The sequence below is a fragment of the Atractosteus spatula genome, chromosome 6, assembly GCF_055471065.1.
Source record: "Atractosteus spatula isolate fAtrSpa1 chromosome 6, fAtrSpa1.hap1, whole genome shotgun sequence".
Lineage (NCBI taxonomy): Eukaryota > Metazoa > Chordata > Actinopteri > Semionotiformes > Lepisosteidae > Atractosteus > Atractosteus spatula.
Window position 1 is genome coordinate 63,073,662 of NC_142711.1, and position 226,936 is coordinate 63,300,597.

The 226,936-nt window shown below is 39.4% G+C and overlaps 3 protein-coding genes across 5 annotated transcripts; 1 reads left to right on the plus strand and 2 right to left on the minus strand.

Moving 5' to 3' along the window:
- Window positions 1–89,581: 89,581 nt before the first annotated feature.
- Window positions 89,582–209,693, plus strand: tpk1 (thiamin pyrophosphokinase 1). The gene is made up of 9 exons (XM_088919006.1): window positions 89,582–89,634; window positions 100,851–100,928; window positions 123,943–124,017; window positions 145,464–145,533; window positions 165,760–165,832; window positions 170,473–170,568; window positions 177,258–177,404; window positions 188,004–188,115; window positions 208,954–209,693. Exons 2-9 carry the CDS (start codon window positions 100,886–100,888, stop codon window positions 209,106–209,108), a joined length of 771 nt encoding a protein of 256 aa, XP_088775132.1. The 5' UTR covers window positions 89,582–89,634; window positions 100,851–100,885; the 3' UTR covers window positions 209,109–209,693.
- On the minus strand, window positions 209,174–212,585 carry sec61g (SEC61 translocon subunit gamma). 2 transcript variants are annotated; one of them, XM_088919008.1, is made up of 4 exons: window positions 212,436–212,584; window positions 211,085–211,197; window positions 209,816–209,918; window positions 209,174–209,317 (listed from the first exon to the last, which is right to left on the minus strand). In XM_088919008.1, exons 2-4 carry the CDS (start codon window positions 211,176–211,178, stop codon window positions 209,308–209,310), a joined length of 207 nt encoding a protein of 68 aa, XP_088775134.1. In that variant the 5' UTR covers window positions 211,179–211,197; window positions 212,436–212,584; the 3' UTR covers window positions 209,174–209,307. The 2 variants fall into 2 exon arrangements, with proteins under 2 accessions (XP_088775134.1, XP_088775135.1); XM_088919009.1 differs by lacking the exon at window positions 209,174–209,317 and having other exon boundaries at window positions 209,812–209,918; window positions 212,436–212,585.
- A 691-nt stretch (window positions 212,586–213,276) lies between these two features.
- On the minus strand, window positions 213,277–221,538 carry LOC148833175 (retinol dehydrogenase 12). 2 transcript variants are annotated; one of them, XM_088919002.1, is made up of 7 exons: window positions 221,402–221,538; window positions 220,539–220,654; window positions 218,341–218,496; window positions 217,045–217,149; window positions 215,706–215,915; window positions 214,510–214,702; window positions 213,277–214,051 (listed from the first exon to the last, which is right to left on the minus strand). In XM_088919002.1, the coding sequence occupies exons 1-7, from the start codon at window positions 221,413–221,415 to the stop codon at window positions 213,949–213,951; spliced, it is 897 nt and encodes a 298-aa protein (XP_088775128.1). In that variant the 5' UTR covers window positions 221,416–221,538; the 3' UTR covers window positions 213,277–213,948. The 2 variants fall into 2 exon arrangements, with proteins under 2 accessions (XP_088775128.1, XP_088775129.1); XM_088919003.1 differs by having other exon boundaries at window positions 215,702–215,915; window positions 221,402–221,537.
- Window positions 221,539–226,936: the final 5,398 nt, after the last annotated feature.

Here is a 226,936-nt window from a genome sequence, read left to right on the forward strand (position 1 = left end):
GCTTTGAGCCGGAGCATCAGCAGCACTCACAGCTGCATCAGCAGCACACCTGGCGCCTGCTCAGGGCTTTCCCCTTTTCAACCCAGGCTCTGATTCATCAAGCCTCTTGTAAGGTATTTTATAGCAGAAAAACGCTCACATTAAATTCTTCAGGATGTGAAGAGCTTCAGGTGTCCAGAGCATGGACAGTGTAAAACTGAGAGGCGCTGGAGCTGACGTTTGGCAAACTTGAGCACAAGTGTCCGCAAAGAACCATGTTGATGAAGCCATTGTGTAGTATATCTGTTTCTTGCAGAAAACCTGGGTGAAAATCTACAATAAGAGTAAGAGACACTTCTGTACATAGAGAAGAGTCTGGAATAAGCTGCCTGGCCATGCTGTTAAAGTTGATACCCTATCTTCTATTTAGAAACAACTGCATGACATCAATTAAAGACTAACTATTAGACAGGCTAATGGGCTGAATGCCCCACTCTTATTTGTAACCTTTCTAATCTTATTCACTTCAGTAATGGACACAATATGCACAGTACTGTAAAATTACTATTTATTTAATAATGCATTTATTGCAGGTGTCACAAAAATGTACTGTATGTTTCCTCATCCGCCTGAACATTAGATTGCATCTATTGATAAGTTGTATCAAAGCTATTTATTTCATTGTTTGAAAAGGTCTGCTCATTTTTGCAGCCAAAATTATTGACTTCAATCCTGCTTCATAAATGTTTGTGGAAGACTTTGTTTCTAAAGGGTTTAGAAAGACAGGGTTTAATGGCTTTGTTACGCAGATCTGTGAACCCAAATATCAGAAGAAAACTAATTGAAAGGTGAATCATTCTGGAAGGGTGTTTAATTATGTACCAGTTTCAAAATACATCTGTGTTAATCAATTCACCCAATTAAGCAAAGGAAATTGCATATCACAAAAGGAATTGCTTATCTGAAGAATTAAAAGGATAAAACAATCTAAAAACATGAAGCCACAACAAGAAAAAAAACCCAGAACAGTTCAGTATCCATCATGCTCCCTACAATGGGCATATACTGTACCTTAACACATTTTTAATAATTGTCAAAATTCAGAATCATATACAGTATATTCTTTTGAGGAGATTATGAAAATCTGTAATTTCTGTGTAGATGGGGGTTTTGAGCTGGAGATAAAACTCCTTTGCAAATTGAGCTGCCTTTTTCTGGATGCTCGTTGCAGTGAAAGTATTCTACATGTTGCAGTATACAGTATCAGCTACTTCACAGGCATTTCCTTTACAGTATCTGCTGTAAGATCCCCAACTGATGTGAAGTTCCTGTCCGTGGCTATAAGCAATGGGTAAATGGGGAAACTAATACCAGTCACTCCTACACTGATGTGCAAAAGTTTAAGACCCTTGCAGCCATTTTGTTTTAAAATAGAAGTTAATCCTCATAGATTTTTGTTTTGTAGGACAAAGTTAGTTTGCATTATAGATGTGTAGAGAGGAACAAATGATGTTAATGACAAGGAACACCTGACAGCGAGTCAATTAGATTTCATTGATACTGTATATGTGATGGAATAGCTACTTGTGCTTTTCACATCGGCCACTTGTGTAAAGTTTGCGTCAGATTGTGATTGATTTTTTCAAAGTGGATTAAAGATTGCTAAGTGACAAGCTCGATTTCTGCGCTCTTCCATTAACTACAATCAAAGTTGTTATAAAAGTAGCAAATACTAATGGGGGGCTTTAAGTAAATTACATGGATATGATGTAACTCTGGCTGTGTATTTTGCACAGCATATATTTACAGTTATATTTCTTGAATAGACTTAATTTTCAATGCTTTGTCAAGTAGATGCATAGCTCCTGATGTTCAGAAATTCACTCATTCATGACACTTGACTGGCTCCTCTGTGACTTTCCATACTGACCTGATTTACAGACAGCCTACAGTCTCTAGGTTATGTGTCTCAAAATGGACAAAACACATATGGAATTCTTGTAGATTTTTTCTCATCTACAAAACAAATTGCCCATCTCATCCAGAAGTGTCTTTATAAATGGCAGGAGGGCTATTGGAGCTTTCCCTCTGTAAACCTTATTTGAATTTTTTTCTTTTTCTTAGTAACCTCAATTTTAATGCATTCTGTCATATTTAAAAGTAAATATAGATTTTGAGCAGGGGATGGAGAAGGGTTTTGGGAGACAGCACATTGAAAAATGCTGGTGCCACTGATGGTATCGTTAATTTGGTAGTGGTACTCAAAGTAAATCATTCCATTCTGGGCATCTAAGCTCTTGGTTAGGCATTCCCATGAAGAACTGGGACTCAGAGTTTTGAACAGAATATAATTCCCTGTCAAGAGCACCCTTGTCAGACTCACCCAAAAGCAAGACCTTGCCACTTTGACAGCTGAGTGGTTCCGTGCCAGGCACGTGGCTGTGTTATGTCTGGTGGAGTGTTTATACTGGACCCACAACTCCTGGGAAATTCTGTAAGGGCAGATTAAAGGCAGACTGAGCAGGGACAGTAACAGGATTACAATTTACACTGGTGCTACAACCACCATCTTACAGTAAAATGCAAAGGGGTCACAGAATGACAAGCCAAATGCCAAAACCACCAGATAAACTAAGGAAAGTTGTATATTGGCTGTCTCTGTTCACTGTCACTATGTTTGGATTAGGAAGTGAAGTTTTATTATTCTTTCAGCACTGGCATGTTAAAATACAATTTGAGTTAGATTATAAAGCTGAAATGCTCTTATTATATATTGCTTGACTTTGAAGACTTTTGAAGAGAGAAGAGTTTTGGAATTGTTGAAAATAGATGTGATAAAGTGCATGTGCAATCCTTAATTTCTGTAAGTTTTTTTTAAATATTTTATTATATAATATTTATACAATTAAATTCACAGTCTAATTTTATTCATTTATAAAAATGCTTTTAGAGGTACAGGTTTATAAGATTCCTGTTCCTAATTTTCTCACAGCTACTTGTGCAATGATTAAACTGAATTGAAAAGTAAGATTTCAAAAGCCAAAGAATCATTCTTATATCTTAAAAGTAAGGTTCTGTACATTTTTAAAAACCACTAATGTTTTTTTTTTACGTGAAGAATTAAGTAATGTTGCAGCATTTTTGTATAAACCGATATGGTAATGAATTTTGCTTGATATATGTTGGAGAAAGGGTACATTGATGGAGCAATTAATCAGGTAATGACTATGTGGATGTTCAATTATAATCTCTATGGCTGATTAATCTTAGCAGTGAGAATTCTTGCTAGCCTGGGCTTGATCTACTTGCGTGAGTGATGCAAGAAGAAATGTGAGGCTAGGTACAGTATCTTGAAAAGAAGCTGAGATGGTGGTAGAACATACAATTTTTGGAACTGACATGTTCTGATGGCATACTGTTCTTCAGTTATCCTTTTCTACTTGAAACCTTATAATGGAGGTTACTGCGTAGGCATAAATGTTCAAGTTGAAGAAGCCAGCTAATCTAAATGCAATCTTCTTGACTCATCCATTTAAAGTAGTCACACCACCCTCATATCTAAGTATCTTTGTACTGAAATTAAGCATAATAATCTCTAATTTTTAATTCAGAACTCTGAAGCTTGGTGCAGAATTTTCTTGAATATTTTCTCCAACAGGAATATGAGTGATAGATGGGGCAATCACACAGACAGCTTCAACTGTATTTCAGCCTCATTTCAGACAAATGACATGAAGCACTTGTCAATATTGAATATACAGTACAGTATATATGTTCCTTTGATACTTTAACACATTTTAAATTGCATTTGTAGTACAGTATATGATAACCCACCTGGCCTTGCCTTAGGAGATGTTTTTTTCTCTTTATTCTTACACTTAAATAATTTATTCCCAGGGCAAACAGATTATGAAAGGAAACACAATGAAAGCTAATTAGATTTCCTCAGAATGATTTACAGTATCTGCGATCACGAAGGAACACTCTGATAGCTTTTGCACTGTGGAAAGCCCCCTGTGTGGGGCTCATATTCCGTTTTCCCTTTGTGTTGCTCAGGTCCTCTGACTGTTCAGAACATTAACCCGTTCGGGAAGGGAAATCTATAGGTGCAGCAACTCGAAATACAAAAGCGCTGGAGGATGTCACATCCTGAAGCACTGGGAACAATCAGAGAAAAGCTGCTGCTGTGGATTTCTCTGCTAGTCATTTGCCACCATTCAAGTACCTTGGTTTTCACTTGCTTCTCATTGATGGAGAGAACTTCTGAAAAGACCTGCGCAAAGTAAATCCAATAAGTGTGCGGTAAAGGCTTTCGTTCTGCGTTAGCCTCATTACATTTCATTATTCACTGCCCCCAGAGCTGCTGCAGAGGTTAGACCGATTCTGTATTTCCTTGAGCTAACATTCACGCAGTAAAGAAAGTACTTTCATCACTTTGTCCTCCCTCAGACATGGAGGACTGAGTTGAGAAACTAGATGTCAGCAGTAGTTTTTAGTTTGAGGGGTAAATAAGGACTCAGACAACAGAGACCACATCCTTTTTTACACTACAAGTTTGAACATCTTTTATAAATGCACATGCTCACTCATACACACTACATTTCCAGTGCCTTTTGACTGTGTTCTTTAGAATAGCCCTGGAGGCCTGTGCCACACTCTATCACACGATAGAAACGGAGTTTTACACCTGTTTTAGGTCAGTGAATGTCCTTTCCAACTAATTTCAACGCCTTCAAAGAGTGTTTTCTGGTGTTGTCACTAATTTGTTTCCTTGGTGCTGTAATCGATACTACAATCGTGAACTGTGAATTCAGAAGCAGAAACATTTTTATTATGCATTTTTTTACTTTTTGGGTAAGTTCCTGTTCTTTTTAGAATACTTACTCAGAACTTGAAATGATATTTGAATCACAGAACCCATGCACAAGTCCATCACTCCACTGCTAATAGCGCACAGAAAACACGATTTCTGCAATAAAACCCAATTCATACTAAGCTGAATAGATTAAATGTTTATGACTTTTTAATGTAATAATTACTACAGTATATATATTTTAGATTATATTCATCATGGCTCTGCGCTTTACTTGGAAACAACACTAAAAACAGTTGAAAATATGCATGCTGTACAGTACAGTATATGGTGTGTTGCTGCAGACTACAACAGTAAGATTGTGTGTGTGAGCGCAATGACAGTTTACAATGGAAGACCCTGACACTCCCAAGGATTGCCAGAGAGTGGACAGAAAAGCGTCATGAAGTCACGGAGATGTCGTATCTGCCCAGGAAAGTCGGAATGAGGCAAGTTCAGTCCTGCTCTGTGATCCTTGTAAACACTCACTGCATGTTGTCGAATCACTGTAACGGCCAAGGGTTGTTCATCACGAAGGAGGAACCCAGCTGCTCAACTGCCACCATGAAACATCTGCTTCTTCCCCAGCACATCTTGTGTCCATCCTCAGTGAGATAAACAACACATCTGTCTGATCCAGACTCAAAGGGCTGTCATACGTCTCCCCAGTAAACCAGCAGTTAAACACGTCCTTCCATCCATTTTCTAACTGCTCTATCCAATCCAAGGTCGTGGGGGAACCGGAGCCTATTCCAGCAAGCAACAGACAAGAGGCCGGCTGAACCCTGAATGGGACACTAGTTCATCTCAGAGCATACACAGCGATCACATATAAGACAAAGCTACAGTAATTATGAAAAACTGTTTCTTCCCTAACTGCAGCTCATCAGCACAGTATTGCCAAGCCTCAGATTATCTCTTTTTGTCAATTTGTCCTTCAGTTCAAGTGGCAACAGTAGTCTAACAAACCTTCGTAAGGGATTATGAATGCGGAGTGTCATTGGGTTTATTATGCGAATTCAAATTTCTTTTACATTGATCAAAAAAATCATAATTGGCTTTATGTTATCCAATAACAGCTAAATAATTTAATATGGGCTCATGCTGAATCAGTTTTTACACAGGCGGCTGTAATAAATCCGTGAGGTGCAGAGTTAAATCGACTATTTTAATTGAACAAACAAAACTCAGTGAGAGGAAAAATAAACATTCAATTGATTCCGCAAGTCTGAAAACTAATTTTGATCTGCTTTCTTGGAATTGAGCTACACACTAACAAGGCACTTGAGCATGTAATTGACAAGTCTGATTCGAGTGGAGTCGAGCAACAGGTGTCAAAAGATAGTGAGGAAGATGCAAGAATAAGAAAGGGAGCTGAGAATAAGAAGGGAAACGGAAGGAGGAAGATTAAAAATCAGGAATGTCCAACGAGGAATATCGTGGGCAGGTGGTATGCAAATGAGCAGGAACTGCGCTTTGGTAAGAGAAACAACTCAGCCATTAAAAAAAGAACACAACTCATGATTTTATGATCACCCCAGGAATCGGAAAGAGAGAACAGCGCCCCCGGCTTCAAAACAGTGTCTTTTGTACTAGAGTATAAACGGAAGCACAAAAGTGGGAGACCTGGGAAAGGTGTCTCAAGAGACGGAAAATGAGGCATCGGTTTATATTGGAAAAGGACATGGAAGACAAAAACAGCGTTGCCTTTGTCATGCATTCCTTTTGCATGTCAGAGAGAAAACAGAATATGTCAGTCTGCAGATACAAAATGTGCTTGAATGCACATTAGACAAGAAATATTCTACTCTTTCTGGTCAGGGAACCCCTTTCAACCCCTTTTAATGCCTCTCAACAAGGTTCATCAATTTAAACTCAAAATCATGTCTTAATCTACGAATGTGACATACCGTAAAGTGCTGTTTAAATTAGAAGTGCTTTTAAAAGAATAAGTGCACCCTGACAGATGTGTCACAAGCGATGTGACAGCAGTTCCACTGTCAGAGAGTGTGGTTTTTAAAACTTTAAGATACCGTATGGGATGAAAACCTTTTCATACTTAGAGCCACTGAAGATGAACATGTCTGAGATGAAAAGGGGGTTAGCATTCGATTGAGATTAACTTTATGCAAAGAAGGTCAAGAGAACGGTGATATAATTCCAGAATGTGGCATTATATTTTAAGACCTATACTGCTGACCCTCAGGTTTTTTCAGCTACTTCACTTATACATTTTAGCTGTAAAATCATCAGGATAATTACTTCTGTTATTTAATTCGAAATTATGTTACAACCTCAGTTGTTTCCCTTGCGATGGATTCCCAAAACTATTTGACTATTCTATATCCTTCACAGCTTCATGATCACATGTAGTACAGTATATATACTGTTGTTTTGTCTGCGCTGTGATTCTTTACATGGCTTGTTGTTGTCAGCAGGTCAAACAGAATTTGTATGAAGATTTTATAATACACTGTACAGTACGTAATGTAAGTGCCAATACATGAACATCATTTTCACTGCTTCAAGTATCACAGTCTGTACCTCACTCAGATTTTAAAATGAGAATGTGCTGAATTAACTTCAACATCTATGACTTTGAGAGAATTTAGTTTATACATGACTGCTGTTTTATTAGAATTGACAATTTAAACAGTAACATAATATTTGCCCTAAGACATTATTGCCAATTGGAAGGCCCTTATGGGTGCCAAAAATGTTATCTGCGATTTTTTTGTAATAACATAGTTCAAAGTTGTCTCTCTCAAGGCTCAGAGGAGTTTGTATTTATATTTATTGACTGTATATGTATTTATCAAGGCTTAAGATACAAATCAGATTAAAAAATATATATATAAAAAAACATTTGTTCTGAAGCTTCAATCCCACTGAGTCTTGCAAATATTTCATTATGTTAGACAGCTTGAGCACAGTACTTGTAATGTATAGAAATCAAGGCACTCTTTCAGGGCATTCAATCCTTAAACTGAAGGCCAGGCTCTATTCCTGAGGCTATAACTATGTCAGTATGGCTGTACTTTACTGAGACATCACTACTGAGTGCCAGCCTGTGCTTTGTGTGTGCAGTTGAGGTGGCGGTTTTCCAAAAAAATGGAATGGCTACACCAAGATTCACTCTGAATTGATCATTCCTGACCTGCGGTACAGGAGGTACAGCCACACCCAAATGTGTCCAGCAGCGTCCCACTAGAATGTGCTCTGTAGCTCATGATCTTTGAAGAGATTTTTCAGCTCTGCTCCCCCGAACACTGCGGGAGGCTGGCGATGCTCTCCAGCAGGAATCCTTCAGGTGTCCCCGCGTCGCCTCATCTGAGCCATGAGGGAATATCGCCAAGCAGCCGGCCAACTTGCTACTGAGGTTAAGCTTAAAAATGATTACTCCACATGGCTTTGAACCTGGTAGTACAACCTGCCAATCGTACTGCCATTTCAATATTTCAATAAACGTCTCCATTGTGCCTCGTAACAAACATTTTGTTCCTTCGCTTACGTGTGCACAGCTTCTGTAGATAGTGCTTTACAGAATTTGAAAAGGATATGTATTCCGATTTGAAAGTCAAGTTTAGAAGCAGAAGAACGTGGAGAAATAAACCCTTTCACCCCAAATGCTACAACATGACAAAAGCCCCTCATTGGAAATTAAGATGCATCCTGATGACTATTTACTGTAGTTCCTTATGCATGTAAGTGAGCAGGAGGCCCTTGAAGTTCACTCTAAATTTCAAAGGGAGGCAATGCAATTTAAACTGGACAACAACTATATACGGATATAAAACACACTCTCATTGAGGATGCTGTTTAAGCCCTGTGGCCATCATGCCCTGTGACATTATTTTAGCAGGGGCATGCCTGAGTCTTGTTTAAGGTTAACCACACCATTCATTAAACCCAAAAACTTATTCAAAACTTTAAATTAAAACCGGCACATCCAGACATTATGAGTTTCCAAAGTTGTTTTTCATTATTGTTATGCAATAAAAAAGTAAATTAATTTCTTTGAAGTTCAAACGGACATTCTCCGTGAAAATTGCATTCTCTGGAAGTGTAATATCTAGAGAACTGAATTTCTCATCACTTAAAAAATACGGTGCAGATTGCTGTCAATATTTTATTTGTTTTCAACAATGACTATGATGCCAAGCTGAATAACTTATCTGAGCACAGAAACATGCATCAAATGCATTTATCCTCAGTGACATTCTTCACTGAAATAGTAAATAGGTTATGATGTTTGTTTTCATGTAAGAGAAGGCTTTTCCCTGGTCTGTTGTATTGCATTCCAAGAGACCATGCCTTTCAAAGGAAACGTCAGGGATTTCATCATTTATTAATTTATTTTTTATTACACTGAACTATCCGCAGAGGTGCTTCAGATATTAATCTGCTGTTTTCATATTCTTCAGACATGAAGTGCCTTGCAAAAGTATGTTGCGAAGTCATGACAATTTGGAGTAGAAATTAATGCAATTTACTGTATAACAGACATTTGGGAGGAAGGTTATATCCAGTATGCCTGTTTGCATCCAGAACTACCCTTCTTCAGTTTTTTTTGCAGCCCCCAACTCCATATCTAAACCCTTGCAGCTGATCCATGGCTCATTCCTCACAATAGTGAGGAGGGTTTGGGCAGCTTATCCTCTAGAATAGGCTGCCATTCCCTCATGCCAGACACGCACAACACATTTTGTCACTCATTGCATTCCTTAGGATTTAACCATACTTTTGTTACGGTATGTACTGTACAGTATATACTATGCACTGCAACACAATCTACTCCTCACATTCAAAGCAAAAAAAAAGCATCAATAAAGAAAATCTAATTAAAAAGAAAAAATTTAAAGGAAAGAAATATATTTTTAATCCGAAAGAAAAGTTGTGAATATATCAGTAGTCGAAACCCTTTTGCTGTGATATCTTTGCTGCATCCTCTCCTTCTGGGGGCTCAGAAGCCAGCTGTATCCCAGGTTCTAGTCGGTGGGCTGGGATGAGCGCCTTGCCATGTCAGCCTCCCTTACTGGTTTCCAGGGGTGCAGACAGCCAGCACCCCCTGGAGCGCTGCACAACACTTGTTTTCTAGTCTTGCTGACCAGACAGTCCTGCTCTTTCCCTTCTCATTACCGACTGGCCAGAAATAAAATTTAAGACTAGATCAAGCAAAAACCACTGAACGAAGCTCTTGGAAATAGTTATTTTTCCATCATAAATCTACTTTAGGCAAATTTTCAATAAGCAGAAAAATGCTATTAACATGGTAATTAAATGATCGTGCATTTCTGGCCACTTTGGAGTTTGGTTTACAAGAACCATGAAATCTTGACTGCAGATATACTTGTACTTCCACTTCAAATGACAAATTTCAGAGAGTTTACCCAGTAGAATAGGTTTTCTTACAACTTTATCTCACTCAATTTGGGGATAATTTCACTGAATGGTTCATTATGCAAACAGATCAGCCAAAAGCCTCCCAAAAAACAGATGAAAGTAGGAGCAAATTGTTACCCTCATAAAGTTCAAATGTGACCCAAAATGAAGAGCTGAGCTCAAAAATTGAATAAATAATAAGTGAATGTTAACCCTAAGCCTAGCTGGGGTTTCAACAGAGCACATCCGCAGTCTATATCTGAAGCCCTCCAATCACCGGATTTTGACATGATCCCCAAACCAAAAAGTATGAGTGGGAAAAAATAAAGACCACTGATCAAAGCCCATGCAAGGGAATGAGATTCAATAACGCTTGTTTACAACTTTAGAAAAAATTAAGAGAGCTAACCCCTTACGGAATCTATCTATTTAGTGTGGGAATGCTAATTTCTCACAGTATGAAATGAACAATAAGTCTAAAAGAATCAAAACCACTGAAAAATCTCTTTGGAAATTGATCTTCTTTGATAATACATTTTCTTTGGGAAATTTTAAATCGGCTAAAGAATTCTGTATAAATGCTATTGAAAAGAGTCTGCATTTCAGGCAAGTGTAGGGTTTGTGTTACAATAACCCTGATATGTTGACTCCAGTTATACATCTGCTTGCACAGTAAATGAGAAAATTAAAAGATTTTACCCAGTAGAACAGTTTTCCTTACAACTTTTTGTCTCACTTAAATTTAGGATAAATTACTGAACGGTGCAATATACAATACAAGCAACCAGAAGTATCAGAAAAAAAAAGTTGAGGATAGGAGCAAATTCTCACTCGTCCTAAAGCTCACTTGGGACCCAAAATCCAGCATTGAACGTAAAAAATGTTCAAGTAGTGTGTGAATGCTAACCCTAACCCTACCTGGGGTGCCAAATGAGCATTTCCGCTTTCTGTATCTGAACTTCTCTGGGAATGCTAATCCTAACCCTGGCTGGGGTTCCAACAGAAGCAATTCTGCAATCTGTCTCTGAAGACCTCCAGTCATCAGAAAATATTCTTCAAACCACAAAATATGAGTCTTAAACATTAATCCATTCTAAGAAGCTCCTGGAAATGTATCTTTTTCAGTAATATACTTTATGAAAATGGACAGGAAGATAGTTAAGTGAAGTTACTGTAATGCCAATTCTTACGTGATGAGGAGTTTTCATACTTTGATACAGAGACACTTTGGCTTCATTGAGATCAGCAAATGCCTGCAAGCAAAGACATGTTTAGTAATTTTGTCTTTACTCCAGATCATCTCAGATGCCTTTGTTTTATTTTTTCTTTAATAAAAGCATCGTAACTACATACACAAAGTTAAACACTTGAAAATTCTACTGAGAAAATGAAAAGGGCAGCATCTCATGATATAAATCTTCTCAAATTGCATTGTCAACAGCTATTTGTCAAGCCTAGTCTTCCTGAAGATTTACGGAAGAAGCTCACTTCTGAGTAATTCAACCACTGTCTAACAAACAACCTAACAAATAAATAAATAAGCTACATTTGTACTGCGACAACAAAATTGCTTGCAGTCAAGACAGAAAACACAGTATAATGAGCTGATACATGTCTTCTGGAAATGTTTGTGTTGATTTGACTACATTAATTTGAAACGTGTCTTGTACGCCACAAGGTTTCGTACAAGTTAACACTCTTTTCAACACTTTCATTCACAGTGGTTTTCGGGATAGAAAGATGTGGATAAGGTGTCACAATATTCATCTATCCATCCATTATCCACTTTTTCCCCAGTTAGAGCTATGGCAACACAGAGCCAGTCCTGGAATCACAAAGCACAGAGCAGGGCTAAACCCGTCCATCGCGTTGTGCAGACACAGATACCAGCACAATTTAGAGATACAAAATAATTCATTAAATTGATTGATTTTACTTAATCCAGCTAGCACACCTTTGAACGATGGGAGGAAACCAGAGTGTGCAAAAAAGAACAGAGACAGAAAAAGCACACTCCACACAAACAGTGCTACTGTGCAGAATTGAACCCGTGGCTGAAACCAAGCCGCCATGCTGCTGTGGCATGACTCAATAACTTTTTTTTATCGGATCTAATTATCATCGAGTCTAATGATCCTAATGATTGTTTGAACAGATTTGCACTATGACCATTTTAAGAAAAGCTTTCAAGACATATTTCTGTTTATACAGAGGTAGAAAACAATTGGACTCAATTTGACTAAAACAGAGAATCTGAAAAAATGAAGCATGGGGTGTCATCTTTCTCGGGTAGATAATTTTTAACAATTTCTAGTTAGGAAAAGATTTTGTGAATTCTGACGCAAAATATATTGATAATAAACTTAAAGATCATCATCCTCACAGAGATCAATACAATGAAATTTACACAAGTGTATCTTTTTAACACCACCCCCCATTAAACCAATCCTTAAGGAACCATTCACAGATGCAGTTTGTTTTATTTTGTTTGAAAACTTAATCAAAACTCAGATTCAATGCCTTCTTGTTTGAGAGATACCACAATCTACTTAACCGTATAACTATTCCTATTGTAAAGCACTGTTGACTGAGAGCACACATTCAGGGTGCAGTAAACTACATCAGCTCACACCATCAGTAAAAAAAAAATGATGATGATAAAACTAAGCTTTGGCACAATGTCGTGCCAGCCGGTCCTCTCCAAAGGAAAAGGTGACTGTGATTTCAAAATGAGATTTATGGTCCTCATATTCTGTTTTTCAGCCTACCAGAATGAAAAAAAAAACTGTTGTGTTGGCTAAAATTACTCCAGACTAAGCAGAACCGCCCTGGTGTTAGCACTTAGAAAAGGATTTGTCAGATCAGAGGAGTTTCATCTTCTCTCTCTGTGCTGCCAGTGTGGTGTAATATCTGGTTTATTGACCAACACGTTCAATAGGCCTCAGATTGGAGAAAAATTGCACTCCGCATCAGGCAGGTTGCTGTTTGCGAAATCCATTTTAAGATGGATAAAAAACAACTGCTGGATGGAGCTGATGTTCTAGAGCTAATGTAACGTTGTATTTTTCTCCCCCTTTTTTAAAAGATCTCTTGCAGACATTATTGACAAACACACTGTTACTCCTGAAGATGAAATGCAGCACCAATGCAAAGGTGAACGGCTGTGAGCACAGGACTGGAGACCGATCTCCCAGCGAGGATGGGGGTCTCTGCAGGGGCAGGACGCTCTACGTCTAAAGAAGAGGGTTCCGATCGGAATTAGGGGCAGGAGACAAATGCTACTGCATATATGTGCGACCATGATGTACTGTAACTGGAATCACAGAGACATGGAAGACCTGCTTCCTCCAGCTCTTGTTAACAATTTCAACTAAAAGGGAAACTTAGAACTAGAGTGGCCTTCTGGGCTGCATAAATCCTGCCTACCTACTGTACTGTATGTTTCCTCCTTTGTTGCATGGGTGAAGTAATTCCTCGCTCCTCCACCTGAGGTCACTGTCGCGGAATGACATCCCGCAGTCGGGCACAGCACTTCCAGTGGCGGGCTGCTGTGGGGCCCAACCTACAGTATACGTCAAACACTTTGGGATCCTTTGGAATAAACAGCACTGTTCAAATGCAAGGAGTTATTGTGATTATTTCAGGCGAATATTCTGATATTCAGTTTCAATTCACCATCTACAGTGTGCCCATCAAAAATCCTGCACACGGGGCTGATAATAAGAATTCATGAGAGATACATATGTGTTTTAGTAACCAATCTCTTTATAGTACCAGCAGTACAACATGAAAATATGTGCAAACATCAGCAAATAACTGTTTGTAAGGTGAGAAACAAATGCTTATAGCTCTGAATTATTATTCTCAGGTTATTATTCTCATACATTTCAATGTATTTTTTCTACTTTGCTGGAAAGTAATTATATGGGAAGCCAGTCTATGACCTCTTCATTTTTTAATTAAAATCCAGCTCATGTGTGCTGCCATTTTACCTACACTTTTGCACTAATTAACAGTGCTGCAAATTCACAGACTGACAGCAGAACATATGAAAATGATTTAGATCTGCATGTTCGATGCCTGGTTGCCTGAGGATATATCCTGCAATAAATTCCCAATCTGCAACTGATCTGTAGTGTCGGTAAACTAGCTCAATAAAGAAGAGGTAAATAAAAAGTTAAAACCTACTACTACAAGAAAAGTACACCAATATTTCTCAGATATACAGTATATACTTTTTGGTTCAAATATCACACATTAAAAAAAAAGTAAAAGTATAGTCCATCCCAGAGCCACAGAGCTCATCCGGGTTTCTGTAGTGTGACTCAGTCCTAGACAGGTCCCCAGTCCATAACAGAGATCGGTGCTTGTTCCCACTTATACAGCGGGGGGGGGTTGGGGGGCTGGAGCAACTGGGGTACAGTAACTCACCCAGGGCACAACATCATGTCTGCAGCAGGAAGACCAACTGAGTCCAACTGCTAACCCCCTACACATAATTACAGTATTGTGATACAACTACAGTACTGAAGTTTACTTACAGTAAAAACCACATTGAATATGTATTAAGATAATCATCCATTCAACTGCTTTTAGAATAAACCAAAGGTCAGAAATCAAGTTTTTTTTATTCCTGCCCTTACAAAAAAAAGATGAACTAACCCATCTGTACAGAGCAAACCAAGTACAAATTCTCCTGGGTGACACATTGGGGAAAAACAGCTCACATTTTAGGAGCATCTGCCTGGCTGTAATTTTGGGTCACCTGTAGTTTGGTGCTCAGCATTTAAATGTCACAGGCAACCATGTCCCTGAGGATGCAGAACGAAGAAACGCACATTTGTCTTGATTGCCTGGTAATACAAAACAATTTCTAACCAATTTATAATCCTGCAGGTGCATTTTGTGTTCCCATTGGAGATAAGTCATATAGTTCAGCAAATGTGTTTTCTAACATGAAATACAAATCATTCATGTATTCTTTTGGAATGGGTCTTCTCACTAGATGTACAGTATACGGTAAGATGATTGCCTTATCTACATTTTTTTGTCACTGTTTGGCCAAGCATGATTGTCCTGCATTAATGCATCTTGTTTTTGACATCGAATTGTGTAGCTCTTTTGGCTCTTTAATATTTGGAAAATGATATTATTTTCTCTTGACGAGTAACAATAGCATACACGCCACTACTTCTAAAATTAAAGTGATACTTTAACTTCATTGGCCTTTGCCTTGCAAATGCAGTTGCTGTTCTTATGTGTGTTAAGACATTCCTTAAGCACTTTTCAGGGAGGTTTCTACTGTCTACCAATTTAGAGCATACTGTAAATGACAGAAACAGTAAGAAAAAGCTTTAATTTCAGTTTTATTTGTAGCAGAAAAATACAGTGCTCAACTTCACTTTTTCTGCCTCTTTTATTTTCACCCACAAGGAAGCTGTCAATGTGCTACTCTGACTTTCTCATCTTCTGAATTGGACACACACTTACATTCCCCCTTTTAAGTGTAATTACATTTACATAACTTTTATTTACTGTATGTGACTGACACATTTATCTGAAGTGACTTACATTTGCACCCATTTATACAGCTGGGTATTCCACTGCTGCAGTTTGGGTGAAGTACTTTGCTCAGGGGTAGAACAACAATGGCTCTCTTGGGATTTAAACCCACTACCAGTGGTTATCCAGTGGTAGTTTAGTCCTCCAACTAAACTACCTGCTTTTAGCGTCTCTGACTCTACACAGCTCCTCACTCCAGAAGCCCTGGAAATGTCCTCTCTGAAGACTGCACAATCGACCTGGACATCCAGCACTGCCTCAGACAGGCTTCATTGGCTTTTGGACAGCTGAGAAAAAAGAGGATTCGGTAACAGTGAACTATATATAAACGCTACATGCATATTCTGCCTGGTCCCAGCGAAACCCCAGCTGAACTAACTTGTTCTCAGCTCAGTGCTCGAAATCTGGATCGGTGTTTTGAGGATTGTTTTGTAGGTAGGATGTGACAGCGCTGATCTCCAACAAGCACTGTCACTTCCTCAACCAGGGAAGTTAAAGCCGAAGTATTATAATATCCCTTTATATCCATCTGCTCATTTCATCATTAATGAAATGGTGTTCTTGAACTAAACTCTTTGTGATGGGTGTCCAGATGAGCTGTTACAATGAAGAACCTTTCAGACTCCAACAAGAATATGTGGCTTCTCATAACCAGCCTGCTGTTTCATCCTCCTATGCTCCCACATTGTTCCCTCTGCATTTCCCATCACTGAAACCCATGACATCAAAGACTGGACTCTAGCTAGGTTGCAAAGGAGTCCCTACGGCCCTGGCATTCCCTTCAAAAGTGAATGCATGGAATTGTATCTTTCTCTTTCTACCACTCAGAGGTCCATAAGAAGCAATCTCTGTCACCCATCTTACTTCCATCTCCCAGGTTGACATAACCCAGCACGCAGCTAGACACCAGTTATAAGAAGGACCCCTGAATCGCCCCTGCTTCCACCCCCAGAATGTGCCACTCTACGGTTTCTCCATTTCCTTTACTCTTCTTTTGTTCTTACTGCTATACTGTGTGTCTACTATGCCTGCTCCTTCTTGTTTTCCTCCTGTTCATTACAGTCAACTCTGCTTTCTCCTGCTGTATATTCGGCTTCTATCCCCGGCATTCAACATGGCCCAGTCACAATGTTTTTGGTGCCTCTGGTGCCAGTTTCCTCTCAACACAGCCCAACATCTTTGGTGCACTTGACTCTGGTTCCTCCCTCGCGGGCCCTGCTGCTATCTCCTTGGCCTCGCTTCTGTCCCGCTCCAGCTCAGTCAGCAGGTGTCCTACAGCTTTTAATGTCTGCTTTGCTTTTCTAATGCTGTGTCCGCCTTTCCTTCTGTCTCTATGCCTGATTCTTTTGGGTACCTTCAGGCCCTGTTTCTCCCTCTCCGCCCCCTTCTTCTGATGCAACCTCCTCTGTCATAACTCTGCCCAGTGTCTTATCTATAGCTGAGTTAGATGGCGTCCTACCCCAAAACGTTTTGTTTTTCTTCATTGTCAATTCACCTCCCTGTTCTTTGTTCCTTGTCTTTATTAATGTTTAATATTAAAAATTGGTTTGGAGTGACACAATGCATTGACATGGACTTTACTTTTAACCAATTACTTAAAATACTTCAAATTAAGTATTTAATTTGAAGAAAATGTAATTAAATTAATATAATTAAAAGAAATACATTTAAATGACTTGAAATAAAGTCAAACTTTACCCCTGAAGGATTATAAGTATGATTTCAAAACCACCTTTCTGGCTGCTCGTGTACAGGGCAGCTGGTGCTTGGAGCACTTAAAAGTTATTAAAAGTTATTAATTGGGGAGAAAGGCAGGCATGGAGTTGTTTAGAGCCAGTCTGGACATAAGGGTGGAGGACAGGAGCAAGGCCCATGAGTTTCTATGTCATGACGTTGGACTAGTGGGCATATCTAAGGAACGGATCATTAAAGAGCTAAGAGGGCTGTCAGAATGATTAAGCAGAGAGTTCTGGGAAATGGACTGAGAAAAAATGAAAAGAGCTGAGTGCCTAAGGTTAAACAGTTGGGTCACCGTTGCTGGTGGAAGGAAGGCAATAGACTCAGTGTTATCTCTGTGTTGTGTCAAAGATGTACTGTACAGTACTGCACTGTACTGTAGCTGCACATTCTTCCCCACATCTTGTCCACCGGCCCCCCGCAGTGCAGTGCAAGATGGACTCCAGAAGTGCTAGCTGTGTGGTTTGTCCGACTCCTCGACAGCTGTTAGCAGTCTGAAATATTTTGTCTGATGATCTACATCATATCTCTCCATACAAATGCCTTGGCTGGTGAACAAGAAAATATGGCCAAGATTCAGAAATGCTTCAGATTACATTGAGTGATACAGTAGCTCTATTAATTAAATTAATCAAAAGCAACTTCCTATGGAAATATACTGTAAATACTGTATGTATAAATGAAATATATGCTTCATTTTAATGCAATTATTGTGATCTCGTTCTTAATGTAAGCTTTTATGATGTAACTGAGTCATATACAGTACAATGTACTTAATTTTCTTTTATTCAGAAATCCTAACATTTGTAGTCAGAAATGTTTCAGAAAAACTTGTTTCATTGGCCAACTATGCAAGGAAAAAAAAATCAACATGGTTAATGATTGTAAGAGATCCTAAGCAAGTCAGCTCTGGAGCAATAGATTTCTAATGGTGAAAATACATAAACAAAACCAAAATAAATCTTTACCCTGCTCCTTTTAAATATTTATAGTTGGAAAACTTCTGAACCCACATTCGTTATATTCAACTTAGTGTTAAACTACTCTGCCACTACAAGTTGCTAAGAAATATTTCCTTGTCGGCTAACCCAAATTAGAACCTTAAAGATTCTCCAATATATAAAGTAAATAATTATACAGGTTTGTTAAACAGCTCACACAACACAATTAAATACAATCAAATCTTCCTAATGATCTAATTGATCACTACTTTGTAAGGTGATCCTCATCTTTAACATCAGTTGCTCCTTTATAACATCAACATAAAAATCAATCAGGAATAAATAAATTAAAGCAAAATTAATAGTAAAAGTCAGAGAACTGTGACTCTGCATGAAGAAGGAAAACAGTGAAAACAGAAGACTAATGCAGAATGTCTAAGACTTTGTATAAATGTATCTATTGAGTGGAAGCTTTAATAAAAATTTACATTAAAAGCTTAAATTAGATTAGATTTTTTAAATGATGGTTTGAGGAACCGAAGGCAGAAGAGTACCGTTTTCCTTTTGTGACTTAGAAACATAACTCTGCATAGAAGAAGGAAGTTCCCAACTGAGTGACTCGAAACCGCCGGTAGGGTTTTGAAGAAAAATAATTCTGTTCTAAAATTCTCAAAGGATTAATGACAAAAAAAAGAATTTTAACTGACATATGGTATTAAGTATAAAGCAGATTATAACAGAGCTATTGCAGCATCATGTATTTACAGTAGCACCATTTGTCATGAAAAAAGAAAAGAAAAAACATTTTTGAAAGACCTACAGGTGAGAAACCAGATGAAAGTACATAATGACTATGGGAAACAAACATCTAAAGAGCACTTAGCTGGAATCAATGTCCTCAAATGTTTTATTAGGCAAACTTATTTCAGAGAAAATCCACAAGAGCTAACCCATTAAGAGCCTGCAGGAAGGTAGAATCAGCATGTTCTTTAAGGCACATACTGTATTTGCATGTACAATGACTAAACGCAATGTGAGTCTGCACGTATGGCATAATGAACTGAGCATTGAAAACCTGAGCCAGCTTGTACTTATGACTGAAGTTAATAGTGCACTTCTGCATATCACTACAAGGAGAACATTATGCTGATAGCAATATGAATACAGAACGTCTTTCCTACAAAGGATTTTTCAGTCAGATAAAATACATATTGACTCATAAATCATGATAAAAATCTAAAAAATGCCTTTTTGTCAAAAAAGGGGAAAATGGCTGTAGAGTAGAACATCTTCCATAACACTGAAGTACTAAAACTAAAGAAAAAGTGAAGCAGTGTTTTCCAGAAATGCAACTGAAGTTAATCATTGTAACTATTGACATGAAAACCTTTTCAAACTGAAGAGCAACAATGTGATCTTAAACAAATTTAGCTATGTGAATCTAACATTTCTTCCAGTTGTTTCTTGAAGGAGACTAGTTTAGGGGAGCCTGGACATCTACAAATATTTGAAGAAATATTTTGAAATCTCAGTCCTAAATTAATTCCAGGACTCCAAAGCAGTCTATAGGTTGACCCTATCTATACATTAAAATGTTCTACACTTATATAAAAGATTTCTGTAATCACCTTCTAGACTGAAGAGAGTTTTTTCCTTTAACTTGTAAACATGGATTGTATCCCCCGAGACCAGAACTAAAGATGTTGCTCACACAAAAACCATATACAATGTCCTGTTTTGTATTACACTCACCAAAAAATGACAGCATCCTAATTGAAGTCTTACTAAAATGTTATAAGGCTTGAGCGTGACATTCTTTGAATTGAATTGTACTGTTTTTGCTATATATTCAAGTATTTACTTTTGCATAGGTTTTCTGCTGTCTTGATAAGGACGTACTGTCAAGCTCTAAACAAACATCCAAATCTAAAAGAATCTACATAAATATGTATAACTTTCTGCAACTCAGAACAATCCTTGTGAAAGTTATAGTATATGTTCCTACTTCTAAGTTAGTGTCTTTGCAACACGAAATGCCATTTACTGCTGTTTCTGTTTTCCCCACTATGCCCATGTTTGTACAATTTTCAATGTAACTATATGTAATATTTATTACTTTCTAACTAATCCATGCAGACATGGCTTAATCTAAACAAATGGAGTAAATGAGTTAGAGTAATAGGCCTCCAATGGCCACCTGCATTGCATTTGCTCAAACATACTGTAGGTTGTGCCTCTTAAGGTATAAAAACATGACATTGGATTCTGTCAGATCTTCATTTCAGGATGAACTTTCTATAACGCACCTTGCCGCATTCAACTGTATCATGTCATGTGATTTAGATGTACCATCCGTTGCTCGATCACAAATTCTAGCATATTAGTTAAAATATTTTACCTTTCTTATTCCATGTAAGAAGCATTTTGTAATATGCTTCTAGTTTGGCTCCACCATTTTCATAACTGTATCAGTAACAAGAAGTCTGCCTGATTGGTCTTTAGTTTCCCTTTTCATGCACTGACATGGCATTTGCAGTTTCTCCAAGGTGTGGGTGCAGGTCTTTTCACTACTGAAAGTTGGGATATCCTAGCTGGAGTTTTATGATTTTCTCAGGTATAACTGGGAGTCCATGGTTACCTGGTGACTAACACTGTACGTGTCACGGGAGCCGGATCGGTCTCCCACGGAGGGTGATGTTTTAGACCCTGTGCGAAGCGGTGATTCCAGAAAAAGGACCATAGACATGGTTCAGAAAAGACACAGTGCAGGCAGGAAGTTCACGCAGACGTGCGGGGAAAATCCGTAGGCAAACGTATGCAAGGAAGTTCAAGGGGAAGTCAGGAAGCAGTCCATTATTCCATTGCAGGGAGATCCATCAGGAGACACAGGCGAACAGGAACACAGACGAGACGAGAATCCAGGAAAGACAGGGCCCCAGACTCTGTGGGTCGGGGAGCGTAAACAGGCCACGGACGTGGGGAGAGACCTGGTACTGGGCGGGCCATCGAGCTACCGCGTACCAGGAAAGGGTACATTTAAATAGGAAAACTATAACAAGGCACACCAGGACATAATGCAGGTCATAATTAAAAGGAATAACAAGAGGAGGTTGGAGCACCCCCTGGAAGAGAGGATGGTGACTGTACCTATGTTTAAAGTCAATCAAGCTTCCGTGTTAAAGTTTTTTCCATAACAAGAGGCATGTTAAAACATGTGAGAAATATATATTTTATTTTAATCCATTCTAGCCTCTGTAGAACCTCACTGTCAGTTATACTTAGATGTAACATGAGTTTATTGATGTCTTTTATGTTAAAAACAATTATGCTGTGAATTATTCATTAATCACATTTACCGTTTCTTTTTCTTCTTCTATTATTAATCCTTTATTATGTCATAAACTATTTATTTCACCTTTTGTGGCTCTTTTCCTGCAGAATAACTGAAAACGTTGTTTGCCATTTTTTTCTCTCCTTTCTCTATTCCAATTTTGTTTTTCATCTACAGCTCAGCACCTCAGTACACTCTTCTACTGTATGTGTTAATCTTGGGAACCATTTATACAGTCTAAAATGCTCTCTTCCTTCCAAGCTATTTTATTAATTTCTCCGTTAGACTGTTTAGGTCATGTTTTCCTAGACCTGGGCTTATTTCTCTTAGGGATAAATTTCTTTTAAGCTTTCAACACAATGTTTTTTTTAAGTACAACCATCCTTCTATTGACTCTACCCATCTGCTCCCAGTTCACTGCTTGTAAGATCTACCACATACCTTTACAGACTGCCTGCCTTTAAAAAAAAATCTATATATTTTAGTTTTATAGTTTTATATTTAACCTTTAGAGATTTGAAGTAGACATCAAAAGTGGTTTCCTCATATCTATTCCCTTACTTCCCCCTAACAGTGTTAAAAGGCTAGGTCAAGCAATTAATGTCCCCTTCTAGGTGCCTTTACAATCCTGGATAAGAAGCTGTCATTAACCATTTCAGCCATACGAGTTTTAGCTTCAATTCAGTTCAGTTCAGTTTACTGTCATATGCACAAGTGCAATGAAATGCTTATTTGCATGTATGCCCCAGTACAAAAGCATCAAAGGAATCACCAAATATCTAAACACATAACAGCAGAAGCAACAACAACAAGTTAAATAACATATAACTTAAAACAAACTTCACTGTCAGACAGCGGCAGGGGTAGAGTTCAGTAATCCGACAGTTTGTGGGAAGAAACTTTCTCTGAATCTGGAGGTTTGTGCCTTTATGCACTTAAAATGGTTACCATGAAACGAGGGAGAAAAGTCAGAAACCAGGAGGACTGGTGTTGTGACTGGAAACAAGTTTCCAGATCACCTGGCCCAAGTGAGGTATCCACATGTACACATACAGTTACACACACATACCCAAACATTTCACTATCTAAACAAAGTCGATAACTCTGGTTTACAACGTAAACTAGTCTGGAATTCCGGGGATAGCTTTGCTTGCTCTGTGGGTGCACACACAGAGTAAAGTAAGGTTGTTCCCGCATTATCAAAATTAAGCATGAACTCAAATCAAACACCTGTTTTCCTTTGTGTTAGAAGTGAAATGAACCAAATTGGTGATCAACTCACGTGTTTCGAATAAATAAGTTGTTTTGGATTTCTCACCGGCAAAATGGTTTCTCCCACAACCTGTAGGACCCAAACTTTGGCGTGGCAACAGGGGCTGGCTTAGTAGTGCCTGTTTCAGGGTTGCACATGCGTGGATTGATTTGTAAGAAGATACCATTAAGAGGGGGTAGTATTTTCTTAAACAATATTTATGTACATAAAAGGAGTATGATATTTTATTTTTGGTAATAATATGTTCATTGTTTAGTTGTGTACTTAATGAAGAAATGTGTATATCAGAATTCTGATTATTATTTTGTATTTTGTAGTATTTTTTGCTTTATAGTGGAATATTCTAGGGGGAGGAGTTTAACCTAGAAAAGGAGCTCTTCAAGATAGGAGGGGGAGAGAGGAGAAGGCTGGTTGTGGGGTAGAATAGGAGCTGCCTATAACAATCTTTTTTTTTTTTACAGCAATGAATGTATGATAGCTTTGGGTTGTTGTTTTTTTCCTGGTTAGTTTGTGTTTTTCACTTTGTTTTTTTGGGTGTGGACTTTGGGAATACAGTTCCTCTTAATAAACGCCATTGTACGTTTTTGCAATTGTGGCTGTGCCATCGTTATTGTAACATTCTATCTACGCCTCTAAACTCCTCGAGGAGGAGACGTAACTGGTGTCCTTAGCGATACTTCCAGCCTTCCTGAGACAGCATCTCATCATTGCTTAAGCAATATCCCAGTCTGTGTGTGGCAAATTGAGGTTTCCCAGTGACATCATGCCCACCTTGCTACATCCCTTCAGGAGGAGCTCATTACACCATGAGTCACAGGTGTCTGTGTCTGCATCAAAATCCCTGTCTCCAGAAGTGGTCTATAGCATGAGCCTACTCAACATCTTAGAATTTATATTTTCCACTTCAACTCATATATAGTAGTTTCTAAAGTTTCTGTACCTCCCTAGTTTCTGATTTCTAGCTTGCAGGTCGTTTTTGATATATCATCCCTCCCCACCACATCTTCCACTCCGCCTGTCTTTCTGAGAAATGTGTACCCATTAGTTTTAAATTTGTCCCCGTCATCTACCCCTGGCCATGCCTCAACGATTCTTCTGATGTCAAAGGTCCCTGTTAATGCCTCAGGTATGTTCTTTGTTTTATTCCTCATGCTTCTAGTATTGAAGTATAAATGTTTATATAAATGGATGGGTTGTTTTAGGTTTGTTCTTAGTGTTGCCCTGGGCTTTTCTGATCCCAGCAGGACTGCTCTGTTGTGAACTTTCATCCCACCTGTTCTCATCCAATAACCCCCCCTAGCAAGTCCTGACATTCCCCTCATATTATGATGCATATCTGGTGTATGTGGAAATTATAGTGTATATTCTTTTCCGCTCAGCTCTTAACATTCTCCCACTAATCTGTACACTTTCCTATTCTATTTTCCTGACAAGATCATCCTGAAATGTCAGTGGCATTAAGGCCTGGGCACTGGTGAGACTATCCTGCACATCTGTATGAAAAGCTGTTAGCCCTTGCTCCTCATATCAGTAATTCATGTTTAGAATCATCCACTTAACAGGAAACAAAGTCTTCACCCAGATATGCAACAATGACATAGTTGCTGTACATGCCAAAAAAACAGGTCTTCTGTGGCATTTTTGGAGAACACGGGCAAACACCTACAGTATCTAATCAATATTTTTTAATTGACTGACACTTTTATCCAAAGTGACATTCGTTCACAATCATTTAGACAACTAGATATTTGTCCACAATCTTCTAGGGATGAGTCCAGAGCACTGACAGCTGCTTCCAGTCTAGTGAAAGGTTGGTTGATTTGTTTCTTCTTCTGTTTCTGTATTCCTATATGATTTCTGTATTTCCATGTGATTGTTATCATGACATGATAATTACAACCACAGGGGCCTTTACAGTATCATACATATTTCAGCTAAAAATGAGCATAAATATATGCAGAGAATGCTCAACTTATGTTTAAAGTTTTAAGTTTTAAAATCTTTTTGTTCAGAGACAAATAAGACAACAACAGCTGAGAGAATGAAAGAAAGCTATTTATTATAATTGTTAGGATTGTTAATAAAAGAAGTATTAGTAATAATACAATTTACTCTTAAATGGGGTAATAATCATAATTAATACGTTCCCAGAGGCATATTGTTTTATTTTGACCACAGATGTTACTTGTGTACATGCTGGCTTCAGGCCTGGCGCGACACTCACATGATTAATTAGTGAGAGCTGAAATATCCACATCTAATTTATTCTTCTTTGAGATTAGAAACGATACAGCTTTAACTGTTGTTTATTTTTTATCTGCTTATAAAACAGTGAAAAACAGTAAGTCATATTAAATCACTTTGCATGAGCTAAACCACCAGGCAAAGACAAGTGACATATTGAGTCAAATACACCTCTGCGATATTCCTGGAAGGCTATCATTCATTCGCATTGAGCAGTCTAAACTACAGTGTCTGATTCAAAGAATAATAATAATGTTATATAGTACCATAAAATCATTAAGAATGATTATAGAATTAATGTTCATTATTTTCTCTTGCTTCAGATGAAAACTTTACTCATTTGTGTTTTTTTCATGATTTATTTACCTTTATTTAAGTAGAACATACTGTCATATACAGTAAAGTGCACCGTATATACAGTATATACAGTTCATATGTGATTCAGATCAAACAATAGTCATAATCGTTACATTTTATAGAGCTCTTTAATGATCATATGTTGCAGAAGAAGAAGAAGAGCAATGGCCCAGTGATGTGAGCTCATTTTTAAAAGGTCTGTTTGCTTTACTGTAAGCTGACTTTGGAAAACAGAACAAGCAGAACGGGACCCACAGTTTCTATTAAATGGTCAGTAAACTGCATCCTTCCACCAGCTGACAGGGATCATTCAATCAGAGTGCCCTTGCAACACTGCTGCCTTCCTTTTCCTCCAGTGAAACCCCAGATCCTGTCACAGAACGTGATTATCAGAAGAGCTCAGCCCACATACAGTAACATAAACTGAGTGCAATTTGCAAATGTCCCCAAGACTGACAACTGCTAATTAACCATTGTTAACCAGAGGAGCCTGTGCTGCAGGCGATTGTGGAAAGGAGGGAGAAGAAGTTTTGTGTTCTTTAGCCTATTTCACTCATCTCCTTGATCTTTAAGACAGGGTATAAAACACTGCAAACGTGGATTTAATTCAAGATGGTCTACCAATAATGTTCTCCACTGCCATCTGAATTCAAGTTACTAAAACTCAACTGGATAGTGGAATGTAACAATCAAGTTAATATTTTTGACCAGATAGACTGATCTGAGGCACCCCAAATGAAGTCCCTAAACCAAATGCAACCCCTCAGTCCTGAATCACCTAGAGATTTATTTTCTGCCTCTGGGAGTTTTCACTTCTCTCTACTTCATTCCCTGTGGTCTGTACTACCTGCCCATAAAACATCTGTGGTATGAAGAGCTCGGTGGCAATTTGTTGAGAAGGGCTTTATAACAAAATAAAGTCTAATTAATTGAAATGCAACACAGTTTTCCCAGATCATCTTCTGTTGAGCCAAAACACACACCTGTTGAATGTGTAAAGTTCAGTTTTTATCTCGGGTACGTGCAGGCATTGATATTTGACATTGTCATCTAGAACTGAATTTTCTGATCAGTTTATGCGTAGCACTGGAATTTGATTATTCAGCTCTACTGCCTAATCGCAATTTGACATAAAGGAAAAGGCAGAGATTTTAATTATAATGCAATAGTTTTTCCAATTCTCTTTTTTTGTAGAATTGTCTTATAAAGCAAATTATTTTCCAAAGTCTCAAAAGAAATGAGGCAAGAAAAGAAGACAAAGAGTTACTGTTCTCTTGAGGACAATTATAACATTCTCCTGGTGAATTTATTGGTCAGTCTGTTTGTGCCAAGGGTCAACATTTACTAGAGATGAGGCATTTAAAGAGATATTATCAACCAAATACACTTCTGACTTCCTTTGTTAAACCCAGAATAATTTGGGTAGATATATTGTTAAGCTTAATTAAGTTAAGATTGATTTTGTCCATTCTCCTTACTCAGCATATCAGTGTTGGGAAAGAGAAATCTTACTTCTGTCAGAGTTAGAAAAAGAATCAGAAAATGTTCATTTGACAAAATCCAATGGCCTTCAACATTTTCTCCAGGAGATTTTATTGGACCTTCCTTAAGTATATCTTAGATGCAGTTGTTATGACCACAGGTATACTGTAGTTCATCCAGTCTTTCTGTAACAGGTCTCATAGTAGCATAAGAAGTACTGTCTAGCATGCTTCAGAATTTATTTGGAATTACAGAGATGAGCCAGGATAGATACACCAAAGAAAATCTCCCCATCTGTGACAGCAGGCCTGCCCTGGGCAGGCATAGCGACCTCTGCAACTGACTGACTCGTCTTTATTGGTGATGCAACTAATGACAGAAGCAGCAGCATGAATTCTGAAGTTGACAGACAAACATTTTCTCTGCTTATGTAGAAGAAAATGCATCCATTCTCACTGGGCTGCAGTTCCCTGTGCAGTGTGGCAATAGTGTAACAAAGGTTTGAAAAAGAAAGCAAACCCGTAACCACACTTCATTACGTATAAATGCAAGTGTCCTTATCCTTACCTTATCTCATCCTAAATTAGACATTTTTTGCTGGTGTGTTTATTGAAAATGTGTAAGAAGGAGAGGCTCCTGCACAAAAGTAATATGCAGAACTGCCACCCATCTTAAACATGCAGAAAAAAGTTTAAAACAACTTGTTATCAAAGCTTTGTAATAAACGTTTTTATGCTTTGAAATGAAGAACAAAGCTGGTTTATGTAACAATGCACTTATTGCATTGCCTTGAAAATGTTTGTATTAACTTACACCACAGAATAATAGAAATATGAATACTTACAGTACTGAACTAATGACAATAATCACTGATAGTGCTTACAGTATTTAGGCAATTTTACGGTTTAATGACAAATGAAGATTAAACAAGGATGTCTGATTAAAGTTTAGAAATATACAGGTTTATCTCTAGCACAGAGTAGCTATCAGTCTGGAATTTAAATACAGACCTAAGCAGAAGCTTAACAAATTACTAAATAAAACTAATGTTTTGGAAAAGACCCCAGAAAACAAAGAAGTACAAAAGGTAGTTCTTTCACTGGTGGATAACCGAAACAATCAGAAAACTGAAAGGCACCCATCAAACAATTGCAAAGAATAGACAAGGCTGCCAAGAAAAGATTTAAATTAGTCCCAGAAGTGCATTTTACACAAACATTAAACAAAGAAGCCAAACAGAAATTCATCAAAAATAATCTCCCACACATTGAGCTTCTTCCCAGCAGCACATTTCAGAAACAGTCCAGACAATTTCCTCTGCAGAGATGAGACAAAATGTCAATACCGGTGCCAACAATTAATGCTGACAATCCTGAAACTCACAGCAACAATGAGCTGAAGGTCAGGATGCATCATGAGGACAGCCTCCTAAGAAACGGTGATTTTCTGCCTCTCCACCTCCCTACATGAGTTCCTGGTGAAGACACAAGTTCACTGTGATTGGAATAAAACTTCCTGGAAGGAGAAAAATTAGAATACAAACACTTTGCTTCAAAATCACACTGGGAAGGTGACATCAGGCAACTTTGAAAAGAAATCCAAGACCCAGATATGAAAAATGGAACCATAGTAAAAACCTTCCCATCAAAAAACAATTTAAAAAACGTCGCTAAAATACCCAGAGAGAGAGATGTCTGAAGGTACTGGCATGTCATGAAGCCAGCAGATGAGGGTAAAATTGTAGACAGAGTAGCACGTTTGAGGTTAAAAAAGAGTAATGAAATACTGTATGACACAATATAACATTACACTTAACCTTAAATTTCTTACTTTTATTTTCTTTATGGAAAAATCCTAATCTTAATAGGGACTTTCTTCTAAAATCACTAAAGGGTGATAATGTTTTTTATAAAGTAATGTCTATACTGTACATCCCTCATCACGAAGGAGCATATTATTTCTCAAGCAGAGCTTAAAGGACATGAAACATACTGTATGCAATGCAGTCTCCAACAGCAATGAATGTGTTTCTTTTTTTCCAATTTCATCTCAGTGTGCTTCATGAACCATTGAAAACCTTAGCTTAACTTCTTTAAATCGCAGGCAGTATGATTGGACAAAAATGTACCATTAAATGTACTATTAAATTTCTTGCAGCTGTAAAGCAAAAGTGTAGCATTGTTGGATTGATTTTTCTATGGTCTGGCTGACAGCACTTCTAGAGTAATTCTGAAACTGGACAAGCAAGCGGCGTGAGACTAAATGAGCTGCTAGCTAGTTAAATTCTCATATCTGGTTCAGTTTAACAGTTTATTTCTTTTATCATTTGGCAGTAAGAGCTTTGTGCAGACTTTTGAAAAATGGAGACCTGGGATTAAAATTCCTCCATGTTGTCAATGTAAGTCCTGACATAGCAATGCCAAGATCAGTACTGTAGAATCTACACTCGGACAGCAATTTACAGTATACAGCAACTTCCCGTGCAACAGACAGATGTGAAATGAAACTAACAGAGTTATAATATTGTGTTCTTTTTTCTTATTTGCGCTTCTTTTCACCAGAAGGTAGGAAAAGGTGTTTATCTTGAACTTCCCAAAAGGTCAATTATTTGTATATTTAATATTTAATAATCCTAGTAGTCTAACAATTCAGCATTTGATTAAATACATATACAGTATATACAATATAAATCTATTTTTGCTTAATAATACAGTTTATTTTTGGACTCATCACATTCCACATTTCAGGAAAGTTAACTGTGACTCTCAAGTAATTTGTAACTGTAATGCTTCTTAAAAGTAAATTTCTCCGACAATGAAAAACACAGGAGAATATGTTAGCTTGATTATACCTTACATCAAAGATGGAAACTCTGTGATATTGTTTTACTGACATCATATCTGACATCTGAGTCTGTTACCTAAATACATAAGAAGAAAATAAAATATTAAAACCGTCTGTTTATCTTGAAATATATGAAAGTGTTGAAATTATATATTTTTTACTACACTTCAGGAGTGCAATTGACACTGTAAACCTACCTGTACCACTCCAATGTGAATTAATAAAGAAGTATCTCTATAATATCTGAAAACAATCTGACTGCTGTTAATAAAAATGAAATTAGGCACTGACAATCAGTGTCTGCCAGGTTAATGACACTCTGTTGACACTCCATTTATACAGTATGTTACAGAGGTTATAAAGAATATATTAATGGAATCCTAAAGGTATTACTTTATTTAATTATTTCTACCAGCCTGTCTGCAATGACTACAGTACCTTTATTTGTAGACATGAATTGTGAAGTTAGTGCATCATACTGTACCTTACAGAATATTCACGAATTGTACTGTTCCAAATGCATTGCATGTAAACAGTTCCGGAACGATTTCTGCTCTAGATTATCGAGAAGTAAGCTTCTGCAACTGATTTCTTTTTGTTTTATCGATGCTCCCTCTTTTATTTTAACACTCTTCTTCCTCTCCTTACATACGGTGCAAGAAGGGCTGCCACCCACCTTAAAATTATATCTTGAACTGGAATTTCCCTTCCTTATTAAGATATGTAAGATATATAAATACATTCTTAAATACCTTTTTACCATAAAAAAACATTGCAATTCATACAATTTAGTTTCTGATTTATAAAAAAGGCCATTCAGCTGTCCAGTGCTGTAACTGTTTATTACAGTGCATCTACTGTACCTGTAGCTCTTTACAGATCGGGACAGTGTCGTCTTCTGATTTTTTATTGAAAGTGACCAAGTCTTCTAAAAGGCTGTAGGATTTGACAGTTTGCCTCTGCACAAGGACACAACAGGAAAAATGAGTGTGTTACTTAATTTGCAAATACGGTGTTAGAAAACAGCTTTCACAGCAGAGATGCCGTATTGGGGACAAACCCCTGTGACAATTACCAAGGACTACAGGGCTTTACAAAGGCCTGTGCAGATCTGAAATGGGGAACTTTCCTTGGAATTACCAAAAATCATTAAAAATTGTCACTGCAATAATGTCACTATTAATTGAGTATGATATAAGCTGCATTTGTCAGAGCACAAGGCCACTTTCTGATTTATGGGCAAGCGCATCTCATTTAATTTACCTCACGAAACCTCTTGAAGTGAGTGGCTAAGTTATTTGATAGATTTTCAAGATCAATAAAGCTTGGAAAATCTTTTATTGAAATGCGTTAGATTCTTCTGAATGCCAGCAAGAGTACCGGCAATCAATAGTGTTGTATGGGTAAGGGTTCAGACTTTTATTAGCCTAGCACTACCCTAGAGGTTCGAAAGAGTAAAGATGCAACCGTACTGTATGTCGTACAGGTACTTATTTCCCTTAGTGCTCCTAAAACTAACATTTAATAAAACTGATTTTTCATAAATAACAATGAGAAAGATAATATAGTATGTTACAAAGACACACTTTTGCGTGTCAAACCAGCATAATAAAAATGTTATTTGCACTGTTTTCAGATTGCATATACAGTAGCTATCCACTATTAGAGAAGAAAAGTAAGAGGCAGTCAATAATTGAGCGCAGCTTGTTGATTAAGTCCTTAAAGGAGATGTACAGTAGAGATATTAATGAGATATTCACTTCACAAGTTAAATTGCTCATTAGATTTTTTAAAACATTTTAATAGTCTATAATATTCCCAGGACGAAGCATTTACACATGCAGTAGCTGTGCAAGAAGGAAATTTCTTGAAGAAACTTGAGGAAGTCAAGGGAGCACAACAAGGCAACCAAACTCTAATACAGGCTAGGTATCCAACACAGAGCCTAACCCTAACCCAAATACTAATTCTAAGCCTAATTGTAGCCCTAACCCTAGCCCTAGTCCTAGTCCTAGCCCTAGCAGTATTGAATTCGAGATAATGCAGAATTATATACCTGCCCTTGAGGAGTCTTCTCAGTTGGTGGTACAACAATTAGCAGCTGGACTCAATGGAAAAGATGAAAACACTGCAGGAAACAGTGCCACAGTAGCAGGAATTCAACAGTGTTGTATTTTACCTATGTTTGCACTCTACACCCTAACTGTATTAACAGCCCTTTAACATATTAACAGCTATACTGCACTATATACAGCAGGTCGAAACTCAGTAAGCATCAAAATGCAGGTGTGAATGCATTCACAGACAATATTATCTGGGGAGTTAAAAAATGAAAAAAAAAATGTAAAGAAAGTGATGTCTATCAATTACATTCTGCTGCCAAAAGATGATTCAACTTGATAAAATGATAAAATATTAAAATATTACTTATGTATTAAAATTTGAAACTGATTCCCGGAGATATTTTTGTCCATGTTTCAACATACAGTACACACAGCTCCAAGTTCAACAAAAGCAAAGTTTCCTCTTTGTAACAAGAAGGCTTCAAATCAATCAACAGCATCTCAATGTAATTCAAGTCTGCAGTCTGGTTTTGCCATTCCATAACTCTTATCTTCCTTCCTTCCTTGCACAGAAATATATATATTTTTTTACATTGGAGAATTTTTAGAAGCTGTATCCCTGAGGAATACCAGCTTTTGCCCATTCAGGTTTATGAGCACTTGTTATTATTTAAGAGTGTAAAGTTTCCTGATCTCACTGATCGTTCTACAGCACAAAGACTGCCCGATGCCTGAGGAGGAAAAACAAGTCTATATACAGTAGCCAAACAAGGGAAAACAAGATCATCCTTCCAGAAATTGTTGGCATCCCGTCTGTTTTCCCTGATATTCTACTGGATACTGGTGGGTGCAGGCTTTCATCTGAGGGTACAGAGCTGAGTGACAGCCACATTCTCATTTGGACATACTGTAGATTCTGGAAGTATTGTAACCACTACAACAGCATCAATGTGATTAGTGTTTAGCAATGTTTTAAAGTGCGTAAAAGCTTGATTATCTGAAGCAGAGTGGCAGTTGCTTTTGATAATATAAAAAATACTGTTGTTTCTACCCAGAGAGCTCTATCACTGCAGAGTGATAACCTGTGTACACCTGGTAGATATTAAGAGAAATTCTCTATTATTAAAAACAAAACCCGATGCAATAAAAGTGTCAAAATGGTCAAGGTAATGGAAAGAAGGTGAAACATGAGGTGAAAGTTAGTTCTACTTACGTTCTACACTATGAGACCTTTGACCTTTGTTTTTCCTTGGAGAAAATATTTGGTCAAATCAAAAGCACAACTAGCTACATAACATAAGCCATCTTACTTGATCTGAAATTGAAGTAAAGGCGAAGACAAAAAGCACCTTAATGTTCTTTCTTCACATCCTCTGCAGGTGACAAAGGGATTTCTCCTGAGTTCATACTGCATGTGTTCATGTCAAGGATATGATCGGCGGCACATGCAACAGTATGAATAAAGGGCACATAAACACAGCACAGCATTAATAAAAGTGTATTCAACTGCTGCATTTATTGTTTTACCAAATGAGTGGTAAAAAGACTGAACCTGCTAAAAATCTCTCTAAATCTTTTTAAGATATCTCCACGTGATTTAAAGATGCCTGTAAAAGGAATTCAGGTACTGTAAATATCTTTAATTGATTAAAGACATCTCTAAATAAAGAAACAATATCTTCAAAATAAAGCTTGCCATACTTCCTGGGTATACTTGGTATTGCTTAGTAGAGAGCTGTTATAAAAACAAAAAAGTATCACTACCACAGCTGGGGAAATGTGCTAAGCCCGTTTGTAAATTGCAGATCCGTTTTTGCAATTTCAGTGATTTCCTCAGGTATCTTAAGTGTCTGTAAAACAAAAGGCCAATTAACTGAGAGATGAAAATAACACACAAGTGCAGCATACAGATTAGATTTTCTTTCCTCTTTAACATGGAAAAACTCTTACACAGATCGGTTTAATTTACAAATTCATAAGGATAAATTGTCATCCTTGTGGAGCTGCATCACAATTTCTCAACTAAATTGAGTTTTTAGGAGTCTGTGATGTCATGTTGCATGTGCAAACACGACTTGTGCGGAAGAGAGGTTTGATTTTTTTCAGTTTAGAAATTTTATTTTTTTGTATTTTAATGAAACTTCTTAATGGAAGTTAGGGCAGGATAATTACGGACAAGCCAATCTCATCCAGCTGTTTTAAATCATAATCATTACCGACTTTCTCTGTATATACATTATATAAAAAGCTTGCACACACTTCTTCTCACATTTATTAACACATTTATCCTGCATCCACCCCATCTCCACCTGTGTAGCTGCCCCTTGGTCACTCCTTTCTCTGAATGGGGTCCCTGCCTCCTCGTCCTGCAGCCAGGAGACTACCAGGTGACTACTGTACCTCTTAACCAAACGGGTTAAGACAAAACTTATTATATGAAGTAAAGTTACTGTATATTATTTTCATTTTAAACATCATGTACCTGCTGTATACAAAATCACTGTTGCTAAACTGTTTATGTGTACATCATGGCATTTGTCACACAAACAGACTTTCTGGAAAAAGAAGACAGAATTTTGATTTAGCTATGATAAGCAAAGCACCTTTAATTTATCATGTTTATTTTATGGTTCAATATTTCTATTGAACTCATCCTAAAATATTTTAAGAACACACATGTACCATGTACAGGCAGGTGTTTAAATGCAAACCAACAACATCATGTGTTAAGTGTTTAATGCCTCTGAGTATTTACCCACATACGGTACCTGAGCAGGTACACAGCTGCTGCCTGTCTTATCAGGAAAGTCATGGCAAGCCTCCTTGATGTCTGGGCCTGAGGCCTCCCTCAGTGAATGCCCTGATTCGGCATACCTAAGGGATGGCTCTTCTTATATTACCAAGAAAATAATTTGCAGAGCAAATCTACTAACTTGAAATGGGGTCTTTTAGGACCAAAAACCCTACGATGTTCTGACAAGGGGGTGATCTTCAACTGAGCATTAGAGTGGCCAGCCATGATGCATGTCAAATTACCAGCGTGGTATACTGGATAGAAATGCTGCCTCATGCCTATACGTTGCTATCACTGTTGTCTTAATATCTCTTTGACTTCACATTTTCTTTCTTTGTGCTGAGGATGCGTTTTTCTTCTCTCACGTGCAATGAAATGAGATGTTGCCTGTGGTGCTTTGGCCCAGTTTCATGGCTGCCTTGCCCTTGAGTGTCTGCCAAGAGGCTCCTGTATCCTAGTAAACTTGTGATCCTGAGAGAATTCAGTTTATAAAAGATGACTTCAGCCTCTGTATTTTAAAGCTTACAGTGCTGCCCATCATCTTCTTGTCTCCTGCTGCCCAAAGCTCATAAATCACCCAACACATACATATTCGGAAATATATAGAAATATAAAATTGCTATACTATTAGAACTAATATTACAGCAAGGAAAGAATTAGCATTGATGAACTTTGTCGTAGATTTTGAAGAAAAAAAGAGAACATCTTTGTAAAATATTTTAAATAAACTACAGGGTCAGTAATTTGATTTCTAAACAACACATGCAGATTCTTGGAAGCTGAATAGGGTGTGTAAATTGTTAGTAGTCTCACAAAATCACTAAAAGAGAATAGGAGGCTTATGTCATGAAACCATTAATTTTAGTTTTTGTTTGTACTGAAGATCAAGGGCTGAAATACCTTCTTGTATTTTTGTCACTCATCATAGGTCATGTGCAGCTTCACAATCTATCCACAGTACTCTAGATTATTATAACTTATCAGAGACGTAATGCACTGCTGTATCTCCATGTACTGTATATGCGTAGGAAAAGATCTTTGCTTCAAGAGATTGGTCAAGGGCAAATCAAAAGACGAGACAGGAAGCAGTATGGGTCCACTATGACTGCGCTCTATAATAGACATGTCACTTATCCATTAAAATAAATGGGCGCTGATGTCCTAAACCTTTAATATTGAAGCTTTCATCAGAGGACATGAAGTTCAGTGTCAAATAATAAATAAGTAAGCAATATTTATCTGGTAAGTGTCAGCTGCTTTATAAACTCACAGAGCATGTACTGTAAGTGTTTGCACATGCTGTACTTGAAAATTATTTTTGTAGTAGTCTGCTTTTATAAAAAAAAACTCTTCAGACTGTAAATTTCTTGAATGTCTCATTTGATTTAACGGCTCAGATATAAATAATATTAAATGAAAAAGAAAAGCAAAACACCTCTTGTAAAGTAGTGCTTAGAAATCAGCTTGTGCCCTTTTTACTTCTGTTACAGGATTGCCAAAATTATGATTTATGCCTATTATTAATAATAATTCCTTACACTTATATAGCGCTTTTCTGGACTCTCCATTTAAAGTGTTTTACAGGTAATGGGGACTCCCCTCCACCAGTGTGCAGCCCCACCTGGATGATGCGACGGCAGCCATAGTGCTCCAGAACGCTCACCACACACCAGCTCTCAGTGGGGAGGAGAGCAGAGACATGAAGCCAGTTCAGAGATGGGGATTATTAGGAGGCCATGATTGGTAAAGACCAATGGGAAATTTGGCCAGGATGCCAGGATAACACCCCTACTCTTTTTGAGAAACACCCTGAGATTTTTAATGACCACAGAGAGTCAGGACCTCGGTTCTAGGTCTCATCCGAAGGATGGCGCCTTTTTACAATATAGTGTCCCCATCACTATACTGGGGCATTGGGACCCACACAGACAACCCCCTACTGGCCCCTTTAATACCTCTTTCAACAGCAACCTTGGTTTTTCCCAGGAGGTCTCCCACCCAGGTGCTGACCAGGCTCACAGCTGCTGAGCTTCAATGAGTTGCAGGGTGATATGGCTGCTGGCCATATTAACAATTAACTACAATATCTACAGCTACCACATGATACCACACAGTGAGAATGATCAGCTTTGCTCTTGGGATTGACATTTTAAATCCAGCCCTTCTTATAAAATACTGTATTTCAACACAGGCCAGAAAATCCATCTCACTAACCACACCCTCATTTGCTTTCAACTATTTATTGTTCAGTCTTTCATTATTCATTCCACATTTCACTGCCAAAAAAAGTTAATTTTATTAGCTTGTTTAAACAGACCGTCCTTGTTTTTTTTTTTCATTTCAAAACACCAGTGACATTGTACTGAACAATGCACTCACTTCTGCTTCTCAAAATTCAGCACAAAACTGGTTCTAGCCTTCAGCAAATTGCCTGTTATATTCTAGGATCTCAGGTGTCCCAAAAAAACCTTTGCGCTCAAACTTACTTTGAAACTTTCTACGTGGTTGTATTTCCAATGCAATGATAGAATATTATTTATCATATGAGTAGCTTTGACCTGTGTTTGAGCAAGTCCTCCCTTATCAAAAAGAAAATGACCCAGAATATTAGAGTGCAAGGCAGGACTGCACCTTGTTGGGTTTCAGACTATTATTATTTTTTAGAGACACAAATTAACAAATTAATTGTAGATGAGACCCTATGCGAGGCGGCTAAGCTGGGAAAGAACCAGAAACGGACTTCAGGGAAGACAAACAAGGTTTATTAGCGCTCACTGTGAAAACAGGGAAAACAGGGTAGTCCATGCAAAAGTTAAGGGTACAGTAGGTATCCAAAAGCAACCAAATCCATGCGGGTCTAAAGAGAATCAGGAAACAGTCCATAGGTCCATTCCTGGGAATTCCATCCAGAGACGAACATAGACACAAACACAGGAAGAACAAGAGAAACATAATGGAAGGTCAAGTCTGCTACAACAGGCCTATGCCCTCAGGCCCTGAAGCCTGGTAGTAGGTGGGCCAACAGACAACCATCAGGAAATAACACAGGTAATAATTAAAGGAACTGTCAAGAGAGGATTAGAGCGCCCTCTGGAGGAGGGGATGCTGACCGTGACACCTTGCAGCATGTCGTAGGAAACTGGAGCACACAACAAAACCTGCGGAGAGCATGCAAACTCCAGAGAGGAGGAGCCACAGTCCAAAACTGAACCCAGGACCCGCGAGCTGTGAGGCAGGAGCACTACTGACTATGACACTATGAAAAGCATCTTTTCACAATTGAAGATTTCATTAATATAAATAAATAAAAAATGTTCCCTCGGGGGACAATAAAATCTTATCTTATCTATCTAATATATCTTGGATGGCTGGAAAAATGGTTTCGGTATTGATTCACTTTAAATAAATCCAAAATCAAGCTAATAATTAGATTTAATAAAGTAAATTGAAATTAATAAATCAAATTAAGGAACCTTAAGAAATCCCGAAAGTGATTTGAGTGAGCAAGTATTGTGTTTTTAACACAACAAGATGCTTGGTAGTCCTAAAAACAAAAATGTTTGTTTGTTAACCTTGGTTTCACATTTCATCCCCCTTTCATCCTTTCTGGGTGTTTCATCAGCCTAAACCTTATGGCTACTGTGTGCTTAACAAGTTAACGCCAAATATTCAAATATTAATTGCACTTTCAAACTGTAGAAATTTTGTCATTCCATCATGGTGATTTGAATTTGCCCAAACTACTGAACTGTAGTTTTTAAACAACAATTCAGAAAGATAAAAATTGTAATCTTGCACAATACTCTCCTATGCATAAATATCTCACCTGCTAAGACCCCTTTGAGATCATCTTTTCTCGTACCCTCCCTCCTCCTCACCTTCATTCCTTGCAAGTGAGGGGGCACATTGTTAGCCTTGACCTCGCGACCAGAGCTGTCATTTCCTAAGTCAAGCAAACTAACACCAAACGTTAAAATATTAAGTACGCTGTCCCAAGATCAAGCTTGCATCATCTCATCACATTAATTAAAATAAAAACAAATTAATAAGATTAATATATTAAATGAATAAGAAACAGATTCTTACTGAACCTCCCAGGTGGAGTGAAAGGGTGCAGTTAAATTGTACTGCTGTTCACGTGTGAAAGTAGTTTTTCAATTACCTTTTCAGATTGTATTTTCTCCTTTAGAAGCGATGACAGTATAGTTATAACATATTTTTTATAACAGTGTTAATTTATTTCAACAAAGAAAAGTATTTCTCTTATCCCTTAATGTGTATATTGAGACAATTAAAGATAAAATAAGCAATATATCCAATCATAATTGTAGAAATTCCTCTTGGTTAATATAATTTATATGTACAGCTCTGCTACTTAGAGTTACCTTTCAAAATGATAATGTAGAAATGTACCAGTTTAGAAAGTCCACATAATGTAGTCATACATTCAAAGTATTGAATCTTGAGTGTATGAGAAGTTTTAATTTTGTTGTTGGAGCTTGGAGGAATTCCAGGCCAGGCAAAGTAAATGGCTTTTTATTATTAAAAAAAAGGATCGTCGCGAGCAATGAAGTGGTTTAAAGCTTAGGGCAGTGATATTATAGATCTGTCACTTTAAAGATGTGTTATATTTATTACTGTATAATTGTGGGATTATAGAAGAAGAAATTACTTCTTTTTACTTATATTTTGCTTTCAGCTCTCTGAACATATGTAAACATATGTTACAAATCTTAGTGATGCAGAAAAACAGTGTTAACAATAAAAAGTGTCCATCCGTGACATCCACACCTGCAAAGTTCAAAGTTAATTTACCATTAATGATTCTACACTGTGCTCACTGTGCAGGGAATCCCAGGAAGAAATAACCTGTGTATTTAACCTGTGTGTGACCTTAACTACTGTAGCTGTCCACATGAAAATTATTTATCTGTTCAGAAGTGGGCCAAGGGTAATGCTGACAACTGGGAGAACAAAACATGCTCTCCTACGGGCCAGAGAACATTTGAGGTGGGGAGATTGTTTTAGTCACCAATGAAAGCAGTTTTTCCATGGACAATCCAGAGGCAGAGCATCAGGAGAGAAGGTGTGGGTATAGTTCTGGCTGGTGCATTGATCCGGCCAACTGTTTAATCTCCTCTTAAAACAGGATCATCCTGGGTATAGACTGCAGTGCTAGGAGCAGAAGTACTGTACATGTCCTCAGCATGGACAAAGTTTGGTAAATGCCGAGGTTGATTCTGTGGCTTTGCTTTGCTCCTGACCTGAATCCAACAGAACATCTGCGAGGTCTGTTTTCTATCTGTAAGGCTGGCACAGTGCCCAAAAGGAGACAACAGTGGCTGGCCCACCTTCACCAGCTGGGTGTAGCTGCACAGGAAGAGAGGCAGCACATCTCACAGCAGTCTGTCCAGAGGCAGATCAAGTCTCACCTCACAGGATTATATGGATACTCATGGCGTCACATACAATATTACAGTAACCTGTTCTTTACTGAAAAATTACAATGATTCCTAGATCTGCATTTTTATTTACATTTTGTTTGAGTTTTTTTTTTTTGCATTTTTGTTGTATCAGTATTTTGCAGCTGAAGATTAAGATCCTGGTCTCTAGAGTGCTGGACTCCCTGCAAGATCCAGTTTTTGGATTTGTCCTTCACCCAAAATGTATAACTGTTAAAACATTTCCATGTACATGCTATGGCAGTAATACAGGATTTATGTTCCCAGTATATCCAGTTGATATTACAAATGCCTCCCTTGTTTTGAATAGTGAAGAGGGATGTTCAAAGTTGCCAGTATTAAGCTCAAATCAAAATGCTGAAAATGGAACTCTTGGGTAAATGTAAAGGTAGTTATCTCTCTTCAACTTTACATAATTCTCTACTAATTATGTAACTAATTATGTAATTATGTAATTCTCTACTACTTATCGCAAACCATATGTTGACTGAAAGAAAGTAACTTGCATGTGAATTCAAGAACACAAGAGTGTTTACAAACAAGAGGAGACCATTTTCCCCTTCTAGTCTGCTTTATTGCTACTAATTTTAAATTTTAAATATTTTATAATCATTCAACTTTCTTTTCTCAGTTGTGATTTTCTTTTAGTAATTTAATTTAATCCTAATCATCTTCTCACACTTATAATTTAATTCTATTTTTAACATAAAGGTGTGCATGACGCGGAAGCTGTAAATTAAAAAATGTTTAATCTTTATCCAGCACTTTTCAGGTTAAAACTTACCCCTGTGCTTAATAAGAATAAAACATGAGAACAATAATATAACACATAAAAATCATAATAAACCAAAAATATATAAAAGCTAAATAGTCTGCAATTAGCAGATATGGCAGCAAAATCCATTATATAAATGCTCCTTCTACACTAAATTGGAGGTTTACAATCCTTTCAAGTCTTCTCAACAAGGTCACATGAGCAATGGTGTCAGAAGCAATAAGAACTGATTAGACAAGCACGGAGACAAAACCAGGATCAGCATTCATCAATATATTATTGACTCCCCTGACAAAAGCTGTTTCTGTGCCATGAAACAGATCTGAAACTGGACTGAATAGGTTCATAGAGGTTGTTAGCAGATAAATGACTTCATACCTGATATTAAACAGCGCACTTGAGGACCTCTGCCAACAATGGCAGATTAGAAACAGGCCTGTGAATACAGGGCAGTCTAAGAAACAAGTAAAGTGTTTTTATGATTTAGTGATTAGTGGCAACGCCATTTAAATGCTGTAGGTACAGCTCCAGAATGAAGAGACTCATTAACAACGTGTTATTACATCAACACTCACAGATGCATGAAGTACGGGAGCAGGAATGTAGTCCAAAAAAACAGGTTGTACAACTTGTTTTTGAGATATTTCTGTATATCCAGTCTGAAGAAAGCTCAGTGAACTCTGTGGACCTCTGTGAAATTCTTTGCATAGAACCCTTCATGCAGCCATCAGAGACATTTTCAATTTTGTGTGATGAACAAAAAGTCCATTATGTTTCTCTGAATACCACATTCGTGCGATTCTATATTACCAGCAGGATTCAGTAGGAATTGGATGGTGGAAAAGAAGAAACTGGGAGTCCTTCTGCTTCTCCTTCTTCTATGTGTTTTTCAATGTAAAAATATCTTTATGGTCTGACAGATGTACAGTATAGCACAAAAGATGTGCAGTAGGACCATACTGTATCTGTCCTTTCTCTACTACAGATCATACTGAATGAGAACCATGGAGAACTACAGGAGAACGAGATTTCACTTCATTTTACTGGGAATGAGTAAGGATGTTAGATTCAATTATAAGCGTCAATTGAAATTAGTTACTTTAAAAAAATCAGTATCAGTTTTTATGCATGTGGATGGTTTTTGCCAAAATCTTAGGGTAGAGAATGCATGGTCATTTGAAATGTATTTGGAAAAAAAATATTTTATATTTGATATTTTTTTAAATAGACAGAGATGAAATGGCTGGAGCCCAGAATAAATCTTACTGGAAAAACAAAATGCCTACCATTAAGCCTTTAGCTATACAAAAGAATAAAAACAAAATCCATGTACCTCATCAACAATAGAAGTATGGCTTATCATTCAGGATACTCAGAATACTTACAAACAAAAAAAAATATTTCCCTTTACTAACTGCTGTTTGACATAGTTCTGATTTTATGATTAAAAAGAAAAATATGTATTTCCTAATTCTGGAATTCAAAGAACATCATACAGCTTGGTCAACTTTTTCACAACAATCAGCTTATTTTGTTTGCAAAATTAACCCAGTTGTATTCCCTTCCCCCAAAACAATAATATCAATATAAGCAGATATGTCACATCATTAAAGCAAAAATTACTTTATCTTCAGTATTACCTCATTGTTCAAAGTTGACTGATATATTTCTTAATTTGTCAGGAAATGGGCATGTCCAAACTATACTGAAGGAAAAAAGAAATGCAACATTTTCTGGAATGAGAACACTATAGTTATAGCTTATGTACTTTCACAAAAAGTTGTCAATTTGTTTTAAGCCCTCTGACCAGCAATACAGCTTGTGCAGTGAGGCATTGCAACTTGCCAATCACACGAAAGCTCGTTAGGTGCACTTTTACCCAAAGAGGTCTAGGTGGAACAATGCCTGATCAGGTCACCTTTAAAAGAGCTTTAATTCACTGCAAGAAAAAGGCCACACTTAGTCAGTTTTTGTGCATTCCGTAATGCCTCGAATGTCACCAGAAGCAAGTAAGAGGGCCATTGGCATGCTGCAGGAAGGCATGTCATGTGCCAGCGTTGCCAGACACTATGGAGTGAGCCGCTCCACTGTGTCCCGACTGCAGAGAAGGTTTCACCAGATGGGCAGGACAGATGACCATCCAAGATCCGGTCGCCCTCGAGTGACCACACCAGAGCAGGACCGACACATCAGACTGGTCCATCTGAGAGATCATTTTTAGATCTGCCACCCGTACTGCAGGACAGTGAGGCTCCATGCTGCTGGCCTTAGAGCAAGGCGACCTGCCAGAGGCCCTCTGCTCACACCTCCTAGACGTCACACCCGACTGGCTTGGGCCAGACAGAGGCTGCGATGGACTCGTCAGCAGTGGCATCAGGTCCTCTTCACAGATGAGTCACTCTTCAGCCTGTTCCACGCAGACGGGAGGCCCAGAGTGTGGAGGAGGAGGTGTTGTGTTTCTTTTTTCTATCAGTATATATAGAATCTTTGCTGCATTAGACACTGCAATACATCTACCTTGTGGGACATGTGCTGCCCATTGCTCCTTTGACACTTCCTTAGAAATCTGAACTTCAGTTTGTTTTAACACATTTAAATGCTCAAATGACTCCGAAATTCAACTTATTCTATAAAAAAAGTTTTACACCGTATACATTTCACTCAAAGGAAGGTTTTCCTTATGGGTCTTGTCGGCACTGAAATATGTCAGCACTGTGGTGAATTAGTACCTGAAAATCACCCACATGCTTTCTGGAAATGCAATCCTGGTCTCAAAATATGTTACATGGATGGACTGAAGTATCTTGTGACATCTTCAACCTCCATTTGACAGAATATTTGATCTTTCCAAGTAGGCATTCAAATGCTGAAATAGACAAAACTGTTTTAGGGCTGTTTATTTGAAAATGGTCAAATACACAGACAATTGAAAATACATATACTTAAATACCCATGTATTTCACCCGTGCCTATTGTGTAGACCTACTAGTTTTGGTAAGCAGCTTTCACCGAAGTAAGCAATAGAACTATTGAATATTCAATACAAAGATTTCAATAAAATCAAACTTATCTGATAATAATCAGCAGGTCAGCCCAGTGCTATTTTTTCACCACAGGCTGAGAAGTGAAAAGGCATGAGATGTGAGACCTACAGAAAGGTTATCACATCCTTAAAACACTCCCTGCAGTTATAGAAATCTTCTGTTGGGCTGCTTTCTCACAGATACCCCATGGCAGGAGACAAATGTTTTGTTTATCACTATCAATTTCTACTGAGCACATGAGACCTATAATGGTAATAAATAAACCACCTCTTTGTACAATCCTGGGAGGGGATAACTTTGTGTGACCCCACAGTTGTTCATGTACTTGTATACAATTTGAAGATAATTAAAAAGCCTTTTTTTTTTCTCAAGTCAATATCTATTCTGTTTTGCAACATTAAAAAAAAATGTGTGTTCCTGTTTGCAGTTGATTTCCATACTATCACAACGATTCTCATTAGCAATTATTTTTTGCAAGTCCGTAATATATCCATGGATTTTAAATATTATTTTTCAACATGCTCTGTACAGTACGTATTTTGTATCACATATTTCTCCCTTTCATAATTCAGAATTAGACTCCTCTCACATTGGCACAGGAACTGTGAAAGAAGTAGTGAAGGGTAATTAGCACCCCTGCCTGATTACAAAAAAATACAATTTAAACTGTAATTTTACCTTTTTATTTTATCTGGGATCAGATTTCCTTCAATAAACATTTGCTTTAGATGAAACCCAGTTCTGACAACTCATCAGATATGAAACATGTTCAGGCCTGTGCAATTGTTACTGTCCGTGTTCCTGGAGTTTCCTGGGTTGCAAGCAGGAGGGCTGGAAAGACACTGCTGAGAGAAGGAGGGTGACCCTGATGTGCTTGAGGCTTGATTTCTCCTTCTTGATACAGTGAACCATACTGCTTGTATGTCACCATTAATGCTCCTCTTCACAGCAGCGTGCTACTGTTTGCGTTTACCATTTAACTTCAAACCATGTGTTGATTGTCATATTGCAAAGTAATATTCCATATCTAATATTTTAGTTAGATTTTCCTATTTGAACACAGGTACCTTGAGAGAGGTATTCCCTGTTAAGTGCATTAATTGATTCATTTCTTTCTGTACCTGTTCAGATACACATTATTATCATTTGAATATTAATTAATTTTGTCCAAACATTTATCTGATTTTATGAGGAAGAGATCTCTGAAGATTTCCCTTTCTCGTTAAGGGCTATACTTTTCTGATGATGATTTGCATATTTTTATGAAAGATTAATGGTTATCTAAGAAGTAATAGTCAAGTGCCTGACTATTGTAATTAAAAAAGGTCAATCTTTTGAAATGGCCCTTCAGTCTCTTGGTAAAATAAAATTAACTCAGCTGATGATTTTCCACAGCTGTCTGTCATATAAAAATTTCTAATTTACTCATTCCAAATTCAATCTAGCCCACATGAACAATTATTCACAATTTTCAAATGAACTTAGGCATTTTTTATTTTTCTAATCTTTTTTAAATTCATCATTACTCCTGTACAAAGTCAAGAAAGCAGTGGTCATTTTGTTTAACTTACAGTACATGTTGTATAGACAAAGAAGCCTTTAAAAAATAAAGCACCATATAAACATAGTTAAGTGCCTGTCACCCTTACAAAATTAAGTTTTGAAATTTCTTGTAAACCATGATGCATTTACAACCCTATGGTCTGGGCCATTCCTTAGTTCTGCCTAAGATATATACGGTACATGCAAATATATAGTGTTTGAATGCCCACTGGAAAAGGACTGTCATTAAGTCCAAATTAGGCTTGGCTTGGGTCAAGTAATATTGCTGTTTATCAGAGAAAGATCGCTTAACGGGCAGAAGACAAAGACTGAAATAAGGACAATTATTAAGATTAGTGCTGTGCTGTTGAATGGATCACATCTAGTACTCATTTTAACATTCAATTCTTCAAACACGTTTATAAATATGTTGTGGCGAAGGTGAAGAAGACACAGCATCCATGGTGATTTTGCAAGAGAAGACTATATGCTTTATTAGCGTTTCTGTCATACAGTAGTTCCACCTTCAACAACAGTTTCAGACTGTTATTTCGTGTACATCGTGAACTGTCTTGTGTTTTTGAGCAATACGATCAATGATTTGGAAATTTTCCTAGAATGTGTTAGAACAGTGTGAAGACACAAGTGAAAAGGAAATAAGTACAGAATCTAATTTTTTCTTCCCCTTCCATGTGGCAGACCCTAACAGGTATGAAAAATGAGTTCATTCTCACAAGATAGTGGAACTTCCTATCCGCAGAAATGAATACATCTAGAAAAACTGACAGAATTCATTTTTAGAAATGACAGAAAATATTCAAATGTCATATCATATTGTTGCATAAAAACAGATGTAATTCTCGACACATTGTCATTCTTTTCTTGCTAGTGTTTAACACCAGTGTGCGACGTTTACCCTTTACAACTGTAATATTTCTTTTTTAAATTAAAACCCATGAGAAAAGTGTTTTCTTTGAAAGCTATTTTCTTAACATTCTTTTTTATTTTGCTTAATCACATGATCCAAGAGCTTAATTCTAGACTTCCTGGTGTTCTGCAGCAGGCTTCTGTTTGAAAAATGTAGTTATTGTTATTCTTTTTCTTATTAATAGAATTAGCAGGAGCAACAGTAATAGGTCAGCCACTGTACTGAGCATGGTGAGAAATATTATCTGAAAAGCTGAAAGGAAGCATATTCTGTGTTATCTACACCTTAAAACTGAATTTTAAATGTCTTATCTATGGACCATAATTTCTACTATTTTCTAATCACTTTAAAACATTATCAGAAAACTGCAAGTTTTTCCAATGAACTGTGATATAGAAAAAGTATCATCATTTACACGTAGGGGCACGATGATTAGCCTCTTCAGTCTTATGACAATATTGCAATGCTGCAACAATGTACTGTATGAACTTAGTTTAAGACTGATTCATAAAACGTTTGTGAAGAAAGTGGCATACTGTGATTTATTTTTTTTTTAATTTACCAGTCACATACAATATGAATAATATATTTATATTCCTAAATTAATATTGTTTATGACATTCAGAGATGTGAGCCTGTTTTTTATGGTCATCTTACCGAAATTTCCCTTTAGTTGTAAAATTCCATATTAATATTCCATATTAAGCAGATTTAAACACAGTAGAGAGATTAAATGAAACAGTCATTTCACTAACATCTAATGCACCACAAGAGCCACCTATCGATCATCTTTGAACAGTGAATCACATGCCATGGTAAATTGCAGTCCCTGTAATGCATTACGGGGGGTTAATGCGCATTCTGAATGGCTATATCTGTATTTTCTTTCTCTAAACCATATGTCTCTTCCAGAACTTCCATTTTTATCCACTTTATACAATGCAGTGTCAAGGGGGAGCAGGAACCTATCTTGGAAAGTAACGGATGGAAGGCAGGGTACACCCTGGACAGGACGCCAGTCCATCACAGGGCACACACACACACACACACACACACACACACACACACACACACACACACACACACCAGGGCCAATTTTCCCCAAAAAACAATAAACCTACCAATATGTTTTTGGATTGTGGTAGGAAACCCACGTGAACAAGGAAAGACGTCGTGCAGATAGTACTCCAGGTCAGGAGGTTTGTGCTGGGGATATCAAAAGAAGGAAATGCTGGCGTTTATTAATATTTTAATGTGGATCTCTTCTTGCACGTCGGTGTTCTTTGATATAGAAGTTCTGCTCTTTTCATTTATTGTTTTTCCTTCTTCATGCAAAACCACAATTCTGTTGAGACCTTCTGGTGGTTTTGGTCCTGATTCTACTTTGTCTTTTAATGTGGATATACACATTTTTGGCTCGAACACTAACCTTGTACTGTATGTATAAAATAAAAAAAGAGATACAATACATTTATTTTCGCATCCCCCCTGTTTACAGGGATTAAAAAGAGCTTTTGATGATGGTGCATCCCATTTTTTTAATGCTGTTATATAAATCTATTGACTAGTTTTAACATTCACTATACATGCATGCAAAATGCAATACCATAAAGCAATTAAATTGTGTCTTTAAGTGACTCTTGTAATTGCAGTTTCAAGAGGGCAATTAAAAGAAGTCAAGGCTATTTCATTCAAAGTTATCCTACTTTTCGTTGAAGTACTGCTGGGAGAATAGAAAAAAAACATTAGGACAAACATCTATAATGTAGTTTATGAATTCACCTCAAACTGGGTAGCCAGTGTGATTCTAATTCTATTGATTCTTGCATCCCAATACACTTAGTAATGCTAGTACATGTACATCTTAATAAAGTGGAATTTTACTTACTTACCAATCTCCTATATATACAGTATGTATCTCTCTTGCCTTTTGGACTTCTCTTTGCACGTTTCTCTCATGTGCAAAATTTTGCAGCACTGTACGTGAAGCTGAATTTACCATGGCTTAAAATGAGGACAGTAAAATATTTTTTTTTTCAAACTGGAAAAGATAATAGGAATAATGCTTCCTCACATAACTCAAACCAGTAGAAAGGGATTTCAAGCAGGAGCTACCTCATCTACTGTACACCCTTGCAGCAGCTCCCTGGCTCATTCTGCATGAAAGTGAGAGAGGGTTCGTCAGTCTCTTCCTTAGACTCTGACTGCTGTTCTCTCAGCTAGGAGAGTTCTGCAACCTCCAATCACCTTTCGTTCAGACAACCGAACTGCTGAATCATCTTAGGAATAGAGTACTGAAGGCTGATGCTGTCTCTAAATGGAGTGTACAGTATGTGAGATGTTTGTGAGGAAGTTTAGATCCTACTTCCACTATCCTATGTATCTCTCTAACCTTATGGTCTTCTCTTTGCACGTTTGTCTCACACCCCTCCCCCCACCACATCTTCACCCCTGCTACAGCTCCCTGGCTCATTCCTCAGGGACGTATATGTGGGGAGTCCAGTCAGTCTCATCCTTACAGTTCTCTCAGCTGGGTGAGTTACCCCAATTAATCTATAATACATTCGTCCCTCTATCACATTCATTAGGATTATTATACCTACATATAGATGATTATGAAAACCTTCCCATTGGAAGTTTCTGAAATTTAGCTTTCATAGTCTATGGGAAGGGCATAATAGTATTTATTCAACATAGGCAATATTTTAATAATAGAATGAGAATGGATTATTATCTCTTAGAAATCTATAACATTTGTTGAAGTCATCAGAATTTAACTTAAGCAAAAGTACCCAATTCTAGTTTTGAGGAAATGCAGGTATTAAACACAAGATAGAAAAAAATCTGTTGTTCCCATCCATTTTTGTTTTATTCTTCTTTCTACACATGTATACTATACTTTAGGTGTTTTTTTTTCTAGGTATGACTTTATTTTTTACAAAGTCTTGTGAAATATTTTCTGAGAAAAGTCTCACGGATACTGGTGTCTGATTCAGGAAAGACAATAAAACCAAATAAAAAATAAAGATGTACATTGGGCCACTTACTCAAAACAGTATATTTAAATTAGTTCAGCAAATTCCTAAACAGAATTAATTTGAGTGAATCACCACTCTTATGTTACTCTGCCCATACTAGATCAAGAGCCAGTGGTGAAATTGTGACTTGAATTCCACATTAAGATGGGAAACCACCCTTCTCAAAATCCCTTTCTACTGGTTTGATCTGTGTGAGGAAACATTAATCCTATTATCTTTTCCAGTTTGAAAAAAATATTTTAGTGTCCTCATTTTAAGCCATGGTATATTCCGATTCATGTAAAATGCAGCAACATTTTTGTCTAGATTGAGAAATCTTAGCATTGCTGTCCTTTCCTCTAATCTCTGATTCTATAATTAAGAAACATAAGATTTGTTTTGCAGTTAATAGATAATACTTTCAGGGGATATATGTGGCAATAGATTCATCTAGACTACTTTTTCATTGTTTCATATTTGGTCTTTACATGTATATATAGTTTTTTAATGTAGGTCATCATCGGGGAAAAAGGAATGTGGTCCGTGTGCAGAGGTTTAACTATGTAAATGTAACTGTCAAGAAAATGAGGCCTTCAGAAATTAATAAGAGTAGTTAGGAAATTGAAAAACATTGAGAATGCATAGCCTGATTCCATTTTTTAATTATCTCAATATTTAGTAGAGCCCTGAAAGAGAACATAATCTTCACAAGAGCGAGTTACTCCAGGTCTAGACTTACTCAGCAGGGAGTTAAGGCACATGAATACCTTTCATGCAGAAAGTAAGAAAAACAAGGGTTGCCTTTACACCATCAACAGAACAAAAATACTTTAACCATTACAAAATCACGATTGTTTTATTTTTTGGAGAGGAAGTGTAAAGAGTGACACATCATTAAAGGACCGACACATTTATTTTCAGAGGAAAAGAATGAAGGCTCTCTCAGGATCCCAGATTTTTTTTTCCACCTCACTCTGCCTATGAACTTGTGAGCTATAAATTATTGAAACACTGTGTTACAGAGGATGAATGGGAGAGGTGAGGCATTAGTATTTTTGCCCTACTTTCCCTCAAGCTTGTTAAAAGCAATTGTCTGGCCAATTTGTCACACTGGTCACAACGTCTCCTCCAGCACCACCTGACAAGTAATAGAAGGAAGCTAATTGAAGATGAATGTCCGAAAAAAAAAAAACCTGCCCAGGCCTAACATTTCATTCATTTAACAAATGATAAACAGAGAAAAGTAGAATCACAATGTTGTGCAAAAGTGCAAAAGACAAATTGATCTGCTTTGAAATATACACCAAACTCTTTTCTTTAAAGACTCATAAGGTTTTCTTCAGAGCTCTAGCCATCACTCCCTTGTTTTCAGGTCTGCCGGGGCTGTAAAATAATATGAATGACCTTTTCCAAAAAAATCTAAGTTCCTTCTGTACAGGAATGTAATTACAGTGGACAACGAAAGGAAAATAATGTAGCACAGTGTACTTGGCATGTCGTGTGTTTGTTTTTCTGCCATCAGTGTTATATTTTGTAGGGATGCACAAAGTCACAGCACAGTTCAGTGCAGTTTTGACATATATTTATTGCCAGATGGCCATCCGGAGAGCACAGAAGACACAGAGTCTACTCATTTCTACCATATAACACATTACAAGGGCCTTTTATATTCCAGGCACAGCCCCGATTAACGTCTTGTGTTACTACAAATGTTGTGTTTGGGACAAGGACACAACATCTATTTAAACGCAGAATATAAAAAGGCAGACATGGTATAGGTATATTTTTAAATATCTACACAGAATACATGTTCCAACATCCAGCTCTCTGGGAATGTCACATACTCTTTAAGTCAGCTGAGTAAGAACTGGTTGCTTCCAGAGTCGAACAGCAATGCTGCCTGCTTTGTCTGCCTACTTTCATAACGTAAAGGAATTACTACTTGTCTCATGCAAGTGAATTCTTTACTTTGTCCAAGTTAAACTTACAGCATCAATTGTTTTCCTCAATTAAAAAAAAAGTGGAGGCGGTCACCCAGATTTCAGATTCTACTTTTCTAAATAATTAGCACGGGATTAGACCTGATATTAGCAGGGACAACAGTCATACAGATATACTGTACAAGTTAAACTGTCAATGTGTATGTAATTCCTCTTGTTAGGTGCCATGCTCTTAGCAGACAGAGCTTTTTATGTATAGGAATCAATTCAATATGATTAAAATAACCCACTTCAGTACTTTCAGTTTGAAAACATTATATGAATATAATGTTGCAAACAGTTTGGGATGAAGGGTCATTTAATTTAAGGATATATTTTCAGTTTCTCTGTAAACGATGAAAGAGGCATAACCTTCACAAGACTTCTCCACTGGATCAGAATAGCTGATCTCTCTCTCTCTCTCTTCAGATCAAGAGAATTCTTTCTTTTGCCAAACAGAAGGAAGCCTCAGGCAAAGAAAATCTGCAGGAGTCATTCTGGCAGAGAGATCTGTGCAGGTGTGTTTTTGATTTGTTTTAACCACTTTATCAAAAACACAGCTGAATTGAAAAATAAATCTAAAGAGGACATTTGGTGATATAAATTGGTGTTCTCAAGAGGTGGAAGTCTGGCTGGAGTCTCCAAGCCCGGTCCCAGAGAGCACCATTCCAGTAAGTCTTCCAAATCACAATCTAGATTTCCCAAGACCTGAGATGGCCTGGGTGAGACACTGCTGTTGTACCCTCAGCAAGATACTGCATTCTGATCACTCTGTGTCATCACCCTGCTGTATTCATGGCCTTCCGGGACTTCATTCTGAATGAGACCATGTTCTCAAGAGACTTAAAAGACTTATCTGGTAAATAAATAATTAAAAACATGAAAGGGATTGATCAACTAAGCAATTAGTGTGCTCAATTAAGGGTACACTGGGGTCCTAAGGAGATAGATTTGTATTACAGATTATTTCTAAATGATTTAATGCAAGTTTTTACAGTTGATCCCAATTAAACGGTTCCTAGACGTTAGAAGCTGATAACTTAATGGTTACCTATAAAACCTGAAGGATTTAGTCTTTGCAGGAAGAGTGTTGCTGCTTGATCTATAGGTTCAAATGAAATAATTAATTTTAAAAATATTAGATGTCAAACGTCATTAATGTTATACAACAAATACATTCTTTTAATTTCTTGGGTACTGTCATCTGATTAGGTGAATATTCATATTTTGCAGTATTCTTACTGTACCTAAAATTAACATTAAAAAAATAAGTTTAACACTTTCATAAAATAAATTATTCAAAATAAACAGGATTGTGATTGGGTTAAGCATTTTCTGTCTTAAAATCGTAATTGTGAGTTACTGTACTTTACTGATTTAAAACAGACAAGGGAGAACTTTGGGGTTTTGGATGTTGCTAAAATTCTATTGATCCCAAAGCCAACAGGTAGTGTTAGCTGAAAAAACAGAAACAAATATGATAAAGACATATTGCATAAATAAGCAATCAGAGAATTCCCACTCCTGTCAGAATAAGAACTGTTTCCAGTCCAACTAGTGCTGCAGCCCAATGTGTGATCTGTGATCTCCTGCCTGAGGAAAAGAGTAAGCCTCTCTAATAACAATAATACAGTGACAGAGAGCAGAGACATCAGAGATGTGAAACATGTCGGTACCTTCATGATGCATTCCTCTTAAGCAGCTGTTACAACAGTTTAAATTGCAACAAAATATAGGTACAGCTCTGTTTATTACAAGCACATCAAAATTAGGGTTTGATAACATTCCAGTTGAGAATTTGCTTCTAACAGAAAATACAATATATAGCAGAATAGTAGTTATAGCATCAAAATCAGCCTATTGGTGCGTGTGTGTTGTATGTTCATATGGCATTCAGATCTCCAAACTTACAAGGAATGGGTTCAGGGACAGGGTGTTTCAAGCACAAGGAGATTCAATATGAATCATGTAGTGTTCATTGCAGGATCCATATATACACTGGGCAAATTATACCTATGTCATGTTGATAAGTCCTAATACCAGCAAAACAGTTTCCGTGGCACCTACTGTATCTGTGACCTCATATACACAAAGCAGAATTGCTTCTTTAGGCGGCCTTCAGCATTATTTATGTATAATGAACAAGGTGTACAACTAATGCATCCAATGTAAATATATATCTTCACCTTTAATATTTGCCATCTTATTTAATTTGTTCGTATTTCAAATACATTAAATAAAATGTTACAAAAGGAGAATTCTCCCTTTCCATTTGGTGTAAAAGCAATTTGGTGACCCACCTTCATTTTGCAAAAAGAGCATACTGAATTAAGAGAGCTTCTGATTAATCACGCTGATTGCACTTCAGAGAACTGCCTGAAACAGCTCTACCAGCAGACAGAAATATTTAAAAAAGACATTACAGAGCAAAATCAGAAATTGAAAAAAGGCAGTTCTCCCACAGTAGATACAACCAAGGGGCATGAAAGAAAAGTGTGAAGAAAAGACTGAAAACTGAGTGTGCTTCATGTTCAGTGAAATGTTTGTTTTTCTTTTTTTTTTCCATTAATTAATTTCTCATTTAATTAATTTTAATTAATTTCTCAGTGAAATCTATCGTTGACAACTAGTCAGTCCTAGTCCAGGCTTTTACATGATAAAATCCTATTGTTTACACCATCAGAATGACTTCTTGTGACTTCTTGCTCTAATAATGTTGTGATTTTTTTTGTTCTATTACAAGATGCAGATATCCTGTCATTTCAAACTGTCTTCTGTGTGTTCTGAATTTCACTTTTGTATTTACTGTGTGTGCTCTTAAGGAAAAATAGCTCTTTCTTGTAAATTACTAAGGTGGTGAGTTAAAATTTTAACAATTTCAATTAGATTTCTAATGCAGTTCAATGCAATCTGATCTAGCCCCTATATTTTCAAAGATATTATTTCTTTCATGTAAAGCAAGTGATGAATTAATTAATAATTGTTTCTAGACTGGAAGTGTGCTGATGTGCAAAATGTGTAATGTAATAATTAGGATTGTGGGATCAAGGAAAGATCTGATAATGTTGGAGACCATTTTCATTCTTCCCGTTTGCTTATTTCATGTATTGAAGGCAAAACAACTTAAAACTTATTTTCAAAATAACATGGATTAGAACAGCATGTGTCTTGTACTCACATGGTTACACACTATGTACAGGGGATAAATGTAGATGTTTTTTTAGCCCTGTTTGTGCTCTCTGTGCCTTCCTCCTAGCCACCTCATTTGCTAATCCTTGTTTCTCAGCCATCTCCTCAGGAATGTACTCCCATTTTCTCAACGTGGACCTCTGTTCTTCCTCTTTTGTTGGCCTCCATTTCTCTTCCTCTTGACTCTAGCCCGTCCCCAGTGATGTCATCCTCCCAGACTGCTTGTTCCTTCTCCTCTCCTGTAGCTCAGTCTTGACAGGGGCTCCACAGAGCTGGAATCAGTTACCGATGGACCTCCTCCGCCACCTAACTCCTAAAGAACTCATCTAAAGAACCTATAGAATCAGTCACTTCCTCTGCTGAAATGATCTGACTGTGCAACGAACACCATTATTGTTAATCAAAATAAAATTAATTTATGGTTGGTGGTTAGCACCGGTGCGTCTCAGCACTGGGGACCATGGTTCCGTTCCTGGGGTTCTGGCTGATATCTTTGTATGTTCTTCCCGTGCTCACGTGGGTTTCTTCCAGGTGCTCCGGTTTCCACCCACAGTCCAAACGCATGCTGGTAGGTTGACTAGCTTCTGGGAAAAGTGGCCCTGGTGTGAGTGTGTGTGCCCTGCGGTGGACTGGCGTCCTGTCCAGGGAGTGTCCTGCCTTGCGCCCATTCCGTGCTGCAACAGGCTCTGGCTCCTCCATCACAACGTGCTGGATAAATCGGTTAAAAAAAGAATGGATGGATGTTTAGAAAATAGATGGATGGATAATATTATTAAGTTCATAATTTTAAGAGTTCTTGATGGAGAATTATATCAAAATTTATGGAACTGGTTTGTGAACAGCAAAAACTGAAAAGAAAAGCATTAAATGTCAAGAAAGCTGTTGGCAATATCATCCTCATACAGCTATTACATACAATATATTCAATACATAGTACTGTATATATAATTGATACTGTACATGAATGGATGTAACATCTGGGTTATTAGCTGAGATTATTTTACTAGCCTATCCATAGTTATAACGCCTAGACTGCTCCAGGACCTAATCCCTAATGTGTCCTGTGTCCACTCTTATCCATAGCTCTGCAGGAATGGAGTGATCTACACATTGAAATCAGAACTGCTCAGATCTGTTGGAGACAGCACTTGCGATATCTCTCGCACAGCCATGACCGTTTATCCACCAGCCCGTGCTGCTCTGCTCAGTGTCGTTCCTGGTTTACTGTGATCGTTAACTCCTCCTTACGTCGTTCACCACTTGATTGCGCTGGACATTGGTTTCACTCTGCTCTGCTCGGGCCCTGACACGTGTCTTTTATGTTCTCCTTTTGTGTTTTTAATATTATCTGTTTTAAAATATTAGATATTATATTTATAAGAATAATAATTGCTTACACTTATATAGCGCTTTTCTGGACACTCCACTCAAAGCGCTTTACAGGTAATGGGGATCCCCTCCACCACCACCAACGTGCAGCATCTATAACCACCTATAATAGTATATAATACTAAGTATATAATATGGATGGCATATTATATACTTTTAAGTAACCCTGGATAAAGGTATCTGCTAAGGCATCTGCCAGGTACATAAGAAAAAAATAACTCTACTTACAGTATTATAATAACTGCTTAAAATGAAAAGAAATATGTTAATGTACAGAATATGCTGCATAGACAAGACATCAGTCTTATTACATTTTAGCATTTTTATCTTGGTAATGTTGATTGAGGTAACTTTTTTTTATAATAAAGAAACTCATTATGGAAACAGTACTTTACACAATGAGCTTCCTTCGAAAACATATAATCAGCAAAAGTCTGTCTGAACCTTTCTAGTGTTTTCCCGGTGCATGCTCCCATAATTCTTTCTGCTTGCAGTCCGATAATATGACTGTAACACTCTAAATACATTTCAAGGATTAAGAGCCAAGAATACTCATATTTTTCCATTTATTTCCACAGATTAACCCCCATAATCTTCCTTCCAGAGTAACTACAAAACCATTATGCCGCAGATTATTGGCATGCCAGTCTAATCCTGGAGATTTACTGAGCGATAAAAGTCTTTGACAAGGAAATTGATATTGAAAGAATAAAAACTACAAATATTTGCATTTAAAGGAAACACTTTGACCTAAACGAATAGATGTCATTAAATAAGGCACTTCTTATGAATAGCACCATTTTTTAATCTAAAGGACATCTTTAAGAAAAAATGGTGATGCTGATGGACAATATAAAACACAAGATAAAAACAGTTCACGCAGATGTGACCCCTACCAGAGCAGGATGGATATCCAAGCCAATGTATGATAAGTGCTGTGAGTGTGGGTAAAGCTGTTTAGTAATTTTGGATGTTTGGTATCATACGAAAGAAAACATGAAAATGACTGACTGGTCAGTTAAAAAAAAACATTGCAGTCATGAGATTATTTATGTACAGTAAATAAAAAATGAAAACAGTTCTGGGGGGGGGGGGTAAACTAGAAATAATTTGTAACCATTTAATATTGCCCAGCCAGTGTTCTTGTCACGAACACGGACTGAAATCCGTGTCAGATCTTGTAGAAGACCCTATGCGATGCGGTAAGAGCTGGAGAAAACAGGAGGCGTGGTGAAAGGGATCACACAGGGGTTTAATAGTGCACAAAATAATAGTGACAATCCGTGAGACAGTGAACGGGGAAGACAAAACGGCATCCAAATCCAAACGGGTCCAAGGGCAGGTCAAAGTACAGTCCGAGAGTCCTTCAGCAAGGAATCCATCCTGGGACGCGACAAAGTTAAAATCCCCGGGAGGGGGGAGCACACGGACAAACGAAACATGGAGGTCCAAGGGTGACGGGGCGAGATCCTCCAGACCCCGGGCTCAGGAAGCGGGAGGTGTCAGGGATGAGGCCTATGCCCTCAGGAGACGGACGTAGGGTTTCCTGGTGCTAGGCGGGCCTCGCGTCATCTTACCCTAAAGATGAGCCCCGAGGACTGGAGGAGCTGGTCTTTAAATAATAACACTAAAAGGGTACACCTGGAGAGCTTAATCACACGGACAATAATGAGAGCAGTGGAGCGCCCTCTAGGGAGGGACGTCGGGCGTGACAGTTCTGTCTATAGCTTCCCTGAGAGGGTGCAGACACTGAACCAAATATCTGTTCCTTAGTTTTCCAAGAAGTCTGCTTTGAAGGCTTTTTGAAAGAGAGAAAATGTTATGATTGTTCATCCAAATAGCAAACAGAAAAAGGCTCCATCCTGAGTACCGAATCCCACAGCCATTAGGCTGCAGTTTCTGAGTTGTTTGAAGATCATACTGCATGAACGTTACATTGATTTCATTCAGTACTTTTAACCTCACTTCAACCACAGTGAACACAAAAAATCCCATGTTCATACCTGTAACTGTAAATTGCATTAAGCACCCATCCTGGGAGCGAAGAGCAAAGGTTTACACTTTCCAGGGGTAAATTGTTCCCTTAATGCAGTACATTATCTGAAGCAGGTTTCCATGTGACAGCTCTCTTCTCCAGATATTTTCCAATTTACGTTGCACAGGTCCATTCTGTTCTGAAGGTTTCATCTTCTTTGTTTCCCTGCTTGGACAAAAAGTTAAATTTTTTCAGTACTCTAAGAAAACAGCTTTAGTTCTAATGGTTATGGAAGAGATAAACACCTGGAGGTTTGTTGTAATTAATTTATCTGTTTGTTACGATACATGAACACATTAATGTACCGCTCACTGATTGCTCCTTGCTGGGAGCTCACTGTGAAGAACTGGTTTGGGGGCGTTTTTCTTACAGCTAATTTTTTCCTTGACATTAAAAATCACTCCAGGGAACACCAAGTCAAAGTCACGGGTCCCAGTCCCTCAAACCCAGGTGCACGAACAAGGACAACATTCCATTTCCCAGGCACTGGAGGGAGTAGTAGGAGTAGTGCCCCCCGCAAACCAAGCGAGTTTGTGCTGGACCAGTCGCAGCAGACTGGGAGGAGAAAACTGGGGACCCTAACACTGCCTTCCAGGGGGGGTTGCATTACTGCAGTCAGGCTGCCAACGATTAGAAAGGGAAGAGCAAGGGCTGGCAGACATCCTGCAGGAGTGCAGAGGAGGCTCCCCTGTCACCGCATGAGGCTCCTGCACACCTGTCGCCATTTCCTGGCAAGCAGGATCGGTTCAGCCAGTGATAGGAAATAAGGGGAGGCCATTTGATCCATCTGGCTGCCAGTAGCTAATGGATATGGCAGTCTCACCCTGCTGTTTCTGGAAAGTTGTTTGCGTATCTAACACAGGTTGGGTGAGATTGCTCCATACTCCCACAAGCCATAACACACAACCCCCGAACCCTCAGGTTGAAAGTCTAATATGCCAGTGAGTGAGTTAGCCAGGTTCATTTCGTTCTCTTAAAAGCTTTATAACGCTGTTATTGAATTATGTTAAAGCCGTTTCAGTGGTCAGGAGGACGCTAATCCATACTGATGCACATTATATGGTAATAAACTGTCGATAGCAGTTATTTATGGTTTTCTTGACTTAAAGTCGTTGAAGAAGAATTAGGGGTTTATTTAGCCAGTTTTGTTTTCTAGTGTTGTGAATTCATGGATAATTCATATTCAGATACTGTATACGCAGTATTTGGAGATGTAAATATTATCAACCCCTGTCTGAACTAGTTCACTAGAGCTAGTTCACCTCAAAACTTCAGTCAACTTCAAATTACTTCAAAACGTATAGATTATTAAACAGTATTTCTCAATTTAAATGAATAAGCAAAAGGAAGGGAGCCAATACTTTGGTGTGAATCTATTTTCCAGGTCGATATACAGCACAGAAAGGAAGTTATTCACATATATTTTTCGAATTTTTAGAAGCCATCCAAACAGCATGCAGGTTTTCCCCAGTACCTGTTCCTGACTTTCAGATGGATAACGATTTCCACGTATCTGTGTAAGTGCTTTTACTGCTTTCAAATAATTACTCCCTGTTATTGCAGCTCTGAATCCCTCTTGGCATTCCGTAAAGAACTACCCAGAACAGAAGTTAATAATGAGCTATGGCAGCCAAGGGGCATGTAAAGTGCAATATTTAGATGGGATGATCAGTGAAGATTATAAAAAGCTGATGGGTTATTGTTGTTTTCCTGTATTTCAGAAGATTTGATCAGGCCAGTACAATAAATCTAAGAGCACCAAGCATCATGAATAATAATAAAGCTTGCATTTTTTCAGCTAGACTGAGATCTTGAGAGGAAGTACGCCTAATGAAGATGAATGCTCTAGGGTTCCCATTTATACACATTAATGCCTTGCGTGCAGTGCACTGGCCTTGGACTAAGACAATTCTTTAATAAACCAAGTGTAGCTTTAAAAAGGAGAAAAGAGAGTTTGTTTTGCAAGAATGTCTTTTTGGCACCAAAAGACGAGATGAATCGGGGTCACAGATTCTGATTTTAGCACTCTGCAGTAAGCATGGGCACGTGGTTCATCTGGTGAGGAATAAGGCAAACCATCTCGTACTGTCACGCATTGCCCGGGACCCGAATGCTGTGTTCAGTTTGGTGCCCTTTCTTTAACAACTCTAAGATCTTAGCTTCATGTTCTCTCAGATATCATTAAAGCACTTTTGTTTCTTTATTGTAAATGTTTCTGGGGTTTTCACAGGTGCAGAGTTATTGTCGCTTTACAGCTCGTACTCCAATGGCCAGATGTACAGTATTATGTCACAGGCTTTAATCTCTGCAAGCGACTTGTGTTCTATGCATGACTACTCTCGAACACCACTCAACAAATAAAACAGTATATCTAATTTCACCAGCATGGATCTCTCTTGAAAAACCCTTTTTGTGCTTGACTTGAGCACCTGATGTTCCAGCTGATGGCCTTGAAAAGATATGGTTTGCTTGCTTTTACTGAGGAGTTCCTGAAGAATTTGCATTGCTTGATATGATCTTTGTGTTTTCTCAAAAACCTCCTACAGTGTCCCATTTGCCTTTGTCACTTTATTTTAGGTCAAGAACACCACGATGAAGTCCTCATTTGATGGTAGACATAACACCTGAGGAAAAGGAGGGTTGCTGCTAGAGAAAGACTAGGTGCTGATACATACAGACCTTGTTTTATATCACCTAAAATCAGCATTTCAAAGACAGGTACAGCTAACCACACAGAAAAAAAAGACGAACCTCACTAAAAGCTTGCTTCTGTTGCACAAAAAGTAAAGCCTTTGGCTGATGTTTTAGGGGCTTTAACAGCTCCTCCCTGCAAGCATTGATTATTTTAAATACAAAATTCTGGAAAGAAGGTATAGAAATAACGCAGTAATCAGAGGTGAACAAAAGAAAAAGACAGATATTTGAAATCGCAATCTCAAACCAATATTGAGCAAAGCCATGAATATCAGGCTTGATTGAATAATTGTATCTGAGACAAATTTGCCACCAGTGTTAGCAGTGGCATTTGATGGCTTTAAATGTGAAGAAAAAGCCTGGTGGACATTTGTACCATTAGTGTAGCACTAATTTGCTTCCCCTGAGGGTTCTCCACGCCAGCAGTTTTGAACGTTTGTTTTTCGTAATCGGTGGGGAGGAGGACAGGACTGGGGGTTTGTGCAGCCCGGGGGTGGGGGGCAGCAGTTGTTATTTTTATACTGTATTTCATTGTGTTTGGAAAAGTAAAAAATGTATTCACAAAAACAACTACATCAAATTAACTGTAGAATATTAATGGTCTTTCATAATATTATGTCTAATCCAATTAAATATTTTTTTAACTTCACTTTAGTGGATTTAATGTTCCTGTTAACAACCACAATATTCTTTCTAGGTGAACATGGTAAATAACAACAACAGATGATTATAAAACAGTAATATAAAAAAAACAATTAAAGGAAAAGTCAACAGCTATACTATCCATTATCTAACCTCCAGCATGTTATAACCTTTAAACAAATAGAACACAACAACAGTTAACTACCCTTTCAAAATTGCTATATGTTGTGTGTTTCATGCTGTGAGAGGTATAGATTGACATTTACATTGAGCCTTATTTCAAGAAGCAAGGGCCTTTTAGCAGGTGGTTGTTTCTGTTAGGAATCAGACTTTTAGAACATCTATTGTTTGAGAAGCCTTTCAAGATCACAAACGCAGCTTACACTGCAGCTGGCTTTAGCTCAATGCCTGTGATATTTGGATACTGTATACTAAATTATTTTTAAACTGATTGGGTAAGGTTCACTTGTGTTTTACATTTAATGACATTTAATTTATTTCACACATAAACGGTTTGGTGTGAGAATTCAAGTCTTGATCAAGAAAGCTTTATTATTCAACAAAATGGGACAGCTTAGAAAACTTTTACAAGGCACAGTAATTCAATTTTAAGTTGAGAATTTTTCATAAACTGAGAAATACATGCACGACTCAATCTATTTTGCAGGATAAAGTCTCACAATCCACCTCCTCTCTGTTTTGTAAGGCAAGTAAGGTAAGTAGACCACCTTCCCCTCCTTTCTTTCTCATAAGAGTTGGGCTTAGAAGTTAACTTTCTGAAATCTTATAACATCTTCCAAATATAGTCTTCAAGCAAAACATGTCTTTTCTGATTTGCTGCCACAAAACTCTCAATTACAGAGGATAATTGGTCCCTTAATTGAACAGCTTTCCTAATTCCTAATGCATTCTGTACTTATTACTTAGTTTCATAACTAACTTGCTGTAGGTGTTTTGTTGCCAAGAGATTTAGCAGCCAGAATGTGAATTAGCTGGACCTCAGCTTGAAATACATTGCTCCACGGTACCAGTCAGGAGGACACTTGACTTCTCATGTGAAGGGTGTGTGCTGGAACTCCTGCTGATGTAATCTTCAGTAAGGCACTTTCCACTGATCACTCCAGTCCACCCAGCTGTGCAACAGGTTATCAACCTTTCTCCAAGGAGGAGCTGTGTGCTCTTGATCTGGCACACCTAGTGGGATAGGCTGTGCTCTGAGGGGTATGCAGGCTTGAGAATGAACCTACAGCTATCTAAGCAATAACTTTCTTCCATTTCTGTCCTGGAATTTTTCAAACACCCCTCTGCTTCTTAACATCACATTTATAGCAAAAGGCAAATACCCGTTTCAGTACAATATAATCTTAACATATAAGATGACCTATATTTTGGTTCTAAGACTATAAGTGTAAGCAGCAGGGAGCAAAGTACTGGTGGGTGTTGCTGGACACCTTTAATGGTATTTTAATCAGAAATACAGAATTTTAGTCACACCCTTTCTCTACAGGAAAATATCTCACCTCTATTCCCTATATGTGCATTTCTTTCCCACACTCCTCCTCCCCATCTTCACTCTCACGGCAGCTCCCTAGCTCATTCCCTCTTAAAGAGAATGTGTGTGTGTGGGGGGGGGGGCTGTCAGCCTCATCCTCATGGTCAGGCAGCTAATCCCTCAGCCAGTCCTACCTTGGCAGCTTATCAACATTTTCTTACGCCACTTAATTAAGAAACTCTGTCACTGACAGAAGCATACATCTGAACCAACTCTAGAGACATTCTAGAGAAAACTGCAGCTTGTCATACAATCGTTTGAATTGCTGCTTTCACCTGGTACCCTCAAGTTCCTCCAGTCTCTGTTTCTGCATGCATTGGTGGTTTTGGGGTTCATCTGTTTCTGTTGGGGGGGTTAGGAGGCTGTCCCTTAACGCAGCAAGATAAGACAAAAACGTATCACATGTAAAATATTCAATAAACATTCACAAAGCATTTGATTCTTGGATGTCAATATTTCTCATGAATAGAGGTTTGTGTTGAAAGTCACAAAAAAACGGCAACTGTCACGATCGCTACTCCTCCTCTTAAGGGCACTCCAGCCCTTCCTCGTTCTCTCCCATTACCCCAACCTGTTCCCTATTTCAGTTCCTCCTTAAAAGCCAGATGCAGACGTCACTCGAGGCTCCTCATTGAATCCCGTTTCGTGAGAGCCCGGGTCCTGCTGCATCTGGCTCCGTCATGGTTTTAACCTTCTGTTCCTGATCCCCCCCTGCCGGTCCCGACCCAGTTCTTTTAATTCCCTCGGATGGATCTTCTGGCATTGGACTTACTCTCCTGTCTTGGATTACCCATTTGGATTTCTTCATGGATTGTTCGCCCCGGACTCATTCCCCCTGGACACCTGCACCCCTTGGACACGCACCCTGTCTCCACACCCTCTCCTGGATGACTTTTTCCCCAGTGTTTCCTCACAATTCTGGATTGTGTCGTCCTGCATAGGGCCCTGAAAGAACTGTTCGTGACAGCATCACCTCAACCCTTGCCAATCACCTGTCCATAAGTGTGTCAGTACAAGACTTTCTCTCCCAGCAATCCTGAAGTGCCCCTTCACCACCACACCAGCAGCCCTTTGGCTCATTCGTTGGGGTTGTGTCAACCCAATTGTCATCCCTCCTCTTGAGGGTGCTCCGACCCTGTCGTAATTTAGTTGATTACTAAGAGTAACCATAGGTCCGTCCGAGCTCTACAGTAGGTGTTCCTCTGTTTATTTTTCTAGAGAGTTTGTTAAGCGGGGTAACTGATGTTATATCTGCACCCCTCCCTGGAAATGGATGATTATATTATCCATTATATTGGACATGTATAGATTATATTTAACATTTCTGATCACGCTGCCCTTGATGACAGTCGCAGTTACAAGATACAGTCAACAGATTATAAATGCATCCTTTTGGGGTTACAATGACAAACATGGTTATTTTACCCCCTTATTAATTTCGTGTGCGATTTAGTGCATTGTTCCTTCAGAAACTGCAGTGTTTTAAATCGGTGCTGTATTTTCAGTACTTATTAAAGCAGATGTAGCTGAAAAAAAAAAATCCTGTGCTGACATTTAGATAAGATGTGTGCCTATACAGTACTGGAATTGTTCGTAAAACAAATCTAAAAACAACACAGCTTTATTTTATTATCTTTAGAAAATATGCAAATCTATGACTAAATAAACATTGCACTTAATTTTAACAATACATCTTTTGGTACAAAAAAACTAGACTGATAATTTTGAGAAGAGCCACACAGAAAATTAAAAACTGTGTGGTGGCAATGAGCAAGTGTAACAAAGGGGATGAGTTTAAAGTAGAGATAGAATAAAGCAACAATCAACATTTCCACTCATTCTAAATTGAGCTTGGCTAACCTGGAGAAATGGTGTCTTATAAGATATGTCTTATAAGATATAAGATAAGATATCTTATAAGATATGCATATCATTACTGTTTATAAGGCAAGGACAGATTTAACTTTTGGTAGCAAAATTACTGTAGCATTGTTCTGCAATTCTATTGGAAAAAAAACGTCATCATACTGTAGTATAAAGATTATATTTTCTCAGCTTGATGCTGAGCAAAGATTAACATATCAGGCAAAGGTAATGTGCCTTAGGTACAAAGCGATATGATCGGTGCAATCTTGCACAGTATTCATATTCATTATAACAGCTATGGCACAATAAAACATTAATAATTCTTAGTATGTGCCCCCAGGGGACCTGGATATAAAAGTTTAGAATTCTTTGTAAATTAGCTTAGTAAAATGCTAACAGTTGTTCTTTTTGCCCTCTTATACAAATAAAAAGAAAAAAGTGTGTAGATGTTCAGGAAAGGAAATAAATTCAGACAGACCAGGGCCAAGCTGCAGATCCTTGGTGGGCAGTATCTGTCCTCTGGCTGCTGCCTGACAGCTGCGGCTTTTTGCACTGGAGTCACAGTGTTGGAGGATGTCGGCAGGTTGACATCAGTGCAAATATTCCAGAACACGAGGAGGGGAGGATGTACTGTATTTCTTTTTGCTTAGAGTGGACACTTCTGAATGTTGCTGAGGGCTTCTTTTGTTCCAGAGAAACTGAAGATATGGAAAAATCATTCTAAAATTTAACTTTAGCACAGAAATAATTGAAATTTAGTTTCACAACTGCACTATTCCGTACTGAAATTCTATTGGCAAGAGTCAGAAAGGCAAGTGTAAACACAACCGATTGTCTGACAGCAAAAAGCCATGTTCATTTTTTGATGGCAAAGCAGCAGTGTGGTGACAAATCAGAACACATTTTTAAAAATTATATTTTATAATATAATATGTAATAATATCATAAAAATATAACCTTGTGAGAGTTAAGTAGTGCTACCAACTGGGAAATACTTAAAAATCATTATGGGCAATATAGGTTGTTGTAAATGTGTACAGTAGACCAGTTAAAATGCCAGCACCAAAAAAACTTAAGTATGAAGAAGAAAAGTAAAACCTGTTGCTGTCATGTTTCACCAGATGGAAAGGTAGCACTGTCACAGGTAACTTGTTAAGCTTCCTTAAGGCAGTTCTAATAACAATAATGAATAAGACATTGACAGGGTGAAGAGAGACATTACAGCAGGCCACAAAGAGGCAACATTTTAAAGAAGTTTTTTAAAAGAATCATATAAGAGTAGGAATGCAATTAAGTGCTGGACTCTAGGTCACATCACTAGAGAGTCTGAGGCAAGGGTGACAAATATAATTCCAAAGAATCATGTACTTAATTAAAAGAAAAAAAAATACCAAGAGTACCTGATAAAGAAAATAGAAGTCTAACTACACACGGTGATGTCTAAATACAAAGAGAGTCTGTCAGTGGAAATACAGTACATTTGATGTCATCTTAATTAAAATATCAGTTTTACAGTGCATGCTTGGCAAATTAATTAATGTTTGACTTACACAAATCCATCAGTTTGAGAGAAATGAATGATAAGGGTAGATCCAAAAAGTGCACATTCAATTGTTGTGACATTATTATTACTAAAGTAGAAAACATACTTAAAGTATGATCACAAAGTGGTGCTGGAGGGTATGGTAAACAAAAAGACTTTACAGAAATCACCAGGCATATTCATTGTTTAATTGTGCTTAAACACAATCTATAATAATTAGTGTCATTTGATTATAAATTTACTCATGCATTGGATTGTCAGAGTAAAACTAGGCAGACTTCCATTAATTAACTGATTATCATCACTATGATGGGGTTTATAATTAACATGGAGTTTTGTAGTGAATGTCATGTGCACTGAACAGGAATTGAACAGTTTTTGATTTAATGATGCCTAACGTTTGAAGTGATGATTGTTTGTCCCAAAATTAATTTAATCTATGCCCCTGACAATGCATTATTGGTATTTGCATATTTTTAAAACAGTAGCGTGCAAATGTTTTTGCATAGGACTTCAGAACCAACAACGTGGCATCAAAATGAAAACAAAAATCGCCTCTCAACTCATGAACCACTAATGAGCTCTGCAAATCATCTCACACTAATTCTACTTTTCAAATTGATACTGTAAATCCATTTTGAAGAAATGCAAGGAACTTTAATTAAAAGAAACAGAAATGTGATTTCTCTCTTCACTGTCGCGCACGGAGACAAGCTGGAGATCAATCTCTCTGCAGTACAGACCGGCCAGACTGCCCTGCCCTTCCTCCCCTGGGATTCTGCACCCTCAGCTGCTTTCCTTTAAATTCTTTAAATCTCAGACACGTTCAGCCCAATGGCCACTAGCATTTAAAAATAGTCCTCTAGGGGTTATTTTTCACAATGGTCTCATTTTATTTTAATTTTTAAAAATGTAATGCTTTTTTTCGGGAGGTGCAGTGGAACAGTGGTCAGCATCATTGCCTCGTAGAGCTGGGGCCCTGGGCTCAATTCCAGACCTGGGTTTTGTGTCTGTGTGGAGTTTGCATGTTCTCCCCATGGGTGCCCTGGTTTATTCCCGCATTCAAAAACATGCCACTGGGGCAATCGTCTGCAGGGCAAGCTGGCCCCCGTTGCGAGTGTGCACACTTTTGTGTCTGTGTGGCTTGTGTCTGCCCTGCGATGGACTGGCTTCCCATCCAGAGTGTATCCTGCCTGGCGCTGCCCATGGCTTCCTGGGTTAGGCTGCGGCTCCCTGGAGAGGTTAGATAATGGGTGGATAGATTGAATTATTGGTTTCCAAAGCTAGTTCTGTAAAGTAAAAAAAAAACACTTTTTTTTTCAGGCAATATCAACACTGGTAATATGTAAGGTTTGTTCAATTTTAAAAAACATGTTGAAAGAAGATGGGATTACATGTGTGTACTGGAAGTTCCTCCTGTTTGAGTACTGTATATGATTTATCTTGAATTTTTATCAATATCCTATTACAAATCTTTAAAGGGTTTTCTTTATTTAGATCAGAAACTACTTCCCAAAACATGAATGGAGCAGAAAACAAATTAGATATCTATCACCAATCCTTACTAGTTCAAGGATGGATTAATGTCGTTGAAGTGTCATTATGATCCATAACTTTAACTCCTCTCCAATTAATTTTAGAACCATAAAAATATATTACAATTCTTTGTAACACGTTAGTGCTTGTTTTCTTTTCTGGGTGTCTTCTGATAATCTCCATATTTAAGTATGTTAAAAAGTAATGCAGGACAAGGATGTATATTTTGAAACTCAACACCAATCCAAAAATAATAAAAATAATAATAATTATAATATTAATTGCTTACACTTATATAGCACTTTTCTGGACACTCCACTCAAAGCTCTTTACAGGTAATGGGGATCCCCTCCACCAATACCAGTGTGCAGCCCCACCTGGATGATGCACCAGTATGGTCCCCACACACCAGCTCTCAGTGGGGAAGAAAGCAGAGTGATGAAGCCACTTCAGAGATGGGGATTATTAGGAGGTCATGATTGGTAAAGGCCAGGGGGAAATTTGGCCAGAATGCTGGGGTAAGTCCCCTACTCTTTTCGAGAAACACCCTGGGATTTTTAAAGACCACAGAAAGTCAGGACCTCGATTTTACGTCTCATCTGAAAGACGGCGCCCGTTTACAGCATAGTGTCCCCGTCACTAAACTGGGGCATTAGGACCCACATGCACCGCAGGGTGAGCGCCCCCTGCTGGCCCCACTAACACCTCTTCCAGCAGCAACCACCTTTGTTTTTACCAGGAGGTCTCCCATCCAGGTACTGACTGGGTTGCTTAGCTTCAGTGGGCTGCCAGTTGTGAATTGCAGAGTGATATGGCTGCTGGCTATAAAATAAAAATCAACTTCGTTATCTGCACTTGTTTTTCATTACTTTTTTTTGCATTTCACATTTCTTTTCTATGTCTTATTGGTTATCATTGCTTTACATGATCAGCTGCCACTCATCAGACTTAAATCTACTGTATAACTTAAATAAGAACAATGGAAGGTAACTTCAAGATGTGGTTAAGTGTGTGATGTTTTTTGTAAAAAAAGACACATAGTTACTGTAACTAACAATGAACATCCAGCAAAAATCTAGCCTTTAATTTGCCCACTGGTACTTTCTGTTACTTGGTTGAAGGTATCTGGTTATTCTGGAGTCTGAAAGCTAGCCTGTGTAGCAGAGCCTTGTTAGCAGACAAGCTTGTGAGCTGGTTAGCCTTTCAGGACGTTTAGGTTGTGATCCCAATACTTTCCAGCTGAATACTTGTGTAGCTCTTAGCTGTCCATTAAATTAATTGTCATATTTTGCTTTTCCTCCAAACTCATGGATAGACTTTTGTCTTTGTTCTGACTGTTCTCCCCTTTCCCAGCTGTACAATCGCACGTGTGAGCTCAGTTAAACTGTGACAGCCTCTAATCCATCCCCAGAGAAAATTAACTGTGCTCCTTGCGTGCTCTGTCTTGAGATTAAGATCATTTTCATTTACAGTCTTGATAACAATTACTGTCTGGAAAAAACAAAATTGAGATTAATTTGTACCCATGCCGGAGGAAAAAAATTCTAATATTGGGAAACACCAAACTAATTAATCAATTTTCAGTAATAAAACAGTTTTCCGCTGCTTGAAATTTGCTTTTACAAATTCCTTCCTGAGGGATCTGTTTTTTATTTTTATTTTTATTTTTATACCTACAAAGATGAGTAGTTATAGTCAAGAAAGAAACGTAATTGTTTGGATTACAAAATGTCCTAAAATTATGTAGCTGTTATTGAGCTGATTTACTCTATAAATATTTGTAATAAAAGGTGATTGAGCAATAATCGATCTGTCTGATGATCATGTACTGTGTATCTTGAATACGATGGGACTCTTGGCAAGTGCATTCCAATCCAAGAGCCTGATGACATCACAATCACTGGCTTTTCTTTTGCTCTCCTCTCTTAGCCATCTTCGTCAGGTTCTCAAGTTCTCAGAAGAAGTGGAGTGGTTGTAAGTGCTCTGTAGTTCATATAGGAGTCACTGCTTATACAGTATATAGACTGAGGTCCACTGGAGACTCCTGATCCCAGTCAGCCAATGACAAAAGGCCCAGCCTTGTATGGGTGCTGCTTAGGTCTTTAAGACGGCAAAGATCCTGTTTATTCAAGGCTTTCAAAATAGTTTTTTTTATAATCACAGACAATTTACACAAAACAACCAAAGTTGTAATATAATTTTGTCACAAGACTTAATAAGAGAGTTTTGAGAAAGCCAGAGACAAGCAAAATCTCAATTCCAGTAACTAAGAGGAAACAGCTCAAAAATGCATCCCCTCATTTAAGATAGGGCTGCGAGACTGGTGTCTCTGGCTTGTAATGTTATAGAATGAGTATTCACTGCCTCTGCTCTCATTCAGGTAAGAGCATATATTACACTAACCTCATGACAATCAGCTTAAAATCATTAGACTACAATGTTGCTTTTCTTTTGTGCATCAGTGCCTTATAATTAAAATTACAATTTAATTCTGAAACTACTTTATTGCCACCAGTATTATGGTATTCTTTTCAAAATACTCTTCTGCATAATTACATTTTAAATGTTAGTGATAACTACTTTAAAATAATCTTATGATTATGTTTCAATTCAAGAAACATTGTTAGGATCTAAAGTTTCTTTTTTACTGATAGAAATTAATAAGCTTTTCAATTCATAATTTTACATTAAATGTTACAAATGTTGTAATCAGGTATCAAGACTGCTTTTTATCAAGATGGGAGAATTAAAATTTTAAATTCCATTCCATGATTGTGAAGAAAAAGATTAATTATTGCCCATTATTTTATAATAATTGCGCCTATTTTGAAGTTAAAACTTAAGCTTTTAAATTATTAAAATTTTATAATCGGCAACAAAGGTGCTTAGGAAATTTAAAGAATCATGACTGAACATCCCAGATTATGATAATAAATGAATAACTAATTAAACTAACAAAGAAACTCAACGTTCTGTGTGTTGGCAGTGATTTGTAAGGCGAGAGTTACTCAGAGTAACTGCAGGCATTGACACAGCCATAATTCAGGGCAAAAGTTGTCGGTCCATATGCTTGTATATTTATTACATAACAGTGAAAGTCTTATTAAAAGATTGCCATAACCTGATTAAATGTACTGTGTAGCACAAAGACTAAATATCTATTTGAATTATTTAAACAAAATAATCCAACAGTAAACAACCTCTTTGATTCAGTAACTGGTGGCACCTGCTTGAGCAGCAACTACACATTTCCTAAGTGTTTGTCAGTCTCTCACATCATTCTTCTTTCACATTCTTCCTAACAGAGCTACTTCTAGTCAGGAACATTTGAGGGTTTTCTTGAATGAACAGTTTGCATCAGGTCCCGACATGCACATTTCAATACAGTTTAAGCCCAGAGTTTAACTAGGCCAATCCAAACTGCGAAATTTCATCAGCTACTGGTGTAGATTCCATTGAATGTTTAAGATCATTGTCTTGTTGCATGACTCCCAAAGCAGCCATTATACTCCCACCACCATGCCCAATGGTCAGGAGAGGTTCTTCTGTTGGAAGACAGTGTTTGGTTTTTGCCACACAAAACGTCTCTCCATCTAGAGAAACCATAGTCTCCTCGTAGTCTCGTAGATTGTTCATGATATCTTTCGAGAATTTGAGGAGGGCATCAATGTTCTTTTTAGAGAGCAGTGGTTTCCTCCTGCTTATCATCCCTTTAAAAAATTTCCTGTTCAGTCTTTTCCTGTTGGCTGAGGGTTGAGCAGTGATATTAGCCACAGCGGGAGAGGCCTGTAGATCCTAAGAAGATGGGGTTCTTTGCGACTTTCTAGATAATTGGGAATAATTGGCTAGACGACCTATCCTGGGTAGTCACCATGCTCTATTTTCCAATTGTAGACTTATGACTATTGGATGGATGTAGTCACAAATGTTGAGAAAGGTTGTAAACAAGTGAAGGCCATTCAGTCCACTTATCCCATTTGGAAGTTAGTGGTTAATTTAATGGGTTTTTTTAAATTATGGTTTTGTAACCCTCTTCAGATAAGTATCAATTACTCTTTTTCTGGGGTGCTCTGGAAACTCTGCTAATGACATGACATGTTTCTACTAGCTTGTACTGAAGACTGAACTCTCAAAGCTTCTAGCAATTACAGTACATAGGACATGGCTGCTCAAACTCAGTTCTTGTTTATTTGTTACCCAATTATTTCACCACCCTGATTCTAATTACCCACTTAGTTATGTTGAGTATTCAAGGGGTTTCCATATTTTTTCACATGCACTTATCATTTAACCTTTACTCTTTTTTTTACTTCATACACCCCTGTGTCTCAAAAAAACATTAAATTGGTAAACATAACCCGTCCAGTTATTTAGGAAAAGACTGGTTTCAATTTAACAAGGGCATCTTGGTAAGAAATTGTATTTATTCTTATTTCCACTAAAGATTGGAAACTGCTTGTGGAATGTGCAAAGCAGCGTATTATTGAGGTGTAAGATGATCAAGACAGGACAATAAAATAACTAACTCAGCTGCTGACGCAGCTACCTACCTGAAGTAACTCAAGATCTGATGTTTTCCTAAAACAGTGTATTAGATGGTCTACATGAGAATCTTAGTGGTCCACATCTTTTATAGTGTCAATGGTGGCAAAGCGTCAGCGCTGCAGAGACATCACAGTGCTCTGTAAGCCACTGCAATTATTCTGTAGGATCCTGGTCCTGATCCACCAGCTTAGTAGCAGCTTAGCTTGTTTGAACGTCCTGTCACTGGCATTGGGATGTCGCAGAAGTGCATAAATGTTGAGCCTGGGACATCTGAGAAGGCTTGCAAAGCCTGTTGGGGCATTCCTGGCTGAAGCACAGTCAGCACTTGGTACCTCGGTGAATCTTTAAAGAAACTGGTCTACACTTTGCAAGTGCAAGTCAAAGAATTTGTGACATTCCATGCTTAAAATCCGCCCTTGGGCACCAGATTCCATATTTTGAAAATGTTTTTGCAGTAAATCCAATATGTGAATCACAAATTAACTGTATACTGTGAATATACATTTGCCATTTTGGAGAGTTTTGTTTTTGGGGCAGCCTAATATGAAATATTTAATTCAAAACATTGTTCCATACATACAGTACAGTAATATTATATATACAGTATTTATAAAGGCTTACAATTGCTACTTTCTGTTTGAGCAGACGGATTGTTAAAGTGATTGCTTGAAGTACGTGCAGGCATAATTAATAATTCTGACTTGATTCTTACTTGATTCTTTGATTTTACTACTTGAGGCTTTCATTTGCATTCCAGAGGGAACAGGACTGTTTTCATTAAGAGACCCTACAGAATTTATGTTACAATCCTTGTAACTGGTTGGAACTCAGTTCATGATAATTTCATATATTTTCAGTTCTTGATCAGCATAACTATTAGTGTTTCTTTGCATTAATTTCGGAGGGGATCTCATTGTGTTTTCTACAGTGTGGAAGAGAGGTCAGGGGCTGTATGCTTGTACGTGGAAGGGTGTGAGTTCAGCTCCAGGATGGAGAACTGCTCAAGGAAGGTACTGCCCTTCCAGTAACAGACCCAGCTGTACAAAAAGGTAATATCCTTTAATGAAAAGATTTCACCATATGAATTAATAACATGTTTATATAAATATGAAATTATTATCCTTCATCTATAAACAGAGCACAGGTGTCCATGGTAATTAAGGAATTTACTGTACTGGTACTGTAGGTTTAGATAGACAGGCTGGGTACTGATGACCATTACCCTATGTACTGTAACAACATGTCAGCTTCCTGAAGGTTGTACGTGACAGTGAGCAACAGGATGATATTATAGGACAAGCCACCTTCACTGAAAGATATTTTTAAATATTTGAAGATATTTGGTGGTTTTGAAAAAATGCGCCTTCTGTTTGGACTGTGTGACCTGTCAGTACACTAAGAAACTTGCAACAAGCCCAGTCTTGGTCAGGAAGGCCCACACACCTGCTGGTGTTCCTTCCAGTCAAGCATTTGTGAGCCATTTCAATAAAGGTCTGGAATGTTGCTGGACGAGCTGGAGAACAGAGTGGAATAAAAAATGACCAAAACATTTTAACTTTAACATATGAAAAACAATCCTCGGTAGCATACGTACAGTTACATACTGTAGGTAACAACTTGTTTGCTTGTTTCATGCAAAATTGAACATCAGAAAAACCAAACGCAGGGATACGTACCTGAAGATAAAGACGAAGAGAAAGAAACACAGGGCTGGAAGAAGGCAGCTGAGGAATGAAAACTTGGATTTGTGGATTTCAGCTTTTATAGAGACTACTGACAATTTAAGTGAGACCTGGGAATTCGACAGCTACAGTTTTTAGAAGTACCGTAAGAAAATCATGGTTGTATTGTATTGATATTATGGAATATCGCAAAATAATTTGACTTTATCATGGTACAGTTACATTTGTAAAGGTAACTTTCAAGAAACAGCTGGATGAGATCTGCTACCCACCACCTCTTGTTTTGAATCGTTCTGTTTGTAACTGGCGTCTGTATGTTGTGTTGTCTGTGTGTGGGCCCTGTGATGGACCCATCTGACACTCTGCTGGAATAGGATTCAAGTAGCCACAGAACTCACTAGGAATAGAAGAACAAAAGGGAACAAAGGTGACGCCCCATCAGTCCCGCTGATCATGACAGTGTTCATCTCCCGTGGCTGGGAATGGACATGCAGCGCCTTCCTTGGGTGTTAATTCAGCAGGACGCTTTTCTTTTGTGTTGCAGTCCGGCATGTGCTGTCACTGTCCATTGTCCGTGAAACAGGTCCCTGAATAGGCCAGCTTCTTTTACAGACACCCTGGACTTACCTTTCAACATCGCTGGTGTTAAAAATACAAGAAGAATGCCTTGTGAGAACTCGCTTGCACATCCTTCCTGACAAGCGCCTGTCAGATAAAATTCAACATTCCAGTTGCTGCATTCATTTAAACATTTAGCAGATTTCAATCTGCTTCATGTTTTAGAATTGTGTTACCCATAAAGATAGAAGTATTAAATTGTTTTGCATTGAAATGTATTTTTTAAATTGCATTTTCTCCATTTATTTTTGTGAGTTGTTGGTTGCATTTATTAGAGGGCTTCTCCACTATATTTCACATGCTACTGTGGCTTGGATTGGAGATTAATCCCAATTAGGACAAGAGGCAGAGAAAGACAAGGCTGCTGCTTTACAGTAGCTTCAGTGAATTAAGCTACCTTTGTTATTATTAAAGCTGATTTTGTATAAATTGCTGCTGAGATCCCACTAGATAGCTTTTGTTGTATAATGATTATTCGACGCATTTGTAAGACACAGGTAAGCAATTAAAATTGATGCAGTGATGTATTTCCTTTTGTTTATCTGATCTAATTAGGCTTTTTAGGTAAGCATAAATGTACTGATACATTCTTTCCAGTTGTATGTTGCCTACAGCATCAGGGACTCTCCACAATTATTCCAACAGTCAAATAATCAGTTTCACTAATTGCACTTAATTGTACTGAATCAAAAGCTGATTATAACTCTTAGAAGTGTTTTTACGTCTCTGTGTGAATGTGCAGGTATGGAAGAGAGATGACCGAGATAAACAAAATACACATAAGCATTTTCAAACGGATCATTATCAGACTGACAACCTTTGTGCATATTTAAATGAGTTAAAATATTAAAAATGTACTGACCACATACTGTATAAAAAAATACCTTTTAAACTTGATAGTACTTGTGCTTATTGCAAAGCAAATAATTTTGATGATTTATACATGCATAAAAGACTTTCTTCCTGGCATCATCTGTGCCACATCTGTGAATATGAAAAACACTTGCCTGCATATTGTAAATCTGCAATACCTTCATCGTCCAGATGTTGTGTGAGCAGGGAGAGACCGTTTGAATCCAAGCCCTCTTTGTATGTTAGGATGCTTTTCAAATGATTCTTATTAGTGCTCTTGAATGCAAATGAATTCCCTTTGAAGGCAAATCAATTAATAACATATTATTATTGCAAATGCAAGATACTGAGGATAATTATTTTATTGTAACTTTCAAATGAAACATTTTTCTATTAAATGGGATTTATTTTCTTCACAATATAACTTAAAAGGCTGAGCAAGAAAATGCTAATTTAACACAAGTATCATGCACTCTATACATTAATAATTTACGATTATGGCTAATGTGCTTTATCTATAAATTTGTTACCTTCATGCTGCTAATCAGTGACTAATGGAGAGAACCTAAACAAGAGACCAAAAGGACTGTGAACCCACAGTGTTATCAGTCTTATCTGTGATTTAACTATGTTTTCTAAATTCCTATTTAATACCCCCATCCTTGGTACTAGGTACTTTTTAAAAAATGCAGTTTCAGCAAGGAAAGGAAAATGTGAAAGATAGGACTGTCTCGTCAGCTAGCCTTTCTCAGACTGTCTAGTGACCCAACATTGTTCTGCATAATGAAAAAAATCTTTTCTTTTAAAAATATGGCTTTATGCATTATGCATACATGAATTTCTGGACTATCTAACTCTTTCTCTCCCCCCCCCTCCCTTTTCAATGAGATACTGAAAAGCCCATAAAACTAAGGACATAATAGCAGATCCCTCATTTTCAAGGTAAGTATGGCAGCAAACCTCAGAATCCTGTCAGCCTGAACAAGTAAGTGTCACTACACCATAAAATGCTCATTTGACTTCATGATTGCATGAATGCTTTGCAAATGTTCTGCAAAGCATTTTAAAAACTTTTTCTAGGAATTAAACGTTAAATCTCTGAGCCTTCAGTTTCATCACTGCACTTTCTGTTATGAAAAGAACTGCCAGGCATTTAGGTCAAAATGCTATAAGGAAATAAGTACAAGTTAATTCCACACTGTAAAGTATAAAGTGGAAAAACGTAACATTTTGGTTGTGGCGCTCCTTCAAGTAAAGAGCTAAACTGTACTCAGGCCTGAAGAGGATACACAGCCAGAACATGGTTTTCTTCTTTCTGCGAGTCAGAGTGGAATTTAAGGGGAAATGCTCTTTTAATAAGAAGAATGCAGCTATTTACTACTTTTAGAGTAATAGCATTTTCACCAAAATGTGAGCACTGGATATTCTTTCCTCTCGCAGCAAGACTACAGATCTTCAGTGGCCCAGTGTCAGAGTTCGCAATTATTGTGAGATGTAATTCTGTGCTACGAAAAGGTCCCACTGATACGTACATTACTAAGTGCACTAAAAGATCGGCAATGACCTAGAAATCTTGACCTTGAGTCATCAGCGGAAAGCACATTAGCTCACTGGACTGGGTTCCAGAACATGTTCTGGTGAGCTTGCAGCAGCCAAGCGTGGGTGTGCCTGGAGAGAAAGACGTGGTAGATGAACATGTCAGTAAGTATGGATTACTCTTTCATGTGGACACCTCAGTACTGCCAGGCACTAACCCTGCCGCATCCAAAGAGAGGCTTCATGGCTCCCTTCTGAGCTCTTTCTGGAGGCGAGTGTGATGGGACGAGTTTTCCCAATGAAAGGATCTTGGCCAGGTAATGGTAACATTCAAACTGACATCTTGTTTGCCAATCGCCAAATGGGTGGGATTTTAAAGCTGCTCTGCATAAAATAATTATGTGTGCTTTTACCAAATGTACAGTACCTTTCTGATATCAAGTAGAGGTTAAAATGAACTCTCCCTGAAGTACTGCCTCAAGATGATGAGGACTTCAAGCAGGAACCCCAGCACTGTTCCCTTCTTGTTTCATCACAGCTCACAGACTGAACACACTTGCTGTAGAAAATGACTTCATACAGGGGCTCTTTATGAGATGCAAAGGAACAAGTAATAGGTTTATTCCATGCTGAAAAAAAGAAGAAAGAGAACACAACGTTTCGGCCGTGGAGCCTTCTTCAGGTGTGCTTTATGAGATGATCGCTTTCAGCCTATAAAAAGTCGAATGAGAATGCCTGGACATGAATGAGAATGCTATCACCACAGCATTAGAAGCTGTTACTGGAAAACTAAAACATCTGTATTACATATACCTTCACTTTTAATGGAGGGCATCGTTGTTGCAGTCAGTATAGATGACCATATTTTACTGAGGCTGAATGAAATAGAAGAATACCCAGCAGAACTATATTTTTAAATTTCCTAATCATTGCATTAGGAAATATTATTTCATATGATAATGTCACTTTTTATTCTTTTTAACATTTGATGTTGCTGTAGTGAAATTCCCTGTAAGCATTCAGAAATGTTTTTTTTTTTCTAAAAACACACATTCCTGTATTTTTCTAATCTTGTCAATCAACAATTTTTCCTTCTTTATGCAGGGTTACATTTCTATGGTGAATCCTATACTGAAGCTTTTACCAGCTTCTTTTAATATACTGTAAAAGTTAAAAGTAAAAAAGGTACCATCTTACCTTTGACATTGAGAGTTACTGTATTTGTGCTAAATATAATGGATTAGCTACAGTATTATATTACTACTCTACACACAGTATTGGCTGCTTATGTATAATTTACTTTGAGTTATGATCATGTTTTTGAAAATTTTCATTAATGTGAATTTAACATTGCTGAAATGAAAGGCTTAGTTTCTTCTCACCCAAACTAAGCGATATAAAGAAAACAACATTGTTAGAAAAGTACAAAACTTTAGCAATAGCTTTGAGAACTGCTGATTCTCAGAACTTATTCTAACTCCTGATTGTGTCAAAGTGTTTTGTTCAGCAATGTATATTTCCGAAACGTACAACTTTTGAAAAAGTAATTCATTTTGCACAATTCAACACGTGCAGAAAACAGTATGTTTGAGATTTTTATGTTAAAAAGGGAGAATAGAGCAAAGCGGGCACCAACTACATATCTACAACGCTAGAAGCATATTGTTTCATTTCTTCTGACTTCATTTATAAGAAAACTCTAAGCTTTTCCTTCCCCCTCCCCCTTAATTGAAATTTAATAAAATGTCACTTCATTTTTCAGTTCTTGGTGTCTTTCATATGCACATGTATTTAAATCCACCCCCCAGTACCACTAAGCTATAACGCACAAACAAATCCAGGAGCAGTCAAGTAAGAACACAAATCTCAATTTCTACTGTGGCACTTTATTTTTAAATTAAAGGGCTGAGAGAGCTGACAAAGAAGCAAATAATTTGACAAAGTTATCTTCACAGAGCTGTTTGAATTCAGCTCTTTTATCTTCCCCAATGCAAATGAATTGTGATTACCTTGTTGGCCTTGCATAACTTTCACTCCAGGGTCTACTTCAAGGGTTCTCGAGTTGTTCTGTAAATTCGTCTTTGTAGTGTCTTTGAATATTAACATCTATATTTAAAGCACTCGTTCTTGTTGTATAACACAAATTAACATATTGATACACAAAGTTTCCCGTTAGTTCTGCCATTCATGATAACTCATTATACATTTTCAGATAATTCCATCATTGAGAGAGGAAATTGTGTTTCAATTATTGGAGTATGTACAGCAGAAGTAGATCATATCAGATATGGTCTCCAGCACGTTTTATAACAGAATTTATCATTTATTTCACATATATAAAAAAAATCTTATTTAACTGATTCATTAGTTATAATGATTCATATAACATTTGTATTCCCTCATCTTACTCCTCTGCGTATTTAAAATCTTTTAGTTTTTTTGCACGAGCCCTTTGAAGGTCTTGTTTTTGGGCAGAAAAGAGCTCTGCGCTGGGCTAGTTACAGCTCATTCACCCCTTTCACCAGGAGCTTGTGTGCTTGCAACACTCTGTCACTGTAGGTACTGTACCAGCTGGCATCGGGACTTCAGCTGGACTGCTGGCTTTTAGGAAGGTGCCTAAGGCTCCTTAAAATAAAACGAAATGGAACAGGGTGTCCCCCCCGCTAAATTTTCTGCTCAAGGTTTTCAATTGCTAAGGCGTTTCTTCAGCTCGTTGCACTGAAAAAAAACAACCCGAATACATGGTGGACGGTGAAAAAGCCCTAGTCAGTGTTCGGGAGGTAAGGAGGCACAAGGTTGGACTGGTGTGCCCACCCAGATGTGATGAGTCAGATGTGTCTGCACCTCCCAGGCACACAGGCAGACGGGAGAGAGCTTGCCCTTCAGGACCCTCAGTGACGGTAAGGACACTGCCGCAGTACTGTTTGAGAAGTCCCAAGCACAGTGACACTCCACCCTCCACTGGTGACACAGGGTTTTCTTTTTAACAAAATGTCCTCCGAAATTGTGGTCAATTGATCGGTTTGTTTAACGAGCTTTGTACTGCCCAGGAGGTGCAAAAGAGTGGGTCTCAATTAAAATGAGTTTGTTCAAAAATGAGTGTAAAACCAAAATAAGGCACATGAGTTCGTAAAAAAAAAGAAAATTAAAATAAGTAATAGACCACTACATACAGTAAACTACAGGCATGAATGACTAGCGAGGTTTTTGTGGCTAAGAAAACGAATGTCTTCGCAGACCAGTTGTATACTCCTTAAAACAAATGACACCAAGACATGAGAAGCTGAATTGTTATTTTTATTAAATTTTAAAACTGTTAAGAGCTGTCACATCTAAATTCGTAAAGTTTTGTGTCCTATTTATCCTATTCTGTCCACCAATATGCCATTACCCAGGGCTTCCACAAGCATCTTTTATCTTTAAGTGGATGGCTAACTACAACGTTTTGTATTAAACCATTGCTTTCATTTATTTGGTGATATAATCCATTCGCCTAAGACATTCCTTAAACATATTTTAATATCTTTAAAAGTTCACCTTTGCAATACAAAAAACGATCTGCAAGGATCATTTTCTAGCATAGTATGCTGTGAAGGTTACTGTATTAATCTAAATATCATTAAAGAACCTTTCTCCAAAATTACAGTTGCACTCAGACATTTACAGCTGCATCTCTTTCCTTATCGGCACCTATAAATGCAACATATTGCAACATGCACATCCAAAAGCAAGGCCATATCTGTAGTTAGCTTGGTGTGACAGTTTTAACAAAGGGTTGAGTGGGTTTCTAAAGATAACACGAAAAAAAACAAAATGACAAGGCAATAACAAAAGCTTTGCTTAACCTACGTGAATCAGGGATAAATAGCATTCTATAGAAAACTCAACATAGAGAAAGTGGAATATGATTAGAGCACCACTTTCAGAAGGACAGATGAACAGCTGTGAACATGAATTATAGGTTATGAGTAGCCTAACATAGAAGATCTGTGATATAGATGGTAATGTATGAAGTTTGCTCTTTCCAGTTTAACAACTAAGCAGTTTGTTCCAGAAATATTACTCTAACGTATCTATACAGTATGTTATACAATATACAGCTATAGCGCATAACACAAGCTTATGTCTTAATGCCTAGAGCAACTGCTACTGCTGTTCTCCTCTAGTTTGCCAATCTGCATTTTAACAGTTTTGTTACTGGGGCACAATGTGTGTACAGTATTTAAACCCAAACAGCTTTGTGGAATATATGATTCTACCTACAGTCTGTAGCCAAATGATCTTACAATCTAGGACTCCTATGTTGTTTAAACAACTTTGTCTGTACTGTTACAGCTATTGAAGTGGCTGTTTAGGTATCTCAGTACCTAGAGACAATAGACAATAGACAACACCTGTCATGTGTCAACATTTGCAATTCTTGGGAGCTTCAAAGCAAGAGGAACTGAGGTGTTTACTGAACTGTAGGTTAGTCTGAGACACATTGATCAAAGAAGCTGGATGGTTTACCTTAATTAAGGTCTTGATAAATCATTGAGAGTCATTAACAGCCCAGGAACCGAGGACAAAAAAACAGGTACACAGAAAACAAGAGGACATAACAGGAGAGAGAAGAGGAGAACTGTGCCAGGTGAGAAGTCCTTGTTTGGACTTACAACCAGATTCTAGTTAAGTATGAAACCAGTTTGCAAGTCTGTTGTTTTAGGAAACTCTGGTTTCCTTCATAAAAAAAGCACTAGGTTAGAAATGACCTCTTCTGGTTAGTGAATCCATTTTAAGAATAGGGAGATAGGTTTCCCATTCACTTTGTAACATCTAGACATACAGGGAGAGAGATTTAACTCTAGGTTGTGTCCTGTTTAGTTTAGAAGGCAAGTTTATCTCGCCTATTGGCCTGTGTAACCAAGATTTTGAATACTTGGTAGCAGTTTGGGGTTATTCTGTGTGTAAATAGGGTAATTTGTATGTTTTCTGTGTTGTGTTGTGTTGTTTATTTTGTGTTATTATCATTATTAATAAAGACTTTTTATCCCAGTTTCCTTGATTTAGAATTCTTCTTGCCAAAGCTGTACTCGGGTACCTCTAATTACACCAACCATTCGTGTATATTCTTGGCAAAATCTTTACAATTTAAGGGTTGTGATTATTTATTTTGCTAATTGATTATCCCAGTCGGCCTGTTTTTTGCAATTCTCTATTTTTGTAACCCCTAATTGCACCAGTGCTCTTGAGCAGAGCTTGCTTTGTTTTGATGAAGAGCAGATCTGTAATGAGTACAGCTATGTAATAAGCCCTGCTCTGAAGATGATGATCTGTCTGAAGATTTACCTGATATCTCTCATTCTTATTACTTCACCCTGTTAGGCATGAAATCAAATTCACTTCTGTAATTTTGTTCTTTGGCTATAATTGAGTAGAAAAAATGCCGCAAATTGCTGAGATGTTCAGTAAAGGATTTGTATTCTCCACTACAATGAAATGAAAAAGATATTTTGCTGATTCTCCCATGAACAGTATAATCCAATTAACATCCCACCTTCCGTTATTAGCTTTTTTCTAAAAAAAAATAAGACATTCATACTCTTTTACTCCAGTTCCACTGAAAGATTAGGTTTGAAATAAGTTATGAGTGTGAAGTAAAGTAATCTTAGAGTTGAAGTGAAAACGTAAGGAAAACTAATGAGGAACTCAATGACTTTAGTTACAAGGTTTTCTGAATTCTAAACGAACATAAATTTATGTCATAAATTCACAGTACCTGATGCGTGTTCTGTATACTGTATTTCTCTCATAACAACTCCTGGAATAATTTGAGGACTTACAGTAAATACTGTTATATAACACTCATGATTTTTCACCTCTTTGTATACATTTTTAGAATTTTAGTTTTAGTTATTTTCTATATTTTATTAATTAAAATACAGTAACTTTGGCAGACTGATACTAAGGGAAGCGCAGTGGTTAGCTGTACTGACTTACAGGGGCCCTGGGTTCAATTCCGGACTCGGGGTGCTGGGGTCTGTGATGGGTTTGAACATTCTCCCTGTGTTTGTGTTTGCATGAGTTTCCTCCCACAGTCCACAGACATACTGGTGGGTTAATTGGATTCTGTGAAAATTGGCCCTGAGTGAGTATGTGTGTTTGTGTCTGGGTGCCCTGCGATGCTCTGGCATCCTGTCCAGGGTGCAATCTGCCTTGCTTGCTGGGACAGGTTCTGGCTCCTGTCCTGGAATCTTCCCAGTTGCTTGCAGGGACAGGCTCCGTCTCCCTGTGACCTTGGATTGGATTAAGCATTTAGGAAGTGGACGGAAAATATTGGGACTGATGCTGTAAAATGTGATGGTTGAGGGAAAAACACTTGCAAAATTTGTCTGGGAGGTAAAAGGCAGGGCAGCCCAGACTTTATTAAACAGAAATGCTGCTCTTCTGCCACCACTGCACAGCATGTGAAAGCTTTCTATGTCTCAGCAGGAGTATCGCGGCACTTGATCAGACAGTCTCACAGCAGCCTTTTACTCAGTTTGAATCCTAATTGGCTGAGAATGGCAGTCTTGCCATGAAACACTCACAGCCTATTCTGGCTCCCAAAACATGTCCCTTCACCTACTGTATCGTGCAAAGCTGAACACACCGATCACAGCCCCCCTCAATCAAACTCATCAGGCCAGCACATGTGTCGTTATACACATGCACTCCCTTCCATTAAATTTTCAAGCACCTGGTACCCAACCAAGTGAGAAAGTTTCTGTCATGTTTCTGGGAGTGCTGTTACATCTCCATTCATTTCCGGTGGAATTTCTTTTTGAACTCATGCTGTTGAAAATAACAGTTATAACGAGAGTACATACGGTAGTTTGGCTCTGTAGCCCACTCGCTCACTCACTATATCGTGGCTGGGAACTGGGCGACACAGCAGGCCAGAAGGATAAGTGTGACAAGGTCTGTAATTCCATCCTGTCTTCTGCGACCCGGTGACAACGAACAAATTCTATCAGCTGTTCCAGCATTCTTCTTAACACATTAGTCTCATATGTTCTGATTTTACTCAAGGAGTGACAAAGGTTTAAGGCTGTAAATCCAGCAATAGATGACACATGTCTGGGGTGAGAAAAATGCTGAACTGAGGACAAGCATGGGACGAGCTGCCCAGTCATGTTGTTAAAACCCTGAAACACCCTGGCTTCTCTCCTGAAACAGCTGGATGAGTTCCTGGGATCCACCAGCTACCACCCGAACTGGGCGGGCCGTATGGCCTCGTCTTCATTTCTTATCCTTCTCGTGGTGTGATGGGAGCCTAGTGAAATGTTGTTTTCTTTCACATGCACAGCCGATGGGAAAATGAAGTACTTTATCATAAGTAAGAAACAGAAAAAGAGTTACCTTGACCTTCTGTTTGCATTTAGAACTAGATCAGTAGTTGCATTGAAGGTAAAATAGCTGGATTGCCTTTTTTATCATTAAGCCTGAGAATTAATCCAAGCTTCTTTGTTATTGCGTGGGTGGTGTATTCTGCTCTTAATAGTTCATTCCAGCTGTGTAGGCAGTATAATGATTAAACTTTGATTTCACAGAATTTGCTTACTGGTGGCAATGTATTGTGGAATTATGTTGTAGATCTTTTTGTGTTTGCCTAAGTAATGAAATCAGTGAACATTTCACTGGATTCATAGTTATTAACATTTAATAATCAACATTTATTTCTGCATTTATTTAAAATGTAGAGTTTTAACTGGGAAGTTTGCATTTTACATGTAGTTGTATTAGCAACAGACTTTTAGAGCTTCAAAATGAAACTTTGCCTTGGACGGTGTATTTCAGTGGTTTACTATTTGATTTTACAGTTATTTGGATAATCAGCTACATGCTACTCAAAGGAAACTGTCCAAGAAGTGAAGCACATTTTATATTTGTAGTTGTTTGTTTCTTGTTCTAAATTAATAGTATGTGTAGTACTGTATAATGAATTCAGAATTCAAAAGTACAGTATCAAGGAGATAAACGTTTCAGTCATTTTTTTCCAAACTTTATTTTTCTTCATTGTGTGCCATGTTGTTGGCATGTCAGATCCTTCCCTGCAAGGGAAAAAATTTCTAATATCTCCCTTAAGCAGTTAATTCATTCATTAATTCACACATGAGTGACCAAAACAATATTTAAAATCCCTACAAATTATTATACAAATTTTGACTGTGAACCATATAAAGGAAACCAAAAGGAAAAGCTGGTTTTGCTTCTTGTAATGAATCTGATCCTGGAAGACGTTGACCAAACACATGCCCTCAGCCTCTAAGCAATTATTTTTATCAGCAACACAATGTGGAGGGTAATTTGGCAATGAAATGTCTAGGACGAGATAAACTGTTGCTTTCTTCAGCCAATGAACTGCTTGTTTAGCCACAGCTGGGTTTCGCTGAATTCACCATGGGAGTAAATAAATTGGTTACTCCCTGTAATAAATTGGGTATCTGCTTTTTTCTGACAGCTCAAAACTAACTGTGATGATCATTTATATTTGTTTGTTCGTACAATTCTTATAGAATCAGCAGAGCTGTAACATCCTCTGGCCTAAGGCCTCAGTGCTTTAAGCAAATGCCCACTCAAACAGTCAATCATCGACTCTGCAGGGCCCTCTGTCTACATTAGGCTCAGACTGAGCATCAGCCTTTCCCTTGTTCAGTTTCACTCAAACTTTGCTCAGGGTGGATCAGTGGAACCTTTATACCAGCCCTGTTTCAAGGTTTTTCTTTGTATTCTCTGCGTTTTGCAACAGCTTGTGAGCTTCCCTTGTATTTTAAACTAAAGGGCCTGTTCCCTGAAGGGGCTTGTATTGTGCTTTAATTTTTTTTCTCAGTAACAGAACTGATAAATCTCAAAATCTCAGATGCTTATGGGTGTCACATTGATTACCCTTTGTGAGTTAAAGGGGGATGACTACTGAAACAAAACTGGCTGTGGCATTTTATCATGAGGAAAACCAAAACCCCCAAGATCTAAGCTAAGTTATTATCAACCTCAACAGATCACACCCCAGAGCAACAGCTGGAAATCAAAGAAAAGCTCTGGAATCACCAGGATGTAATATCTTTAAGACTCCCATTCAGAGCTGACCTCATGGATCTGGTGTCTGCTGAAGAGCTCCATGTCAACATATGAGGAAAGGACAAAAATGTTCCTGATAGCAACTTCCAATTAGAATGGGACCACGTGGTTGGATGACGCACAGGGCATTAGAAAGTTTTCTAATGAACTGAGAACATTGGACCCATCTGCCTTGCCGGGTAGTCAGGACCTGAGTGATCCCAAGGTCTCATCTAGTCATGTCTTGAAACAAGCCAGTGCACCGGCTTCAACTACATGGGTGGGTAGCTTGTCCCACATTCTCAGAACCATTTGGGCAAGGAGCTACAGTCCTTGCTACAGTAACACTTGGGTCCTCCTTGGTTCATGTTTCACTGTTTATTCTGAGGAAACCGGCTGGGTTGACTTTGTCACTGGGTTGAGTGGACAAAGCTAGAGCCCTTGGAGACAACCCGTGGATGTCCAGGTCTTTCGCGTGTACAGGTATAAACACCTAGAAGCTGCATTTTCACAGAATGTCATTCCTTCTGTGCCAGTCGGAAGAAAAGGAAAAAATGGATTCCATAGTCTACCACAATATTGTTTCTAAAGCTCAGGCTTGGCCTCAAATGATGTTATAAAAGGGATAACGAGTCCAAGCCTGCATCGAGGTCAGTGACCCCATGGTTGAGCCGGCTTGGAAATTAGTGATTTCGCTTGGCCACCAAGCTGGGATGAGCTGAAGAAGGCAGATCACAAGCACAGGCTGCACAAATGGGAGGGGTCTTGCATGGAGAGGCGGTCCAATATTCCTAATCCATCCATCTTCCGACCGCTTTCTCCATTTCATGGCTGCGGGGAGGCCAGAGCCTATCCCAGAAGCAACAGGCACAAGGCAGGACACACCCATCACAGGGCAGACAGACACAAACACCCACACACACACACATGCACACGATCGCGCCAGGGCCAACTGACCTGCCGGTGTGTCTTTGGACCGCGGGAGGGTGCCTGAGCACCCGGAGGAAACCCATGTGAACACAGGGAGAGCGCACAGTCTTCAAGCAGATAGCACTCCAGGACCAGCAATGCTAACCACTGCGCCACTGTGCCACCCAATATTGCCCGTGACCGGTTAACAATCTCAATAGAAAGCTATATGTGGAGCCTCCTTCAGGTTGCAAAGTTTAAAAATCAGGCATTTAGAAACATGTGTAGTCCCTATATTTTGTCAGATGTTCTATGTATGTACACAGTATTCAAAGCCATACAAGTCTAGTTAGTTTTGTAGTAAAAAAAAAAAACTAAACATACCTCAACTTTAATGACAAATTAACATTTAGTTATAGGTCTTCAAGGCCATTCATTAATTTGGACACTACAGTACTTAGTGGTGAAATCCCTGAATGTAGATTTATGTATAAAAAACACCTTCTACAGTTCCATTGCTGTTTTAACAGAGATGAAAGTGTATTCTCCTTGTGTGCAGTGGATCAGGGATAAATCCCCAATCACAGCCTTCTCTACAAAGCTCAGGAAAGTGGTCTACAAGTATAGCAAAATCCTTACACCTGCTTTTAAAAATCTGAAACTACTCTGCTATCAAAAAACCATAATCACAAAATTCATTTGTCTGGAGAGCTGCTTTGTGGAATCAACACTGTCCAAACACTACCACGATAATCTCTTTCATTTTCTAACTCTTTAAAAAATACACAAAATAGCATAAAAGGGTCACTGAACTGAATAAAGTCAGCGCCCCCAGTCAGAACTTCACAGTTTTATTTCTGTGGAAAACTATTATCTTTTTTTGCCAGAAAAGGAAAAAATTGATTCAATAGTCTACCACAATATTGTATCTAAAGCTCAGGCTTGGCTGCAAATGATGTTGTAAAAGGGATAACGAGTCCAAGCCTGCATCGAGCTCAGTGACCCCGTGGTTGAGCCGGCATTCGCTTGTAGTTTACTACTCCAGTGTCACATATAATAAGACTTAATGGTGAAGCACATAGAAACATCTGATTCTGGAAAGAGAGAAAAAAATAAAAAAAAAACGTTTTAATAATTACGGATTACGTGTCTAAAACGCTGAATGAATACACTGCTGGTATCTCTTTTTGAAGAACGTATGTATTTTTACATTAAATGCCCCCCTCTCCCGAGTTAACAAGCAACCAGTTGATGTTTAATTCCTGTAACTCAGCATCGTGTGCAAATCATCCCATTTACTAGCTTAAAGTTCAAGAATTAATTCTCTGATCGTTCTTAACTGGTTCAATTGTGTCTCTTCTTCAATTAAAGCGCGAAGAAAGATTAAATACGTTTCTTTTTTGTTTAATTAAAGTGTATCCCCTGACTGTTCGTTGTTAATCCAGGTCGTGCAGACTTGAAATCTCCCTCGCCTCTGTTTGCTGTTTACTGACCAGACCATTTGAGCACATCTTCCTTATCAGTCCTGCTCAGGCTGTCCTCATTTAACACGCGAGTTAGCAGGCTTTCCGTGGGCTGGAATCAGTGTCTTGTCCTGCCAATATTTAACCTCAGTGTCCCCTATCAAATTATAATTTCCCCTTGCTTGCCCGTCACTGCATGAGAGTACACACGCATATTGTATCGTATACAGTATGTGTGTGTGTGTGTGGTGATGAAAACGTTTTTGTTCAACTTGCATATACTGAATACAGTACATATGGTATATGGACCTCGGTATATAGAATATATCACCATGGTCATGCTTTAAAAATAACGAGAAGTTCTTCCAGATATCATAATGAATTGTCGGCTGTTAGTGTTAACAGTAGTGTTAGTGTCAAAGTGCATTGGTGCCGCTGGAGGCGTGAAGGCACGTTTTCGGACGCCACGTGTCTAACATGCAGAGCAGGAAAATGATTAAATGACACTTCAGTTTTTATTCTGTAACTGTAACTTCTCAACGTCTTCATGAATACCCGTACCATGCCACTGCTTAGACTTTGGAAAAACGGGACAAACCATTGAACTGCAGAATAAAGGTTCCGACATTTTACATATTCAACACTGTCCACTCCCTTCTGGGCTCTGAAAGCCCTGTTCTCCAACGCCGCGACAACCTGTAGCTTGATGGGAGACAGTCCCGTCCTTTGAAAAGTGATGCCCGGTCATGAGGTGAATGGCCTGCAGAGGGCGCGGTGCGGGAATCTCGCTGTGAGGCGTGGGGGGCGCCCTCTTGCCCGGCTGGCTTGGCGCTCGTTGGGTGAGCGCGGCGCCCCCCCCACACCAGGAAGCGGCTGAGCATTGGCTGTGAGCGGAGCGGAGCCGAGCCGGGCGTGGGGTACGAGTCACGTTTTGTGTTTGTGTAACGCTACGACTCGGATAATTAAAACATTGATTGCTTAAAACGGCTTTTGTGACTTTTGGGTTTCATTGTGGCAATGCATGCTTAAAAAGTGTCTGAAAAAAAGGAGCCCAGTCAGTGTTAAAACGCGTAGCACATGCTATTTGCTTAGATCAGACAGCTGTTTTTTTTTTAAATGAGCAGGATCGCTCTAGCTTTTTGCTTTATTTTTTGTTTTATAGGCTGTGAATGATGAAGTAGCTAGAGGTATGCTTTAATCGTTTCCGTAGATTGCGGTTTTGGTCTTTTTCCTCCTGTATTTCGCCTTTAGCCCTTTGAATTTCCTGTTCGACGACTTCGCTGCATCGTCGTTGCGTTACGGTCAGCAGTTTGCAAAATGCCGTTTTTTAACCTGTCTTTCTTATTCGATCTCCGTCATTTTTGAGATGTCAGATCTGATGCAAATTGGGTAGATAGCGTATAAACTCGACTGCAGGGTCGGGTTCGCCGGCATTTAATCGCGGGGCTGAACGTTTGTGAAATGTTAAACATATTACAAAAACGTCACAGGTGTGTTTTATTTTCTTTTGTTACAGAATAAAACGTTAAGTCGTGTTTCTCGGGAATGGGGATCCAAGTGTTGTATGTAGAAACTCAAATTAAAACGCGGTGAATGTCGGGAGCGAGACAGCGTCACCTCAGAGGTTCACCTCGCCTTCTTGCGGCACAGAAGGGTCAGAGAGATCTGGAGGCAGGGATGTCCATTATAATGGTGCCATAATATCAAGGCTGCATCAGCAGTGTCCCCACAGAGGCTTAGAACCCGAAGCCGTCCAGTTCTGAGCTAGGAGCCTTGACCCCTCTTCCAGACTGTGGCCGGGAGTTTCTCCTCTTATCAGTTGATTTAAGTGCGACACGGATCAAGTGGGAGTCCCAGTCCCAGTCCCTGTCCCTGTCCCTGGAACGCCTGGTGTCTTCAGGGTTTTGTTCCACCTGAGCTTTTAGTTACTGCGTTGGTTTAATTGTTGCTCCTTATTTTAAATGCATAAATGTGATGCTTCCACCCAGGCCACGAGGAGTCTTATTTAATGTACAGAGAGAGAAAGTGAGTGTTTCCGTGGACCTACCTGTAAAGGACCTTGTGAAATAACCTATATCTAATGTGTAAGCTTGAGGAAACAGGCTGTTGAGTTGGCTGCTCAGGTTGATATAAAAGCCGGAACACCCTTGCCCTTCCAAGATTTGAGCAAAATGTTCTCCAGCCATTTGACAATGGCCTACAAAGCATTTGAGGTGCAATTTTGAAAAAATGTTTTTTGCCTTAGAACTAATAATATATAACATAATACGGTTTAGTTAACATTTTAAAAATATACCAAATAACTGTTCAGGATAGCTGTGTAGATAGGACAGAAATCCTTCAATTTGTATGAAGTATGTGACTTAGAAATAATAATAATAATAAGGGAGAATGTAAAGTCAAAACTTGTTCAGTTTCATACATGGAACTGGAAACTCCAATCTTGAGAGAAGTGCGGTAATCAAACGGACCATTTGTTTAAAATAGTTCTGTGTTAACCCAACAAAGCAAAAAGAGGAAAGGGGGGAATTCTGCTTGTCTGTGGTGTGGGCCGGCAGCCAACCCAGCCTCATTTGTGCTGATTAGTAAACCCTGGAACTTCATTCTAAACGACCAATTAACAGTTTCCTCATTAGGGGATCCGAGCGCATAACAAAGGGCAAAGCAATCACAGCGCAGTGTTCCTCACGGAGAGCTGGAGAACCTCCTGAATAGGCACGTTAATTGGGAGCCAGCCTTGCTGTGTGCTGTGGAGAACTTGACATCAACAGCAGGGTATCTTCTGTTGGGAACATTTTCTGTCCTGGCGACATCTTTAGAGGATGATGCGTTTCTGTACAGTTATTACAGAAGTGAACTTGAAACACGCATCGGCCCCAGCTTGAGGCTGGCGGTTTCTGTCTGCTGAAGCCCTAGCTCCGCTGTGGCCAATCTCGGTCCTATGAAGCTACAATCTGGCGCGTTTTATAGATTGCTCTTCAACTCAGCCATTTCTAAACACATGAGATTATTCCCCCCCCCCCCCCCCCGCATCATTTGCTCAGTTATATAGTTTAGAGATTATTGGAGATGAAAATCCTAAAGGTTTATAGTTCATGGGTTCCCTATGTTGGTTTTTCTAGATTTAGTTGGATCAGTTAATTGGGTAAATTGATTAAAACAATCACGTGCTTTAGGTCTTTACAAATCCCTTTCATAAGGGGTTACCTGTAGGACCTGCTGGATTGTCAGTGTGGGACCGTATCACATCATCTATTTTATGTTACATTTTTCACATAGATTTATATATTTTCTGCAAGAAACTGTGTTATACAGGAAAAGCAATAGTTAACCAAGTCAGGGCTGGCATTTTGTTTTCATTAATGTGATTCTGATGGTTTTTGCCATTTGACATTACTATGATTAAACCTGCCAGTGCTTTATCTTTGCTAACTTGTGCTTTGTGACATAAATGTCTGTAATACTTAACAGCTGAACACTAGCAAACCTGAAGTGACTTTCATAAGAACCATCTCAAGGTGGTGTACGTAAAAACCGGTGAGCAGCAAAAGTGTAAGAGAAAAAAATGTAATGAGATTTTAATAAAAGCCAGAAAACAGGATGTGTGGCGAGATTTAATATTTTGGATAATGAAAACATTTAAATAAGCATTTTGAAGTGAACTCTCTAGATCAAAAATTCTTTATCCTGGTTCATTTGTATTCTCCTTGTTTGGTGAACAGAAAAAGTCCAAAGGTTAGAAGTGAGTAGCCTAAGCGCTCCACTTGTGCTTTTGATAATTCCGCAGTCCATCAGCTGTGTGGTCAGGGAATGCATCCAAGTGACCTTCAGTGCAGGGACACCAGGGGAGGGGATAACAGCCGTCAATGTAGACTTCTGTTTCTCTGCAAGACACTTGCCTTTAAGGTCGGCTGTGCCTTCGTGGTTGACGTGCAATCAGTTAGTGATGATCTTACCAGCTTAAAATGAAGAGGTTTTTTAGTCTTGACAATCGCGAGAGTGTTATTTTAGCTGACAAACTGCGGCAGTCAAAAACTCCTGTTTTTTTTTTCTTGTCCCTGCAGCATAGTACACTTTTAAATCTGAGAGTCCTGTCATGACTAGTTTTTAAGATTTTACAGGAAAGTACAGAAAGCTCACACTGGGAGAGCAGCCAATGAGCTCTGATATGGCAGTTTTATTGGAGTGGTTTTGTGTCACTCGTGCTGAATGAAAGGCAGAGAAGACTTGTGAATTCAAGTACATGATGTATATATTACCAGATATCAGATTCACTTCTGGTTCATCAGGATAAAAGTTTTCATCCTCTTCAAAGACATTTTGACAGGTTTCTTAACACTAAAATATAAGTTTGCAGCTTCCGCACCTGTGATAATATTATGCCAGCAGATTTCAAAACAGCACAGCTCAGAGTCTAGCTTTGTTTCTGGCAATGAATAATTGTTCAGTCCTAATTTTCAAGCTTATCATACAAATCGTTGCTGCACTACTGACAATACAAAAAAGAAGAGGAGAACTCAGAATGAATTAAGATACACTTTTATTAGATTCATGAAGTTACAGTACTTTGAAGAAGTTCCAAATGAATGCATTTCTTTAATCACTGCTCTATTCTATCTAAAAAATCCTTGGTTTATTCTTAGACCCTTGATCCTCCTCCTTCCCTTTAAAATGATTGTGCCTTCCTCCCAGAGTTGTACTTAATCAGTATCCTCATCTTACTGACATTCTGAAGCATGAAATAACTAAAAAAATAACAACGCTGAGCCAGGATCATAGAGGAAGGTATGATCAAAATGTCTTTGCAGTCCAAAGTCTGCTAATTTGTGCTTTGTGCCTTTTATGCTACAGAAGGAATTGTTTCCAATTCTAAAAAAGCAATATGGAAACAACCACAAAATCTGAATACAGAAATAAATGTTTCAGAACTTTTGGAATTGCGTTGTTGAATTCTTTGTGATTTTGAACACACACATGCAAATATAAAATACTGAAACTTTTCAACCTTTTAAGAACTAATTTTGAAGGAGACCATCAGTGAATATTAATGCTAATGTGATGCCTAAATGATATGACCTCTAAATTTGTTTTTTAAATACACATGACCGAAGCAAACACAATTTATACCGAGCAATCCTAGATGCCTCACTGCTGTTGAATGTTTAACAGATAATGCTTCAGCTATTGGAGACTGAGCAATGACTTCCCTGCTCTGCTGGAAGGCGCATACCAACCTATTGTACAGTCTGTAGGGTGCTGCATGGTACTTTGCTTTGGAGTAGCAAAGTAAAAGTAGCTGAGACACTTTCTCTTGTTTTAATCTCAGTATGCGAACAATTTCCTTGGCAGAAAACTAGACCAAGCAGTGTATTCTGTGAGAGGTCATGAGGCAGAGGACAGGTCTTGCTTATTTAATTAATTGCTTTTAATTGCAAAAGGGCTTTAGCTTCTTAAGAAGTAAACAGGAGAGAGTGGGAGCAGCTCCCTGCTCTGGCTGTGTGGGTGTATTCAGCGGGCAGGATCGGTCTCTGACCTACACTGTGTGTAGATCAAGCCTGGTGACTGGGGGGAGGGGCCAGCGCACTGGCTGGCAGGCTGACCTCTGTTCCTGGCAGGGCTAAGGAGTGGAAACTTGCTGTTAATGCTACATTGACTCCGGTCCCCAGCATGATCAGTCAGGCAGCAGCGCTTTCTTCTCGATCCCCACTGTGCCAGCAGCCAAAAACGTGCTCTCCCATCCCTCTCGGCTGAACGGTATCCAGTGGCTGACACAGCTGAGCTGTCTTGTTATGAAGTGTTCGGGGTCACAGATCTTTGTTTTTTTGCGTTTTGCATGGGTACCCTGTACAGCAAAGCAGAGATTTTTTTTTAAGTGATCTCTTAAGAATTCAGATTCAAGACATTATGAGAAGCAGTTCTCGAAGCAGTTTTATGCCCATTTTACATCACATACAACATTTTTTTTTCAATTCAAATAAGGGTCATAAAATGACAATCTCCTCAAGTTATTGTGGGTCTGTAGCCCTTCACCAGAATTCTCTAACCCCAGTTCAGTAGTGTCCTAGTCATGAATTATAGATAACCAGCCTTGGAACAATTAAATTGGCATCAATCAAACTACTTTTGTTAATTAATCAGCACCTTTCATCTCTTTCCAGTGTTTATTAACAACTGATTTTGGGGCCCCTATAAGATTAGTGAGTTTGGGCTGCCAAGGAACAGTGTAAGAGACCCTATAATATTGAATGAGCTTAATTATTTTGCTTAATTAATCCTATGCTCCACTATCAGAGTGCGTATGCCTTATGAGCATGTGTCTCTAATGTTTGAGCCATTAAGGAGTGCCAGCTTCCAGGTGCATGAACAGTGCTGGCTTTTATTTTTGAAATCATAAAGCCGGGCAAATTGTTTATCTTCCTGGTAATAAAGTTACTTTTGTAGCAATAACATGGCATACATATTACCAATTATAGTCTGGAAACCTTTAATGAGAGAGTATGTACTGTATAATTGCATGCACTATGTGGCAAAACTAGAATGGGATCCTGCATAGCCTCAGCTGAAACCTTTATTTTCAGATGTGTGCTAGAAATGTATAACATGATGGAAGAATATGCAGAATGAAATCACCAGAGCAAGGTTTTGATATTTATTTTTAGTCACAGCAGGTCTACTCCTCGTTTGATAAACTGATTTAATTTCCCAGACCAGTGATTTAAAAAAAATACAGAGGAATTGCCAATTATATCATAGCTGTAGAAATGCAGAGGAATTTATACCATATTTGCATTTATAGGAACATTTAACAAAAACATATCAGTAAAGTAAAACATTTGAAGTGTGTTATCAATATCAGACATCTTTTCTCCTTTCATATAGTATGGAAAAAACTCAGCTGTTATAATCCACCTGGATTATCCACTCATTATCTTAGTTGCCTAAATCTGGCAATATATATACTGAAGTACACTGGTGGACACTTGAGCACGTCATCATTGTCGCATACCTGGTAGCACAGAGATCATCTCATCTGCTCTTGTCAGGGGAGGTGTAAAGACAGAGTTGTGCATCCTGATTTAAGAAAAAAAACAGGTTCTAACATCTGGCCACATTTTTGGAGTGTCTTCTCTGACAGAGAACACTGCAGCACAAGGTGTGGCAAATCAGCATTGAGCTCTGTGGGATGGAGAAGACTCAGATTTGCCACCACTCCAGAAGTGACCTTGAAGGTGATCTTTATACTGCTGCTTTCCCATCCAGATGAGCCCTTCAGCTTTTTCAAGCCCTTAACTAAGTGCTGATAGCCCTCAGTAAGAGGCGCCTACCTACACTGTGGGTTTGTGGGTCACCTGGTATTGCTGTATCTTCTAAGCACTGAAGTTAGCAGTTAATCACTGAGAACCTCATGACTCTTGGGAGCAAAAGTGTCTGCTGAGGGACAATAAGCCAGGATTTCCCTACCGGACATCAAGACGTGATGTGAGAGTTCCACTTACACCTGGGCCAGTTTACTGGGGGCCCCCTGTGCACAGGGACCACTACAATGGAAACAAGCTGAGGTCTCTGAGCAAACTTCAAGAAAAAAAAAGTTTGAAATAACAGGCCTTAACCTGGTAATATTTAAAAAGAGTGCGTCCCGCCAAACATTGATTTTCATCTTGTGCAATGGCTTAAGATTATACTGCTTTGAGAGGGAGGCATCAGTAAGTAATGAGGTTATTATTAAAAAAACACACAAAACAACAGAAACAAAAAAAGCCCACTCACTTTTCTATCGATCGGTAGCGCATTTTCCTTCTGTAACCCAGACTTTATTTTCTATTGCACTCCATTCCCTCAGCACCTATTCAGTTTTGCTGGATGGGCCTGCTCAACCGTGACCCAGTCTACAAATTGGACTTTCTCTTCAATTCTTTTTTAGTTCAGTTCCATTCACCTGAAATTACTCTCTGTGGGACTGTATTTAACATAACAAAACAAAATTAAGAAAGCTATGTTTATTTGCAAAATGGACATTTTACAGAATCATAAAAATGTTGATTTGTTTGGTGCTACGATATATTGATAAACATGAGATAAATTATATTTCCTTGTCTGGCTTGCTAAGCCTCAAATGATTTTCAATCTTTAGTGAATTCCTGATAATCAGAATATGTGGGACAGTTTTAATTCTAACTTCACAAATGCTGAAAGTCGTTATATGTGGGATGTTTTAGATAGCTTCCACAAAACTGAGATGTATATATACAGTTTATGCTAGCTTTTAGTAATGATAAATGTAGGAAGTGAATGTTGTAAATGTTCTTTTGATATAATACATTAGTCCAATTCAACAGAGCCTTAAAATATTAAAAATAGTGACAATATACTCATGTTGCTTAAGAGCTGTTGACTTCATTTGACTTCAACAACTTCATTCCTCACAAAAACGTTCATGTGTCCTCTATGTTATTAATCAGTGACTTATTGTTTCACGGCCTCTGGGGACCAGGTTTTCTGAGGAGGTACACTGTCATACTGTGCCATTAATGTACAGTAACAAGGGATTGTGCTAATATATGCCTCGCTTACACTGTGGAAAGCCGAGTCCAGCTGAACTAAAAGAATGTCGATTCTAAAGACAGTAGAAAGTGCTGCGGCTTCAAAACTTTTTGTGTCATGTTTCAGTGGTGGGTAGCTTTTCAGTAAAAGCCGGTTCTGGTTTGCCGGCAGGAGCGCTGTCCCACGCGTCCTGGCCACGGGACACCGTCACAGCCCTTCTGCTTCACTCCTGTCCAGAGCTGGACACGCCGTCGCCCAAAGGCGGATCGGATCGGCGTGACACGTAACGTGTGTAAACCCAGTCCCGAGACCGGCTCGGCAGCAACCCAGGAGGGAGTCTCATTTCATACTTCTGAGCCTCAGACTGTCTCCCTTCATAAAGCCAAAAAGAGATGCGAGTAAAAATCTGATACGTACTGTAGTTGAGAAAAATCGAGACGTGCTTTTCTTTCTGGTCTGCCGACCCTTGATCTTGTGTTTTTCTTTGCAGTGTTATATTTGCACTTTCTGTAATATCATAGCTCACTCTTTGGCTGCTTATTATGTATTTTTTCAGCGCCTCTGCTGAAAGTCTTAGTTGCCATGACTACCCCATGTGACTGTTTATTACAAATAACCTCAGTAAAGGCCTTGTAAAACACAGTCCTGGGAAGTGTATTTAAAAGCACAAAGTATGGGCTTCGGTATTTTTTCCATTGATATAAAAAAAACCACAGGTTTCGTTTGTGCCTATGTATTTATCCTAAATTTCACATGTTCAGCGTATTTTAGCACATTGCTCCCCAGCAGAGGTCAGCGAGGGGGATCAAGGAGAGATGATTGCCCTCTTATCTCAGTGTCTACTCACACTCCTTTTCATTGCATGAGCCCCTGTTTGAAGAAATTCATCTTTACAGCACGTTTCCCCTTGGGCAGAGGAGATGAGGGCGGCTGGCACACAGAGGCGGTCACAGCCTTGGTACTTGAGGTCAGGCCTGCATGTTTCCAGGCTATCAGAGTCACCAGCAGCTTCTGTCCTGTGCACATGAAGGGTTAAATTAATCTGAATTAGTATGCCTTGCCTGTCCCATGTTTAACCCTTTCCACGGGTCTACAGCTGCTGATCTAAAGAAAACCTCATCGATCCCTTATGCACCACAGTAGAAGGTGCTTGTGCTAACCATTTGGACAGCAAAGGCTAATTAAAAGACTCTTCAGTGAGATTCACAGGTGCTAGGGTCTGCTTGCTTCTTTTTTGTGCTTCTCTCTTCGGTATGCTTTTGAATGGTTTTCAATTACATCTGCTCTGAGCTTATCCTACACTTTGAGCTTATCTTACACTTTATCCTAAATTTTAAGTGAAATAAATTATAAACTAAATACATATTCATCACAGTGGAGAAAGTACACATACTTGCATCACACAATACCACGGATAAAAATTAGTTCTTACTACATGTCAAAAACCTCTGAGAACTTAGATTCAATAGCAATCAAAAGCAGAGCAAGAGATATTGCAGAATTAGTAGTAGTTAACTGATTAAGTCTAAATTTAAAAAAAAATAATGACTTAAAAATGATTTGAAGAAAGATTTTCACATTTCACAAAAATGTAGTTAAAAGAGCACACATCACAACTCATTTGGAATGTTATGCAATACATGTACATATGTCTGATATAAAGTAAGTAATAAATTAATCTGTATGGTTTTATCCATGTAGTTAATTAAAATTGTTGTGCTAAACTGCTATCATTTGCAGTTTATAACGTGTATTTTAGAGGCACCAGATTAAGTCTATTTGTTTCATGTTGGCTCAAGCAGTGGGAGCCTTAAGAATATTTAAATGTAGCTCATTTTCTTCCATCAAATGTCTGTATAGCCCTCAAATCATCTACTATCACAAGTCCAGGCAAATTGAAAGTCATCTTGACTGATGTGCTGAATACTGTCTCTATTCATTTTAATATTACAGATTGAAATACTTGCATGGCAGCACAAGAAAACGGTTACAGTCCACTGTCCTGCATGTCAGAATTGCAGAGTTTTTAAATATGCAGTTTTTGAGTTTGCCTAGAAAAGCGCTGACTCTGGGTGGAGCAGATGCACAAGGGGCCTCATCAATTTTTCAAAGCTGGCTTCAGCCCTGCACGCAGTTTCTTCAACACTTCATAACGCTTTTTATGAAAAGCGTATTCCTTTTTTCATAAACTCTTAGTAAATAAGAGAAAGTGGGATAGCATTTGAAAACTCATTAAAGTTACATAATCTGTGTACCATTCATGCAAGAATGTACTTAAGGGGGAAAAAAACCTTTTAAGAACTGAAGCTGATCTCAAAAGGTGTCTGCAAACTATCCACTGAACTACCTACCTAGATAATGTATTTTCTAATTAAACATTGGAACTTGTAAATGAATAAAAATTAAAAATGTATCTCATGTGCTGCAGACTGAAATAGGAGTAAGCTTTAATTTTATGTTTTAAAATTAATATCGAACCTGTAATGTACATTATACTATATTCCGCTCAAATAATAATAATAAGAAGAAAAATAATGAGAGAAATGCAGGAATCAAGGTCACAGTCTGGGTTTAAGTGGACAATATCTGCAGCCGCTGCTCTGCTAGGAGCAGATGATGTATATTGTGGTGATTTCTGGAATCAATTGTTTTTGTCTTTAGGCAGAGTAGCCTTCAGCTCAAAAACGTACAGCACCTTCTAATATCCTCTCATCAGATATCACAATCTGTACTGGGATGGGAAACCGCTAAAGTAAACCAAGGTGATGGACCAGTAGGAGGCGCTCTGTCCTCTGGACTTCAATCTCCACAGCAAAGCCCCCGTATGGAGACTGTTTATAAGTACAAGAACAAAGAGAGGGGTTCCAAAAACGCATATCACACAAATTCTCTGGAACAACAAAGAACAGAAGGATAATGAAGTATATCATTAAATAAGCAAAACTGTGAGTTTTGTACCTTCTCGTTTTACCAAAGACAGCAATCAGTAGCCAATCTACTTTTTTATCAGGTCTTTTGTATGAACTGGCAAAGTGGGTGAGTCACGTTAATAAGTGAGAGACTTGCTTTTGTAATAAGAAGTCAGGGCGCTTGTGATATGTGCTCACTTGGCCGGTGGCTTCTCTGGAATTAATGTTGCTTTCAACATAGTAGGTGGAGGAAGCCTGAGTGGGAAACTACTCACCAGGTACTGAGTGAGTGCAGTGTGTACCCTGAGGGGAAGGTGCTAGGACTGTTTCTTCTGGGGCTGAGCGACAGTGCGCGACGATTTGTGCAGGAGACAGCTTGTTGACACAGAGGAGAAAGAAGTCTGAAAGTATGCTTTACTAGACACAGTTTACAGTGAAATATCACGTAGTCCAGCTGGGGTTTTTAAAGGTCTTTTTGCCTCTTTTTTTATATTTTCCTTTGTTGGCCTATATTACCAGTGCCCTCTAACAAATATTTTATTGGAAATCCAAGGTTTGACAAGTCCAGCAATTTCAGTTTGTGGTTTGTAGAGAGAGTTCTGATGAATTGCTGTGTTGTAATAAAATTAAACCTGTGCTTAATGCAATTTGATTTTCAAATGGTTTTCTTGTTTTCATTTTAGCTGTGGTCTTTTGGGCAAAAAGTATCCGGACTGTCATGGCTGATGTATTTACACCTCTGGACTGCTTGCTCCCTTCAGGTACATGGATAATTCATCCTTCCTTCTCCTCAGTTTTCCCCATGTTTGGTTTAGGATGGTAGTTGTACATTAACAGAAATATTTACAATCTGTTGTTGAAGAGGTTTTCTCAATAGTGCCACAGATAAGTTCACAATGACCCACACTGAGCTCCTGATCACATTCCAGAGACAGCAGGCTTGGCTGGGGCATTCTGGGCACTCCTGCTGTACCACCTGCAGTGTCCTTCATGTGGGATTTGAACTCTCAGCCTTCCTGTGAGGGGGCCAGAGCTCTAACAGCTGCTCCACTGCTGCTATTACTGACACGTAAACAGAGTTTGTTTGTGAATATAATAGCAAAATGTTTTGAAAAGTGTTAAATTCACTACTGCATGAAATCTTTCCTGTTCAAGCAAAGACAATTGAAAACACCCCACACTCTACTGGTCTGCTTCAGAATTGTCTTTTGCCATTTCTATTTGAAACGTGATTATATACATTTTAAGCTCTGTATTTTATCATGTTTGACATTTAAGAGTCTTTTTCAAACACAATTAGTTATATGAATTTAGATTCAAAAGTTCCTATTTACTGTTTTGTCTTTGCACACAACTGATACCAGCAGTTGAATGAAATAAAAAAAAAAATGAATTGCATTTGCCACTGAGAAAGGCTGAAATATGAAGTTCTGACGTTGGTAGTGTAGAATAGCTGGATTTCTTTAAGTTAAACACAGCGTGGGAGAAAACAGTAATTAAAATGAAAGCTTTCCACAGAGTAACTTAGCATCCTACATGGCTGTGTGCCGGGATAACTAGTGTGCGAATCCCTGATGCACCATACATTAATAATTACAACTAATTTAGAAATATGTTTCTGCATATTTCGTTTTATAAAGTACTCGGTACTGCATGTCTTTGTCTGATATATTCTGGCTTCCCAACCTATCTGGAGGGTGTGGGTTAAGAAAATTATACAAGGGTTAAGTTCTGCTCATGCCTTCCTTCCTGTAGCAGAAAACACAGTGTGCTGTTGCATGCTGATAGTCAGAAGAACGTACAGCAGGATCCTGTTACAAGTGCTGTAGGCAGATTGTAGTGTAACAGATTGATCGACCCACCTGAAAACACCAGGAATGTGGTCAATCGATAGTACAGCACATGAAGAAGGGTTGGCACCATTCTGTTTACATAGCTGTTTTGTTACTGTAGCTTCAGGACTTCTAACACTTCAGCTTTTGGAATCAGAGTGGTTTAGTCAAGTAGTCTGGGTATGAATTGCATGTTATACAATATCTTCCAATATAATATAAATATGTATAATATACACATAAATACAATATAGACATAAATTGTCTGTTAAGGTGTGACATGCATTGTTCATTTTGGGTTGAGGTAGAGGTAGTGAAACAAGTGCATTGCTATAGGGTTTTTTTTTATGCAGGGAATTTACTTTTATCCCCTGAACTAATCAATCAGCCCATAGAGACTCACGCACACGTGCCTAAGGGGACAGTTACATCAGGAGTATGTTTTTATGCTTTCCTTACATTGCTTAATGGAATTAGATGCGTGCAGAAGCATTAGTAGAGCTCATAACTGCGGTTTCAGAGCAGAGCCTCGGCATGGTCGTAGGCAGTTTGAAAGGTCCATGATGCCGGTTCTTGCAGGAGACCCAGATTTCCCAATCCAAGGCAGACCCCTCTACACTTACATCTGGCTCCCACTGAAGTACCGCTGTGAGGAAGCACCATCAGAGGCAAAGAGCAGAGATACTGAGCGATCTGGCTCAGTAACAAGCAGTAAGTGAAAGCAGGCAATTGGTGAACTAGTTCAGCAGCTGCCTATCCATCATCCAGACCAGTCTGAGGTCTTCCCAGCGTGTGCTGAACAGCTCCAGAGCTGCACTTAGGTCAGCAAGAGACCCTAGGCATGCAAGCATGACTGAGGATCCCTGTAGCCAGTCATCTTGACCTCCACAGTCTGACATTCTGATGGAGCTGTTAAAAGCGCCCCCATGCCTGATATCACAGTTATTATTAATGTTAATTTCATTCATTTAACCGACACATTTATCCAAAGTGTCTTATGGTCAAAACTGCCACTTAACTTTAAAATGATCAGTGCAAACAGTCTGCCGGGGTTGAATGGTGTGAAAAAAGGAATGAAACATGTAGCCTATGGAAAACCTTTATAGATGCCAATAAGGCATAAATTCAGGATGCTGGCTGTTAGGTAGAAAATATTTGCTAACTAATGCAAAGTTCTTGCAAAATGAATTTAAAAAATATCGAAAAGTCAGGGATCTTTTTTTACAAATGTCATTTCCATGGTTACATAAAAGACTGACGTACACTCTTCTGAGTTCATAATTAATGTATCTGTAGAAACCGTCTGAATGTGCTCTTCACAGGTGGACAGTCAAAAGCTTGTAGCTTCAGAACTGAAGTTCTGTCTTGTTGACCCAAATATCTGTATTCATGTATGCAGGAATATACTGTAAGTTATACATACACAGTATCATCGAATAATAAAAAAACAAAAGTTTCACAAAAGCTGCATTTCAGACCATAATTAATTAATAAATCCTTGATGGTATATTACCAAATGTTCTCAAGGCGACCAGAGATATCATCTAAGACATCATATAGTAGTATGACAAGTGTAGTACCCATGGACTGGAGAGTTCTTAACAAAGAAGACTATAACAGATATGATACAACTATTTAAAATCCTCTTTCATTTAAAAGGCACTGACAGTCAGCCCAGCAGACTAGAATATACAGTGAATTGTAAACAACAGAAAACAAGTGAAAACTATGTAGAATAAATATAGAAGTGCATTAAAAACCAAAAACAGGAGGCACTTCTTTTCCACAGGTTTGTGTGAGGGTGGAACAAGCAGCCCAGCCATGTTGTTGGAGCCAATACTCTGGCTTCATTCAAGAAATCTTTGGATCAATTAACTGTTATCTGACAAACTTGATCTCATTTGTTACTCTTCCTTTGTATTTATTTACTAAAGCCAATAACCAAATCACATATGGTCCTGCCAGAAAATGGCGTTTTAGAACAAGAGATACTCTCCTTTGATAATGCTAAATAAGCTGGATTCTACTGAGAGGCACTAAGAATAATTCCTCAAATCTCTGATGGTATGTGCATAAAAGTGCATAGCTAACTCACACACAGCTAACTGATCCACAGAAGGTGTTGATAGTGGCCCCTTCAAAGCACTGAACCAAACTAATGAAGCAAAGGCAAAACCTATGTTAACAGATTTGTTTGAAAAAAAACACTCATTTCAAAAGAGCATTACATCCAGACATTGCTTAGACTCGACCTGCTGTGGCACTCTGAAGGACAGCAATTCATTCCTGTACTGTATTGAGAGTTTCATAAGCAGAAAATTAAATTTGCTCTGTGACAACATAATGGCAAAAGGAGCTGAGCCTAATATTGGATTTTTAGCATCTATAAGAAGAATATTCCATGATAGTTTCAAAAGGGTTTATCACAGAAGTAAAAATAGATAAACAATTGTGGAGGAATTCAATTAATAGTTATGGTCACACAGTTTTTTAATAAACTTTTTTAATTTTAATAAACTGCTTTAACTATCTGTAAGACAAACATTTCTTTGTGCAACAGGCCGTGCCTGGCTGAGGATGAATTGTTGATGGCGTGTGGGGCGTATTTGCCAGTAAAGGTTTTCTCCTTCGTTTGGCAGTGTTAAGTGTAAGGAAATGCAGCATTCGTGTGATGGGAAGTGAATAGAAACGCTTTCACATTGTTTGGCAAACGCTGTTGACATCAGTGGGCTGAACTGCAAGAGGATTTATTGCTTCGGTCCTTTTCTCATTCGGGCATGAAGAGCAAGCTAAGCACCGTCAGTCTGAAGGGCCAGAGACAGCTCTTTACTGCGCTGGCGGTGACCCTTGTCTCCTAACTTCCCCGCTTTCTGCGTGCAGCCGTTTGCTAATGCCGTGTCCTTGTCCTGGGAAGGAGCCGGTGCTTGTGTCCCCCAGGGAGCGCCCTCCCTCTGAGCCTCATTCATGAAATATGCAGTCAGGCCACATGTGTGGGTTCGAAGGGAAAGGTGACTGTAGGTATTTTAAAGCAATAGAAATCAATCAGTGCATGTATTTATTCCACAGCTGCTTTGTCGTGCCGTGATCATTAATCAACATAACTTCTAGCTTTATTGAGATCATTCCCTGAAACCTCAAAAGCATCCAGCACTTGGAAAATATCTTTAAAAATTTGATGAAAGCAAATTTTGTTGCTTTCGGCTGAGAGGCAACGGTACAAGCATCAATATAATAATTAATATAATGATCAAATTTTACTGAAATTCCTCATTGATCCAGTAATGAGTACTATTCACTATAGTTATACATTTAAATGTTCACCTAGAAAATTTGTGGAAAGAGACACAAGCACGAATGTTGTTGGGTGCTCTGTGGGTTTATGTCTGCTGAGACTCTTTCAATCAGCCTGAAAGTGTAAAACTCATACTATACTGCAGCAGTTTGGGAACTGGGTTTACAGTACATTGCCTGTCTTTCATGTAAATAAAATGATAATTTAAAAAAAATTAAAAGATTTTGCACTGCTCGGCAAAGAAATCATCATTAACAAATTGCATATCACGTTTGTGAAAAACGATCTCTCGGTGGAAAAGTTATAGGCAGATGGATGAAATGGACAGATAATTGAAAGAACTTACTGACATACTGTGCTTCAGAGGTGATCACTGAAAGACACAGAGCTTGTTTCTGTTTTAGAAATTACTCTTTAGAAAGGAGAAAGTAGCAGAAACATTCTTGAATAAAGCGCATGGCTTGAAAAATGAATGTACATGTATACACCAAGCATCCAGGTGTGACCTGTGTATTTTTCTAAACTGCCTGGCATGTGTGTGCAGATTTTCTGTTATGTGTGTCAGCCTGTTTTAGCCATGAGTGACAGCATGAGCAGGGGGACACTGAAGTTTGCAATGTGCTCTTTTCTCCTCCTTCAATTCTTTGAGACACGGACGCGAAACAGTTTTTCCGACGTGTGACAAGAATCCTGACACCTGTTGGTTAAAGTACTGTACATATTGCAGTTTCTGCAAACAGTATACGTACTCTGCACGCTCTGCAAAGTTGAGGTTGAACCGTGTAGTGTACACCGTACATGTGGCTGGGTAGCGTGTCCCAGACTCCCAGAACGCTTTGCATAAAGAAGTGCCCTTCTGTTGTCGGTTATAAATGCACATCCGTGTACAGTAGCTTCCACTTCTGTCCTGTGTTGTGTTTCTTTGTCGATGCTGTATTATTCCCCTGGCTTGACTTTGTCAGTGCCTTTGAGGATTTTGAATACTTGTGCGAGGTCCCCTTGTAGTCTTCCTTCTTCAATGACTACTGTATCCATAGTCATGATATTATAAGTTTGGGGAAACACAGAAGCTAAACTGCATTTTAAAGGCGTTTACTTCCATTCAGGCAGTAATCCATAGACTCCCCAGATCAGGCCCTGCCTGGATTGCTACTCTCAGCACCTGTGAACAGCAGATGAAGGAAGGTGATGTTAAGTAAGAAATGAGATCTGAAATGCGAATAAAGACTAAAACAGGTTTGGATTTTGATGCTGATTAAGTTTTTTTATTTTTATTGACTATTTTGTTGGCTGGGTGCAAGATAGTAAAGTTAGCACAAGTGTAGCATTGATTGTGATCAGTCTCTGAGCCATCTGTCTTTTTTATTCTGGAGATTGACGGCCGGCCTATTACAGTGGTGAGCGCTGTGGGTGACCAGGTTCAAGTGGACTGAGGCTGCCCTGGTAGGAGAGTGTGGGCTGGTGATCAGGGCTCTGGACATCTGACTGAAGGGTCGAGGGGTAAAATCCCAGGTCCTGCTGTATCCCTGAGCAAAGCTGTGTACCCATTTGTTCCAGCAAACCCAGCTGTGTAAATGGGTACCAAAAATTGATCATTGTAAGTGGCTTTGGAAACAAAAAAAACTGCCAAATTAATTATAACAGAACAAAATCATTTTCAGTGTGTTCTCTATCTGTCCTCCAAATTGCATTAAAAGTCTGCTAATTCCATTGCAGATTCCCAGCGTGAAAAGATTACCCAGACCCCGCGTGATCTGAAGGACACACGCTAGTGAGGTGGCAAATCAGGTTGAATGTCAAGTGAAAATTCCCCTATTTCATTATTAAAGAAGGAAAAAAATGGCTGTCAGTTTTAAAGTCATAACAACATAAAAAGTTCCAGCTCGCATTTGATTAAAAAAAAAGCCTGCAGCTGTTGAGGCTGATGTCGCAGATGATCTTGAGTAATGTCAAGGTAAGGTTGTATCCAGCTGTGTTAAAGAGCAAAAGATAGGGACATAAATTTCAGGGCCATATGTTCAAACGTATTTCATGGGCAAGATGAATCAGCAGAATACTAAGCAGACTTTGCAGTCTTCAATAGGTTATTTTATTACATTGCAGGATTTTGTCTCAATTTGATCAAAGGTCTTTTATTGAATTTGTTTTTAATAGCTTTGCTGAATGAAAGTAATGATCAATGTAGCAGCCTGTTGAATTTTAATACACATTATGACTATTTTTGTCTCAAAAATAGTTCCTTCAACATCCATGCAGGGTAGTTTTTGTAGCTTTTGGATTGTTTTTTTTTTTCTGAAAGTTTGCCTGTTTAGAGACACATACATGACAAGGAACAAGGAGATGAAAATGGAAATGTATATACACTGTATATAACAAATACAAACAGGACATCCTTGGAATTTTACCTTGGAAACTGTTTTTAAACAGTATGAACACTGAGGCACATGTAGCTTAGGAACACACAGTATATTGGGTTCAAAGGCAAGAACATTAAAGAAGAAGGCAGATAAACTAACACTGTAAGTTGTTACAGTGCATACAGTGTAGCATGGTTGCAAAACCAAGTACCCCTTCATCATCTCAGATAAGCAAAAAAAAAACATTAATAAAATCATCTAGTTACTGAATAGCTTGCTTAGTCATTTATCTGTATACTGTACCTTTGGCCCCTGTGAACAATTGTAGTGAATATGTAATACTCTCATGTACTATGACTTCATCCAGTTACAGCACAGTTTAACTCAGTTAATGTGTATTATTGACTCCTGCGACGCTCACAGACCAACATTGCTAGTTTGAAAGTTTACAAATATTTAAATGAGTGTCCTGCCTACTGCGCTTTGAACATGTCTCATGTCTCTGAAAGCGCAAAAGGTCCCCAGGCGCCGCTCCTGACTTCCTGTTGTACACGCCTCTCGCTGTGCAGAGGGGCAGTGTGGGTAGCAGTCACTCATGGACACACCTGTTTCCCTCAGCTTTGTGAGGTTTTAGTTCTCAGTACAGCTGGAGAGACGTTGTTTCCTTCTCAGTTGCACTTTTAAATGCAGAAAGGAAGAATGGCTTATCCATAAGTAGGGTTATGTGTTTGTTGTATTTACTGAATTTATTTTGGAGGCTAGCCTTGAAACCTTTAGTGTTAAGTTAGCTATGTAACTGTAGATCAGTAATAGTTTCTGTTGACTGGCGGCAGATCGATTTATTTTTCTGTCATTGCCTTTTCTGTGCTTTGAGCCAGAATGCTTAGTATGCCTTTTTAATAGACGTCACAGTAATACCCTTGTTAGGGAAACACAGTTTTTTGTGCTGTGTCTTGCACATGCAGTTTTGAATTAACTTTCAAATTGATCAAATTAATTGCGAAGGCATTAGAAAACAACTTTGAGGCCAACTGGAATAAGATAAAAGTTTGAGAGCACAAACCCTGCTCCAAGCCATGATGCATTTCCTGGTCAGTGTGTGTCTTTTGATTGGTTCGTGTTCATCGGTATTTCATGTAATCCTTAAAACCGATGATCTCGGGTGAATTGACATTGTAAGCATCCATTTTAGAGCAAGCGTTTCCCTCCAGAGTAAAATAAACATGTCGAGGTCATGCAATGAGCTGTTAATCCAGCGATTGACAGTTATTATTGCTGCTGTTAGTGGGGGTGTTGATATCACTTTTATTGTGATTAATAATAATATGCCCAGGTGCTAATTAGTTTTAGAATGAATTGCTTTTATGCAGTGCTTTTGATCCCAAAGGATCCCAAAGCACTTCACACATAGGATGGGACCGACTTCATTCCACACTGACGTGCAGCCCCACCTGAGTGACAGTGATGTATTTCTTCCTACACTGAATTAAAGGGGAACTTTAGCAAGGTCCAGTTGCGCAGCTCCAGGATGGAATTTAGTTGGGGTCTGGGTTTGACATTCTTGCTCTCATGATCAGTGCTGTGGGTTCTTTAATAACCATGTGGTCAAGACATTGTTCGGCGTCCCGCCCAAAGCAGAGCACCTCCTCAAACACAGCATCCCTGGTGACCATACTGGGGCATTCCAGAGCAAAGAGCGCCACCTCCTGGGCCACACACATCCCTGCCCTTCAGAGCCTCTTTGACAAAGGAAAGAGGTTAAATCAACCTCGCTTTAATGACTGTTCAATGGAAAGGGCAGGAGAGAAAGCAACACAAAAGAAATAACACTAAGAAACAGTGACAACACCAAACTGGATAATGCACGTCTCAAAGATGAAAGAAGGGCACTTCAACTTTTTTAGAAATACAATTCCACGCATGCTTGGCTGTACATCTCCCTCTACATTGGCTGTAGGTTTTACCTATCCTGCCCCTTGCAGTGAATGCAGACTTGGGAAAGACAGAGAACTTACAGAGAAGGTCCCTGGAGTCGTGCTTGAATAAGAGCCAACAGGTTGGGCGCTTGGATGCTCCGGACATGCTTTACACAGACTCTCAGTGGTGCTGTTGGTCACTTCAAGCTGCTGATTTTTTAACCTCCCATCCATTTTCAGATCAGTTTCTCCAGTACGGGGCTGCAGGTGAGTCGGAGCCTATCCCAGCAAGCAACAGGTGCAAGCTGGGACACACCCTGCATGGGACACCAGTCCACCTCAGGGCGCACTCAGACACAGACAAACACACACACTTGCACCAGGGCCAGTTTCCCCAAAAGCCAATTATCCTGCCAGTATGTCTTTGGACTGAGGGAGGAAACTTCCGCATCAGAGGAAACCCATGCAGACACGTGGAGAACATACAGACTCCACGTAGAGCGCACCCCAGGAATTTAATTAATTTAATTTAATGCATCACAGCAATGCTAAGCAGGTTTTTTTTAATATAAATTTTTTGTTTCTGAATGAAAATTAGCCTAATTTATACCTAGTGAAGATTTTTACCACTCTTTTGATTTTTATTTCTGACTTCCTAGTTTAAAATAGTCTTGGACAGTTAATATATTTTATAGAGGCACCTTTCACGATGCATTATCATCTCAAGGCGCTGGATGTTGCAAACAAAACGCGTGGTTATCACCTTCATAGTTGCGTTTGTAGTGGTCACAGATCATTTACTCCTTTAATTTGTTGGTGCGGATGCTGTTTCTGTCTTTGCTGACTGTGCATGTTTACGGTTGCTTCAGAGATTGTTTCACTTCCACACTTCCAATGTGGACTGTCCCTTGTAAATGTGTGAGAAGATGAAACCAATTAAAACATCTAGGTTATAGGTATCTCATGAGATTTAGTGGGATTCAAAAGGAGTGTAGTATGAGAACATAAGAACAGTTACAGACTAGTAGGACACTCTGTGTCTTTGGCAGTTAGTACTGTAGGTACTGTAATTGATCCCAGGATCTTGTTCAGCCATTTCTTGAAGGAACCAAGTGTATTGGCTTCAACAAAATAGCTGTGTAGTTTGTTCCAGGCTCTCACAACACTTTGTGTGGCCTTCCATAAAATAAACTCATTTCAATACTTTACTGAGCTGCTCTGTAAGTATTTGTCTCCCTATGGACTGCAAGCAGTGTGCTCCAACACCGTTCAGTGAGAGACAGCGTCCGTCTCGGAGATCCCCCGCACAGTGCCCTGCTTGCTGAAAGCAGGCCCTCCGCTTTTGTGTCCCGTTATCTGACTGACTAACCCATGTCGCACCACAGCCTGGTGAACCAGGAGAGCCCCCTGGAGCAGAAATACAGAATCCACCTTTTACATGTGGAGAGCACGGGATGCTTTCAGAAAACTGTGCACGGCAGAGCAGTTTAATGTGACCTGCCTATACACTGCAAAAGGGGAGAAACATTTCCCCTTGGACAGCAAGAGGGGACGCCAAACAGCTTCACACAGTTGTGTGACTTGTCCTTCCATGCATGGTCGCTTTAATGTTTACTGTCATATGTTGTGTATTGTCACTGACTATACCACATGATACACATATGTGTCTGTATCAGATTTCATTCGTCCAACCCAGCATTGACTGCGTAGCTCTTTGAACAGCCCAGGGGACTTTATACACACCCTGTGCACTGATGGCCACTTGGATCACCTTGCTCTGGCCTGCTGTTCCCTGCCCTCCGAAGATGTATGTCAGACCTGCAGCTGAACGGAAGAGGGGACATCAAGAGTGACGGGCCTGCAGTTTTCAGAAAAGAAGAGCCATCCATCATGGAATGTGATTGCTCCTGCAGGGTCATGTTGTGGAAAAGCAATTGAGTGTTATGTCTTTTTTTCAAGTGCACACTTCATTTTTCCAACTAAAGGATAACGATGTTTAAGCTCTAAAACGGATTGCATGAGCTCTCACGATCCCCTGCCATATTTGTCACCTGGAATTATATTGGCGAAAAACAATAATACTGGCCAGCTACTGCTGGAGACGGCATTCTTCATCTGAGCACATTGAGACAGCCGGTGAAGGTTTATGGCGTGGGCACCCTGCTTTATGTGTGTAATGTCCCAGTGTGCATGAAGGCATGTCTTTTGTTTTTAGATTTAACCAATTCAAGATGTAGTTGTTTCTTGTTATTTTGCTTTGAGTTGCAAAATCTAAAGCATCAGTTATTAGCGCAGTGATATTTTCTTTTCTGAGACATACTGTCAAGACTGTGTCTCTCAGGGAATCCCTATGGGGCCAGTTACATGCTGCTAAGGAAGGCTGTGCAAGAGTGGCTGTTCCCTGGCTTTTCTGTGGGAATTGTTAACAGCAGCTGACGAGAGCTATATGGTTAATTACATCACTGATAGGAAACAGATGGAAACAAGGTTGTTTGTCGTGGTGGTGTCTTTTCACTTGTGTTGGAAGTTGAGAGAACAAGCTTTTTTTGTTTCATCCCACATAATTGCCTTCTTAGAAAAGCACTGCCTGTTATTCAAGTCCTGCCTTTTCTGAAGACAGTGAAACAAGCTCGACTGCTGAGGGAGGTACCATTGCCAAAGAAAGGCTCTTGCTGCTCATCCTTCTGAACCAGTTCTGCAGGAGCTGTTTGGCATTCTTCAAGCATCCAACAGTAAACAAAAACCTCAGCATCTTAAAAAAAATTAACTGTATGAATATTTTATGCCCTTGTATACTGGATGGGGACAGCAGGCCGAAGGTCATTTTTTTCTCTGCTTTTTTGTTTTCTTTTTTATTCTGATCCTTAGAATGTGATAAAAAGAAAATCTGGCTTAACTGACTAAGTGCAGGAAGTCAGAGGGCGGAGGGTTAGTGTGCTGTGGGGGGAAAGGTGCAGCAGCTGTTGGAAAGGGTTCTTATTCATGATTATCCTCTTTCAGCGGCTCGCGTGTGGGGCAAGTGCCGCGCAGGGGGTGAGCTTTGTCCCTCCATGATGCTCTCTTAAGATGAGAGCTGGCCCAGAGCTCCGGATAATCAAAAGCGGCTGTCAGCTCACTGCTCCAGTGACTTGAAAGACAGCTCGGTGACATGGTACAGGCTCTGCTGGTTTGTAATCACACCTCTCTCTTTTTCTGAGGAACGATATAAAGCCCAGGGTAGTCTAGCCCCAGTCCCAGAGGGCCGGTGTGTCAGCAGGTTTTTTTTAAACAGCTGGGAGAGGTGACAAATTGATAAATTGGTCGGGTTAGTCCGATAGCAGTAACTTGCTGTAACTCATTTTTTTTTTCATTTGTTCGTATTTGAAAAGTGTACAAGGCAGGATAATGCGGCAGCAGAAAGCGAGAGAGTATTCTGGGGAATAAAGAGGTGTTGGCACGTTTGCCCGTTACCTTTATACCTGGGATACACACTGTAGTTAGCTGCTTGGCTTGATGTTGCATTTGTGATCAGCTGCACTGAATGCTCATACTGTTTCACTGTTTAACTGCTTCCCAAAGTAAAAATCCTGAGAACTGTGGGACAAGGATTGCTCACATCAGGGAGACTTCAGTCCTTGAGAGCTGTTCAGCGTCTCTCTGAGACTGAATTCACTGTGTTGATCTAATTCTTTCAGTGAGACACCAGATCAGCTGTTCATTTAGGTCTTAATCAGCGTCTGGTTAAAGAGTAGCTCTGGACGCTGGAACTTCAGAAGCGGCCTAGCCCCCACCTTGTGCACAAGCACTGCTGCTGAACAGCGGGGAAAAGGGAGCACTGGCTTCTATCTCTACGGTGCCCACATGTGCAAAGTACTAACACACCACCAGCACTGTGTCTTCATGGATTTCCTCTTGTTCCAGATGTTCTGGAGTCACAACTGTTCAAACCTGTGAATGATAAGCAATACCCTCAGGATCCTGTGAAACAATAGAATTATAGAATTATTTGGGAGTACAGAGTGCACTGTTTACAGTATGTGTTAGCTGGGGATATTGTGCTGAAAATAACTAATAAATCTATTTAAAAAATGGAACTGAAAACATCCCCTTGATTAGACGTTTTTCCTGTTGAGATCATGGCAACATGGTTTTGACCAAATTAAGTTGTAGAAGTGCTATTAGCGATGGCTGTTTTGCAACAGCACACATCAATATGTGACCTATGTGGCTGCCCTTGATTAAATCAAATCAGGCTTAAGCACACCAGACGTAGATAGACTGCTGCCCAAAGCATTTGAAGGAACACTGTTTGCAAAATGTTGTTCACGTACAGTACCTACAGTACTTACTCAGCAGTCATACAGTATATTTAAAAAGTTTCTTGAACCCGTATATCCCGGTGAGAAACAGATAACAACCCCGGGGAATGAGTTTGCTCTGGGGGTCTGTGCTGCTCCCCTGGTGTGTACTCCAGTCCAAAACCCAGATTCAATTAGACTGTGAACCCAGTGCAATTCCAACGATAATCTCTTTTCAGTGTCATTATACCATAAACACTGTTAATCTAATCCTCCCACTTTTCAGTTGTGTCTTTACTGTCCATTATTATTCAGACCCCTTTAGACCTTTGGACCCTTCATCCACACAGAATCACCTCCGTTGTCCTTTAGTTTAATATTTCCTGTAAGCATTTCTAACTACCTTCTGAAAACCTTGATTCATATAAAATTCAAATGAATGTATTTTTTTTCATGAAGACCCCCTTTGTGCACTTGTCATCACTGTTAGAAAATTATAGTAATTCCAAAGGCATTAGAATAATTCAAGGTCTTTATTCGGACCCACACTCAAATTATATATTTAATTTATTTGTTAGCCTACAGAAAGGCACATTGTCTGAATTATATATTTCTACAGCACATATAGAAGCATGCACATGCATACAAATATACATTCATATGCACATACTGGTGGTTAAAATTATAGGTAAACCGAGATTAATGGCTTAAATGCAAAATACATCAAAAGACGGGAAGGTTCTCTATCGATATGAATTTTATGACAAAATTAAAATTTGAGGCTAGAAAACAAATGTAACAAAGAATTGCTTTTTTTGTTGTTTTTCTGCAAAAATTTCCAATGAAAACATCCTTTTATTATAATCTGGGCATTCTGTCCCTCAGCTTGGATGCTGGTACCGTCTGCCTCCCTGTTGAGTTATCAGGCCTGTACAGACACTGGTTGTTCCATCCCTCAGGTTGAGTAGGGTATTGCCATTCTCAGCACAGCCCTGATCGTTTCCTAGAGAATTACGTATACAGTACAATGGTTTTCCTTTCTTTGTCACACCTGGGGGCCCAGAGGTTGACCTACTGTATGGCACAAATACTTGTTCTTATCTTTTTTGGCATTATTTCCAAGTCCAAACCTTTCTGTGTTTAAGAGTTCAGTGACTTTCTTGTTCATGTAGCAGTCGCTGTTCTATGAAAGTATTTGTGTGACAGGCATCAATTGCCTGTCATTCGGGACCCTCAACGTACAGCCGCAGTTCGCCTTTTGGGATATTTGGGGATGACTGCGTTGCAGCACTGATACTTATAGACTTCTATGGTTTTATCTGTGGTTTCTTTCCAGATGTGTAAGTGGCTTTGTCTGTCTTTTTATTTATTTTGCTTTTCAGAGAGCTTTTCACAAAGCATTCTCTTTGATTGACAGCCATTTTTTATTTATTTAACTATTTTGTGTCTTATCTTGCCTGTTCAGTCACTTGGGGATTTACTGTAGAGAATTATTAATGAGAGTATTCACTGCTTTGCCCTTTTGAGAACCCGGTGCAGGCTCTTGCCAGAGTGCTCTGTTCTTTATTTACTGTGCTGCGGATTGATTTTTGTCCGTGTAGCTTTAACCACAGGTGTATTGAGAAGTCCATTTTAATGTTTCTTCAAACATTGATGCCCCTAGTGTTGTTACTGAAATTTTGACATTCTTTCTTTCTTGCTTAAATACATTAATTTCCATGGAAACACTTTATGTCATTCTATAGAGACAACTTAGAGATCCAATACTCTTCAGAGAACAATTATATGAATAACTGATCTCACAAAGCGTACATACAGATCTGTGTTTACAGCTGTAGCGAGTCATTAACCTGTGCACCGCCTGTGGTATAAGTGTTCAATTCTTATTAGACGTACATGTTTTATTTCTTCTGGTAGTTCAAATCAGGCTTACGAGAAATATCTGTTTCAGAGTAAGGATGTAATCTTTTGCAGTGACTTTAGGTTCTTTAACGAAGCTGTCTACAGCACCAAACACAAAAGTTAAAGCAAATTCATATCCTGCATCAATTTGTACAAATGATAGAGTATAGGCTTATCTTCCATCAACAAGGTTTTAAGATGTTGTTTATGTTTACTTAGATTGTGTGGGATGCAGCATGCATTTCAGAAAAAAGATGCATATTTTATTTCAAGTCCTTTTTTAGTCCTCAGACTTGACGTTTACAGAAAAACTGCCAGTTTTAACAAACTGTAAGAAACAAAATGAAATGTAGTGTTATACAGTATATTAGAACATGCTATTTTGTGTGTAGTTTTTATGTTATTAATAATTATGTGATACTTTTATCCAAAGTAATGTGCAGATGCGAGGTGCTCAATTATGCATTAACAATCACTGATGCAGAGTCTGACAACAGGATTTTGATTTTACATTTCATCTGGTAAACAGTTGCACAAGGAGGTTACATAATGGCATAAAGAATCACATAGTTAGCCATTGCCAAACTAGCCTTTACACCATAACTATTGAACCACCTAAATCTACTTTGAACAAACTGCATTATGTCTAAAATTCAGCAGCCAGAATCCTGACCAGGTCTAGTGCAAGTGATTACTCTTATCCTGGAGTCCTTGCACTGGCTTCCTGTCAAATTCCGTGTTGACTTTAAAATCCTCATGCTCACCTATAAGGCTCTGCATGGCTTGGCACCTCAGTACCTGTCTGAACTATTATCGCCCTACTCCCCACCTCGCAACCTTCGCTCTTCAAATTCTGGTCTCCTTACTGTCCCCCAAGTCAATCTACATTGTATGGGTGACAGGGCCTTCTCCTGTTATGCCCCCAAGCTCTGGAACTCTCTGCCAAAGGATATAAGAGAGTCACCTTCTCTAAACTCATTAAAATCCAGACTCAAAACCTTCTTCTTTAGAAAAGCCTTTACTTAACTGTTCCATTCATCACCCCTCTGCTTTTCTTAGTACCACCATCCTCAGCCTCCTCTGTATATTGTAATTGTTTTATCTTATGTATTCTTTTTATTTATTGTTGTTGACATTCTGTAAAGCGCTTTGAGAAGCCACCTTTAAAGGCGCTATATAAAATAAAGTTTATTATTATTATAACTGTTCTTGCCCATCTTCACAAATTTCATAGAATCACGAACAGGTCATATGAGATGTTCCTTAACTGAAGGTGCATATTTGTCAATAATACAACTAAATGAGCTCCCTCACTTGAATGTTGTTGTTTTTTTATTTCGGCACTAATTAAACCATTTGAAGTCAACTCTGAACAAATTCTCATTTGCAATGTGTAAACGGAGCAGCTGTATCTGTAGTGTCAATATGGGGTTCAAGCCACCAGAGGGCAGTGTATGGACATCCCGGAGAGAGTTAACATTTGCATGAAGTTATGAGAGGAGTCAAGCTGATTGTGATCTGATTCCTCTATTACAAAAAGTTCCACAATCAGGAAGGGTTGTCCATTCTGGCTTTGGGAAAGACCAGTAAATACTGGCGGGGAGTCAACATTGATGTTTAAAGGCTGGTCTCACGTTGAGACAATGAGAAAGAGCAAAATGACTGCTACTGCTGCAGTGTCAGGAGTACTGGTCCTGCTTGGCAGAGGGGGTCGGTCAGTAAGTCAGGGCAGAGGTTTCAGAACAAGGGGAAAGGGAAAGGTTAAAGTCCAGACTAGAGAAGGGAGGGTTGTTAATATCAGAGTTGGTCCAGCCTCAGCCCCAGTTCTGCTCTGCCCCCTGTTAGAAAGGGGGTTTATGTGTGTGGGTCATCTAACGCAATGCTTCTGATTAAGGGGGTACATGCTGCAAGTGACAGTCTGGACAGTGCCTTGCTCAAGGACAGAACAGCCACTTCCTAGCTGGGATTGGACCCCACAATACTCTGCTCTGGAGACGAGAGCCCTAACCTTTACCCCACACTTCCACCCCGTGCTCTGCGGTTGTTCTTCTCCCTCCCCTGTTCGGGTATTGGGGTAGATCACATAACAGAGCATCTGACGTCTTACACAAAGGGTGGTGACAAAGTATTCAGTTCTCTGTTCTGTAGCATGAGAAATCTGTGTGGAGCCGAGCTCTAACACATTTTGAATTGTTTTCCCCTTGGTTTCGCATTCGTGATCTTTTTGAGATCCCTGTACTTGGTATCCATTTCTCTGAAATCTGGTCGTTCCGTAGAGATTTCCAGTTTTGACATGTACTGGTGTTTCCCTTAGGCACGGTAGATTAAGTTTTGGCCCCGTAATTATGCACTTCATTGCAGCTTAGTGTCTTGTGGAGAGATTATCCCAGAAACCATGACATTCACACATCCCTGTTTTCCAAAGCCTCTTACAGATAGTTTCTCTTTCGCTTTTCTACTTTTAACAAATAAAGGGATTCTTATTCTTGTAGATATTTATAATGGGGATGGTTGTCGCTCATTCCAATGAATGACAGTCTCAGTACAATCTGCCTGGCGTTTTTAAGTGCAATGGCACTGTACCAGGGCACTCAAACTATAAAGGCAGCAAATGAGAACTTGTGGTGGATACAGGAGAGACCTTGCGTGGGAACAGTAGGTTTTTGGAGAATATAAAATATCAGAGAAGAAAGGTCTAGAGCCAGATAAGAACAATGACATCCTGATCATACCCAGTCATGTGATTGAAGCCGATACCCTGGCCAATACCCTGGCTCCCTTCAGAAATGGCTGCATAAATTCCAGATCAATGAACTACTGAGTACCAAACAAGCTAGACGTGCCGAATGGCTCCTCTCATTTCCTACTCTCAACTTAAATATGTTCTGATGCTCCTGGTTTTGTTTCATATTGCTGTTATTCTTTGCTATTGCTCTTCTCATTGCCTTGATAACCTTTTGTGAATGAGGCTTGTTTCGAGAGGTCAGTTTTTGTGAGCAGTAACTGGAGATATTCCGATACATATCGGGTGCATTGGTGAGGGCTGTAGGAATTACACGGAAGCCTACATTTTTGTGTTTTCCTGTGCCATTGTGCTTGAGTGTGTTTTCACATTCTAGATGGTTAACAATCTGTTGGAAGAGGTGCCTTTCAAGCTACCATGAAGCTGAGATTTGACTTTCAAGCCTGACTTGATTAAAGCTAATTTGTCATTCAGTCTAAGCAATGCAAGCCAGAGCCAATTGGACACCTGAGACAGGACTCCCTCATTTAAGCAGTGCTACTTGAATTGTGCAGTTCATTGATGTGGTCTCTAAATATGCTGTTTAGGTGACATTATTTAAAAGAGAAGATTGTTTCTTTTCACTTGCAAAGTAAGTACTGTACAGGATATATTTAACTGACAGGTTGTAATCGCACACCTGACAGGAAGTAATTGATCACAGAAAAAATGTCAAATTTACAATGCAATTAAAAAAGAAAAAGATTTTATCTGAACACATAAAGGACCTTTTAAATTGTTTTTAGTCAACATTTTTAGTAAATTACAGTACAAATTATTTATTGTCAAATGTAATTGAACTTTGTTCATTTGCAGTTCTATGGCTGTTCTGCTGTATGCAGTATGTACGATAGATGGATATATATTGTACATGACAGTGTGGGAGTCATGTGCATGCCTTTTAGTTTTTGGAATTTAGAAGTCAAAACAGGGCTATAGCTTATCCTCCATTCTTCTTAACCACAGTTACAATTAGGATGCCCGGGTGTGCATTGAGTGTTAATTACCATGCAGGACTGTACTGTAGGTACACCTTTTATAGATCTCGATTGCCAGGAGGACTCCTGCATGACTCACCAAAGATCATTTAAAAAAGCTGTGTGAAAAATTTGAGCTGTGTGCGTGCTTGTTAGATGAACAGTTTTGTTACCTCTGTCTTATATAAAAGAAACGTTACTTTCTCCCACAGTTGTCATTTATTTCCTGCTGGGAAGATATTACCATGCTAACAGTCACACATCTGTAGGACGGTTTTGTAAATTAGCAGACCTGTTTACTGGCAAAGAAAATCTAGTAACCCTAGTCACTGAGTTTATGTCACGATGCCATTGTTAGCTAATTTGATTCCCAGGAATCTGACAACAGGAAGAATCAGATTGCTTGGTGTACATGGCGTTACTCCACTCTAATCACTCAGGAGCTCCACAGGATTTCAAATACCAAGCAAAGAGACTTATCGTAGAAAATAAGTCCTGGTTTTACCCAACTTCCAGGTCTAATCATAATTGTTTTTAGACACAGTTTTTGCATTTTTAGAAGGTAAAATGACATACTATTTTTAAAAAATGGTCAGCCACATTGAGTGATAAAAGCAATGAGGCTAGTGCTGGTATGCAGTAGGTTGGAATAGCTGGGCACTGGTCACAGATTAGTCAGGCTAAATATATCTTTCAGATGACAATTGAATTCCTTAGGAGAAGCATTGGCCTTCATATGTCCTCGTACGTCCTCCAAAACACAGACAGAGTCAACCCAGTGGGGGTCTTCAGAAAGAACCTGAACCAGAGAATGCAAGTGGAAGTGCATTTATACCAAGAAGAGGAGGCACTTCTTTGCTCAGAGTAGTGGGGTGTGGAACAAGCTGCTTGGGCATGGTGTTGAAGCCAATGCCCTGGCTAATCATTAACTACTCTCCACCAAATGGTCTGCAATGGGCCAAATGGCATTTCCTCTCATTTGTAACCTTTTCTTTGCTCTTGGGTACAGTAATTTCAACACAAAGGTTTTTGTCTTCAGCATCACAATATATTAAAAGCATAAATACTGTACAATCAACCATATACTTCTTTGGCAGCGATAAAAAGATGGGTTTTACCTTTTTATGCTACTTATAAAAAACTACACAAAATTAAATATCAAAAAGTTGATGTGTCAAAATAAATTTCAAACTACCAAATACGTGTATTTCCCAAGTTTGCTTAAAAATCAAATGAAAAGGGCTGTAAGTGCTAATTTAACTCGCTGCTATGTGGTGAGAACTCCTGTGAGAAAAGACACAGCAAAAAAGGCACAGCAGTCCCGTCACTCAATTATAATTTAATTAATGATAGTATGTTTTGAACAATTCGTCAAGTTGCATCTTCTCAATGTCTCAAATGACAGCTTATTAAGATGATGTGTGGACAACACATTACTTATTAGTTCTTCCTCTGCTGTGTTTAAAGTTGTCTTGTCAGTGTCTGCTCTTAATGTTGGCAAATGTCTAAGAATGTAATGAAAAAATCACAGTCCTTGATTGTTACATTCTAATTAACCAGCTTTCAGGAGAGACGTTTACACCTCCAGGACTCAAATAACCAATGTGCATTTAAAAGAAAAGAAAAAGTGCAAAGCCCCGGATCTTGGCACAGTATCCAAAAGACTGCCTTAAATTTAGGTGACTGGAAGCCAGGAATTAAATTCGTGTTAAGCATGTCTTTGCATCTGTGTACACCATAAACAATTAGAATGAGAGCTGTTGTGGTATACCAGCAGTTACATGAATTATTACATAATAATTTACAGCCAGATGAAGGGAACTATGTAACTGTGTGTCTCTCTCCCTGAACATACTGTACAGTTAGACAGGGTTATTTGCTGCTATTCATAAGCAATAAATTAATTCTCTATGAGGTGCAGTATTGACTCAATCCACCACTCTGAGAAACATTCCAGGACCCGACCACAAGATCCAAGCCAGAGCGCGCGTGTTTGCTCTCTGCCGAGCGAGTGCAGGGGTCGGTCAGCTCCGCTGCACAGTCACCGGTGCCCTTGACATGAAACACTGGCACGAGGGCAGGCGCATCAGGGACGAGGAGCTCAGCAGGTTAACCAAGGAACTTCTGAGGACCAGATAGGATGAGGAACAGTGCCTTGACCACAGGCTGCACACCCTGGTCCTTGTTACAGCACAACCAGCGCTGGCCAGGATCCTCAGCTTAAGAAAGGTGTCAGGTGCCAGGTGTCTCTGCCCCAGTGAGCAGAAGCTATGAATCCTGATGCGCCTGGGCTGGCTTTGAAACAGAGCGGCCACAGGAGCTGCAAGATGAGCCACAAGAGTTTCCTCACCTGCCGCGGCCGTAGTGATAAATCTAAGCTACGTCCATGGCACAGCAGTGCCACTGAAGTGTTCATTTCATTTCCAAACTTTCATCAAACAGAGAGTTACTTAATGAATTTCAGCGGCAGAAAACATAAAACAATTTGCTCGGGAATCCATTAGCAGTGATAAATATTTACCGGCTATTACCTTGCATGCCTCACAGGACGCATGCTTGTGGCAGTTTGACTAAGTGGAGTAATGTACCTCTGTATCTACACAAGGTATGGGAGTGTGAAATCTGTACTGTCATTTTCAGTAAGTCACGGAAGCTAGTGGAGTACAAACAACATTATACTCAGTCACTGCAGCTATTAGAGAAAAAAACAATAACATGGCCCATCAATACAAGAGTTTGTGTACAGGGCTGCTTTCAGTCGCAGCTGATCATAAGTTGCATTTGGCACCTTTCGGGCCACTTGATTTACACAGGCCTTTGTGGTGCTCTGTGACGAGGACCAGCAAGAATGGACACATCTTCATTAATCCTGAAATAATAGATTGTTAAAAACATAAGAACATGAGAAAGTTTACAAGCAAGAAGAGTCCATCTGGCCATTGCCTGATGGGTACTCAATAGTGATGAGCTTCAGCCACATGGCTGTGTAGCTTGTTTCAGACTCCTGCAACCCTTTGGGTAAATAAGTGTTTGTTTTTTAAAGAAATGCTGCAATGTACAGGATAAAGAAACAAACAAAATCAAACAGGAAGTGTTAATGTTAAGGTGCTCTTTACAGTGTAATATTTTTAACTACAGGTGTCCGTGCTCGCTATAGCGATCTGCGCTTCATGCATTTTATCGAAATCAGCATACCTGAGCAAATTTTGCTGTCCAAATCTGCTCTTTCTGGCAGCCCTTCCATAGAAACAAAAGTAATAAAATAAGCAGCATAATTTTGCTTATGCTTTTCAAGAAGCTCAACGCAGACAAGACGGATCATTTAGATGAAGTCCGCGTGGTGACAATAACAGGTGATAGAGCTGGAGCATGAACTCACTGCCCAGCCCTGCACATTCCCAGGATCCCAGTGCAGGGCTGATTTCATTCAATATCTGTAAACATAAGTCATGGCTTTGCTTTGGCATGGGTTTCCCCTTTGATTTATTTTTGGGAGGAATGCTGATCAAATGTAATATTTAATAGATTGTAACAACCATGGGTCCTGGGACTGTGGGAGTGAGTGTAAATAATCGTGCTCCTCTGTGTTGCTCTGCAGTAGCAGTCGAGTCTAAGGTTCTGCCACTCCTGACGTACTGTATGCTCCTGTCAAGACTGTGTCGTGCCCGTTTTGATTGACAGCCACTCTAACACGGTGTTCGAAGGAATCTGCCAAGAATTGACCAAGATGACAGGTTTTTTTTTTCTGGAGAGGAGAGATTACATCGGATGCTGGTCTTGGCAGAATTTACTGTAGTCTCTTTGATGTGAACCAAAATAGGTGTGAGGCCAGAGACCTGGGGGTGTCAGAGAATGTGCCCTCCCCCCCTGGTCAGAAGTCTGAAAACAGTTCCTGAATCCTGAATGTGTGTGCTGTTATGTTGCCTTTCTTTTCTACAGATCTAAAGTGGCATGCAAAGTGCTGATTAAACTCAGTCTTAGTTCATCAGTGACTTGTTCTTTACAGTTCATATATGTGATCAAACTCTTTACTGTGTGGAATACTGACTTTTCAGATTAAGTAAAGCGGGTAACAGCTGTGAAATGTATTACATTTCCTTTCATGTGGTCCATGCAGTTGAGATCCGACCTTACTTTGTTCTCTATTAATTGTCATCTTGGTTGAGAAGATCGTGAAATTGTTTTGCAGTGCACTGACTTTGCTGTTTTAATTAATGCCCTCCTTGCAGTAATAACTGCAAAGTATAACTTGAGAGAAAAAAGGGTTGTCGCAAACAGAAGCTGGATAACAAACAGAAGAATATAGATGTTGTTGAATCTATTTTAAAACAATTTTGCAAGGGAAAAGAGAAACGACTGACAAGACAACGAAAACAATTGCACACATTTACTGTCTATGTTTTCAAAATCACGACAAAAGCAAATGTCTTTTTCTCGCAGGAACACAGAAGTTCTGTTTGCTGATCCTTAATCAACCTCTGGATGAAGACTACTTTCATCAGCTCTGGCCGAAAGGTATTGATTTTGTGATAAATATGAAGGATAGGCCTTTGGCGTTTTCTTGTTAACAATCACTGCTGTTGGAAACTTGTGGTGGATAAATGGGGCCAGACAGCAGGAGTCCATATTACTCAAGAGAGGTCAAAAGTTCTTAATCGTCAGCTTAGAAGTACATAACTCACAGTAAGAGGTCCCGGGCCATGAACTCTGGAATACTACCCATCACGTTAAAATCCTTCAGGACAGAAATACCTCAGTGTGGGCTCAGAGGTTAAATAGGTGTGGATGGTTTACAGGGGCCAACAGTGGTTAGCACTGCTCCCTCACACCACCTGGGTCCTGGGTTGGATTCTGAACGGGGGCTCCTGTGTGCCATGCATAGGCCTGGCATCCCAACCAAGGTGTAATCCTTGCATGCAGTATTCCGAGGACATGCTCCCCGATGCCACAGCTCAGATCAGGAATAAGTGGCTTTGTACTGACAGATGGTTTTTTTACCAGCATTGCTCAAGCCTGTTTTACCAATGCCTCTGTAAACAGTGTTACAGGAGACGGGTCTTTTCCAGTAATCTTTTTTGTTTGATTTGCATTTGGAGGTGCCCAATTAGCCGTAATTTGGTTCATCTGTTTCCATGAGACTTTGTAATAAGTCCGTCACAAATGCTTCGGAGTTTAAGAAATGTCACAGATGAGAGGCGGCTACTTGACCTGTATCCCTGTGTATCTGCTTTTCTGTTTTGCCTGGGATTCTCCACCCCCCTCCCCTTCCATTCTAGTTTGAATGATTCTGGATTTCTGAGGTGATCCTGAAGTCTATCAGTAGAGACACTTCTCTTTCAGATGTAACCCGTCTCACCTGCGCAGACATGTGCTGTTGTAGTGTTTCCAGTGCCCAGAAAGATGTTTTCTTCTGCGCACCACCTGCACAGGAAGAGGTCCTAGAGCTCACTCACACAGGGTATCTGACTGAGCAGCAGCGAGGGAGTTAAGACTTATGGATGCCTTAATTACCATGACCTCAGTGACGGATCTGGAGAGTCTGTCAGGTTTTGATCAGGATTATCATCAGTTTTGAGACTCCGTTCTAATGAGGTGATTATTGCACCAGTTTATAACCTGGTGAGGGGCTGTCACCTCTTCATCGTGATAATGTGGAAGAACTGGGAAGGAATGACATGGTATTTAACTGAGCGTGGGTGTTTAAGGTTATTGCTGGTGATCCATGTTAAGACAAGAATTACAAGCAGGGGTTCAAAGTCTTATTCTACTGAGAGCAGCATTTTTACTTCTGCTCCCTCATTTTCAAACAAGTCATGCTGCAATTTTAGCTAGGCTTGATGATGTCCTTGATTTTTGTTACATTAGCATGATATTGACATGCCCCTGCAGTAAGTATCAAGGGCAGAATCTTTAGGAAGAGTGTCTTATCAGAAGTGACTGTCTGTTATTAAGAAGAGCAACAAACCCAGATTGGTTCATCTGAAAATATTGTCCTTCAGGTGAAACAGAGGAGGAGGAGATGACAGTATTACCAGAACCAATCAGAGGCAAGAGTCATCCCACATTTGTGCCTCAGCAAAACCTGTCTAATTATTGGCAGTGGGGTTATAAGATTTACAAAAATCATTTTACTAATATTTTTGGAAAGGCTTGCCTCCAGATAACCCTTGTAAATCTGAAGGGCACATTAAGAACTTATACAAATACAACACATAATTTATTTTTGGGGTCAGTACATTTTTGTTTGCTGCTGTGCTTATTATTTTCATGAATTTGTAGTATTGAAATTGTAAATGAGTTGTAGTATTTCATTTACTCATTTAAGTCAAAGAAATAATAAGTATTCTTAGTGCATATATCAGAATTTTGTGAATAGGTGAATACAGGTGAAAGTCACTGTAAAACTGAACAGTACTGACACAAAAGAAAATAGTTCCTTGTAATGCTAAACTTGCATTTATTATGCACTATTATTCAATGACATAAAGACTCCACATCGATTTTAAATGCATGGCACTTTAAAAGTGTGAAAACATTACACAGTATATAAGCCTTTTATGTCATCCAAGTTACTGTTGAGTGGTCCTGTTAAATACTAGCCTCCTAAATTCAAGTTCAGTTTTTGATTATTCAGAAAAAGATTTATTTTAATGTGGAATCACAGTTTGTTTTAATAACGAGTTGCTTCATTGGAATCTACATTTTTTCTACTCAAAATTTATATCATTTATGAAATGCAACAGTTGGAATGCAACCTCCAACATGTTTAATTTTGTTATTTCAATTAATTTAGTCATTTCGGGTTCAGTGGGGGTGAGAGCTCAGCTGGACCAGGATTGGGAACCCCTGTACTAGGTCACTCTCTAGCAGTGCATGGCCAATTGAACTCCTCTCATTGCTCCTCAATATTGGTTAGCGATGCAATCCAACCAGGGGAATCAGGTAGTTTAATTACAATGTAATCCTAACCTCCTCTCTTCAATACATCATCCACACAAAAGGCTATAAGCTAAACTCGTATCTTTATAAAACTTGTGCTGGAACACGAGGAAGATTTTATTATTCAGGCGATGAGCCTCGGTTTTCACCAGTTTATAAGAAAGTGCTGAATTTTTTCAAAGTGGATTGAGAAAACTGGAGACTACTGCCAAAAAGGTAGGGTTCCAAGTCATATTTGGAAATCCATATGGTAGTCCTGGAATGATTCATTTCAACCTCATCCCTTTCCTCAAATAAGCTAAGATCTGGCACCCTGTTGCCGACTCCAGCAGAGAGATATGCTACCGAGGTCTATTAAAAATTGATCAAAGCGACATCTTTTTTGAAACTGTTGACATTAGACAGGATCTTTGCCAAGTTATGATTTTTGTCAAGGTGAACCTTGATAAAAGTATGAAGAAAAATAGGACCATGAGCTAGAATATTACAAAAATATTAACATTTTGGGAACATTTATCTGTGTTACCACACTTGAGCAATTGAGTCATAACTACTTTAGGTCCCATTTGTGATAGCTGTAATTTAAATTGAATGTTCATTACATGTAAAGAAAATATTTACAAATATTAATGTAGCACAATCTTGGTTGTATAGAATAAACTGCAGGAAAGCAATGAACAGGACTACACTTTTGTCCTAAAATTAATAAGCAATTATATGTTTGATATGTTTTCTATTTCAGTGTTACTTTGTAAATGACCTCATTGCCACTCATCTTTGCTGTGCTAAAATATAAACTGTTCCTGATAACCCATGCAGGGTGTTACAGCTACAGGTTATGCAGCAAAGTAGTACAGATTGTGCTTAGTATATTAGTAAATAATTGCACTGCATTCACCAGTTACTTGTTTACTGTGGTTTTCTCAGCATGGAATGTGATATCAATAATCATAGTAGTATAATACCACATATTAAACTCATGATTTTATTCTCCCTGGTGTCTGGAAGCCTGATTGTGACTACAGCACTCATATCTCATTAGTTACCTGTGATGCTCTTTGGTGTGCTGTGGGATGAAAGGTATAATAACAATGGCCTGTAACATTCAACTTTGATTTCCTTGCAATTGTTTTCACATCTGATGTCATTAGTGATACTGGAGGGTAGTTTTCCTTTAGAATGGCAGTTTTACATGTAGATTATATTTTCCTCTCTCAGCTGTTTGTAGTTTGTAGTCATCATTTTTAAACTGTCTTTTGAGACTACTGTACACAGAAAAGTTTTTTTTTTTTCATTTTTGCTTTTTTTGCTCAATCCGACAGCCATGTTCCCCTCGTCTTCATCACTGGGCTCTGGAGTGCCAGTGTCATACTTTCATACTGCATCATCTAAATTGTACTCTTCATAATAAATAGAAATCATTTTATTTCCCAAACTGGACTGGGCTGGGGCCACTGCCTAGGCCATGGCCACTCTTCCGGATGATTTAAGCATTCCCCCTTGGACTGTGGTGCTAATATAGCACCTGTAGGAAAAACACAGAACCATCATTACAGGGATGATGAACTTTACATCTTGCACTTTGGCTAGTCTCACCCCTTTAAATTTACTGACCAGTCTCTCCCTGTTTTAATTTACAGCTGCTACCGCGTTTCCTTTCCTTTCGCTGCCAGCTTTCATCAGAACTGTAGGTGTGAGGTCTAGCTCATCAGTAGTTACCAGTCATAAAACACGCAGCTTGGACAGCAAAATTCTCCACACAAGAGGAGCGCGAGACATTGAGTCTTACAAACTGTAGATTTATAACGTTATCAGCTCTTAGATGTTCACACAGTAGAAAGGCCCTGCCCTAAGTGATTTGTATCTGAGTGGTTTGTTTTCTTTCCCCTTCTGTAATGCTCTACTGTATATCAATTATTAGTCATTCCGTAATGTTTATAGCTGCAGTCTGTGCTGTAATAACAGGCAGATTCAGGAGTGATAATCTGAACATAGGATGTATGCATTTCGTAACTTACAGAAGCTCATCATATCTCATATCTTGAACTGTGGACCAATTCCTAATAAATGGCCTGATAAATTTATAACATTCCACTCTTTTCTTGCAGAACAAAGAATATTGACCTTCTATCCCCAAACCTAAGCAAAAGCTGTACAACTACAAGTGCAGATGATAATATTTTAGCTTTGCACTGCATCCCACCTGCATGAAAACTGTTGATGGTATCAGGACTTGATTGGTGAACACGCAGTTTTGTAGATGAGTACTGTTTCAGTCCTTATAATGATTGACTATTACTAATCAAATTCTAGTGAATATATTTCTTCAGGTTTGCTTGTCTGCTGAGCTTTTGTTTTTTCATTCACTGTGTGTGATGTGTTTGAAGACTTCCATATTTTAAGATATCACCTCTTTCTTCATTAGCAAATCTCCGCTGTTAGCGTCAAACAAAGTTTTGCTAATTATTGTCAGATAAACAAGAAAATTCATACAGTAAAAGCCATTGTTTGCAGCTAATGGAATATAGACTGTTGGTTAAAACACAGAATTAAACCTGAAGTAACATGTTGATCAGCTGATGTCTGGGTTCGAAGGCGTACCACTTAGGCTTGTGTAACATCAATAAAAAGACTTGCTGCTGCAGCTTTGAGATGCTGTAGGAATTGTTAAAGCACTGGCCTAAAGAAAATGTGCAGAGCCTCATGGCATAAAACAACAAGCTTAGACATCTGTCAGAGTACCAGAGCAGCACATTCTCTGAAGACCTGCGGGGCTCTTGTAAGGTCTCTTTTTCAGCTAAGATGTCTGAGCTAGTTTTTTTTACACCATCTCAAGGCTGCAACAGCAAATCTTTTTTATTATCATCATTTGATGTTGCACAAGCTTAAGAGGAACACCTTTGAACCCTAACAACAGCTGATCAACATGTTACCTCATGTTACGTCACGCTGCGCCCTAAGCCCCTCCTCCAAGTCCGCACGCAGCGCCAGTGTGGACTTCAAGCGCACAAGGATTCGAGGGACATGATCATAAACAGGGAAGGGACACCTTACGTGATGTCACATGGCTCGGGGTCAGAATGCTGTCTGCTGTTGATGTTTCTTTTCCAGTGGCTAAGTGCATGATGGCAGATAATTTAAAAAAAAAGAATTATTCATTCTCCGCTTGCAGTTTGATGACATGGAATTTCGTCTCGCCTGTCCCTGCACACAAGTAGTGACACATCGTGTTCATTCGTGTTGATCGGGCTCGACTCACTACAGGGGAAGTAAACTAAGGAAAGCTTGGCAGTACCACTCTGTTTGTTCAAAGCTTTGTGCTACTAAATGCTTTTCATGTCGTCTGTCCCAGTACAAAAAAGAAAGTACGAGGAACATAACGGGTTCATTTACGTTCATTTAAAGACAACTAAATAAGGTAAACTTGGTAAACTTAGCCGAAAGCTTTGTACTATTACCTTGTACAAAATACACTGCAGCTAAACAAATATTCCTCAGTCGAAATGAGGTGAGAAAATAAAAGCTTTATGTCAAGACCTCATACCTAGAATACATACAGTGTGAATCTAAAGAGGCCTAATGAGATTTTGTTTTTATGAATTGAAAAATTGTAAAAAGGTCAGTTTTACTAATGTTTTATTCTGAATAGGAACCGCTTTGATGGGTTAGAAAGTGAAGCGTCACCGTTCCGCAGGGAACTGGGGGTGACACCCTTCAACTCCAAGCAGATTATTAATCTCAGACACAAACAGTTTATTTACCTTCATCAACTCATAGTTTTTTCAGCCTTTTGCTGAGATTTTGTAGTTTTCTTTTTCTTTAGCCAAGGGAAAGATAGCAGACAAGGCAGCACTATGCAGATGAGTTTACTTAAACCCTAGAGATTAATTTAGCTGATGCAGCAGGTTTGTATATACTTCTAGCAAAGTAATTACAAGCTCATAACAAAATGAGAGAAGAAAAGGCATTTGCCTATATAAAAGGGGAACTGGGAAAAGAAAATGCTGTGCAGAAATCTGTAGATGAATTTATAAAATTGGATTTCTCATCACAATAACAGAATTTTAGCAGGAGTATCTTATGGTATTTCATTATTTTGAACAATGAGAAAATTGAGAAAATAATATTTTATCATGCTCGTTTTTGGATGTTAATATTGGCTTGTAATCTGTCAGAACACAATTTTTGGGATACTTGTATGTGTTACAAAGATATTGGGTAGGATTTGTAAAAACCTTACCATTCTGTGGAACTAATATATGCTTCTCATTTATGAGAAAACCTCACAAAAATATTGGGATATGAAGTTAATATTAGAAGAACCAAAAAATGTAAATGACTTTTACATTTATTTTATTATATTAGGAGTTTGTATTGCCTGTTTCAGAAATTAAGATTAACTCGGCATAGTTTTATGAGCGTGTCTTCAAATCCTATCTACTTACAAAGGAGCTTTCTGATAATTTGTTTCAATGTGGTATGTTAGTAGTTTTGTGTTATATTCCAGTTCTTTCTGTGTTTAAAAATGAATTTCAGTTAATATTTTGCTTTTTGGAGATTCTGTTGTGGTTTTGTTGCTTTGTTTTTTTTTCTATAATTTCTGGGACTTGCTGCTTTCCTTTTTTCACGTAGTTACATGAAAAGGTATAGAACACATTGTATTACATATTAGGTAATTTCAGTTTATTGTTCTTGGACCTAACAGCAACGGGCTTAGATATTTTTTTTTGTTCCAACCTGAGTAGCCAATTAAACCATTAACCTAATTATGTTTTTGGTTCTGTACATATGTGGGATTTTTCTTTTTTTTACAGCTGATTACTCAAATCATGCGCTTCATTAAAGTTACAGTTACCAGTTACAAAACTCAAAAATCTGGTTAAAAGTCTTAGTTAATTATAGTTAATTAGCTAATTAGTCCAATTATTTTATGTAACCCAGAGCCCATGCAGAACACACCCCAGAGCTCACTGGAGCCTGCATCAACTGAACTGCAACTGCTTGTTCTGGAGTGTACTACCAGCCAGCGTGCTTGTTCTGGAGTGTACTACCAGCCTGCGTGCTTGTTCTGGAGTGTACTACCAGTCAGCGTGCTTGTTCTGGAGTGTACTGCCAGCCAGCGTGCTTGTTCTGGAGTGTACTACCAGCCTGCGTGCTTGTTCTGGAGTGTACTACCAGTCAGCGTGCTTGTTCTGGAGTGTACTGCCAGCCACCGTGCTTGTTCTGGAGTGTACTACCAGCCAGCATGCTTGTTCTGGAGTGTACTACCAGCCTGCGTGCTTGTTCTGGAGTGTACTACCAGCCTGCGTGCTTGTTCTGGAGTGTACTACCAGCCAGCATGCTTGTTCTGGAGTGTACTGCCAGCCACCGTGCTTGTTCTGGAGTGTACTACCAGCCAGCATGCTTGTTCTGGAGTGTACTACCAGCCTGCGTGCTTGTTCTGGAGTGTACTACCAGCCAGCATGCTTGTTCTGGAGTGTACTGCCAGCCAGCGTGCTTGTTCTGGAGTGTACTACCAGCCAGCATGCTTGTTCTGGAGTGTACTACCAAACCAGGTGCTGACAGTGACACTGTTTTTTTTGTATGCAATCTAAATTTTTTTGGAGCATGCTGTTTGTGTTTTTCACATAGTTATATGAAAGGGTAGAGATCAGTTTGTATTATGTATTAATATTGTGTGGTGAAGGGATGTACTTTCATCCAGCGTTGAAGCCCTCTGTGTCTCTGTGTTCCACATAGCAAACAGATCTTCCTAATTTAATTTTAGTCTTTCTGTTATTGCGAAGATTGTTGATAAGTGCAATAAGATTGTGAATACACACTAATTTGTGATTTGAATTGACTTGTATTTGTGGATGATTTCCTCACAAGGGTGGAAATAACTGAAATAAAATAGATAAAAAGTAAAATAAAAAAGCATGCATGGTGGTTCTGAATTTGGTGACTGTGTTTGTAAAAGTGCTGGTAAAATATATCGGAAATTGGTGTGTAGGTATCTGGGTGTGCTGTTTTGACCCCGACGTATAGCATTAGCAGTGAATAAAAAGTAAACCAAGATCATTGAGTTAAAAATTAAAATTTAAGTTGTAGCTATCATTGAAGAATTATAATGAACAGCTCAAGTGTATTTATTAGGGAGGGAGAAGCATAAAGTAACAACCTTAACAAAGATATATATTTAGATTTGTCTGTGTATCTATATATGTTTGTTTATTCATTCATTATTCATGTGCTCTCCCACTTAGGATGAATGGCTAGTGCAGAGATGCACAGAATTGCGAACATAACACTGCAACAAAGTTGCATATATCTTGCAGCAGTGTGGAGCCGTGGTCAGGGTTGTGGACTGTAAGAATTGTAAATCCATACTGTACCGAAACATGAAGAAGGCAAGGTGAAAAACAAACACGGTAAATGGCCCAATATTCAATAACTTCATGTTCAGAAAATGTTCCCCATAATAATGCATGGTACTTTTCAAGTACTGAAAGCATTTGAAGCTGAGCCATTTCGGTTTTTTAAGAGCTCCAGGCCCTTGTTTAAAGACCAGTGCCAAGAGTTTCAGTGTTTTGTGATTGTTTCCATTACTTTGAATAAATTAGCATGAATTAAGCCAAAGCCTAGCACTAGTAAAGCCTGCAGCAGATCAAATAATTTTTCATATTTCAAATAAAGTTTTGGATTTTTTTATTGTACAGTATATAATTGATTATATTATCAAATATTTTACCTCTAAATGCAGTACTAATGCATAATTAAAATGCAACAGCATAGGTTTTACATCAGTTGGTCATGGGGCACAGGCATAATATTATTTCCATTTTCAGCACTGAGAACTGAGTTGAAATTGTTTGAGTGGTATTGTTCCTTGCGATAACAAAATATTGACCGTAAGTTGTGTGATTTCTTAAAAAAACACCAGAGGCACAGTGTCTTGTATTTGAGTTGAGTTAAAAAATTTAAATTGTGTTGATTAGGAATGTGTATAACTAGCCGTTTTTAAAAAGGCATGGTTAATTCAAGAACAGTAGAAGGCATAACCGTGCCCTGCTGGAGTTGTTTGTTGTTGGCATGATTGAAATCCGTGTTTCTGTGAGAGATATTTCCAGAAGAATATGATGTTCTGCTTCAACAATAATCAATAGTTGAGAGAAAACAAAAAACCCACTCACTGTGGTCAGTGCAACATTCTAGACACTTAGGACCATCGATTAGATCCTGCTGCAGGCAAGTGGAATGTACGTGGAAGTGCATCTAACCAAAAATGGGGACACATATTTACTCAAAGGATTGTGGGATTAGGGCACAAGCTGGAATGCCCCACCTCATTCGTAACTCGTCTTAGTTGTTCTGTGACTTCAGTGACCAGAACCTGAGAAATTCAGAAGAAATAAACTTGCACAAGTGGAATGGCTGTTGTTCACCATTAACATGAAAATGAACTGAAGGGTCAGAGGTCATTCAAGATTGACATGGCAACAGTTAAAATATCTCTGAGGTGGCTGCGCAGGCAGTGTTGCAGTGATCGATGCCCTTGTCAAACCTGACAGAAGACAATGTGTGTACAGATGTCAGGGTGAGCATTACTGTGCTTGTCTATGCCAACAAATGGGGCAGTGGGCATAGGATGAAGCTGAATGGAATCTCCTTAAACTGAAAAACACCTTTGGTACAGATTGAGTGCAAACGTACAGATCAGCAATATAAGGACCAATGAAGTCCTTGTATTCCTGCAGCCAAACCTGTAACGGCCATAAGTGTCAAGCAAGATAGTAGTTAACCACATAGTACTATGAATACAGCAGTACAACTTATTAAAATAATTAGTGCAACAGAACATCTGCGGGACCAGCTTGCCAATGCTATCAGCAGGAGACAACCGTGACTGGCTGACCATTAACAACTTGTTGCTGTTGCACAGGAAGAGTGGAGGAACATCCCACAGCAGTCTGTCCAAAGGCAGATAAGGTCTGAGCATCAATACTTCCCCTTTTGTGTTGATGATCAGGGAAGTCTGACTTTGTAATGTTTTCATTCTGACATTGTGTCACGTTTCACAGTTTCTGCGATGCTTTAATACTTTTGTCCATGTTTTCTGGGAATTAGCTTGATGTCTGTGTTCCAAATATATTAACAAATCTGTTAGGTGTAAACTGGCAATTTACTTCAAGTTTTGAGCATATGTGTGCACAGAACTACACTGAGTTCTTAGGAGCATTTCTCTAAGAAAAGAAGATAATCCACTTAAGTTTTTAAATTCTGAATTTACAGAATATCTAAAAGGGTTTTTAATGAGATTATTATAAAATCTAACAAAACTCTTTGTTATTAATGTTTTGAAAAACTAAGTTAATTATTTGGAAGAAACAATGTAATAGGAAATGTATTTTGTATTACAAAAAGAACTTAATTAACTTTTTGCAAATGGAAATATGTAGAAGTTATTTATTTAATAAAATCTGTCTCATCCCTTTTGCAAAATACAGAATACATTATTTGACAGTGCTAAAAATCCATGCAGTTCTACACATCGATATTGAAATAACACTCACTCAGCACTAAACCTTTTCAATTGATTTCAAGGCAATGTTTCAAATGACTGCAGTTCCAGACCTGATATTGTCAACTGCAGGACAATATCAAATTCAGCGACACCTCATTAGGTAGTGGTAAAATTTATTGTTGGACCTAAGGGCCTTTAAAAAATGTAAACTCATTTATCCTTCATCAACATCTCCTATAGTTTGGTTAAAGTCAGGATCAAACTTTTAGAAATTTGTAACAGTCTGAGTGTTTTCTGCTATGCTTTAATTATGTACAGGAAATAATATTCCTAATGTTAATGAGATCCCTTTTCACCTTGGGTTTAGATATCTATTTTAAATCTGCAAGTGTGAGTTCTTAATTAGCAAGACATAAAATGTAAGAAAAAAAAACCTACAGCTATAGGACAACACATTCTTATTTAAGTCTGATTTTAAAAGTGTATGCTGTCTCAGCCATTTCCAAACAAATTGAGACAGTAGTTATTAGTATGCATATGTATATGATAGATAATTTCTTCCTCTAAGCTTTCTGAAAATATACTTTGTAGTTTTTGAGTCATGGAAAAATGTTGTAATGTTTTGTGTTTGTGCATATACATAAAATTTACAGCATTTAGGAAAATGCCACATTTTGCTGACAATTGTTACTCAGGAATCACTAGTGTCAAATCATGTCTATTTCTAATTTAACTTTCATACAATTGTATTGGATGTTGGCCTTTCAAAATCAGTTGCTCCCAAAAAATAACCACCCTTTCTTAGAGGGTTGAATGCATATGCATAACCACATCCTCACATAAACATTGTCATTCACTCATGCATTAGATACTTACCTTAGAAAGTGAAGTTCAATGATCTGTTGTCACTGAAGGGAAAAGATTCCGCCAACAGCAGATCAGGGTAATGATCACCAGCAAGATTTTCTTCCTATGTCTTAAGTGCTAGTATTTTAGAACACACTGCATCTTGCACAAAGACTTTCAAAACAGTGTTGGAAATTGAACAGTGAGCACATTCGTCCAGCTAAGCCATCCCTTTTTTAGCATACATAAGAAGAAGGTCAATCAAACCACCTTTCAGCATCTCAGCAGAGAACATCAAGACAACAATGCACCCTCACAATAGATCGCTTAAAATGTAATATATATACAGTATTCAGTAGCTATGCATACTTTTGTCCATGTGTCAAACAAGTCAAACTTACCTCACCTGGGGATTTTATTTATGAAAAGAGGAAGAAGGTTTATTGTATGTGGGAAATTCTGGATTGTTTGAAAAGAACAGGATTTTCAGCAAATATCACCATCAGCGCTTTACTGTAAATTAATCCTCCTTTTTGCTGTGAAATGCTGTATCGTTTGTTTTTTTCCCCTGAATTTCTGAAATAAAAAGTCATGCCATCTATGTCTCAACATGTTTCCACCTTTGATATCTTTTTGGTCCTCTGGTTCTTTAACTCTTATTTGTGGCAAATTCTTTTTCATGTGTGGTAATGTCATTTACCAAACTTCTAGGTTTTAATTAGGTTTAATTTCTAGAAATTTTAGGGGGTGTAGATGGACATTTACTTAATTTGGCTGGTGGCTGTTCGAGGGGCTCAACTGAATGGTTGACCATTACGTGTTGTCCTCTCATGACTACATAACTATACCCGCCTATAAAAACCAGAGGAATTGCATGGAACATGGATCAGCTTATAACTATGGCATATGAAAAAGCGCTCCTGAAAATGGTCATCCTCTGCAGCGTATTATATTTAAGAAAGGTCTTTTTCTTCCAACCATAAAGTTTCACTTTGACCTGAGATGTGACTCCCACAAGTGCCCATTGGGGCAACCCTATCACAGACAGAAATAAGCTTTAGACTACGCTAAGGAAGAAAAGGAAATTCTTGACATTGGCTTACTATAAATCTTTAGTGTACCTTTTCCTCCAATGACAATCCAAAATTGTTATTGTGTGTTTTACATCATTTATAAAATGGTATGATTATTGATTTATGCTTCCAAGATAAAAAATTCAAAGGCAGATATTGTTCATGGGTGATCAAAACCTCAAAAGACCATATGTTCCTCTCATCTGAGTACTTAAAATTAGACTCTCAAAGTCAATGGGGGCAAGAAAGTGCTGTAATTGAAAGAGATGGAAATCCATATTTTGCTCTGTGCAGGAGGAAGAGAATTCTGGGGTAGAAACCATATCTTAGTGTTACTCCACTAGAGACTTTGACCAGATGTAACATCTGCTGCCTTTTGGTTAACAAAACAAATAATTCAGTGATTGTTCAGGGGAGAAACTCACTAACAATTTATTTTGTGCCAGCAATGCACTCTCTGCTCCAAGATTACCCTGAAAAAGAAAGAAATCAAATCCTTCCACCTCTCAAAGAATTACAGCTGAACCCTGTCACAGTCAACAGCAAAAATGAGGACCTGTCTCAAAAGGCTGACAGAAATCTCCTGAAAGAAGTGAAGGACTCTTCAGCTGTTAGAGTTACAGTGCAAGAGACATTGTGCCTGTACATCTGTGACTGGTGCAGTAAGTGTCACACAGTTGGGAGGAACACAGAGTTCTGACATTTCTGAAAGACCTCTTGAAGGATTTGGAGAAATATCAGCTCAGCTTGGATGAACTTTCAGTGTGCACTCCTGGTGGCGTTGCTTTTCATGACTGGACATCAGTAATACTTCGTTGGTCTTTTGAAGAGACTTTCTCTCACTGTGTCATGTATCAGCAGTGTATCTTCTTAAAGATGGAAATCTCTGACACTTTGATAAGTTGGCAGGGAATGATGTTCACATGGGGCCGAGTGCATCAGTTTTGTTCATTTTACCCACTAGTGTCACTAGTGGCAGTTATGTGCTCCACTCAAAAAAAAAAAGGCTACAGTAAAATCTTTTATTTCAGAGATGTCAGGTTGGAGAATCAATGGTGCTGCTTTGTAGCAATTTGTTGAAATGCTGCAGCCGATTTCTGGGTTTTTGAAAGAGAAACAGGAGAACGGCCTGCTGGAAAACTTGGAAATGAAATCAGTGTTGCAGATTTTCCGTCGCAGCAATTGAGTGAACTGAATCTGAACCCACAGTCAAATAACCTCAATATAGTTGGGAGGTGTAAGGATTTATTTTGATGCTGGTTGGAGCTTTTCTGCGGGCATTTTATTGCTGCCTTCACTCTCCCGCAGTTTCTGCTCAGGAAAGTGATTTCACTGGGATTTTTGTGAATGACCTCTGTGTGTATGGGGTTACAATTATGATTTAGATCCTTACGATTTAAAAATAGACACATGTGGCCTGATTCACCATCTCTGAAAATATGAAAGCGGGTTATTCTGAAAGACCCATTAAAACGTGGTCACTCAAAAACTAAATTATGAATTCAGAACTGTGGTGGTTTTGTTGCATCACTTTTCAGAGGCAACTTACAGTTGGTCAAATGTGCTGAAGCGACAGTTTGTCATCAATTTTTGTGTCAGGTCACTGGTCAGCTTTTGCACTTTGAATTTGTAAGGAACCTTATTGTTATAAAAGATAGATGCTCAGTTAACACCTTACAGTTACAGTTTGCAAGTCATTTGAGCCTTACTTCTATCATTCATTCATTCATTTCTGAAAGAAACCATTAGATTGCCCATTACTTTCAATATAACCTTTCCTTCTGTTTTTAGATGCGTTTTTCTGGTATCCGCAGTATTATTTACAGGCTGTATGGAATTTCACTGGGATGAATCTTCAATTCCATCCTGTAGTGATGTTAACTGGAGTGACACTCTTCAATTCTTCAATACTCCCAGAGTAGCACTGGTGTCCAAGATAGGAGAAATTGCCATTGGGAATGTTGTTTGGGGAAAAAAGGCCAGTTGCAAAAATGAACCCATTCCAAGAGTTAAATTTGAATAAATGATGACCCAGATCCTGTTGAGCTCATTAGTTTTAGGAACAGAAAGGAGCAAAGTTTTTTCATTAAGATTTGTGGGAATCTGCTATTGAATGACAAGGCCAGTGAAGTGTTCTATGAAATCATCTTATCTCTTTAACTGCATTGATTGCTTTTTTCACCATGTGACTTACAAAATATTGTGTTAAATGTTCCTGTGGAATTATAAATTGGACTGTTTATCCCATCACCTCTCTTGTACCAAAACTCTATAGGCAATGCTCATTCTTTATTCCACAAACATTGAGAGTGAAAAGACATGGGAAGCATGATAGGTGTGAACATTGTCAGTAGCTTTTAGTTTATTGACAATGCTTTTTAACAGCGTGACTAAAAAATAAATAAAAGGTAAAGAAAAGTGTGCATGCACCACAGCACACTCAATCAGACCAAGGTGAAATTCTACTCATGCATTTCATGTGTATTCTGATACCACAACATGGAGTAAGCATGGAGTAATTTGTCTAGTCTGCCAAAGCTCTGCAGTATACATGTAAACCTCCATTTCTTATTTTTCTTAACTGTCCTACTCATTGCTCTTAGTTGTCTGTATCAAGGTTGAGGATTGGCTGTTCATTTTTAATTTCTTTTTTTATTTTTTCACCATTAATAACAGCATTTTGTAAGCGGTGTGTTAAGTACGGGAAAAGCTCATGGATATGACGTTCATATGTTGCCATAATGTGTACTACACCTTAGCACTAAGGATTCTGGGAAACCCTCAAGGAAGTAGCAGTGGCTCTTGATCCGCAGAAACTGCATCTTCATCAGCGTAAAACTTCTGTTCTCTCAGCTGTTCCTGACATATGAAAGACACAAAGAAATCTGATGGAATCAGAATGAAATGTGGTGCCCTGTCAGGCCCATACGAGAGAAACGGCTGAGATCCTCAGTTATTCCAGTGCTCATTCTCCACCTGGGTAGTGTAAGCCACACTGCTGTCTTAGAGTCGGACAGCTTGAGCGTGCTGTGAATTTAGTTTAGTCATACCTAATAATACAGATGGGAACAAACACGGCCTCTCTGTCAGCTCTGACATTTATTCAACACCTCTCATGTAAATAAATGATGATTATGAAAGCATTTATTCACATATATATTCCCTGAATGAAAGTGCATTGGTATTCAGAAGACAATCATTCGTGTTTGTGTAATTAATCATTTTGCAAAACAGCATATTGGGAATGTGAAAATAATTATGATCATGAACAATTTAATTATTGACTTTTAGTAAACCAGATTTTAGTAACAAGATCTTGCTCTTCTCATGTTCAAACAGGGACTGTACCATTGTGTTGTTCAATCAACAACATTTAGTACAATTCAGCTGACCAACAAACTGGTAGGGAATCATTAAATTGTTTACTTTGCCACAGTTTCATTGCTCCTGCCTGAATATATGTCATATTACATATGATGTGGTTGACTCTACTGCATGAGGTAAATGATGTTGCTTTTTTTGTTTAATGTGGATTTGTTCAAATCTGCAGTCAGCTTTGTTCAGCCATCAGAGTTTCGGCATTGTGATTGTCATTGACTAATTGAACTATTTTAGTTTCAAGATCAGGCAAGAATCGTTCATTTCAATTCCTTTGTTTATCAGTTTTAAAATAATTATATGTCTGCATGTAAAATTAAGCTTTGCTTATTTTTATAAATATTGAATCAAACCAGTGCATTGGAAAATAATTCAACTATGTTTTCCTCCTTTCTGAGTTTGTCTTTGCTCAACATGAATGATATAGTTGGCCATCCTATTTCATAGTGACATCAAAGTCTGGTGTCAATAGGATTCATGATATGGAGCCAACATGCTGGTCCTTAAACCAAGATCTGAATCGACGTTTGTTGCCATTCTGCAGTGAAATTGTCAGTTCACAAACATAGGTGAAGTCAAACAAAATGTCTTTTGTGGGCCTCCTTGTACAGCAGTTTATTTTGGAACTTCAGTGATTGAAACACAACAGAAAAAATCACAGATCTTTTCCTTACAGTAGAAATCGCGCTTTGAAATCAGTGACATGCAGTTGTAATTGCTGGGGCTCTTTCTCGTGGTTTAGGATATGACATCAGCTGTGTCTTTTCTGTGTCTTCTGAGTCAGGGCTCATTTTCTGCTTCTTGGCCATCAGCAAGACAACCTGCATGCAACCTTGTCATTCTTGGCAAGTCCTGTCCTGCTCCTATCATGCTCAAGTATCTGAGTGATAGAAAATGAGCCTTATTCTTCATTTGACTTGTAAACAAGACCGACCTGACTTTGAGCATTAACACTTCAATGCAGTTTGTATACAGACAAAGGCCTTCCATTGCACCTGCTCATTAGACACATTAAACTGTAGATCTACGGCACCTAAAACGGGGACCCCTGCCGAGTATGAACCTCTTGATCTGGCAGAAATCATTGTGCTTCCTCTGCATCTCAAGAAAATGCAGATTTCCTGTCTCGGCACCTTCAGGCGTATACAACACCTTTCCTAAACTGGAGCTAGTGGGCGTTTGTAATAATAAATTAAGTCTTGGTGTTCGGTTTCAGTGTCTTCAAAAAGGGCAATGAACCAGCCATGATTGAGACCCCTCTGTCTTAGTTGGTTCAGTATTTTCATTACCAACATGATTGACGTCCAGGACAGTTTTGCAGAGAGACACCTGAGCATGGAAAATAATGTATTTTTTATTGAAGGCTTCTTTCTGTCTGTAAGAAAGACATTCTTTCTAAATGTCCTGTGTTTTATTCCTTAGTCAAAGCCTTACAATCTGGGGTCACATTTGCTAGTTTACCTCAGGCGAAGCTTTAGACGGTCAAGGCATCCAGAAACCCTTCTATACAAATCAGGCACCTTTGTTGTGTCTTTCATTATTCCCTTTGCTAAAAAAATCCTCTGCAGTTTCAGATTTGTCATTAATCTCTCTCCCGAAACTCAGGAGCTGGGCTGTGACCTTGATGTTAGTCATCTCTTCAAGAGCCGATGAAAACACAAAGTGCCGCGTTTTCTTGTTCAGCTTTGTTCCACATCTTCATGAAACACTTGTCTATGGTAAATATTTTTCTTGGTGACGAGATAAAGTTCTCAGTTTTCCTCATGGTTCCTCAGCTCCAGACTAGCGCCATCCAGAGGCTAATAGGCACAACACCACCTTGCCCCCACACAATGAGTGGATCAAATTCTGCTTGCCCTGCCCCAGGCTCCAGATCCTCTCACACAGAGGCCACTCAGACACGGGGAAGCACAGGCCCTGCAGAGCAGGACAGCATTAATCCCAAAACTGCATCATTGATTGCTTGTCCTATTGTAAGGCAGCCAATATCCTGGGGCTCAGAATTCCCAAAACAACATTAGCAGTTTCCTTTCCTTGCCACTGTGGCTCATTCCATGACCATGCCAGCGTAGCAAGGGTGGACACAGCTATTAACAAGCTATTTGAAAGTTCTCTTTCCTCTACCTTGTCAACACTTGACAACGTGACAAGCATGACGGAGAACGAGAAAGTCGAAACTTCGGTGTAGGGACATTTCGATTTCGGCCTTTGAAATCCTCACTGGGCGTGGACCTCCAGCTCTGAGATTAGAAAAGGAAGCCTGCCCCTACTAACCGGGCTGAGGCAATGGCACAGAGCTTGCCGCTTTGAATACCATAAACATAAAGAAAACGGGATGCACTGCTGCTACTGGGACAGCTCTTGTTTAATTCTGTGTACTGCTCTCCAAACTAGCCAATGTGCGTTGGGTTTTTTGGAATGCAGTTTAAATTTTAAATTTTAAATTGAGTTAAAATTTTATTTACAAAACTGATATAAAACATTTAACTATATTGCTATAGAAAAGACCACTGCAATGCTGAAGATTTTTTTTCCTTCAATGCTTCTTTTTCTGTGTGAATATGTAACCAATTTGCTTCTGAGTTCCTGTGCAGCCATAGAAAATAGTGCCAAAAAACCTTCTTGGTATCACATTAATATTATTTTGTAGATCAGCCAAATCGGCTTCAGACATCACGTGATGTACTATAGTACAGTTATTGACTAAGAAAAGGTCCAGAACCTTTTGAAAATACCACAATCTGTATAATAGTTTTTTTTGTTTTCACTGAAGGGGAAATGTGGTGTGAATAAAGATCACAGTACGACCCTGCTGTTTAGAAAGTATTATTCCACTGTATTAAAATTGTATGCTCCCTAATGCCACTATCAAAGTCAAATATAAATCACCTTAGCACAGCCTTCAGACCCACAAAAAATGTGTCACGAGTACAAGAAGGGAAGGGAGAAACAGGCAGCAGGGCGGCGGGTCTGCCAGGACTCAGAATGGGACGGCTGTGGGCTCAGTCCTAGGTGGGGCACTGCCGGTGGACCCTTGATCAAGCCATTTGAGTCAGAGTGATCCAGGAAAATACCTACCTTCCACCTTCTGACCCTAGTCAGAACAGTGAAATATCAACAGCTGATAACACATTAAATACCGAGAACAGGAGACAGCCCTCAAACCCAGGGGGTGGTGGGAAAGTGAAACAAGCCACCCAGGAGTGCTGCCGAAGCTGAAACCCTGGCTTCTTTTCAGAAATGGCTGGGCGAGACCTGGGGATCAGTTACCTTCCCAACGGGATAGATGAGGCGGACGGCCTCCTCTCGTTTGTAAACGTCCTTATGTCGAAAACGTGAGATTTATTGACGTGTTCTGACACCTCAGGCCCGTTGCATCTTCTGTGGGCACACTTAAACATCCATGTAGGAGCACTTAGGGCCAGGAGCAGCAGCAGTCTCGTGAATCAGCAGGTTTTAATATTCCACATTCATTAATTTCACATTGCATCCCACCTTCTGTGTTTAATAGTACATTTTAAATGCTGTGTAGCTACAGTACATGGGCTTGCTTGTTTTGGAACTGTCGTATTTTTATTATATTATCATATCTATCATATTTGTATGTGTTCATTTTATATTTTAGCAGGTTTTTCTGGTCTCGTGTGAATGTAGAGATGCTGAAATTGCGTTTCTAAAAATGCATAAAGAATCGTGTCTTCCATTCTCACTCCGCCCATTCAAGAGGTTTCTAATGCTAGACCCCCTGCTGTCCAGTCTTCTATATGTTCTGCACAGAGATGGACAGAGCAATTTTCCTGGGAGCGCTCTTCCCAGTGTGAGATCCAGCTGTAGGGTGCTTATTAATATATATTGAAAGAAATACAGGAATGTCTTTCTGCTTGTTGCTGGCCCTGCAAAGCATGTAGGAGAAAATCATTGACTCTGCCTTCAATACCAATTAAGCCTGCAGAGCGTATCAATAAGATATAATGGCTTGAGGAAGACTGACCTTATGTTCAAATTATTAAGAGGACTGTTTCCACACCGTTAAGGATAGAATGAATCAAGACAGTTTTCTCTGCTTTGACATTATTATTAGATACAAAAAGAGCTCAAGGCAAAGGTTGCTCCTGTTTGAAAACTCAGTTATGACCACATGTCTTTCTTCTCAAATATGTATCTCAAGTTTAGCTGCTGTATTTGTGTGCACGTTTAACAGACAAGCATACCAAATCTTCTTTTAACTCCAAAAAACACTAATGCTGTGAGATGCTACATAAAATATGAATAACCTCTTAGGTGCTCTTCTGGAGTGAAATATTTTTTAAAATTCAGCCAGAGCATTACTAAGAATGAAATATACATCTTAAGCCTTATATGAGCATGTATATAAAAAATGTATAAAACCTTTAAATGGTCACAAAATTGGGGGATTGATCCTCATTAACGGCCCAGCCATTTAAACGAGTTGGACTTCCTGTTTTAATAAATGCCTGGGCTTGCTATCATTAAGCTTCCATAAGAAAAGCGAATTTGTCATATGGGAAATTTATAGTTCTTCATGTTCTCCTAGCAGCGAGTGCCTAGATGTGCCTAGGTGTGCCTACAGTGCCAAGCCAATGTGTTCACTTCTAATGATGTCCCGTTCTGTTGAGTTACAAAGGGTGTATGTTAATCTTTTTCAAAGTGAATATTTGGGATCAAAACTTCAAAATGGTAGATATGTACCCAAAATGACTTGAAGCTGTAATTGCTGCCAAAGTACTGAGGGGGTGAATACCTTTTTGGTTCTTTGTTTTTCTTAATGGTTTTTGCTGACATTACCTTCTTTCACCCATAAAAGTGTTCGGTCTGGGCATTCAGGGTTTGATTAAAATATTCTCCTAAAAAGAAAGATGTGTATATATCAGCTGTAATTGAACACAACGGGATGTCTTTGGAAGGAGTGGATATGCTCCCAAGGCACTGCATGTAAAACCACAATGTAAAGAAGTTCTTTTAATTCTTGAACACAAAATTCGTAATATTGTCTCACCTGTGGTTCGCAGGCCAGTTGTCTTCATGTGACATCTTTTGATTTGCAAAAGTCATGCCAGCATTCTAACACTTACAAGTGGGAAATTTAGAGATTTGAGAGCATGTTTGTGTTCATGTTAATTTGTGTAAGCAATGAATCCTTTTTATTACTGCCTCTAAAAGCCTGACAATGAAACTATCCCTCATGCTTTTGTCTGTTTCAGCAACACTCAAGGCATGTGCTGATGGAGGAGCAAATCATCTCTATGACCTCACAGCTGGTGACCGGGAAAGGTAGAGTCCTGGTTTTTCCTTCTGGTTTTTGTTGGCTATTTTTAATGTCAGTAACTTTTGCTCTATCCAGCCTGCAGAGAAGGATATTATACTGTCAAGGTCTTCATGTCACTGTGTCTCTAAGTGCCTCGCTGAGTTTGAGGTGTCTTGCTGGGGACAAGAGGGCAGAATATTTCTGCAGCTCTGACTCTCTGTCTTATTTAACTTCAAACTAGACAGCGTGACTAGAGAATACACATATGGAATCAGAACTTTTGATCATTTCAATCATGACTATTTTATTTAAGATTCAGGTTAAAGGTAACAGCTGTTTTTTGTTATTAAGCAATATAAACCCTACACAAAACCGACAGGTGGAGACACTGAGCGGATGTCAAAGTCATGGTTTCTGACTGCACTCTGCTAGGTTTTGGCCTATGTCCTATTCAGGCTTGGTGTCCATTTCAGTGGAGTGTCTCTTTTTGAAGAAATGGCAAAGGGGCAAAAAGCCTCAAGATGAAAAATAATCTTTGCTCTGCCTTCCAAGGTTAGACGACAGAGTTAATATCGAGGAGCAAAATAGCAGAGATGACAGGAACGGAGCAGGTTACAGCAGACTGTTTCCAGTCTAGGATCACAGGTTAATGACAGCGTTCGGGTAAGACAGCCTGAGAACAAACTTAAGCTCACCGCAGTCCACAGTACCACTTCACTTCCCACCATCAAAATAATGTTCCAGAGCCGTTGAAGTGTAAAACAACTATAATTCCCAATTAACTTAGCTCATTTCATCACCTCAGTCACGTAAAAATAATATATGTATCTCCACGAAAAAGCTGTGAGCACATAGCGAATACAGTATAACTGAGTTCAATGTACTTGTTCATTAATGTACCGTTATTTTTTCACACCTCTATAATGCTTTGTTTTAATCAATTTTAATAATCAGCATTATCATTCACAATCTGCATAACATGCTCATTTGTTCAGTTAATAAATTAGAACTGGAAAAGAGATCAAGAAGAAAGATTGAGAGGTAATGCTTAAGAGTCAGACTTCACAGGGGACAGAAACCTGTATGGATGCTAAGATAAAAAAAAACGATATTTTCATTTTTTAGTTGAATGTACGTAATGACATCTCTCATCTGGTGGATTTGTGTAGATTAAGTCAGATTGTGCCTAGCAGTTTATCCTTGTTTGTCTTCGTTTAATTTTCTCTGCCGTTAACATTTCTTGAATTGCTCCTGTAGGGGCTGTCATGCAGCATACCAGTTTCAGTCTAGTTAAACTCTGGCCTTGTGCAGGCCTCTCAAACCCACCCAGAGAGCCCTGACCAGCAGGTGTTGTAGGACACACTTGAGTCACCAGTTTCTAAGAGCCCTGAGATGGACTAGCACCACGCCCCGGGTGTACCCTGCCTCGCACTCATTGCTTGCTGCTTTAGACTCCAGCTCCCCCCTGCAACCCTGTGCTGGATAAGAGGATGAGGAAATGGATGGATAAGAACATAGGAAAGGTTATAAACGAGAGGAGGCCATTAGGCTCAACTAGACCATTTGCTAATTAGTGGTCAATTATCCCAGGATCTCATCCAGCTGTTTCTTGAAACAAACCAGGGTATCGTCTTCATCAGCGTGGCTTTTAAAAGCAGTTCCACTAAACAATTTCATTGTGAAAATTTAGGCTGGCGATATGTTAAAGTAAGAAATTAATGGGGACTAGGACGTTTGGGACCTAAATACGGTATTTATATTCCTCAGCCCTCAACGACCTCTTGAGTGAGAGAACCAGTGCTTCCTTCATCATTAACCCACAGGTGTTTGAACCTACCGTTCATACCAGGGTCAATGAAGAAGTGAGGCGAATGTATGAATTACCCAAAAACTACACCACTAGGCGGGAATGTATTTATTTTTTCAAATCATTCCCTTTCACATCCTGACATCTCCTCCACTGCTTCTCAAGAGTAGCGGTGCTCTCAGAGCTGAATGGTGTTTGGTGGTCACCGAGCCCGTCCTGCAATCTCCTCTGGGCTCCCCCGTCATCGGCTCACACGTTCTGACCTCGGAGAGATTCAAATCTTGAAATCCTTCGCAAGTGCAAGGCCTCTGAGGAGGAAAAGTCACAAATTCACTTCAGTTACTGACGTGCAGAGCTGTGGCTTTGATTTGAGTCCTTCCACTAAGGTAAAGATATGGCGGGATGACATACTGTATCTGACCCATACAGCAGGTGCTGTGAGAGTTGTATATCACATTCCTCCAGTAGTTTCTATGTAAATAGAGACATACAGAAGTCCTACTGAACAAAAATACCACAGAACAGTCCTATATGGTAGAGATAATTTAGCAGAATATAATAGAATTAAAAAAACATTCGTAGTTTAGAAACTGAAATATCAGTGTTGCCTATAATTTAATTACCAGAATAAAACTGCTTATGAGTATAAGTTAAAATACAAAATTCCTTTTAGAAATATTTGCATTTGAATACAATCAAACATATCCAGTTGAATATATTGATATTTATTAGTTTTACTGACGTTTGAGCTTTGGCATGCTGTGCTTTTACAGTACTGCAATGTAAAAAATACGGCCTTCATCCTTGGAAAAGTTCAGGTCTACTAATGGAATGGGTCGTATCTTTTCTATGTCATTGCTGCCGACTGCTCACGCAACCAACCATCTTGTGAATAACCAGCATGGTCTAATCAAAGTCTTTGTTGTGGCATTTTTCAAAATCAGATCAATTACTGCTTGCTGGTCCAGGAGCACAGAATTCAATAGCCTTTTTGTTTAATGGTATTTTATTAAAATTGACCCTATATATTCTCCACAATAATTTATAATTTTGTTCCCAAGAAATGACATTCATTAACATATCTGAAATTTGATTTTAATATTTTAGTGATTGCAGTTCTCACCGTATGCTTCTCAAGGCACCATGAATTACTGTTATCAACACAGCAGAAACGGGTTTACCCTCATTATGTATCACCCTTAAAATTAGGGCTGTAAATTAAAAGCTTCAGCTGCAATTTGCCCATTGTGGCACCAATATTTGTTAATATTAAGAAGCATATCAAATAAATTCAGAATGGAAGAGGAGGTGTTTATCTCATGCCCAGATGATCTGTTTATTTCATTACTGGCCACATAAACCTTCAGTGAAAAAGTATTGGATACTTTTTGAGGTTTTGGACCAAGTTCATTAGCCTGAAAATAAGATGAGTCAGAGGTGTCCCAGAAGACATGTTTTTTTAAAGCTTGATGCCACACTCTAGTTGAAAGCTGGAAACTAAAGAGTTCACACAGTATCACCCAGCACAACTAACAGCACATGCAATTGTCAGTGACTTAATTCAGCCTGGGATGATACTCTTTTAGCAACATAAGAACAGTTACAGACAAGAAGAGGCCACTGGGGTCTTCTGACCTGTTTGGTATTTACTAGTTAATTGATCTGTGGATCTCAATCAGTTGTTTCTTTAAGGAAACCAGGGTCATGGCTTCAACAACATGGCTTGGCAGCTCGTCCAGACCCCCACCACCTTTTGTGTACAGAATTGCCTCCTGTTCTTAGTTTTAAATTTGACCTCTGCATCGTATTCCAGTGCTGATTCAGAAGAAATCTGGGTTAACGTTGTCAATGTTTCAGAGAAAGTCTGAATCAGGTCCCTTCATAGTCTTTCTTCTCTGTTAAAGACTAAAATGATTAAAGTAAACATACTTGTTTTTCTTACTTCAAACAAATAAAATGAATATGTGCATGCTGCAAATACAATACTGTATAACAGTTTCCCATGCAGGTCAAATATGAATATTTCTGATTCATTTTCATATTTTACTTATGGGCGTATTTATTTTATGCATTCACATACCACCTTAATACTCAAGTATTTTGCACAGCTGTGTTCTAGAGTTTGTTGATCTTAAAACCTCCTCAGCCAGTCCCCAATTTTCACTTCCTTTTACATTCAACAGCGCAAAATGAATTTTAATTTTCTTAATTTTTTACTGAAAGCAATCAATACTCTGGAGCTGTTTCAGTTTTCGACAAAAGGCTTTGACATACCAGTGGAATGTCTTGTTTGTATTCTGTTCCTAGTTTTTAGCGACTTGAACGCGATGGCATTGCCAGGGATTTGGTTTTCGTTTTAATTAGGAGGTGAGAACTGATGTTCCGTCCCAGAGCTAATTGTGTGGAGACAGTGTTGTTTGTTTGCTTTTGAGTCCCCACAACTCTGCGTTTGGGAGATTACAGCCAAGACCCGCACAGCACCACAGGATAATACCAACAGCATTTGATTCCTTTCCAGCAGCGCAGATGTAATTAGGCCTTTTTTTTAAAAAAAAAAGTAGTAATAATACAAAATATCGAAACCAATCTCAAAACGATGGAAACCCTCATGGAAAAGAAACAGTTGCCTCTAACTTCCAAAAACGAGGCTGCTCAGTTATGATTCCCGCACATTTTTGTTTCCCTCCTTGATTACAGTAATGTGTGATTAGTGACCTTTGGGATGTGTTCGTTTTTTTCTAGACTGTTCTCCCTTGTTTGTCAAAGCCCGCAGTGTGCCACCAGAGTCCTGCCCGAATTACAGGAATCATCCCATGTGGGCAGCTGATTACCATATCCTTTGTGTGTTCCGTGTTTTTAAAGATGCTTTCTTTCATGCTAATAACATTTCAACCTTTCTTTAGTGGGCAGCCGTGTGTAACAGTGGAATCCTCTGCCCGGGAGTACCTTCGCTTTATTAAATCTAGGATTAGAAAGTCCTGGACGACTCGCTCCCTCCCTTCCCTTCATCCTTAGGTATGAGACTAGCGAGATCTAAGGTCAGAAACTGTCTGAAAGGTTAATTAACTGTGAATGAAAAGTGGTAGGTTGTAATTAAATAGTAATGCATTAGACACTGTGAAATATGACTGAATAATGCATTTCTAGCAGGCAGGGCCTGAAATCCTAATCCAAATTTATTATTTTATTACATATTCTATTATGAACTTCCCCCTGGGCATGAGTGTAATTTTTACACCTCCTGTGACAGTCAGAATGATGTGGCCTGGTCAGTGGTTTGGAGATGGAAGAAAGATGCAGGATGGCGGAAAAGGGGGCACCTACAGACCGCAGTGACAGGCGTGGAAATTTTCCCAGCGCCTGGGTGTTTGCTGAAAGGCAGGAAGTTTTAAGAATGAGGGAGCTGGAGCACTTCATTAAGCTCAACTTAATAAAATGAAACCTTGACATGATGGTGATTGACAGTATCGTCTGTGTATGTAGTCGAGATCACTGCAGTCTTCCTGGGTGCTGCGCTAGACTCTTTAGCAGAGTTCTGTTTTCAGCCGTCCTCATCCATCTTCCTTCTGGACACGTAGTGATTGTCTATTCCCACCTTACAGGAGATCCATTATTTCAGTGCTCCAACAGTGGCTCATTCTTCTGTGTCTATTGGCATCTTGGTCTCTTAACTCTCACAGTGACGTCTCATACTGTACTTACACGTAAGTGTGTGCTTTAACCTTTCTGTTTAAGCGTCACTCCCTTTTTAAGGCCTAGAGCTAATTAAGTTGAGACATGGGATGCCAATACATGCTGTATGTGTCTGACTATATATAGGAAGACATAATTGTTGAGGCTCAGTGCTAAATTAAATAAAATTGAAAAGGGGCAGCGTGACTGTATTGTCTTCCTCGGTAGTCTGATAAACAAACAGCCGGCACATTTATCAGTGTAAGTGATTCTGTCCATATTGGACTCTTCAGTGCAGTGTAACGGTCCTGTTATTGTGTCCTGAGCTCCAACTGGCAGCTCCAAGCGTTGCTGAGGATGAAGGTACCCAGAAGACTGTAATGGGGCAAGAGTATAAAAGGAACAAGTAATAGGTTTATTCCATGCTGAAAAAAAGAAGAAAGAAAACACAACGTTTCGGCCATGGAGCCTTCTGGAGGTGTGGCACCTGAAGAAGGCTCCACAGCCGAAACGTTGTGTTTTCTTTCTTCTTTTTTCAGCATGGAATAAACCTATTACTTGTTCCTTTGCAGCCTACGCATGCTGACGCAGCTCCCCACCTGAACTACAAGAGTATAAAATGCTTTGCTGATTTGTGAAGGCACACACAAGAATTTCTCCCAACAATCCTAGCTCTGCCATGGCCTAAGGAGACATGACTGTGCTGACTGGAGACCTGGTGAACCAGTGTGAATTCTCCTTGTCTGATCACTGTGAACACACTGCAGAAAACCCGTCCTGGGACCCCACTGTTACAATAAACACGCAGGTCCATGAGTAGGGACAGCTCACCCTGTTCAGGCAGAGAGCAAGCGTACCCTGCTGAGGGTGAAAATGAAAATTAACTTCACTTGGCTTATCGGTTAACTTTATGTGCATGATGCTTAGATCTTGAATTAGTAAAAAATATATATTCTTACACATGCAGATGTTTGATTAAATACCCAATGAGATGCAATTCATAAAACCAAGGAAGAAAGAACAACATTTTTCTGGTCGAAAGTGGAGGTCTCGGATTTGCAGGCAATCTCATCCAAAAAGTCCAAACATCCTCACAGATAATAGGACACTACAAAAGCTGCAGGCAATCCTAATAGGATTATACTTCCTCTAGGAAAAACTGAATGCAAACGTCTGCACTCCCAAGCACAAATTGATCCTTCTTGGTTCGGCTTTAGAAGAGGACTGTTTGAAATACTGAAATGGTGTGCAAAGTTATTGTTGTTGCTATTGTTGTTGTTGCTGTTGTTAATATTGCTGTTTTTGTTGATCATGTTGCTGTTGTTGTTGCTGCTGCTGTTGTTGTTGCAGCAGTTGTTGTAGTTTTTGTTGTTGATGCTGCTGTTGCTGTTGTTGTTGCTGCGGCTGTTGTAGTTTTTGTTGTTGTTGCTGCTATTGTTGTTGTTGTTGCTGTTGTTAATATTGCTGTTTTTGTTGATCATGTTGCTGCTGTTGTTGCTGTGGCTGTTGTAGTTTTAGTTGTTGGTGCTGCTGCTGCTGTTGTTGCTGCTGTTGTTGTAGTTTTAGTTGTTGGTGCTGCTTCTGTTGTTGCTGCTGTTGTTTTTGTTGTAGTTGCTGTGGCTGTTGTTGTTGCAGTTGTTGCTGTTTCGGGGCAGGTTTGCGCTCTGGTCAGGTTGGAATTGGTCTTGTCGCTGTGTTTCCAGGAGTGATTTCATTGCTGCTGAAGCTTGCAGAGACTGGGGAGCTGGCTTCGTTTCTGCACAACGTGCAGCTGGAGTCTGCAGATCTGCAGTGAATCGACCCCCAGAGCAGGAGATTAATGTGGTTTGTGCCCATTTTATCTCTGTATCTTCTTGTCCTATTTAGATTATCCCTGCCGGGTTTTGTGTGAACAGTTGTGCTCTGGCAAGATCGAATGCCTGTGGGCTTGAGCTCTTCGCAACTACCCCAGCCAGGGGGAGAAAAGAATAAATTAGAAAAGGAGAAGGGAATGGAGGAGGCATTAGTGGAATCGGGTTGCATGCAGATATCAGGAAAAAGTGAGAAAGGTTCGTGATCTCCTTTACAAAAATAGCAGAAAGTATCGCGTACTGTATAAATAATAATTGAGCTCCAAAAGAGACTCGGCCATTGAAGCACTATGCTCAGGTGCTGTTCTGAAATTCACCGTTCTCATTAGCCAGCTGAGATCGGGAGTCCTGCAGGAGGGGCACACAGTCAGTTAAGCAGCATTTGGTTGGCAAAGGATATAAGTCAGCAAGGATATCCGTGGTGCACCCTACGACAGCGCCCCCCCGCCACCCCTCCCCGAGACGTATTAACAAGAGCTGCATCTGTCCTCCCTCCACTGCTGTCACTCTGCCGTCGGATCTCGGGGCTCACAGTGTCAGTCCCGAAGCGAGGGCTTTAATGCAGAGCCGAGATATTTCTTTTTTTTTCCTCTTATTTCATCTCCAAAAGAAAAGCAGAAGGACCTTTTATTGCATAGACAGCCATGGTCATTTTTTGTTTTCAGTTCTAGATGTTATTATTAGTAGTTACTGTGCTTTCTACCAGTGTAATATTTGCTCCCTACGCACTCAGTTAACCTGTGGTCCTTGTGCACCGCCCCTTATAAAAGAGCATGATGAGTTCTGCTTGTACCTGTTCCTGAGTGGTCTTGATCTCCCTGCTGGGCATTCTTACACAGGGGCATGTAACTGGACCCTACTGCATTTGTGGAAGAGTACTTGTATGGCTTCAAAATATTTCTGATTTAAAAAGACAGTCAACAAAATGAAGGCTGAAACAGCAACAAAACGTTATTGATCCCTTTCTTTACCCCTTCCTGAGTGGAAGATCCAAATTGATGCTTCATTTTCACAGTCCTGTTCGTACTGTGTTTTAGTTTGTTTAGGCTGAAGAGGATTTTTTGTTCTTGTTGACCCTCAAGACTGCTTGAAACAAAGTATTTCATTCCAGCATGATGCAAGTTTCAGGAAGAAGAGTTTTGGGGGTCTCCCAGTTTAACCCATTTTAAGTTTCCTCTGCTTGCTGATGTGCATTCATCAAAGCTGTCATCTGGAAAATCACATTGTGCAAATTCTTTGGCCACACATTGTCACAATAATGTGCCTGGAATTTTTCTTATCATTATTCAAACCTTTTATTTAAAGAAATAAAATGTTCACAATGCATTAGGACATACTAATGTGTAATTCTAATATAAAAAGTGATATGCAGTATGTATTTATTAGCCCATGTCATAAATCTGTGTCTGTGCCTCAGATCTGATCAAGTGCAACATCAAATAAAACTCCCTCTCTTATCTCAGCTGTGGGTCTCTGTCTTGGAACAGTCAGTCCCACAGGTGCTGTTTGAAGTTGCTTCAAATTAAACCATGAAACAATGCTTTTTGAAACAATTTTACCAGCTCCTGTATTAATTCTACAGGATGCTCTGTGGCGTGGCCATGTTTTGTTGGCACTTGGTCTGTAGGGAGTATTAGCACTGAGTTATTGGTTGACAGATCAAATATAAAATAGCTGTTCATTTAGTTTTCTATCAAGATGGTGTCATTTTACAAGACAAGAATGTAAGTCATCACATGCTAATTTACAGTTACAGTACCTGATTGCAAGGGATTGGAAACACTGATCCCCTATGTCCAACATAAATATCTGAGTCCCACAACTGCATTTCTGTATCCCCAGTATTACTATAATTATAGTACTATCTTTTGCAATAATAGGACTATTGAAAATGGATGTGCATGTTCTGCGTTACTTGTGTTACATAATTTTCTATAACTGAACATACTGTATGGAAATCCTTACAGTACGTAAAAAGCACATTTTCTTTATAGCAGTATAATAAGGAATTAAAAAAAGGTATTATACATAATAAAATATTAATAAACAGGAATAAATACAGCATTAAGAAAACTGTTTTTATTTAAAAGGCCAATTTAATCTACTCAGTAAAAAAATGTTCTTTACACTTCATAGAACTGTTTAGCAATAACCTAACCTACTTAGTGAAATCAGTATATCATTTAAGACCTGTCAGATTTACGGGCACTAAAGTCCTTTTCATTAAATATTTAATACCATTTAGTAAACAAGTGTTTATTTCATTTTACTTGTTTCGTTGCTCATGAGGGATTTCCTCAAATCCATACAACATCTGAAATGTCAATCTAATAAAACAAATAAGGCTTCCTCCAGTAAATCTGAAAGTGATTAACAAAGGGGCCGCAGACGTTTACAGAATAGCGAATCAATTACAGTAGAGCTTTGCAGGAAGAGGAGGCTGTGAATTTGGAGCTCCTTGAAACACAGTGTATAATGGGACTGTCACTGGGTAAGATCCACAGTGAGTAATGCATTAATATAAACATGCTGTGAAAGGTATATGCACAAAGAATTCTAAAACACTACATTAAAACAGACCCTTATGTCTGTGAATTCTAAAGCGCCCGTTCCCTGACTTTCACTGTCTCACACTGACCATCTCCGGACCCTCTCTGGCTCTCATTTTCCATCCCTTCGATGGACGGACATCTCATACAGGGTGTGGTCCCACCTTTCACTCTGTTTTGGCCAGATTCAGTTCACTGCACCCCTCTAAGGATAAAGCAGTGCCTGAAGAAGGGTGGATGGATCTTTTAGTTCTGAATCAAAGGTGTGTGCAAAAGGCTTCCTGGGCTGCTCACTAACTCGGGCGTTTTAGCAGAGAGCTTCATCAGACCATTAAGCTCACAGAATTAAAGCCCTGATTACACATTTTTAAATCAGCTCATGCTTGGATGCACTCAAAAGTGCAATACGGAGGTATTTGAGAGACATTTCTGACTCCTTTCTTGAAGGAAGCAGTGAAGCTGACGATGCTTCAGAAGTCTGTTGAAGGCTTGTGAAAAATCCTTCTGCAGCAACTGCATGACAACATGCTTTAGCTGAAAAGTTCCTTGTGCAGTCAAGGGGAAATCTGAACTCAACCTTTTATAAATTTATACTCTAATTCCACCTCACCCCCCGGTGTGCGCGTGTACACAAGCAAGTGTGACTCTGGAGATCAAGACCCTTACTTGATGAAAGAGCAGCTGCAGTGTTTGCTGTATAATTAGAGATTAAAATGAGCACTTAAATTTTTAATAAATTATTAACATAGCAAAGATTTTGCATTAAAACAGACCTGTGGATGATAACAGTTTTGTATTTAAATAATTGGGAAGAGTAAAGTTCAGGAAAGGCTAAACAAGGATGGGAATTGATTTGAGCTGGAAGCTGTTTGTCAGACAGTCTGCTTGGTAGATTGATGAAAGAGAATCAGGGCAGGAAAAATCATTAACAGCTTCAACATCTTACTAAGATATTATTAATTATCATCATCATCCTTTTGCATTTATATAGAACTTTTTATCCATGAAGGATCCCAAAGCACTTAACAAGGCATGCATTATTGCGCTTTCAGCTCAATAAAAAAATTAAACTAACCTAAGAGCAGCATTGTGACTCAGTGGTCATTGTTCTGAACTTGTAAAAGAAGGGCTGTGGGCTCAAATCCCAGGTTGGATTCTGTTGTACACTCGAGCAAGGTAATTCATCCAGATTGCAACTGGAAAATACTCAAATGCCCTGCTCTATAAGTGAGTGTAAATGTAACTTGTTTTGGATTAAATCATAGGCAAAATAAATAAGAATGCTTCCTGATTAAACAATAGGAGGACATTTTAGAAATTTTAAATTGTAGGTACTGAAATCAAGCCGCTGCGACAGGATTTGCATCTTTACAGATTTTTTAACAATCAGTCTTGCAATTACCTGACGCAAGCTGTTAAGTTGAGCACGCCTTCTTTATTTTGGTTTGACAATGCATTAAGATTAATTTTACCAGTTAATATCATTTCAGTTACATCTGCAAATTGTGAATCTCAGTGCAAGCAAATCAGACTCGTGTCAGCATCTCACTTAATGATTAGATTTAGGCTACAGAAGCTGTCTTAGTGCTTTGGCTTGGGTGTGTTCTTCAGTGATCTCAGAGGTGGCCAGAGTGTTTAGGGGTCATGTTTACTGTGACCTAATATGACTTAATAGTGTTAAGATGAGATTTGAGAACATGTAGAGATGCATTTTGACTTATTCACTGTAAAATGAAGACGCAGATAGCACTTAGGTTGTATTTAAGATTTGGAGTGGACTAGAGTTAGGGTTAGATTGTCCCATTTCATAATGCAATACAATCCTAAAAAGCAACCTGTTGCTTACTGGAGATATTCATTTTCCTGAAACAGGCAATTCTAGGCTGATAGTGAGGTTGAACAGGGGACCAAGCATAAGAAAAAATAATTTTAACAGAACACAGATTATTATATTATTGCATGTTATGTTTTTCTTGTATCAAAATAATGATGTATATTAAATCTCAGAAAACTGTTAAATTGTGCATGTACAAGCAAATAGTACGTTTCTACTCCAATGTGTGACTTGTAGCTAGATGTTGTTATTAACACAAAAGCAAAGGATTTAATGATGGTCTTATTCACTGGTAACATCAAGTGAGTTAAATAATTCTGTGTGTAAGCAGGAAAATATGCTCAATTAAGGAGTGTAGAAATCCAGGAAAGGGAATGCTGTGATAATAATTTTTTTTTATTTTTTGTGTGGATGTTGTACAGTAAATACTCAATAAGCTGAAACCTAAAATAACTTTATTTTACTGTATATACTGTAGCACCTTTGGAAACCATCTTTTGACATTAATATCGTTAGTATAATGCAAATATTATTCAATTCAATATTATTCTATGTTCTATAGTATTTTCTCTCACCATGGACGCACAGACTGGCTGAACGAGATTGTTGGATCTGTAGCTGCATACTAACAACCACATGGGTAGGAGTTGCTGAATGGCTCCTCTTGTTTCTCACCTTTCTTATTCTCTTAGGTGCTTGGGTGAGTAACACCCATTGTTTTCAACAGCTGCAGAATTACAAGGCACAGCTTTTACCTTCCCTCTATAAGGGTGATGCTGCTGCAGCAGAAAATTTCATCTGCTTGTTTGTTCTACCCTACCTGTGTCTGGCATGACACAAAATATGACGATAAGACCTGAAGATAAGAACTGAAAATAGGTTTTGAGCGATGGGTTGAAGAGCTTTTAACAAAGTCTGGGCTAAATGTGTGTTTATTTGACATTTACGTACCCATCCATTACTGTATACCTGTGTTAAGGCCTTGAGAGGTTTTACAGAAACTAAATGGTTCAAGGAAAATGTCGTTTCATTTCTCTTGATGTGGTTCCCTGCAGTCTAACAACATAAATGTGGAAATGAATAAGGAAAATGAAAATTAAAAGAATTACCCATTAAAGCGCAGTTCACTTCACAAGCATTACAAAGGACTTTATTTATTGTCAGTGTAAAACACTATCACGTACTGGTCATCGAGATTTTTTAAACTGGAGACCAGGCGTCTACCTTCTCTAGACTGAAACTGCGGAGAACTTCAGTATTTTTGCTCAGTTCTTTGCAGAGGTCGCCCGCCGTTAATGTCTGTTTAATGCACATGACTTACACAGCACAGTGGATGCAAACTATTTGGATAACTCCACTGTTGTTTGCTATCCCACAATCCCTGCATTACCAGAAAGACACACAGACCCTAGGCAGATTCGAAGAGCCTGCAGCCAGTTTGCCTTGAAATGTTCACCATGAAATGCCACTTGAAGCCAGAAATCACTTCTTGCAAATTGTTTCTAACTGCGTATCAAAATTATTTTGTGTGCAAGGTATTGGACAGACTGTATTATTTCAAGACAAGGACTCCCCACAGCTCGTACCACAGCTCTGGAATTTAATTTGCCTGTCTGTAACAACTGTGCTCACAGTTTAATTTCAAATTTCCCTCACACATGTTATCTCTTGTAGATATATCACAGATTCAAATGGATGTCAGGATCTGTCTGAACCCTTAAGGATAGGTTCTGTGTATTTGCCATTTCCCTGTATTTGTAAATATTTATTTTTTGGAAAGGGGAGTTCACTGTGTGAGATATCTCTGAGATCATGCCAATACAGGATGAGCACTTTAGAACCAAATGAGTAAATTCTGGCAACCCTCTCTTGGCAAGTAAGACTTGATACAGTATGTTTTTTTCCTTATTAAGTAGTTTTTCTTCTCACTAAAAGTTAACAGTTTTAGCGTTATCCTTGTCAGACAGAACATTCTGGGGTTTGAATTCTTATTTACATTCTTTAGGTATAATTGTTGTAAAATTAAACTTATCGTTGTAGGGAACGATAGGCACGGGAAATGAGTATTGTGCTAACAGCTTCCCTTTTATTTGTCTAGATTAACTGTAGATGATGACTGGCTTAATGAAGAGGTGTGTATCTGAACCCAAAGAGCGTGTATTATCTCACCTCCTGCTGTGAATCTTTTGAGTTTTGAGATGCAAATTCACAGAAAACCAAAGAACTAGTGATTTTATTTTTTTCCCAATATTTTAAACTGTGCAAATGACATTAAAGGATCGAGTTTTAAATTGTTGGAATTGAAAAAAGGAAAATCAAACTCATAAAATGTTTTTTTTTCTGAAAGTTTAGATAATGTGTAGTAGATTGTATAGATTTTATGGGTCTTTTTTGTACCTATTCCATGAACCTAGTTTACTTTCCCTTAGGTTTGCCACTGTCCCCCCCCACTTCACTGCACTGGACTTTGCTAAAGCAGAGATCGACTATGGAAACCGTTCAAGGCCATGTTAACAATACCCTTTCATGCATTTGTTATGGCCCACTGTGATGACGTCTCAGTGTAGCAAAACAAACAGAAAGTGTAGGAAACCCGTAGTGAAAATCTTGCCTGCAGTGGTAGCAAAGTGGAATATCGTGTGCACATGCTATAGAGGTTAGTGTGTAAAAGGGCACAACAGATTAACATTTGCATTCACTTTGTGATGAATACATGTATCCCTGTACCTTCCAGATGTGGAAGCACTTGAGCATCTTGTGTGAGTTTGATGCTAGTGTACTCACAGTTTTAGTGATTAATGCAGTTGTTGCATGATCCAGTTTCATGAGAGTCTTTTCTGAAGGGGGTCTCCGCTGGAACTGCACATGTGCATGGGGGGGTGGGAGAAGAGGCCAAAAGAGTGCTGTCCTGTGGCAAGGAAGGAGAGAATAAATCTAATCTTCCCCAGACATTTTGAGGCTTGAAGGTCAAAGCATTACGTGTTTCCTGAAGGGACAGGAAACACCTCAAGGTGATGTCAGTGTTTCCTGTGGAACAGCTCCACATTTTCAGGACACGTGTGAAAGGAGCATGAGAGCAGGAACTGGACCCTTGGCATCGTTAACTGGTATTCCAGCTTCCAGCTTCTCCCTTTCAATCGGATGCTGCTGGGGGAAAAAAAGTGCATTTCCTTAAGAAGAAGAACGAATGTGCTTGGAAACATGCAGACAAAAAGGATTCCAACCTTCATCTGGTTCAAGCTGTAATAACATTTAAAGGCACCTGAAAAGTAGACAAATGAAGCCAAGTTTCCAACAGAATACCAAAAATATTCTTTGCACTATTTCTTCGAAACATTTTTTTTTAAAATGACACCCAGTCACCACTGCAGCTCTGAGATTTAACTTCCCTGCCTTTGACAAAAGCACTCACAATTGAAATGTGCTTGTGCACTTTATAGATGTTATCTAGATAGACGCAAAGGTACAAATAGATGTCAGTCTGCATTTGCAAGAAACAATGACAAAGAAGAAAACTACGTTGCAATGTAAAATAAGAATGTTGTAAAGAAAACTCAAAAACATATCTAGCTCATTATTTATGTTTGATAAGCTAATTATTCATTTATAGGGTACGTTGAAAAGTCATATCCTGAATATGAAGCTTCCCCCCCCCTTGTACTTCAGACATACTTATTTAAAAGTTATATAAAGACCGTCTGCGTGTTCATTTCATTCCAGCACATTTCTATTTGTTCATTTCTTCAAATTAACTGAGGGACAGCTTATTTGTTCTGGTTTCTTTACTTCTTACTCCAGAGCAGCTGAAGATGGGTTTGCAAGAAAAGAGAGTTGTTTCTTCATGTGCAGTACATAGCTCTGTTGGTTCTAGTGGAATTAGTACGTTCAGAATCAACAAGCCCATTGTTTCCATTGTGAGGAACACCAATGCTCACTGGTCCTGCAAGATGTGCTTCTGGGTGCTTTTTTCATTTATTCTTTGCACTGTGAATGGAGAATGGAAACAGCACAGCTGAAATATCAAATCGAGATCAGGCACTTTTCAGTCACGTAAGAGCTGTTGTGCAGTGCGTGGTAAGCTCAGAATCCTACTACAAATACTGCCTTACTCAGCCTGAACAGTGCTCTGCCCAATCAGCACTGCCTCAGGCAGCTCCCAGCCTGATCCTGTAATCTACCAGCGTGGAGATTAATCCTGCACTCTTGGAGGTGGATTTGTCCAAACAATTGGCTCAGAATAGGACTGACTGCTGTGCTTGGGTTTGAAAAAGGCAGTTCCTGTTGAACGTACTTGTTGGACTGCTTAGGTCAAGCAACAGCAGCGATGGATGCAAGCAGATCTTGTGATGTAGTGGACTGAGATTTCCTAAAGGCACTGGATAAAGTTCCTGACAAGATGCTAGACCGTAAGAATGGTTACAGATGAGCTGCGGCCATTTAGTCAGTTTTGAGATTGAAAGGTATAGGAATCAAAGGCTGTGAATGTAAATGGATTGAGAAATGTAAAAAGCGCTGATTGCATACAGCAGTGATAAGGGGAGAAACCTTTAATTTGAGGCAAGTTAATTCTGTTCTATCTTTCTTGCTATTCCCTAGGGAAAACTTGTATTATGGCAAAGTCCAACACACACAACAATGCAACATAATAACCATCACCAACGGGAAGGTCAGGACAAACAATATTCCATTTCAAGAACATCTCCTGTAAAAACTATAATAAAAGATATAACTATTATACATGACTCAAAAGTGTAATTGCCCAGAGGAGGAAACAATTTCTTGGAAATTTAGTCTTATACCTTGGTGCAGAGAGGCATCACTCAGATATCTTTGCAACTGGAAATTATAAGAAAGTGTAATTACAGCAGAGGACATGAAGCACCTTTTGTCACAAGGGGTGTCTGGTGTCGGGAACAGGCTGCCAAACTACACTTTTGAAGTAAGTTCCCTCAGAACCTTGAAGAAACAGCTACAGTAGGTGAAACCGTCGGTCTATAACTTCACAGTAACGTGAGTCAACTGGCCTATTCTCATTTCTTTTCCTCTTATATTGTTATGTTCTTAGAGGTCTAAGATGTCAATTTTAAATGAAGCCTATAAGGATGAATGAATTGCAGAACTGTATTATATTATATGATACTGGTTATTGCCTCCAGCCACTTGACAATAACAAATATGCACAGATGGTATTAGGTGATGTTGGAAAATTGCTTCACCCATATTGAGATAAAAAATTACAATGTCAATAGTAATCAGCTTGATGTCTCAGTGTTGCTGCTTCTCTGTAAAGTCATGTTTTACCTCTGCATGGATGAGTACCCAGTGATTCTACGAACTGCATTGCGCTGTCTCTCACCAGTGCAGAAACATACACAAGGTTATAAGAGAAGTCAGGGATGAGAGTAGGTCATCTGGGTCTGTCTTGCTCATTTGGACCTGTTTCCTGAAGGAAGCCAGGGAGCGTACCTCAATAAGATGGCTGAGCAGCCTGTTGCAGACTCCAGCAAGCCTTTGTGTAAGGAATCCCTTACTCTCTAACACCTAAATGCACACCTTTTCATGGGTCCCCTGCGGGGGTGCCTGATCTTTAATGAATGTAAGTTCAGAGAACAGCGGCTGTACATGAAGATGAATGATCTATAAGACTTGCGCATAAGGAGTATGGTTCATTGCACTGGTGCTCTGACTTTCTGTCAGTATTGTGCTGTGAATCATAAACATATCAGTGAAATGAATATAATTATAAGTGAAATGAGAGTCTAAGGGGAAATTTTATTATGATGTCTGTGCGCTTCAAAATATACTTTAATACTTTAGCCCTGCAGAAAGGATGGAAAAATATTTTACTGTTGCTCTTGACACCGTTACAATAGGATAAGCTTTTAATGCAACTTTAACTTTTGACTTTATCTCATACATTTAAAATAAGCTCAGACATGAAAACGTGTTTTTTTTCTGTTGTAAAAAAGCAGACGTCCAAGACCTTGGTCTACAAAATAAAAATGAGTTCACAATAAAATCTGTGAAAAGGAATTACAAAACCTGCATTTCAGATTTCTGGTAATGAACAGTGCTGTTTTTATTTTTATTTTTGCAATGTGAGAGAAAAGATTGACCATAAAGCATAACAAAGGAAGCCTGTCAGGGTGTGTGCATCTCGCTTTGTTTTGACCTCCTGAAATGACTTCAATTTTTTATTTTAATTGGGAAGGCGAATGCCTAAACTGTGGTTGTTTGTTAGGAGTACAGAGCCTCCACATTTATATTAATTTTAAGTGACACTTTAATTTAAATGTGAAATTGCACGTTTTGCCTTCAATTTGTGTTATTGCCAATGGAGAGGAAAGTGCACTGCTTACGAAATGTCAAGAGGAAAGGTCTCATTCAGTATCCATTTAATGTCGCAGCTGACCTGTTGTCTCTGAAGGTTATTTATGTCCTCCTGTTTACCAGTGATTCATTTGGGGAGGATAACATGCCGAGAGAAAATTGAAGCTTTTAAAATCCATTAGTCTTTCAAAATGACTCTTTAACTATTGATCTTCTGGAATGTTTTTTTCAGTGCAACATAATGAATTGATGAAAATATGACATGTTAACACAGTTTAATGTCTCAACTTCACAGAAGAATTCAGAAACAGTTGTTTTAATATTGCTTCCAAAGCTTACCTTTGAAGAGGGTTTTCCAGGCTTGCTCTACGACCCTAGCTCCCTGTCTCAAGCATGTTAAGGACCATGAATACATTTTTCTTCAATTAATGTTTCTTCATTAAAAACAGTTAATGTTCTTGCAGCCTACGTCAGCATGCAGAGGCTGCAAAGGAACAAGAAAATATTTTTTCCATGCTGAAAAGAAAGGAAAGGAAACACAACTTTTCGGCCGTGGAGCCTTCCTCCAGTGTCACACACTGTAATAGTTTGGTTCTGATTTAATTCCGGTTATTCTAGTTATGGGTTATTTCTGCTACGTACAAATGAAGACCCCTTCCTTTAAGCATTATAGTTCATTCTACATTTCTGATATTTCTGTAGTGTTCAATTAAACTTGCTGTAAAAAGGTGAGCCTTAAATGACTGAGTATAGCCCAAGCATTTCCACATGACGGCAGTACTTGCTCATCATTAAGGGGCATTACATTCATTGCAGTGAGAAGCTACCAGTTCTGTTTTGCTTGAGCTGAGCAGATCCTAGAACCTAAAGAACCTTGGATCCTAAAACACCACAAGGTGCACTTATCATAACAGATACTGCACATTTTTGTTAGGTCCATAATATTGGTGGAATGTGAGCTACCCTAGGGATATGGATTAAGACCATCATGTTTCATTGGCATTCATACTGATCTTTAAAAGACGTTGATTTTACTGAGATTCAGTCTGTCATTATTTATTGCAAACATATTGTGTTTTTAAGAAATGTTCATTCACTCCAGGTAAACAAAAGAGTGGAAATGTTTATTTACTTCTTAAGCTTTAATTGTACAATTTCTACATTGATTGTGCTAGTGCATTTTCGCATTAAAGACCAAACATGTACATAAGATTTTAACACAATTCACGTAAATCACATGAGCCATAAAAATATAAATATCAGTTAATATTTTTGATCACAGTCCTTCATTTGTTACCCATTTTAGTCTGATTATATGATTGATCTTTTCAGACTTTGAAACAATATGCTGAGGTTGGATTTCTGGGACAATTCAATGTACAGTATGCCTCTAATCCCTGCTTAAATATAATGCACTTTGGAAAGTATATAGATAAATTGATAGGTAAATAGAATTTTATGCTGAGATCACCTTAGACACCGTTGCTTATGGAACAGTAGCAAATCGAGCCATCTTCATCACTTCATTACCTTCCAAACCACACCCCAACAATTAGCAAACATACCCCAGCCCATTTGAAAGTCTCCTCTGGCAACCATGCTAATCAATAGTTCTAGGCAACCAGGCCCATCCAGCATCTTTTTACATAAGCCATGCTGGAGGGGAAGCCCTTGCTTTCAAAGGGACTTTGTGTCCTTCATTTACCCAAGTGTTTCCAATTTTTTATCCACTACCTACACTGTGATCACTCCTGGCACAGGAGGATTTTGATGAGAGATGTTGGCAGTGCATCGCCTGCACAAATGTATTAATGTTCCGCTCAATTTATTCTGATTTTTTCCCCCTTATTAAGCTGTATTATGGTGTAACATTTCCTAGTGATCTCATAAATCTAACCAACTATGTGTACTGTCTGTACATGGACTGAAGATGACACCATCATGTTAATATCGCCACATTTCTCAAAGCCTCGTGTGCTGAAAGTTCTCTTCTTAGGGTTAAGTAAAACAGAAATGCCATACACTTCACTTTGTCTTCTGTCAGACCACTGCTTTCCTGCTTCTATCATGTAGATGGGGGAGATAACTGCACCCCAATGGCTCTTGTAAAGAAGGCCTCTGTGAATCGACTGAGCCTGTACAAGAAATTTTAAAAAAGCTTTCACTCTTGGAGATCATTTTGTTTACTTTTCCTTTTTTTCCACTTCCAGGTTTCTTCCAGACTACATCAGTGGGGACTTTGATTCCATTAAACCAGAAGTCAAGGAATTTTACAAGGAGAAGGTATTAAAACAAAATTGAATAAAAAGAAATTGCTTATTTAAGTCGGCAAGAAACGGTAATGTGTGTTAGACTCACTCTGTGAATTTATCCCCTGCTGATTTAAAATAGTTTAGGGCTAATAGTGATAAATACAGTAAATGGCATGAATATATTAAATGTGTATAGCAATTAATTGTGCTGTTTTTTGCAGATAGGACTCACACACAAAAAAGGCAGAGAAATGCGGCCAGTTTTGTCTAGTTTGGGCAATGTGAAAAGTTAAGCGCAGCTGCATTCTGGGCCTTTTTTATTTTTCTTTTATGCCTAAATGATCAGCATCGACTATAAAGACGCTTTCTAAAGTTTGCTGACAAGACAAAAACAAGGCTGTCACTCAGGAAGCTGCTGAGGGAAAGTCAAGCAGGTCTAGATGAGATATCGAAGTGGGGAAATTAAGTTCAAATAATACAAATTTACAAAAGCATAGCGGGCTGGGAAGAACATTATAGAAGACGAATTGTGATGAAAAATGTGTGGCACAGTTTACATGCTGTAGTTCTCTTATTGCTGTCAGGATCTTAGAGTTTTCTAAGGCTGCAGTGCTCAGGTTATGGCAAAGTTTGCTTTGACCTTGAATCGAGATAAAAGCCGAGCTCCAGGTAGAGAGAAATCAGGTGAAAATGATGGAAGACATCATTAAGGACTTTAGAAGTGGTGAGGATTTTCTGCAGTTGCAGCTCAGTAACAGTGGTCCTGGTGCTATATGGGTTTTTTTTGCATGTCCTTATATCATGCTGTGTTGTATTTATGAAGTTATGGTAGTGGGTTTTTTTTTTGCCTCATTCAAGTGAAGTGTTGCCAATATGTGTCGTTATCTCTCACAAGCTTTTCCTTGTGGTGACACAGTAATGGACGGTGACTGGTTTAATGTGACATAAGAACATAAGGTTACAAATGAGAGGAGGCCATTCAGCCTCTTTTCAGTAGCTTATTGATCCAGGGATCCAATGTTGCCATATGAATACCAAAGGGACGACCCTCTTATTTTATTAATCGTCCGTGATCTTTCCCATGAAACTAGTTGTAAGGTTTAGTCATGACAGAACAAAGAGAGGGGGTGTCTGGAACAAGGTGCCCAGCCATGGCCCTGATGCAGAATTCCTGGGATCCTTCAAGCAGAGGCTGGAGGAGAGCAGATCGGTATAACCATCTTACCTGTAACACGCACGATGGGTCAAATAGCCTAAACCTGTCTGTGACTTTCTTGTGATCTTAAACCGTGCCTATACAAGGGTGGTAGTCGGGAGCAAAGTTAAATAATATTAAAACTAATTAGTGAGTCAATAGATATTTGTGAAGATTGACCAGTTCCCCATAATAACCCACAGTTATCCGATATGCTGATTATATCTGATTATATCTTCATCATAGCGGAACATAGAAGCATTTACTTGGGTTTTCTCCCTTAAAGCCAGGTATAGATATCATTAATTGTTCATGAATTCAGAGGCACGGCCGTATTTCAAAGAGCAGTCATTACTTGGAAATAACTTGTTTCTTTTTTATACTTTAATTTAATAGCGCAATTAATTAGCAGCGAACAACACACAGGTCCCGACGAAAGCAATTTTTAAGAAAAGTAATTGATTTTCTCCATAAAGTGCAAACGTTTGTGAAAAAGCAAAAGACCGAACTTTCTCTCTTTTGGCGTAGTGTCAGATTGGGGGGGGGGGGGGCATTTTGTTGCAAAAGTAATGGCGAATTGAGTGGCGCTGTGTCTGTCCCCGGAGGAAGGGCTGTCGCTCGGATCAGGCCGCTCTGTGAAAAGATTTGCATTCGTTAGGAGCCTACAAAGAGCAGCTCAAGCGAGGGGCCCGAAGCCCTGGTGGCTCGGATGAACATGTTGTGTCTCCGGCGTGTAGGATGATGAGCGAAAATGAAGGGAAAGAAAACATCATGAAAAGATTTATAATCAACAGAAAGTCATTGAGAAGCTCTCTCTGGACTTCCTGACATGTGGCAGAAAGTGGGATAAATCTGGGCTTTTTTCTATTTGGGGAAACTGTAAACTGTGAATTTCAGATTCTGTATATCAGATACGATATATTTCAGATTTACATGTGCGGCAGTTGGTATTTTTCCTGCTGTTGTCACTATTACTGTGAATTGAGAAGAGGTCTGTGTGGGCAAGAAGAACGTGTCCAATAATATGTTGCAGATTACTTGCTTAATTGAAAGGCACTTAGCGAGATGTGGAGAAAAGACAGTAATGTGAAAAGAGAAGTGTATAATTATAGACAGCTTGAAAAATATACCTGGGTGCATGTATCATTTTAACTAAAAATTCTAATTCTTGTCTTTTTACTTCATTTTAAAAATGACTTAGCGCAGTGACCCCACCTCCCCCCCCCCCCCCACACACACACACACACACACTTACTGTTAATTGAAATCATGTTCATTTACGTAAAGTTAAGTTCAAAGTTGCAAAGTTAAACCCTTGCTTGACTCAACAGTAGGATACAATAGAATTATAATTATAGAATTATAATGAAGCTCAAATCTCCAGTTTCTGGAAAAGCACCAATCAAGAGACTTGTTAGCTGAATGAAGTAAGATTTAGTAAGTAATTGAATTTTTCAACTAGCTTGTTTGAAAAATCGGCTCTGAATGGGTCCCAAAGATTAGGGTTGGGAACCTTTAAATTAATCTGTGGGAGGTTTACAACTGTTGAGGTGAAGAAAGAAGCTAAACGTACATTAATGCACTGCAATTTCATATGTAAACTAACCACTTAGCCTGCAGGTACCTCCATTTCTTCATGTCTCTGTGGAGTGATGGATTACAAGTGTGCATGTATACCACAGATGTGGACAAAAGCTTGTAGATTTTACTGCGGATTCAGGATGCAACATGCTGTAAGGCTGTTGTGCATCTGTATAATGCCTTACAGCTCAAGTCGTGCAAAAAATTTGCATTCTTTGAAGTCTGTCAGTAGGCAGTGAAGGCGGGAATGGAAAAGCAGGAAAGTTGTTTTCCTCCCTTTTCTCTGGCCCCTGTTGAAATACATTGGTGCACATTTCTTCCACTTCTCTTCACTGGCAAGATAGTTACATTATTGTTCATTTGTGTGGCTGACACATGCAGCCAAAGTAACATACAGGAAAAGCAGTTTTTGTACAGACTGTTTTCTGTGCCCACTGATACAACTGGGTTTGCTGGGGCATTCACAGTAAAGTGCTCTGCTCCCTTCTTCTGTTGTGCCAAAAGCAGTGTCCCTCATCTGGGACATGAAACCACAGCCTTCCCATCGGATGTCTAGAGTGTCATACAGGACACATGTATCTACATGTGTAGAGATATGCGTGGCAACAGTGTAATGTGCAGGCACATCACTATCTTAACTCATTCTCTCTTAATTTGTTCAGTTGGTTGGTTATCCAGATGAGACAAACTTCTTGATTTTGATTCAGTATTTGTATTTATATATAGATACATAAGGTTTTAGACTTTCAAATTCAGATGGACCATAATTTTGAAGCTATCAGTTGCCTTGCAGCCATACAGCAGACAAATTTGTTTCTCAAAATTAGACTTGTGTGAGATCTGAGAACTGTAGATCGTGCTTTCTCAGAATTAGACCTGAGTAACTGATGTGGAAGGCAGGCAAGGTGTCCTTGGGCTTCTGTCTTTGACTGTCTACAAGAGGATTGAGGCAGAAGAAACTTTCATTCATGTCATTTTCATTCAGCAACATTTAAATACATTTTAAGCACGAACAGTTCGCAATCCAAACTTTTTTAAATGCAATTTACAATGGAAAGAAGATGTCTTTCTGAATATATTTGCATAGTTTAAGTTTTACTTGCAGAATCTACATTTCTGAAATCTGTAATCTTAAACAGTAATTATAATTTGTCACAAAGTATCCCAGATTTGCTCAAAATTTGCATATTTAGAGAATACATTCAGGGAATCGTTTTCTAAATCATGAGGAATATCCAGGCAGTTAATTAAAAAAATATGTATTTTATAAGCTCTAAAGAAAATAATCACTATGGAACAAATGTGTTACCTTTAGTAATATCATTTATTTCTACCTGTGTAGTTCTCTTTTTTTTTGTCCGTCTGTAGTTCAGTTTATCAGATTTTATACATTTTTTATGCCAGGAATTAAACAAATGCAAATTAAGAGAAATTGAACTTTTTATCTAAAAAATAAAAAAGAAAGAAATTGAACTTATCACATTTTTCACTGGGGAGAAAGGAGAAGTGTCTGGTATTACAGAGTACAACAGATATGAGTTGGGTTTTAAAATACTGTAAATGCTTAGTGTGCAATGTCCCAATATAATTGACTAGAATCTGGATATATTTCCATTTAGTTCACACAGGAACAGAAAATCCAGGTTTGATTTTGTCCTCTTTTATATGTAATTAAAACAAAGAATGTCCACTTCTGTGTGTATTTAAAAGTTGACACGTTTGATGCTTTCTCATGAAAATTGGGTATGATTTTAAGCAATGTAAGAAATCATGCCAGGAATATTGTTTTAACCAGGATAATTGAGTTCTGGAAAATGTCATTGCGTTTTTTATATTTTGATGTTTTTTCAGTCTTACTAATGCCTCTTTTTTATCAATGGTGTTTGTTTATTTAGAAATGCAAGATCATAGAAACCGAAGATCAAGACCTAACAGATTTTACTAAATGCCTGCACATCATGGTGGAAGAAATAAAGAACAAGCATTTGCAGGTAAATTTCCTCAATCCATCCCCCAGGTCTCTCACTTCCTTCTCAATCTGCCATTCATTGTTATAAAGAGATTATTTTGTAAATGTAACACCATAGTTTTCCTATTGCACCCAAACTACATTACGGGAAGATTTCACTCAACTTGCCACTTTCTGCAAAAGAACAAAAATGATTCCATAACTTCTGGAGAATGCAAGTCATTTCCAATTTTACTGGCGCACACTTCAAAACTGTTGCCTTTATAACACTACGGCTGGCTTCCCTGACTCGCCTTCAGTACCGTGACAGCTCGTCTGACAGCATATTGACAATCAAGCAGAAGCTGAAAGTTGCAGAGTTTGTTTTTGGGGGGGGAGGGGGATGGAGTTTACATCTCCAGTCTGCTTTAAAGAAGTGCAGAAGCATTTGGACTGAGAGGACGCAGTGATTCCAACAAGACGGACAAAATACGACAGAAAAACAAAGAATGCAAAGGAAAAATATAATCTTCCAGCAAGCCAGTCGCTATGTGCTCCTATTAAATTGTGAGCTCTAAAGGCTATTGTACTGGTGTTTATATGATGTTGTATTGATAGGATGAATGTAAGAGGGTACACATTATTCCAGCAGGGATGTCACAAGAGAAGGATTGGCACTACCTGTGCATATCACAAATGAGAATGAGAAGTTGGATACGAGAGATCCTACAGTATGTTTTGGCGTTCAAATGGAAGGGCTTAGCAATAGGTGCCGGTTTAGAATGCTTATCTCAGATTGGAGGTTTTATTGCATAAAACAATCAGGAATGTGCGTAGCAAGAAACAGTTCGCCCTGTTTTCTTTCTTCAGACGACCGAGTCAGACAAAGTGGATAAAGGCGAGTGAAAGCTTGAGCTGCATTGGTAACAGCATGCTGTCCTTTGAGGGAGATGGAATAAGTCTTGCTTGAAGTTCATGTTCTTGGACAGGCTATGAAGGAATGAGACTCTAATAGAAATAGGCTGGGGACATGGGGAAAAGGGAATGGCGACTACATACATTATTTTCAAAAGTTTTCATAAGGAAGACACACATACTGTAGCATTTCATGCCTGAAAGAAGGAAGAGTGCTGTGTGCTGAAGAATCTAAAGACGTTTTACAGGACTAGGCCCAGTGTTTCTTTGTCCAGTTGTACTCAAGTAAATAATGATTTTCATGAACCATACCTAAGGTCTTCAGACAGGCCCTGAAGTACTTACAGCTGTACTTACTGACGGCAAAGTTTCAAATGGGACATCATTCCACAATGCTGAACAAGACCAAAGCCACATGATTCCAGACACGTCTTATCACCTGGTACTTTTACACCTACAGTATTATCTATGTGTAGGCTTGAAACAACAAATACTCACCATTCAAAACTAATTTTAATTGCTATTTGCTTTCCTGGTCTGGTTGGGGAACCTGTATGAATCACACAGTGCCTTGAATCACTTAGTTTAGTCACAGTTGGCGAGGTGTGTCTTTTCAACTTTTAGAAAAGGGGGAGGCTATCCAAAACACACATTTAAAAAAAAAATATTTGAGTCTATTGCATCACAGCAGTGATATTTTGAAGGTGAAGAAGACGTTTTTGAAATTGCTAAGCGTTTACAATTTGAATAATCCAGTTAAAATAAGCCAATTTACAGATTTGTGGATTAAATGCGCCAGTGTTGCATGAGAGTATTTTGTGCACAATACAAAAGATGTCTGGCAGCATTACAATATATAGATATCTAGCAATACAAAGGACAGGAATATGGGTATCTGGCCAGATGAGGGGAAGGAAAGAAGTTAAAATTGATAATGGGAGAGGAATATTTACACTTTATTTAACCTAGATTGAACCGTGCAATATCTCTGCAGCATCGCAAATGCTTTTCAGGAGTCAGCTTGACTTAATAGTGAATGATTTGTCATGGTAGCGCCGTGCAATGGAAACGCAGGAATTGCGAATGGTGGCATAGTGGCTGGAACCCATTGCACTGCCTGACAGAGCCAGCCGCGCTGGGGGCCCTGACCTGCCGCTGGTGCAGAGCTTTCATGTTCAGGTGAAGAAGTGCTTCCAGGGGTTTTGCAGTGAATCACGCAAGCCAACACGGCAGCAGACAAGTGGAGCACAGAAAGAAAACATTCTGAAAGATGAAAAGGGTATTGGCGAAATCTGAGTTCAAATGTTATTTTAGTGCTTTGTTGTTGTTTTTTTTCCAGTATTTGCAGAAAAGATGATAGTGGAACATAAAAACTTAAGATGTCAGGGCCCAGTCTCTAAACAATTTCCTGCCGCCGACCGCGTTGCTGGGTTTTTAGTATCTCAAATCCTTTCTTGTTCTAGTGCGAAGTCATAAGGGTCAGTAAATAGATTGTATCTGCTCAGTAACTCAATAACTGGGTAGTGCTTTTAAAAATAATGTGTTTCTCTGTTTAGAAGTCCTTTCTCTGTTGCTTGCCTTCAGAATGTCTCAAAACAGTGCTCTGTAACATAGGAATGGAGACATTTATCTCTTAATATGTTATCTTATATCTTAATACAGTATGTTTGGCTTATCCTTAGCTTTTTAGTTTTATTCACGCAAAAGCGTCGAGTTGACCTGGAATTACGCACTCTCTACTACAATTAGTTTTATTATAACTCATCAGCATTTCATCACAAACAAGCCTTCATCAGTACATACACATCTGGTTAATTGAAATAGATTTCAGTGACACCCTTAAAACCTGTTTGTTTAAAAACGCGTAAGTCAGTATACTGTATACCTGTATAGACCAATTCAGTGAGCTTCAGGTATTTGAAAATATTCTAAAATATAGTTATGTTTATATAAAAGATAGAACCATTTTTAAATGGTCTTTTTAATAATGGTCTTTATTTTAAAACGCAATAGAAAAAACCTCATGAGCTTGTATTTATAGAATAGGCTTGATTTCAGTAACATTCTACTAGTGCGAAGGCGTTCCACATTCCTGGCACCAATATAGCTCCTCACCACACGAGAGGAGCTTTGCTAGATGTTATGAACAACAAACAGAAATGTAGTCTGTGCTAGAGAGGCTCGGATTCATTTCCTTAAAGGTCATACCAGTTCAGGGTGCGCATCTACTGTCTCCTCTGCATGTTTTTATTGTTTATTTTTAATTGTTGTTGTTGTCATTCTGTAAAGCGCTTTGAGAAGCCACCTTTAAAGGCGCTATATAAAATAAAGTATTTTTTATTATTATTATTATTATTATTATTATTATTATTATCAGGTCTCACCCTGTTCGGGATTTACCTTTCCCTGCTGTCTAGATCCTCTTTCGGTGCCTGAAGAGGATAGTCGTGCTTCTCATTCTTAATACAAAAAGTAACTTGAAAGTTGACTGGATTATGAAAATTAAATCTTTGATTCAATAAGGCGTACTTCAGAACATGCCACTTGAGCAATGTGGGTGATGGACAGAGGACTGTAAGTTGTTCATTTAACTGTGACACAGCCATAAATCCTGAATAAATCATATGGTTAAGCTTGACTCTGGGCTGCTTTAGTGTGGTGGTTGAGTTCTGACAGAACAAAATTGCATTTTATGTCACTGAAAGCCTGTTGTGTGATGTTAGTGTGATCCTCATTTATTTTTATTAAGAACACCTAATGGCACTAAAAGCCTCCTCAGTTCTGTCTCATTAGGAGGTCCTAGACAAATATACATTTTAATTGTACCTTAGAACACTCACTTTGCTTTGCCTCCACCTGTTTCATCATTACGTGCATGAAATTATGGTGCGAGCAATTTATGTGTCAAGTTTCTGTTTTTTGAAACTCTAAAGAAGTATCATTTATCACCCTGAGACTATGAGCCCTGATGGTGAGATTGCCAAAAAGATCCTTCGTTCTGTGTGGTGGTTTGCATGAGATTTGCATGAGAATTACAGTGCTCATCTAGGTATCACACAGCAGGATACAGTGGGACTCAAAGGGGAAATGAAAGAGTAAATTAAACCTGATTGTAAAGATTTTGCCGAACTGCCATTTGCAGCTCTATGCACTTTGTGTTAAAGCTGTGACCCTCCACTGAGAGATGACGTGGGGTGTTCTGTTTGGGATTTTACACAACAAAGAAGTCAAGATGAGACACATTGCGCTCAAAGCTGTGTAATCGATATCCCATTAGAAAAGCACTCCATTTGGGATGAGCAATTTTCAGACATTAATTTTGTCTTTATACCAATATACAGTCCCATACAGAGTTTGCTAATGTCCTTGCAAAAAAAAGGTCTCTGTTGCTAAATCGATTAATGTTATTCAGTTGGATGAGCTTGTTCTGAATTTGAACCTTTGGCAGTTAGGAACTCCACATTAGACACACATTAATATGGCCGCACACAAGATGCCTTCATTATACAGTAACACCAGTAATTTGGGTGCTGTTAGCATGTACTGTCTTATCAGACTCCATCTTTCTTGCTTCAGCTAGTGACTTTAACTCAAGATCCTCGGCTTATGTTGACCATCCTCGTTTTCTGAGGTCTTACTCCCCGGATCTTTTTCAAGTAACTCATCCCCCCCCATTAGGAACTGGTTTTCAGCCTCCATGTGATTTGTGGCATATCCATCGTGTTGCAGATCTTCCATCATGTTGCAGATCCATCGTGTTGCAGATCTTCCATCATGTTGCAGATCCATCGTGTTGCAGATCTTCCATCATGTTGCAGATCTTCCATCATGTTGCAGATCCATCGTGTTGCAGATCTTCCATCATGTTGCAGATCCATTGTATTGCAGATCTTCACTCTGTTGCCAGTACTTAAGCCAGTCACACTTTGCAACTGTTTCATCATCCTGTGGTCTGCTTTCCTTTGCCTGGCTTTCGTTTGATGTCTTCTTTGTAATTTCCATCACCGGTCATCTGTCCCCCAGCACAGGTGAAAGTCTCGCTCCTCCTGGCTCGCCGCCATCGTTTCAGTTCTGCTGGCTGGTTCACAACCAGGCTGAAAGTCGTCGACTTCACTCTCCAGCTTCAGCGGGCCTTTGTTGCTTTCGGCTCGCAAACTCCCGTCATCGGCTCACTGTTCTGATTGTTCGGCTTCTCCGAGGCACATTTCCTCCCTCGCCTCGATCCTCACATGCCGCCGTTTCGTTCCCACTTTCATCTCGAGCCGTTCAGACGCCCTTCGCTGCTTGTGTCGGTCTTGTCCTCTTCTCCTTGATCCCACAGCCTGTATGTACGCTGGCGTGTTCATTTTCGACTACCACATTAAATATCATTCACACAGTTCCTCTTTATGGTAGAGTTTAGTTCTTTTATTTTAGATGGTGTATACTTTTGCATATATTGCATGTATATATTTGCATATATAATATTCAAAAACTGTTAGTCTTGTAGGTTTTGTATATAGAAGCTTCCTCTTCCTTCCACCCCCACCCCCTGCCAGAGCACTGCTCTTTGTGTGAAATGTTATTATGACTCTGGGCTCAGTTTAATTACCTGCATTAGATGAAGCGTGTCAGTGTTCAGCACCATGTTAATCACTGACAACTAAAAGTGCACAACTGATTTTAGCCCTGCAATCACAATACAGAAAGAAACACAGAAAAACATTTGGCACCTATTTGATCCGTGTCCTACTAGCTCCACTCTCTCCCCTTATGAATAAAAGCTCTGCTCTGCGGCTGATGTACGTGTGCTGAAAATGCTTACAGGCCTGTTTTAATAATATTTTAATTGAGTCGTTATCTAAGGCTGATTATAACCTTTTTCAGCATGCGTTGTAATAGCTCACATCTTGGTGTCTTCTTCCTGGAGTTGTGTTAACTAGTTGGAGAACAAGACACGTTGAAGAATTCAGAACGTGCCCTAAACACGTCACAGGCAGGCATGCCAGGAAGCAAAATAGCAGTGCCACTACAACAAGGAACACGTTCGAAAAAGAAAGCAAGAAGACATTACTGCTCCTGTCGCTTTTTTCCTACCCGTTGAACCAAGTGGCTCAGTTGGGAATAAATTCTCTTTCACGACGGTGATGTATAGACCCATTCATACAGTGGGAGCTCTTGGGGTGCAGTAGTGTGATTGAGGGCATGGCGGAAGAGGTCTGCTAGAGATCTGAGCCCAGGGCCTCCAGACTACCAGACTACACTGCTAATCGCCAAATTACAGACAGTCCATTTCCTGCAAATGAAAAAAAAAACTGTCGATATTAAGGGTGTAGACGTTGTATTATTCTTCAGAAAGGTTTGCTTGTGGAGTTAGAGCAGTAAGAGTATCTAGCTGACCTTTGCTACTTTTTTGTGTTTTGTTTATATTGGATGCATTGAATATATCTGTTGTATTTTAACTTCTTGTCTTTTTGACAGCCATTTATCAAGAAAGGGCAGTGTAACATTTAAAGCATGAAAAAATGGGTTTTCACAGAGAATACAGAAAGAAACATAGAAAAACCCTGTACCCTTACCCATATCCTTTTCAAAGAGGAGTATGTTGTCTAACATTTAACCCTTGATCCTACTGTATCTGGGTTAAGGTTAGAAAAACCCCTCTTTGAAAAACCAAATCACAGAAACTTGCCAGTAAAGATGAGAGACGTTTACCAGAATAAAGCAAGATTGCACTAGTTGGTTTTAATCAATAACCTGCAGTTTTACTCCAATATTATACTGGAAAGCCTTGGAGGACCAATTGTGTGTTTCATCACTGTTCTTGTGCCTCTGCAGCTGGACGCCATAGTGACCCTGGGAGGGCTGGCTGGCCGCTTCGATCAGACGATGGCTACAGTGGAGAGTCTCTTCCACGCCCTGAACATGACAGACCTGCCTGTCCTAGTCATCCAAGGCACTTCCCTGGCCTGCCTGCTCAGACCGGTAAGGGCCTGGGCTCCCCTCTGCACGTTGGAGAGGAGGCAGCCACCTTCCCGGGCCTAATTCATATAGCATACGCTTCTGCACTGAGAGCTGTGAGAGAGCTGGGCTTGCCAGCATGGGAGAGGGAAACTGAGGACTGCGGAGGGACAAACACTGTCGAATCACCACGGTCACTCCAGCTGATCTCCCTTCGGCCCACAGCTGCTGTGCAGTATCCTCTTGCATTTAAACAGTGGGAATAAAAAGAGTTTCTGACTCATTGAATCTATCCTGTAAATAACCAGGATAATTTACTTCAGTTTTTTTTGTATTATTATTTAAGAAAATAGCCAGGAGAATGTAATGCAAAACAGCAAACTTTTGGCTGAAATTTCTGTTTTACAGAAGAAAATTGAGAAATAAAAAATAGGCTTCTGTTTCCAAAGCAGTGGCAAAGTATGTTTAGGAGTGTCTATATTTAAACAAAAAAGGTTACTGCTACCAAACTAGCAAAAAAAACAGAAAAAACATCACGAGAAGCCTTACTTCACAGGAACTCTGCTTCTCTCCGAGAAAAAAGTCCAGCAGATTAAGCTGCTGCCTTTAATAACATTTTTGATGGGATTTTGTTCTAACAAAGGTAGTTATGGGTAATTATTTTAGTCACTGGAACTTTGTTTTTTTTTTGTTATATTGTAGGATATGTAGTTTTGTCCCCTTGTCTTCTTCTGCATAAGTTCCTTTTTCATACAATTAAGACCTAACATCTTATGTTAAAAACAAATGTTAAAACTATTTGAAAAGCATGTATCATCTCAAAACAACTTGAAGAGTTGTACAGTAAAGCTACATTTATGAATGCAGAAAACAAGTGCCTAGATTATCTATTACACTCTAGAAAATGTAATGATTCATAATTATAAAATATTATATATTATATAATGAATTAATGATGAGATTAAAAATAAGATTTTGAATAAAGCATACTGAAGTTTAATTACACAATTGTAGAACATAGTATTTTGTAATTGAAATAGAACAATCAGTAATTCAAAATAACTTGCCTTTGTTGTGCAATAAAATCATACTAGAGAGCTACATCTTTTCAAGTGAAAGCAGGCAAAGATCTCAGACATCAGAGCAGAATGCAGTTTCCTCTTTTTTTTCAAGGTACACTAGCTGTAAGCATGGCAAGATTTGGAATTTCATGTCCCAGTGAAATACATCAGTCAGAAAAGCATCAGTCAGAAAAGAAATTGTCTAATTTTAGCAATATCTCTATGATGCTAAAAATACAGTTTAGTATTGTTTTTTATTATCTGACTCAGAATGCAGACAAGAATCAAATAAAGCACTCTAATTTTTCAATTCAGATTTTACATTAGTAGACAGATTCTCAAGTCTTTTTGTGACAACTCTAGCCGTTGCTGCGAGAACAACAACAAAACTTTCTTCTTGCATGACATGAGTTGCATTGATTGAAACAGCAGCTAAGTCACCATGTTTCACAGAGCTATACAGTTGTATGCTATTCGCATAGCCCTGCTGGTCACATCATGTTTATCAGTGATATCTCACCTAATGGTACTGTTGTATGTTGATGTGTATGTTGTATGTGAAGAAAATGGATAAATGGACCATAAATGGAGCCATGAGGGACACCACAAGTATATTTTATTCATCCCTATACACATGCCCCCACTGGCACAAATTACTGTCTGTTAGTTATGACTTAAAGCAGTTCAGAATGGGTCTAGAGTAGGCCCATACATGTTGTTCGATCTGCTCGAATGGAATGACCTGCACTGTGAAATACTACACATACTGTAGGTCTAAGTGAAATGGTACAGATGCAACGCATGAATCTACACTTAATTGAAATAAAATCTATGTTTGCTGCTCAACAGACTCTGTGCTATGATTGGAACGGATCCTGATTTAAACTTTTCCAGGATATCATTACTATTGAGAAATCTCCTGATTTTATCAGGCACTACTTTTTCGTTGACTGTAGCTAAAAAACAGCTTTAGATGTTAGATGTTTTGAGACAGTACTTAACAAGGCGAGCTTTACAGGCAAACAGAAACGCCCCCATAGATAAAGTACTATTATAGCAAGAATATAATTCCACGAGTAACTGAAGGCCTGCTTTAACAACTTAGGTGGTGTTACGATCACATAACAATTAGAGGATCTTATCCTCATTATAGTCATATACACGTCTTGTGTATTAAAAAAAATCCAGCTCAGATTCAATCTGTCTGCCCAAAACAGTCAAGTGACTGTTCTCTTAGTAGATAAAGCTTCAGTCTTAACAGAAGATAAGACTGTATGTTGTATTGATTGCCGAAAAAAATCACCCCAAAGTTATTCCTGTCAACTTTTTTTGCAAGGCATTCATCCTGTAAAGTTTAATTATACTTGCATAGACTCCAAATGTCACAGTCAATACGCATACAGTGCAAATCAGAATATATTTGAGAGAAACTAACTGAGTCTTAACCAGGACCTCCATTTCAAGAGTGATTATGAAGAGCAGTTGTAGTATTTTTGTCAACTAAATCATCAGTAGATAAAACATGTGAGATAGAAGTGAGTGGTGAATGGGTTACTAATTCAGTGCACGGTGTTGCAATTGAAGATTTGATTACTTGACCTTTAAAGATATGTGCCATGATCGTACTGGGTAAAGGTAAAGTCATCTGAAAATACTGAAATGATCCGAAACAAATATGTCTTGAAAGGATTAAATATGAATGTCTACACCTTGGAAAATAGTTAAATCTAAGGTATAACCTCAATTATACATAAGATGCTTTAATATAAACAAATGAAGAGTACAAAAGTCTCAAGAAATTCAGAAAATTTATGTCAGTTTCACTATCCATATGTTGATAAATTTCTTAAGAAAGCATGTTAAGATCATGGGGAAAATGTTGGACTAGGTTTGGATGGCTGATAGTTACAGAAAGTGCAGGCTGTGGACCATTAAGTATTAAATTAAGTATTAAGTATTAATTTAAGCATTTAAATTAAGAGAACTCATCTGTTCTATATTGTAAACTCTTGTAGCCTAAATGGAAAATGGTAGCAAGTGCACCTCCTCATCTCACTGAATGGGGTAACTGCAAAAATATAGAGGGAGAGAGGAAATGTATCAGTCAGAAAGAGATTACCATTTATACCAAGACGCATTTCAGCTCAGAAGAAAAACCTGGGGTCACAATAATCTCTCATCATTCAGTTCTAATCATTACATACCCGTGATCTGTAAATCATTAAGTAAAGAAGTGCTGTCTTATAAAGACCGAACAAGGCCAGACAAAAATAATTCCATTTAGCTACAGGAGGTCTACGAGATTCGCCTCAAGGTGTTTATTAGCATCCAGAGGGGCAGCTTCTGGACTGGGAAATCCCAGGAAGGCTCGGCAGGGCGTGCTGTGAATGACACAATGAAAAGCAGAGCCCCACACTCCCAGGAAGGGAAGGCAAAGCACAAGACATGTGTGCAAACAAGCATCAGAGGCCAGAATGCAACCCGAGAGTTGCGTGGCAGCAGTGCTAAAATCCTTCTGACACTTGTTGGGGGTGTCGCAGGGAGATGCTTTGTTGCAAATTCCATACAGGATTGGAGATACAGTACCACCATACGGGCCATCTCTGGGATATTGCTGACCCACAGACATCATCTCAAGCAATTGACCATGTAGCTCTTCTGGAGCTGCTGTTCGCCTTACAGTGGCTCCCTCATCAGTTTCTCTTCTGCCCGCCTGCTCTGTTCGGAGGGGCAGTCTGATCTCGGCAGTGCCTGGGTGGTATGATACAGTTTCCGCTTCTTAATGATCTACTGCGCCTTGCTCAGAGAGTCTCAGTTTTCAGATTTTAATAGACCTCTCCTGATCTCCGCCTTTCTGTAACTTTATCCTTGACTCGTTCTGAAAGCTCCTTACTATTCATGGTTGAATCTGTGTGCTTGAACTTCACCACCTGACTGAAGGACTTTACAGAGGCAGGAGTATTCTGAAATTATGATAACCACTATTGTTGCACACAGACAGAGGGCACTCAACTAATTGTGAGGCTCATTAAGATAATTTTATGCACCTAAATTAATTTCGGTTTGCCATGGCAAAGGGTTTGAATAATGATGTGATCGTGACTTTCCACTGTTCTTTCCTATTACATATCAATTCTTTTCTTTTTGTTTGTTGTTTGCTTTGAATGTGTGCAGTATGCTGTGTACAGTATGTAACCATTTTTAATTGCTACTTCAAAGTGGCATGACTGCAAGCTTTAAAGCAAATATGAAAAAGGTGCCAGGCTCTGAATACTTTTTTACAAGGAATTGTCTGTGTGCTGTAAATGTCTCTATAGCCATGTCTTATATAGTGTATGTATAACATGAGCAGCATATATGCTTCTTAGCACAGTTATATATAAAATGCTGGACACTATACTGTATATAATGTCAATTGGCAGTATGTTTTTCAACTACTGTGCTGTAGGTTACTGTAGTTCACCTCCCAAATATAACTGTAGCAACTCTATGGATATATTTCTGAGTTTTTCCAGCAGCTGCAAAATGTAATAATTTTAAGACTACATTATAGAAGAGCATAGCTGTTGTATATTAAAGGTCATTTTCAGCACAAGATGTTCAATTATTTAAAAATATCAGAAGTATTAACCAATGCTTAACACACACACAAAAGTTAAGTAAGCAGTTCATTTTTAACTGATTGTTTTTACATTCATGCGTTAAGTGAAAGTGGTTTGCAGTTATTGGTGACTGTCAGGCCTAAAATTAATGAAGAAGCTCAGTTTTCACAGATGGAAAAATAATGAACACTAACTGGGAATTTCAAAGCTCATATTTTTTTTTTACTCTGCAGTTTTTATATAAGATAAAATCACTATATTGGCCATATCAATTTCTTGTATTAGGAATGTGTCTTTTCGCATACCCCAGCTTGCTCTCCATGAGACACACGGACAGGGAGAGAAGCTGGGGGTCAGAGCGCAGGGTCAGCCATTTATACGGCGCCCCTGGAGCAGCTGGGGTGAAGGGCCTTCCAGACACGGGCGCAGATCCTTAGCCACAGAGCCACCACACCGCCTTACTTTGAGAGTATTTTAAAAATTCTGCCATGTCAATCCAGCAAAAACAAATGACATTATAATGCAGAAACATTTTTTAACATTCTCTGTAAATACAGTTTTGGATAATTAAAAACATAATTAGAGAGAAAAATGCTATTTTAGGAAGAGTCCTCGCAAACATCCTCAAAGCCTCTACATTCACTACAAAGTACTGCTAAATCTGAGACGTTCGACAAGTTAGAGAATTATCATTTTTTAACCATAAAATAATCTGCAGACTGATACTAGAAAACATGGTTTAGTACTCTTTTCCTGAAAGATAACATCCACTCCTAAAATGCAAATGCAATTGAAAAAATAAACAAATACATTAATAATCCGGTATTGTTCAAGATAATTCATTGTGCATGACGGGTGACATGAAATATACAAAACAATCTCTTGATGGAATCTGTAATGATTAGTGTGGCAGAGAAAGCAGGAAAGGTGTTTATAAAAAATAAATAATGACAGCATCGAATTTTTAAGTTAATTGTCACATGAGGTTAGTTTTATCCTCTGAGGATATAATGAGGACCAGGTGAAGGTCAGATATGTCTAGATTTTTAAACCACAAAGTCTTAAGTGGGTGTGCTTACTGTTTCTAAACACCGTATACCATCCTCTCTGGGAATAAATTAGATTTTCTTTTTAAATGCAGATGCAAAATAGGGAATGCATCCTAAACACAGCATTCCTAGCTGATAACACATCTTAGAGGTAGAACAGACAAATACTGTACATTAATGCAGGTATGTGAAAAGAACACAATCTCTCAAGGTTCAGCAAAGGTAGAAAGGACCTGTACAATCATATCCTTCCTACTGCATTAATCGGTAAAACCTATTCAGCAATGTACGAACATGACGTACGGGCTTTGGGCAGTTGTCTTACCACCTTGAAGCCTGATCTAACCAAGACCTCCGAAAATGAGCAAGTACCTCCCTACGGACACACCCCGATTTCCTTAAAGAGCCATGCCCATCCTGGGAGAATGGTGGTTCAGGAACTGGGTGGCATCACCCAGTATTATCTGGATTCCTAACTGCACTTACTTCATCTCCTGTTCCTCATGGCACCAGGACAGCAACCCCCTGCTGTACACTCTTACACTTTGTCACTCAGATCACACTGACCAATAATTTCCCTTTCTGATGCTTAAATTTCTATTTTTTGGTGGTGCAATCTGAAAATCTGAAATCCTTTGAGGTCAGTGTCCTGTTGTTCTTTTTTTTTGCTTTGCAAAGTTACATCTAACAGATAAACAGATGGCAACGATATATTGCAGTCCACCACTTAGAAAAAAAGTTTCTGCTAACAAAAAAATATATATTTCAAAGTTTTTGAAGAAAAACCTTCCCTTAAAAGCTTTCTAATAGAAATACTCTGTCCCCCTGAGCTCTGCCCTAATTTGCAGTTTCCTAGAAACCATATTTGCATTGCAGTGTACAGAAATAGTTTAGCAAGATTGTTTAATATTCACAACATCTTCAGTAATTAAGGTGCGTGGGAGAGGGATGGAAATGTATTGGGTGTTTTTCTGTATGTTTTTCTATTCTTTTTAAAGCCATTTTCTGAGAAGAGAATGGGAGATTTGCATCAGGAGTGCTGTTTTTAAAATGAAGTGTGCAGTTTGAAGACTAAAAACCTGTTTCTATTGCACTAGATACAGGATAGGTGTAAAATATTAGAGTAACTAGAGAGAAAACAGCCAAAATAAACCATTACCTGGTTAATTAAAGCTGTTTAACTTCCAGCCATTTTGTTATTTTAAGAGCTAGATGCATACAATCATTTTTAATTGAATTTTTTTTCAAGTTTTCTCCAAATCACTGAAGAAGACCAGATGTTTGCCTAATGTAGTTACAGAATGATATTAAGCTAGGGAAGCAAAGGATATATTACTTTACCCATGCTTACCATACCAATGTTAGAAATAAAAGTCCCTTTTTCAGGGAAAAAATGTCTTCCTCGCTTATTTAAGCCCTGTTGAAATATTACAATGTAACAAGGTTAATATGAACATCTTTTTTTCTCAAAGTGGAAGGAAACCCATGACTCTGAAATGTTTGTTTATAGCCAGAATGCCACATAAAGCCACTGGCATTTAGATCTGGCACTGCCAAAAGGCCATTAAGCATTCCTAAAAATCCCCAATGGATCACAATGTTCATCCCATTTCACTAAACTCGGGCACTGTTTTTGTATCTAATTCCCATTTTGGCAAACATTTCTGTTTGCTTTCATTTGTAGAACATTGTTGGGGTATTAAATAGAGAACAGTACTTGTTGATGAGCTGGAATGAATTGTTTTAATTTCAACATATGCATTAAAAATGGTTCTCTTGGGATCTTGCTTGCTTGAAAACCCAGCAGGGACTCAAACACGTTGGGTTACGTTCCAGGGCATTTTCACTCTGAGGAACTAAAGGATTGCTATTTCCTTTTTACTTCATTTAATATTAGCTATTGTTTGTAAACAATTTATTTTAAAGGGCCAAACTGAGCTGTATCTCTAGAGACGTAAGAGTTCTGCACCACTAACAAGTACATGCACAACGATATTTTTCTACATTAAGTTTTAGTTTTCCCCCTATGCCTGTTGCTTAATGTGGTTCAGGCATATACCTTCACACAGAACAGGAAATAAAACATGAAGGTTTTATTTGAACAAAACAGAGAGCGCTGCCCCCCCTTTAAATACAGAGAAACAACAGAAATACAAAATGAGAACGTGTTCAGCTGCAACGAAGAAATGAAAAATGGCGAGAGACTTGCAGCAGATGCTTTAGGACTAGACTAAATTAGTATGATAATTCAGTCCCACTACAATGAGGCAAGAACTATCAGATAGTCCCTCACGTCTGTATTGAAAGCTCCAGCTAGTGACTGCTGCCCCTCGACACTCCTGATGCCGGGTTCTAAATCTAATCAGCAGATGCTTCATACAGGCGGTGGCCACTTCTGCTCCAGGAGGCTGGCACTTCCTGCGGGTTTTCTAGGTCTCTTTAAAGCTCCCCCTGAAGAGCTGGGAAGAAACGCCAGTTCCAGTTAAGCCAATAACGGGCAGATGCCACTCAGTTAGAGCTGGGCTGGATCATAAACCAGCCAACCAGTCCTCCTGTCCTGAGTTACACACCCCTGCTTCAGACTAAACAGTCTGAAACAGTAGAAGAAAGTTTTGTTTTGTGTTTTGAAATAAAACGTTACCAACACCAGTAGCAAACACTGATTTTTATTCTCGATATTTAGACCACGTAGCAGATGTTTGAGGGTGTACCAAGGTATTGAACGGTTGTGCTTGAACAGGATCTCAAAATTTCATCCCGTATAAAAGATCTTTTTTTTTATCATGAAGAGGCCGGAATCTTTACACTCCTGTCTCATCACCAGAGATCTGTTCTTCACATAAGAACAGAGAAACATAATTGTTCTCCTTTGCTTGGATTATCGATTGGAGAATAGTTTTTAATTAATTTCGCGCTCTTCGGTGCTTATACAGTATGTGAAAAAGGAGGCACAGGCTGGGTAAAGGGAGATGCCACTATGCGTGTGTATTTTTTTAGTTTTTCTTATGGGGAAGGGTATTCCGATATGCCAGCTGACATCGCAAAACACACACAGTTTGAACTTTTCGGTGTGTTGTGGTCTTAACATATTGTCTTGGCTGTATAATCTACAATATTTTTAGAGCAGAGGTATGGTGGTGGAACGTGGCTCATACTTTGCTGGACCTTTTAATATCCATTGCCTTGGTCTTTAAGCTCACCTTGAGCAAGAGGTTAAACATTCCCATCAGGATCAGTAATAAACTGTTCAACTTTGTCATCTTCAGTAGGACTACTCACACTAGTTTCTTCAGTTTCTCTTTTGTAGATTGCTAATTTTACACTTGAGAGCCTTGAGCTCCTCACACATTTTTGTCAAATAATGTGTTTATTGAGTAGCTGGAAAATAAATGTCAGTAACAGCCCTGGGGGAAACTGGTGATAATTGTTTAAGAAAGTGATAATGGATCAGCACATGAACTGTACAAAGATTCTCAACAGCCTTGAACTCATTCGTTTCTCTCTGTCATCAATACAAAAGCCCACTGTGGTTACATCAGTGTTAAAAAAGCTGAAATACCTGATTTTCAGAAGAGGATACAGAATGCAAAAAAATTAAATGAGCCAACCCGGAATCTTTTATTACTTATTTCTTCTAACTGTAAAATATGTATTCAGTACAGTACCCACCTGGAGTATCATCAATGTTTTCTTCTGATGCTGCAGACCGTGAGGTCTTCCAATTGTTTTTTATGAGAAAGATTTCAGCAATGTACCCCCCTTCAATTTAGTCTCAATACAGAAGTTTTTCTTTTTTCAGTTTTTGTTTTCAGTTACTAAGAGACATTGTGGAAGTGATAAAATTGGCATTCAATATCGGATATGGCAAACAAAAGAATTAAAAAAAATAGTCCTTTTAATTAAGATTGAGGCATTTAAAATGGATTTGGATTCTAATCTACGCTGGATTACGTTGTCATACTGTGTAAGTGTGTTCATCACTTTGACTTCCAACACCCCCTTAAAATGCTTTTTAAAAAAGCTTTTTTTCAGTAGATTTGTGATGTTTTTAGTGTACATAACAAGTGCACAGATGTTACATTAATTTATTGAAAAACCAATTACTTAGTTAGATTCCTGGTGCGCTTCTCATCCCAAAGGTCTTGATTAAGTATGGAAAATGTATTGTCACAGACGTATTCTTTGAATCAATTAATAAGCTTCAATCTTCATAGCACCTTTTATCACTCCTGCGCCGTCCAAAATTAAACAAAGTTAAAAAGCCACTGGGGGGAGTACACTGTCAGCAGCCTGTACTGGCACTTTGTTCAGACCTGAAACTCTGCAGAGGAAGGGAGAGCTGATATACAGTACCACATCGACTAATTTCATCACAGCATGCGCAGGAGAGGCTGGGATACAGACAAGCCAGGTTTTATTTATAGACAGAAGTTTTAAAAAAATCTAATTAACATTTCATACCTTTGATGTTTAATACGTATTGTAGACACAATGCCCTTAAGAATTTTGATATGGTAAATACAGCCAGTCACCTTTTGAGTTGCACACGGTGATCTTTTGATCTGCAGATCTCAAACAATCACACTTGTGCTGTGAGGCTCCTGCGTAATGATAGCAATCACCACCACCACTGGCAATCAGCAGTTCGTCTCTTTTTTATTAAAAAAATGCAGGCCATTGATTGAGAAGATAATAATTCATACAAACCTAGCTGTTTATCGATTGGCCTTCTGTTCTTTAAAGCAAAGCCAGAAGACCACAGCTCTCAGATCACAGATTGAGTTGAAGCTGTATCAACATTGTGCACAGGGACTGGTAGGGGTTGGTGGAAAGCTCTTTTCCTGGGTTTGACAGCATTATCACAGAAGCTTCATTGGGGGCGGACTAATAACGCCTGTGCTTGACTTGCAGGGCAAGAAGCACATTCTGAACGTGAACACAGGGCTGGAAGGAGACTGGTGCAGCCTGGTGCCTGTGGGGGGCCCCTGCATGACTGTGACTACGGGCCTGAAGTGGAACCTCAGTAAGTCAGACTCCCTTGTCTCTCTCGGCAGCGATTACTTTCCCACCTGAGGCGTGCTGCTTTGTTTCTTTCAAGCCCAGGCCGATTTTGTTTCTGACCTAGATAAGTCATAATGAAATATGCCTTATTTACAGGGGCCTCCTGCTGCTAAACACTAGGAATGCAATACTTTTTATCCTCTACGTGGCTTTGTGAAATGTGTTTAGGGCTTGTCCCCTGTATCCTGCCATTTGGATTTAATTTTTCCTTTTCTCTTTCTGAACCCCTGAACAAGATGGATGAGAGACAGATTCTGTTCGTGCCCGTGTGTTTCTGAAACCTTCACTCGTGAACAAATACCATATCTGGATGTGCTCCTTGTGTCAAAAATCTAGTAATCACATTTGCAGAAATCATGGCAGTGAAAGGGCATCCCCTGGCGCAAAGTCTCGAGCGAAGCAGGTGTCCGAGGCTTGAGCACAATACCTTAAATGAAAAAGAAACACAGCGACATTTTTCAGCTTTAGTGGCGTTTGTGACCTGGGCAGGACATGGTGTAAATTTAAAGCAAACGAGTCACCACAGGATCAGACAGGAAGAAACTCACTCGCAGGCCGTTAGTGAGATGAAAAGGCTTGTGGGATGGCGTGCTGATGAGTGACGTTGACAGTTTTGTGCAGGGGTGTCACCTTCTGGTGTGAGGGGAGCTGCCTGCAGCTGCGCTGTGACGCCCCACACTGCGCACAGTGCTCAGCAAGGTTCAGGTGACTGTAGTGGCACAGTGAGAAAATTTGCCTTACAGAGGTGGAGGTGGAGATAGCAATTATACTGTTGGGTATCCAGTAAGCTTCTGCAAACCAGGCTGATGCTTTAGTCCTACTGCCCTGGCAGGCCTTTCAAATGCACCATTTGGTTTACATGAATGCAACTAGAAATCTTGGTCTTCCTTATGTCTTTCAGTACGTCTGAGCCATCCTATTTTTCAGCCGTAACTTGGTGTGAGGGAGCTTCGGCAGTCTCTGTTGTACAGAATTGAACTGTGTGATTCCAGATCATTATGAATTTAGTTTACTGCAGTGCGGTGTGATAGGAACAGCACTGTACTTTTCCAATTGATCTCATAAACAGTTTTTTTTCCCAGAATAATTTCTGTGTACGGGTGCAATTAAAAGCATTTAACGTTTGTGCTCAGTAAAATAATGTTATACGTCAGCATTTCCAAAATGAGTCCTTGAGCATTTTCATCCTTTTGAAGTATTTAGGCGTCATATTCATGGCGCAGGCTTTACATGTTCAGAGTTGACATGTTCATGTTCCGGAGGTATTAGAAAGAGCAGAAATGTTCAAGAAGCAGTTTTCTTTCATCCTATTACGTGTTCTGTCACAAAGAATAATGTCCTTCCACCTCTGAAAGGCATTGCAGAAGTAAGGATTCATTGAAAACCGCATGAATGTAGACTATTCAAGGAGCTGCCCCAGGTTCCTGGTCTTTTCTTAAATCCTGTGAATCTCTGAAAAGAACTTTGTTGTTGACAGACAGTCTTCTCCAACAATCGCGTTTTTTGGGTTTTTTTTTTTCTTAATTGTGCTTTTTAACATACAGGAGGGTGTGTGGTGCCCTCGTGCTCTCAGCTATGGTGGCCGAGCATCCTTTGTTCATCCTGGAAGATTCTCAAGCACTAGAGAGCCACCACACTCCTTCTGCAGCTTCCACCCTTGCAATTTACCAGCAAGGGTAACAGCTCAATTTATTTTGCCTCAGCAGTGGCTCGGAAACCTTGTAATCCCTGGGTGTGATTAAAATAGCCATGAGCCCCCAACTGCCCAGTTAGTACCCCAGTACTGATGGGGATTGGGACACTGTCCTGTAGGAGATGCCGTTCTTCTGATGAGATGGTAAAGTCCTCACTACTTATTCTTTAAAGATCCGATGGCTGTTTGCAAGAGTATGTTATTATTTGTATCCCTGGTGTACTGGTGTTGTATAACCTAGCCTCCCTAAAGTTCCCCCTGACTTCAGCTGGTGAAATAAATTCTGACTGCTTGAACACCGAAACACAAGAGCATGCCACAAGCGGGCCACGTTGCTGAGGACAGTACCATGGCTTCATTTCCAGAAAAGGCTGGGTAAGATCATTGGATGAGTTAGCTGATGGGCTGGACGGGCTCTTGTGATCTCCTCTGCTGTGCAGTGATGCTGAAGGAGCATCGTGGCTGCTTGTGTGCATCGGAGGTGGAGGAAGCGAGTCACCATCGGTCTGTAAAGAGCTCTTGGGTTCCTTTCTGGCGCTTATAGAAAGGCAAATGAATTAATCAATCCACTTGCGCTGCACATTTCTTTTTATGTCGCAAAAAATATCACATATACTGATTTATATTTAGAGGGTCACATTTTTCATTAGTTTCTCATTTTCTCGTTGATACTACTGTACATTCAAACTGTAGAATTTCCCATCTGCCTAATATAGTTTGGATTTGGTTGTTTTTTTGCCTTTTTTAAATATCTGGAAAAGGTTTGTTCCCTTTCCTTTTCTGAAAAGGTGGCTATAGGTTCTGTGCATCTTTCTCCAGATTCCATTGCAACCTGATGTGCTTTGGTCCCCTCACAATTATTCAATGTGACCTTCTGAATAAAATGTCATTTTCAATTCAAAACGTACAATGTCACAAGAGATTTGTTTAAGACCTGTGCACAATGAATAGGATTATGTAATATTCCTCTGTTTCCTACAGTAGAAAGATTGAGCCCTACCACTGTGGCCTGTACTGCCAATTAAATCCTCACAGCTTGTGGGTTCAGTGTGGTAAGGAAAGCATTATTCACATGGCAAGCGAAGCGCAAAGTGAGGTTTTGTAGGATCAAAACTGACACTGTGTGTTCTTTTTTCTCTGTCTGTCTTCCTTGACAAATCCTGTTAAATGTAAAGTTGTTTTAAGAGGGATGGGTAATCAACTTTTTAAGAGCAACAGTGTTGAAAAGAAATCAGGTCACATTTCATCACTTCATTGCTAATGTTCCAGCCAATACAATAGACAAGTAATGTTCCCACACTAAGAAAGTGTAACAAGCCTCTTGATGTGCCCATCTTAATTAGCATCAGTACTGTAAGCAACATTACAGTTGTCTGGCCTTTCACGTCTCACCTGACAATCAAGGATAGCGAAGTCTTTTGGCCAGATTTTGCAAGATGGTTTTTGTTAAACAATATTCAGTACTTTCTTCTCACAAATGACACTATTTGAGAGAAGTCAAAGGCCAGAAACCTGTAATGGTACTGAATAGTCTAGCCTCCATTAAGAAGAACCCACACACCCATCATCACTGTATTTTCAGAATCTGGATGTTCCTCTTGTCTGGCTTTGGAAACGGACATGTGCATTAATTCAGGCTCTCCTCTTTTCCGTAACACAGCTCTAGATGAACTGCATTAATGCTACATGGCTTCACATGAATTGCTGATTACTCAGAAGTGTCTGAGTGCGTTTGAGAGGTTCCTGCAGTGTTACGTGCAAAGTTGCGAAACTGAGAAAAACTCTGAAATTGCAACACTAAAAAAAGACATGTTTTAATCAATGTAAAGAATGTTAATTCTTGATTTAGGATACAAGCAGTTTATGTTTCAGTCTTTGTTAATAAAAGACTTAAGACATTAATTTGCTTCGCAAAGCACAGGCATGTACAGCACATAAGAAGAGTTTTATACTCACATCATACATAATCATAGGGTGTTTATTAAATTCAGAAATGGTTAAATTCCATGTGCATTCTATGGCACCTCTTGTCTAAATGGGTTGAAATTATTTCCACAGGTATAACTTTATATATGTGTGTGATGTATCTGTTTACAAATTAAAATATATTAATCTTAACTATTGGCAATTCTCCCACAAAGACGTAACTTCAGGACCTGCATAAAGATAGAAAATGACAATATCATCACACTTTTCTTTTACTAAATTACCTTGATAATTCTTGTTTTAACCTCACAAAAATGCCACTCTTTTTAAAAATAGATACCAGTATGCTGATATAATTACAGATTCCTTTGTCCTGGTGATCCCTCTGTTGCTGCCAGAGGTCAAAGGGATGGATATATATATACTTTGCTGCTGTAGTAAATCAACTGCAGTTTGCAGTTACACTGCCAGCACATGTCAGGTACACACAAAATGATCTGCTCTCCTGTAAAATAAGTCATTTGTAATGCAATATACACCTGTATAACCACACAATAGTCCACTTTATTGCATATTGTTTAAAAAAACACCGTGCAAAATCTGAGCAAAAGAATTTACATGCTGTTTCTGATATAACTTTTTTAACTTCTGGCTTCTGATTTTTATATTTTCCATTTGATGTAAGGAGGTTGGAGGGCATTAGAGTGGAGAGTATTCTTGTGGTCCTCCCACAACATTTCAGCCAGATTCGCGATTGAACTTTCATGATTGCTTGTCATCCTCCTCTTCCTCTTGTCAGCTTGGCTGTGGACTGTTAGTCACTCTCATGCTGAACCATGAAGATATGTCTCCTTGACCACGTGTGTGATTTCAGGCTCAGTTTCGCACTTTGATACATTTAAACATGAAGCAGGGGATACAAATGGAAGCTACATTTAAAACTGAGAAAGGGCCATGGAACAAGCTACCCATCAACGTTGCCAAAGCTGACACCCCGGCTTCTTTCAAGAAACTGCTTGATGAGACCCTCAGACAAGTTAGCTACTAGAAGCAACAGGCTAGCCTGGCTGAATGGCCTCTTCTTGTTTGTAATCTTTAGATTGTTTCCAAGCCATGAAGAGCTGATAACCTTCCACCATAATCTAACTGCTACTGATTTTAATAACGTGTTTTTCATTGCTGACTTCTTCCCTTTGAGAGGTAAAGATAATCATTTCTTTTGGAAACTATTTAATAGGAATTAGTCAGATCAGCAGACTCTTTTAGGTGTGTAATGTATATTTAGAAAATGAAACTGATAAAATCTTAACTTGGTCTAAAATGTTCTGTGTCATGCTTAAGGGTGTCATTGTACTGCTTTTTTTAAGAACTGATGTTCCAGATCCTGTCAAATCATCCTGTAGGATTTCTGTGTAGTTGTTCTGCTTCTGGTGATACTCATGAGCATGAGTGAGATCCTGTTTACACTTACAGAAATTGAGTTGTATTTGCAGGAAGAAAAAATGTCCCTTTCTATAATCTTAGAACTTCAGTTTTGGGCTGCGTGGGGTATACTTTAGTCAAGCCTTCTATGAAAATGATTATGTCCTTCAGAGAAGAGTCCTGATTTTTAAATGGTGTTGTGTCTAGCTAACACTGTGCTCTACAACTCAGGAAAAGCCAGAGGATTGTCAGATGTTTTTTAATCACTGTAGAGATGCCTGCTATATGCATTGAACTTCCCGTTAATTCACTTTACCTTGTTTGGAAGGAGTACCAGCGGTAGAAGATCATTGTCAGAGCAATCAGGTCTTTCAAAGGCATTGTGTAATGTACAGATTTCCCATGTTATAAGCTTAACTAATGTTGTATTTTAATTTTCCATCACATAATCTTCTTTTACTAATTTCATGTTTTCAAAGGAAAAACTTCAGCTCCTGATCTGGTGTAACTGGAAACTGCACATCTTTATGAAGCCCAGGGGCCATTGATCAAAAACACTGCCATATACCTTAAGCAAATGATATGAGGCAGTGGAGTTTAGCCTAGTCTTTCAACCTGAATCACACAAGCTATAGCTGTCAAAGCTGACCTGTCTTCTCTGAAGAAACTCCTTAATGAGACCCTCAGATAAGTTATTTCATTAAAATCATCTCATTAAAATTGCGTCAGCTCTCCTCTTTAACAGTGGTGTTTAGTTTCCTCAAATTCTTACTAATATGTTATCAGAGTACCCACACATGTCCAACACTTCTGACCACTCTTCTTTCTCTGAAAGTAGCTTGTGTGCAGATTGTGACCTGCATGTTTTATCAGCGCCGCAGATCCGTAGCTTGGAGAAATGTTAGCACACCATTGCCATTGAATTCTTAAACTATAAGAGATATTCAGACTCACGAAAAGTATCAAAGAAGCTATATAAGGAAATCAACAAGCAATATAATATATTAAAAAAGGCACATTACAGATTTTTTTTTCCTGTTTTCACAGAATGAAATGTTTGCTCTTGTGGTTTAGAAAGGGATTTGCTTATTCAAGTATAAAATCAGACACAGTGTTGATAAGGCCTGAATTGGACTTTATGTTTAAATTACCTATGTTACAGCTAAAGGAAAGCAGACAGACATAAATTTATAACTTATCATCTGCATACTTTATTATTTGCTGACATTGTGTGAGTAAAGGTGAGAGGTCAGCGTTGTACGGAATATCCCATTCTCATGTCCTAATTAATCTCTTTTCAGATTTTAATTTTTCTAATGCTAAAACATAAAAGTCAGTAAACATCAAGTCTGTTCATCTTAATAGCCCTGCTGTGTACCTTGACTGTGGACATAATTAAGCTTGTGTATCGTTCAGAGGCTGCCCAACACAGCTATAAAATGTAATTTATAGGCAAAATTAAGGGCAAAAAATGCTTGTGGTTTTGATAATCCCATTACAATCAGCTTTTTACCCATTCTAGCTGTAAAAACATCTTGTTGACCTTAAAAGTACAATTACTGCACTGAAAAAAAAACATTTCTAATACAGTACCTGCATGTTCCTATATTCTGCATCTCGTTCTTAATTCATTTTTCTGGGGTGCATTTTTGAATGATTTATTAATATGCAATTCATCGGTCTCACACATTACAGTCAAGTAATCATGCTGCAGAGAAGCTCCAATAACACTGCCAATGTAGCACTTACACAGGCTCTGTCAGCGACTGGCATTGCAGGAGTTCCTACACTAGCACTTACTTGGAAACTGAGCACACACAAGTGTTGAGTTGCTCAAGGCTGACACATTTAGAAAATCTGAGACCTCTGTCTGCACTGTTTAGCCTTGGTTGCACCCACATAGAAACTCACTTGTGAATGATTACACTTAACTTTTTCAATAATGGTAGCAAAGAAACCTTTTAGGCCATTACAGTATTGTTTATTATTTAGTTCCTAGGCCTCGCCATTCACTTCAAAATGGTGAATCATTTAGCAACGAGCTAGATGCTTGCTACCATCTAACTGAGAAATGCTGTGTCTACCTCCTCTTTGCATTCTGTTCTTCTTGATCCAGAGATGCTATTTAAACAAGATTGCATTTTGGATTCCCAAGTAATTTTTACTCTATTATAGCCAGCTATAAAGGCCTGAAGAAAGGAAAATGTGTTTAATTTAAAAGCAGTTGGCAACATTTAAAATAAGGATCGCATTTCTTCTGAATGAATAAAATATTTGTAAGTGCAAGAAGTTGAAAAGCATAATCTTTTGAGAATTTTAATAATGATCCTCTCCTAGTAACCTACCATCACTAAGCTTTTTACATCACCGAGATTTACGTGTGTTTCTTTAAACATACTCTCTATATTATAACCATATCTTCCAAGGAACACCTTTCATGTTTATGGTGTGTGTTAAGAGCATGCAGTCACTATGCAGTCGCTATGCATTCTGTGAACAAATATTAATTAGCTCTGGGCATTTCACAGTGCTGATAAGTTCGGTGCCAACAGCCGAGACTGCAATTCCACCCTTTGTGTGTGTAAAATCAAAGTGTGCAGCCAGGCAGCTGTTATTGTTTACATTTTCCTTTAACACATATTCTGCCAGATGTGTTTTCATCTCTTCTTGTATTTTAGATTTGGGCAATTAGTTCAGAATAGCGAACCCTGCTTTAGTCTCTTGACTAGAATATTAAACAGGGGTAATGTGAATTTTATTTAAAAGATAATAGTTTTCCAAACAATGCTGGTAAGGTTTCTTGACTTTTGATGTATTATAGCAGAAATCAACACCGATCAACCTTTAAAGAAGCAAATACCATAATCTGCCCTTTCTGATTCTGTGAGTTAAAGGAAGTGACCTGCATGTCCAAGGCTTAGACACAAATACACGGTCCTGTTGAGATGATACAGGCAGTTTATCCACACAGTGATTGAAGGGCTTGGCACGGCTTTAAAAAAGCAGCCACAAGAGGTTAGTAACAAGAGAGGTGGCTTGAATAACTTGTCATTGAGCACCATCTAAGTGTATGCTAAATGCATTGCATCCAAGTCGGCAGCTACAAATGTACAGCAGGAAAGGGCAGGAAAACAGGATTACTTTCATTTTGATTCCATCTGACAGCCAAGTTCTCCAGAACATTACTGTAATATACAGTATGAAGAAGAAATGTAACATTATCTACAGTAATCTCTATTAATGTAAAGGAACAAATCCCCAAAATAAACACCCTTTATAAAGAGTTTTAGATACAGTGTATAATCTTGTATCCCCTTTGGCTTTAAGAAGAAATAGTCTTTATGTTTGTGGTGTCTCTTGTTTTCCCCCACTTTCTACAAACCGGTCTGTGGGGCTCCCGGCTGCCTCTGAATGCTCCTGGGTGCCAGTCAGAGTTCCCCTGCAGGGGAAGGCGCTAGGCGTGGTATCCCAGTCCCTCCTTGTGCAATGTGTGCCAGGTGAGGCTCAGGCCACTTCCAGTACGGACAAGTGAGAGGTGGAGGTGACAAAGAAAATCCTTAAGAACAGAACCATACACTTTTAAAAAGCACGATGTACATTTCAAATGTAAGGTATGCATTGTGTTGAAATTGACATCCGGAGCAGACACATTTGGTACAGGATTGCAACAAAATGAATGTGTTTTTATAAAACGAGGACACCAGAGCAAATGGCAGACATTCCGAGAGCAATTATTAAAAATAAACTGTGAAACAACAGCTAAAACAAGCCATCTTGTGAAGAAAACGCCAGAGTATGACACAAGTGGTTTTATTAAAGAAGCACTGCAGGATGTTTGTGTGAAGATCCCTGGAAGATGAATGGTTTTTGTAATGGAGATTGTGGAATCAATATTAATTTTATCTAAATAATACAAAGCTGAACCTAGCTTTTTTTACCAGATAAACCCCTTGTCAGAACAGCAGAAAGCCACAATCTTTCAAAGCATAATTCTTTATAACACTAGAAAGGGCAAATGATCATTTTAATCATCGCCTTATGGTGTCACAAAATTCATACCACCCTCGCAAACATGATTTAAGACTTATAATACAGTTTTCAAGATTATATGGTATCATTTGGTACAAAGTCTTCAGGGAAAGCAAAACATAAATGCCGCTGTTTCACATATATTGGTATTCTGTTTCTCTTTCATGTTGATTTTGAGATGGTTTAATGAGAATCAAAACAAAAAGGAATCAAGCTGGAAAAAGCTTTCCTGCCGTCAAAGAAAGTGCTGTGGAGCATCCGACTCAGTTATAATCAGTCTTTATGGGTGAGTTTCTTCATCCTGACATGAATCCAGAGGGTTAGATCACCAGTGAAGTAATAAAACCTGCTGTTAAATTTATTTGTACTATATTATAACCATTGTCGTTTCATGGCAATTCTACATTTTGCATCTCTTAAATTAACGTTATATCCATATGTAACTGCACCCTAACAGAATGTGAAGGCAGCGTCTATTTGTGTTTAGAAATTAATTGATGATGAGATTTATGTGATGACAGTATAAATTATAGCAACACTAAAAACATATTTTGGTTCCTCCGCATTTGTGTCACAGGAAACAGATTGTGTGGATCTAAACTTGAAAGAAGGAGGCAGGTAAAGTTAAATGCGTATAAATAACCAGTCCACATTTTTCACGTTCCCTTATTGATAGCAGTCTTAATTAATATGTAATTGCATCTTCATTTTAGTTCATTTATGCCACAGAAAATACATATTTCTATTTTTTTATTTATAATGCTGATAAACTTAACTTAAAAAAATATATAATATGATATATAAGAAAATAATATAATCGCATCACTAATTCAATGTAGTCCAATTATTCAGTTATAATATACTATCTTGTTCTGGAACAATAAAGAACCTATCCTGGCGAATTCTCTAACCAGTGTCTTCTCTACCAGCATGAGATCAGCAGTGATTCAGTCGAGAAGTAATAAAATCCCAGCACCAGAAACTGACAGAATGTCCACAGCCCCATCAGCTTTCTCTGCCAGTCAACGCAGACATGTGTCCTGCAAAGCTTCACCCTCACGTATTGTTCCCAGACATGTTGATATCGAACTAGCTGAGAGTGAGAAGGCTGTTGCAAACTGTGTACAACAGGGTCCTGTCTGAGGGAGACTTCGGGAGACGGAGCAGAAAGAAAATAAATCTCCTTGTGTCAGTGGAAGTCATAGCCAGTTCTTTTTAATGAAGAGCGGAAAGACCCCTCACAGCACGCACCTTCAACAGAGGGGGGCTGCAATGTGGGAGTGGGGAGGAAGGTCAACATGCTAGTCCTTATGGTCATCGAGCCAACATACCTTCTGTCCAGCACGGGCAACCGTTCCAACAGCCATCTTAGAAGGAGGGAATTAAAAAGCAGAGCAAGCTACAGTAGATTAGCTCCTGTAAAATAATTATTGATGACAGCCTGAATCACAGCCCCTGTGCAGTGTGTTTTATTTGCAAAATAAATCAGTTTACTGTATTTATAAACAGTGTGTATACACTATAAAAATGCAACACGTATTTTCAGCTCTTAGAATTAATTATGCAGTGCTAACCTATTGCCCCTTTCAAGTGCGGTATAATGAGGATGAGCTGTGCACACAAGAGGTGCGAGAGCTCATGTCCTGCTTTTCACACTCCTCGTTACCACCCCCCCCCCGCCACCCGAGTGTGAAATGGCAAGATGTGTGACAGCACATGCACGGAGGAAAAGATGTGTGCAGTGTTTGCATGCAGCCAAGACACACAGGCTCGCCGAGCGTCAAGCAAACAGCACCGATGCTGTGGCTCAGGGAAGAACAGAGGGAAAGCACTTGAAGAAAATGCCACAGGCTGGAATATCGCAAGATGGTACTACGTCATTCAGTGCCCACCTGTTCACCATTGCCAGGCTCCACAAACTGAGGAGAAGCAGCTGTGGTCTATCCCAACCTAATTAACCACACGTCATGACCCAGTGACGGCACTGTCGGGTTTGGGGGGCTTGCCCAGAGGATAGCTCTTGCACAACAACAGCTATGGCTGCAAACATCCGTGTTTCCTGGAAGAACCATAAACCAGAATGACAATCATCAGATGACTCCCAGCTGCTAGTATCTTATTCGAGTACAACGATAAATATCGCTCAGCATCTACTGACTCAGACTCAGAACTGCTGGTGTCTGGTTCAGTGGTAGCTGTGCAGTGGTAACATGACCCGGCATTATCAGGCTGAGCCTGTATCCCAGCAGTAAAAACAGTGTTTTTCTTTGATCAGTCCTGGTTCTGCATCTGATAGCAATATCACAGTACATGCATATAGGAAAATGGCTTCTTGACCTTTATGATAAACTTGTGGCCAAGCATTTTGTTGACTGCAGTACAGTACGTTTTGAGACCTCATGCCCCCCTTTTGTAACAGCAAATGCAGTGCATCTGGGGCGGTATGGTGGCTCTGTGGCTCAGGATCTGCGCCTGTGGCTGGAAGGTTGCCGGTTCATATTGTGCGGCTGGCAGAGGAATCCTACTCCGTTGGGCCCCTGAGCAAAGCCCTTAACCCCAACTGCTCCAGGGGCGCCGTATAAATGGCTGTCCCTGCGCTCTGACCCCCCAGCTTCTCTCCCTGTCCGTGTGTCTCATGGAGAGCAAGTTGGGGTATGCGAAAAGACAAATTCCCTAATACGATGTACTCTTGTGTGTCTATAATGTGCGCAGAAAGAACCAACGGCTTGACATAAAACAGGAAATAGTTGCTTTTCTACACATTGCAGATTCAAAGCTTTAGTGTAGAAATGTCACTGATCAGCTGGCAGCCCATCAGAAAGTTCCCCACTGCCTCCAGGCCCACACAGCTACAGGCAGTGATGCCACTGCAGAGTTTTCAATGTGGGGAACAACATGGCTCCTGGGGGGGAAATCTCACTTGACAACAGCCTCCAAGTTGAACCATTCATCATGGTAGCAGCTAAAAGGCTACATTTTGTACTGCAAATACAGATCTGTCAAGACTGACTGTTCGCTAAAAAGAAAAAATGAGCAGAACAGCACCAAAGAACTGTGTTTCTCCATAAAAAAATAAAAAATATTGAGTGAGAAGAGTGGCAAAAGGCAAAATGCCTAAGATGTTTGCACACCAGCAAATATTATTTTCTTAATATCAAAATTTTTTTTTACAGCTGTTATGTCAGCAGTCTTTACTGAGAGATAATGTTAGTGTTCTAATAGTAATAGTCACTGAATTTCACGAAACTCATAGGTGCTTTATCTGCTTCTGAACTGCCAAAAGAATTGCTCTGCAGAGGTTTCCCAGAAGGATCCTATTATCGATCACAGCCAACATACACAGTCAAGAAGAAACCCACACAACAAATACATTTGATTTTGATCTGAGCGTCATTCCACTTCAATATATACATAAGACCTTCTAGAAATGAAAAAAAAATAATTTCATATTGAAACCATAAAATGAATATCAAAGCTGTGGGTCATTCAAAGGTTCAGTTCAAATGAGAATTTTGAGGAGTAGTTCTTAAGCGTCATCTCAAATATCTGGTAAACATTTTATGGATCCTGAGAGAGCATCAGAAATGCTCTTGATATTTACCTGAGTGGATCTGTTGTGTCTTCACAAGAAAAGACCAATTCATACTGAGGTGGAGGGAGACTATTTTAATTATTCTATGTAGCAAGCTTAGGGGTATTTAAAACCCTGTCAAAGTGCTCTGTAAATTCTGGATGAATCTATTATTATGGCTCTTTGTGTAACCATCAGCTGTGAATATTTTGTGTCATTTGTTTTCATCTCTCCCTCATCTTTTTTTAAACTTTTCCGTGAGCTCAGGTATTGAAGTTCCAGCAGTTTAAGAGAAGCCTACATGTGTTTGTTCTTCTGTTACCCACAAACTGGGACAGGGCTGGTAGCAGCACTAATGCGCACGTAGCCGGTGGCAGAAGGAACGTTTAATTGATTAAACGAGTTGTGTGCTCCAAGGAGGCATGGGCATATGATTCAGGCTGAAGAAGCTTTTCTCTGGCCACTGGAACATCATGTAAAATGAAAATGGAGGCACATGTCTGTGTGACCTTGTGAAATGACACTGAAGCTTTTCAGTTGAGATTCCCAATAGCTGTCCTATTCCAGATCAATCAGATTTTCAGTTTGTCATCTGATACATGTAAACAATTATAAACAGTCCCACACACAAATTCCCCCTGCAGTGTCTGTAGTATCTGCTGTATTAAAAGCTGAAGGTGACTGTCCTGCTGCTGTGGGTGACCAGAACACACGGACACTTCCTGTGTACTTTCACTCAGACGCAGCCTTCAGCACAGGTCTGATATTCAGGAAGAAAAAAGTTCTGATTGTTTCAGAAAGGACCTTGTTCTCCTCTAGTTCCTGCAGTTCTTGACCTTTTGACTTCTGGGTGATTTTTGTCATTTGTGTCACCTGACTCTGTGAGTCTGTCACACCTGACACAGCCAACAGCAGCCTTGTTATATTTCACTGTTACACCGATACAGAGTGCTGTCGCAAGACTGGTAATAGACTCGTTTGTTAATTAAAACATCCCTTTACCAGGTGCACGTTAGCTCCTGAAGAATGATACTAATTAAACACCGATTTTGTTTTACATTTCCATTGGTGCCTCTGAATATTCAGGAAGGATTTTCTTCTCACTGGATTTACAACACTTGTCCTGGGTTGTTTTTTTGTCAGTAATGTAAACTCAGATGCATTACAATAAGATCTGCATTCATTCTGATTCATATTCCTGCTACTGCTGGGGCTCCAGGAAATGCTTAGCACTGTTCGATAAATCTGAAAATGATCAAGTTAAAGCATTGACTCTAAACCCCTGGCACCCTATATAGTGTACGTCCGGACCCATGGGAGACAAGCCATCTGTTCTGTAAATATTGAATACTCTAGCTAATAGCACCTGAGCTGGAAATGCAATTTGACCACACAGACATTATCAATAAGAGAAAAGCTCTTACTTCCCTGGCTCTTGGTGTGTCAGGATCAATCTGCATCAACAATCCACTACTTCCATTTTTTTTTCTTAAAGTTGCGTGTTCGGGGCTTGCAGACTCTGAGCAGGCCGATTTCCCCTGCAGCAGAGAAGGGGGTGCTTTCTGCCCAATGGACTTCTTATTTCTAAAAAGATTTCTGAAGAAAACCTTCAAGTCGATAAGCAGACAAAAAAATCCATAAGAGCAAAACAGGGTTGCCTGAATCCTAGTTCTTTTGGACTGTTTTTTTTCCGCTTCGTTTGCAGCGGACATGTTAGCGATGCCTTCGATTCCCAGTTAGGGCCTGGGCTCTCCGGGGCTGTTCGATAGCTCCACGTGCTCCAGCTGCACGTATAGTACAGTATCTCGGTGTGCAAAGAGCTCTGTGGCCCAGACTAACTAGTGGGACTCCAGTGTTCTGCTGGACAGACTCAGGAAGCCCCTGTCAGTCACGAGGTGGCATTAGGAATATGTTGATGCGCGGATTAACATTTTGATTTAAACTACAGGTGAAGATTTTTTTGGTGACCAATGAAAGGCCCCACATCCCCTTGATCATTCCTATCAGCTAAGAGAGCACAATTAACTGGGACTTCACTTTAAAAAAAAAACTCTTGCCTTTCTTAACAGCCACAAAAGTTCATCTCGTAATTTTTACCCCTATAAAGATGGACAGTGATCTTCCATTTGTCAGAAAACTCAATAATGATATTTTGTGAAAAATACAAAAGTGTTAGCAAGGCGTAAAATGTATTTCCTTTTTGTTTATTTTGGTGAAACTGACATCATGAACTGTGGCTCATAATTAATGCTGACAGTCCCAAGCAGCAGGAAAGGGAATTGCAGTGTCTGCTGCATGCATGCACTCGTTCGGGCGGTTCTCAGTTTCTTCTGCCTGGCGCAGGGCCTGTGACTTGAGTGCATGTGAGCAGTATCTGCGAGTGACGATTGCTGCCGCATCAGAGCTCGCTCTCATGTTTCAGTGGGCACTCCTCCGTCCTCGTAGCTCCCAAACCGCTGTGAACCCCCGTCTCCTTGTGTGGGGGGGGGGAGATGAGTCATTTCAAGACACCGCTTCCGACTCCTCCTCCTTGACTGTGCGTTTTAATGGCTCTGTGACTTTCCTGCTGTCTCTCGGACAGCGAGCCAGCACTTGCTATTGACCTTCAGTGTGAGGCGCTCTGTGTGTGTGTGAACAATGGGGCTCCACTTCGACAGTAATCATTATGACAAAAGAAAACATCATCTATGGGATGTTATGCCGCAGGGAGGGGTTTAATTCTGAAATCCAGCTTTCTGCATCAGAACATGAACTGACGATAAATAAGGGCTGCCAGACCCGAAGGCACATCTGGAGCTGTGGAGCTCAGAGCTGCCCTTTCTAGCTTTCCCAGCGGGGTGATACCTGTACAGAATATGTGTGATGTGTGAGAGTTAAGGACTTCGCTGTTCGATGATGGAAGAGTGAGACTGGGCAGCTGACTCAGTGTGGCCCACTGGCGCAGGCAACAGAACATCACAAAATAATTAGGCCTGAGAGTCGACACTAAAAAGTCATAAGGAGGAAAAATTAGTCCTTTGGAAATTAAGGGTAATAGGACTTTAACCAGACAAATTAGATTTTTTGTTACATTAAGAAATGGGACTAGGTTCCTTACTCTGCAGTTTAAAGTGATAAATGCGATGAAAAGCTCCGTCTGCTCCTGTGTATGATTTAGTGTTGCTCGATAAACGAGCTGTCTTTCGCAGTGCCTGTCATGAGAAGAGGAAAAAATGTTTCCTGCGCAGCCCTTAATGATGGAGCTTTTCAAAACCACCTTACTCATAAGTGACAACTAGCTCATCTCAACACATCAGTAAATTCGATTCATGTCCATCCAGCTGGCCCTGTATGTCAGCCTGTATAGTATGTCAGGCTGTCTGATCCTCCTGTCTCTGTCTCAGGCAGTGAAATGGCTGAAGCCACTGGTCACATGAGAGACAGATAAAAGAATACAGTATACAAAAGTCTGCATACTATACACCTCAAATAAAGTGTTACTAGTAGTGCAATATCAGGGAAGCAGTATTACTCTCTCTTCTCCAGCAGTAGCCTGCTTTGTCTTAGAGGTCTCCCATCCCAGGACTGGCCAGGCTCAGCCTTGCTGAACTTCTGAGACCTGGTGAAATCAGGCTTCAAGGCAGACTTTTATAGTAACAGTTTGGACAACACAGGGGTTCTTTCAGTTCAGTGTTGAAAGCAGCTTAGTGTACCAGTCAGCGACTGTGGGAAAAGGAGAAGGCCTATTCCCGCTGGAGCGTGATGGGGAGGAAGGAACACTGCACTATCTTACAGTTATCTCCCAGTCATGCAGGCCAGATATTTCCTGGCTGAGCAAAACCCTGCCGCTGTGAACTGCCACTAGCAAGAGCTGCCTAGTTGATACCTACCTGACTTTTCCTATCAAGTGAAAGAAAAAAAAAGCCCTCTTCTGCACCTGCACTGCTCACGTGTTCTGAGTCCTGCCCTCAGTGCTACGGAGCCAGCAGGAGCCATGCTATACAGCAAACTGTGCTGCAGAGGGAGGGCGTGGCTCTGGTCACTTATCCAGTGTAGAGGGATATCATCAGCCTTCCCCCAATACAGTTTACACAGCTGTCTTCTCCTTATTCGCCTGCTGTCCCAATACTTCTGGTATCAGACATACATACTCCTCCACCACTTCGCAATGAAGTTTACAAATGAAGAAACTTCTCTGGTCATGTTCTGCATATGAGGAAGCAATTTCCCTTCAGTTCATTTCAAGGCTTCAAGAGTGATAACTTACAACTAAAGTATCGGCCACATTAGAGAAAATATGACTTTTGTTTCTTTCTGGGGATCTAATATAAAAATACAGCAGAAGGCTCCTGCACAGAAGTAATGTTTCGGAGACAGATTCTTTTGCAGCAGCTGGTCTTGCTGAAATCAGTTTAGCACTCTGATGCCTCTGGGTTGTCTGTAGTATCTGCTGTATTAAAAGCTGAAGGTGACTGTCCCGCTGCTGTGGACGACCAGAACACACAGACACTTCCTGTGTACATTCCCTCAGACGCAGCCTCCATCACAGGTCTGATATTCAGGACAAAAAAAGTTCTGATTGTTCCAGCAAGGACCTTGTTCTCCTCTAGCTCCTGCAATTATTTACCTTTTGACTTCTAGACATGTGTTGAATGAGTTCAGCAGCTCAGTTGTTTAAGATAACTGATGTTATGCCCACCTATTGAAACATTTACTTTTGTGACATCCCTAAAAGGTCATCCTCCATCCTGAAACTGCATTGAGAGGCTCTTTGTATCTGCCTGTGCCCATTTTCAAAAGAAACTGTCCACTATTTAAGAGAACAGACACACAAACTAGGCCAACCAAGCACAGAAGGAAGCACAGGAGAAAACGTAGGTTGTGTCCCAAGTCCCATTATATAATTTTAGTGTTAAGTACTAACCTCTTTTTTTAAATGAAAAGAAAAAGAAATTAGCCTTTTCAGACGCTTTCCTCTGCTTGAATGTGTCTTTAACTTTCAAATTGCTGATAAAAGGGACTGAAAGGATAGCAAATAGTTTTAATTGAGTGTGATGAGGCACATGCATAGAAAAAAGACGAGCTCAATACAAAACCTAAATATATTTCACAGGGGGTGACCCTGCAAGATACAAAACTACGTCAAGTAAAAAACTAGCCTTCCTAAAAGAAATTATGCCAAAGACTTTTAGTGAGAAACGTTTAACAATAAGGATCCTTTTATATTTTAGCAATGTATGACTTCAGGCTGGACAGTGCCAACGGGGAGATCTGTAGTGTCCAAGGTGTGACACAGGCCTTAAAGTTGAATTATTTTTTTACCTGTACCAGCGGCATAAAGTAAATTATTGTCAGATATTGAGAAAATCTGTATGAACAATAAGATAGAAAAAGACAATGAGAGACAGACCTGAAAACAACAGTCCTCAACCAAAAGAGATATAAAATCAAGATACGAGAAATCAACACACAAAGGCTTAAAAGACTGCTAACAGCCAACCTGCAGCTACTTCAGCAATGGCTACATGGACACAGTCTTCACTGTATTCGGCACACTGCACTACTTGGACATAATGTATTGCACACACCCTGGACACATAGCTGCTCTATTTATATTGAGTTTTGTCTGAGTTTATTTTATTCAATTTCTATCGCAATATTATTATTATTATGTAACCTTATTTTGTCACTTTAATTTTGTGATTTTCATCGCCCCCGCAGTGAGCTCGTAGAAAATTCATTGCCTGCAAATACTGCTGCACGCTGTATTGTTGTGCATTTGATTGATTGAATTCTGAAGAATCGTTTTTGCATCTATGGGAATAAACTATACATTAATTGTCCACTAGAGGGCAGACCACGGATACTTTTTAGCTTACAAAAAGATTTTGCTCCTTTACGCGAAATAAAACCTGAGACAGACCCACTGAAACAGTTCAATGCCGTTTATTCACACCACATTTGGTGGTTTGTTACGTTTATCATATAATTACACCTAGTATTTGTGTATATCGGGGTTTTGCTTATCTTCTATAAATAACCAAAAGTAGTAAAACAACTCAGCAGGTGCTAAAATGCAGCACTTGGAATCACATTAAGCTATTTGTCCTGATTGAAGGGAAGATGGCAGGAGCTGACTGCATATTCAAAATCATGGTAAACTGCTGTTCTACAAAAAAAAATAATCACAAAGATGGAAAAAAAGGAACAGCTGTGCACAAGCTTTGGTTGTTGAATAGCTGTCTTCTGGAAGGATTTGCTGGGCTCTGTGGATTTCTGCTACATTGTCAAGCAGAACAGCACATTGCGCCAGTCTGCTGCTGCAAAGAGAGAACACTGGGGCCAAACTTCCCTCTGGCACAAGGATTAATGTGCTTAGTGTCTTTTGAATGTCCTGTCATGTGGAGGACGAGGACCTTGGCTGGCCACCGTTTATTCCTTTAGTGTTACGAAAACTGTACTACAGTACCAACAAGAATAAACGGAGCCATAGCTGGGAGATGCCTGCTCATTGAATTCTGTGTTCAATGGTAGGTTTCAGAGCCTGAAAGACCTGGCCACTTGTAGATGGTTTAGTCCTTGTGCTGATTTATGAGGCTTATAATATGCTACTCCTGTTATGTTATCTTCCTTTTGAAATGTATATGTATATACATGTATATGTACAGGATTACAAAACCTCTCCCTACACTCAAAAAGGCCTTTTAAATATATTCCTTCCTTTGCTGAACTGAAAACTGATCCAAGCAGAAGCAGACTTTTCAGAAACAGCACTGCTATTGCTCTATAACAATTCCTGATGAGATTTAAAATGGAAGTTACTGGACCAACAAGGGCACTCCTCTTATTCTTTAGAGGTGGCTCTCAGTTGATCTCTTGATTCTGTCAAACTGATCTATTATCACATCTCCGATGCTCGGCAAGGCTGGGCCCTATTGTTATGGCTCTTAGGATGTTGGATGGGGAGCTGGTAAAGAATATCGACTGTAAACTAATTTATGGTGATGCAGTTGTATGGGGTGCAATTGAACCTGTACATTACAGACACTTATTAGTGCAATGCAGTGTCATTCCCATCTGTGTACAGATGCCATTAATTGGGAACCTAAGGGTTCTCTGAACAGAAATAAGTGCTCAATATGCAAGCTGAGGGAAGGAGGCCTGGAGCCCTTTGCTCAGTTTCTTCACACCATACCTACAGCTAGCGCACAGTAACTCGAGAAGCTCCAATCAAGCAAACAATTACAGGAATCCATTAGTCTGTGAACAAAATAAAATATGCTGGAATAAAACACAGTAGATAAAACAGGTTTTCATGACCATGACTTGAGAACTGCAGTCCTGCAGGACCAGAAATGTTGTCACTGCATTCTGCACTGAAAAGACCAGCTCTTTTGCCCCCTCAAACAGCTGTGTTAGCACACTGCGAAATGTTAGAATGCTCATTCGGTAGACTGCTGTTTAATTCATTTATCAGAAAGAAAGTGTAATGCATAAGCTGAAAGAACAGAACTGCGCTGCTTGTTTGTGGGTTGCAACATGTATATATAAAAACGAGAGGGGAGGAGAGCAAGTCAGAATAAAGCTGTGTAAATTACATGAAATTAAACCACATTTCATGTAAATGGAAAGGTAACCATAAGAGACAGCTCAGGAACCTCCCACCTTTAATTTTTAAAATACTAAAGGGGATAAAGTGCACTTATACAAACCAGACCAAGTTCTAAACCACAGCACAAGAATCAAGTACATTTTAAAGGGCTGTGGGTGCAGTAGGTGAAAATATAAAAATCATTTTGGGGATGCCGAGTGACTGGGACTATTTAAGAAAAATCAAGAAACTCATCAAAACTCAAGTTTGTTACTGGGACAACCTATATAGCACAAGTAGCTTTTCCTTGCCTAACATTTCTGAATGCTGTTCCTTTTAAAATTTTACAACCGCAGAATTGATTTACAAATAGGCTGCAACTTGTGAGGGGAACAGAAGATTTTCTTCACATGGCCTTGAACTGAGAAGTGGTGATGGCAATAAAATATTTGCAACATATCCAAGTGCAGGTTATCTACTCTTAAGGAGTAGACTTAAAATATACTTGTTGAATCTTAGTTTCCAAAGAAGAGTCAGCAATTTGATTCAATTAATGTCAAGTCTAATGGGCTTCCCTTCTCCATTTCAGACAATCAGCTACTTCAATTTGGAAAACTAGTCAGCACCTCCAACACCTACGAGTCACATCATCCCCAAGAGACAAGACAGCCTGTGACAGTGAGGACAGACCAGCCCCTGCTCTGGAGTATGGGCATCTGCAGGAAACGGAAGACGTGGCCCTAGATGTGACCACATGTGCCTTCTATAATCTTCTCAAACAGGGCACCAAAGGAATGCAAAGCCACAAGTTTGGGTTTTCATTTATTAACACAGCCAAATACAAATATACAGTGAATGTAAAAGTGACGCACCACACCGCCCCACCCCCCACTGAAGATCTTCAATCCTCTGTCCCCTGCCAGTCGGTCATCAGGTCAAAGACTCAACCACCACTGTAAGAGAAATAGGAGGTTCTCAAATTAAATGTCTAACTTAAAAGACATGAAAAGCTGGTAATGATTTAGGAGCAGCAATGTACTTTTCTTTAGACCAGCGCTCTCCAGTACTGGTTCTTGAGATCTGGTATCTATAGGTTTCCAATCCAGCTCCCAACTTTAACTTAAATCAGCCCAATATTTGCTTAACCAAACCACTTTATTAACTTCTCCCAGCTATCTGACTGCTGCTGTTTTAACACGTGAGAAAAATGCAGGCACAGGAACTCTTCAAGTTCCTTTGCCCAGATAACGTGTCAATGAGGAAATTCTATTCATCATCAGGTTTTACCACACATATACCTCAATTTTTAACAATAAAAAATGAAAAAGCTCTGTGGTTGTTCCTATACTCATTTCTGATAAAATAATAATTTAGACAATGTTTCCAAGGTTACCCTATGAGTGTATAAGTAAATCACAACACCCAGCCCAGATGGGGAAGCAAACACTTACACAATGATGTTGTTGATGGGGATGTGGATCAATTTAACAAAGAAGCCAATGAACCCCATGATCGCAAAACCGATCGCCGTTGCCATGGCAATCTTCTGGAATTCTGAAAACAGGGAAGGCACGTTAACGATGGGGAGGGGGGAAACGTACTTTCAACAACATGAAGATACTGATTATCATTTTAATCAGAACTGCCAATTTTACCACACATGTCAAAAACCACTACTAACCTAACTCCAACCTTCTGGTATGCAAGGGCTCAGCTCTAAGACTACAGAGGTTGATTCAAAGGTTAAAAGCTGGATTTCCTTATTGCTGAGAGTCAAGTTCTACAGAACAAGACGACAAGCTGCCAGGCATCCTGAAGATGTTCCATCAGTAAATATGATGCGTTATATACAGGTGAGAATATGAAGTGGCAGAATAAACCCAACGCAGACTACAAATGGAAAAAAGGCTCACGTGGCTTTGCTGAAGTCAACAATGAGACAGGACAAAAAAGCATAAAAGTTTGAGGGCTTCAGGAAAATCTGCTAGACTTGTATCAGGGGAAAATCTAGTGATCATTAAGCCAATGCGATCTAACTCAAAGAAACGGGCTGCTAACTCCCGTTCTGTAACCTACATTTACTTATAAGCCTGTTTTTCAAGTTTCACTGTCGAACATGGTGCATTATTTTCAAATTAATAAAAATGAACGGAGTGTCTTGTAATTTCCCAATTGTCCCAATTTACAGTACATAAGGAGCCTGATCTCCTTTCTGAAGTACAAATGTGCGGTCTACATTTCATTCAATGTTATCATGAGAAAAGTATCTGTTTCTTACAGCCCTGGAAAGCATTCAGATGTCTGCAGGATAGAGCAGGACAAAAACAGAATATTTTTATGATTTTATATAGGGCCCTTACAGTCAGAGATAAAAAAACTTGAGAAGAGGTAACAAAGTTAGCACAATTAGCTGCAGAAGATGATATAAGGGGCAGACAGATCTGCTTAAACAAAGCCTTAAATGAGGCTGAAGCAGAGAACATCTGCAAACGTCTCGCCACTTCAAAGCAAGCTCTGAAAACAGCAGTGCTCCCAGTTGACTGCTCCTAGATACAAGAGTTTGACCGAACGCACACTGTGAGCGACACCATCTCACGAGAGCATTGCCTGTAGAAAAGCACACAAGTAACGCATTATTGAAACTCAGGGCATCTGCCTCCATATTCCAGCAGCCTGGCAGGGAGTCTGCGTTCCTGCTGCCTGAAGAGTGAAGGTCTTACCTTTCCTGTCTGGTTTGGTGCATCTCTTTACCAGTCGGATCGAGTCCTTCACAAACTGGCGGCTGGGCTCCACAAACTGCATCACCTGATCCATGGCGGCTGATCTTACTGGGCTGGATAACACAAAGAGCAACAAATTCAGATGCGCAGTAGGAGCGGGAGTTAAGGCGAACCGCCTGAAGGAATTCTCTCCCCATTAAACCCAAAGGTGCAACAGATTCCTCTTAAAATATTTCCTTAACAAGCAAGATCAATGTTAAGGCGTGCTCTAAAAGGCGAAGGGCTTCTGACCCCCTGTGTGTTCACCAGAAGGTGACAACGAAACATCACCCGTTTTCAATTTACTTTCCACTTCACGTTTCATCCAGCTACAAGGAAACGCGTTCAAGCCTTAAGAACAGGACGCCGTACTGAACAAGCTACCCAGCCAACGGAGTCAAGGCCAATACCCTGCCTTAATTCAAGAAACGGTAGAATGAGATCTTCACGCCAGTTAGCTGCAAAGATGCCACATAGGCTGAATGGGTCATGTTCACAACACGGCTGCGTTATTACCACACTGGCTGAAAAAGTCACTTTAACTTCTTTGAATCGTCCCTAACAATCTAACCCGATACACCAATAAGTAACCAGGAGAAGAATGCCGAAGTTATCTAAACGAATAACCTGGTAACCCTTTATCAGCAACTGGGGGTATTCAGGCTACTTTAGCTGCGTGGCACAAAAACACCAACATCGCCCTCGATTAAAAACAGTCACGCACTAGAGAACTTTTTTACATCAATTTGTGATCATCAAAACCGAACAGCATTTAATTAAAAAAAAGTAACAAGAATATAAATCACGAACATTACGAAAGAGTCGTGTCATTAAACTGCGAAATACAGAGATGTGTTTTTTCACGTCTTCGGTACAGCAGCGTTATGATCAGAAACAAGGTCACGGGGAGAATTCTCACTTCCAGACAAACTCTTGTCTTTTTCTCGCAAGTGAACCAACAAGGTAGCAATGTACCCGGAGCTTCAGACTGCGGGTATCAACACTGTTCGAGCTGCCACGAACACACACAACATATCCCGAGCCGAGGTCATTAATAAACCATTGCAACCGAATTAAACCGAGATTTAACACAAACTCGGACGTTGCTGTAGTTTTACAGACGCGTATAAACTGAAGATACCTGTGTTTTCACTCGCCAGAGGCCTCCTCTATGGTCCATTACAACACAGCTCGATAATCACATTTTATCGGTTTCTCCTACGTATACAATCCTCAGGGTACCTATATTTCCCACCATTACAAAGACATTGTTTTGTGGTCCTGAACCCACCAACATCTTCACAGTTCATACCTGTGTTAACAATGAAAACCTCTCCTCCGACTTCAGATTTCTCGCTGTCTTCCTCCACAAGAAAAGCCACGTAGCTGCACGGAGCCTCTTTAACGCAGTAAAGGCTGACGTCGCTTTACGAAACCCCTCAGTGCGCATGTGCGACTGGAAACCCACCCCGGAAGTACATCCCTTATTTCCGGCGTTGTCTGAGTCCCGGATGGCGGCGGAAGTGATTACGAAGTAGCATCTGTTTAGAAAATAAAGGAAGTAGCGACGCTCAAAATATTAATTCATATTAGTTTGAGAGTTGCATTCAAACAGTTATAACAGAAGTGCATTTCGAGGTGGTATGAAGAGCATACTGTGTTTCCGAATTTTAACGAGGACATCTTTCAATGTTTTTACACTTGAGCGTTTTTTAGTTGATTTAAAGTTGAAATTATGTCTGCGGTGCCTTTTCTAAATATTAATAGCTTGATCACCTACTGCGTTTTTATATTTACAAAGTGTGTAAATGTACTGTGTCAAATAAATTGAATTAAATGATGGTACACGGCAAATGTTTTCTCGGATTTTCATTTGTTTCTCTGGATTTTTTTATTTGGTAACTTGTTTTTATATTATTATGCGATTAAACCATCGAATTCTATTGCTTTTTTATTATACAATCTTCACGAGACTATACAAAATGGCGTCATACATATAAGAGTAATATTTGAATGGATATACATTTATGCAAACTAGCACTTAAAATATAAATAAAACCAACAATTTGTCTGGACGTCAAGCCACCTTATATATAACGAAAAGTGACTAGAAGTGACGGTCTTTGTTAGCCAAAAACAAAAACTCAAAAGTCAGGAAAGTAAAATACCATTTTATTTACCAAGGCAAAATCGTTTTCATCGTACCAAAAGATATTCTTGCAAAGGACTTCCAAAATCTTTTTCCAAAAGCTGGACTATCACGTAACTTGAACAGTAAAAAATAACCAAAGTTCCGAACATTTACATTTCTGTATGAGGGCTTTGGTTCTCTGGAAAACGCAGTATTTGAAAAAAATAAACAGTAAGCCACATACTCTCATACTTCCTTGTAAAACGGGGTTTCCGGTGTATACTTCATCAAAATAAAAATCCTAAACTGCAACATGGTTGTGGAAAAAAAATGTTATGTTGTAATTTTTTTCTTCATAAATTCTGTGAATTCCCCCACCCACCCAAATAATAAAACTCTCTTCTATATTTTGTATTTTTTGTATAAAAATGACTCTTTAGGATAAAGAGGCCCTAATGTTGAAAACTATTCTAGCAAACCAATATGACCTGATATTGCATCAGGTTTTCTTTTAGTTTTCCGATGCATCATAGGTCATTATGGCAGACAACACTATACTCCACTGCAGTTGTTAAGCAGCCTGAAAGTGCTAATCCAGTCCTAGATCTTCCTTGTCTGCATTAACCTCAAGTGTTGTAGCTAATCAAAGTGGTTACAAATTGCTTTGACCCACAGCAACTCCAGTTCCGTATCGTCACTCCCATGATATCCCAAGCATTTGACAGCTGGTGTCCCAAAGCTTCTTGGCCATTTCGTCATCTTTAGCAGCTCTCGAGCAGGATGCTGGGGCACAGTCACTGTCGAAAAAGAAAGCAAAGAATGAGGTTCATAAAGTATGCCTCGGCTCCGCTGGCCATACAAGTGTGTTGTTCGGGGGGCAACAGAGCACAAGACAAAGGCCTCGGAAACAAGACAGAGACGTTGTCTCCTTCAGTGGAAAGAGTCGCAAAATAAGTCGGGAAGAACGTGATTTTGTGGCGTGGTTGTTACACATTTCCTACCCCTGAAGGATGAAGCTACGAACGATACGCAGAGCAGCGTGAAAGATTTATACAAGCACACATGCAGCAGGATCGTGCAAATGGGGGAAACAGAGCCGCAGCTGTAGTATGTACCAGTATGTCTGGTCTGAATGTACCTTTTAGAATCATTGTCCTACTTGTTCAGACTGTCCTAGCCAGCGGACGTGCTTCATCACAACAGAAAACCTGACCAATTCCCAGGGGGAAGTCATGCAACGGTCAGCAGACAGTACCTGTAGTACCGTCCACTCTCCTTCTCTAGCTCCGCTGCCACTGCGCAGTAGATGGAGGTCTGAGCTCCCTGCACGGCGGTCTTCGAGAACGGCTTGACCGCCTTCATGGCCAGCTGCATGGTCCCGCCGAGGTGCCGGCCTAGCTCTGTCTGCACCACGCCCGGGTGCAGGGAGTACACCGTCACGCCGGTCCCTGCGGGGGGGGGGGGGGGAGGGGAGCGGGTTTGAGTAAGGAGAGTGATTGTGCCTCTCGGGGCGCCTGACTGCGGGAAGTCCACACGTCCAGGCTGTGCCTGTAACGGGGCTCTTCTCCCACAGACGTGCGGAACAGGTCTGATTGGCTTCTCGGCGTCAGACCCCTGGCACCCATGAGGAAGGGAGCACTGGCAATGCGCCAGCCTGCCGCCCCTTTACCCTTCATTAAAATAAAACCAGGACGACTTATATCCACACTGAGGGATTTCCCAAGTAGTCTGTTTTTACAGTAGAGCTTGTGCTTCTAAGAAATTTATCACTTTATCGGCCATATACAATTTCTTGTATTAGTAATGTGTCTTTTCACATACCACAACTTGCTCTCCGTGAGACACGCAGACAGGGAGAGAAGCTGGGGGTCAGAGCACAGGGTCAGTCATTTATACGGCACCCCTGGAGCAGTTGGGGTTAAGGGCCTTGCTCAGGGGCCCAATGGAGTAGGATTCCTCTGCCAGCTGCAGGATTTGAACCGGCAACCTTCCAGCCACAGGCGCAGATCCTTAGCTACAGAGCCACCACACAGCCCCATTTGTGGGTCTCATTCCCAATGATAAGTTGTACAATTAATCAGAAACACTTCTGGGTTACTCAGGGGCACTGCACAGTTTACTTTTAAACTGGTGTTGATCAGACGAGGTCAGGCTGATCCTGTACTAAAAGAAAAAATGTTTTCAAGCTGCCTGCATGGCTAAAAGAGCTTAAAGCTGAGCCTGCAGGCCTAACCCCTGCTGTGAACCTCCTGCCTTCAGTCCTGGGGCAAGCTGCCCGCTCAGGGTGCTTGCCAATCAATCCCACTGCCCCCTGGCAACCTGAACTACTGCAGCATGGGAAAACTGACAGAAAAGCGTTGTTGAAACCTCTAAAGGAAATATACTTCTTGACAACTAGTGTACTTGTCACGTGGACTTCCTGTCGTCCTGCAGAAACCTGAGGGCACCTGCCTTGCAGCTTCTCCGCCAGGCGCCGTGTGATGAGGATGTTGGCCAGCTTGCTCTGGCCGTAGGCCCTCGCCGAGTCGTAGCTCTTCTCGCTGTTGATGTCGTCCAGCTGGATCCTGCCCCAGTTGTGTGCCATCGAGGAGACATTAATGATGCGGGCCGGAGCCGATCTCTTTACCAGATCGATCAGCAGGTGGGTGAGCAGAAAGTGCCCTAGCAGATTCAACAGGAGTAAAAATTAAAGGAGGTTATTCACCACTGCGATAGATTCATCAGATAATAGCTCACCCTGCAGTCTATGTGGGTCCTAATGCCCCAGTATAGTGATGTTGACACTATACTGTAAAAAGGCACTGTCCTTTGGATGAGAGGTAAAACCGTGGTCCTGACTCTCTGTGGTCATTAAAAATCCCAGGGTGTTTCTCAAAAAGAGTAGGGGTGTAACCCTGGTGTCCTGGCCAAATTTCCCCCTGGCCTTTCCCAATCATGGCCTTCTTATAATCCCACCTAGCTGTTAGTTGATGTGTGGTGAGTGCACTGGTGCACTCTGGCTGCAGTTGCATCATCCAGGTGGAGCTGCACACTGGTGGTGGTGGAGGGGAGTCCCCATTACCTGTAAAGCGCTTTGAGGGGTCTGTCCAGAAAAGCACTATATAAGTGTAAGCAATTATTCATTATTATTATTTATAACTAATGCCAGGTACAACAGACACTTAACTGGATGATGCTCATGTAAAAGCCTTAAGATAACAGCAAATTGTAACAAACAATCAAGGAGCGTATGGTTACCCATAGCTAGATTCCCTGCATACTTATATATAGTTCAGTAGAGCACAGAATAGGAAACGGAGATTTTTTACTTTAAAAGGTTTTAAAGACCTTGGAGAGAACATTTATTGAAATGACTCTCTGCCTACTGCACTGAACAAAATAAACATATTATAGCTTTTAATGTTTTTGGAGTTTTTTAAATCCCTGTCTTCAGTTAATTCTTTAAATATATAATTAACATGGAAAACACTTGATGGGTTTTAAGGAATGTTATTACAACTTTGCCTGATGCTTTGGTGCAAAGTGGCTTGCGTGTACACAGCTGGAGATTCTACCAGAGTAACGTGATTGAAGTACCAGGCTTACAGGTACATGAGCCTAAAGATTAAGACATACGTCATCAAATACCCACAAACCTCAAAGGAACCCACGCAGTTATTGAGATCAAGACCCTTAAAAACCTTTCTGATGTATATTACATTATAAATGGCTAATTCTATACAGCATGAACAATAACTTTGAGGAACTGAAGAGATTCCATATCCTTATTCTACATGTCAGGTGCTCTTACCCAAATGATTGACCCCAAACTGCATTTCAAAGCCATCAGCTGTCTTGGAGTAAGGGCACATCATGATCCCTGCGTTGTTAATAAGTATGTTGACTTGCTTCTCCTCTGAAATAAAGAAAAGCCTATTGACACATGTTGTTACTTGAAACACCCATGGGAATAAACAGTTTTATTAGACTACAATATTGTCACGTGGGCTTGCTTGATTGGTTGCATTTTGTGAGCACTTTGCCTTTTGTCTCAAAACCTCTAGAGCAGGAATAACTGATTTACATTATGCACAGTACATAACAGTGCCAAGGAAATTCTCTAATTTGAATCACGAAGGCTCACTGCACCAGACATCCTGATTTCTGTGGCATTAAGCCTACTAGAGAGGGCGTGAGTGCCCCCTGGCCCACAACAGGGATCAGCCCCCCAGCCATCACCTACAGCGCCAAACTGCTAAACAGCGTCCCGGCGTTAATAAGGATCTAGTTATTGAACAAAATGAAATTGAAGCATTTGTTCTGAAATGGAGGGAAATGAATACTATGCAAAACTCTTAAATATTAAAGTTAGAATTACTTTTCACCAAGGGTAGATTTTTTCACTGCTGCTTGTTGTCATTACATTTTTTGAGATTCCCCTCTTGGGTTTTTCTTCCTTCTGAAATTGTATCTGGAATGCTGTGTTGCAGGCAACAGGCATTTCCAGCTCTAATAATTAGCTTCGAATGTGGATTTACTCGTCTGACTAGGACATTACAGCATTGTGAGACACCTCTACAAAACCCAGAACTGCATGAGTATTACGTTAGGGAAAAGCTGTCAGAACATGTGGTAGAAAACAGGTGCTTGCACATGTAAGAGAGATGTGTAAAGACACCCGGTTGTGCCTGTGCCTTAAGGACACTGCACCAGCACTACGGCTCAGGGAAAGAGCTCCCAATGTCCCAGCTGGGAACATTGTTCAAGATTCCTTTTGAGGGTGATGACTCCAGTACCTTCTCTCTCCTGCTGGCATCTCTCGCTCACATCACCTTAAGCCAGGACACCCCCTGGAAGTCACAGGAGACTCCTGGGCGCTCTCAGCACTGGCCCACCAACACCCGCCCTGCACCTGCCGGGCTCTGCCAGCTGGGCTCTGACGGGGTCATTAGTGACAATATACTACCCAGACTCGAACCTGTGACATCTGGGCCTCGGAGCTCATCCAAGAGGGTACCTCCAATGGGCCCCACTTCAGCTCACTACATTCCTTCAAAACCACTTCCTAGTAAAATCCTATCAATCATTTGTGCTGCGGAAGACTTACCCTTGTTAACCTGCTCAGCAAACTCTCTGATCGACTTGGTGTCGGACAGATCCAGCTTCTTCACGATGACTTCCTGGTTTCCGGAGTCCTGGATAATTTCCTTCTGTGCACCTTCGGCTTTCTCCAGATCTCTGCAGGCCATGATGACCCTGGCCCCTGGCAAGGAGGAGGACGTGAGCGAGCAGGCGGGTGTCTGGCTGAGAGACCCGTCTCTGAAGGGACAGAGGACTAGGGGCTGCTGAGGCTCTTGATGACTAGTCAGATGGGCTAGTCTTGAGGTTAGTTAAGGGAAAGGATGAACATCTCCCATAGGGTCCAAGGGCTCTCCTGCGGGTTTTAAAACACCTAAAGCAGGGTTCACCCTCCCTGAAGGCTGAGGTTTACAAGGGTGAAGAACCGCACTGCTCTCCCAGCCTTTAAAAGCAGGTTTGTAGGCACATCCAGTGAGGCAAAAGCAGGTTATGGATGAAACTCTAGTTTAACTCAAGGTCTATACACCAGGATCAGTCCAGCCTCAGCTCCGGTTTCAAGCATCGGCTTTATTAATGGTTACAGTGGGTACCCTGTGACGGGGACAGACAGGTGCAGACAGGTAGGTCCTCCACACCCCTCTGACAGGTTACAGGGACCTGTCACACTTGGCAGACCACGATACAGCCAACAGGGAAAGGAGCAACTTCAAAAGAACTGTGATCCAAAGGCATGTCTCAAATGACTTTAAATTTACCGAAACATTAATGTGTTTGACTCAAGACTGAAGCAGGGGTGGTGGTGGTACAGAGGTTCCTAGTGGCTTCTAGTCCTGAATTGCTCACACATGAAATGAAAAGAGCCAGTAACCCCTAGTACCCCCTTTTTATTTGTCTTTAAATCAGTAACTTTCCCCTTTTCGAAACCAGGTAACGTGAACTTTCTGTATCACATGCATTTTATTTTCTTTAGTCAGTGGACCATGTGGATCTCCAGAGAACGGAATTTTGCAAGGTCATTCAGACCAGCCCAGCAGTAAAATGGTGTTCTGTGGTGTGAATAGTTGAGCTGCATTATCCAGAGGACTGGAGAACTGGAAGACACTGGCCAGTCACAGAGCTTCGCCAGCACAACTTTCACCTGATGCCTTCAGGCGTTCTGAAAGACACCTGGCAGAATGTACCTTCTGCTTGTCAGGCGTTCTGAAAGACACCTGGCAGAATGTACCTTCTGCTTGTCAGGCGTTCTGAAAGACACCTGGCAGAATGTACCTTCTGCTTGTCAGGCGTTCTGAAAGACACCTGGTAGAATGTACCTTCTGCTTGTCAGGCGTTCTGAAAGACACCTGGCAGAATGTACCTTCTGCTTGTCAGGCGTTCTGAAAGACACCTGGCAGAATGTACCTTCTGCTTGTCAGGCGTTCTGAAAGACACCTGGCAGAATGTACCTTCTGCTTGTCAGGCGTTCTGAAAGACACCTGCACTTGGAATACAGTGAAAAGCCACCTCAAAAGTCCTTCTACAACAGGGGCGAGATGAAAAGGCTCTCTGGGTTGTTTTTGATATTCTCACTTCACCGTCACTGTTCACTCAGAAACATGCTCCAGCAGGAAAAACAACGTTCTGTCTTTTGTCTGGTACACCTGCCCCTCAGTGACTTTGGGATATATGTGCCCCCACACAGGGGTGATGAAGCTGGTGCCATACAGTATTGATAGACACAGGCCTCTGACGTGTCCCAGTGGCCTGTCTACATTCTGTAGTGGAATTCAACAGACAAGAGTGCTGTTATTAAGAGGAGACAATGACACTGTGCTACAGTGAAGTTAAGTGCATTTGATCACTTTTATCACAATCCGAAAAAAACGTAGAAGCTCTAACTGCAGTGAGTTTTATGTCTGCTTCTGTACCTCCGCAAAGCTCTTGAGCAGTCTTGAACGATTGTTTCTGCAGGTATTCCAGTGCATATTCACAGAAGAATACAATTTAAGATCATTTCTTTTGGAATCGCTTATCAACACAGTAGATCGACAGTATAAGATGCGTTTTTTGGGGTAAAGCAGAAAAGGTAGCATTTGTGCTGTTTTCTGGTTTTCTAAGTGCACAAAACTTTTTTTGAGCGGTGCCCTTCAGATTCTGAGGCCCTGGCAGCAGGGGGTATAGATCTGGGCCAGGTTGCGCTAACCCAGGAGACAGGAATCCACAGAGGAATAAAGTCAAGCATGCTACCTCTCCTAGCCAGGTCCCTCGCGGTCTCCTTGCCGATGCCAGTGTTGGCCCCGGTGATGAGCACCGTCTTCCCCTCCAGCCTCATACTGGAGGACCACTGACCACAGAGGAAGTTCCTAGAAAGTGAAAGGTGTCCCTTAAATGAAAACGAATGACAAGACGCCACGATCGATCACATTCCGAACAATCCTCGTGTAAAAAAAAAAAAACGTGTGACGTCTACTACTGTGTATTGCAGGAGGTTTCAGAGCCAGAAAGCGTAACTTGTGCACAGACAATGAATGGATAAATTGGGTAATCTTAACCAATAATGGTAAATGTCATGTCAGGACAACAAACGCGATTGCAAAATACAGCTTCTAAAAATATAATACATTTTTGTAGAACACAAACCCACGAGTCAAGTCGATCCGTATTCAGTTGCTAAGGTAGAATTAAATGTCCAGAACTAGTATTGGTTTAATACGATTTTCATCGTTGCCGGTTGCTCTGTGTTGCACTGGACCGCAGAACCCACCTTCTGCTTCGCGATCCTTTTTAATTGTAAACTAGAATTATTAGCATCAGATGTATCTTATGCACAAAAGCATTATTACACAGTGTCGCTCAGTTATATAAATAGTATGTTCACCGAGCACTAACGAACGAAAACCATTCCGGGCACAACCACGCCTGGCGTCCTCTTGAATTTAGTGTTTTTATTTTATTTTGCGTGGTTACTTCAGTACTTAACGAGGTTCTTTCCCCCCAAAATCATCACGCATCTGAAACAGTTTCAATGGCACATCGCTGGGAACGAACAACTCAGTCCGTAACGAATAAAATCAATATTAAGCTCCCGCGCCAGTAAGACACTGACTTGCCTTATTGAATGCATTGTGCATCTGTAGGGGGGCCCCTGTCACCGAAGTCCCGCCGCAGGTCCAAGCCCGACGGGCGTGTGTAAGACAGGAAAACCGGCAGCAACTTGTTTCTTTCCTCGAGTATTGTTTTGACACTAAATTTCCAGTCAGCCCCTCCCAGCTCCCAGGAGCCGCAATCGCCGCGAGTGACGTCACGCCCGGCCAATGAGCTGGCGAGGCTGGGCGAGGGGGGCGGGCGGTCAGACTCCCCCCCCCCCTTGCGAAACACAGCGCAGGTCGCAGGTCCGAGCCGCGCGGTTAACCCTTTCACGGCCTCGCAGCTCGCCCGAGTCAGTGACTCTGCAGCAGGGGGTGTTGTCACAATGCAGCCGACAGGAAAGGGCATTTCCTATTTAATCTAAAATCTGGAATTTATTTTTTAAAATATATTTTTTTAACTGTTTTTTTTTCAAAGAGAATTCTCTGTATTTAACATAAATAGCCAGTTTTAAAAATAGCAATAAAGCTAACATTTAAAAACTCCCAAGTGTCAGCTGCAGAACGTTTCGGTTTGGACCGATGCAAAGTGTTGGACCTTCTTATTACTCGTGGTGAATTGAAGTTCGTCTTATATAGTTACTGAGAGATCGTTCTGTTGTTGTTTTTCAGGTCCCTTCACCCGGATTTTATCTATTTTGTTAAACCGAGATGTGGAGCTGTATCTGTTTACATATACAGTACATGCGGCTGCGTGAGTCTTTCACATCTTGAGTGTTATCTGGTGATCTTTAATTGGAAAATTAGCCGTTTTAAAATAAAATAATCCTGTATGGATTGTAGTACAGAAAGAAGCCAGCCATACTGATGTCAAGAGAGGAACAAATTGAATGAATGAGTCAGTTAATATCTGGTTGGTGAATGTGAGGGATTAGCTACTACAATATTTTATATTAGCTTCTCATTCTAATTCCCCTTGACCTGACTTTTGAAACTTTCGAAGATTTTGATCACTGTGAATTAAAGATTGCTAAAATACTATTTTTTCTTCTCACCCAAACTAAGCTGTATTAATAACAACAACTTTTAATAATTTATAGCGTTAAGTTATCAAACAGTAATAGGAGAACATAGCACTGGAGGCATTGAGCAAAATCTTGTTAACAACATAGAGTACACATATTGTAATTCCTGATCGTCTAAGATTTATGTACAGCATTGTACATAGCTACAGCAAGGATTTATATAAGGTCTTTTCCAGCTGGCATTTAGGATCTTTCAGCTATAGACAGATACTTAATCACTTCCACATGATAGATATCTGCATTTGACTAAGCAGCTTACTACACACAACACGCAGAGCTAAGAAATGTGCAAAGTCATTTCCTACCTATCGTCAACGGACTTTGGCAATGGTGCGTCAGATCAAGTCTTTTTCTTAACTCTTTCCTTTACTGAAATATGGTCCTGGTTTTAAGCAGAAGAAGTGACAACTGATGTCAGAGTGCTCCTCACACAATTTCCAAAGCTGGATGCATTTGAATTTTATGGAACAACCTCGGCGTTTGTGATTATTTGTAATGTTCTTTATTAAAAACATTGAACCTCCTGTCAGTATGAGACTTAGACTAATGTCATGTCTACAGTAATATATACTGTAAATTGTTGATACTGTATACAGTAGATCTGTGGCTCCAGACCCCAGTCTTGAGAACTACTGCATCTATTGGCTTCGTTTGGGTTGAGATCTACCTGTAAGTAAACAGGTTCTTACAAATACCTTTACCTGACCCGCTTGTTTGTCTAGACTTTTGCACTACTGGTTTTAACAGGGTTTTAACAGGTAGCCAGCAGCTATATCGCCCTGCAATACACAGCTGGCGACCCACTCAGGCTCAGCAGGTGTGAGCCTTGCCAGTACCTCCTCCTGGGAAAGCTGAGCTAAGGCTGCTGCTGGAAGAGGTGTTAGTGGGGCCAGCAGGGGGTGCTCACCCTGTGGTCTGTGTGGGTTCTAATGCCCCAGAATAGTGACGGGGACACTATACTGTAAAAAGGCGCCGTCCTTCTGGTGAGAGGTAAAACCCAGGTCCTGACTCTCTGTGCCCATTAAAAATCCCAGGGTGTTTCTCAAAAGGAGTAGAGGTGTAACCCCAGCATCCTGGCCAAATTCCCCCACTGGCCTTTACCAATCATGCCCTCCTAATAATCCCCATCTCTGAAGTGGCATCATTACTCTCTCCTCCACAATGATAGCTGGTGTGTGGGGAGCGTACTGGTGCACAATGGCTGCCGTCACATCATCCAGGTGGGTCTGCACACTGGTGGTGGTGGAGGGGATTCCCGTTACCTGTAAATGTGCAGCATCAAATTTGGATGCTCCACTTTGAGTTGAGCTATATAAGTGTAAGGAATTTCAAAACAGCTTCCACCAGCTTTACCATACACACCATGAGGTAGTATCTCCTCAATTTCCTTATTTACAAACATCTATTAATAGGTTATCAATGTCTGATAAACAGAACCACACTCCAGAAGGGAGTGACAATCCACGGCATCAACCACTCCCATAGGGAGTCGTTCCTTTCCAAAAGACATGGCCAGGTTAATTGGTGTCTCTAACCTTGTGTGTGGACCACTAGTGGTATTTCCAGTCCACAGTGGACTGGTGACTGTCCTGCACATAGTCCTGTCTTGTGACCTGTCCTTCTGGGATAAGCACAGGGTGGCTTGGGAAACAGTTTTCTGATACCTGAAGGTAGTGGTTCCTTTTCTCCACTAGATGGCCCTGAAAACAGCTTCTACTGTAGTGGCACACTGACAAGGACAATCTGCAAGAGCACAGGAGTTAAACATCGGTTACAAACTCAGCATTTAGCACTGAACACTATTATCCTGCTGTATGATAAACATTAACTGATTTGTTTATAGCCACTAGAGTAAATACCTTTTTTCCATTATAAGAAGAAATTGCTGATTACAATAATATATATATTCTATAAATACTTTGCATGCTGTTTCAGTAACATAACTGTAAAACTGTGATTTGGAAAACAACTCTTATATTACTATTATTCTCACAAAGAAAAATTGCACTGAAGTACTATATTTGGCCTGTCTGACTGCACAATGACAGCTCTGTAAATTGATGTAGTGTAGTTAATTGCAAAGTGTGATCTGATTTTCCTCCTTGCAGTTGTATTAATTCTGAGGAACGCAGTTGTTTTGAAAGCTGCTGATTTACAAAGGAACATGTGCATCACTCACTGCTTAGCTTCATACAAAAGGCTGCCCTCTTGGCACCAACCTGCTGCATGTGCTTCAGGTGAAAGGAACTACACACTCAGAAAACTGTTAATGTGATAAATATGTTTTATCAGTATATATTTCAGCCCTTCAGCGCCTCAATAGCACCTTTATTGAATATTTATTCCTAGTTAAGTTATTCCTAGTTCTTAGTCATTATAAGAAAAACAGTAGATACATGCAGAACGGTTTTCTCATACAGTGTGAATCAGGGTAATAAACTCTAATGTAGTTATTTGAAAACTGCACTTTCAAAAACTTTTTAAAAATTAAACAAAATACATAGTCATATAATTTTGTTCTGATGAACAGCAGAACTACAATTAAGACACATCTAAAAATATTATTTTAGACCTCTTCATAACTCTTTTCGTAGCTTTGTGCTTTAAGATAACGTTTGAGGAATAAACTTGTAGGATGCATGCCAGATTTTAGGTTTCTGTATCTATTCTCTTAATCCCTACAGTCGCTGTGCCATTTATAATGAATTTTCAAGGCAGACATGTCTTCTGATTGACCGTATGTAGCAGCTGATTTCAGACATCTAGTCCAGGGAAGTGTGACCATTTTCCCTACTGATGACCAAACCACTGATGGATGAGACCTACAAAACACGAATCGGGAGTCCAAATGAATTACACACCAGAGCAGCGGAGAATACACAACACACAAAAGGGCTTTATTTTTGCTGAACAAGAGGTGTCTTGTTGATCGCGTTATATAATTCCAAGAGCAAACAAAAAAGCCATTTTCCACATAGAGGAGGCATTGAAGGACTTCAGTTGCAGACTGTTAATTATCTGCACTCCCCACATCGAGAACTGCATTTTTCTCAGCTCGTCTGTCACTGTTGTCCAAGGGCTCAAGCAATACTTATTAAAAAAGACGAACCGAGAGACGCCACGTGGGATTCTTTCATCTCTTCAGTAGAAACAGAAACAGCATTGAGCAGTTATGAAATGAGTCTCTGAAGTAGAGTATCTTCTAAAAACAAACTGTTAATAATGCTACATGATTGAATTATGCAAGGCCAAACAGCAGGCTGGCTGATGTTCTGGCCTGGGCACATGTAGCTTGTGGTTGAGGTTCTGCCTGCTCCGTGATCCTGTGGGGGGGCTGGGTGGCTGAGGGCTTTAGCTCAGTCCAGTTCAGCCTCTACAGCGGGGCCGTGGATCCGGAAAACGCCGCCATGCTTCTCGGACTTCGAAGGCTCGTCTGCTCGTGGCGTGTTCCGATCTGGCCACCAGGTGGGGATAACCCATTCCGTTAGCGCTCCCCCTGCTTTCTCTTAAAATAATCCAGGTATGTTTTCAAATACCGAGCCAATGAAGTAAACTGAAACTGGGCATTTTTAGTAAGATGCAGAAATTATTCATGCCAGCTATTGTTTAATTATGGTATGCAATGCAACCAGACATGGGAGGAATTATTGAACCATAAAGACATTTTTTTTAAGTGTAGTAAAAATAATGTTTGATGTACCGAATAATCACTCTTGGACTTCCGTCTGTCCTGGTAAGTCGATTTCAATTTTGCTTTATCCATTTACAGGATTCTTAAATTTTTAACGTTAAATGCACAGCGAAAAATACCCGCTTGTTTGAGAACAGGAATTTAAATTCATCCGGGAGATAGCAGTGTGGCACATTGAGAACAGGTGTGTTTACAACAGCTTAGGAATCATTTCCAACAGCTTCCCTAAATGGATATTTATTCACAGCCCCGTGTTTTCTGTTTATGTGAGCTGCACAGGTTCCCGAAGGACCCACTGAAATGTCTTTTGACTTCTGTTCCTCCCTGAGAAGTCAAATACACAATTAGCCTGATTGTTTTCTTAGCCCATAGTATTTTTATAGGCATTTTACTGATGATTACTGAAAACATTAGCTTCGTTGAAGGCACTGTTGTTTACCACTATGGGCCTTAATGAAGTCATGCGACCAGCTATGTAACTAGGAGCTGAAGGAGAGCAAACTCCAGGCCCAGCAGAAACAGCCTGACACCCCTGGTGTAGGTGACCAGGAACAGCACATGCTGTAGTCCTGAAGCCCCTGTGCTTGTATTGGAATTGGCATGCAGATTCCAGACAGGTGTCAGATAAAAACGTGTGCAACACTTGTTCATGTTGGTTCAGCTGCAATGAACGTGGAATTTTTACAGAGCCACAATGTCAGCGGTTTTCAAAATAGCCCACGTTGGAAATGAGTTCATTACTTAAGAAATTCAAGATTGATTTTTAAAGCTAACGCTACCTAA

Bases quoted from the DNA above. Each gene is read 5' to 3' on its own strand.
- tpk1 (XM_088919006.1), top strand. From the start codon at position 100,886: ATGGCTGATGTATTTACACCTCTGGACTGCTTGCTCCCTTCAG. The intron at 124,018-145,463 runs GTATTGATTTTG...TGTCTGTTTCAG, and splicing joins TCATCAGCTCTGGCCGAAAG to CAACACTCAAGGCATGTGCT. The intron at 145,534-165,759 runs GTAGAGTCCTGG...TTCCACTTCCAG, and splicing joins ACAGCTGGTGACCGGGAAAG to GTTTCTTCCAGACTACATCA.
- sec61g (XM_088919008.1), bottom strand. From the start codon at position 211,178: ATGGATCAGGTGATGCAGTTTGTGGAGCCCAGCCGCCAGTTTGTGAAG. The intron at 209,919-211,084 runs GTAAGACCTTCA...CCCTGTTTTCAG, and splicing joins CACCAAACCAGACAGGAAAG to AATTCCAGAAGATTGCCATG.
- LOC148833175 (XM_088919002.1), bottom strand. The intron at 218,497-220,538 runs GTAGCATGCTTG...CCTCCTTGCCAG, and splicing joins GAGGGACCTGGCTAGGAGAG to GGGCCAGGGTCATCATGGCC. The intron at 214,052-214,509 runs GTACTGTCTGCT...CTTTTTCGACAG, and splicing joins GAGAGTGGACGGTACTACAG to TGACTGTGCCCCAGCATCCT.